The following is a 288,358-nucleotide window of genomic DNA, read 5'->3' on the forward strand; positions in this document are numbered from 1 at the left end:
TGCAATGTTGCCCTCTCCTCTGTTGGACTGCTTTTGGATGTCCCGACTGTCTGAGAATTCCTGTCTGATACAGAATATAGGATTTTTGCACTTGGCATAAAATCCTTTTCTTGGAGGGACACAGCTTCTGTTTTTTATTTCATGCTCTCTGTACTTCTTTGCTACAAACTGAGGCATGATGGTTGTGGGTGGGGTTATCTTGTGCTGGCATATGGCTTTTTTGTTGCCAGCATCTATATCTCCTGTAGAAGGCAGTATTATCCAACTTTCTAGGAATTTCTGTGTTCTTTGATAGACTTCAAGAAAAGTTTTATATGGTAGCTACAAAAATTCTATTACTTCGTCCTGCATGGGCAAAACACAAGTTTTCTTTGATGTTTGCACTTTTTGTGACTGAAAAAAAACAACATTCTGGAGTGTATATTTGCTTTATTTAAGCTTCTTTAAAGCATAAAATAAAAGATAACTTTAATAGAATTGCAATGTTTTATTAATTTAAAACTAATCTGTTGGAATGTTATTAAGCGTACTGCTTTAGATTTACATTGCAGTGAATGTGACTGTCATCGTTATCATTCGTCACCTTTAATCAATCACTAATGTTGAGGAAGAATGTGTATCTCATGAACTTTACATTTAGAGAATGCGTCCTTTCACAATTTGAGTAATTACACTTAGCTCTATAAATGAAATTAGGCATAATCAAATTAAATAAACTAGCAGCTTTAATGAAACTGGATCTATGTACTCACTTCTAAATTAGGTCCAAGTGGATTCTTCACTCAGTACATGTGGAGTGTGCTAGGGTGCCCAAAATTCATGTGCTCTCTTATGCCAGTGTCAATCACAACTTGCATGGTTGATCTCGGTTTCTTCTATTCCCAAAACCTGTGCTTACCTTTCGTCCAACAAATTCAGAGGGTGGTATCACTGCCTAATAGAAATGCAGGAAGACAAGGCTTCAGGTCAACTGTGGTTGGTTGATATTGCTATAATGAAACACTTGGATTTAGGGGATTCTGGAACTTTCCAAATCTAATTTGATAACGTGAGTAGCCACTTAAAAAAGTTAGGTAAGCAGACTGGTTTAGTTTAACGTTTTGTTCTTCAGGACAAAATGCTTGGCTGGCATTGGCCTGTAAACAAACCTTGCATATATAGAAAGAATTCTATTTGTTATTAGCAAAGCAGGTTTAATGTTTACAAAGTTAGGCATGTTGTTTTTGCCATTATGACAAGATAGAGATACTGTAGGTGAATTTTTTTTTGTAACATTTTCTGTGATGGTTTCTGTGTCAAGAAAATTAAAATTCTTTGGTAGAAACTTTTGCTTAAAATCTATCTTCTTAAATAAAATAAATAAGTTATGTTTGCAAAATGTTTTTTTTCTTGGTTTCAACATAATCAGAAACATAAGTAGTTTGGATGAGATGTATCAGGTTGAGCAAGTTGGATAGTTAAAGGATAAGTTCACCTTTGGGAACATGTTACCTGCCCTTATGAGGTAGGAGCACACAGATACAGTGACAAGTCTGTAGGAGTCCTACATGGCACCCGTGATCTACTGATTGCAGGTGCAATGTTTTACAAGCTCCTTGTAAAAAAAATAATAAATGTACATTATTTTTTTACCAACAAAAAAGATGTGCATTTATTTTTATTTTTTTTACCACTTGCCCTCCTGAGGATTTACCTCCCTTCCTGACCAGGCCATTTTTTGCATTGCGGCGCTGCGTTATTTTAACTGACAATTACGCAGTCATGCAACACTGCACCCAAATTAAATTTATGTCCTTTTTCTTTCTGTGGTATTTGATCACTGGTGCGGTTTTTATTTTTTGCACTATAAAAAAAAAAGGACCGATAATTTTGAGAAAAAAACAATATTTTTTACTTTTTGAAATAAAAGGTGAACTTATCCTTTAAAGGTGAAAACAGTAGGACACACAATCTTTGTTGATCCATCCAGGAACTAAGGTAGCTAAATCTTATTTCTACATAATTACAGCTACAAAACATGATGACATTATTAAAACTGAAGTTTAGTTAATGTTTTTTTATGAATGTGGGGGGGGAGATACAGCTTCAGTCACAACTAACCTGTGATCAGTTGTGACCCATGTCCTGCTGACTGCTCCTCATTGTAAAGATTTTCTTCAGTGAAGCTCATCCCTCTTAAGCCTGGGTTCACATTGATGCGGTGCGGAATTCGCATCGTTTTCTGTGCGAATTCTGCACCGCATCAGAATCGCACCCCATTCATGCGTACCGATGCAGGTGTGTATGTTAACAACACCCAAAATCGGTCCACAAAACACGGTGCGATGTGCAGAATCAGATTGCATATGTGTGAATAACCATGCGATTCGATTCTAGTGCAGACTCAAAAGAGGGTCTTGCACCTTTTTGGTGCAGGTGCGGTGTGATTTCAGCCATACAAAATGTATGGCTCCGATTGCACCGCACACAAATCACATGTGATTTGCACAGGAATGCGGTGCGGAATGCGAAATACAAAACAGCTGGTCTCCAAGGTAATACAGCACACACAATAAAACACACACAGCACACGGTTAACCCTTTGATCGACCAAAAGTTAACCACTTCTTGCCCAGTGTCATTAGTACAGTGTCAGTGCTTTTTATTAGCTCTGACCACTGTATTAGTGTCACTGGGGATGTCAGTGTTAGTTAGTCAGTTCGCACCCAGTGTTAGAATGCCCACCACAGTCCCGCTATAAGCTGCTGATCGCCGCCATTACTAGTATAAAAGAAAATAAAAATAAGAATTCCAGTATATACAGTGGGGCAAAAAAGTATTTAGTCAGCCACCAATTGTGCAAGTTCTCTCACTTAAAAAGATGAGAGAGGCCTGTAATTGGCATCATAGGTAGACCTCAACTATGAGAGACAAAATGAGAAACAAAATCCAGACAATCACATTGGCTGATTTGGAAAGAATTTATTTGCAAATTATGGTGGAAAATAAGTATTTTGTCACCTACAAACAAGCAAGATTTCTGGCTCTCACAGACCTGTACCTTCTTCTTTAAGAGGCTCCTCTGTCCTGCACTCATTACCTGTATCAATGGCACCTGTTTGAACTTTTTTTTTGTTTATCAGTATAAAAGACACCTGTCCACAACCTCAAACAGTCACACTCCAAACTCAACTATGGTGAAGACTAAAGAGCTGTCGAAGGACACCAGAAACAAAATTGTAGACCTGCACCAGGCTGGGAAGACTGAATCTGCAATAGGCAAGCAGCTTGGTGTGAACAAATCAACTGTGGGAGCAATAATTAGAAAATGGAAGACATACAAGACCACTGATAATCTCCCTCGATCTGGGGCTCCACGCAAGATCTCACCCCGTGGGGTCAAAATGATCACAAGAACGGTGAGCAAAAATCCCAGGACCACACGGGGGGACCTAGTGAATGACCTGCAGAGAGCTGGGACCAATGTAACAAAGGCTACCATCAGTAACACACTATGCCGACAGGGACTCAGATCCTACAGTGCCAGACGTGTCCCCCTGCTTAAGCCAGTACATGTCCGGGCCCGTCTGAGGTTTGCTAGAGAGCATTTGGATGATCCAGAAGAGGATTGGGAGAATGTGATATGGTCAGATGAAACCAAAATAGAACTGTTTGGTAGAAACATAACTCGTCGTGTTTGGAGGAGAGAGAATGCTTATTTTCCACCATAATTTGCAAATAAATTCTTTCCAAATCAGCCAATATGATTGTCTGGATTTTTCTTCTCATTTTGTCTCTCATAGTTGAGGTCTACCTATGATGCCAATTACAGGCCTCTCTCATCTTTTTAAGTGGGAGAACTTGCACAATTGGTGGCTGACTAAATATTTTTTTGCCCCACTGTATAACGCCATTTGTAGACGTTATAACTTTCACATAAACCAATTCATTTACACCTATTGGGATTTTTTCTTTAGCAAAGACATGTAGCAGAATACATTTTTGCCTGAATTTAGGATGAAATTTGATTTTTTTTATTGGACATAGCAAAAACTCAAAAATATTGTTTTTTTTTGTTTATAGTGTAAAAAATAAAAAACGCAGAGGTGATCAAATACCACCAAAGAAAGCTCTATTTATGGGAAAAAAAAGCACATACATTTTATTTATGTATAGCGTTGCATGACCGCACAATTGTCAGTTAACCAGTTAACGTAAGACAGCACTGTATCGCAAAAAATTGCCTGGTCAGGAAGTGTGTGTGTGTGTGTGTGTGGAGGGGGTTAAATCCTCAGGAGGGCAAGTGGTTAAGTACGTTTCAACTTTAACAAATGAAATTAAAAGTTGTTAAGTTCAATTTTTAATATAGTACTGCAACAACAAACAAATTAATAAAAAAAAATCGCAAAAATAGTGAACAGAAGAAAAATAAGAAAGAGTTGATAAAAACTAGAGTTAACTAAGGGTCAATAAATGATTCCCGCTTACAAGAGTCGTCATCAGACTGAAAGTCCAGCCCTGTGGATTATAACCAGAAAGCTGCTTTTTGTAGTGTAATCTGCTGTGCTTGGCTGTCATTGGACCTGCCAGTCCAACTTTGTGCATTCAGGAGCTGCTGTCAGCACTTCTGTCCCAGTGTACTCAGCTCTATTTGGCCGTCAGTTCAGTTCTGTGTATAATTATTTTGGAAAATGTTAACAGAAACCTGTACTGAGAAAAATATTTAGGCTGCATTTGCTGACTTTACATTTTAAAAATACTAGTTATCTGGCTGTTATGTTAATTCGCTGACTTCAATTTGTCCACCCGAGTCAGGGAGCCAAAACAATTGTAAAGATAAACAGCTCTGACTTTGTGATTTAACTGCTATATACTTGTTGGGTCACTGACACAAAGTATTGAAGCCATACTGTACATGGCATGGTGGCAACTACCATTTCGAAAGGCTGTATGTAATTGCCACCTTTAAAGCAATACTAAAGGTTAATTTTTGTTTTGTAACATAACAGACATGTTATACTTTCCTGCTGTGTTTAGTGGCTGCAGCTTGGCTCTGCCCCCTCTCTCTCCTCATTGGCTGACAGGCTGTGATTGACAGCAGCGGGAGCCAATGGCCCCCACTTGCTGTCTCAGCCAATGAGGAGGCAGAGACCTGGGACAGACGAGGCTGTCGTGCACATTGCTGGATCTCGATGGGGCTCAGGTAAATATCGAGGGAGCTGAGGGCACTGCTGCACACAGAATGTTTTTTAGTTTCATGCAAAGTACCTTCATGCAAAGAGTGCAAGAAGGAAGAAGGTAAAAAACCTTGAGCCTTTGCAAAAACTGTAACTTTGCACATGTTTTCTTTAAATATAAGGACCCCCCCCCCCCAATCAATGCACATTTAAACATGCAGCACAGAAGAAGATAACGTAATGAAGTAAGTCCTGTTCTATATATATTTCAATGTGCCAGTGTTTTTCTCCCCTGTCCCAGATGTTTGCAGATGAGAACTCCCATCTACATGCTACTTCTGTGTCAGTGGCCCAGAAAGTATACAAAGAAAACTTTTCCTGACAAAAAATGGAAGCCGTCATTTCTGACTTCTCATTCTGAAAATTACCTAGCTGTCATGCTGACTCTAGCTTCAGTACTTCTCTGGCTTCAGTACTGAGTCACCAACCCAGAGCAAGCATGCAGATTAAGAGTTTTGACTTTACTCTGATTTCTCTTATCTGCATTCTTGTTCCAGTGACAAGTATTAAAGAAAGAGGGTCAGCATAGTAGGTGACTAGCATTTTAGGGATAACTACCATATTTCTCTCAAAAATGGTCAACTATAAAGTGTACCTGTCAGGATGTGGACATTCAAGTATTCATATATAATAAGCAGTAAATGAGCTTTAAACAAGTCCCACTGACCCCTATAGCTACAGTCCCTTTGTACAAATTATTCTCAGTGTAACCTGCTTTCCACTCCAAACAGTGACTGTTGCCTTCCAGTTTTTACACCTCTAATGTAAAAAGAGCTGGAGATCATTAGTGTACTCCTGTTATAGTCCTTATGTACGTTACAAAAGCAGTCATATAAATCAAGTTGAGTCTTTACTGCTCTCTGAGGATATGTACAAATAAATTCTTTAAAAATCATACAATGTGATTTCCTGAATTTTTTTTTTAATTCTGTCTCTCAGAGTGGGAATTCACCTACAATGGGAATTTCAGACCCCTAAATGATTTCTAAGTGGGAGAACTTGCAAAATCGCAGGGTGTTCAAATACTTCTGTTCCTCACTGTAAAGCCTGGTGCACATGGCAAGTTTGGGTAAAAAAACTGAAACTGAGGCACTCACAAGGAGGTCTCTAGACTAACCATACTATTTTAGTACAGAGATCTCCCCACTGAGCTATTGTGTTTTGGCAGGGGGACCACCCCACACCAGAGCACACTGGTCAGCACTCGCAGCCATTGGCTGAGAGTACTGATCGGATGCTGATTTTCCAGCAAGCTCGTGCGACAGAAGCCAGCTGAGAGATCAGCTTCTGTCAAACAAGGACCTGTACTGGCTCTATCTACTGTACTGGCTGATTCCGGCCACTAATTTACCCATGAGTAAATAAATTAACTTTTTATGTTACAAGAGACTAAATAAAATAAAATCTGGACTTCATACATTCTGCATGTGGTGCTTTCCTTCTTGCACATTCAGCAAGAAAATGCTGACAGATGTTCTATCCTTCCCCTTCTTTATTTAAAAAAAATCTGTTTCCTTCTGTGTTGCTTTTGAAAATGTTTCTTTTACTTCATGACCAGTGAAACCATTTTTCACTGTGATAGCCAATGAAAGGAAAATTCCCCAAAGAAGCCTCATAGTAATATAACCAAATAGCGATTCTATTTCTTCCCCAGGCAATGCAAACTAAAAAAAAAAAGTTATGGCTTGACATATACTTTAATTTTTTTTTGTTGGTTTCTCTAAATGCATTGCTAGAAACAGTTCTTAATTCCATCCTGTCTACTGACATATACAGTAGTTTGCAATATGCTGAGTCATACTGAATTGAATAATAATCACAATCTACAGTGGATAAAAAAAGTCTACACACCCCTGTTAAAATGTCAGGTTTCTGTGATGTAAAAAAATTAGACAAAGATTTTGAACTTTTTCCACCTTTAATGTGACCTATAAACTGTACAACTCAATTGAAAAACAAACTGAAATCTTTTAGGGGGGGAAGTAAACATAAAAAACTAAAATAATGTGGTTGCATAGGTGTGCACACCCTCTTTTAACTGGGGATGTAGCTGTATTCAGAATTAAGCAATCACATTCAAAGGTTAAATAGGGGTCAGTACACACCTGCCATCATTTAAAGTGCCTCTGATTAACCCCAAATAATGTTCAGCTGTTCTAGTAGGTCTTATCTGACATTTTCTTAGTTGCCTCCTACAGCAAAAGCCATGGTTTGCAGAGAGTTTTCAAAGCATCAGAGGGATCTCATTGTTAAAAGGTGTCAGTCAGGAGAAGGATACAAAAGAACTTCCAAGGCATTAGATATACCATGGAACACAGTGAAGTCAGTCATCATCAAGTGGAGAAAATATGTGGCAACAGTGACTTTACCAAGCATGTGGGAAAATGTGTTATGGTCTGATGAAACCAAGCTTGAACATTTTGACAATTCCAAAAGATATGTTTGGTGCAAAAACAACACTGCACATCACCAAAAGAACACCATACCCACAGTGAAGCATGGTGGTGGCAGCAGCATGCTTTGGGGATGTTTTTCTTCAACTGGAACTGGGGCCTTTGTCAAGGTAGAGGGAATTATGAACAGTTCCAAATCCCAGTCAATACTGGCACAAAACCTTCAGGCTTCTGCTAGAAAGCTGAACATGAAGAGGAACTTCATCTTTCAGCATGACAATGACCCAAAGCATACAGGCGTACCTCGGTTTACGAATTTAATTTGTTCTGCTGGACTTTTTGTATTGCACAAAATTTGTAAATCAAAACACGGTTTCCCATAGAAATGTATTGAAAACCAATGAATCCGTTCTGGAGGTCAGAAAAAAGTTTTAAAAAAAATATTTTATGTGTTCAAAACTCTTTATAAAGTGCACTTTAAAGGCATAGTACTGCACAGGGACATGATTAAAAAAAATTGTAAATGCCTTGAAAACCAATTAATGCATTTGTAGTGCGAAAAAAATTTGTAAACCGAGGTATTATTTTCAATGGATTTTCATTCATAAACCGAAAATTACGTTAACCAAGGCGTTCGTAAACCGAGGTGCGCCTGTACATCCAAATCAACAAAGGAATGGCTTCACCAGAAGAAGATGAAAGTTTTGGAATGGCCCAGCCAGAGCCCAGACCTGATTCAGATTGAAAATCTGTGTGGTGATCTGAAGAGAGCTGTGTACAGGAGATGTCCTCGCAATCTAACAGATTTGGAGTGTTTCTGAAAGGAAGAGTGGGCAAATATTGCCAAGTCAAGATGTGCCATCCTGATAGACTCATACCCAAAAAGACTGAGTGCTGTAATAAAATCAAAAGGTGCTTCAACAAAGTATTAGTTTAAGGGTGTGCACACTTATGCAACCATATTATTTTAGTTTTTTATTTTTACTTCCCTCCAACTAAAAGATTTCAGTTTTTTGTTCAACTGAGTTGTACAGTTTATAGGCCACATTATAGGTGGAAATAGTTCTAAAATTATTTAACTTTGTCTCATTTTTTTTACATCACAGAAACCTGATATTTTAACAGGGGGGTGTAGACTTTTTATATCCACTGTACATCATACTAACTTAAATTAACTTATTTTTTTTCCCTCTAAAACAAAAGTGTAGTGATAAACTAACAAAAAGAGAAAGGCTTTTAAAATGTATTCATGTGTCATGTATTATTTTTATTTATATTTCTTTAAAAGGTAACAAAAGTATAGCCATATGCTATACTTTTTAGCTGATTACTTCTCATATACCACAAGAGGGTGAAGCTTTGTGAAAAGAAAAGTCCAGATGAAATTAACCAGTCGGAAGAAAGTCAGGGCACACTAAAATACCTTGTTCTTCATTTGGCTGGATGCCCACCAAGATGCAGACCTCTGAGGCAGGGGCAGACTGACAACTCATGGGGCCCTCGGGCAATAGGGGATCATGGGGCCCCTGTGTCCCCACCCAGACTCAAAAAAGCCTATGAAAAAGGTACCAGGGGCATCTCATGAGGCCCCCTACTGACCCCGGGCCCTCGGGCAGTGCACGAGTTTCCAAATGGTCAGTCCGCTCCTGCTCTGAGGCAATTTTCCCTTTTTCAAGATGACTACAATAAACCACAAACTGCATTTACACACCTGTCACATCGGGTGCGACTTGGCATGCAAATCATATGCCAAGTAGCACCTTATTGTCTGCAATTACAGCGGTCATATCTGTGTAGTTCCGACTTGGTCAGAGCTGCACCGATTTCTAAAGTAGTACATGTACTACTTTTGGTGTGATTTGAATAGACATCTGTGTCAGATATCTTGCAATTTGCACCTAAAATTGGCATGTTCCCCGACTTTGAAGTCGTGCGACTTCACTGTAAGTCGCACGATTTCAAAGTCAGGCTGATGTGACTAGGGGGCAAACCCACCTAAAAAAATCATCTACCAGACAGTCTTTAAGTACCAATCAGGTAAGTGTTTGAGGTGATGCCATGCTTCTGGCAAGATGGTATTTTAATAATGGCCTACAATGGTTATATTCCAATATTGTGGATACATTTGAAAAAGAGCTTTTTAATTTACAGACCACTGAAGCAAATCACTGCCTTAGGCAGTAGGACTGAACATATGAAAACTAAACATGAGGAATTATTACAAGTAGACAATGGTGGTTAATTCACTTGGAGATAAATACCACATGAATTTTTGAATTAAAATAACTCATGCAGTATGTATTTCCAAAGTAGTCAATTCACTAAAAAAAAAATGCGTTATTTACCAAATGTGTTAAATATTTATGTTTTGTGATATTTAGCACTTACATTTTCCATTATTTTTGTTATTGTTTTTCACAATTTTTTTTTTTGCAGGCTAACATTGCACACAGCAATACTGTGACACTATGAAAACATCGTAGTGTGCTTTCACTCACAAAATGATCTCCCTCTGATGAAATGTTACAGTTTTTTTTTCTTTTCTGAGTTCAGTGGAGAATAATTTTACACTGATACATTGTATGCTTTTCACTTTCTGGCCAGTGCAGAGTTCCTCTAATTGTTATTTTGTAAATTTCTAAAATACCAACAAACACCTGGTGATAAATAAGGAATGTGTGTGTTTTTTAATGAATTGACTTTAACCACTTGCCTACAGTGCACTTATACCCCCTTCCTGCCCAGGCCAATTTCCAGCTTCAGCGCTGTCACACTTTGAATGACAATTGCGCGGTCATGCAACACTGTATCCATATGAAATTTTTATCTTTTTTTGTGACAGATAGAGCTTTATTTTGGTGGTATTTAATCACCTCTGGGTTTTTTATTTTTTCTCAAACAAACCAAAAACCACTGAAAATTTTGAAAAAAAAGTTTTGTCTTCGTTTTTGTTAAAAAATGTTGTAAATAAGTGATTTTTCTCCTTCACTGATGTGCGCTAATGAGGCTGCAGTGATGGCACTGATAGGCTGCACTGATTAGGTGGCACTGATGGGCATTGACAGGCATCACTAATGGGCACTGAAAGGCAGCACTCATATATGGCACTGTTAGGCGGCACTGACTGGTAGCACTGTTAAGCGGCAATTGCATACAGGGCACTTAAACCTGCTTCCTGCCCAGGTTAATTTTCAGCTTTCAGCGCTGTCACACTTTGAATAACAATTGCATGGTTATGCAACACTGTACTCATGACATTTTTTTGAGACGAGCTTTCTTTTGGTCGTATTTAATCACCTCTGGGTTTTTTTTTTACACTGATGGGCACTGATGAGGAGGCACTGGTAGGTGGCACTGATGGGCACTGAAAGGCAGCACTGATAGGTGGCACTGACTGGCACTGTTAGGTGGCACTGATCGACAGCACTGACGGGCACTGATAGGTGGCACTGATGCACACTGATAGGCAGCACTGACTGGCACTGTTTGGCAGCACTGATAGGTGGCACTGATTGGCATTGATAGGTGGCACTGACTGGCACTGATGGGTGACACTGAAAGGCAGCTCAGATGGGCACTGATATGTGGCATTGATGTGCACTGGTAGGCACTGATATGTTGCATTGATGTAGCACTGATGGGCACTGGCAGGTGGAATGGACGAGCACTGAGAGCTGGTACTAATGGACACTGACAGGTGGCACTGCTGGGACTACACTGATCATCAGGGCACACTGATCATCAATGCCCTGATGATCAGTGCACATGTCCCCTCCGAGGAATGCCGATTACCGACTCTCCTCTCCTCACGAGCTGTCAGCATGACAGCTCGTGAGGAGAGAAATGCCGATAACCGGCATTTCCCTGTTTACATGTGATCAGCTGTGATTGGATACAGCTGATCACATGACCGAGCCGACATCTTCGGCTCTTTCCGTGGATCGGTGATCCACTGTGTCCGAGGGGCTTACAGAGCCGCGCATGCGCGGTGAGAATGGGAGGACGTCAAATAACATCCTCCCAGAACGAGAGAACCGCCTTTTGTCCGTCATTGGACTATATGGCGGGCGGGAGGCGGTTAATGATTTATCTCATGTTTTTGTTTGCTGTATTTATCTCACTATTTTAACAAATGTGCGGTATTTACCTTACATTCAATATTTTACTTCGCTAAATTCACTGTTATCTAATGCGATAATTTATGCAAATGAATCACATGAGCGTTTTATCGCATGTGGTAACCTTTAGTGAATTGACCCCTATGTTTGAAATTTAAAGATATGAGATTGTCCAATACTTTTATGTAGACATCCAGGGAGGACATGTGAAAAAACGGAAGTATTAGAATCAACCTTAGACCTAATGCATTTCAGAAGTAATTACATATTTTTCTAACTTTATTGCAAGACTATTTTTCCCTATATTTTCTGAAACTAAAGAGGAAGTCATATACAGTATGTAAAAGTAAAACTGGAATGCACAGAGCTCTGGAACCGAAATGTTACTGTAACACTGAGGTTTCACTTGGGATGGGTAAATCTTGTTATTTACAAGAATTGACAATGGGCATTGCACTGAGTAGATGCTGAAACTCAGCACCTCCCAGTCAGCACAACATATCCAACTTTCACAGGTCCAAAAAAGAAAAGCAACAGCAACCTGGACAAACTGATGGACCACTCTGTATCTGCCAGTGCTTTACTCTACTCCTAGCAAAATAAATCACCCACGCTTCAGCTAAGATTGTGCCCACTCGCCATGTTTCCCCTCTGGCCATCAAAGACTAAAATCTGCAATCCACTCCCACTCTGAGCCTGTCTGAAGACTGTCCACCTGCATTCCTGATTCCTACTCCACAGATCTCTGAGGCACATTCACCTACATCCTCTGGATCCTCCCAGCAAATGTGTTATAGTCAACTTTCACAGAACGTAAACAAAATAATTGCCACTTGGCTCACACTTAATTTAGCACAGATTATCCAGTTAAAACAAGTAGGTTTTATCTACTTTCTTTAAGCTCTTGATAACACACCTGGAGTAATTAACATAGTCTTCAACCACTAGATTGAAGGCCATTACAATTTTACTATCTACCAACGCCCAGAAAGCCCATGACCCAGCAGACTAGCACTTTCTAATCTGCATCCTGATCAGGCTGGGCTTCCATAGACGCATGATCAACTGGACTTCAACATTTCATGTGGCCATTAATGCTGCAGTTAAAAGCAAATCAGGCCAGGCTACTTTGCAATAACAAACGGCATTCACAAAAACTGCCCTCTATGCAAGAAATATTCCAATTTGCCATCAAGAACAACCCAAACAACAGCTTTTCGGACATACCAAGGTGGCAATCTATGCTGATAGTCTTATAATTATCTAATGGAGTTCCAGGAGATCAGGAATTTTGCCAACAACTTTCAGAAATCAAAAGCTAAATGAAGGTTAGGAGTGCTGTATTTAACACTATGGTACAAGGCCACTTATGCATACTAGACTGGTGCCTACATCAAAACCACGAAGCCTCAATACAAATATAACAAGATGACTTCCATATCCCCTTACATGGTTTAGCCTGGCTCAAAACCAATATCCCCAGCACCGTCAGATACCACCGAAACATAGGGATGACAATAAGGGTTATTTCCACTGTAATAAACCTGACAACAATCTCACCATGCCCATCTCCATTCGCACCCATTAAAGACTCAGAGTTCCCTTTTGTTCTTGAACGAGGAGACATAATAGAGATTTTGGAAATTAATAAATTCATTATGAAAGAATTTCTCACAGTGGAACCATGGGCTTCTCTACATTAAATCCAGTCATTCCAAGATCTCCTTTTAGTTACTGGGGTGCGCTGCAAGACAGACATTTTAAATCCTTAATTCCCTATTGCTTGTCTCTGTCTAGTAACCTGATGAGGTTAAAACATTTTTGCATAGATAACATGCTATACAGACATTCACTCTCTGTGATTTTGAAAGCTCTCAGCACTCTACTGGACAATAGTGCAACAAAATATATTTAGAAATGGAAAGAGGAACTACAAATCTACTATCCCCCAGAAATAAATCAATATAATATAATTTCCCAAATCCTCATTGGTCAGCAAATATCAGGAGTCTGGATACAAAATCCTTACATGTTGGCATAGGGTCCCTTCCATACTCTATAAAATACCTTCAATCTGCAGGCATCCCCACTTTGCTGGAGATACCAGTCTGGCCTTGGCATGCACATCTACAGTACATATTCTGGCCATGCCCAAATTATCACTCTGTACGAGATATCATTGGCTCCTGCATCCACTCCATTATGAACTTTGGACCAGCACACTGTATAACCCATCCACCTTTCTTCTGCACTCAATGATCACCAATGATTGTTTTGGGATGTTTTAAAGTGCCACAGACCACCAATGATTCGGATGGAGTTAAAGTGTTTTATGTATATTCGTGCCATTTAGCCTTTGCACACAATACAATTTTGCATGATGATCTCACACATCCTGGCTCCATTTATAACCCGATGGTTATATGTTTCTGGTAATGAGCTGATCTGCTTATTGCTGGAGGATTACAAACTTTTTATGATCTTATTGGCACTGTACATCCACATTGCTTGGGCTGGCACATTTATTGTTGTACATAGGGGGTGTGGTTTGGGGGTGAACAAAAAGCACTAAAAGACCTCACAGCCAACCAAGACATCATTATCAAAACCAAGGATAAAAGGGGTGGCATAGTTATCCAGGATAAAAAGAATTACATTAAGGAAACAGACTAACTACTGTCAGACACCATCACTTACAAAAAATGTAAAAAAGATCCGCTACCAGAATATCAGCAGGAAACAAATGAACTTATCCAATGTGCCCTTAGATACTTTGTCACCTGGAGGTCTAAATGAGGAAATTGAAGTGTCTACAATTTTGTAATTATATATATATATATATATATATATACACAGGGCCGCTGACAGGGGCTACCACTGGTACTTCTGTCAGGGGCGCAAACACAGAGGGGGCCCGGGCATACAGGGGGAACCAGACTTAGGCAGGCAGGGAGGATGATCGGTGCGGCAGAGTGGGGAGAATACCGGAATGATGCTCTGTGTGTCTATCCTTCCAGCAGCTGAAAGCCTATGGGAGTGAGAGGAAGATAAGCCGGCTTTCAGCTGCTGGAAGGCTGGAAGGATAGACACACAGAGCATCATTCCGGTATTCTCCCCACTCTGCCGCATGATCATCCTCCCTGCCTGCCCACATCTGCTTCCCCCTGTGTGCCCGGGCCCCTGAAGAGAAAAGGACACACGGAGTGGGGGGGGTGGGAAGAAACCATGCAAGTCCACAGTACTGCATAAAAGATAGAAAATGTTATTTAAACTTCAATAATTTTTGGATTGCTGTCATACATTCAGCTGGGTGGAAAAAGAAATAGCTGCCTGGATCCTTCGTTGACAACTGAAGAAGAGGAAGTCCTGTGCTCAGATTCCTGTGGTGAGATCAACTTGGTGTCTTTTTTTTTTTTTATTTAAATATTTTATTATAAATTTTCATTATACCATTTTGCATATACAAAAACCAATAAATACATATTAACATAAAATACTCATATTTATCTGGCATTATATCAAAATATTAACTTTACTCTTGGTATCTTTTTTTTTCCCTCTCCCTTTCACTAGCCACCCCACCTATCCCAGAACCTATACCACCCCAGCCCCCCAGCCCCCCAGCCCTTTCTACACAGCCCTGATTATGTTCTTCCCTGTTTTTTCTATTGATCTTATTCAAAGAATACTACTTTTTTAATATTACAAATATCCTCCATATCGTCTTTTCTTTATTACATATATTCCAGGTATACATTTGACCAGGGGCGGACTGACCATTCGAACACTCGGTCACTGCCCGAGGACCCAGGGTTAGTGGGGGGCCCCATGAGATGCCCCTGGTACCTTTCATTGGCTTTTTCATAGTCTTTTTTGGGCTTGGGAGAGGACACGGGGGCCCCATGATACCCTATTGCCCGGGGGCCCCATGAGTTGTCAGTCCACCCCTGCATTTGACCCTTTAAACTTCTCCCACTTTTCCCATCTAATACAGAAAATCTCCATCCTATATTCATCCATATGGTAAAGTTCCTCTAGTCTATAGATTTTCTCTACCCTTTCTATCCAATCCTTTACTCTTGGTGCCTGTTGTTCCCTCCAAAATTTGGGTATCAAGCTTTTCGCTGCATTCAAGTAGTGCACTAATTCAGTTTTTTTATATTTTTTTACTGAGAACTTCAAACCATAGAGAAGACACCTTTCTGGCTCCTTTGGGATATTAAGCTCCATTATTTCTGTATTACATGTACTATACCTCCCAATACTCCTGAATTTTATGACACTCCCACCACGCCAACATAAAGGTGAATTATCCCCACTTATCCTGTGTGCTACATTCGGTGCGATATACCATCTTGCCAAACATTTATAGTTAATTTCTACCTCCTTCTTATTTACATTCCCATGAATTAAACCATACATTTTCTTCTGTTTTTTCTCATCAATATTACTCCTAAATCCCTTTCCCATTTTTCTATAAATGGTGGTCTTATAACCGTACTTAGAGCTGTAAAAATCTTGTATATTTTAGACGTCCATGCTTCCCATCTCCTTGTGTTTCCAGTAAGTGCTCAAAGGGGTTCCAATCCTCTTTTTTTCTTAGTGGCTTTGGGAGGTTCCCTAAAAAACGTTTCAACTGAAAATAACGCCGTTCATCCATTCTCATGAATATTTCCCTCTTGCTTTCCAATTCCTTAACATATTTCCTCTCCATTATCTCTCTTAATTGAACATCTTTCTTCCTTATCCACTTCCCTGTAATGCTTTCTTTACCTGGAGGGAAAAACTCTGTATTCCCAAGAGGCATTAACAGTGAATTAAATTCTCACCCCATTTGCTTGTGTATAATATCCCAAACTCTTAAGACATTTTCTGTAAACAAACTTGTGTTATCTGCTAATCCACGGTATTGAGGAGGTAACCAAATATTTCTACTTAAATTCGTGTGACTTAATTGTATTTTCTAATTTTACTCAACTTTTCCCCTGTGCATTATATGTCCAAATGAAAATTCTCGCCAGTATTACTGAGTTATAGTATCTTTTTATGTCTGGTACTCCCAAACCGCCATTCTCTTTGTTTCTTCTTAAGATATCATAACTAATTCTAGGCTTTTTATTTCTTGTCATGATTTTTTTAATTATGCTAAAGAATGCCTCAGGTAGTTTAATTGGTATCATTTGGAATTTATATAAGATTTTTGGAACAATCACCATTTTTATCAAGTTTATCCATCCAATCCATGACTGAGATCCCCATCCTGGTTTCTTTATTTCATCTTTAATCTCATGTAACCATTAGCCGCCCGGCCAATGGTCGTTTGGCGGCTTCAGATGTGTCTCTTCACTCTGGGTGCACGCCATTTGGCGTGCTCCCGCACATGCGCAGTTTGCGCTAATGCAGAGCGGCGCAGCAGTGCGATCTGTCACCGGCCGTGCACCTCGGACACGGCCGATGACAGATCCGAGTACCGGCTCCCGTTGCTGGTACCATGTGACCTGCTGTGACCAATCACAGCAGGTCACATGACAGTTGTATACAATGGATGGCTTCATTCATGATGCCATCCATTGTATACTAGTGCCTAGCTGTGAATGGTCACAGCTAATCACATGCACATGTCATGTGATTAGCTGTGACCAAATCACAGCTAAGCACAAAAAAAAAAAAAAAAAAAAGCTGAATGAATCGATTTCATTCAGGTAAATGCTTGCTATAAGTAATAAGTAATGCTTGCTATAGTAATTCTTTGCTATAAGCAAATTGTGTAAAAAAAAAAAAAATACTGATCACTTCCCCAAAGTAGTACAATGTTACTATGGTAACATTGTACTACTTTGGTCATAGTAAAATATGAAAAAAAAATCTTTAAAAAAATTTAAAAAAATGTAATAAAAAATTAAATATAATAAAAAAAAATAAAAAATAAAAAAAATATATATATATTTTTTTTTCATACTGTCACCAGTCAGTGTCCCCGTTAACCACCATGCCAGTTATATGATGATGCTGTACTGCACTGGTGACAGTATGTAAAAAAAAATAGTGAAAATAATTTTTTTAATTTTTTCATTTTCCGAAAAATTATGACAAAAAAATACAACTTCAAAAAACTCGCCATGCCTCTTATGAAGTACGGCTGTCTGCTCTGCAAAAAGGGGTCATTTGTGGGATATCTGTACTGTTCTGACATTCTTGGACCTCAAGAAATTAGATTGGCTGTCAGTACTTCAGGATTGATCAATATTCAGATCTATACCATAGTTTGTGAACTCTATAACCTTCCTGCAAACTAAAAAATACATCCTAATTTGGGTTATTTTCACCAAAGACATGTAGCAGAATACATCTCGGCCTAAATTTATGAAGAACAATTATTTATTTGTAAACTTTTATAACAGAAACAAAGAAAAATGTGGGTTTTTTTTCAAAATTTTTGGTCTTTTTTTGTTAATTTAGCAAAAAATAAAAACCCCAGCGGTGATTAAATACCACCAAAAGAAATCTCTAGTTGTGTGAAGAAAATGATAAAATTTTAGTTTGGGTACAGTGTTGTATGACCGCGCAATTGACATTCAAAGTGTGAGAGCGCTGAAACCTGAAAAATGGCCTGGGCAGGAAGGTGTAAAATTGCACAGTATTGAAACGGTTAATAGTGGTATAAAATTCAATCTATATACATTTTTTATAGAATTGGTCAGTTTTATACCAAGATATTTTAATTCTCTTTCTCCCGAGACGAATGGAAATTCCTCCTGTAACATTTTTTTTTCTCTATTTAGAAGGTTTATATTTAAAATCTCTGTTTTAGTTGGATTAATTTTGAAATTTGACATCTCTCCATATTCTTTTAAAAATTTCATAAAATTTTGCAATGTTATCCTTGGGTTTCCTACATAGAACAACATATCTGCATAAGCTGCCACCTTATGCTCTATCTCTCCTACCCAAATTCCTTTTATATCTATGTTATTCCTTATAGTAGCCAAGAGAGATTCCAGAGATAAAACATATAACAATGGAGACAGAGGACATCCCTGTCTTGTTCCATTCTGCATCTCAATATATTCTGACAGTTCCCCATTAACCATAAATGCAGCCAAAGGTTGACTATATAATTTCTTTATCCATTCTCTCATTCTAGGTCCGATTCCCAATACTTCCAAAGTGTCTAATATATTTCCCCAATTTACTTTATCGAATGCCTTCTTAGCATCTATTGAGAGTACCAACGCAGGAGTTTTCTCTTTCGTACTTTTTTGTATGAGAAACTGAGATCTTAATCCGTTGTCTCTACCTTTTCTTCCTGCGACAAACCCTACTTGGTCCATATGTATCCACTTTGGCATTAAATCTTTCAATCTGTTTGCTAACACTTTTGCATATAATTTAGTATCTCTATTTAATAGGGAGATTGGTCTATAACTTTAACAGTGGGTATCATCTTTACCTTCCTTTCAGGATGACATGGGCTTCCAGGGATTCCCTACTCATTTCCATCTCTCCTCCTAAGGCATTCATATATATCTATAATTTTGGTAGTAATATTTCTTCATACTTTTTATAATATCTCACTGTATACCCATTGGGTCCTGGACTTTTCCCGGCTGCAGGACTTTTTATTGCTATATGTATCTCTTCCTGTGTTATTGCTATTTCCAAGGATTTTAATTGTTCTTCACTTATTTTTGGTAATCCCGTCTTTTTTATATATGTCTGTCTTCTTTCTATTTTTCTTACTTCGTCTTCTCCTGTAATACCATGGGGCTTAATATTGTATACCTTATTGTAATATTCTTTTGAACACTTTTGCTATCTCTTTAGTTGAGTACACTAGTTCTCCTTTATCATCCCTCAATATAGTTCCTAGACTTTTTTTTTTCTCTGGGCCCTCATTAAATATTTTCCTGGTCTATCTCCCCATCTATATCTTTCACTTATCATTTTATTAAAAACTCTCCTCTTATTGTTATGATCCGCCAGGCGGAGCCTTCCGGCTGCCAACTGATAGACCAACCCAGAGCGTGGGGTCTAAGCCCGGGCTGTGCCTTCACCAGGGCCCCTGATGGTGGGGATGGACTTGAAACAGTCCCGGGCCAGGTCACGACCTCTGGGCGGGCCCACCAGCGGCTGGGAAGGCCTCCGGGGATGCGTGTAGGTACCGGGAGAGCCAGATATGAGGCGGATGACGGCCCCAGCAGGGTGGCATGGATAGTGGTTCCGTGGGGGGTAAGCGGGGTACCAAATCAGCGGGCAAGGAGTAGTCAGGTCACATGCAGGGTCAGCCAGGTAAATCAGTCCGTAGAATAGTCAGGATATCCGAGTCAAAACGCAGGAGCAGGCAGAGTAGTCAGGACAAGCCGGGTCAAACACAGGGGCAGGCAGCGTAGTCAGGGTCGAAAACAGGGTCACAGAACAGGAGCAGGTATCCAGGATCACATAAGACCTTGCGGCAATGGGTGACAGTGCAGGGCATCTTTAAATAGTGCGCCCTGCACTGTCATTGGCTGGCTGGGACGCGCCCCCGGCTGTCATTGGACGCCTGAGGCGCGCCCTCGACTCTCTACTGCGCATGCGCGGCGTCCTGTCAGCCGCGGCTCGCCGCCAGTGCGCATGCGCGGGGGGACGGCGCCGTGATGCAGGATTCCGGCGCCGTGATCCCTGACACTTATCCTCTTCCAGAAAATTATTTAATTCTTCTCTTTTATTTACTATCTTTTGCATCCCCTCTTTTGTTATTTTATTTTTATGTATCTGCTCTAAATTACAGAGTTCACTAAAAAGTGTATTTATTTTTTCCCTTCTTTCCTTCTTCTTTGCTCCTATCGCTATTAGCATTCCTCTAATATAGGCCATATGACCTTCCCAAACCATGGCTACCGACACTTCCTCAGAATCATTTTCCTTAAAGAATTGCTCTATATCCATCTTAATTTTTTTGTTCCTTCTCTTGATCCTGAAGAAGTGTCTCATTCAATCTCCATGATTTTCCTCCACTCTGCTCATTAGCCCATAGTAATTGCATTGTGACAGGAACATGATCAGAAATTGACATAGTTTCTATGTTTACTTTAACCAAAGTCGATATCAGTAAGTCGATGGTCCAACAGTATGTAATCCAGTCACTAGTACATCTTGTGTGCATAAGAGTAAAACATGTAATCTCTATCCTTCACGTGCTTAATTCTCCATTTTTTTTCCTCTTCCTCTTTGTGGTTAACCTAGTAGGATACTGGGGGAGTGTAACTGGACGGAGGCGTGCAGGCTCAGAGCTTCACCCTAACGTTGAATCAAGGGTGGGACTAGAACCACAAATGATTCATAGGCAAACTATTGGCCTAAAAAAGGAGGGAGGATGAGAGGGGGGAGGGGTGGAAGGGGTGGAGGGATGGGAGGGTGGTTTGGGAGGGGAAAATGGGAGAGTGGGGGATGGGTATGGGAAGGTAGTGGGCAGCCTAAGATTCTGCGGCAGCCTTAGATTGTGTGGGATAGTTGGGGGTACACTAGCTTGGAGAAATTTTAGAGAACGAAGTGGAAGATATGATGGAGAGAGAGAGAGAGGAGGAGGATGACAAGGGATGAGAGGAGGTGAAAAAAAGAGAAAAACAGAAGAGATTCACTTCATGACTTATAATGTGAAAGGTTTAAATAGCCCCGGGAAGAAATGTAGGATTCTTAAAGAACTTCAACATAGATTTTCCTCAGTGGTGTTTCTACAAGAAACTTATTTGGTACAAGAAACAAATGTGAAGTTAAAATCTAGACATTATCCAGAGTTGTACTATGCAGATTCCCCAGTCAAACAAGCAAAGGGAGTGGCAATAGGATTTGTGAAAAATATAAGGTTTAAGTTTGGAAAAGAGATTGGTAGATCCGGAAGGGAGATTCCTGTTTTTGAAAGGAAAATTACAGGAAATAGAATGTACATTAGCAAATATATATTACCCGAATAAGAAAGGAGGTATTCCTAAAAAATATTTAGGGAAATTAATGGATTTCAAAAAAGGTGGTTTGATTGTGGCAGGAGACTTATTTATTTATTTATTTATCGAGTTTATAAAGGGTTTGCTCAGCGCTGTACAATAGAGGGGGGACAATACATGAAACAGAACAGTAACATCAAACAGTACACAAGGGGTAAGAGGGCCCTACTCTTTCGAGCTTACAATCTAGGAGGGAGGGGGTAGAGGCACAGGAGGAAACGGCTGTGGGGGATGGAGTGGTAGGAGGAGGGAAGGGCAGCGGCTGTTAGGTGAGGGTGGGGTAAACTTCCCTGAAGAGATGGGTTTTCAGGGAGCGCCTGAAGGTGAGGAGGGAAGGTGACAGTCTGATGGATTGGGGTAGTGAGTTCCAGAGGATGGGGGAGGACCTGGAGAAGTCTTGCAGTCGTGCGTGGGAGGAGGAGACCAGGGAGCAAGATAGAAGGAGGTCCTGTGAAGAGCGAAGGGTACGGGTAGGGTGGTACCTGGGAATCAGGTCGGTGAGGTAGTTAGGGGCAGTGTTGTGAATGGCCTTATAGGTCAGGGTGAGCAATTTGAATTTAATGCGTTGGGCAATGGGGAGCCAGTGGAGGGAGAGGCAGAGGGGGGTGGCAGAGGTGGAGCGGCTGGTGAGGTGGATGAGTCTGGCCGCTGAGTTCAGGATGGTCTGAAGCGGGGAGAGCCTGCACTGGGGTAGGCCGGTGAGGAGGGAGTTGCAGTAGTCAAGGCGTGAGATAATCAGGGAGTGTACGAGTAGTTTAGTGGTGTCTGGGGTAAGGAAGGAGCGTATCTTGGCGATGTTCCGGAGGTGGAGCCTGCATGTGTTTGTAAGTGATTTGATATGAGGTTGAAAGGAAAGGTTTGAGTCCAGAATGACGCCAAGGACCTTGGCTTGCTGGGCGGGATTGATGGTGGTGTTGTTGGTAGTGATGGAAAGGATGGGGGGGGGGGCGCGGGCTGGGGGGAAGACGAGAAGCTCGGTTTTGGAGAGGTTGAGCTTGAGGAAATGGAGCGACATCCAGTCAGAGATGTCGTTTAGGAGGTGAGTGATGCGGGCGGGGAATGTGGGGGTGAGGTGAGGGGTGGATAGGTAGATTTGAGTATCATCAGCGTAGAGGTGGTAATTGAAGCCGTGGGAGTGTATGAGTTTGCCAAGGGAGGAGGTGTAGAATGAGAAGAGAAGGGGTCCAAGGACAGAGCCCTGGGGGAACCCAACAGAGAGGGGGAGGGAAGAGGAGGTGGCATCGTTGTAGGAAACGCTGAAGGAGCATTGGGATAGATATTACGAGAACCAAGAGAGAGCGGTGTCTCTGATGCCAAGGGAGAGTAGTTTATTAAGGAGGAAGGGGTGGTCAACTGTGTCAAAGGCCGCGGAGAGGTCTAGGAGGAGGAGGACAGAGTAGTCGCTTTTGGCTTTGGCGGTTAGTAGATCGTTGGTGATTTTGAGGAGGGCAGTTTCGGTGGAGTGTAGGGGACGGAAGCCGGACTGTAGTGGGTCAAGCAGGTTGCTGTCAGTTAGGTGGGCGCTTAGGCGATCGAAGACCAAGCGCTCAAGGAGCTTGGAAGTGAGTGGCAGCAGAGAAATTGGTCTGAGGTTGTTGAGGTCAGTGGGGTCCAGGGAGAGCTTTTTGAGTATGGGGGTGATGTGCGCATGTTTTAGGGGGGAGGGGAAGACGCCAGTAGAGAGGGAGAGATTGAAGATGTGGGTAAGGGAGCGGATGAGGGAAGAGGGGGGTGACCGGAGGAGTTGAGAGGGGATAGGGTCCAGGGGGCAGGTAGTGAGGCGGGCTTCTGAGAAGACTCTGGTGACTTCCTCAGTGGTAGTAGGGCCGAAGGAGTGCAGTGATGGGGGGGTTACGGTAGGCAGGGCCTTGGGTGTGGTGGGGGGCAGTGCCGTTGCGAGGTCAGAGGAGGGGAGAGATGAGGGGGTGATGGAAGGGGGGAGGCTAGATGGGGAGGTAGATTGCAAGTTGACTATGTCCTTGCGGATTGCGTCAATCTTGTTGTGCAGATGAGTGGCAATCTCGTGGGCGGTAAGTGAGGTACTGAGTGGAGGAGGGGGGGGAGAGAGCAGGGAGTTGAAGGTGGAGAAGAGTCGGCGAGGGCAGGTGGAGAGGGTGTTAATCAGGTTAACGAAGTAGGCCTGCTTGGCGGCGTGGAGGGAGATGGTGTAGGTGAGGAAGGCAGATTTGTAGAGGGAGAATGCATGAGGGGACCTGGTTTTGCGCCATAGTCTCTCCAGCGCACGACTGCGACGTTTGAGGCATTTAGTATGGTTGTTCTGCCATGGTTGGAGCGGTCTGGGTTTGATGTTGCGTGTGGTTAGGGGTGCCAGAGAGTCTAGGGTAGCTGTTAGTGAGTCGTTGTACGCGGTGGTGGCTAGGTCAGGACATGACAGTGGAAGGATGCTGTCGTGTAAGCGGTCGGCAGCCGAGTGGAGGGGGGCCGGGTGCAGGTTGCGGAGGTTGCGGCTGGTGATGGTTTGGCGCACTGGGGGGGGGGAGTTAGGGGAAGGGGAGATGGAGAACATGAGGAGGTGGTGGTCGGAGAGAGGGAAGGGGGTGTTAGTGAAGTGGTTAAGGGTACAGAGGTGGGAGAAGACGAGGTCCAGGGTGTTCCCATTGATGTGGGTGGAGGATTGAGTGTATTGTGTGAGCGCGAAGGAGGAGGTTAGGTGGAGGAGTTGGGAGGTAGCTGGGGTGTTGACATTGATGGGGATGTTGAAGTCCCCGAGGATGATGGTCGGTAGCTCAGAGGAGAGGAAGAAGGGAAGCCAGGCGGCGAAGTCATCCAGGAAGCGGGCTATGGATCCGGGGGGCCTGTAGATCACTGCGATCCTTAGGGGGGTGGGTGAGAAGAGCCGGATGCAGTGAGCCTCGAAGGAGGAGAAGGTTAGGGAGGGGGGGTTAGGGAGGACCTGGAAGGTGCTCAGCGGTGATAGGAGCAGGCCGGCACCACCACCTTTGTGACCGCTCAGTCTTGGTGAATGGGACCAGACGAGACCTCCATGGGAGAGTGCCGCAGGGGAGGTAGTGTCAGTGGCCTGTACCCAGGTTTCGGTGATGGCTAGGAGGTTGAGGGAGCGGGAGATGAAGAGGTCATGGATGGCAGTTAGTTTGTTGCAAACTGAACGGGAGTTCAGAAGTGCAACCGAGAGAGGGGGGATGGATGCGGGGAGGAGGTGCACAGGTATGAGGTTGAGGGGGTTGCGGTGGCTGGCGGGGGCAGGGGGGTCCCTGGAGGGGGGGTTCCTGGAGGGGGGGAGAGGTGGTGAGGGACCAGGGTTTGGGGAGATGTCCCCAGCGGATAGGAGAAGGAGAAGGGTGAGGAGGGTGGCATGGGAATGGGAGGTGTAGGAGCATGTGGGTCTGGTAGTGGTGGCACGTGGGTCGACCGGGGAGTGGAGTACCAGGAGGAGGTGGTGAGTGCCGTAGTGAGGAGAGGGCAGAAGTGAAGGGGCAATGTAGAGCTGTTTTGGGGGGGTGGGCGGGTAGAGGGAGGCGATTTTTGGGATGGAGGAGAGGAAAACGAGGAGGAGAAGTGCAGGTGGCATGCTGGGGTGAGTGCAGTGCTGTTCGGGTCAGGGGAGGTGAAGGCATACGGGTCAGGGCGAGGTGATGTGGAGAGTCTGTATCACCATGGAGGAGTCCACTAGAGTCCTTCTGTAGCTGCAATCTGTGGGTGCAGTATGCTGGCGTCTGAGGGGTCTTCAGTGGGTCCGGTGGATCGGCGAGTGGAGGGGTCGTAGGGTGCGATGTCTGGGGGTGTTGGTAGGCACGACGTCTGGTGATGCTGGCGGCTCGGTGACTGGAGATTCGCTGGGTGGTCCGGGAGATTTGCTGGGAGACGTCTTGATTCGCTGGGTGGTCCGGGTGTTGGGTGTCCAGAGGTGGTAGCTGGGTGCCCGGTAGCTGGGTGCTGGGTGTCCAGGGGTGGTAGCTGGGTGCCCGGTAGCTGGGTGTCCAGGGGTGGTAGCTGGGTGCCCGGTAGCTGGGTGTCCAGGGGTGGTAGCTGGGTGTCCGGTAGCTGGGTGCCCGGTAGCTGGGTGTCCAGGGGTGGTAGCTGGGTGCCCGGTACCTGGGTGCAGGGTGTCCAGGGGTGGGCCCGGAACCGATGTATGGGTTGGGCAGCGGAGCAGCGATCAGTGGGCCTGAGCTGGTTCCTGGTGGTCAGGGATGGACACAGGGCTAGTGGTGAGGGCCCTGCGGAGGCTGGCAGGTCTGTGGGGATCGGTGGTGGCAGCTTACCCGTTCTGGTGGTGCTGCCGTGCAGGTATCCTGGGGTGGTCCTGGGCTGCTGTCAGCTTGGTGGTCCTTGCTTGCTGTTCCTGGTGGTCCAGGGTAGTCAACGAGGACCCAGGGCTGATGGGGAGGGCCCTGGGCAGGCAGGCAGGTCGGTGGTACCCGGTGGGCGGATGTCCGGCGATGCGGTCCGGTCGCGGCAAAAATTGAGGCCTCGGCTTCAGGTGCGCGGGTAGGCCGCGATTCCCGGAGCTCCGGGAAAAGGTCCAGAAGCCTTCCCTGGTGGTCGGGCTGGGCCGGGAGTGTCTTAGGGGCCCCGCTGGGGTCCGCTGCGGGCCGGATGGCAGCGGATTGGGGCTAGGAGCGCAGGAGCTCCTAACGCATGTCTGCTCCTGCATGCAATGGCTCCATGGTTCCTCTGTAGGCACAGTGGAGGAATCACAGTGACACAAGGACAAGGCTTGTCAGTTTTCTCCAGGCTTTGTAATTCTGGATCAGGGCCTGAAACTTGAAGACTTCAAAGCGTCTTGGGTAGGATGGAGCCTTCAATCTTATGTCCAGATCTTTCTGGACACCTGCAAGGTGTGTGGGTACACAGGTATCCAGATTCTTCCAGGTCTGACCATTTTGAGACAGAGCCCTGTCAGGAGAGAGCTGTGTGCTCCAGCCAGGAGGGACATGTGTTCCTGCCAGGACACTGCACCAATGTTGGGGAGATGCCTTGCCCACAGGGCGAGTGTGCGAGTCTAGGAGACTGAGAATTCTGTGGTGACGAACGAGTCCAGGGGACTGAAGGGAGCCCATAAATCTCAGGATAATTGTGAGAACCCAGCGTGTCTGAAGAACCCCATATTGAGAGGCCAAGGAGTGGGCCTGTGACTTCAATCTATGTATGGATCCACAGATGGATGTGACCTCTCCTGTGCATAGAGATGGTAGTAGGTGTCTGAAAAATCTGAAAAAAATGTTATATCAAGATCAACTTGGTGTCAGTCCAGTCGGAGCAGAGGATCCCAGCGGCTGTTTCTTCTTCCATCCAGCTGAGTGTATGCCAGCAGTCCAGAGGCTGTTCACTGAACCTTTCCCCCTCCTGGAGTCTTGGTTTGGAGCCCCAGCACAGACGTATATGCTTTCCTGCAGCGCTCTGCTTATGCTCTTGATTGTGAATAGAACTGTTGGAGTTTTACAAAGGCTTTTTAACTTTTTATGTCCCTTTCACATGGAAGGACTGAAAAACAGACAGGCGGACCCGATCAGACCCTCCAATGTCCTCTATTGGCAGCCGGATGTAAATGATCACCCTGTCCATTTACATCCACCTGCATCCAATCCAATATGCTAAAAACAGACGGATGGGAGATACATTCCCCTTCTGTCTAGCAGTCTGTTTACATCCGACTGCCCATAGAGGAGAGAGGGCTGTTTTTCAGCCGGACCGGATCGGTCCATCCATAGACTTCTATGGACTGGCAGTTGTCAGTGGACAATAGTCAGCTGACACCCACCAGAATCCAATCTGATCCTGTACAGCAAAAACAGACGGATGGGGATCCATTCCCCATCCGTCCAGTGGATCGGATCAGATGGCGATGGGGTGGAACGGACAGGTGGTCCATTTCCATCCGACCATCCCATTGAAATCAGCGGGCAGTGTCTGTGTCCACTCTGCAGCTGCAGAGCTGACAGAGACCTATCATCTGCCTGTTCAGCGGGGATCAGCAAACAGATACCCCTCTGAGCAGTCCATGGGAAAGGAGCTTTATACAGCGCTATGGGCTTGCGTGGTCTCTCCTCTCCCCAAAGCACCAAAAGAAGCTATATATTTGACATCTTTTTGCTCTCTGCTGCTGTTTAATTTTATTTTTATGAATGAACAGGAGCCTCTGTCTCCTGTTCATTCACCTGCAGTGTAGCTGAGGCTTATAGAGAAAGGAATTGAAGAAAAAAAGGTGAGATGGCAGGGTTTTTTTAGACCCCTGATATTTCACCCAAGCCTCTTCCCCCAACAAAGTTCTAAAAAATTTATTATTATATTATTATATAAAAATAATTTTCAAAAATTAAGGGCTCATTCACACGGGTTCTCTGGCCTATACAGTGTGAATGAGTGGTTTGATGGCGCCACCTGTTACTCTATGAGGATGCAGCGGCCGTAGAAACACAGCTGCAGGTCCTAATTTGATAAGTGTGCAGGTGCACGTAAGTGGGTGTGGGTAAATGGCCCCAAATACACACTGTCTGGGTTTTGGGATAATACACCTGCCTCCACCCACCTGCCAAATTAGGACCTGCAGCTGTATTCATACAGCTGCTGTGTCCCCATAGCATAACATAGGCTTACCTGTACACAGAAATAGTAAAAAAAAAACAAAAAAAACACTGATTCACACTGTACAGGCCACAGCACTTATGTGAATGACCCCCCATTTATAAACCGAACTTTGTTAACTCAGTACAGTTTAAGTTATGTTAGGTTTGTGTCAGCTAATAATGATTTTAGTGTATTTTCAGTGAAAATATTGTTTTATTATTTTTTTTTTGGGGGGGGGCTGTCAAGTAGGCTGTGTGGGGCCACATGATTTCTAAAGGCAGTCCTGTATATTTATATATATATATTTCTAAAGATGTTATTGACATGAAATTTTCTCCACATGTTGGTAGCAACCCATGCAATCCATACATACAAAGAAGCCAAAACAAATAAGTTTAGAAATTAAGCTATATAAGTAATAAAATGGAATGATACGGCAAAAAGTATTGAAAATGCTAACTGAAATGTATTTAATATTTGGTACAAAATTCTTTGTTGGTAATGACAACTTCAAGATGCCTCCTGTGTGGAGAAACTAGTCGAATGCATTGCTCAGGTGTGATTTTGGCCCATTCTTCCACACAAACAGTCTTTAAATTTTGAAGGTTCAATTTTCCTCTTCTATGAACTCTGATCTATAGTTCTTTCCATGTATTTTCTATTGGATTCAAGTCAGGTGATTGACTGGGCATTCTAGCAGCTTTATTTTCTTTCTTTGAAACCAATTGAGAGTTTCCTTGGTTTTGTGTTTGGGATCTTTGTCCACCTTCGTTTCATCTTCATCATCATGGTAGATGGCAGCAGATTCTTAATCAAGAATGTTTTGGTACATTTTTCCATTCATCCTTCCTTCAATGATATGAAGTTTGCCAGTACTGTATGCTGAAAAACAGCCCCACACCATGATGACCCCACCTCCAAACTTCACTGTTGGTATGGTGTTTTTTGGGGTGATGTGCAGTGCCTTTTGACCTCCAAACATGGTGTGTATTATGGCATCCAAAGAGTTCAGTTTTGGTCTCATCTGACCAGATTATATTCTCCCAGTATTTTAAAGGCTTGTCTAAATGTTGTGCAGCAAACTTTAAATGAGCTTCAACATGCCTTTTCTTCAGCAACGGAGTCTTGCGTGGTGAGTGTGCATATAGGCCATGGTGGTTGAGTGCATTACTTATTGTTTTCTTTGAAACAATTGTACCTGCTAATTCCAGGTCTTTCTGAAGCTCTCCACAAGTGGGCCTGGCGCTTGGACAACTCTTCAGTGAATTCTTTTCACTCCTCTGTCAAAAATCTTGTGAGGAGCACCTGTCTATGGCCAGTTTATGGTAAAATGATGTTTCTTGCACTTCCAGATTATGGCCCCAACAGTGCTCAATGGAACATTCAGAAGTTTAGAAATCCTACAGTAACCAATGCCATCAGTATGTTTTGCAACAATAAGGTTGCAAAGGTCTTGAGCTCTTTGGTTTTACCAATCATGAGATGTTTGCTGTGTGACACCTTGGTAATGAGACACCTTTTTATAGACCATCAGTTGAGATTTTTACTGCATAAAATTAAGTAATGTCCAATCAAAGTGCAGATGAATATGAAGATACTAAAATATCCCAAAGAAACTGTACACTATACTCAAATATTAAATGCTAAATAATAATAATAAATAGTTTGATATAGGTGCAGGAAAATATTCCAGATAGGTGACTCTAATAATCCCAGTATAGCAGGTAATCTGGTGACGTGCGGAGAATAGTAAAATTACACACTCACCAGAAGCGCATTTTACATGCGCATTATATATAAAACAGCCAGAGATCCCCTCTGTAATGGAATAGGATGCAGCCTGGTATGGATAACCTCCTCTATGGATCTGGGTGGTAGGATGTCAATCAGAGGTTCCCTTAAAGATAAGCTGCGGTGGGGTCTGGTATGTATCTCTCTCCTCTGGGCTCTGGGATGGTCACCAGGGATCCTGGGGGATTAGATGCTCGATACAGAGCATAGAATAATGGTGCCCATAGTGTAGTAATTCTCATAAAAAGATTTATTAAATTGGTATGAATCCGAAATGGAGGATACCTTTTATTTGTGTGTTAATTTTTCATTTTGGATTCATATCAATTTAATAAATCTTTTTAATGAGAATTACTACACTATGGGCACCATTATTCTTTGCTCTGTAATAATTACCTAGTCTGCATTCAGTGGCACCTTTCTTCTTGTTTTTCTTTGCACATTTATTATTGTGGCACTTTTTGAACTTCTATGTATGCAGTGAACATGTTTCTCACGTGAGTGGGCACTTTTTAACTATTTATGTATTTGATTGGAAATGCTGTACTGTGATTGTTTTTAATGTTTTGCACATTATGTTCCACCATATGAGACTCATTTGAGATAATGTGGATTTCTATTGCTGAGAAATTCTGGCAGATTGATTTACTCCTATTTTAGGGCACTCCTTATTAACTGAGAGTCATTTAACTTTGGTAAGCAGTAAGATTTGCTTGGTTGGTATACCGATGATCCACAAATATTGGACTTTATTTTTTACACACTGAATGTATATTATACATTTTTTTTATGTATACTGGATACAGATTCACTTTTTTTATTTGCATTAATTGTTCAGTAGTGCTGCACATTTTTTTTTCAATTTTGTTTGGTATTGCGTATTTATAATATCTGTGCTAGCTTCTTTCTTCTTCTCATTTACCTAAGAACAGATTTTCTATATAATTTATTAATTTCAGTGCAATGCAATTTCATCCTCCAGGGAATTTTCTCCATTAATATCAGCTTCAGTAAGCAACATTTAAAGGCTATGTGCACCCTATCCACCTCAATATCAGCATGTTTCTTCATTTCCAAAAATGTGCTTGAAAAGGAGATCACCTTGCAGTTTACACTTTCAAAAAAAGGGATAATTTGTGGGATGTTTGTAATATCCTGCCATCTTTAATTGATATGTTTTACGACAAAAAGTAAAGGAAACTTTTTTTTAAGTCTTTTTTCCTTTATTTAGTAAAAGATAAAAAAAACACAGTGGTTATTAAATATTACCAACTGTAAGTTCTATCTGTCTCAAAACATTCTAAAAAAAAGTAATTATGGTACTTGTCAATCAAACTTCACAGCACTAAAAATTGAAAAATGGCTTAGAAAGAAAGGGAGTGTAACATACTAGTGCTAAGGTGGATAGCATAATTGCCATGCCTGTAGGCCATTTGTGGCATTCCCAAAGTCTGGCAAAAAAACTCCAATGTTATTAGCATTCCCTGATCCTGTTAGTTGCTATCATGTGTTGGGCTCTCACTCCCAGCATCACTGGAGCAAGTGCTCTGCCCCAATCAAAGGCCATGCATGTGCCTTCTCATCCCTTGTAGTCCTTGTCACGATCCTTTGAAATGCATAACGGTACTAGAAAAGGATGCCCATTGTTGCCATTGTTGTTTGTTATATCCCTGGAACCATTGTTGGCTATGGTAAGAAAGAATATAGATATTAGGGGAATTAAGGTGGGAGAATGACACTGCAAAATCTACTGGCATTATTAAAGAGATATGGGGAGCTGTCTAATTTGAAAATAAATCTATTACAATCTGAAATTTTGAACATCAATATATCAAAAGTAGAAGCACAGTACCTACAAAAAGATTTCCCTTTTATATGGAGAGAGAGAGAATTAAGTTATTTAGGAATAAAAATAACTCCTTCAATGAAACATTTATATCAAGCTAATTATATCCTATTAATAAACAAAGTCAAGGATGAGTTGAGAAGACTTTCAATAAGAGGGGTCTCGTGGATAGGTCGTATTAACCTGGTTAAGGCACGGATAGTGCCAAAAATCCTGTATAAATGTCAGATGCTCCCCATACAGTTGCAAGAAAAAGTATGTGAACCCCTTGGGATTACGTGGAGTTTTGCATGAATTGGGCATAAAATGTGCTCTGAACGTCATTTAAGTCACAACAATAGAAGAACACAGTCTGCTGAACATAATACTACACAAACATTAGATGTTGCCATGGTTTAATTGCACATAACATGTAAACAGTCACAGTGCAGGGAGGAAAAAGTATGTGAGGCCCTAGCTTAATGACTTCTCCCAGAGCTAATTGGAGCCAGGAGTGAGCCAACCTTGACTCCAATCAGTGTGATGATATTGGATGTGCTGCTGACAGCTGTCCTGCCCTTAAAAAACACACATCTGTTTTGGGTTTACTGGTTTCAAGAAGCACTGTCTGATGTGAACCATGCCTCGCAGAAAAGAGCTCTCAGAAGACCTACGATCAAGAATTGTTGACTTGCATGAAGCTGGAAAGGGTTACAAAAGTATCTCCAAAAGCCTTGATGTTCATGCGTCCATAGTAAGACAGACTGTCTACAAAAGAAGAACGTTTAGCACTGTTGCTACTCTCCCTAGGCGTGGTTGTCCTGTAAAAATGACTGCAAGAGCACAGCGCAGAATGCTGCATGAGGTAAAGAAGAATCCCAGAGTGTCAGCTAAAGACCTACAGAAATCTCTGGCACATGCTAACATTTTTGTTGACACATCTACAATAAGGAAAACATTAAACAAGAATGGAGTACATGGGAGGACACCACGGAGGAAGCCATTGCTGTCCAAAAAGAATATTGCAGCATGTTTGAAGTTTGCAAAAGAGCACCTGGATGTTCCACAGCACTACTGGCAAAATATACTGTGGACGGATGAAACCAAGATTGAGTTGTTTGGGAAGAACACACAACACTATGTGTGGAGAAAAAAAGGCACAGCACACCAACATCAAAATCTCATCCCCACTGTAAAACATGGCGGAGGGAGCATCATGATTTGGGGCTGCTTTGCTGCCTCAGGGCCTGAACGTATTGTTGTCATTGATGGGAAAATGAATTCCAGAGTTTATCAAGACATTTTGCAGGAAAACGTACGACCAACTGAAGCTCCGCAGAGGATGGGTGATGCAACAGGACAATGACCCAAAGCATACAAGTAATTCAACAAAACAATGGCTGCAACAGCACAGAATACGCCTTCTGGAGTGGCCCAGTCAGAGTCCTGACCTCAACCCGATTGAAATGCTGTGGCATGACCTTAAGAGAGCGATTCACACCAGACATCCCAAGAATATTGCTACACTGAAACAGTTTTGTGAACAGGAGTGGTCCAAAATGACTCCAGATCGTTGTGCAGGTCTGATCTGCAACTACAGGAAACGTTTGGTTGAGGTTATTGCTGCCAAAGGAGGGTCAACCAGTTATTAAGTCCAAAGGTTCACATACTTTTTCCTCCCTGCACTGTGAATGTTTACATGTTATGTGCAATTAAACCATGGCAACATCTACTGTTTGTGTAGTATTATGTTCAGCAGACTGTGTTCTTCTATTGTTGTGACTTAGATGACGTGCAGAGCACATTTTATGCCCAATTCATGCAAAACGCCACGTAATCCCAAGGGGTTCACATACTTTTTCTTGCAACTGTATATTTACCAGGATCCTTTTTTAAGATAATAAGAAAAATGATAGTGAGGTTCATATGGGCTAACAAGAAACCTAGAATTCGAAGTGAGATCCTATGTAACAACAAAGAGAAAGGGGGACTGAACTTGCCAAATATGAGGAAGTACTATACGTCAGTATTATTATCAAGGGTGGTGGATTGGATTTATAATTCGGAAGGGAAAGATGGGTTAAAATTAAAAATACACTAAGTAATGTACAGTTGGAGAGGATTATTTGGATTCCACAAAAATATCAAGTGTTGGATGAAGAGAGTAGTACACTGACAAGGGAGGTGTTAAGAGTGTGGGATGGGGTGCACGAATCTATGGGTTGGGAATATAACTCATTATTGATACCCCTGGTGGATACTGAATTTTTTCCACCAGCAAATGATCACATTTCAGGGAAATGGTTTAGAAATAAAAATGCATGATTAGGGGATATAGTTGATAAGGGAAAGTTATGTAAACTTCAGGAACTAAAGAGTAAAAAAGATTTATTTTATACACTGGATGAATTTTGATATTATCATTTGGGTAATTTTGTTTCAGGACTTCCCCAACCATTGAGGATGTTGGAGGATATGCTTCAATTTGAAAAAATGTTGAGCTATGGCTCCGCCTATAAACATATAATCTCTAGAATATATAAGATTCTTATTGAATGGGTGGGAACAGATCCTCCGCTATTCTTAGAAAGGTGGGAAAGAGAGCTGGGTACAAAAATGAATGAGCAACAAAAGAATAAAATGTATAAGCTGATGCATGGAGTGGTAAATATAAACACAGTAGAAATTAATTATTTGTTTTGCTAGGTGGTATTGTACACCGAGTGTTGCACATAAACAGAGAGAATAAATATTTTCACTATGTTGGAGGGGTTGTGGGGAAAGAGGGACTATGACTCACATTTGGTGGGATTGTATAAAAATTCAGGGGTTTTGGAAAGAGATAATACGATATACAGCGGGGAAAAAAAGTATTTAGTCAGCCACCAATTGTGCAAGTTCTCCCACTTAAAAAGATGAGAGAGGCCTGTAATTGGCATCATAGGTAGACCTCAACTATGAGAGACAAAATGAGAAACAAAATCCAGACAATCACATTGACTGATTTGGAAAGAATTTATTTGCAAATTATAGTGGAAAATAGGTATTTGGTCAATATCAAAACTTCATCTCAATACTTTGTTATATATCCTTTGTTGGCAATGGCAGAGGTCAAACGTTTCCTGTAAGTCTTCACAAGGTTGGCACACACTGTTGCTGGTATGTTGACCCATTCCTCCATGCAGATCTCCTCTAGAGCAGTGATGTTTTGGGGCTGTCGCTTGGCAACACGGACTTTCAACTCCCTCCAAAGGTTTTCTATGGGGTTGAGATCTGGAGACTGGCTAGGCCACTCCAGGACCTTGAAATGCTTCTTACGAAGGCACTCCTTCGTTGCCCGGGCGGTATGTTTGGGATCATTGTCATGTTGGAAGACCCAGCCATGTTTCATCTTCAATGCCCTTGCTGATGGAAGGAGGTTTGCGCTCAAAATCTCACGATACATGGCCCCATTCATTCATTGTGATTGTCTGGATTTTTTTTCTCATTTTGTCTCTCATAGTTGAGGTCTACCTATGATGCCAATTACAGGCCTCTCTCATCTTTTTAAGTGGGAGAACTTGCACAATTGGTGGCTGACTAATACTTTTTTGCCCCACTGTATATAGGAGATTGTGGGGATAACTATCCAAAAGGACCCGTAAGTTTGTTTGTTCTATGGGACCGAGTTGTCAATAAAACAGTATAAAAATAGTACCATAATATACCATTTAAATAGCTCTGCAAAAGGATTAATCCCTAAATTTTGGCGGGTTTCATATCCCCCAACAATGAGAGATTGGATGAGGAGGATTGAATATATATGCACGATGGAGGAGTTATACCACATAGAGGAAGATAAAATGGAAAAGTTTAGAAAAGAATGGAATAGGTGGTATGTTTTGAAATCATCAGAAAAATATCTCAGGATAATGGGTACTAAGTAGGTTGATTTAGAGATTTAAACTGAACAACTGTGGAGTGGCAATCATGTAGACTGACTATAGGTTTTTAGTAGAAAGGGTTAGAAAGGGATAGGGAGAATATAGATGGATAGGGGGAGTTATGGGGATAAGGGGGAGGGGTTGAGAAGGGGTGGGGATATAGGAAAAGGAAAGGTAATGTTGTTTATGTTTGATAATGTATGTATTGTTTTAATTTGTATTGAAAGAAAATTTAATAAACAATATTAATAACAGAAAAAAATAAATATTCCTTAAGACTGGCCAGTATATTTAACCTAATGGTCCCTTTGGCTGCATAAAAACACATTTTGCTTGGAGTTTATTTGAAGTGGTGAAACATTGACAGTGGAGACTGAAAGTGTTTTTTTGGACAATACATTCTTCACTGACATTGTGTTTATTGGATATATTGTTTACAGTATTTGGATATACTTTTCATATCATGATTTGCAATGTTATGCACTTCTTTTGGCTGGGTTATCAGGCACAGTATTTATGTATATATGCACTGTTAGGGACATGTGCCTAAATTAGTACTTAGAGTTATAAAAAGTATTATTGTTAGCGTAGCAGTTTGTACATTGAGTGCCGTAAAAAAACACTTTTAAAGTATATGTAAGTGTTACATGTAAAACGGGTGTATTTTAAAACTAATAAGCATTTTTAATAAAAGCAGGAAAATCTTCCTTTTTCCTTCAATTCCCTGCCCTTTCAGAGGTCACTGGAACATATGAAATGTTGTTGTCTTAATTATACAGGACACAGGATCTGTATTCATAGACCATAGGTTATATACAGGTTACTTTCAGGTGATTGCACACAAGCTTTGCTAGGGCCACCCCTAAGGACATGCTCATAAAAGCCCACCCACTCAGTGATACTCCAGTTTTTTACCAGTCTCTTTAGGAGATAGACCTCTTCTTCTTTGGAGAAGTTTTTTTAATCTCTTTTTACATTCCTCTTTGTCTTCAGAGTATTCAATTACTAACTTCCTTTTGCCCTGGACTCTCTATCTTGGTGTCTACCTTGGGAACCATACCAAAACCCCTCTTTGTGTGGTGCCAGCCTGTAATATTTGCTTCAGGCTCTGGATCCTATGATAGAATTCCACCTTGGCACGTTGTTGCAATTAGTGCAATTGGCCCAGCAACATGGAACATGGAATAAGGTTTCTCTGTACTTAAGCAATACTTACTTTATTCCTAACTCCAGTGGTAGGTAGAAGCCTCCTCCTCAATTCTCAGCTCCCAGAATGGGGACGGGCTCTTGACATTGTCATGTTAACAGGTGGTCCTGAATTGTGTCTGATCACATTTGTGAGGCGGGCATGAACTCTGAAGAGGAGCTGCTTTGTGGTAACAGTCATCCAGCAGTGGGGGGAATCCTGCAGGAGTGAGGAGGAATGTGAGAAATAATGTAAGTTACATAGTTAGTCTGGCGGAAAAACACAAAAGTCCATCCAGTTCAACCATTAAAAAAAAAAAAAGTTATAATCCTACACCCAGAGTTGAGCCAGAGGAAGGCAAAAAACCCCGCAAAGCAGGATCCAATTTGCTCCTGCAGGGGAAAAACTTCTTTCCTGATCCCCCGAGAGGCAATCGGATATTCCCTGGATCAACTTTACCTATAAATGTTAGTATCCAGTTATATTCTGCGTATCTAGGAAAGAATCAAGGCCTTTTTTAAAGCAATCCACTGAGCTGGCCAGAACCAACTTTTCAGGGAGTCTATTCCACATTTTCACAGCTCTCATTGTGAAGAAACCTTTCCGTGTTTGGAGATTAAATTTCTTTTTCACCAGATGTAAAGAGTGCCCCCTTGTCCTTTGTGATAACCTCAGGGTGAGTAACTCTACTCAGAGTTCACTACATGAACCACTGATGTATTTATACATGTTGATCATATCCCCCCTTAATCTCCTCTTCTCAAGAGAGAATACATTCAGTTCCTCTAATCTTTCCTCATAGCTGAGCTCCTCCATGCCTCTTATCAGTTTGGTTGCCCTTCTCTGTACTTTCTCCAGTTCCACAATGTTCTTTTTGTGAATTGATGCCCAAAACCAAACTGCATATTCCAGATGGGGTGTTACTAATGATTTGTACAGGGGTAATATGATATCTCTCTCTCTGGAGTCTACACCTCTTTTAATACAAGAGAGGATTTTGCTCACTTTAGAAACCAGAGCTTGGCATTGCATGCCATTATTAAGCTTGTGATCTACCAGAACTCCCAGATCCTTATCCACCATTGATTCCCCCAGTTGTACTCCCACTAGTATGTATGATGCATGCATATTCTTAGCCCCCAAGTGAATAACCTTACATTTATCAACATTAAACCTCATTTGCCACATAGCTGCCCAATTAAACAGTGCATTGAGGTCAGTTTGTAAGTTGAAGACATCCTGTAAGGACGATATTCCACTGAAAAGCTTGGTGTCATCTGCAAAGACTGAAATAGGATTTTTAATCTCAGACCCTATATAGTTTATAAGTATATTAAAAAGTAAGGTTCCCAACACTGAACCTTGGGGTGCACCACTGATGACCCCAGACCATTCAGAGTATGAATCATTAACCACTACTTTCTGAATACGATCTTTTAGCCAGTTTTCTATACATTTACATACAGATTTTTTCCAAGCCCATAGACTTTACCTTACACATTAGCTGTGTGTGGGGAACTGTGTCAAACGCTTTTGCAAATTGCAAGTATACCACGTCCACCGCCACTCCTCTGTCCAAGGTTTTGCTCACCTCCTCATAAAAAGAAATCAGATTTGTTTGACAACTTCTGTCTTTCATGAATCTATGCTGTCTATTGCTTAAAATATTTTTTTCCAGCAAGAACTCATCTATATGGTCTTTTATTAAACTCTCCAGTATCTTCCCAACTATAGAAGTTAAACTAAGAGGTCTATAATTACTTGGTAAAGATTTTGACCCCCTTTTAAATATTGGCACCACATTGGCCTTACGCCAATCCAGTGGTACTATACCAGTCATTAAAGAGTCCCTAAAAATTAGAAACAAGGGCTTTGAAATGACAGAGCTCAATTCTTTAAGGACCTATGGGTGTATGCCATCCGGTCCATTCACCTTTACTCTGTCTAAATATTTTTGGATCATATCAATTGTGAGCCAATGTGGATCATCTGGAGCTGTGTAAATACCATGCATATTATGGACAAGAGCTCCCCCATACTCATTTGTATACACAGAGCTGAAGAAGGTATTAAATAAATTTGCCTTCTCTTTGTCCCCAGTCACCCACTCTAGATTATTTTGTAAAGGGCCTACATGCTCGGTCCAGACCTTTTTACTATTAATATATTTGAAGACTTTTTTGGGTTGGTCCTGCTATCTGTTGTTTGTTTTCAATTTGTGCAGCCTTTATTTCCTTTTTGCATATTCTGTTATATTTTTTGGCGGTATAGATACTGGAATTCTTATTTTTATTTTTATTTTTTTTTATACTAGTAATGGTGGCAATCAGCAGCTTATAGTGGGATCGGTGTTAATAAAAAGCACTGACACTGTACTAATGGCACTGGGCATGAAGGGTGATCAATGGCTTAGATCATTGATCTAATGGCACTGGGCATGAACCATTTCCCTAATGGCACTGGGCATGAAGGGTGATCAATGGCTCAGTAGCTGACAGAGGAGAGATCTGTATTGTTTACTTACAGGTCTCTCCCCTGTCGGAGATACTCGGTGATCACTGTGTGCTGGCGAGCAATCACCAGCCATGACCTGGTGATAGCCAGCTGGGGCCGCAAAGGGAACTGCCAAATCATGTATATATATATATATATATATATATATATGTGTGTGATTTTGTGCACCCGTGCTGCCCTGTAGCAGTATTTCTGGTTAACTTCGTATTGTATTGCTATTAGATGTGTTGATTAGGCATCTGGAAGAGTGAATGTTGGTCATCTGAGTGGTAGATTTGTTATTGGTATTATTTATACAAATGTTACAATCTTATTTTATAGAGTGTGCCCCCAGCTTTGAGAGACAATTTCCTTCCACTTCATGGTCTGGACATCACTTCTGGTGTCCAAGAAATGACGTCATTTCTGGGGTAGCAATAAGGGATGCAAGGGTTATTTATGGGCTCCACATTTGCTGACTCCCTGCCTACTGAGGAAGCCTGAACTTAGGGTGGAAGGAGCTGAGCCCAAGACATTATTTCTGATGACCATCTGGGAGAGTGGGGTGGTGAGCCATATAGACAGATATGCTTTATAAACTGGCTTTTGTCTTATATCTTTTAAGTGTTTTTAATCTGGGCGCTAAAAAATAGAGAGCGCCATGGTTACACTTTTTCTGTTTTTCATAATATAATATAACTGGAGGAGTGTATATTGTGTTGAACAATATGGTAGTGTGACCAGAGCACCCCTACCGAAGAAAAGGAGGTTACTAAAGGATCCAAGCAGAGTAATATGGGTTCAAAAATTACAGACAATATTTTATTTGATCACATAGATCACATAGGTGGCCCCTTTTTTCGTTCTATTTTTGTGAGTGTATATTGTGGCAGTGCTGGGAGAGGATCCATATGTGGAGCATATAATGACCTATTGATTAGGTCAGAAAGTGAGGAGAGCAGGTTTTTTTACCTAATGGTGGTGGCACATTTGGCACTGAAGAGGAGAGAAAAGTTTACTTAACCACTTCCCGACCGGCCATTGTATATAAACGGCTGGACGGTGGCACTGCAGGGTTGGGTGGCCATTTATAAATGGCCTCCCCGCACCCTGCTTGTGCGCGCTCCCCGGGAGCGCGCAGCACTGCGATCCGGTGCCCGCTGTGTCCTTCGGACACAGTGAAACACCGATCGTTGGACGGGACCTCTGTACGAGGTCCCGATCATGTGATCACTGATTGGCCAATCAGTGATCACATGCAAAGTAGTAAGCAATGATGTCACTTCTGACATCATTGCTTACTACATGTGAATGATCACAGAGGTCACATGGTACAAGGCTATTCACAACAGCCTTGTGCCATGTGACAAGCTGTTACCAATCACAGCTCACTCAGTAGTTCTCAATGGCTGCAAGAATGCAGACAGAGAGAAAGAGAAATTATTGCTTTTACATCCTATATGGGTGTAAAAGCAATCAGTGTAAAAAAAGAAAAAAAATCTTCATCACCCCCCAAAAGTAGTACAGTGTCACCATGGTGATACTGTACTGCTAGTGTGACAGTATGTAAAAAAAATAAAATAAAATAAATAATAATATAAAAAAAATAAAAATGTAAAAAAAATGTTTAAAAATTATAATTTTTGGTTATAAACTATTTTGGCTTATTTATTTTTTTACTAGAAAGATAATGGAATAAATTTTGGCCAAGATTTATGATGAAATATTATTTATTTGCAAAATGTTATACGAAAAACACTTATTTTCAAAATGTTTGGACATTTTCATTTACATAGCAAAAAAAATTAAAATCCCAGCGGTGAATAAATACCAACAAAATAAAGTTTTATCAGTCTCAAAAAAATGATAAAAAAATTCATATGGGTACAGTGTTGCATGACCGTGCAATAGTCATTCAAAGTGTGATAGCGCTGAAAGCTGAAAAGTGCCCTGGTCAGGAAGGGGGTAAAAGTGTCCGGACTGGAAGTGGTTAAGTTGATACATATTGCACAATGGTGTTATGAGAGACTTTCTTAAGTGACTCTATTATTCCTTTTGAGTTTTCTCTTTTTTCATATACAAGTTTTTATGTTTTTTGCGGTACACTATTGGTATATATTTTGGTTACAGGTGTGGTGAAATCACTAACAGTGTTTTAGCAGCAACAATTTAGAGCACTATTATATGATTTTGATTTGTGTTGCGTTGATTGAATAAGGTTTAGATTCCATAAGACATGCCTACTCAGTTTTGCATTTTAACCAAGTGGTTTAAAAAGGAGAAAATACATTTGAATGGCTGGATGGTCAGAAGCCAATGAAATTCAGAAAGGTGATTATTTTATTTCTGTAGAAGCTCTAATGCTTTACTTATTAGTTTGTCAAAAAAGATCTGATAATCACTCTTCCTTACCAACAAACAATGAAAGGAATTTATCGGGGAAATTTTTCGGAAAATGAAGACATTAAAGCGTTACTAAACCCACAAGAGTAAAACCAGTCTGTATATGCAGTACAACATGCTTGATATACTCACTAAGGAACCTAAGGGGTTAATCATCTGCATTGTGTAAAAATGCTGTTTGATCCTGACACAGATCTGTCATCGGCCGTGTCCGAGGTACACGGCCGGTGACAGATTGCGCTGCAGAGCGGCCACGCGGGTAGGCAACCTGCACTTGCCTGAAAGGACGCCATATGGCGTCCACCCGGAGGGACAAGCTGCTCGCCCGGCCGCCTTTGTGCTATTGGCCGGGCGGGAACTGGTTAAAGTATTTTTCACTATTTTTTTCCCCATACTTTCATCAGAGCAGTTCAGTGTCACCGTAGTACCACTGTACTACACTACACATGAATGACAGTCATTCATAACAGTTTTGTTGACAATGTGGTAAGCAGTTCAGTACCAAGTGCCACAATCCCCTGTGTCCGGTAGACCGCAGCCCGCTCCTAAACCTGTGCAGGCTGGATCACGTACATATCCAGCCTACACATGCCGCCCGCAGTAAAAGTACTGTGGGCAGTCAGCAAGTAAATTGACAATGCTATATAAGTACCATAGATTAATAAATATATACACACATATTGGTACATACTGTAAGAATGACAATAGGTAATTCACCTGCAGAAATAAAGCAGGGTACACAATTGTACGTTTTGGAATTAGATTGACTGGTGATACCAGGATACAACCTCTCACTGCTGCGTAGCAGTGAAATCAGTAACAGATACAAGTTCTGCTAACCTAAAAGCAAGCAGAGTGTAAGTAATACAAATGAAAAACATTCAATGTTAAATTGAAAAAAAAAATTATATATTGTGAGAACGTGCTTCAAATAATAGAGCTTTATAGGGGCTTTCCTTGCTCAATTTTATTAAAAGAAAGTTCAGAGTTCCAGAACATGAGGTTTTTCAGCATTTTACTCTTTCAAAGAAATAAACATTCAGCCTTCTGGCTTATACATACAGTACACAACTGCCTTTCTGGCATTCCACTTCAGGCTCTCGTCTGTCTCCTGTAGTGTTTTCTTTCCAGCACTGTCCCAATTGATAGCAGCCCTTTGCTGCTCTGGCTTCCACCTCTCTCTAGGTGGAGCCCTCCTGGATCCTGGGCAAAGACCTCCTGTCTGCCGGGGTGGAGCCCAGAACCATGGTCAGGTTATTACTTAACCACTTGCCTACCGGGCACTTATACCCCCTTCCTGCCCAGGCCAATTTTCAGCTTTCAGTGCTGTCGCACTTTAAATGACAATTGCACGGTCATGGAACACTGTACCCATATGACATTTTTATAATTTTTTAAGACAGATAGAGCTTTCTTTTGGTGGTATTTAACCACTTGCCCTCTTGAGGATTTACCCCCCTTAATGACCAGGCCTCTTTTTGCTATTCGGCGCTGCACTAATTCAACTGATAATTGCGCGGTCATGCAATGCTGCACCCAAACAAAATTTACGTACTTTTTTTCACACAAATAGAGCTTTCTTTCGGTGGTATTTGATCACCTGTGCGCTTTTTATTTTTTACGCTATAAACAAAAACAGACTGAAACTTTTGAATAAAAACAATATTTTTTACAAAAAATATATAGTAAACTCAAAGTTGGTTATAAATTTAGGCTAAAATGTATTCTGCTACATGTTTTTGGTAAAAAAAATCCCAATAAGTATATATTGATTGCTTTGTGTGAATGTTATAGCGTCTACAAACTACGGTATAGATACTGCAATTTACGCCATTTTTTTGCTATACAGTGCTGCGCTAGTTTAATGGACAATTGCGCGGTCATGCAATATGGTACATAAATTAAATTTATGTCCTTTTTTCACACAAATAGAGCTTTCTTTCGGTGGTATTTGATCACCTGTGCACTTTTTATTTTTGGCGCTATAAACAAAAACATTTTTGAAGAAATTTTTTTTTTTTTAAAAAAAACAATATTTTCTCATTTCGGTCATAAAAAATATCCAAAAAAACAAAAATTTCATCATAAATTTAGGCCAAAATGTATTCTGCTACATGTTTTTGGTTAAAAAACCCCCAGTAATTGTACATTTATTGCTTTGTGTGAAAATTATAGCGTCTACAAACTAAGGTATAGATAATGGAATTTACACAGCATTTACTTTCTGACTGCCCATCACATTTCATGAGGTGCTAAAATGCCAGGATAGTACAAACACCCTCAAATGGCCCCTTTTCGTAAAGTAGACACCCTAAGCTATCTGCTGAAAGGCATATTGTGTCCATGGAAGATTTATTTTTTTTCCACAAGTTTCTGGAAAATGCCAAAAACATTTTTTTTTCCCACAAAGTTGTCATTTAAATGATTTATTTCTTGCACAAGCCATAGGTATATGTGGAATTACACCCCAAAATACATTCTGCTACTTCTACTGAGTATGGGGATACCACACGTGTGAGACTTTTTGGGAGCCTAGCCACATACAGGAGCCTGAAATCCAATGACCACTTTGAAAGCCTGAAGGTGCGTAACTTCCTCATTTCACTTCCTCAATACCTATCACAGTTTCGAAGGCCCAAACATGCCAGAATAGCACCAAACCCCCCCCAAATGACCCTTTTCTAGAAAGTAGACACCCCGAGGAATTTAAAAAGAGGCATGTTGAGTATTTTGCAGATCTCATTTTTTCTCACAAGGTTTTGAAATCTAAAAAAAAATTATAAAAAAATGTTTTTGTTTTTTTTTCTTCATTTTCCAAAAACTTGTGGCAACAAATGAGATCTGCAAAATACTTAGCATGCTTCTTATCAAATTCCTTGGGGTGTCTACTTTCCAAAAAGGGGTCATTTGGGGGGGGTTAGGTGCTACCCTGGCATTTCAGGGCCTCTGAAACTGTGATAGGTAGTCAGGAATAATGAGGAAATAAAGCCCTTTAAAAGCCTGAAGATGCTTATTGGATTTTGGGGTCCTGTACTTGGCTAGAATTACTGCCATTGATCTGACGTTTGTGGCGATACCTCACATGCATGGTGCAACTGCTGTTTCCATACTGGCACAGGGTCAAAGCTCATGAACGCAGGTGCGCATGCGTGGGGGGCAAGGGTACTTTTTTTTTTTTTAAGTTATTTTGATTTTTTAAATTATTTTTACACTGTCCTTTTAATTTTATTTTTTTTTTATCACTTTTAATGCTATCACAGGGATTGCAAATATCCCCTATAACTACAATGGGCATTGTCATATATTCTTTTTTGAGAAATCTGGGGTCTGTCAGGCTCTAGATATCTTCTCTGCCCTTACATTATCTAATCAAATCAAAATCGGTGTGATCAAATGCTTTCCCAATTTACAAATGGTGCTGTTTTTAAATTGCGAAGCTGAAGTGATGAAATGCTCGTAGCTTCCAAATTCTTAGGCTATAGAGATGATTGGCACCATTCCGGTCTCCAATCAGCTCTATGGTCAGCTGGCAGAAACACTGGCTGCATTCTCAGGTTCCCCCTATGGCTCGGGACTGCCCGAGAAGGCCGTGGAAGGCAGCGGGGGAGGGGGTAATATCTCCCGCTGCTTGTAAAAGCAATCCTGCAGTTAATTAGCCACTTAGATTGCTTTTGCATGAAAGCTGATTGCCAGCTGAAAAAAAATGATACCAGGATGATGCCTGCAGCTGTAGGCATTATCCTGGTATAACCACTCAAAGTCCAGTGATGTACCAGTATGTCTCTGGTCCTTGTTGGGTATATATGCTACGTTCTTTTGGTTTTTTTTTATGCAGCCTGTGGACTGAATAAAAAAAAGAGAAGAAATCTCTGCCAAAAAAAAGTGTGTGGATTGCCCACCATTAAAATATACCGCCCTGCATCCACGCACTTCTAATGGTGGACACACATTAGGTCACACTTTGCCACAAGCGCCAGTTCCAAGATTGTAAAATGTCTAAATAGTGGCATGCTTGAATAAAAATTGTCCACGTATAAGTGGTACCCCATATGGAAAAAGGATGGCACCAAGTCCCAAACTATCTTGCCACTGCTCCCCATGTAGTCTGAGCATCCGGGGGGCTCCTCGTAAAACCGAAATGTATACGTATAGCCTGTTGCCCTCTCACAGGTCTTCTACATCTTGACCCCATATCTGGCACGCTTGCTGGGGAGAAATTGTTTGAATGCCAGGTGGCCAGAAAAATTAATTAGGGACTCATCAACGCAGATTTTTTGCTGGGGAGATCTGCAAATGTTTGGTTAAGGTGATTTGCGAGGTGCTGAATTTTGTGTAGCCTGTCAAATTCAGGGTTACCCTGAGAATGACAGAGTGCATTGTCATTGAAATGCATAAAACACATTATACTCACATATCTATGTTTGGCCATGGCAGCAGAGAACACGGTATATGATGAATCGGGTCTACGGACCAATACAACTGGAATTCATTTCTTTTAGCAATGCCCATGTTGAGTGTTAGGCCCCCCAAAAAAGTAAATTCGGAAACCGTAATGGGTTTCCATGTGAATGGTCTGGCAAGGTTTGAATTTTGGTTGGCGGCGATAAATTGTTGTGCATATAAACTGCTTTGATCCACAATCAACGCATACAGATATTCTGTGAAAAACAGCTCCAAAAATCAAGGGGAGTAGTTAAATTTTCTATTTCCACCTGAATTCCCGGTTGGGCAGTGAACGGGGGAAGTACAAGTGCTGCAAAATTTGTGGACTGCCAATCGGGATTTGCAAGCACATCCGGAAGGATATTAGGGGCTCTACGGGCCTGTGTGCACATTCTTTGTGGCTGCGGGACAATACTTGTGCTTGCCACCACTCCAGCTTGTACTGCACTTATGAGACTCGCCACGTCACCAAGTCATACTGCAGTGCTGGTATTATTATTATTATACAGAATTTATATAGCGCCAACAGTTTGCTCAGCGCTACAATATAACTGGAGACAATACAGAACAATACAGTTCAATACAAGAGGGTTAGGAGGGCCTGATCCTGGGAGCTTACAATCTAAAAGGCTGCATATGAGAGTCATCAAAATTGACTGGCAAGTGCTAACAGAGATCAGGCCTGATTCTGCGAACACTGCGGTTTTGTGTGTAATATATCAAGTGACAGGGATTTACTGACACTGCACTTGATGGGGGAGAAGGGGGGGGTAAGCGTAGGGGCTAAACGCAGGTGCTGGCAGGTGTAAGGACTGATCCCGTTAACGCTGCGTTTTTGAGGACGCTATATTAATGCGAACACTGGTATAATGCTGATCTGATCAAAGATATTGATCCGTTCAGACACTATACTAGCAATGGAGATATATTGTGTATGAGTGTGTTGCTGGTAATCAAGGGGTTAAATGTGATGACTGGTGTACTGACGGGCAATCTGAAGCTATCTGGGAGGGGCGTGAAAACCACGGGAGCACAAATCACATATATATATATATATATATGTGATTTTGCGCACCTGTGCCGCCCTGTAGCAGTATTTCTGCTATAGGGCGGTCAGGAAGAGGTTACAGAAGTGGTTTGTGTTACATCGCTGTGTTACTTTAACTGACAATTGCGCAGTCATGCAACACTGCACCCAAATTAAATTTATGTCCTTTTTTTCCCACGAATTGAGCTTTCTTTCGGTGGTATTTGATTGCCTGTGCGTTTTTTATTTTTTGCGCTATAAAAAAAAAGGCTGACAATTTTGAGAAAAAAAAACAATATTTTGGACTTTTTGCTATAAAACATGTCCAGTAAAAAAAATTAAAAATCTAATTTTGTCATAAATTTTGGCCAAAATGTATTCTGCAACATGTCTTTGCTAAAAAAAAATCCCAATACATGTAAATTAATTGGTTTACGTGAAAGTTATAGCATTTACAAATGGCAGGAAAGATAATGGGATTTTTTTTTATAATAATAATTGCGGCAATCAGCAACCTATGGCGGTGATCAGCGATTTATGACAGTGATTAGCGACTTATGGCGGGACTGCGGGACTGCGGAGGACATTTTGACACTGGGGGGGAACTGACTTGGGGTCACTGACATCCCCAGTGACACCAATACAGTGATCAGTGAAAAAAAAAACACTGACACTGTACTAATGGCACTGGGGAGGAAGGGGTTAACTTTTTTATTGAATGAAAGGGTTAACTGTGTGAGGGGAGTGTTTTACTAGTGGGCGGGGGGTGTGTACTTCACGGTAACACACTGTCCCGGAAAGCTAATCTCTGCTCTCCGTGACAGTGTGTTAGGAGCTGACAGGGAGCAGAGGTGCAGTGTAAACACTGCAGCTGTGCTCTCTGTCAGTGAGTGCCGCTAATCGCCGGGAATCCGGTGATGGACACCCGCTGCCACGATCGGCGGCGCAGGTAGGGCGGCTGCACGCCTCGAGCACACCCCCTACCTGTTTTGCTATACGCCGTTTTTTTTACGTGCTCTAGCACAGCGGTGCCGCCCTGCCGCAGTATATACACTGCGGCAGGGATGCAAGTGGTTAACTGGCCTGCACAGAGTCCTGACTGTGACGATTGTGCGCAATAGAGACATGGACACTTGTACGCGACAGCCATCTGGTTAAGGTCTCAACCATGTTGTTTTTCATTTACAATCATCTCTCCTTTCCTCCCTCCTCTAGAAAATGGAATTTGTAGCTGTAAGATGTAACAACTACAAAAGAGCCTCTAATCTTAAATAAAACACAAATAGAGGCAAGCGCCAGAGCTGTAAACCGCTAGTTAGTCTTGTCCAGGATGTCTGTTTTTCAGGAACTATGAAAACCACTTTCCTCTGATCGTAAAACAATAACTCAGTTGGCCATCACACATGACCTGTTAGGCCATTAGGGCTCTAGGAATGCAGAGCATGCCATAAAACGTCCATTCCACATGTCACAATTTCACATTCAGTTCATAGCATCCAACAGGGACTGGGCACATTAATATTAGGTAAATATTTGAATAGGGCATTTCATGTCGAGCCAAACAAGGTCATACATGACTATGTTAGCACATAGAAGAGAGAAGAAAGCAGTCTCTTCCCTCCTGGGTGACAAGGGTACTCTTTGTTTGGTGTCCCTGGGTTTGAAATATAATTCTGAATATTGATGTGCCAATTGCTAGAATTCCACCTGCACATATTGGAGGTTATTAACATTAGTATGAAATTGTAAGGCGACTTGGTCAAAAACTTGGTGACCTCCTAGAACCCATCCCCAAACTGGATGATTGGTCATTTGTTCTCAGGCAACACCCCTTTAATCTCATAGAAAAGGACTGACAGGCCTGGTGAAGGAGAGCTCTCATTTAACATCAATCAAGAAACATCTAAAGGACTTGAGAGCCAAGGCAACCTTTTTGCTCAGACAATTGGACTCTGCTAAAACAGGACTTTGCAAGTATTCTGCCTTCGTAACTCCTTTCTTTTATTTCTCTGTTTCATTATTATTATATATATCTTTGTAACATATTTTTCTGTAAATATTTTAATTGCACCATTCTGACCTTTTTTTGTAGTAATAAACCTTTTTTGAAAAGTGTTAAAACTGTCTCTAAAGCTTTTAATGCAAACTAAAGAATCTCTGTCTCTTGAAGAGTGCTACTGTATACAATAATCCTCTGAATATCCCTGTCTGTGGTGACAGTGTGTGTTGTAGACGTTTATGCTAATATCATAGTGTTATTGCTAGGATTTGTGAGTTTCCTCCTTCTCTGTAAAAAGGTGGTGGTGGCAGTGTGAAGGGTTAATTGCGTAATTAAAGTAACCCAGTAACAATCACTCTCAGGCTGCTGGCACATAGATTGTGGTCCCGCGAGCTGGAAAATCTTTGTGCAGGGTGTAGCTGAGAGTGGCATTGTTACGCAAGATACAGAGCGGTGTGAGATTGGCTGGTCCTTTGTCATGAGTTGGTGAGAAGGGCAGGAGTCGGGCACCGCGTTTCGTCACACTGACCTCAACCCAAAAGCACACCTTTTGGATGAATTAGAGTGGAGGCTGCAAGCCAGGCCCTCTCATCTGACATCAGTGCCTGACCTCACAAATGCGCTTCTGGAAGAATGGTCAAATATTCCCATAGACAAACTCCTAAACTTTGTGGATAGCGTTCCCAGAAGAGTTGAAGCTGTTATAGCTGCAAAGTGTAGACCAACTCAATATTGAACCCTACGGACTAAGACAGGGATAAGTTCATGTGCATGTAAATATATATATATATATATATATATATATATATATATATATATATATATATACTGTGTATACACACACACTTTGAAAACACATCAGACCTCAATGGGGAAAAATACCATGCTGGATATCTATACTGATATGGACTGGGTAATGTGTTAGGAACATAAGGATGCCCAATCATTTGATGGAAATGAAAACTGTCAACCTACAGAGGACTGAATTTAAAGACAACCGAAAATCAAAGTGAAAAAATGATGCAGCAGGCTAGTCTATTTTGCAGAAATTTCATTGCAGCAACTCAAAATGGTACTCAGTAGTTTGTATGGCCCCCACGTGCTTGTATGCATACCAGACAATGTTGAGGCATGCTCCTAATGAGACGACAGATGGTGTCCTGGGGTATTTCCTCCCAGATCTGGATTAGGGCATCACTGAGCTCCTGGACAGTCTGAGGTGCAACCTGGCAGCGTCGGATGGACTGAAACATGATATCCCAGAGGTGTTCTATTGGATTTAGGTTAGACAAGCGTGGGGGTCATTCAGACCATCACTGACCCACCACTAAAATGGTCACGATTTTACAGGCAGCATAACATGCTCCATGGCTTCTCCAGACCCTTTCACATCTGTCACATGTGCTCAGGGTGAACCTGCTCTCATCTGTGAAAAGCACAAGGGCACCAGTGGAGGACCTGCCAATTCTGGTTTACAATGTCAAATGCCAGTCGAACTCTATGGTGCCAAGCAGTGAGCACAGGGCCCACTAGAGGAAGTTTGGCCCTCAGCCCACCCTTATAAAGTCTATTTCTGATTTGTTTGGTTAGAGACATTCACAGCAGTGGCCTGCTTGAGGTTATTTTGTAGGGCTCTGGCAGTGCTCATGCTACTCCTCCTTGCACAAAGGAGCAGATACCAGTCCTGCTGATGGGTTAAGGACCTTCTATGGCCCTGTCCAGCTCTTCTAAATTAACTGCCTGTCTCCTGGAATCTCCTCCATGTTCTTGAGACTGTGCTGGGAGACACAGCACACCTTCTGGCAATGGCACATATTGATGTGCTGTCCTGGAGAAGTTGGACTGCCTGTGCAACCTCTGTAGGGTCCAGGTATCGCCTCATACTAGTAGTGACTCTGACCCTAGCCAAATGCAAAACTAGTGAAAAACAGTCAGGGAATAGGGAACAAATTGTCAGTGGCCTCTACAGGGAATATCCAATTGCCTCTCGGGGTATCAGCAGGAGCAAATTGGATCGTACTTTGCTGAGCTTTTTTTTGCCTTCCTGTGGATCAACTGTGGGTATAGAATTACAACTTTTTTTTTTCTTTCTATGGTTGAACTGGATGGAATTTTGTCATTTTTTTTAGCCAGACTAACTATGTAACTGTGTAACTATGTAACTTGTAAAACCATTCCTGTTTTGTGGGTCATCTCACTGTTGCCCATCTAGTGCATTTCTAATTTCATTAACACCAAAGCAGCTGAAACTGATTAACAACCCTCTCTGCTACTTACACCAGGAGTTTAATTGACTTGATGCTATACTCTGATTAAAAAGTGCTCCTTTAATTTTTTTGAGTAGTGTATCATTCTTTACTCAATACAAAAATAAATCAACATTACATAGAACAACACTAATAAAACTGTATGTAGTTTCTTAACTAGTAAAAATATAAATAAAATCCAGTATTTCCAATAAAGTGATTCTAAAGGCTCAAGGTTTTTCATCTTCATGTATTCTATGCATGAAGGTAAAAAAAAAACTTCTGTGCGCAGCAGCTCCCTGCCCCCCAACCCTTACCTGAGCCCCCTCCGATGCAGCAATGTTCTTGACAGCCTCTGCGGTCTGGGGACTCTTCCTCATCATTGGCTGAGACAGCGACGGGAGCCCATTGGGGAATCTTTGGCCAGGACCCGGTGATCAACAGCTGTAGCCGCCAATGGTGGTGTGCGTGCGCCTACTACCCAGAAATGCAAGATCATGTATATATACACATGATTTTGCAAAGCCCTGCTGCCCTGTAGCAGTAGTTCTGCAATAGGGCAGTGGGGAACCGGTTAATTTGCAAGGATTTCCTCTCATCTTTTTTGGGTATGGGACAGGACGCTGTGCAATGAGACCCAGATAGCGAAAACAAAAATCTCACAGGGGATTATGACCCCCCCCCCTTTTTTCTGCATTAAAGTAGAACGTTTTTCTTTAATTCTGAAGAGAATGCATTAAAGTAAAAAATCTTTTGAGTTGAGGGCCACTTTAAGTACCGTATTTTCCGGCGTATAAGACGACTTTTCAACCCATGAAAATCTTCTGAAAAGTCGGGGGTCTTCTTATACGCCGGTATACGGCGAGCCGGTGTCAGGGCGGCACTTTTTCGAGGGGCGGCGCCGCCCCCCCTCCTCCTCCAACGGACACTAAGTACAGGGGTGGCCAGAGGAGCTGCTGTACCTTACCTGGCTCCGGTCCCGGTCCCACGACGATCCGGTCCAGGTAACGCGGCTGGACCTTCTTTCAGTTCGGCCGCTCGATGGTCACGCTGCCGCTCGGCTCCGCCTCCTCACCGGTGATTGGGCACCAGCACTGGAACGGCACACTGGCGACCAATCACCGGCGAGGAGGCGGAGCCGAGCGGCCCCGCGAAAATCAAGCGGCCAAACTGAAGGAAGGAGCAGCCGCTCCTCTCCCCCACTGACACTAACGATGGGGCACTATTCCTCCCCCACTGACACTAACGATGGGGCACTATTCCTCCCCCACTGACACCAACGATGAGGCACTGTTCCTCCCCCACTGACACCAACAATAGGGCAATATTCCTCCTCCCCACTGACACCAACGATGGGGCACTATTCTCCCCACTGATACCAACGATGGGGCACTATTCCTCCTCCCCACTGACACCAACGATGGGGCACTATTCTCCCCACTGATACCAACGATGGGGCACTATTCCTCCTTCCCACTGACACCAATGATGGGGCACTATTCTCCCCACTGATACCAATGATGGGGCGCTATTCCTTCCACTGATACCAATGATGGGGCGCTATTCCTCCCACTGACACCAATGATGGGGCGCAATTCCTCCCACTGACACCAATGATGGGACGCAATTCCTGCCACTGACACCAATGATGGGGCGCTATTCCTCCCACTGACACCAATGATGGGGCGCTATTCCTCCCACTGACACCAATGATGGGGCGCTATTCCTCCCACTGACACCAATGATGGAGCACTATTCCTCGCACTGACACTAATGATGGGACACTATTCCTCCCACTGACACCAATGATGGGGCACGATTCTTCCCACAGTGGGAGGAATAGTGTCCCATCATTGGTATCAGTGGGAGGAATAGTGCCCCATCATTGGTATCAGTGGGAGGAGTAGTGCCTCATCATTGGTATCAGTGGGAGGAATCGTGCCCCATCATTGGTGTCAGTGGGAGGAATAGCACCCCATCATTGGAATACCATACTGAAATAGCATACCATATTGAAATCAAATCTGATCTTTTTTCATTTTTATTTGGTGTGCGTTGGAAGAGGGGTAGTCTTATACGGCGAGTATAGCTCAAACCCTATATTTTAACAGGAAAAGTAGGGGGTCGTCTTATACGCCCAGTCGTCATACGCCGGAAAATACGGTAATCAATCTACATCAAATATGTTTGCTTCTTGTATCACTGACATAGATTAGCCTTTCTATGCAGATTTTCAAATAGAAGTCTGGAAACCTGATCTGTTAGCAGCATTTGAGTGAGGATTTGAAACTGCAATGCCCTGCATATCATATGTTACATGTTTTACTTCATGTTACTACATCATGCAGTAATGCACAATAGGCGCTGTGGTACATTCGAGTGTCAACCATTTTGAATGGCATCCCAACACATGGGTTTCTGCATGTTGTAATGCCCTGCACTAAAAAAAGGTTACTGTCTGATTTTAGTGGTTGCTGTGGTTCATAGACAGCCTGTGTAAAATTAACAGGCTGCCCCAATGCAATGCATCATAACATGAAAAATGATGCACATTAAAATGTATGCAGTAAAGCAATACAACACACAGGACAGGTGTGAAGGGGGTCATACTGTTAGAAGTAGGTGCATATATGTAATCTTTCTCGCTGTGTGTAAACCTTAGGTCTGTCCTATACCGATTGGCCAGCAGTTTAAAGTAAAATATTTAACTCATGAAAATCATCTTACAAGCCCTAATGCTGAGTTTAACTAATTTCTGACTTTGGGCATGCTACACATTCCCCAAAAAACGTCATTGTTGTACAAAGGGATTGTGTAGTGTACCAGCTTCTTCTCTGAGTATATTGTAACGCTGGTAGTACAATATGCTCTAGTTGTCATTAAACAGTCTGTATCAAGGTTTATAAACAACACTGTTCAGACTGCCCCCTCTGGAAGGTTTTGTGCCCTTCATGACCGGTTGAACTCTGGAAGGTTTTGCGCCCTTCCTGGCATTTTTTGCCATTCAGTACTGTGCTACTTTAACTGGCAATTGAGCAGTCATGAAATACTGAAATTAAATTTTTATCATTGTTTTCCACACAAATAGAGCTTTCTTTTGGTGGTATTTGATCACCACTGGGTTTTTTTTATTTTTTGTGATATAAAACAAAAAAAACAGAACATTTTTAAAGAAAAAAACCAAAAACATTTTCTACTTTCTGTCATAAAATATATCCAATAAAATCAAATTTCATCATGAATTTAGGCCAAAATGTATTCTGCTACATGTCTTTGGTTAAAACAAATATCCCGGTAAATGTATTTGCTTTGTGTGAAAGTTATAGCATCTGCAAATTGTGGCATATATATTTGAAAATTGATCAGTCCTGATGTATTCATGGCCTGTCTCATTTCCTGAGACCCTAAAATGTCAGGACAGTACAAATTCCCCCCAAATTAACTCTTTTTGGAAAGTTGACAGTCTAAGGAATTTAGTAAGAGACATGGTGAGTTTTTTGAAGTTGTAATTTTTTTGTCACAATTTGTTTTAAACTGAAAAAATTAATACATTTTGTTCATGTTTTTTTTTTACATACTGTCATCAGTCCAGTACTGTACACTGACTAGTAAAGGTTGTTTAAAAAATGAAATTTATTAAGTTTTTACTTTTTAAATCATTTTTAAACTTTTTTTTTTAATTCTTTACTTTTTTTTTACATACTTTTAGGAGACTCATTCAGTGTCACCATTTTAACACTGTACTACTCTAAGGGAGTGATCAGGAATTTTTTTTTTTACACTTTGCTGTTACAATAAATATAATTGTAATAGCAAAGTTTTCAGCTGTCACAAATGGGTTAACCATTTATGACAGCTGTGATCACTAGTGATCTGTAATTGGCTACAGCTAATTACATGCTACAGAGGGCTGGGATTAGCTCAAGTACCATGTGATAGCTGTGGGTCAATTACAGCATAGTCAACACAGCTTTTATGAATGAATTCATTCATGGCAGCTTTGCTGACATTGTGCTCATGTGATCGCATAGCAATCACATGATCACCAGGTCACTGATAATATATATACAGTATTACCTTGGTGTCTTTAGCAACGACAAAGTTATTGCTGAATAAACAGGTATAGAGCAGCAAAGTAAATATTGCTTTGGTCCATAGGGGGTGAACAGGTGTGAGAGATGAAGTGGTTAAATTAAGGCTTTAATAATTAAATGTAGAGAGAATAGTTGTGGATCACAGAAAACAAGTTATTTAAACATTTACTTTGACAGATATACAGTAGAGTGACAACTGACAGCATCCAGAAATAACCCTTGATTATAATGTGATCAGGAACATTGATTAAGAATATTACTGAATAGTGATGCAATTTATCAGGTTACATTGTATTTCGTAAAGAAAATCTTAGGAAACAAGTATCTGAAAAATGCCTATTGCCACTCACAGAAGGAAAAGCAGCACAATAAGGCTATTATTTTAACTAAGGACAAAGTAATGTTAATCACATGCACAGTCAATACTAATCTGGTAAAATATGCAGGAATACTTCTGTTTGTTTTAGAATTTAAGCAGAAATCACAGTCACATAAAGGGTTTTCTTTTCATTTGATACAGAATAGATTATGAGATTTAGCAGCTTCAAAAGAGGATTTAAGCCATTAATGCTAATGCCCTATAAAGAAAAACAAAGAGCTGTAACAATTAACTTTGCAGAATTAATGTTTGAACCTTTTCACTTTTAAAACATATACACTGAATGAAAATAAATATTTTTACTGCTTTAAAACATTATATACACATAAGGTGTATATTTACAATCATGTTGTTTTTTTATTTATATTTCAGTTGTTTTCACAGCACAACTTAACAAGAGAGTCATAAAAAAAAAGGGATCATGACAGAGTTCCTAGAATTTTCTTGGCAGCACACCAAACTGCATCACAGACAAAAAAAAAAAAGGGGGGGGGGGTGAATTTCCAAATGCTGACTTTACACTTGACTTGCATTCTCCGTTTGTTAAATAGTTGCAAAGATAAAAGGTTTACTGTAATGCATTCTCTGCATTAAGGTAAACCTTTTACATGCAGCTCCCCTGCAGCCCCCCCCGGAAATATACCAGAGCCTGATCTTGGTACAGCACTGTTCACATCTGCAGCAACTCCTTTGCCCTCTAAGCTCTCATAGGTTTGGCTGAGAACAGTGGCAGTCATTGGCTCCGGCTACTGTCAGTTAAAAGCTGTGAGCAGAGAGTGGAGGAAGGGGCCGAGCTGGGCTGTGTGTTTGAATAGATACAAACAGCCTGCATGGGAGCGAGGCTGCATGTGTGACCACTGTAAGAAGCAGCTCCCTGTGGGGGCACTCAGCAGGGGGAGGAGTCAGGAGTGCCAGCAGGGGATCCGAGAAAAGGAGGATCTGGGCTGCTCTGTGCAAAACCATTCCACAAAGCCGGTAACTATGACATGTTTGCTAGTTTAATGTAAAAAAACCAAACACCTTAGATAGACTTACCGGGGACGGTTTTTCTAGGATCCTTTCAGGACAGCACCTGGAGAGAGCGCAGCTCCACCCATAATCACAGGAAACACCCCAATTAAAAGTCCACCATGCCCTAAGTTATAGCCGAGTAAGCTCTGACATGCTGGAAAACAGAAACAGAAACAAACACCATGCCAAACACCACAGAATTACAGACATAAAAGTCAAAAAGAAAATAAGGGGGGTTAGATGTTGCTGTCCTGGAAGGCTCCTAGAAATACCGTCAACAGTAAGTCTAACTAAGGTTTTCTCCCCTCGCCTTTCAGGACAGCACCTGGAGAAGATAACCAAGTAACTTACCCCTAGGGTTGGACCACCGCTTGCAGGACCTTCCTGACAAAAGACTGGTCTGCCGCAGCCAACAAGTCCACTCTATAATGGCGTATAAATGTGAAAAAGCTGAACCACATACAGTAGCTGCTTTGCAAATCTGTTTCCGAGATGCATCAGCCCTTTCAGCCCAAAAGGCTGCCACCGATCTTGTAGAGTGTGCTGCAACCCCTTCTGGAGGGACTTTGTCTAATGCCTCGTAGGCTTCTTTGATGGCCTGTCCTAGCCATCTGCCCAGAGTACTCTTGGAGGCTCCCTCCCCTTTGCAATTACCCATAAAGAGTATGAACAAGGAGTTTGACTTTCTAAACTCCTTCGACACTTCCAAAAATCTCAAAATACATCTTCTTACATCCAGCATATGGACCGCCTCTTCCCCTGGATTAGCTGGAGCTGTACAGAAGGTAGGCAATACTATTTCCTGCGTACGATGAAAGGATGAGAAGATCTTTGGAAGAAAACTGGGATCCATTCTAAGGACCACCCGGTCTGGAAAAATAACTAAAAAAGATACAGAAATGGACAGCGCTAGGATCTTACTTATCCTTCGAGCTGACGTAATGGCAATTAGGAAAATGGTTTTTAAAACTAAATTTCAAACCGAAGCTTCCTCTAGGGGCTCAAACTGTTTCTTTGTGAGGACCTGTAAAACTAAAGACACATCCCATTTGAGAAAAACTTTAACTGAAACTGGCCTGGTCCTGGCCAAAGCTTAAAAAAAATCAAATCATTAGCGTCTCCTGGGAACCCTTCTCTCTAGGAATGCAGATAAAGATGCTACTTGAGATTTAAAGGTACTTGCAGCTAGCCCCTCCTCCTTTCCTTCATGGAGGACTGACATGACTCCTTTCACCTGGAAACCCTTCTCCGAACACTATGAATTATACCTTTCCCATACGTCCAGATATATTGCTCTAGTTACTTCTTTCCTGCTTGAGAGTAAGGTAGCAATAAGCTTATCCAATAACCCCTTCCTCCTTAGGAGTTCTTCCTCCAGGTTGAAGTTGCTCCACTTCTGGATGCAGAACCGACCAATTAACTAGCAAATCTTTCCTGATCGGCAGCTTCCAGGGGGGTCTGGAGGATAGGTTCAGAAGCATCGAGAACCAAGGCCTTTTTGGCCAGTAGGGTGCCATTAGAATTACATTTGTTGTTTCCTGTTTGAACTTTTAAATTACTAAAAGAAAGAACTGAAATGGAGGGACCGCGTAGGACAAAGGGTCATTCCAGGGATAAACTAATGCATCCAGGCCCACTGCCTGGTCCTCCCTGTGAAGGGAAAAGAACACCGGTGCCTTTGTATTTAGGTGGCTTGCAAAAAGGTTGACCTGCGGAACACCCCAAGCTTCTGTGATCAGCTGGAATACTTCTTAATTCAATCCCCACTCAGACTCTACTACTTTTCTTCTGCTCAAAACATCCGCCTGCCAATTCTGTGAGCCCTTTAAGTGAATGGCCGAGAGGGAGGCCAAAATCTTTTCCGCCCAAGACGCCTCTAGTGCCAACTCCAGCAGTCCCCTGCTCCTTGTTCCCCCCTGCCTTGATATGTAAGCCATAGCTGTTGTATTGTCCGGGAGGGTCTGAATGTGGTGATCCTTCACCGACTGCTGAAAGGAAAGAAGACCCAGTTGGATGGCTTTCAACTCTCTCCAGTTTGAGGACTTCCTGGCCTCCGCCTTGGTCCATGAGCCCTGTGATGTCCGATCTCCAAAGTGGGCTTCCCAACTCCATGCACTTGCATCTGTCATTTGGTGTTCCGCCTTTGGAAATGACCATGGCAGACCCCTCCCTAAGTTGGTTGGATCTTGCCACCACCAAAGCGCCCTCTTCACCTTTGGAGTGATCTTTATAGACCTGTTCAGCAGATCTTGGTAGGTACACTTTCATAGGATGTCCCACTGGATGAGGCGGGAATGAAACCTGGTCCACTACTGCTAGGATGGAGGCAGTAATCAGTCCCAGAGACGAGATGGCCACTCAGACTGACACCAACAGGTTGCACTGAATCCGACTCAGGGCCGACTGAATTTTTTCTATTTTCTCCTCCGGAAGGAATATCCTCTGTTGCACCGACTCTATGGTATATTTCAAGAAACTTACACTCTGGGCTGAAATCAAGTAGGACTTCTCCAGCTTTAACAGCCATCCCAAGCTTCTCAGATGAGCCACCTGAGTCAGCTGAAGATTTAACAGCACCTGCGCCTTGGTTTCCACAAATACGAGTAGATCGTCCAAATATGGCACCACTGAAATCCCTCTTAACCTCAGAGGCTCTAGTGCTTCTGCCATGATTTTGGTGAACACACTTGGAGAAGATGACAGGCCAAAGGGTAATGCCTTGAACTGCAGGTGCTAGATGGACGTTCCCATATTGACCGCCAGTCGGAGGAATTTCTGAGAAAACTGTGCTATTGGAATATGCAGGTAAGCATCCCACAGGTCGATGGTCACCATAGCAGCTTCCTCACTGAACAAAATTGTATCCATGCGAAAATACTTGTACCGGATAGACTTATTCAGTATTTTCAGATTCAAAATTAAATGGAACTTGCGATGCCTTTTGGACTAGAACCCTTGACCTTCATGTTCCCTTGGCACCTGAATGATGACTTTCTGTTGCATCAGTTCCTTCAAAAAAGATGTCAGTGCTGAGGTAATCTCCTGATGCCAAGGACCTACCTGTCATTCTAATAGACTCCACTGATGCATCAGCAATATACTTTACAGCCTTTATAAGGACTGGGAACAACTCCAAAAGCTCTCTCCTGGAGGTCCCTGCCTCAGCATGATCCCTCAGCTGATCTAACCAGCACTCCAAATTTCTCGCTACCTCCGTGGAGGCCATTGCCGGCTTGAGGTTGGTCAGGGAAGAGTCCCATGCATTTTTAAGGAGAGAATCTGCCCACTTATCCATTGCATCCTTCAGGATGCCCATATCCTCAAAAGCCAAGTCAATGCTCCTCAAAACTGGCAAAAAAGGCTGCATCCAACCTTGGTTTCTTGTTCCATACAAGCGACTCGTCTTTCTCGAAGGGAAACCCTCTTCTTAGGGATTTGGAAAAGAAAGGGCCCCTTTCCGGATCCTTCCATTCCTTCCTTATCGAGTCTGATAATACTTGTCCTAGGCCTTGGTACATTTTGTCTTGAACTGACAGCTGGACTTTCTCCTCCTGAATTTCCAGTGTCATAAATATTGCTTTCAGCAAGTCGTCTACCTCCTCCAATGATAGTCTATATCTGGACGAACTTGAAACCTGCTCCTCACTCTTCTCTTCCTCCAAATTTCTGAGGGATAGAAGGACGCTCTCTCTGATCTTCTGCGGATTTGAACATGGATGATATATGTAAGCTTATGTGTAGTACAGGCACAAACGCCCCCTGAATTACCCTGAAAGCTACTTCAGTCAGGTGCCTATTAGTGAAATGTTCATCAACGTGATCAGTCAAATGAGATCTGATTATATTTAAAATCAGGTCTCAGCCTATCCATTGCTTGAACACAGCAGTACTGCCCTTGCCACTCAGGCTGCAATGCTGTACGTCATCCTGTACTTCCATCCATCCACCCTACACACCCATCAAGCCAAAATGAGGGAAATAGTGGACAAATATTTCCCAGATAACTGGGTCATCAGTATATATATGGGGATCACCATAAATCTAGGTGGAAGCATGGGAGCCATAAAAGGCTGCAAAGACTGCTCTAAACTACACCTGCCAAATATCAATTACCAGGCATGTCAATATGCAGCTATCAAAGAGCACCTGCTCCCACAGGTCCAGCAGTTCCTGAAGGAGGGTTTTCTGAGAGAGGAAATTGTCCTGGATAACATCCCCAAGCTGATGAACTGCCTGCATAAATGCAATGTCACCATCCAGAGGCTGAAGCTTCACACTGCAGATACTGCCTATGACCCAAACAACAAACGTCTTTGTCAGCTCAAAGCCCAGGTCTTGGCTGAGTCAAAGTACAACTCAAAAGTCTTGTTCCAACTTCTGTTGGACACAGCTTAGTTTGAATTCATCTTGAAGGAGATGTTTAAGCAGATGTCTGAGAAACAGGCAAATTGGTAGTACTATAAGAAGGAGGGTTCAGAACGTATGATGGAGCTGGCTGCTGAAGCCTCTTACCAGAGTGGAGAAGAATGAGAACTGCAGGCCTGATTTTGCGAGATCTCCAAACAAATCCAGTCCCTGAACGGTGATGATGCTACAGCAGTGGGAAGAAACACTGTACACCTTATACATGCTTTGGAAGAGGTTCAGGAGTTTCACCAGCTGAAGAGTAACCTTCAGGTTTGCAAGTTCCTTGCTGATACTAGGAAATTCCTGAAGCTGATGATTTGCATCATTAATATGAAAGAGGAGGTGCTCGACACATTGCAGTACGTGGGTGACTTATCCTATGCCTGGCAGTTGATTAGCCGTTTTACGGCCATTATGCAGGAAAGTAGAAAAACCAATCCATCCATGGAGACCAAACAGAGTCACTTTCCTAAAACTGGCTTCTGCCCTTGACTTGTCTCTACTTCGTATCAACCAGGCAAATAGCCCCGATCTCCTCAGTGTTTCCCAATATTATTCTGGGGAGCTGGTGTACTATGTCAGCAAGGTTCTCCAAATCATTCCAGAAAGCATGTCTACATCTCTAGCGAAAACTATGAAGCTGCAGATGTATAATATTATGGAAGTGCCAAAATCCCCAAACAAAGACAAGCTAAGAGATTACACCAAGCTTGGAGCCAGATATGAGGTGGCCAAGCTGACCAAGGCTTTATCCACATTTACTGAGGGCATTATAATGATGAAGACTACTCTGGTTGGAATAATTATGTTCACTATTAGAGATGAGCGAATCGAAGTATCCGAAGTGGAATTCGAGTCGAATATCGGAAAAATTTCGATTCGTGCCGAATCCGAAAAATAGCCTAATTCGGACGCGCGAATCGAAATTTTTCAGAAAATGGCGGCTGACATGTGCGGCGACGGAGCGGGGATGTCTGGGAAGGCGCGCAGACAAGGCGCGCTGACCCATAATGCATTCCTCAACTACATGTGATCGCATCAGCCTATCAGCAGCCAGCCAGCCAGCACTGTGTAATGGTCGAGCTATAAATAGCGGCCATTTTGGAATTCTTCATTTGCCTGCAGTTATTGAACAGAGGCAGACCGCTCTGTACTAGGGACAGGGACAGAGTTAGGGCCACAGAAACGATAATTGGGGACAGAGAAAAGTTACTTAGGGACAGAGAACCATTACTCAGGGACACAGACTTGTTAATGAGGGCCACAGAATCGTTATTTAGGGACAAAGAAACGCTAGTTAGGGCCACAGAATTCATAATCAGGGACAGACAGAATTGTTACTCAGTGCCAGAGAATTGTTACTTAGGGCCACAGAAACGTTATTAGGGCCACAGAATTGTTACTCAGGGACAGACAGAATTGTTACTGAGTGCCAGAGAATTGTTACTCAGGGACAGACAGAATTGTTACTGAGTGCCAGAGAATTGTTACTTAGGGCCACAGAAACTTTAATTAGGGCCACAGAATTTTTACTCAGGGACAGACAGAATTGTTACTCAGTGCCAGAGAATTGTTACTCAGGGACAGACAGAATTGTTACTGAGTGCCAGAGAATTGTTACTTAGGGCCACAGAAACTTTACTTAGGGCCACAGAATTTTTACTCAGGGACAGACAGAATTGTTACTGAGTGCCAGAGAATTGTTACTCAGGGACAGACAGAATTGTTACTGAGTGCCAGAGAATTGTTACTTAGGGCCACAGAAACTTTACTTAGGGCCACAGAATTGTTACTCGCACAGACACAGAATTGTTACTCGCACAGACACAGAATTGTTACTGAAGGCCACAGAACTGTTACTTAGGGCCACAGAATTGTTACTCGCACAGACACAGAATTGTTACTCGCACAGACACAGAACTGTTACTGAGGGCCACAGAACTGTTACTTAGGGCCACAGAATTGTTACTCGCACAGACACAGAATTGTTACTCAGGGCCACAGAACTGTTACTTAGGGACAAAGAAACGCTAGTTAGGGCCACAGAATTCATACTCAGGGACAGACAGAATTGTTACGGAGTGCTAGAGAATTGTTACTCTGGGCCACAGAAACTTTACTTAGGGCCACAGAATTTTTACTCAGGGACAGACAGAATTGTTACTGAGTGCCAGAGAATTGTTACTCAGGGACAGACAGAATTGTTACGGAGTGCCAGAGAATTGTTACTCAGGGCCACAGAAACTTTACTTAGGGCCACAGAATTTTTACTCAGGGACAGACAGAATTGTTACTGAGTGCCAGAGAATTGTTACTCAGGGACAGACAGAATTGTTACGGAGTGCCAGAGAATTGTTACTTAGGGCCACAGAAACTTTACTTAGGGCCACAGAATTGTTACTCGCACAGACACAGAATTGTTACTCGCACAGACACAGAACTGTTACTGAGGGCCACAGAAACTTTACTTAGGGACAAAGAAACGCTAGTTAGGGCCACGGAATTCATACTCAGGGACAGACAGAATTGTTACGGAGTGCCAGAGAATTGTTACTCAGGGCCACAGAAACTTTACTTAGGGCCACAGAATTTTTACTCAGGGACAGACAGAATTGTTACTGAGTGCCAGAGAATTGTTACTCAGGGACAGACAGAATTGTTACGGAGTGCCAGAGAATTGTTACTCAGGGACAGACAGAATTGTTACTGAGTGCCAGAGAATTGTTACTTAGGGCCACAGAAACTTTAATTAGGGCCACAGAATTTTTACTCAGGGACAGACAGAATTGTTACTGAGTGCCAGAGAATTGTTACTCAGGGACAGACAGAATTGTTACGGAGTGCCAGAGAATTGTTACTCAGGGACAGACAGAATTGTTACTGAGTGCCAGAGAATTGTTACTTAGGGCCACAGAAACTTTAATTAGGGCCACAGAATTTTTACTCAGGGACAGACAGAATTGTTACTGAGTGCCAGAGAATTGTTACTCAGGGACAGACAGAATTGTTACGGAGTGCCAGAGAATTGTTACTCAGGGACAGACAGAATTGTTACTGAGTGCCAGAGAATTGTTACTTAGGGCCACAGAAACTTTAATTAGGGCCACAGAATTTTTACTCAGGGACAGACAGAATTGTTACTGAGTGCCAGAGAATTGTTACTCAGGGACAGACAGAATTGTTACGGAGTGCCAGAGAATTGTTACTCAGGGCCACAGAAACTTTACTTAGGGCCAGAGAATTTTTACTCAGGGACAGACAGAATTGTTACTGAGTGCCAGATAATTGTTACTCAGGGCCCCAGAAACTTTACTTAGGGCCAGAGAATTTTTACTCAGGGACAGACAGAATTGTTACTGAGTGCCAGAGAATTGTTACTCAGGGACAGACAGAATTGTTACTGAGTGCCAGATAATTGTTACTCAGGGCCCCAGAAACTTTACTTAGGGCCACAGAATTTTTACTCAGGGACAGACAGAATTGTTACTGAGTGCCAGAGAATTGTTACTCAGGGACAGACAGAATTGTTACTGAGTGCCAGAGAATTGTTACTTAGGGCCACAGAAACTTTACTTAGGGCCACAGAATTGTTACTCGCACAGACACAGAATTGTTACTCGCACAGACACAGAATTGTTACTGAGGGCCACAGAACTGTTACTTGGGGCCACAGAAACGTTAATCAGGGACACAGAATTGTTACTGAGGGCCACAGAACTGTTACTTAGGGCCACAGAATTGTTACTCGCACAGACACAGAATTGTTACTCAGGGACACAGAATTGTTACTCAGGGACACATAATCGTTTAATTAAAGAGTATGTCAGACAACATGCAGAGGAGTGGCAGAGGAGGCAATGTTTTAGGAGCGAGCAGACGTGGCAGCAGAGGAAGGGGTCGAGGCAGCACTATTCGCAGCCAGAGGCCAGTGCTCCCGGTGTCATCCAGCGGTCGTGTCTCCACCGACAACCCTGCCGTCGTCGATTGGTTGGCTCGGTCGTCTTCCTCTTCCCAGGTCACCTCTGACACCTACAGCCAACGGTCGGTGGGTACGTCAGACACAACCGTTAGTTGGCATGGCCCGGGACCAAGCCCACTGAAATCACGTGTCCTCTACCTGCCCCTGTCCTTTGGTGTTCCCTCACCAAGCGAAGTATCGCATGCTGTGGGCTCAGCCCCACTGTACAGTGAGGAAGAGCTAACAGAGGGCGGTCAGGAACGGGGGGAGACATCCGCCTTTTCAGCAGCCAGGCGAAGAAGTAGTGGCGAGGAGAGTGGCTCGGTAGCCGGTCTAGAGACAGGTCTGTCTCCTGACCCAGACGCAGCCGAGGGGGCTAGTAGTGAGGCGGAGACCCTACTTGATGATGAGGAGGTTGATCGCACTTGGCAGCCTCGTCGTCATCAGGCAATTTCTTCCGCATCATCAGGAGAAGAGGGTGGCAGCTTGGCAGCGAGCAAAACAGTCGGTGGGTTGCCCAGGAGACAGCAGCAGGGTCGCAGCAGTGTCAGTGGAGCCAAACGTCCACGGAGTAGAGCACCAGCTCCACTGCAGCCTACCACCACGGCCAGTAGTGGTGCCGGTGTGCACGGAGGAAGCAGCAGTCAGCCAGTGAGGAGTATCGGGGGCAAAGTTTCCTACTCGGCGGTGTGGCAATTTTTCGTCAAGCCGCCCGAGGAAGTAAACGTAGCCGTATGTCGACTATGTGGCCAGAAAGTCAAGCGTGGCCAGGGGGCCCATGTTGGGACTACAGCGTTGCGGCAGCATATGCAGCGTCGCCATTTGGTGGCCTGGGAAAACCGTGATAAAGATACGGCGGTTCTGCCCGCCCCAGCCCCCGCTCCATCACCCGCTCCGTTACTTGCTCCGTCACCCGACGTCAATCGCCCTCCATCAGCCAGTCAAGGCTCCAACACCTCTGCTGAGGGGAGTTGTCGCTCGTTGGCATCTTCCGCTCGTTCAGATGCTCCTTCTCCTGCTACTCCTCTTCACGGATTCCGTCAGCAGTCTTTCTTGGAATCCGTTTCCAAGAGACAACAGTTTGCGAGCACGCACCCGACGGTGCAAAAGCTGAACGTCCTCCTGTCCAAGTTGCTGGTGCTGCAGTCCCTCCCTTTCCAAGTGGTGGACTCAGCACCTTTCAGAGAAATGATGGCTTGTGCCGCGCCGCGGTGGAGAGTGCCAAGCCGTCATTTCTTCGCCAAAAAGGCAGTGCCAGCCCTGCATTCACATGTAGAAGACATGGTGGGACAGTCTTTGAGCATGTCGGTCTCTGCCAAAGTGCACGGCAGCGCCGACGTGTGGAGCTGTAACTATGGTCAGGGACAGTACATGTCATTTACGGCCCACTGGGTGAACGTGGTGCCGTCACAGCCGCACCAGCAACTTGGACAGGTCACGCCACTTTTGCCTCCACGTTTGCACGTCCTTGGTCCGGCAAAGATGTCCGCCTCTACCACCTCTTCTTCCGCCGTGTCCTCAGCCGCCACCCCCGTGCCAAGTCCCATTACCCGACCGGCATATCACATGTGCAGGGCGCAACGGTGTCACGCTGTTCTGCACCTGGTATGCCTTGGCGAACGTAGTCACACAGGGGAGGAACTTCTGAGTGTAATGAACAGAGAAATCGACAGATGGCTGTCTCCGCGCAAACTGAAAATCGGAACCATGTTGACCGACAACGGAAAGAACATGGTGTCTGCTCTGCGTCAAGGAAGGTTGTGCCATGCGCCATGCATGGCTCACGTGTTCAATCTGGTTGTCAAGCGGTTCTTAAAATCCACCATCCCACTGCAAGACATCCTTAAAATGTCACGTAAACTTTGCATGCATTTCAGCCATTCCTACACCGCAAAGCACACCCTCCTTGAGCTGCAGCGGCAGAACGGAATTCCACAGCATCGCCTGATCTGCGACGTTGCAACAAGGTGGAATTCAACCCTACACATGTTAGACCGCCTTTACGAACAGCGAAAGGCCATCACCGATTTCCTGATGTTACAAGCGGATAAAGGTACTCCCCTGTGTAACTTCGATGTCAGCCATTGGCAGCTCATGCGTGACACCTGCCGCTTGCTCAGGCCCTTTGAGGAGGCCACGCTATTCGTGAGTCGGCAGGACTATGGGATGAACGACGTCATTCCTCTGTTGCACGTCCTTGAACAAATGCTGTTAACAATGGCTGGTCAGGGTGCGGTAGACGTGGCGCACAGATCTCAACGCCACATGACCCCTGTGGGGGCAGGACAGGAAGAAGAGGAGGAGGTAGAGGAGGACATTTGTGCTCAGGAATTATTGAGTGAAATGGGTGGTTTTTCCACTCAGCGGACAGGAGTGGAGGAGCAGGAGCATCTGGTAGAGGAGGAGGAGGAGGAGACAGAGGACCCAGACGCACCGTGGCAGTATGCTGTGGAGATGGAGGCAGGGAGTCCCTCGCATTCCGTGGCACAAATGGCCCATAGCATGCTCGGTTGCTTGCGTAGCGACAGCCGAATAATAACCATCAGACAGAGGGATGACTTTTGGCTGTCCACCTTGTTGGACCCTCGCTACCGTTCCAAAATGGTGGCCTTTTTCACACCTGCTGAGAGGGAGGCCAAAATAACGTACTATAAAAACCACCTATGTAGTCAGTTGGTCTCTGCCTTTGTGCGCCAACGTCCATCCTCAGACACTGTGGGCCCTGTGCGCTCGCGTTCCGCTGCCATGGCAGCAGGGGAGGGGTGGGGTGGTAGGAGCAGTGGCAGCTCCACCAGCAGCAGCTGCCTCAGTCTGCAGTCGATGATGAGTAGCTTTCTTCACCAGCGCAGTGAGGAAACTACTAACCAGCCGCAGCAGCAGCAGCAGCATCAGGTGGACCTGGAGCAGGACCTCAAACAACAGGCTTGGGCCTACTTGGACAGCACCCTGCCAACCGAGGTAGACAATCCCCTTGACTACTGGGCAACGAAACTTGACCTTTGGCCCCAACTAGCTGAATTTGCCCTTGAAAGGCTGTCATGCCCGGCCAGTAGCGTGGCATCGGAGCGCGTGTTTAGTGCGGCAGGAGGTATTGTAACTCCGCGGAGGACACGACTGTCCACCCAAAGTGTGGAGAGACTCACGTTTGTGAAAATGAATCAGGCGTGGATTAGTCTGGATTTCAAACCACCAGTTCCTGACACAACTGACTAAATCCGCCATGAATCATGCCTCAAACATGTGCCACTTTGAGGTCTCCTCACACACTGCTGGTGTGTAGAATTTTTTGACATAGGGTGCTGGCAGATTATGGGCCTCCCATAGCTGCTGCCAGGCCCCTAATCTGCCATAGGCCCCTATATACCGCTTCCTCATGCTGCTGCCAGGTCCAGAGTCTCTCATGGGTCCCTGTACGGCCTCCCATTGCTGCTGTCTCCATCGCCACACTCTGCCATGTGCCACTTTCAGGTCTCCTCACACACTGCTGCTGTGTAGAATTTTTTGACATAGGGTGCTGGCAGATTATGGGCCTCCCATAGCTGCTGCCAGGCCCCTAATCTGCCACAGGCCCCTATATACCGCCTCCTCATGCTGCTGCCAGGTCCAGAGTCTGTCATGGGTCCCTGTACGGCCTCCCATTGCTGCTGTCTCCATCGCCACACTCTGCCATGTGCCACTTTCAGGTCTCCTCACACACTGCTGGTGTGTAGAATTTTTTGACATAGGGTGCTGGCAGATTACGGGCCTCCCATAGCTGCTGCCAGGCCCCTAATCTGCCATAGGCCCCTATATACCGCCTCCTCATGCTGCTGCCAGGTCCAGAGTCTGTCATGGGTCCCTGTACGGCCTCCCATTGCTGCTGTCTCCATCGCCACACTCTGCCATGTGCCACTTTCAGGTCTCCTCACACACTGCTGGTGTGTAGAATTTTTTGACATAGGGTGCTGGCAGATTATAGGCCTCCCATAGCTGCTGCCAGGCCCCTAATCTGCCACAGGCCCCTATATACCGCCTCCTCATGCTGCTGCCAGGTCCAGAGTCTGTCATGGGTCCCTGTACGGCCTCCCATTGCTGCTGTCTCCATCGCCACACTCTGCCATGTGCCACTTTCAGGTCTCCTCACACACTGCTGGTGTGTAGAATTTTTTGACATAGGGTGCTGGCAGATTATGGGCCTCCCATAGCTGCTGCCAGGCCCCTAATCTGCCATAGGCCCCTATATACCGCCTCCTCATGCTGCTGCCAGGTCCAGAGTCTGTCATGGGTCCCTGTACGGCCTCCCATTGCTGCTGTCTCCATCGCCACACTCTGCCATGTGCCACTTTCAGGTCTCCTCACACACTGCTGGTGTGTAGAATTTTTGGACATAGGGTGCTGGCAGATTATGGGCCTCCCATTGCTGCTGCCAGGCCCCTAATCTGCCATAGGCCCCTATATACCGCTTCCTCATGCTGCTGCCAGGTCCAGAGTCTGTCATGGGTCCCTGTACGGCCTCCCATTGCTGCTGTCTCCATCGCCACACTCTGCCATGTGCCACTTTCAGGTCTCCTCACACACTGCTGGTGTGTAGAATTTTTTGACATAGGGTGCTGGCAGATTACGGGCCTCCCATAGCTGCTGCCAGGCCCCTAATCTGCCATAGGCCCCTATATACCGCCTCCTCATGCTGCTGCCAGGTCCAGAGTCTGTCATGGGTCCCTGTACGGCCTCCCATTGCTGCTGTCTCCATCGCCACACTCTGCCATGTGCCACTTTCAGGTCTCCTCACACACTGCTGGTGTGTAGAATTTTTTGACATAGGGTGCTGGCAGATTATGGGCCTCCCATTGCTGCTGCCAGGCCCCTAATCTGCCATAGGCCCCTATATACCGCTTCCTCATGCTGCTGCCAGGTCCAGAGTCTCTCATGGGTCCCTGTACGGCCTCCCATTGCTGCTGTCTCCATCGCCACACTCTGCCATGTGCCACTTTCAGGTCTCCTCACACACTGCTGGTGTGTAGAATTTTTTGACATAGGGTGCTGGCAGATTATGGGCCTCCCATTGCTGCTGCCAGGCCCCTAATCTGCCATAGGCCCCTATATACCGCTTCCTCATGCTGCTGCCAGGTCCAGAGTCTCTCATGGGTCCCTGTACGGCCTCCCATTGCTGCTGTCTCCATCGCCACACTCTGCCATGTGCCACTTTCAGGTCTCCTCACACACTGCTGGTGTGTAGAATTTTTTGACATAGGGTGCTGGCAGATTATGGGCCTCCTATAGCTGCTGCCAGGCCCCTAATCTGCCATAGGCCCCTATATACCGCTTCCTCATGCTGCTGCCAGGTCCAGAGTCTCTCATGGGTCCCTGTACGGCCTCCCATTGCTGCTGTCTCCATTGCCACACTCTGCCATGTGCCACTTTCAGGTCTCCTCACACACTGCTGGTGTGTAGAATTTTTTGACATAGGGTGCTGGCAGATTACGGGCCTCCCATAGCTGCTGCCAGGCCCCTAATCTGCCATAGGCCCCTATATACCGCCTCCTCATGCTGCTGCCAGGTCCAGAGTCTGTCATGGGTCCCTGTACGGCCTCCCATTGCTGCTGTCTCCATCGCCACACTCTGCCATGTGCCACTTTCAGGTCTCCTCACACACTGCTGGTGTGTAGAATTTTTTGACATAGGGTGCTGGCAGATTATAGGCCTCCCATAGCTGCTGCCAGGCCCCTAATCTGCCACAGGCCCCTATATACCGCCTCCTCATGCTGCTGCCAGGTCCAGAGTCTGTCATGGGTCCCTGTACGGCCTCCCATTGCTGCTGTCTCCATCGCCACACTCTGCCATGTGCCACTTTCAGGTCTCCTCACACACTGCTGGTGTGTAGAATTTTTTGACATAGGGTGCTGGCAGATTATGGGCCTCCCATAGCTGCTGCCAGGCCCCTAATCTGCCATAGGCCCCTATATACCGCCTCCTCATGCTGCTGCCAGGTCCAGAGTCTGTCATGGGTCCCTGTACGGCCTCCCATTGCTGCTGTCTCCATCGCCACACTCTGCCATGTGCCACTTTCAGGTCTCCTCACACACTGCTGGTGTGTAGAATTTTTGGACATAGGGTGCTGGCAGATTATGGGCCTCCCATTGCTGCTGCCAGGCCCCTAATCTGCCATAGGCCCCTATATACCGCTTCCTCATGCTGCTGCCAGGTCCAGAGTCTGTCATGGGTCCCTGTACGGCCTCCCATTGCTGCTGTCTCCATCGCCACACTCTGCCATGTGCCACTTTCAGGTCTCCTCACACACTGCTGGTGTGTAGAATTTTTTGACATAGGGTGCTGGCAGATTACGGGCCTCCCATAGCTGCTGCCAGGCCCCTAATCTGCCATAGGCCCCTATATACCGCCTCCTCATGCTGCTGCCAGGTCCAGAGTCTGTCATGGGTCCCTGTACGGCCTCCCATTGCTGCTGTCTCCATCGCCACACTCTGCCATGTGCCACTTTCAGGTCTCCTCACACACTGCTGGTGTGTAGAATTTTTTGACATAGGGTGCTGGCAGATTATGGGCCTCCCATTGCTGCTGCCAGGCCCCTAATCTGCCATAGGCCCCTATATACCGCTTCCTCATGCTGCTGCCAGGTCCAGAGTCTCTCATGGGTCCCTGTACGGCCTCCCATTGCTGCTGTCTCCATCGCCACACTCTGCCATGTGCCACTTTCAGGTCTCCTCACACACTGCTGGTGTGTAGAATTTTTTGACATAGGGTGCTGGCAGATTATGGGCCTCCCATTGCTGCTGCCAGGCCCCTAATCTGCCATAGGCCCCTATATACCGCTTCCTCATGCTGCTGCCAGGTCCAGAGTCTCTCATGGGTCCCTGTACGGCCTCCCATTGCTGCTGTCTCCATCGCCACACTCTGCCATGTGCCACTTTCAGGTCTCCTCACACACTGCTGGTGTGTAGAATTTTTTGACATAGGGTGCTGGCAGATTATGGGCCTCCTATAGCTGCTGCCAGGCCCCTAATCTGCCATAGGCCCCTATATACCGCTTCCTCATGCTGCTGCCAGGTCCAGAGTCTCTCATGGGTCCCTGTACGGCCTCCCATTGCTGCTGTCTCCATTGCCACACTCTGCCATGTGCCACTTTCAGGTCTCCTCACACACTGCTGGTGTGTAGAATTTTTTGACATAGGGTGCTGGCAGATTACGGGCCTCCCATAGCTGCTGCCAGGCCCCTAATCTGCCATAGGCCCCTATATACCGCCTCCTCATGCTGCTGCCAGGTCCAGAGTCTGTCATGGGTCCCTGTACGGCCTCCCATTGCTGCTGTCTCCATCGCCACACTCTGCCATGTGCCACTTTCAGGTCTCCTCACACACTGCTGGTGTGTAGAATTTTTTGACATAGGGTGCTGGCAGATTATGGGCCTCCCATAGCTGCTGCCAGGCCCCTAATCTGCCATGGGCCCCTATATACCGCCTCCTCATGCTGCTGCCAGGTCCAGAGTCTGTCATGGGTCCCTGTACGGCCTCCCATTGCTGCTGTCTCCATCGCCACACTCTGCCATGTGCCACTTTCAGGTCTCCTCACACACTGCTGGTGTGTAGAATTTTTTGACATAGGGTGCTGGCAGATTATGGGCCTCCCATAGCTGCTGCCAGGCCCCTAATCTGCCATAGGCCCCTATATACCGCCTCCTCATGCTGCTGCCAGGTCCAGAGTCTGTCATGGGTCCCTGTACGGCCTCCCATTGCTTCTGTCTCCATCGCCACACTCTGCCATGTGCCACTTTCAGGTCTCCTCACACACTGCTGGTGTGTAGAATTTTTTGACATAGGGTGCTGGCAGATTATGGGCCTCCCATTGCTGCTGCCAGGCCCCTAATCTGCCATAGGCCCCTATATACCGCTTCCTCATGCTGCTGCCAGGTCCAGAGTCTCTCATGGGTCCCTGTACGGCCTCCCATTGCTGCTGTCTCCATCGCCACACTCTGCCATGTGCCACTTTCAGGTCTCCTCACACACTGCTGGTGTGTAGAATTTTTTGACATAGGGTGCTGGCAGATTATGGGCCTCCTATAGCTGCTGCCAGGCCCCTAATCTGCCATAGGCCCCTATATACCGCTTCCTCATGCTGCTGCCAGGTCCAGAGTCTCTCATGGGTCCCTGTACGGCCTCCCATTGCTGCTGTCTCCATTGCCACACTCTGCCATGTGCCACTTTCAGGTCTCCTCACACACTGCTGGTGTGTAGAATTTTTTGACATAGGGTGCTGGCAGATTACGGGCCTCCCATAGCTGCTGCCAGGCCCCTAATCTGCCATAGGCCCCTATATACCGCCTCCTCATGCTGCTGCCAGGTCCAGAGTCTGTCATGGGTCCCTGTACGGCCTCCCATTGCTGCTGTCTCCATCGCCACACTCTGCCATGTGCCACTTTCAGGTCTCCTCACACACTGCTGGTGTGTAGAATTTTTTGACATAGGGTGCTGGCAGATTATGGGCCTCCCATAGCTGCTGCCAGGCCCCTAATCTGCCATGGGCCCCTATATACCGCCTCCTCATGCTGCTGCCAGGTCCAGAGTCTGTCATGGGTCCCTGTACGGCCTCCCATTGCTGCTGTCTCCATCGCCACACTCTGCCATGTGCCACTTTCAGGTCTCCTCACACACTGCTGGTGTGTAGAATTTTTTGACATAGGGTGCTGGCAGATTATGGGCCTCCCATAGCTGCTGCCAGGCCCCTAATCTGCCATAGGCCCCTATATACCGCCTCCTCATGCTGCTGCCAGGTCCAGAGTCTGTCATGGGTCCCTGTACGGCCTCCCATTGCTGCTGTCTCCATCGCCACACTCTGCCATGTGCCACTTTCAGGTCTCCTCACACACTGCTGGTGTGTAGAATTTTTTGACATAGGGTGCTGGCAGATTACGGGCCTCCCATAGCTGCTGCCAGGCCCCTAATCTGCCATAGGCCCCTATATACCGCCTCCTCATGCTGCTGCCAGGTCCAGAGTCTGTCATGGGTCCCTGTACGGCCTCCCATTGCTGCTGTCTCCATCGCCACACTCTGCCATGTGCCACTTTCAGGTCTCCTCACACACTGCTGGTGTGTAGAATTTTTTGACATAGGGTGCTGGCAGATTATGGGCCTCCCATTGCTGCTGCCAGGCCCCTAATCTGCCATAGGCCCCTATATACCGCTTCCTCATGCTGCTGCCAGGTCCAGAGTCTCTCATGGGTCCCTGTACGGCCTCCCATTGCTGCTGTCTCCATCGCCACACTCTGCCATGTGCCACTTTCAGGTCTCCTCACACACTGCTGGTGTGTAGAATTTTTTGACATAGGGTGCTGGCAGATTATGGGCCTCCCATAGCTGCTGCCAGGCCCGTAATCTGCCATAGGCCCCTATATACCGCCTCCTCATGCTGCTGCCAGGTCCAGAGTCTGTCATGGGTCCCTGTACGGCCTCCCATTGCTGCTGTCTCCATCGCCACACTCTGCCATGTGCCACTTTCAGGTCTCCTCACACACTGCTGGTGTGTAGAATTTTTTGACATAGGGTGCTGGCAGATTACGGGCCTCCCATAGCTGCTGCCAGGCCCCTAATCTGCCATAGGCCCCTATATACCGCCTCCACATGCTGCTGCCAGGTCCAGAGTCTGTCATGGGTCCCTGTACGGCCTCCCATTGCTGCTGTCTCCATCGCCACACTCTGCCATGTGCCACTTTCAGGTCTCCTCACACACTGCTGGTGTGTAGAATTTTTTGACATAGGGTTCTGGCAGATTATGGGCCTCCCATTGCTGCTGCCAGGCCCCTAATCTGCCATAGGGCCCTATATACCGCTTCCTCATGCTGCTGCCAGGTCCAGAGTCTCTCATGGGTCCCTGTACGGCCTCCCATTGCTGCTGTCTCCATCGCCACACTCTGCCATGTGCCACTTTCAGGTCTCCTCACACACTGCTGGTGTGTAGAATTTTTTGACATAGGGTGCTGGCAGATTATGGGCCTCCCATTGCTGCTGCCAGGCCCCTAATCTGCCATAGGCCCCTATATACCGCTTCCTCATGCTGCTGCCAGGTCCAGAGTCTCTCATGGGTCCCTGTACGGCCTCCCATTGCTGCTGTCTCCATCGCCACACTCTGCCATGTGCCACTTTCAGGTCTCCTCACACACTGCTGGTGTGTAGAATTTTTTGACATAGGGTGCTGGCAGATTATGGGCCTCCTATAGCTGCTGCCAGGCCCCTAATCTGCCATAGGCCCCTATATACCGCTTCCTCATGCTGCTGCCAGGTCCAGAGTCTCTCATGGGTCCCTGTACGGCCTCCCATTGCTGCTGTCTCCATCGCCACACTCTGCCATGTGCCACTTTCAGGTCTCCTCACACACTGCTGGTGTGTAGAATTTTTTGACATAGGGTTCTGGCAGATTATGGGCCTCCCATTGCTGCTGCCAGGCCCCTAATCTGCCATAGGCCCCTATATACCGCTTCCTCATGCTGCTGCCAGGTCCAGAGTCTCTCATGGGTCCCTGTACGTCCTCCCATTGCTGCTGTCTCCATCGCCACACTCTGCCATGTGCCACTTTCAGGTCTCCTCACACACTGCTGGTGTGTAGAATTTTTTGACATAGGGTGCTGGCAGATTATGGGCCTCCCATTGCTGCTGCCAGGCCCCTAATCTGCCATAGGCCCCTATATACCGCTTCCTCATGCTGCTGCCAGGTCCAGAGTCTCTCATGGGTCCCTGTACGGCCTCCCATTGCTGCTGTCTCCATCGCCACACTCTGCCATGTGCCACTTTCAGGTCTCCTCACACACTGCTGGTGTGTAGAATTTTTTGACATAGGGTGCTGGCAGATTATGGGCCTCCTATAGCTGCTGCCAGGCCCCTAATCTGCCATAGGCCCCTATATACCGCTTCCTCATGCTGCTGCCAGGTCCAGAGTCTCTCATGGGTCCCTGTACGGCCTCCCATTGCTGCTGTCTCCATCGCCACACTCTGCCATGTGCCACTTTCAGGTCTCCTCACACACTGCTGGTGTGTAGAATTTTTTGACATAGGGTGCTGGCAGATTATGGGCCTCCTATAGCTGCTGCCAGGCCCCTAATCTGCCATAGGCCCCTATATACCGCTTCCTCATGCTGCTGCCAGGTCCAGAGTCTCTCATGGGTCCCTGTACGGCCTCCCATTGCTGCTGTCTCCATTGCCACACTCTGCCATGTGCCACTTTCAGGTCTCCTCACACACTGCTGGTGTGTAGAATTTTTTGACATAGGGTGCTGGCAGATTACGGGCCTCCCATAGCTGCTGCCAGGCCCCTAATCTGCCATAGGCCCCTATATACCGCCTCCTCATGCTGCTGACAGGTCCAGAGTCTGTCATGGGTCCCTGTACGGCCTCCCATTGCTGCTGTCTCCATCGCCACACTCTGCCATGTGCCACTTTCAGGTCTCCTCACACACTGCTGGTGTGTAGAATTTTTTGACATAGGGTGCTGGCAGATTATGGGCCTCCCATAGCTGCTGCCAGGCCCCTAATCTGCCATGGGCCCCTATATACCGCCTCCTCATGCTGCTGCCAGGTCCAGAGTCTGTCATGGGTCCCTGTACGGCCTCCCATTGCTGCTGTCTCCATCGCCACACTCTGCCATGTGCCACTTTCAGGTCTCCTCACACACTGCTGGTGTGTAGAATTTTTTGACATAGGGTGCTGGCAGATTATGGGCCTCCCATAGCTGCTGCCAGGCCCCTAATCTGCCATAGGCCCCTATATACCGCCTCCTCATGCTGCTGCCCGGTCCAGAGTCTGTCATGGGTCCCTGTACGGCCTCCCATTGCTGCTGTCTCCATCGCCACACTCTGCCATGTGCCACTTTCAGGTCTCCTCACACACTGCTGGTGTGTAGAATTTTTTGACATAGGGTGCTGGCAGATTATGGGCCTCCCATAGCTGCTGCCAGGCCCCTAATCTGCCATAGGCCCCTATATACCGCCTCCTCATGCTGCTGCCAGGTCCAGAGTCTGTCATGGGTCCCTGTACGGCCTCCCATTGCTGCTGTCTCCATCGCCACACTCTGCCATGTGCCACTTTCAGGTCTCCTCACACACTGCTGGTGTGTAGAATTTTTTGACATAGGGTGCTGGCAGATTATGGGCCTCCCATTGCTGCTGCCAGGCCCCTAATCTGCCATAGGCCCCTATATACCGCTTCCTCATGCTGCTGCCAGGTCCAGAGTCTCTCATGGGTCCCTGTACGGCCTCCCATTGCTGCTGTCTCCATCGCCACACTCTGCCATGTGCCACTTTCAGGTCTCCTCACACACTGCTGGTGTGTAGAATTTTTTGACATAGGGTGCTGGCAGATTATGGGCCTCCTATAGCTGCTGCCAGGCCCCTAATCTGCCATAGGCCCCTATATACCGCTTCCTCATGCTGCTGCCAGGTCCAGAGTCTGTCATGGGTCCCTGTACGGCCTCCCATTGCTGCTGTCTCCATCGCCACACTCTGCCATGTGCCACTTTCAGGTCTCCTCACACACTGCTGGTGTGTAGAATTTTTTGACATAGGGTGCTGGCAGATTACGGGCCTCCCATAGCTGCTGCCAGGCCCCTAATCTGCCATAGGCCCCTGTTGTCGCTTGTTGGCATATTCCGCTCGTTCAGATGCTCCTTCTCCTGCTACTCCTCTTCACGGATTCCGTCAGCAGTCTTTCTTGGAATCCGTTTCCAAGAGACAACAGTTTGCGAGCACGCACCAGACAGTGCAGAAACTGAACGTCCTCCTGTCCAATTTGCTGCTGTCAGGCTCGTAATCTGTCATGCGCCCCTGTACCGCCTCCTCATGCTGCTGCCAGGTCCAGAGTGTGTCATGGGCCCCCGTACCGACTCCAAATGCTGCTGCCAGGCCCGTAATCTGTCATGGGCCCCTGTACCGCCTCCCCATGCTGCTGCCACGTCCAGATTGTGTCATGGGTCCCTGTACGGCCTCCCATTGCTGCTGCCAGGCCTGTAATCTGCCATGGGCCCCCGTACCGACTCCTCATGCTGCTGCCAGGCCCGTAATCTGCCATGGGCCCCTGTACCGCCTCCTCATGCTGCTGCCAGGTCCAGAGTGTGTCATGGGTCCCTGTACGGCCTCTAATTGCTGCTGTCTCTATCGCCACACTCTGCCATGTGCCACTTTCAGGTCTCCTCACACTGCTGGTGGTTTCCATTTTTGTCATAGGGTGCTGTATGGCCTCCCATTGCTGCTGCCTCCACCGCCACACTGTGGCTCCACACTCTGGTTTTGGCCCCGTGACTGCCCAAATGAGTGAAGTGTGCGGTGATTCTAAGATCGACGGCACTCATCTGCATGTCATACTGCCTGACAGTATTATTTCTCTTCCCCAGCAGACTCCAAGGGCATTTAAATTAAAGGTACAGTGTTCAGCACTAATATTAAGTCTCTCTGAAGCCTAGAAACACCCTTTTTTAAGTTAAATTCACAGCGAATATATTCGATTCGAATCGAAATTTTTCTACGAATTCGCCGAATCAGTCGAATCGAATTTTTGAATACTTCGCTCATCTCTATTCACTATACTAAACTGCCCTGTAGTGTGGTTAAGCTCATGTGCCTAACTTCATATTTGATGAGTTTAGGACAATTCTTTAATTGGATGGACAGAATCAAGACCAAGAGAAGCTGATACACTACACTGTTGCCCCAGGACAAAGCTGTGTTTTGGTGGATTATCAAGCTTGGTTATAAGAACAGTTGGCTTAGACCTGGTGATCATAAATATAGCAGTCTGATTATAGGCATAACTGCATACATTCAGTAGCACTTCTGTAATAACTTTAAAATGATAAGTTCACCTTTCATAACATGCTACACCCATATTCAGGGTGTAACATGTAATGATCTGACCAGCCCTCGCTGCCCCCCAATCCCAGCTTAGAACGCTAGTGGGGGATCTCCCCTGCTAGCTGTAAAATAAAAAAAAAGCGTGGCCATGTGGGGCTCTGCCCACCAACCCGCGTCACTCATTCACTGCTTTCTGTGAATGAGAGACTACAAGTCCTGGCTGCCTTAGCTGCATCAGCTTGTAGTCCTCAATGAATTAGTACATGGATTCTTCCTGTCAGTATATCTGCTTGCTTGTACATCCCGTATGAGCAAGCAGATATTTTGACAGATCTGCAGGTGACCTGCATGGCACTGGAATTCTGCTGATCGCTAGTGCAATGGTTTACAGGTTCCTGCAGACAAAAATAATAAATGCACTTATCCTTTAATGTTTCATTCTGTGCCCTCAGGACATAAAAACTGTTATTGTTAATAAAAAATTCTTAACTTTGCTAGATGGAAACTTGAAGTTTGAGTGGTGAGCAAAAAACAGGAGTTTTGCTTTTGACTACTGGTGATTGCTCATGGTTGCAATTGTTTTATTTTCTTCTTTGGGATCTTTGCTAGGAACCCCAACTACAATACATAAATACACTGCTTGTAAAATGTGCTCTGCTTGGGGTGTCTAGATTCCAAGAAAGATGACTAACTCTTACAACAAGGATTAGGTTTATTTACAAACAGGGATAAAACTACAACATATTTACAAATGGGTAGGGAGAAGGAGTGGGGAAAGGAAAGAGATCTATCAGCTCCTATACACACATCCTGACACATTCTCTTCTATTCTCTCCTGCCAGGGCCCTTTTTGTCCACAATTGAGACCCACACCCCCAGCTGGGGGTGGTAATTGCAGTCAGTGATATCTTGAACAAAAGGTCATAAAGCTCCTTCCTGTCCCAGGCTTATAATTGCATTCCTGTTCAGATGTCAACATGGTCTTCCAGCCCAGTAGGTAAACTGTCATTGTAGCCAGATTTGGGCAGTAAACCCCTGCAGGGGGTCCTAGTAGTCAGAATGTGTACTCCACTCTTCCCCTTCAGTAACCAAACTGTCCAGGTGTGGGGGCTGGGGTCTTACTAGTCAAATGTTAACGAACTTGTGTATTTACCTAGCCCCTGTTGAAGTTGGCTAGCTGTGCAAATAGCCATATTTTAGTTCATGTCCAAACTACAATTATATACATTTTTATTAAGTCAGTTAAACTCCTGGGATGATATTCTGGTCCGTTAAGTAGCAGAGGGGGTTGTTAATCAGTTTCAGCTGCTTTGGTGTTAATGAAATTAACATCAGGTGAGCTAGATGGGCAACAATGAGACAACCCCTAAAACAGGAATAGTTTTACAGGTGGAGGTCACTGTCATTTTTTTCCTACTCATCCTTTTTGGTGGTTTCTCACTAGTTTTGCATTTGGCTAGGGTCAATGTCACTACTGGTAGCATGAGGCGATACCTGGAGCCTACAGAGGTTGCACAGGAAGTTCGACTCCTCCAAGATGGCACATCAATACGTGCCATTGCCAGAAGGTTTGCTGTGTCTCCCAGCACAGTCTCAAGAGCATGGAGGAGATTCGAGGAGACAGGCAGTTACTCTAAGAAAGTTGGACAAGGCCGTAGAAGATGCTTAACCCATCAGTATCTGCTTCTTTGTACAAGGAGGAACAGGATGAGTACGGCTGGAGCCCTACAAAATGACCTCCATCGGCCCACTGCTGTGGAGGTCTCTGACCAAACAATCAGAAATAGACTGCCTATGGGCCACCCTCATGAATTATATACACTGCTCAAAAAAATTAAACGAACACATTGAAAAAACATCAAATCTCAATGTGGAAAAATATCATGCTGGATATCTATACTGATATGGACTGGGTAATGTGTTAAGAACGTAAGGATGCCCCATTGTTTGATGGAAATTAAAATTAACCTACAGAGAACTGAATTTAAAGACACCCCAAAAATCAAAGTGAAAAAATGATGCAGCAGGCTAGTCTATTTTGCTGAAATTTCATTGCAGTAATTCAGAATGGTACTCAGTAGTTTGTATGGCCCTCATGTTTCTTGTACGCATGCCTGACAATGTCAGGGCATGCTCCTAATGAGACGACAGATGGTGTCCTGGGGTATTTCCTCCCAGATATGGACCAGGCCATCACTGAGCTCCTGGACATTCTGGGATGCAATCTGGCAGCGTTGGATGGACTGAAACATGTTATCCCAGAGGTGTTCTATTGGATTTTGGTCAGGCGAGCATGGGGGCCATTCAATAGAATCAATTCCTTCATCCTCCAGGAACTGCCTGCATATTCTCATCACATGAGGCCGAGCATTTACGTGCACCAGGAGGAACCCAGGACCCACTGCACCAGTGTAGGTTCTGACAATGGATCCAAGGATTTCATCCCGATACCTAATGGCAGTCAGGTTGCCATTGTCTTTCCTGTAGAGGTCTGTGCATCCCTGCATGGATATGCCTCCCCAGACCATGACTGACCCACCACCAAAACGGTCATGCTGAACGATGTTACAGACAGCATAACTTTCTCCACTGCTTCTACAGACCCTTTCACATCTGTCACATGTGCTCAGGGTGAACAGGGTGCCAGTGACGGACCTGCCAATTCTGGTGTTCAATGGAAAATGCCAATCAAGCTCTCTGGTGACGGGCAGTGAGCACAGGGCCTACTAGAGGACGATGAGTCCTCAGGCCACCCTCATGAAGTCTGTTTCTGATTGTTTGGTCAGAGATCTTCACACCAGTGGCCTGCTGGAGTTAATTTTGTAGGGCTATGGCCATGCTCATCCTGTTCCTCCTTGTACAAAGGAGCAGATACCAGTCCTGCTGATGGGATAAGGACCTGTACAGTGATAGGTTGCCACCTGTGCAATAAGTCCATCTGTGAAATTTCCTTGCTACTAAATATTCCACAGTCAACTGTTAGTGGTATTATAACAAAGTGGAAGAAACTGGGAACAACTTAACTCAGCCACGAAATGACAGAGCGGGGTCAGCACACGCTGAAGCGCACAGTGCGCAGAAGTCGCCAACTGTCTGCAGAGTCAATACCTAAAGACATCCAAACTTTGTGTGGCCTTCAGATTAGCACAACAGTACATAGAGAGCTTCATGGAATGGGTTTCCATGGCCGAGCAGTTGCATCCAAGCTTTACATCACCAAGTGCAATGCAAAGTCTCAGATGCAGTGGTGGACTCCAGCAGTGGAGATGTGTTCTCTGGAGTTACGAATCATGCTTCTCTGTCTGGCAATCCAATGGACATGTTTGGATTTGGCGGTTGCCAGGAGAACTGTTCTTGCCTGACTGCCAAGTGTAAAGTTTGGTGGAGCGGGGATTATGGTGTGGGGTTGTTTTTTAGGGGCCAGGCTTGGCCCCTTAGTTCCAGTAAAGAGAACTCTTAAGGCTTCAGCATACCAAGACATTGTGGACAATTTTATGCTCCCAAATTTGTGTGAACAGTTTGGGGATGGCCCTTTCCTGTTCCAACATGATTGCGCACCAGTGCACAAAGCAAGGTCCATAAAGACATGGATGCGTGAGTTTGGGGTGGAGGAACTTGACTGGCATGCACCTTACCTTAACCTAATAGATACCCTTTGGGATGAACTTGAGTGGAGACGGAAAACCAGGCCTTCTTGTCCGACAGTGCCTGACCTCACAAATGCGCTTCTGAAAGAATGGTAAAACATTCCCATAGACACATTCCTAAACCTTGTGGACAGTCTTCCCAGAAGAGTTGAAGCTTTTATAGCTGCAAAGGGTGGGCCAACTCAATATTGAACCCTACGGACTAAGATTGGGATTCCATTAAAGTTCATGTGCATGTAAAGGCAGGTGTCCCAATGCTTTTGGCAATATAGTATATATTATTATTATACAGGATTTAAATAGTGCCAACAGTTTACACAGCGCTTTACAATATACAGGGGAGTACAATATATAGGGGAGGCAGTACAATTACAAAACAGTTCAACAGAGAAGGAATAGGTGGGCCCTGCTCATGGAACTTACAATCTAAAGGAAGGGAAGGTGATTCAAAAGGTGATAGTTGCGAGGGATGATCTGGTGGAGGGGATTGAAGTACAGTTCTTAGGTGGAGGTGGGGTAGGCTTCCCTGAATAAGTGGGTTTTCAAACATTGCCTAAAGGTGGACAGGGTGGGTGCTGACTGGACATACTGGATAGAGAGTTCCAGAGGATGGGAGCGCAAGATATCTTGGGAGGAGCAGAGATTTTGGCGATATCTGCGGATGAGGTTGGTAATGTAGTTAGGGACAGTGTTGGGGATAGCTTTGTACATTGCGGTTAGTATTTTGAATTTTATACGTTGGGCTAGTGAAAGCCAGTGAAAAGATTAGCAGAGAGGGGCAGCAGTCGCTGATTGGTTAGTGTATAGGTTTTGGCAGCAGCATTAATAATAGACTGAAGTGGGGATAGCCTGAGTAAAGGTAGGCCAGTGAGCAGGAAGTTGCAGTAATCAAGGCGGAGTATAACTAAGACATGGATAGGTTGTTTGGTGGTGTCGTTAGTCAGGAAAGGGGCGAATTCTGGAAATGTTGCAGAAGTTGAGGTGGCAGGATTTAGCCAGTGATTGGATGTGGGGCCCAAAGGAGAGGTCAGAGGTTAGGATTATGCCTAGAACCATGGCATGTGGGGAGGGACCAATGATTGTGCTGTTGATCTTAATGGTAAAGTCATGAGTGGGGGATTGGGAAGGAGGAACTATTACAAGCTCAGTTTTAGAAAGATTGAGTTTGAGGAAGTGGTGTGACATCCACACTGATATGTCGCCCAGTAGACTTGTGATATATGAGGAGATCGAGGGGATGAGCTGGGGAGTGGAGAGATAGATCTGGGTGTTATCAGCATAGAGGTGGTATTGTAAGCCATGGGAGGTTATCAATTGACCTAGGGAGGAGGTGTGTGAAGAGAAAAGGTGGGGCCCAAGGACAGAGCCTTGGGGTACCCCAACAGAAAGAGGGAGAGATTTGCAGGAGTTGGTGTTTTGTGTGAGGCTGAAAGTGCGCTGAGAAAGCTAAGAGGAGAACCAGGAAGGAGCAGAGTTACGGAGGCCAAGGGAGTGGAGTTTACTGATGAGGAACAGGTGGTCAACTGTGTCAAAGGCAGCAGAAAAGTCTAAGAGTATGAGTATGGAGTAATGACCATTGGTTTAGCAGTTAGTAGGTCGTTAGTGAGTTTTAGTAGGGCAGTTTCAGTAGAACGTTGTGAGCAGAAGCCAGACTGTAGGGGATCGAGAACAAGGAGGAGAGTATTGAGTGTGGTGTTGAACCTGGTATGTTGGTTGGAGGAGGAAGCATGACACTGGAGATCTCATCATGAATTGTGTCGATCTTGAAATGCCTGGCAATCTCCTGGGCAGTAAGTAAGTTGGTGGGTGAAGGCAGTGGGGGATGAAGTAAGGAACTAAGGGTAGAAAAGAGTTGACCAGGATTGGATGCGAGGGTTTTGATGAGAGTGTTTTAACCACTTCCAGACCGGACACTTTTACCCCCTTCCTGACCAGGGCAATTTTCAGCTTTTAGCACTATCACACTTTGAATGACAATTGCGCGGTCATGCAACACTGTACCCAAATGAATTTTTTACCATTTTTTTGAGATAGATAAAGATTTATTTTGGTGGTATTTATTCACCACTGGGATTTGTATTTTTTTTGCTATGTAAATGAAATGTCCAAAATATTTGAAAAAAAGTGTTTTTTTTATAAAATTTTGCAAATAAATAATATTTCATCATAAATCTTAGCCAAAATTTATTCCGTTATCTTTTTAGTAAAAAAAAAAAAATCCAAATTAGTTTATAAGCAAAAATTATAATTTTTAAACATTTTTTTTTACATTTTTATTTTATTTTTTTATATTATTATTTTTTATTTATTTATTTATTTTTTTACATACTGTCACCCTAGCAGTACAGTGTCACCATGGTGACACTGTACTACTTGTGAGGGGTGATGAAGATTTTTTTTTTTTTTTTACACTGATTGCTTTTACACCCATATAGGATGTAAAAGCAATCATTTCTCTTTCTCTCTGTGTGCATTCTTGCACTCATTGAGAAGAACTGAGTGAGCTGTGATTGGTCACAGCTTGTCACATGGTACAAGGCTTTTGTGAATAGATCATTCACAGATTTCACACATAGTAAGCAATGATGTCAGAAGTGACATCTTGCTTACTACTTTGCATGTGATCACTGATTGGCCAATCAGTGATCACATGATCGGGACCTCGTACAGAGGTCCCGTCCGATGATCGGTGTTTCACTGTGTCCGGAGGACACAGCGGGCACCGGATCGCGGTGCTGCGCGCTCCCAGGGAGCGCGCACAAGCAGGGTGCGGGGAGGCCGTTTATAGACGGCCACTCGACCCTGCAGTGCCACTGTCCGGCCGTTGATATACAACGGCTTGTCGGGAAGTGGTTAATAGGTTTGTAGCAGGCGAGGCCTGGTTCTGCATGTGGTGAGAGAAGCAAGTGTGTCCAGGGAGGATGATAGTAAGTTGTTGTAGGCAGATGTAGCCAGGTCTGGACAGGACAGGGGTGAAATCTGATCATAAAGGCACTCGGTAGCAGAGTTAGAAGGGAAGGGCTGAGGTGGTGGACGTTTCTGTAGGTAACTGCTGGTTGGAGGAATGGGAGGTAGGAGATAGGGAGAGTGTGAAGCTGATAAAGTTGTGATCAGAGAGAGGAAAGGGGGTATTAGAGAGGTTACAGTGAGTGCATAGGTGGGAGAACACAAGGGTGTTGCCATTAGAGTGAGTGGTGGTTTGTGTGCATTGTGTAAGATTAAGAGAGAAGGTTAGGTTGAGTAGTTGAGAAGTGGCTGAGGTGTTAACATCACGGAGTCACCGAGGATGATGGTGGGTACCTCAGAGGAGAGAAAGCAGGGTAGCCATGCAGAGAAGTCATCAAGAAAATGTGACACTGGGTCAGGAGGCCGGTAGAGGACTGCGATCCTCAGACAAACAGGAGAAAAAAGACGAATACAGTGCACTTCAAAAGAGCAGAGGGACAGAGAGGGAGGTGTAGGAAGAACCTGGAACATGGTTTCTGGGGAAAGAAGAAGCCCAATTATGCTCTCTTCCCTTTGGGAGAGGAGGAGGTCATTGACAGAGGAAGGTTAGTTAAAGACTGCTCGGGCATTCCAGAGGGCACATAAGGGAAGGCTGGCTTGTGGAAGCATGGGAATCGAGATAAGAGAGTGAGGGTTGTGGCTTCTGCCAGAGGAGACTGCTGCTTCTGCGGGTGGAAGTTTGAAGGTGGAGGGTCAGGGTTTGGGGCGATCTCTCCAGAAGTTAGTAGTAGTAGTAAGGGGGAGATAAGGTGGGAGCAGGATTTATACGTGGGCAGATACTGCAGTGATTTGGAGGTGGTGACATTATCTGGGCTTAGAAAGAGCAGGAGATAACTGCAGTAATCTTCAGAGGGAAGAAGTGAGGGTGATTTGTATACGTTGTGAGGTGATGGGGAGGGGTAAAGAAATGAGAGTTTGAGGAGAGAGGGCATTATAGCAAAAAGGAAAGTTAGTAAGAGCATGTAGGAGGGTGAGGAGAAAATAAATAGGAAGACTGAGGGAAAGAGATAGGAGAGAAAAGAGCACTTGCAGACTACTTGGGGTGGAGCACTAACATTTGTACTTGCCTTAAAAAGTGCAATGTTCACCATGCCATACACTTAGCACCCAATTGGCCAGCCTATACCCCTACCACCCTCAGAGGAGACCTGATCAGAGGATGATGAGATGTTCCCATGCCATACACTTAGCACGGGTATATATATATACTGTATGTACATGTATTTTATATAATGTTATGTATATTATTATACTGTATTGTCTTTGAGGTCCTATTCAGAACAATTCTAGCCACGATTCCAAATTGCAATCGTGCCAAAATAAGCTGTGCACTTTTGGGTGCCATTCATTGTTAAAGACGCCCAAATGCAGTTAGCAGATATGCATTTTGCTGCATATTTTGTCATTTAACAAATCCTCTACAAATGCACCAAAACACGCACTGAAAAAAAGCACAACGCTTCATGCTGAAAAATTTTCAATTTGGCTTTTTGGGTGTTTTTTAATGGGCATTTTGGCACTTTTTTCAACGCACATTTTGGTGTGTTTTTAGCAAATGTTTATGTCCATTTTGGTACTTTTTTAACGTGTATTTTGGCAAATTTTTTAACCCACGATTTTTGTGTGTATTCTGGAAATGCATGCAAAATGCATGTCCTGCTTGCGGTGCCTTTTAGGATACAATTTTGCTTTGTTGCATTATTAATGAAATTAGTTTAGTTTTGTTCCATTTATTCATTTTCGGACAGATTTTAATTTTTTCAATGGATTCAAATCAAAAATATTGAATTCATTGGGAAGAGTAGTTTGTTCTATTTTATTCCAAATTTGAATTTTAGAAGATGGCTATATTCTTTCTATTCTATTATTTTTCTATTCTATTATTATGTTTTCTATTCTTTTCTATTCTATTATTTTTTATTCTATTCTTTTAAATCAATTCTATTCTTTTTGAAATTCAAATTTCGGAAGACAGCTATATTCTTTCTATTTTACTCTATTCTAATCTATTCTATTGTTTTCTATTCTAATCTGTTCTATTCTATCCTGTTTTAGAGTATTATTTTTTAAATTCAAATTTTGGAAGACGGCTATAACCTATTTTATTCTATTCTATTCTGATCTATTCTAATATACATTATTTTATTTTCTATTCATTTATGTTGTATTTTATTCTATTCTGTTTTATTCTATTCCATTCTTTTTTAAATTCAAATTTTGGAAGACAGCTATATTCTTCTTATTCGGATCTATTCAATTTTTTCTATGCTATTCTTTTATTTTCTATTCTTTTCTTTTCTATTTTATTAATTCTTTTCTATTCTATTCCTTTATGTTCATTCTATTCTATTTTATTTTCTATTCTATTATTTTTTATTCTATTCTGTTTTACTCTATTATTTTCTATTGTATTCTATTTTATTCTATTCTATTTGAAATTCCAAATTCAAAGTTCAAAAGATGGCTATTTTCTTTCTAATTTATTCTATTCTATTCTTGTCTATTTTACACTATTCTAATCTGTTACTTTTTTTTGTATTATATTCCTCTCTTTTATTTTCTATTCTATTCTTTTATTTTCTGTTCTATTTCATTCTGTTTTATTTTTTTAAAAATTTGAAGTTCGGAAAATGGCTATATTCATTCTATTTTATTTTTTTCTGTTGTATATTGTTCTATTGTAATCTATATATTTCTTTATTCTATTCTATTATTTTATCTTTTATTCTTTTCTATTCCTTTATTTTCTACTCTCTTCTATTATTTTATTTCTATTCTTTTCTTTTAAATTCTATTCTTTTCTGTTTTATTCTTTTCTATTCTTTTTGAAATTCAAATTTCAGAAGATGGCTACATTCTAATACACAAAGTCTTTGAAGGAAATCATAAATAGTCAACACTTTGTTTACATTTTTAATTTGTTTTCAAATTAATTTTGAATTTGATTCGAATTTTGTTTTGTTATTTCAGATTAGTTTAAATTTGTTACTTTTGTAATTTGGAAATTCAGATACATCCAAATCTCTGAATAATGAAAATTTTATCCGAATTTAGGAACGAAATGAACTGCACATGTCTAAATGTGACCACTACCCTTCTTAACCTCTTGCCGACCGCGCATAGCCGAATGACGGCTTCACCGCGGCCGGCCAGTTCTGAGTGGACGTCATATGACGTCCTCCCAGAACGCGCTCTCCTGCGCGCCCCAGGGGGCGCGCACCCGGCGATCTCCGTGATCGCTGTGTCCTACGGACACAGCTGATCACGTGATGTGGTGAAAGGCCGATCCCACCGGCCTTTTACCACGTGATCAGCGGTGTCCAATGACACGCTGATCACAGGGAAAGGCAAGTGCCAGTTCTCGGCTGCACTTTCCTCACGCTGTCAGATCGTGAGGAAAGTACTGCCGAGAACCGGCAGTTGTCAGAGCGGGGATCGGCACCGATCATCAGGGCACTGATGATCAGTGCCCTGATGATCGGTGCCCAGCAGTGACACCTGCAAGTTCCGCCCAGCAGTGCGCCCACTAGCCCCGCCCACCCGTTCCCAGCAGTGCCCCCACCTGTGCCCAGCAGTGCCCCCACCTGTGCCCAGCAGTGCACCCACCTGTGCCACTTTGCAGTGCCACCTACCTGTGCCCAGAAGTGCCACCTACATGTGCCCAGCAGTGCCACCCACCTGTGCCCACCCACCTGTGCCCACCAGTGCCACCCACCTGTGCCCACCAGTGCCACCCACCTGTGCCCACCCACCAGTGCTGCCCACCAGTGCCACCCACCAGTGCAGCCCAGCAGTGCTGCCAGTCAGTGCCACCAGTCAGTGCCCAGGGGTTGTGCCAGTCAGTGCCGCCAGTCAGTGCCCAGAAGTGATGCCAGTCAGTGCCGTCTATCAGTACCCATCATCAGTGTCACCTATCAGTGCCGCCTATCAGTGCTGCATATCAGTGCCGCCTATCCGTGACCCCTAATTAGTGCTGTCTATCAGTGCCGCCTATCCGTGCCACCTCATTAGTACTGCCTATCAGTGCCCTTTAGTGCTGCCTATCAGTGCCCATCAGTGCCGCCTATCAGTGCCCATCAGTGCCGCCTCATCAACGCAAATCAGTGAAGGAGAAAAAATACCTGTTTGAAAAATTTTATAAAAGAAACAAATAAACTTTTTTTTTTTTTCAAATTTTTTGCAGTTTTTTAATTTATAGCGCAAAAAGTAAAGTGCCCAGTGGCGATTAAATACCACCAAAAGAAAGCTCTATTTGTGAGAAAAAAATGATCAAAATTTCATATGGGTACAATGTTGCATGACCGCGCAATTGTCAATCAAAGTGCGGCAGCGCTGAAAGCTGAAAATTGGCTTGGTAAGGAAGGGGGTATAAGTGCCTGGTAGGCAAGTGGTTAAACAGCTATTTTTTTCTTGCTTTTATTTTTTTACCCCAAACTGCCCCTTGCCTCTATTCTCAGCTACAGTAGATAAGAATGACATGTCTCTCCTCCTGAAGCCTCCTGAGAGGCATCGGGTTCAATGCAGTGAATAGAGAAGAGCAGAGCTTGCATTGCACAAAATTACTACATTTTAGAAATCAAACACCCCAAGTTATTTTCTAAGGTGCATAATGAGTGCTTTTGAGTCATTTTTTTGCCACACATTTTTGAAAAATACAGAAATATGAAAATGAAATTTTTTATACACAATTATGGTTTTTCTAATACACAGTATAGGCATACTTGAATTTACACCCCAAAACACAATCTGCTAATCAGGCCCCTGCCTAGTTCACTGAGCTGACTGCCAAACCACACTTCCCCAACTGTGTATACAGAACAGTGCCACCCAGTGCCGCACCGCTGGTTCTCCTGTTGCACACTCACAACACTCCCGTCTATGGGAAAATGGTCACCTGCATGCATAGTGGAGGTACGTGGTGGCCATCTTGGAGACCAAACAGTGTCCTAAGAGGCCCAAAGGGGATCACTTCCAATGTCCAGGATAGGTAATAACACCATGAGAGGAGAGAGGAATGCTGCCACCCACAGTGGGAACCTCCTAATTGACTCCACGCCCAAGCAGAGACAACTGGCACCAAATTTCCAAAACCACCACCAAAAGCCCCACCATCAGGCACCCCACACTCTCCCCACACAAATACAACAAAACCAAAAATATATCGAACAGAGTAAGCAAACAGTACAAAAATATCTGTAGTGACAACACAGAATAAATGGAAAGTGAAAAAGCATTCAAGAGTTTCAAAGACAACAAAACAGCCAAAATGCAAGGTGGAAGATTTTTTTTTACCTTTGAGGAATACCCTGGAAGATAAGGTTGAAAACAGCCTGATTGAGCCCCAGGGCTTCTATAGCTTTTAACTGGTGAATTCATCTTAATTCTCTTTGTAATAGCCTTTTGTCCCAGTCTCCTCCCCGAAGATTGGGGTGGATATGGTCCAATGATGTAGACCTTAAACTGGGGAAGATAGTATTGGTGGGCAAAAGTGACACAGCTGCCAAGAAGCAGGTAAAAATTACCCATCTTCATGGCATAGACATTGATGCGGATCCTTTTCTACCATTGACCTTTAGATTTACAGACAACCTTCCCTTCCTGTTGAGGACATATATTAGGTGGCTTGTAAGGTGGCATGATTCCATGCTGCCAGAGGGACCACATGGTGGCTTTGTATATTTTGTGTTTATTTTTCTTTTTGGTGTTTTTTTTCTTGAATAAAATGAAGGTATTTTTGGTAATAATAAATAGAAGAATCTTCTAGTGTTTTTTTCCTTTTTCATATTAGCATTTCACATTTTATGAACGTTATTCATGCTGTTGTTCATTTGGGATCTCTGCGTCTGGCCCCACTTGCTGACTCCCTTTCTGCCCCGCCAGGTTGTACACCTACCCAATCCATAAGAAGTGATTTTTAACATGTAACCACAGACCACATCTCCATATGCTATACTGGGGTTTATTTACTAAAGCTGGAGAGTCCAAAATCAGACTCACTTCTGCATAGAAACCAATCAGCTTCCAGGTTTCATTGCCAAAGCTTCATTGAACAAGCTGAGGTTAGAAGCTGATTGGTTTCTATGCAGAAGGTAGTCTGATTTTGGATTCTCCAGCTTTAGTAAATAAACCCCACTATGTCACTTTTTTGAGTGTTGTAAGTAGCTAATCCTATGTGTTCTTCTTTGATGGCTGCATGCATACTACTGCTTTGCGTTTAGTTTTTTCATTTTTTAACATCAAGGTCCTCTTGGTTGTCCTTGAGGAATATCATAAGGCTCAAAATGTGTTTGACAGTTGGACTCCACTGATCAGGTGTAAAGGCTGTCTATAGCCCTCCTGTTTGTTTTATTTGAGGGTTTTGTGATGTGGATGTATGTTCAAGAGAACTTTTTTGCTTTATGTTAGAACTAGGAACTATGTGAAATAAAATTTTTAGGCTTGTTTTTAATCTAAGAACGTTTTGTTATATTCTTCTAATGCCCATCAAAATCCCTGCCACCCATTATACTTTTGTCTGGATATAAACACTGGGATGAGCACTGATATGACCTCAAACTACATATTTTTTCTGCAATAGATAATATTTTAAAATAACAAACAATTCATAATTAATAATAAAGGTCCTTTAGAAATAGTCCGTGAGGTGTGACAAAAGTGCATGAATCTACTGCAGATTGCTTACACCAACTTCTGTGCACATTCACTGTAAAGATATGCACTCCATCTGCTTACCAGAGCAAAAGCAAGAGGTCATACATGGTTATCAAATGGGCAACAACCACCACTTCTCCCAGGATGAGCAGCAAGGGTTAATGATATTGCTTCAGATACCTAATCTCTCAATATGATGGCTTCATCAGGTACAACAGTGGTAATGGAAGATCTGGTATAAAAGAAATAAAGCATACTATAATAATAATAAAGCTCACTATGGTGACAGTGTACTGTTCTGGTCAATGATCAGAGACACAGTGGCCCTGATTTACTGATGTGCCTAGGCGCATTTCCATGGGCTAACGTCTACTTTTTAATAGCAACCGACTACTTTTAGACGGCAAAGACATTTACTAAAGAAAGCGTCAACAAGTAGACACGAAATCGAATTTACTAACCAGGCACAGTCCAGGAATCAGTCTCAAAAAGCAGACTTGCTAAGAAGCACATCTAACACCACGAAATATCACTGCAGAGGCATGTTCACATTGAAATTCCCTTTACCAAATATCGGGACTTCACTTTAAACAATATCTGACATTTCAAAAAAATTTTAAAATGTGTAAAAATAGTTTTTTAAAGGAAGTCATGACAGTGAAGAACTAGATGCTTTTCCAGCATCTATGGACGGATATAAATGCGCATGTGCAGAACACATTTTAGCTGTCTGCCGTGGGCGCTTTCTTTTTAGACGCTGTTTAATAGTAAATCTCAGTGTGGAGTCCACTGACAGATGGCACTCAGTCGCGTCTAATGTGTTTAACAAACAGCACTATTTGTAGCTAGGCATATCTTTATGTATTCTAATTTGATTTCCTTAGTTCTATTGATTCTGTTTTTGTTTCTTATCCTTTATAATTATTTCTGTAATGATTTTACTTATTTCGAAGGTCTAGATAATATTTATTTTGACAGCTGAATCTAAAAATAAAGGTCTGCAATTAAAGAAAAAAAAAAAACGGTGTAGGGTCTCCCCTCTCATCCATACCAAGCCCTTCTGGTCTGGTATGGATCTTAACAGGTAACTCCACGCCAAAATTAAAAAAAAAATCCATACCAGACCCTTATCCGAGCATGCGGCCTGGCAGGTCAGGAAAGGGGGGGGACGAACGAGCACCCCCCCTCCTGAACCATACCAGGCCACATGGCCTCAACATAGGGGGGTGCTTTGGGACAGGGGGGCTCCCCCCCAAAGCACCTCCTTGTCCCCATGTTGATGGGGACAAGGGCCTCTTCCCCACAACCCTGGCTGGTGGTTGTGGGGGTCTGCGGGCGGGGGCCTTATCAGAATCTGCAAGCCCCCTTTAACAAGGGGGCCCCCAGATCCCGCTCCCCCACGTGAATGAGTATGGGGTACATGGTACCGCTACTAATTTACAAAAAAGTGAAGAAGAAAAAAAGGCTGGCTTTTGCATTTAAAAATCAGCACAGACATACACTTCGTATTGTGAAAAAAATTATGAAAAAATTTGTAAACCGAGACATTATTTTCAATGGATTTTCCTTCGTAAACCGAAAATTCTGTTAACCGAGGCGTTGGTAAACCGAGGTACGCCTGTATTAGTATTGCAATCCTTTGTATTGGGATACATAGAACCAACATACATCTGAATTGGCAACATAGCACAATATTTGTGTCATATCTGAGATATCTGGCTAGTTACACTGACCTTGCCAGGGGACTTAGGGTTTATTCACATCACAGAAATGGAGCCCGGATTAGTGTTACAGCTCCATGGATGAGTGGTTAGCATCACTGCCTTACAGTGCTAGGGTTGGTGGTTTGAATCCCAACCATGGCAATGAAGTTGCACAATCTCCCTGGGTGGCTACCCTAACATAGATGTGCTGGTGGCAGCATCTTTGCTTTCTGTCTAAATGATCTTTAGAATGTGAATTAGAATGAGGCCTTGTCAAACACCTTCAATGCTGCACCTTATGTAAATGTCAAACCATGGGATGAGATAAGGGCCTGAACTATTGATTGATTTGATAATGCTGGTTTGCACTCCATCCCCTTTTGGGAAGGGTTTATCAAGCAAAGAGCTGAGAGAGAGAGAAAAGAATTAAAAAAAAAATGTATAAAAAAATGGCATAGAGTCCCCCTCCCAAATCCATAACAGACCCTTATCCGAGCATGCAGATACCGCATGCCTTCAAAGATTTATTTCCTTTGTTGAATTGCCTACTTGGTTCATACCAGTTGCGATTTAAAATTGTGCTTTTTGTTGGCAATTTCACCGTGCTTTCTGAAGATTTACCAATGAGTTATTGCTCTTTCACTTTTGTTTTGCATTGCAATTTCTATTGTAGTCTATATGTGAAATCGCTATAAAATGCATAAAAAGTTAGACAAGGACTACTTTTAAAATTGTGCTGCAGAAAATTGCGTATGTTAAGACTCTCACATCCATATTCATTAGATCCAATATCAGGTACAATTTCAATTCCCAAATCGCACCTGAAATCGCGCACTCTGGCCCTGGGACTTGCAAATTGCATGCCAAATTGCACCCGATGTGACCGGGGGCTAACACCACAGTCACATCTAATCCGATTTGGAAATTGGTCAACTTACAATAGGGTGTGACTTGGCCTACGATTTGCAAGTCGCCTGACATGCAAATCGCACGCCAAATTGCACCCGATGTGACTGGGGGCCACCCCAGTCACATCAAAGTGAATTTTGAAGTGGTGCAACTTACACTACGGTCACATCATGTGACTTACAGTGAAGTCGCATGATTTCAAAGTCGGGGAACATGCTGATTTAAAGCTCAATTTGCAAGACATCTGACACAGATCTCTCTGCAAATCGCATGAAAAGTAGTGTATTCATTACTTTAGAAATTGTTGCGGCTCCAACCAAGTTTAAACCACACTAATATGAACGCTCTAATAGCGGTCACATTGAGTGCGACTTGGCAAGTGATTTGCATGACATGCAACTTTAAATCGTATGCCAAGTCGCACCCTATTGTCTACTATTAGAGCGGTCACATGAGTGCATTTCCGACACTGATTTCTAAAGTAGTACATGTACTACTTTTGTGGCGATTTGCATAGATATCTGTGTCAGATGTCTTGCAAATTGCAAGGAAATCGGCATCTTCACTGTAAGTCACACGATTTCTAAATCGGCTTTGATGTGACCGGGGTGTAAGACCTTTTTATGTTTGATTTCCTGAGTGTTTTTCCGATTTATGGGAAATCCTGCATACTAGCAAAAGTGAATTGACATTTTCAGTATTGCATGCGAGATGTGGTCATGTGACTGCCTTAACTCATGCAATAATCTGGAGTGAATTGTGCCCATAATGCCAATAAATGTTGCTATGGGTTTCCCCGTCACATCCCTGTTCAATGTTCTGTTGTATGCTGCACAGGTACACTTTGCTGTGGCTTTCTTTCTGACTCTGATTTGTGGGGCCTGTATACCAAGGGTTAATGCAGGTGAGAAGAGAATTAATCAGGTGTAAACACATTCTCTGACCAAATGAATGACAGTGGTGGGTGTGGCCTATGTTATATAAAAAGTTGCAGTAATGGGTGATTTTTGCCTTGGGAGAGGCCAGGTTATATTCTGCAAGTCCTTGCCTGTTTTGGTTTGAGGAGGAAGAGATATTGTGATGAATTGCCACAGACCACACTCACGCTCTGTTTTGATGTGGGCTGTAAATGTTTTGCATTTTTTTCCTTCTAAGGTGTGTTTGTGTGTTATTGTACAATGATTGTGTGTTATTATCTTTGCATTGTAATCCTATCCTGTCAATTACTCTGCTCTTCCAAATCTGCACTTGGCTATAGTTTGCTTGCTTATTTAGACTGAAATGCAGTTTTTGGACAAACCTGATGAGAAATGTATGTGTGGGGGATTTGGGGAGGTGGGAGGTGTTTTATTTTGGCGCGTATGTATTTTTATATTGATATTTTGATCTGCAGCCTGTTTTGTGGATAGATAAGCCTACTAAGTGATTCATATTAACCGTTTGTTTCTTACTGTAACCTGTGAAAGCACAGTTCATTAGAAGTATAATCTTTTAGATTGTAAGCTCTTATGAGCAGGACCGTTCTATTTTAGCAACATCAATCTTGCTTTTTTTCCCACCAAGAAATGTAGATGGGAGAGGGAGGGAGCGAGCCCAGGCTGGAGCAGGAGTCAGCAAGGTAAGTGTCACTAATACCAATGATGGGGCACTATTCCTCCCACTGACACCAATGATGGGGCACTATTTCCTCCCCCCCCCACTGACACCAACGATGCGGAACTCTTCCTCCCCCCACTGACACCAACGATGGGGCACTATTCCTCCCCCCACTGACACCAATGATGGGGCACTACCCCCCCCACTGACACCAATGATGGGGCACAATTCCCCCCCACACTAGTATCAATGATGGGGCACTATTCCCCCCCCACTGACACCAATGATGGGGCACTATTCCTCCCACACTGACACCAATAATGGGGCACTATTCCTCCCACTGACACCAACAATGTGGCACTATTCCTCCCACTGATACCAATGATGGGACACTATTCCTCCCACTGATACCAACGATGGGACACTATTCCTCCCACTGACATCAGTGATGTGGCACTACTCCTCTCACTGACACCACAGACTTGGCACTACTCCTCCCACTGCAAAATTACAGTTATGAAGTAGCAACGAAAATAATTTTATGGTTGGGGGTCACCACAACATGAGGAACTGTATTAAGGGGTCGCGGCATTAGGAAGGTTGAGAACCACTGCGCTAGGTAGATAACCCAGGATCCAGGGTTGGCTGTTCTAGAATATGCTTTTCTGAAAAGCAAGCCACCAAACCAATTAGCAAGGGTAATCTTAATGTATTGTCACTCAGTAAGGTTGAAACTGAACAAATGAACATAAACTGGCAATTGTGGTAACACAGTTTAGCATTAAAAATTGTTAACAATAAAGACAGCATTAGGGTTGCCACCTGATCCCTTTAAAACCGTACACATATTATTGGGGATGAGGTGGCAATCCTAGACAACATATAGCATCCAGATCAGTATAAACAGTAGCAATGCCACCCAAAATGTAATAATGAGCACAATAAGACTTGATCTACCAACACAGGAACTATACTGCCATTGTGCACTAATGGTGGCTATTCTAGGCCTAAAATTGCTGGACAGGCACTGTCAGGGATTAAATGACCTGAAAGGGTAAAGGGGACAGAGGGAATGTGCAAAGTGAATTATGGGACAACCTCGGGGTTGATCTTCTGCTATCATTGGGACCCTTTAACAAGCTTTGGTGCACATAATGATAGTCTTTTGAGCCTGCATGCAAGCAAGCAGTGAGATATAAAGTGATAAAACACAGTTCTAGTACTGGAGAATGTGGGCCAGAGGTGGTACCAGTTCGGTGTAGTTGGTGATGATGTGGTATAAATTAGGTAGAAGCTTGGTACGTGTTTGATAAAGGAGTGGGGTCCTGCTCTCACAGTGGAGTGGAAAGGGTTTTTAAGTTCTTGTTTCTCCTTGGAGATGAGTTTTAAACTGTAGATTCATCAGCCACTGTAAAAAAATTCTTCCCATAGCCCAAATAATGGCTACTTTAAATATTCAAGTTTATTGATATAGTTATTTTTGAAAGGAGAAATCACATACTGTAAGCCCAGGGACATATAGAATAGCTACACATTCTGCAGCTATTTCCTCTTCTACCAACTCTGCAGCTCTCAACTTTGTCAACACCAAATTCCTTTACATGTGGAGTATGCATGTGACCTTATTTTCAGTTTCTGAGCTGTTGTTGCCTTCATTAGTTCTGATTGTTTCACTTTATCCATCATTGTTTGCTTCCATTAGCTTTACTGCTACATTTTTATTTGGTACTTCAAAGTTTTTGTAAACTCTACCAATGAACTTCTCTTGCTCCCTTTTGATCTGGAAATTATAGCGTTGAAAGTATTTTGTTATGTCTGCTTGATAAATGTCAGAAAAATGTTAATCCTTCTAGAAATTCAGCGAGCTCTTTTTTTTTTATTCATCTTTTTATTTAGTAATTATACAAACATCGTTAAAACATTTTCTCATACAGCATATACTTTTCCCATTTTCCTGTAATAATAAACACTTCCAATTAACCCACCCCTTTGCCCCCCTCCCCGTCCCTCCCCACCCCCCCAGACATCCCAATCCTCTCTCTATCTATATCCTTTCCTGTCTCTTTATTCATCTAACTTTCCTATAACATTTTAGGCTACCTCTTTTGCTCTCATTAATTGAGCATACATTTCTGAATTTTTAAATTGCCTCCAAACATTCCATACTTTTTTGAACGATCCTATCTTATCCTCATCTACACATCTCAGTTCTTCCATATTAAAAATACCTTCCACTCTATCTATCCAATCCGCCATCTTGGGAACATCTGCTACTAACCAAAACTTCCGTATTAAACCTTTTGCCGCGCTAATTAGATGATAAAGTATTTTATTCATACCTGTTCCTACATTAGGCTCAGAGAAATAGAATAAGCATTTCAGAGGGTCTCCCTGGATATATACCCAGCAAATCTCTTGAATATAATAAGCCATTTCCTTCCAATAGTCCTGTATCCTCAGACAACTCCACCAAATATGTCCCATATTACCCTTTTCTCCATAACCCCTCCAGCACCATGGAGAACACTCCCCCGTCTGCTTGTGGGCAACACTTGGTGTTATATACCATCTTGCCAGACACTTAAAATTCATCTCGACAATACGCATGTTTATTACTTTATGTGTTAAATTACATATGCCTTTCCTTTGCTGGGGGTTAATTTTTCTTCCTAATTCCTTTTCCCATTTATCCCAATACCCAGGGGACTCTACTTCCTCTAGATTCGTGAGAATCCTATATATCTTTGAGGTGATATGTTTTGGACTTATGTCTGTGTGCATTAATTTTTCAAATGGATTCATATCTTCTCCCTCCCTCAGTGGTTGTGGTAAATTTGCAACAAAATGTGATAACTGATTATACCTCTACTCATCAAACGTAACAAACAAATCCCTATTTTCCTTTAAATTCTGAAATGTGTCTAATCTCCCCCCTTTTATAATATCTTTCAAGCGTGCATTTTTATTTTTAATCCATCTCCCACTTATTTTAACATTTCCAGGTGCAAAAAAATCTGTCCCCCCTAAGGGTATCAATAATGAATTACATTTTCATTTCTCCTTATTGTGTAATTTATCCCATGTGTCTAATACTATCCACGTCAATCCACTTGTCTCTACATCCAGGGCGCGAAACCCATGAGGTATCCAAATCACTTTATCTAAAGTTACTTTACTTAATTCCTCTTCTATTCTTACCCAACATTTCCTCTGTGCGTTAAAAAACCAATCTATACCCGTGACAAAATTACAGCTGTGTAATAATTCTTTATATTTGGTAACCCTAAATCTCCATTTGCTTTTACTCTGCATAATACTTTATAACTAATCCTAGGCCTCTTATTTGCCCATATGAACTTACTAATCATCTTTCGGATTCTTGCAAAAAAAAAAACTAGGCAATGCTATCGGCAACATTTGAAATTTATACAAGATTTTAGGGAGTATCACCATCTCAACTAAATAAATTCTTCCGATCCCCTCCTTTATTAGTCTTTTCAACTCGTTTTTTATCTCATTTATCAGGGGAATGTATTTCATTTGGCATAAGCTTTTTACAGATGTCGTCAATTTTATTCCAAGGTATCCAATTTCATTTTTCTTCGAGGAAAAAGGGAACGTTGCTTGCAACCTTCTCTTTTCTGAGTCTATAAGATTGATGTTTAGGATTTCCGATTTAACCGGATTAATCTTCAAATTTGATACCCCCCCATATTGTTTAAGTTCCTTCATTAAATTGGGTAATGAAATACTAGGGTTGGCCACAGAGAACATCATGTTATCTGCATATGCAGCGGCTTTGTTGTCAGGGCAGGAGCTGAGGAACGGACAGGCAGGCCTAACAATGTAACGCACTGGCTGACGACAACCACTACCCACAGACCGAAGTCCCTCAGGGCGCGGAGTCTAAGTCCCAGGCTGCCCTTCACCAGGGCCCCTGATGGTGGGGATGGACTTGACGCAGCCAGGAACCAGGTCGCGGCCCCCGAGACACCTCAGCTGCGGTAATGGCCGCCGCCAATGGCGTGTAGCTGGTGGAAGAGACAAAAGAGTAGTCAGACAAGCCGGGGTCAACAACAACAGGACAAAACAGTACAGTACAGCAGACGAGAATCACAGGTCACGAGCCGGGTTCAGCAACAGAGGGTCAGATCAAAGGAGAATACAAAGAATAGTCAAGTCACAAGCCGAATCAGATACCAGGAGAGTCACGAGAGTCAGAAAAGAGTAATAGCAACACACAGACACAAGACACAAGTGCAAAGAGCATGTGCGGGCCACAGGCTTATATGTCATCAGCCACACCCCTCTGGGGGATGGACCACAGAAACCTGAAGCCATAAAAGGATTCCCATAATGCACAGCAGAATCCAAGATGGACGCCAGCACATGGAGTAACATAACCTCAGGGAAAAGGTAGGACCTTGACAGTACCTCCTCCTCAAGGGCCCCTCCCCCTCCGCGGCTCAACAAAAGGTTTCTGAGGAAAGTGGGTATGAAAAGCGCGGAGGAGGGCAGGAGCATGGACATCCGCGGATGGAGCCCAGGAACGCTCCTCGGGACCATAACCGCGCCAATGAACCAGGAACTGTAATCGACCACGCACCAATCGAGAGTCCAGGATCCGGCTCACCTCATACTCCTCATGACCGTCAACCCGGACAGGACGGGGCCGAGGAAGAGAGGTAGTGAAGCGATTGCAGATCAGAGGTTTCAACAGGGAAACATGAAAGATATTGGAGATCCGCATCCCAAACGGAAGGGCAAGGGCATAGGCCACCGGATTCACTTTGCGGAGAATGCGGAAAGGACCGACAAAACGGGGAGCTAGTTTGGGTGTGGGCACCCGAAGATTGAGGTTGCGAGTGGACAACCACACCCGATCGCCGACCTGGTATGAAGGAGCAGGCAACCGTCTGCGATCAGCCTGGAACTTCTGGCGCTGAGCTGAGTCCCTCAAGGCCCTCTGGATCTGCCCCCATGAAGAACGCAGGGCAGCAAGATGGTTCTCCACAGCCGGAATGTCCTGTGGTGAGAACCTCTCAGGTAATACCGCGGGTTGGAACCCATAGTTGGCCATGAAGGGAGACATCCCGGTGGAGGAGTTGACCGCCGAGTTCCTGGCAAACTCTGCCCACGGCAGGAGATCGGCCCAATCGTCCTGATGGTCTGAAATATAACACCGAAGGAATTGTTCTAAGGCCTGATTGGAACGCTCCGCAGCCCCATTGGATTGCGGGTGGTAGGCTGAAGAAAAGGAGAGACTAATACCCAACTGGGAGCAGAAGGTACGCCAGAATCTGGACACGAACTGACTCCCGCGGTCCGAGACAATCACCTTAGGTAACCCATGCAGGCGAAAAATCTCCCTGGAAAAGACCGTGGCCAGTTCTTGCACTGTGGGTAATCTCCTGAGTGGAATGCAATGGCACATCTTGGAAAACCGATCGACGATCATGAGGATGACCGTATGACCCCGAGACACCGGGAGGTCTACAATAAAGTCCATCCCTAGATGTGACCAAGGACGCTCCCCATTGGGAATGGGTTGCAGAAGACCCAAAGGGAGATGCCGTGGAGACTTGGCCACGGTCCGTGAACCCTGATGCATGGTCATGAGCAGCTTGGCCGCCGAGGCGGAACGAGCCGGTACGTCGAATACCCTACGGAAGGCATCGAGAAAACCGGAAAAATCTTGAATCACCGGGTCATTCCTCTCCCATAAGGGATTTGCCCAGGCCAAGGCCTTGTCTGAGAGTAGTGAAATTAGGAACCCCACCTTTGACCTCTCAGACGGAAAGGCGTGGGGTATTAATTCAAAATAAATACCCACCTGGTTGAGGAACCCACGACACTGACTCGGCTCACCCCCAAAGCGCTGTGGAAGAGGGGCAGAACCAGTCATACCTCTGGGCGCCGCTGATGCAGCCGTCGAGGTGGTGGACGCAATAGGCGGAGAAGCAGCGGGAGAGACCACCGGAGCGACTACCGGCCTAATAGCACCAGGAGCAAGGTGTGCAGTGCATGCAAGCAGAGTTTGCAACGCATGAGCGAACTGATCCAACAGGTGATCCTGTTGACCGAGTCTGGCGACTAGCATTGGGAGCGAAGGCGTGCCTGCACCGTCAGGGTTCATGGCACTTGTGTAATGTCAGGGCAGGAGCTGAGGAACGGACAGGCAGGCCTAACAATGTAACGCACTGGCTGACGACAACCACCACCCACAGACCGAAGTCCCTCAGGGCGCGGAGTCTAAGTCCCAGGCTGCCCTTCACCAGGGCCCCTGATGGTGGGGATGGACTTGACACAGCCAGGAACCAGGTCGCGGCCCCCGAGACACCTCAGCTGCGGTAATGGCCGCCGCCAATGGCGTGTAGCTGGTGAAAGAGACAAAAGAGTAGTCAGACAAGCCGGGGTCAACAACAACAGGACAAAACAGTACAGTACAGCAGACGAGAATCACAGGTCACGAGCCGGGTTGAGCAACAGAGGGTCAGATCAAAGGAGAATACAAAGAATAGTCAAGTCACAAGCCGAATCAGATACCAGGAGAGTCACGAGAGTCAGAACAGAGTAATAGCAACACAAAGACACAAGACACAAGTGCAAAGAGCATGTGCGGGCCACAGGCTTATATGTCATCAGCCACACCCCTCTGGGGGATGGACCACAGAAACCTGAAGCCATAAAAGGATTCCCATAATGCACAGCAGAATCCAAGATGGACGCCAGCACATGGAGTAACATAACCTCAGGGAAAAGGTAGGACCTTGACATTTGTGCTCCCTATCTCCTATTTTTATCCTTCTTATATCCTTACTTCTCCTTACCCTGTCCAGCAATGGTTCCAACGATAACACAAGCAGCATGGGGGACAGAGGACAACCCTGCCTTGTTCCATTTAACATCCCACAAAACTGAGAGAAGGTTCCATTGACTTTTACCACCGCAGATGGGTTCTTATATAATTCTTAAAAAGTTCTTTGCTTGTTTATTCCTAACTCCTCTCATCAAATATTTTCCCGGTTTATTTCCCCACTGATATCTTTCTTTTGCCATTTTATTAAATATCCTCCTGGAGTCCTGTTCCATCAACTCTTTTAACTCATCTCTTTTTTGTATAATCCTCTGAAACTTATCTATCCTCTTTCCCTTTTAGTGCGTTTGTTCCAATTTTTGTAGTTCTTCTATAACCGGTTTTATTTTTTTCCCTCTTTCCTTCTTCTTCTCTATACCTATAGCAATCAGTAATCCTCTAATGTAGGCTTTGTGTGACTCCCAAATCGTTGCCTCAGACATTCCCTCGGTCTCATTTATCTCAACAAATTGTTCAATTTCCTTTTTTATCCTCTTCTCAACTTCCGGGTCCTGTAAAAGTGAATCATTCAATTTCCAAGACAATGATCTATCTTCTTCCCTCCCTATTTGAAGCCTCATCGTAACGGGGGCGTGATCTGATAATGACATTACTTCTATCTTTGATCCCTTCACTATCTCCAATTGTCTATGTTCTACCATAATATAATCCAGCCTTGAATAGGAGCCATGGGCTTGGGAAAAGAAGGTGTAGTCTCTTTCTCTAGGATGACTTATCCTCCACACATCTACCAGCTGGTATTTATATAATAACCTCTTCAACAATTTGAGACTCCTTTTACCTTCCCTCCTCCCCCCTGTAGAGACATCCCATCTAGGATCAAAACATATATTAAAATCTCCCCCCATCACGAGGCTCCCCTTTTTAAACTCCATAAGCTTCCTTATGGTGCCTTCCAGAAATCCTGCTGAATTTTTGCTTGTGCAGTATATGTTAGCCAATGTATATTCCTTTCCCTGCAATTTTCCCCTGATAAACAAAAATCGACCTTCCAAATCTTCTACTCTATCCTCCAAATGGAAGTCAATTTTACTGATAGACCAATTGCTACTCCTTTTGTTCCCTTTACCGGTGAATCCGCATATACCCAAGTTCGATAATACTTCGAGTATAATTTCACATTAACATTTCTAGATAGATGGGTTTCTTGGAGAAAAACAATATCTATTGAATATTGTTGCATTTCCCTAAGTATTTCATGTCTTTTCCTAGGTGAGTTTAGCCCTTTCACGTTATAGGTCATAAACATAATCTCAACCATATTCTTTATTATTTTGATCTATTCTCTTCCACTCATTTCCATTTGGATATAGATAATTTAAATACCAATAATCTCTGATCCCCCCTCCCCATCCCTCATCTCCTCCCCCCTTGGCTTACCTTAAGCCTAGGAATTTTACTAGAACGGTCCCCCCTAGCAATTCCTTGATTGGGGTGAAACTCACCACATGACCACCTCCTAATCATCTGTACAGATGACATCTACAGTTGCAAGAAAAAGTATGTGAACCCCTTGGGATTACGTGGAGTTTTGCATGAAATGGGCATAAAATGTGCTCTGAACGTCATCTAAGTCACAACAATAGAAGAATACAGTCTCCTGAACATAATACTACACAAAAATTAGATGTTGCCATGGTTTAATTGCACATAACATGTAAACATTCACAGTGCAGGGAGGAAAAAGTATGTGAACCTTTGGACTTAATAACTGGTTGACCCTCCTTTGGCAGCAATAACCTCAACCAAACGTTTCCTGTAGTTGCAGATCAGACCTGCACAACGATCTGGAGTAATTTTGGACCACTCCTTTTCACAAAACTGTTTCAGTGTAGCAATATTCTTGGGATGTCTGGTGTGAATCGCTCTCTTAAGGTTAAGCTCTTGAGGGACTCCAAGATTCTGCCACCGGACAGGGCAAGAGAAAAAAAAAAGGGAAGGAAGAGGAGGAGGGTAGGGGGCAAACCCAAAAATAAGTAGCCCCTCCCCACTCCTCCTCTCTATCCCATGCCCCCCCTTTGCGCCCATCCTCTGACATCTACCTCCTATCTACCTGTTGCCCTCTACCTGCCATTCTCTAACCCCATCAAACCATCCCTCTATATTCACTTTCTGTAAGTCTAATTTTTCACAAAAGTCATTATAGTCCTCTGGGAATCTTAATCTAGCCGATCTTCCATCTCTCCACCCGACTAGACATGCAGGAAATCCCCAGTTATATCTGACTTTTTTCTCTCTCATATGGTTTAGAAGTGGTTTAAAGGCTCTCCTTCTTGCCAGTGTCTCTGGGGAAATGTCAGCAAAGATTTATATGACAGAGTCTTCAAACTTTATTTCAGGGAAGTCCTGCAACCTTTTCCATATCTGGTCCCAATCTCCGATCTCCTGAAATCTTGCTATTACATCTCTGGGAATTTCTACTGATAAACCCTTTGGCTGTCTGGCCCTATATAATATGTCCATTTTTATACAATCTGTTTCTGGTCTTCCCATTATTGGATTGCAGATTCTTTCCATTTTCCCCCTTAAGTCTTCCTCCTGTCCTTTTTCTTCCGGGATGCCTCTAAACCTCCAGTTGTTCCTTCTAGCATGGTTCTCCTGATCTTCTGCTTTAAGTATTAGACCTCTCATTTCTAATTGCCTCTCTTATATTTGAATTTCTAATTTCTCGATTTGTAATGTGTGTTCCTCTACTTTTTTCTCTGACTCCTCGAGACTCAATCGAGACAAGACATGACCCAGATCACTTCAGAGGTTCCCGATCTCCTTCTTAACCACCGTCTCCAATTTCATACACATTTCCACCAAATCCTTTTTTTGAAGGGTGTGTGCTAGGGGCCCTTCCTGCTCCCCTTTTCTTTGTTCCCCTCTAGCTTCCAAGGTTGGACTTCCTTTTTCTTGTACTTTCTCCACGTTACCAAATGACAATCTGGATTGTTCACCCCAAGACTAATAGAACGTTCGCCCTGGTTCTCTTGATTTTGCAGCTCTGGACTTTTTTTCCCTTGAGCCGGCATATATTTTTTTATCGTAGGGGCATTTACATTTGCCTGGGGTGTTTTAGGGCCACCCCCTTTAGATGGTTTACTTCTCATTTTCCTTAGGGAGTTCCCGTTTGATAGGTTATCTGCTATATAGGACTGGCGTGAATCTGCAGTATAAATCTGGCACAAGTCTGCTATATAATACTGTCATGGATCTGCTGTATTAGACTTGAAAGGTCCGCTATCCAAGACTGGTGTGATGCTATTATATAGTGCTTGACATGGATCTGCTTTATAGACCTTGGTGCAGGTCTACTGCAAAAGGTTTAGTATAAGTTTGCTATTTAGAGTTTGGTGTGGGTCTGCTAAGTGTTTGCTGTAAGTCAGCTGTTTGAAACTTGATGCAGATCTACTATGTCAAATTTAGTATGAGACTGCTGATTAGAGCTTGGTGCGGGTCTGCTGCATGGCGCTTGATGTGAGTCAGCTGAGTAACACTTGGTGCAAGTCTGCTGTATAATATGTTAATATGAGTCCACTATTTAGCGCTTGGTATGGGTCTGCTGTTTAAGCTTTAGTGCACGTCTGCTGTATCAAAGTTGGCACGGGTCCGCTGTACAATATTTAATATAGAACCGCAGCCCAAACCCCCATGTAGTCCTGCTCATAACATGCTATAACATTTCCACTTCTCTAGCACAACTGTACTCACCCAGTTCTTCTCAAAACTGGGGAGACCATTCTTCTGGAGAGTTAACACATATTCCAAAACCAGGTACCAAGCTATAATGTCTTTTGTTCACAAGAACATTAAATCACCTTCTTTAACAATGTCTCTGCATTCATTGTAACACTAATATTGCCTTGGTCCTGGCAATAGCACATTTACACTTTACCCAAATGTTCCCCTGTAGCACTGCGGCTTCACTCCTGTGCTCCAGACCCCCTGCAGCTGCACATTTCCCCTTCTGACCTGTATCTTCTGCTCCTCCGATTTTCAGGCACTGTGCGGCGCAGCTACAGGTCTTTATGTTCCTCTCTGGGTCCTTTCCTCCTCTCTCTCCTTCCTCCACCACTTCCCTTCTCCTCCGGATCGGGACTTACATGGGACCAGACTTACTCCACTCCCACACCACACCGCCGACACACCGCACCAAGCTGCACCCAACCTGCTCCGGTCCGGGAGACACCCGGACCCCGCACCTTCACACCCCAGGGCAAGGTAGGCTTCCTCCGTAGTTAGGGCATCACTCCCTCCTCCTGAGCAGGCCGGCGTCTGTGGCCTCTACAGCATGCTGCTACGGCGTCATGCTGCGGCTCCTCCGTCTCATGCTGCGGCTCCTCTAGCCTTCAGCGAGCTCTTAACTTCCTGTATTAAGATGGCAACTCCATGCTTCTACTGCACTGCATCCAGCCTGCCTGAGTTCTCAAACTACAGAATGTTAGACATGTGCATGTCAGAAATTTCCATTTTGTTTTGAATGCATTTATTAGTTGAAGAATCACATTCGTTATGTTGAACCGATTCCTTTTCGGTATTTGTATCTCCAGAATTTGTTTTGTATTCGTTGGTCTAGGTAGATTTTTTTTAAAATGTCCTGTTTTTCTAGAAGATTGCTATATATTTGATATATTATCAAATTGGACAAATTCAATATTTTTGGACGCTAGTCCAATCCACCAAGAAAAATGGCATGAGCTTATTGGACAATATTGACTGGCATCATGTGCATCTGAATTAATGAATTGAAAGAAATTCTATTCCAATCGTTATCTGAATCCGAATTATTGAACAAATCCAAAAATGTAATTTATTTTCCCATGGCCCCCTAACTACTATCACATCACATCCTTGGAATGAAAAAAATGCATATGTTAATTCGTCATAACTTTTTTGTTTTGGATTTGTTGCTATTCATTTCTGTGTCCATTCAGGGATTTGGATACATTATCCATAGATACAGTGCAATAAGTGTGCATTGTCACTGTAGGAAGTGTGTTACTGATGGGACCACCAGGTGAAAATAAAGAAAATTAAAAAATCATGAAACCAGCACATCTAAGGACTGGTAAAATTACTTACGTATGTTACTTACTTATGTAGCACTACCCCCTTAGAAGTTGCAAAGGTTTCAGGTCCCCCTATAGCCCTGCACAGCCAGGCAACGCACATTTCCAAGCAGACTTGCATACAGGAGTCAGAGATCAGTCCTTGAGCTTTGTTTCTGTGATTTTATTAGGGGGGATTTGAACTGGGATAGGGTTAAGGGTGTACAAGATGCCTAGTGGAACTGATGAACTGAGGACAACTTCCTGGAACTATTTACAAGCCTCCACTGCAACACAGTCTCTGTTGGAGAGCTAGCCAGCGTCTCCTAGTGTACCACCCCAGAACCCAGATAGACTCCTCTTCCTCAACCCAGCTGTCTGAAGGTATCCATGAGCAGGAGATCCAGTGCCTGTCACTTTAAGGGAATAGACAGTCCAGTAAGTGCAAATCTGTTTTCCCACCAAAGTTCTCCTTCCACTATTTGGCCCAGGGGGTGCAGGTCTACTCACTCAGCCCTTTCCCGTGTAGCTGGTGGGTTGGTGGCTGCTCCCAGGCTTTCTAGCTGGGCAGCATCTTCCCTGCCACTCAGGTAGTTCTCTCTCAGGGGGCTGGTGAAGTCCCAAGTTTTCCAAATTCCCAGCTCCACTGCCTGTAGGTGAGCCCCTCTCTCCATATAGGCCCCCTACCAGGCTCCTGCCTTCAGCCTCACAGCTTCCTCTCTGTCTTCCACCCGAACTCTGCTGCTGAGCAGGCTCACCTACGTTTAAGGGTTGTCCTGGCCCCTTGCCAAGCCTCCTGTTGGGAACTGGCCAGGATCCCTTAAGAATACAAGCCAGCCACTCCTTAGATCCACTCACTGCTTCTAGACCTTTCTCCAAAGATCTAGCACGAGGGAAACTCCAGAGGGCTGGTCTGCAGAGCCTCTCAGCTCCTGACCCAAATATAACCCTTTGACTATTGCACCCAGGCTTATAGACCTGTTGTGGAGTTTAGATACACTTTAAATAGAAGATGTGCAAAATCATACATTGGTAAGATTTGTATTAACCTAAAAAGACTGTTGAATGTATGGGATTTTATTATGGTTCTACTTAGACTGAAAGACAATCATTTGACCTCTGGGGTCGTGTATTCCAAATATTACATACCAGTACTACTGACCTGTGCTCATGTGACTATCACATCTTTTTCCCACCAATGTGAATGCAGCATGATCCACATCTGACTCAATACTGAATTTGTCTGCTGACAAATGGCTTTTATCTATGAGAATAATTTTGTGTGTTAGGCATCTAGCTTTAGGCTGGAGTAAGGATGTGATCACAAGAACTTAATTTACTGTTAGCTATTTTTAAAATAAGCAAGCAGATAACATGTCTTTTATAACATTCATTTTTTAACAGAAAGGAAAGAAAACATATATACAGATAGGCTTGGCTGAACAACAGAAAGATGATAGTACAGTATTTTCCATTTTTAATATTAAAGCGAAACTATACTCAGCTTGGATCCAGTGATGCAACGTACTGGTGCTCCTCTTCAGCCACTGACACGTTCCAGGTATTTTGTGCCGGCCGCTTTCATTGGCGCGGCTAATATGTAGTCACTCCTGCGCATGAGTGGAAGTGCATTCAGCTTTGGCACTGCTCACTGTACAGGGGCAGACAGGTAGGTAGGTCATTTTAATGCAGAAGAGACGAAGCATGTCTCTTCTGCATTAAAAATCCTGTCTGTTCGCCCATTTTTATTTTGCACATAAAGTTCCACTTTAAGGAAAATGAAAGAGCTTTGGTTTCCTGGTCATAATTACCTGTGAAAAACACACCATATTTAATTTTCAAAATGATGAAAGGAAATAATCTAGTGAAACCACTAATTTATATGACAGTAAGAAAAACACAATATACTATATGCTATATAACAATTGGTTTTGGTAAAGGCATTGTACACTTGCAAATGTTTTTTCTTGTTGTTTTAACTAGGTTTTAGTGTGGTTATATTCCCTGTTTGTTTGGCTTACATGGTAATGATGGGCTCACATGTTGTGGCTGCAATTTGTAATGCTCCCAATGCCCCAAGGGGCAAGACAACTTCCTGTTCTGGGAAACACAATGTCTAATGCATACATTGCCACACATTCAGTGTGACATCACAAATATAGAGTATAAGTGCTAGTTTAATTAAAAGACATCTTCTAACTGCATGGTAACTCTCTGTATCAAATCTAATTATTGTTGATCTCTCAAATGCACCAGCACTAGACTGAGAAACCCTGGGATTGAGGGATATGCAGTTTCTTCACAGGAAGTGTTAGTTCTTAGACTATAGACATAGGTCATGCATTAACCTGTGCAGTGCCATGTAACATGCCTCATGTTTCCACGCAAAAGGAATGTATGACCCAGCAATGTGAAGATTTACTCAACTATAGGCTTTTGTGTACAGGACAGCAAATGACACCTTGAAACTACATGAGCAATGCTCATCTTATGCAGGTGAAAAACACAAGGTGCATGTGAGAAGGTTAATACAATTGATACGTTAAAAAGTTAAAAAAATATTACATTTTATTGTTACCAAAAGTATAAATCAAATCACCCAAATGTATAGTTCTCCTATGATGCAAACAGTCTAAAAACAATGCACAAAAGACTTCATCATTATAAACACCACTACTGCTAAAATTGTGACTGTGCAGTCCCTCATAATAGTTCAACCTATGTCCTTATTGCCACTATCCTTCTATCACAAAGTGTCTGAATAAAGCACAACATGATACTCATTTATGAGTCAAACAATCCCAAAAAAATGTTATATTATAAACCTGCAAACCTAAACAATTATGTCAACTGTAAACCCACACAATGGATTTATTGTGTTTTGCTATATCTGTTCCTTAAGTGCATAAGAATGCAAAGTGTACAGTGCTGCCCTGTACCCTGAAGAAGACAGTCTATTCTCAAACAATATTATCTGGAAGTGTGTTAAGATTACAGAACACCTCCAAACTGTTATGGAAAAGAGGAGAGTGAAGGAGGTGTTCCATAGTCCTAACACGTTTTGTCCTAAAGTGACATTTCTCCTCCATGGATACAGTACCATAAGTAAACATTGTTACTCTGGGATTGGAAGTCTGTTACTAGCAGGCTCACCAGGAGAAAATATATAGAAAAAATACTGAATAAGCCACCACATCTGAAGACTGGTATGCTGTGGGTGCAAAGCACTATTAAGCCAACGGGGTATGCAAAATGTTATGGGGTAAGAAAGGGAATAAAATACTTAGTTGGAAAGTGCACACTTCATGTAGCACACAGGAGTGTGGAGTAATGAGGGACATGAAGAAATATGAATACAATTGTGGGTTTTTGTCACATTTTTTTTACATACTGTCACCAGTGTGCAGTGTAATCATATGATTGGTGTGGTGGAGACCAGGGATACTGACTGGTGACAATTTTATAAATATTATAAATATATAAATATTAACTGTCATGAATGGCTTCCAATTCATGACAGCTTGCTTACTGTTGACATGCTGTGATTGGCTACAGCTAATCACATGATACAGGGTGCCAGAACCATGTTATGGCTGTAGGCCAATCACAGCATCACAACAGTAAACAAGCTGTTCAAGAATGAAAGCCATTCAGGACTACCTACATACTGTAATATGTGATTGCTATGATTGGTCATAGTGATCACATGATACCCCAGCCACTCACAGTGGCCGGATACCAAGTACCATGATCATGTTCAGTAAACACAGTGGTCACTGAATCACTCCACTGTACGCCCCAGGGGGGTACACTAATGCGCATGTGCATGGGCTATGTACCAGTACAATGTCACACCTGCCTGTGCCACCTGCTCGCACTACATTTACTGTGAGCGGGTCGGCAAGCGGTTAATAAACACTGTAAATAGTAGTGTGTTCTTCAGCTATGAACACATTTTAATATTTCAAGAATGCCAATGTGCCTATAGTGGTGTCCAATACCTGGTGGTAGCAACCACCATTGTAGTGAAATGCAGTGTGAGATAAGACACCATAGAAACAGGGGATGCATCAGTGGCATATCATCCATTCATGCAATGTGTGTGGTGCACACGAGCCCCAAAGAGAATGGGGCCCACTGTGCTCTGACTCATATTGCACCCATGGAAGATCCTCAGTCAAATACAGATCCTACAGCTGGAGCAGTGGGCAGCAATCTGGGGGCCGGTTTGTAATCTCAGGGTGGGCTGAGAGTTTTTGTCATCCACTGGGAGCCAGGGAGGAAGGAAATCTCCCATGCATGTGAGGTGACTTCTGTGAATTTAAAAGGGGGGGGGTGGTGATATTGTACAGACTGAGCTGGGAGGAGGAACCGGTATTGTACAGACTGGGGTAATGGTATTCTACAGACTGGATGTACATAAAATTGTACAGACTAATGGGGGGGGGGTATTGTATGGACTGAACATGGGGAGAAGGGGGCATAGTATTTGTCAGGAGCCGACTGGCGGTAGCCTCTAGCGACCCACATGCCGGAGTCCCTCAGGGCGCGGAGTCTAAGCCTCAGTCTGCTGGTTCACCAGAGCCCCTGATGGTGGGGATGGACTTGAAGTAGCCTGGGACCAGGTCGCGACCCCCCGAGTAACACCAGCTGTGGTAAAGGCAGCCGTCAATGGCGGATAGCAGGTAAGAGCCAGATGTGAAGAGCTATAACGTTGGTAACAGTGGAGCAGGCAGTACAGAGTGGCAGGCAAAGAATAACAGGTCACAGGCCGGGTTCAGCAACAGGAGGTCAGACAATCAGGATCAGGCAGAGAATAGTCAGAACGAGCCAAGGGTCAGAGCAGGAGAGGACAACAGGATCAGGATCAGGCTGGGTCAGCAACAAGGCAATCAAGTATACAGGAGCAATCAGAAACACAGGAACAAGACCATACGGCAATTTGGAGATGCACAGGGCTGGTTTAAATAGTGCGCTCTGTGCTCTCATTGGTGCCAGATGCGCGTCCGCTGTCGCGAGTGCGCATGCGCGGCCGCCGCCATTGCCCAAGCCCCAGTGCTCGCCGGCTAGTGCGCATTGGCGTTCTGCGCATGCGCGTACGCGCGTGTTGCCGAGATCCCTGACAGTATTCTACAGAATTGAGGTAAATGGTATTGTACAGACTAAGGGGGGGGGGGGGGTAATGGTACTGTACAGACTAAGGCAAATAGTATTGTACAAACTGCAGAACACAGAATTGGGGGGAACAATGGTATTGTACAGACTGAGCTGGGGGAGGATGGTATTGTACTAGGGGGAGGGGAATGTTATTGGTATATGTTAGGGGAATGGTACTAGGGGGAGGGGAATGGGGAGGGGGGAGTTTTATTGTACATCGTGAGCTTGGGGGGATAGTATTGTACAGGACTACCGGGGGGTGCGACTGGGGGGATAGTGGTATTGTACAGACTGGGGGGAATGGCACTGTACACACTGAGCTGGGGGGGAGGGGATGGTATTGTACAGACTGGGGGGGAGTGGCACTGTACACACTGAGCTGGGGGGGAAGGGATGATATTGTACAGACTGGGGAGGGAGGAATAGCATTGTACATACTGAGAGAGTGAATGGTATTGTACAAACTGCAGAGCACAGAATGGGGGGGGGGGCAATGTTATTGTACAGACTGAGCTGAGGGAGGATGGTATTGTACTGGGGGGAGGAGAATAGTATTGTACAGACTGGAAGGGGGAGTGTTATTGTACAGAATGAGCTTGGGGGGATAGTATTGTACAGGCTGAGCTGGGGGGAGACTGGGGGGGGGGTGTGGTATTGTACAGACTGGGGAGAATGGCACTGTACAGACTGGAGGGGGGTGTTTCTGTACAGACTGGGGCGGGAGGAAATTGTATGGTACAGATTGGGGGAGGAAATGGTATTTTACATACTGAGGGAGAAAATTGTATTTTACAGACTGGCGAAGAATGGTATTGTACAGATGGAGCTGAGGGGACTGGTATTGTACCACCTGTCCCTCCAGACTTAACTGGGGGGGATGGTATTGTATAGTAGTGATGGGCCGAACACCCCTAGTTTGGTTCCTGGTCAAACATTTGAACCGCGAACTTCGAACTCAATGCAAGTCTATGGGACACGAACATGAAAATTCAAAAGTGCCCATTTTGAAGGCTTGTATGTAAGTTATTGGCCATAAAAAGGGTATGGGGACTCGGGTACTGCCCTGAGGGACATGAATCCCTGAGAAAAAAAAAATCCAAAAAGTACAGTTTTTAAGGGGGCAATCGTTTTTCATTGCTTAAGGTAAAAAGAAAATGAACAATTCCTTTAGATACCATGCCTGGAGGATCCCCATAAGCTACCTGCAAAGCTGCACATCTGCACAATGTATAGAATCTGCTGCAGCAGGACTGACATAAAAAAAAATTACATTTTAAAAAAAATAAAACAGCGTGGGGTCTCCCCAATCCTTACCAAACACTTTAGGTCTGGTAGGAAGGTTAGGAGGGACCCCACAGTAAAAATTTATAAAAAAAAGTGGTTGGGGTTACCCCAAAAAAGCCATACCAGGCCCTTTAGGCTTCGCAGGACTTTTAAAGGGAACCCCACCTACCAAAAATGTGAGGGAGTGCGAGGGGTTCCCCCTAGAAACAATACCAGGCCCTGTAGGACTTTTAAGGGGAACCCCACCTCCAAACAATGGGGAAAAAAGTGTGCCCCCCCCTAAATTCCTACTAGACCCTTGATCTGAGCACAGGCCTAGCAGGGCAGGAAAGGGGGAGACTGAATGAGTGCCCTCCCTCCCTTACCAGGCCATGTGCCCTCAGCATGGGGACGGTGTCCCCTTGTCGATGGGGACAAGGGCCTCTTACCCACAACCTTGGTCCAGTGGTTGTGGGGGTCTGTGGGCAGCAGAACTCATTAGCATCAGTGTACCTCTTAAAATAAGGGGGCACCCTGATGCTGCCCCTCCCTTGTGAATGAGTAAGGGGTACTTACCGTTCGTGTGTTTGCCGAATACACAAAAGACAGATGTTCGAGTCAAACTTACGTTTGACTCAAACATCCAGACCAGTACTATTGTACAGAGTTAGCTGGGGGGGTAATGGTATTGTACAGACTTGGGGGGGGGGTGGTATGGGAGGAATTATGAAAACTGAGCTGGGGTGTGGGGTAATGGTATTGTGCAAACAGAGCTGGGGTAATGGTATTATACAGACTGAGTTGGAGGGGCTAGAAGGAGGTATTGTTAAGACTAAGCTGAAGGGGGGAGAGGTATCATTCAAACTGAGCTTGGGTGTGGGGGAAGGGTATGGTGCAAACAGAGCTGGGGGGAGGAATTGTGCAGACTGAGCTACGGGGATGGTACTATACAGACTGAGCTGGGGGGGAAATTGTGCAGACTGCGGAGCTGGGGGTGGGATGGGGGAGTGGCACTATACAGACTGAGCTGGAGGGGATGAAGGTCAATGGTATTGTACAGGCTATAGGGAGGAATCGCCTCCGCTCCTCTTCCTCTTTCTGTTGGAGTACCCCAAGGCTCTGTCCTTGGGCCCCTCCTCTTCTCTCTTTATACCCTTCCCTGGGCCAGTTGATAACCTCCCATGGCTTCCAATACCACTTCTATGCTGATGGCACCCAGATCTATCGCTCAACCCACCCCCTTTATCTCCTTATGTATCACAAATTTACTGAGCGACATATCTTTATGGCTGTCATACCACTTCCTCAAACTCAAACTTTCTAAAACTGAGCTTGTAATATTTCTTTCTCACCGATCCCCTCCCCATGAATTTATCATTGAGATCAACGGAACAACCATTGTTCCCTCCCCACATGCCAGGGTGCTAGGTGTAATCCTAGACTCTGACCTTTCCTTCAGCCCCCACATCCAATCACTGGCTAAATCTTGCCGCCTCAACCTCCACAACATTTTCAGAATTCGCCCCTTCCTGACTAATGACACCACAAAACAACTTATTCACTCCTTGTTTATTTCCCACCTTGACTACTGCAACTCCTTCCTCACTGGCCTACCCCTACACAGGCTATCCCCCCTTCAGTCTATTATAAATGCTGCTGTTAGACTAATGCACCTAACTAACCGATCCGGGACTGCTGCCTCTCTCTGCCAATCTCTTCACTGGCTTCCACTATCCCACCGTATAAAATTCAAAATACTAATCACAACATACAAGGCCATCCACAACATTGCCCCCAGCTATATCACCAACCTCATCTGCAGATATCGCCCAAACCATCCTCTCTGCTCCTCCCAAGACCTCCTGCTCTCCAGTTCCCTTGTTACCTCCTCCCACTCTCACTTCCAGGATTTCTCCAGAGCCTCTCCAATCCTCTGGAAGTCTCTGCCCCAGTATGTACGGTTAGCTCTTACCCTGTTCGCCTTTAGTCGATCCTTGAAAACTCATTTATTGAGATAAGCATACCCCACCTCCACCTAAGAATGGTACTTGACTCATCTCCATCAGATCATCCCCCTCAGCTATCACAATTTGTGCCACCTCCCCCTTCCTTTAGATTATAAGCTCCATGAGCAGGGCACTCCTATTCTTCTATTATTGTACTGAACTGTATTGTAATTGTACTGTCACCCTTTATATGTAAAGCGCTGCGCAAACTGTTGGCACTATAAAAATTATGAATAATAATAATTACCTACATCAGGAAAAGTGGAAAAATTGTCTGGGACCTTGCATTTAGACTGTTCAAAAGAGGTACCACCTCTACTTGGATACATTCTACACAAACCATCCCCTTTTCCACCCCTCATATCTCCATGAAACTTTGGCCTGTGGTACAGCATGAACAAATAGAAAGGACTTCCCACAAAGGCTGGTGACCACAAGGTTAGAAAGTAGGGAATCGGCAAATTTGAGGAACAGAAAAGTACCTGCCAAGAAGTGGGGGGATAAGCAAGATGTATATGTCCTGCCCACCATTCACAATGACACCATGCTGGAAATCGATGGACAACACGGTCCAGTCCAAAAGCCTGAGTGCATCCATGATTATAATCTGTTCATGGGGGAGGTGGATTTCAAAAATCAAATCCTACAGCTCTATTTTGCAAATAAGAATATCCCTGTACTGGTACACAAAAGTTTCAATTTACTTCGTTTGTCACCTATCACAAATCCCTGGAAAGACCCATCTCCGTTCTCAAATTTATAGAAGCTTTTGCCACTACTACCAAAGCTCTCCACCAGAAAACATTTGCTCTGATGCTGTGAGAAGACTTCTTGAGAAACATTTCCCAGAGAATATTCCATACACAAAACAGGGCTGCAGACTTGCCTCAGATGCTTAGAGCTGGGACCAACTCTTTCTTTGTCATTACTCCAAGCAGTTGCTTTATAAGAGGACCTGATGCCCGGCTCCCAAGCACCTCCAGTGTCCTGCCGAGAAGAGGAGAGAGGAGCGGGAAGCCCTGGAGAGACTAGCTGGGGAGAGGGGGGGCTTGCCTGGTGGGGTGCGTGGACCGAGGACCTCTGGGAGTTGCGGCCATCATGGTGGGTCTTCCTGTGCTCTCGGCCCGGCACTGTGTTCACAGGAGCTTAGTGGACACTGGGCTATCCGGTGATCTGCCGAAAGGGAGCTCTGGGAGGCAGAGGAGCCGGCTGGTGTTTCTTGGAGCAAGGGAGATGCCGGCTCTCTTCCTCCTGCACACAGGACCGTGGCAGCTGGAGACATGCGGAAATGGGCTTGGTGAATCCCCCCTGCAATCCATTCATTGTGTGAGGGGAATGTCATGTGCAATGTTCCCCAGAATAGAATACCTGGAGCCGCCTCACCCCTCACTTGGAGTAAAAGAAGAGATGTCCTAAAGTGTGGGAGAAGTTCAATCCCATAGAAACCAGAGATCTCACAAGTATTTCTGTTTCGAGTGTGGGAAATGTCTTTCATGTAAGTCCTATTTTTATATATAGAAGTGATAATAAAAGAGGGAGCAGTCACACCCTTGTTCAGAGTGCAGGAAATGTTTTTCACAGAAGTCCAGTCTGCATATATATCAGAGACCTCACATGAGGAAGATGCTATATCCCTGTTCTAAGTGCGGGAAATGTTTTCTCAAACAAAACTAGACTTTAGATATATCAGAGATCTAACACAGGTGAAAAGCCATATGTTTGTCCTGAGTGTGGGAAATACTTTTCATTGAAGCTTAGTCTTTACACACATCAGAGATCTTACACGGGGGAGAAGTTGCATACCTGTCCGGAGTGCGGGAAATGTTTTTCATGTCCTATTTTTATATATGCCAGTGATAACACAAGAGGGAGCAGCTATACCCTTGTTCAGTGTGCGGGAAATGTTTTTCACAGAAGTCTAGCCTGCATATATATCAGAGACCTCACATGAGGAAGATGCTATATCCCTGTTCTAAGTGTGGGAAATGTTTTCTCAGATAAGTATAGACTTTATATATATCAGAGATCTTACACAGGTGAAAAGCCATATATCTGTCCTCAGTGCGGGAAATACTTTTCAGTGAAGCCCAGTCTTCACACACATCAGAGATCTACATTGAGGAGAAGTTGTATACCTGTTCAGAGTGCGGGAAATGTTTTTCAGAGAAGCCCTTTTCTTCATATATGACAGAGATTTCATACGGCGGAAACGCCGTATTGGGGACAAGAGGGTGAGTGAGAGCGGCAAAAGTACTGAGATTAATATATTGCATGGGAACTGAACTGTATGTATTGAACTATATGTTTAAACTGAGGAGGGGTTCACCCAGTGGGTCTTAGAGGAAAATCAGGAGGACAATGTAAAACAAATAAAGACCTAGAAGAAGAGGACCCGAGTAGATGATTTCGGGAGTGGGGAGAGAGAAAAAGGAAGAAAAGAACTGAGAGGGGGATACCCATGGAAGACAACAAATTTTGATATCAAATCAAAAATAGCCCCCCCCCAAACCAGAACTGCGGCAATTTGAAATAGTCCCTGACAGCATGAAAAAAAAGTATCAAAGGGAGGAGGGCCTAAGGATTCCCAAACAGGGTCAATTAAAAAATATATATCCTCACAGGAGAGAACAGACTCCAGAAGAACAGACTCCAGAGAGACAACAGGGAATAAGTGTAAGAGGTGAGAGAGAAAACGGCAGGGAATGTTCCAGACTATCCCTGGGAATAGCTAACAGTAGTTAACATTAGGAAGAAGAAGTGGATATGGATAAAGTAGAAGAACAAGAGGAGAGCTCACAGATGCCTACTAAAGCAGACATAGCAGAAATGTTTCAAGGACTCGAACTCCCTAAAACAGGAACTGGCGAAATTACACAAAGACTTGGGCAAATATTATCAAGGGTGGAGGAGACAGAAGAAAAACTAGATAAACATGCCCAAATTATACAGAAATTAGAAAAACGGGCTATGGAAATGAGAACAGAAGAAAGAAATCTGTTATATAAATTGGAAGACCAGGAGAATAGGGATAGGTGATGCAATCTAAGGATGGAAGGCTTTCCAGAGGGGAGGAGGGTATGGGGTGGGGATAGGTAGTTAAAGACTCTGCAAAATAGTGGGAGAAACATCAGTCTGGAGAAATCCTAGATATCAAAGGGGAAGATGTGGAGGAAAGAGGAAGAGAGAAAAGATGGGGAAGATAGAGGTGTGGAGAGAAGAAGAATGGAAGAGATTCACTTTGTGACTCATAATGTTAAAGGGTTAAATAGTCCTGGGAAGAGATTTGGGATTTTTAAAGAAATTCAACATAGATTTTCTTCAGTGGTTTTTTTTTTTTTTTTACATGAGACATATATGGTGCAAGAATCAAATGTGAAATTAAATTCCAGATATTATCCAATGTGGTTTTATGCAGATTCCCCAATTAAATGTGCCAAGGGAGTGGCAATAGGTTTTGCAAAAAATATAAGGTTTAAGCTGGAAGACAGATTGGTAGATCCAGAAGGGAGATTTCTGTTTCTGAAGGAAAAATTACAGGAAATAGACTCTGTACATTAGCAAATATTTATTGCCCGAATAAGAAACCGGAGGTTCCTAAAAAATTTCAAAAAAGGCAATTTAATTGTGGCAGGTGATTTCAATCTCTGCATGGATCCCCAGATGGATGGATGACGTCCCCTGTGCAGAGAGATGGTAGTAGGTCTCTGAAATCCTTGAAAAAATGATATACCAATGTCAACTTGTAGACATATGGAGAATTAAGCACATGAAGGACAGACTATATGTTTTATTCTCATGCACATGAGATGTATTCAAGAATGGATTATATATTGCTGGACCATCGATTTATAGAGTCTCTGGTCAAAGTAAAAATAGAAGTGATGTCAATATCGGACCATGCCCCTGTCACAATGCAATTATTATGGGGAAATGAGCAGACCGGGGGGAAATTATGGAGGTTAAATGAGACACTTCTCCAGGATTCAGAGGTGGATCAAAGAATTAAACAAATAGAGCAATTTTTTGAGGAAAATAATTCTTGGGAAGTGTACGTAGCAACAGTGCGGGAGGCTCATAAGGCCTATATTAGAGGAATCCTGATAGCGATTGGAGCAAAATAGAAGAAAGAAAGAAGAGAAAAAATAAACACACTTCTTAGTGAACTCTGTGAGTTAGAGCAGATACATAAACATAAAGTACCAAAAGAGATTATGCAGAGGGTAATAAATAAAAGAGAAGAATTAAATACATTTCTGGAAGAAGATGAGAGAAGAGTGTTCAATAAAATGATAAGTGAGAGATACAGATGGGGAGATAGGCCAGGAAAGTATTTAATGAGGGCTCAGAGAAAAAAAAAATCTAGGGACTGTATAGAGAAAATAAGAGACCACAAAGGAGATTTAATGTATTCAACTAAAGATATAGCTAAAGTGTTTAAAGAATATTATAATAAGCTATATAATCTTATCCCCCACAGCTCCATGAGTAAAGATGAAGTAGGAAAAATAGTAAAAAGACAGACATACTTAAAAAAGGCAGGATTACCAAAATTAAGTGAGGAGCAATTAAAATCCCTGGAATCAGCAATAACGTAGGAGGAAATACACTCAGCATTAAAGAGCACTATAGCTGGGAAAAGTCCTGATGGATACACAGTGAGATATTATAAAAAATATAAAGAATTATTAGTACCTAAACTGAGGATATATATGAATGCATTGGGAGGAGAGATGGAAATGAGGAGGGAATCCCTACAAGCCCATGTAGTTCTCATACACAAGGAAGGTAAAGATGATACTCACTGTTCAAGTTACAGACCGATTTCCGTATTAAACACAGATACCAAACTATATGCAAAAGTTCTGGCAAACAGGTTGAAAGAGCTAATGTCGGAATGGATACACATAGACCAAGTAGGCTTTGTCCCAGGGAGAGAGAATAGAGATAACGGACTGAGATCTCTGTTTCTCATACAAAAAAGTAGGAAAGAGAAAATCCCTGTGGTGGTACTCTCGATCGATGATGAAAAGTAGATTGGGGATATATGTTGGATACATTGGAAGTATTGGGGATGGGACCTAGAATGAGAGAGTGGATAAGGAAGTTATATAGTCAACCCTCTGCAGCAATCATGGTTAATGGGGAATTGTCAGAGTATTTTGGGATGCAGAACAGAACTAGACAGGGATGCCCTTTGTCTCCATTGCTATATGTTTTATTATTGGAATCTCTTTTGGCTACAATAATGAATAATATAGATATAAAAGGAATTTGGATAGGCGATACGGAGCAAAAGGTGACAGCTTATGCAGATGACATGCTGTACTATGTGGGAAACCCAAGGATAACATTGCCAAATTTAATGAAATCACTGAAAGAATATAGGGAGATGTCAAATTTAAAAATTAACCCAACAAAAACAGAAATTTTAAACATAAATCTTCCAAATAAAGAGAAAAATAGGTTATGGGAGGAATTTCCCTTTGTTTGGAGAGAAAAAGAATTGAAATATCTAGGAATAAAATTAACTGTATCCTCCAAGAACTTGTATAAATTGCATTATATCCCATTGTTAAATGAGATCAGGGAAGAACTAAGGAAATTAGGAGGGGGAACCCCGTCATGGATAGGTCATATAAATTTGATAAAAACGGTGATTGTTCCAAAAATATTATATAAATTTAAAATGATACCAATTAAACTACCAGAAGTATACTTTAGATCAATTAAAAAAATGTTAATAAGATTTATTTGGAGGAATAAATAAATGAGAATAAGCCAGGAAATTTTATGTAGAAATAAAGAGAAAGGAGAATTGGGAATCCCAGATTTAAAAAGATATTATAACTCGGTAATAATGGCGAGAATTTTTGACTGGACATATAATGCAGAGGGGAAAAGCTGGGTTAAAATAGAAAACATACTAAGTAATACTAAATTAAGTGGAATTGTATGGTTCCCTCCACAATACAGAGGATTAGCAGACAGTACAAGTTTGTTCACATTTAATGTTTTAAGAGTTTGGGATGTTTTACACAAACAGATGGGATGGGAATTTAATTCACTGTTAATGCCCTTAATGTCCACAGAGTTTTTCCCCCCGGGTAAAGAAGGTATCACAGGGAAGTGGATTAAGAAGGAAGATGCACAATTAAGGAATATAATGGTGGGGGAGGAAATAGGATCACTTAAGGAACTGGAAAAAAAAGGAGAAGTTTTTACAAGAATGGATGAGTGGCGTTATTTTCAATTGAAACACTTTGTAGGAAAGCTTCCAAAGCCTTTAAGAATAAGAGAGGATTGGAATCTTTTAGAGCACTTATTAGGTACACGGGGAGATGGGAAACACGGAACCTCAAAAATATATAAGATTCTCACTGAAATAAATGCAGATATAAGCCCTCCACATATAGAAAAATGGGAAATAGATATACGAGTAACAATAGATGCGGAAAAACAGAGGAAATTGTATAGAATAATCCACGGAAATATACATATGCAGGAGGTAGAAATTAATTATAAGTGTTTGGCAAGATGGTATATCACACCGAGTGTGGCACACAGATTGAGTGGAGATAATTCACCTTTATGTTGGCGTGGATGTGGAGGTAGAGGCACAATGTATCACATATGGTGGGAGTGTTCTAAAATACAAGAGTATAGGGGAAAAATAGTAAGCTTGATTCAGAAAATTACAGAGGTTGATATTCTATTGATATTCTAGTAGACCCAGAGATTTGCCTTTTTCATAGTACTAAGCTTTTAGATAAAAAATACAAAGAATTTGGTTTATTGTACTATTTGAATGCAGCAAAGGGACTGATACCCAAGTATTAGAGGAGACAGGAGGTGCCAAAAATAAAGGACTGGGTGGATAGGGTGGATCAAATATGTAAATTGCAGGAACTTTATCATTTGAATGAAGATAAGATGGAGAGTCACCATACAAGATGGAACAAATGGGAGGAATTCAAAAAGTCAAGGCTAGCCTTAGAGGTTATGGGGGATTAACAGAATAATATGGAAACATATTTTGTTCTGCCTTTATTGGGATTAGGATCTCCAGAAATGAACAGGAAAATGCAGAGCAGAAGGGGTCAGGAAGGGGTCATTGGATGGGGGGGGGGTTGAAACGATAAATGTTTTGATAATATGCTAAGGATTTAATGAGTATGTTTGTATAACTTGTTTATCTGAAAAATTTATAAATATTTGAATTTTAAAAATAAATTTAAAAAAATTAGGAAAAAAAAATATAAGAGGACCTGATGAAGCACTTGGCACCAGCTAATTTAGTTTGGGTCACATAAATAAAAATGACAGTTATTTTTGGACTGTTAAAAAATGGTAGGCAAAAATTACAGTTTCTGACAGTTCCTTTCTACCAGTTTTTTGTCAGTTCAAAATTGACAGTTAAAAAAAGGCTGTTTATTTTTTTGACAGTTAAAAATTACAGCTGCAAATGACAGTTGTTTTTGGCAGGTAAGACATTACAGATAAAATGACTGTGAAAATTGACAGTTATTTTTTAACAGTTTAAAAATTACCATTATTTGTTGACAGTTGCAAAAATGACAGTTATTTTAAACAATGAAAAAAAATTACCGTTATCTTTTCACAGTTTAAAAAAGGACAGTTGTTTTACATAAAAAAAATGACAGTTAAACAAAAGACAGTAAAAAAAAAATGACAAGTATTTTTTTACTATTAAAAATGAATTTATTTTTGAGAGTTAAAACATGACAGTTCTTTGACATTTAAAAATGACAGTTCCAAAATTTAGTTTTTTTGACCTGTAAAAAATTACAGTTAAAAGGATAGTTAAAATTGACAGTTATTTTTTCATTGTTAAAAATGATTTTTTTTTTTTTACATTTAAAAACACTGACAGTTATTTTTTCACAGTAAAAATTGACGGTTATATTTGACAGTAAAAAATTACAGTTATTTTTGACAGTTAATTGATGGCAATTAAAAATGACAATTACTTTTTGACAGTTTTTTTAACAGTTAAACAGTTAGTTAGAAAATGACAGTTAAAACTGAAAGGTTATTTTAGCGGTTAACAAATGACAAAACCGACAGTTAATTATTTTTTTCCCATCTGATACATAATTGAATCACAGCTTGGTGGGACTGATTTCATACTGTGTGGACATTATATAACTTCCTGCCAGTTTTACTGCTCATGCACACCCCTAGAGCGTGCAGCTCTGCGATCAGTGGTGAGCTGTATCCCCTGGACACAAAGCATCACTGATCGGGGTTAAGAGCCAATGACAGCAGCTCTCTATCACATGAATTCTGTGTCACAGCTGATCTCAAACATGTAAACAAACACTGGTAACTTGCTGTTACTGGCTTTTCCTTCACACACAAACCGTGTGAGGAGGAGAGACTGGAACTTTGAGTTACTGATTAACCCTTTGCATTAATGTTCAAACCACCTGATTGCGCTGATATGCCCTCTGAAACAGTGTATTTGTTACACAGCAGCAACCAGCAGTGCACCTTTCACAGAGCAGCCATCAGTGCAGCCATCAGCAGCGGTTCTGTCATTCAGCAGCCATCAGTGCTACCATCAGCAGTGTAACTGCCACACAAGAGCCATCAGTGCCACCACCAGCAGTGTAGCTGTCACACAGCCACCCATCAGCAGTAACAGAAAATGACAGTTCTTTTTTGACAGTTAAAAAATGACAGTTCTCATTTGGCATGCTATGACGTAAGAGGCCCTGCCCCTTTATGTTATGACCTAAGAGGCCCTGCCCCTTTATGCTATAACATAAGAGGCCCCACTCTTTTTGCCACTATGACATCAGAGGCCCTACCTCATTTTCTGCAATGATATCAGAGGCCCTGTCTCCTTTTTCGCTATGACATCAGAGGCTCTGCCTTCTTTACACTATGACATCAGCGGACCCACTCTTTTTACTACTAAGACATCAGAGGCTCCATTCCTTTTCCTGCTGTAAGAGCCCACTCCCTTTACATCTATGATAACTTCAAAATGACAGTTACTTTTTGAGGTAAAAAAATTACAGTTCTTTTTTAACAGTTGAAATTGAACGTAATTTAACAGTTAGAAAATGACAGTTACAAAATGACAGGTTTTTTTGACAGCTAAAATTACAGTTAAAAAAATGACAGTTAAAACAAGCAGTTATTTTTTGATAGTTAAAAATACTGTTAAAAAATGACAGTTAAAAAAATAATAATTAAAACCAACAGTTATATTTTTTTGACAGAGAAAAAAATTACCATTATTCTTGACAGTTAAAAAATGACTTATTTTTTTGATGGTTAAAAAATTAATTATTTTTTGACATAACTGTGCTTCTGGGTGCATAGAGCTATCAGCAAAGGGAGCAGGAGTTGCATAAGCTGATGTTTCCTCTGTAGCACCAGCTCCTGTCCTAAGTGGAGTGATACCAAATGCACTTCATCTGGGACCAGGGGCGGACTGACCATTCTGGTACTCGGGCACTGCTCGAGGGCCCGGGGTCAGTAGGGGGCCCCATGGGATGCGCCTGGTACCTTTCATAGGCTTTTTTGAGTGTGGTTTGAGTGTGGGTGAGGACACAGGGGCCCCATGATCTCCTATTGCCCGGCGGCCCCATGAGTTGTCAGTCCACCCCTGTCTGGGACCTTTCTAGATTGTGGAGAACAAAGCCAGCAGGAGCTGGAAAAGGACCCAAAAGGACAGAGTTTTAAACAACACATACACTGGGCATTATAGCTTTTGCAATGAGCATACTAGCACCTATAAAAGGGTTAACAACTATTAGGCTGCTTTCACACTGATCCAGAAGTGCAGTGCCCTGTACCTGTGGGTTAGCTGCACTGGGCCATACATTTCTATTATATCCTGCTTGTTTGGTGTGCTTTCTGAAAGTGCACCACACCTGCAAGATATAGTAGAAGTCTATGGAAAAACGCAGCTTACTCACAGGAAAGCCGCAGATGCACTATGCTGCACCTGTGGTGGGGGTAAATCGTGTGTGAAAGCAGCCCTATAGGGGGCTCAGGACAGTAAGGGCTCATTCACATTTGTAGTTTGGGATGGTGGTAAAGCTCCACAGTTTCCAAAGAGATCACAATGGCGACCCCATCCCATGTTCCAGGGGGGCCCTTGTGGCCTCTCTCTCACATTCTGTTTTACACTTGGACAGGAGGAGTGGTATATACAGGAATTGATCCTCTCAATTTTCCTCCTGCCATCGCTGAAAGCTAGCTTTTCCGCCTATCCCTCCCACCAGCATTCAGTGACTGTAAGAAGAAAATGTTCATTATGCTATTCAGAATAATACATTTGAAATTCTGAACCATTTCATATCATTATGGCCTACGATCAGTTACCAAATCACTTAAGTGGTCCTTGGTTGAGCACCCCTGCCTTAAAGTCTGGTGCAAATAACCCGCACTTCAGGAGTGTCAATTTTTGGGGTCTACTGCAGCTTTCATTGGTTCCTTCTGCTGACCTCATACCACCCTTTTGAGAGCTGCAGGCTAGCACAAGAATAAACATTTCCAAAAGCCCTAGTTTTCCAGGGGACCAGTTATTTTTTGTTGCATTCAGCAGTGTGGGTGGTAGGTAAGAACATTCATCATCTATTTACAAGTATGGCATTGGTTTTTATTCATATGTTTATGTGACAGTGGCTTAGTGGTTAGCATGTTTGCCTTGCAGTAAATGGGTCATGGGTTTGATTCCTGACCATGGTGCCTCCTGCATGGAGTTTGCATGTTCTCCCTGTGTGTGTGGGTTTCCTCCGGCTGCTCTGGTTTCCTTCCACACTCCAAAGACATGCTGGTAGGTTAATTGGATCCTATCTAAATTGGCCCTAATATGTGTATGTATGAATGTGAGTTAGGGACCTTAGATTGTACACCCCTTGAGGGTTAGGGACTGATGTGAATGTACAATATATATGTGTAAAGTGCTGTGTAAATTGACAGTGCTATATAAAGTACCTAAAATAAATAAATAATAAATGTGGTCACTTTGAATGTTTTTTTTGGCAGAAATTGGGGAGATTGAGTTCTACAGTTATATTGTATTCATGTTATGCTAGGTGACTAATTTAAAGTGAAAAAAAAACCGGAATAAAATTCCTTCACCAGCCTCCCTATCAGTTACTGTAAAATAACGCAGACTACAGATAAAAGGCTTGTGATCTGATGTCTGCATTTCTATTTAGTGGAAGGTGGATAAATATTATTCATAAACTCAGTCCCCTTTTTTAGTATAAATAGTGACTAGTGTTCTTTTTAAATTAGGTAGTAAAAAGATTATGCTTTCAAATAAAGGTCTAAATTTTGAAAAGTTGAAAATGGGATTTTTCTTCTTCCTACTATATAAATGGTACTTTTGAAAGAGGAACACAGAGACAGTATAATTCTGTAGGTTATGTGAATATAAATTCTAATTTCAGAAGGATTTTGGTATGTCTGCCACCAAATGCAAATTTTCTTTTAGCAGAACAATGTGCCATGAAGACTGAAGCCAAATAAATGTCAAAGATTATCTGAATTTGTCAGAAATGAAAATGAAACAAATGCATGTGCAATAATTCTAGGCAATGCTAACCTACTGCATTTGAGAGCTTTATTTACAGTCTGACAGCATTCCCCATAACATTACAGTTGTTAGCTTCCATTGTGCCTTCTGATTAATGTTCTTATAAATTTGAATTTGGCATTTTTACAACAAATTTACTTTAGCTTGTGGGAATTCCACTAAAGCATGTTTTACTATGTTTGAAATTAAAATATGCAAATAGAAGTATGTTATTCTCATAAAACAAAACTCCAGTCAAAAACAACCAAGCAAAAATGGATAATCCATTAAAAGATAAAATCAGCTTTATTTGCAATATTCACCTTCAATCCAGAAGTTTCCCTGCAGTACTTTTTCTGCCACTAGATGACCTTATTCTGCTTGCCAGTATTATTCAATCCACTTGCTCTGAGCCCAAGCTATCCTGGACCTGCCCTAGCCTGTGACTGGGCAGTGAAAGGAGAAGCAACACAATCAGCTCATTTCTCTGTCACTCTGTTTTCTCTTCCTATTAGCATGTTTCTGGTCAGCACATGAACTGATTGTTTTTTGTGCTTCTTCCTCCTTTCACACTCACTGTACAGGGACTGTAAGAGGCTGATACAAGGTCAAATTCAAGTATTGACACTGCTTTCAATTATACAAGTTCAGCTTTAACTTTTAGAAAACATTGAATATCACAAAGAAGAAAATGAACTGTTGAGGTATTCCCCATAGTTATAGTTACAATTTCACAGATTTTTATTTAGTTTTCATAAAAAATATCATAAAATTATAGCAACATTCATTGTGCATGCCTCAAAATGGCAGAACCCTCATCCCTATAAATCCTACCTCACCACCTATAGGTCCTATCTATAGTGGCATGCTGGGCATCAATTAATTATAATATATTTTAGTTCCTAGAGCGCCATCTCCTTTTTGATATCCCTAGTGTGTCTGTGGATACTAGCCACTAGAAGGGACACCTTTGTGTGACAAAGCAAACTGACTTACTGGAATATTTCAGACATTTCTGTTATTTTACATTTTAAGGTTATTTCTGTATTCCACAAAGAGAACTGGAATTAGCGAAAACTTTTAACTGTGAAGCAGAGGCTCACTGGCTTTCTGGCAGGATCAACAGGTATTTTTTGCATAATAGTATGTTTACCAGATCAAAAGAGGACAAGCAAGGGTTTATAGAGGTATATGCAGGGGCAGACTGACAACTCATAGGGCCCCCAGGCAATAGGAGATCATGGGGCCCCCTGTGTCCCTGCCCACACTCCAGACACACCCACACAAAGCCCCACCTACATATAGCACTGCCCGCATTACATGCATTTGTCACAGAATTTCTCTATACTATGTTCAAAATAAATGTTTATTATAAAAAAGAAAAAAAAAAAAAAAAAACTTACATTAAAGAAAAGGTCAACAATAAAAGTTTTAAAGAATGAACACAATATAACAGGTGCAACAAATGTCTTCTTAGCTGAAGATTTTAATAAAAAAAATAAACAAAAAAAATTTAAACAAAAAATAAAAAGCTTTGACCATCATGTTACAAAAGCATTAAACAGCTATGTTCAGGTGACATCTTGGCAAATCTGTCAGCTGTCCCACTATAAGTTGCTGATCACCGCCATTCCCTGTATAGTGTCTGTAGCGGCAAATATTCCAGTATATATCCTATAGTTTGTAGACGCTATAACTTTCACATAAACCAATCAATATACATTTATTGAATTTTTTTTACCAAAGACATGTAGCAGAACACATTTTGGCCTAAATTTATGAAGAAATGTTTTTTTTTATTTTTTTTATTGGTTTTGTTTTATAGCAGAAGGCAGAAAATATTGTTTTTTTTAAGTTTAATGAAATAGGAGGACAACTGGTTAAATCACACACAGGTGGACTTTACTGAGGATTTACCCCCCTTCCTGACCAGGCCACTTTTTGTGTTACGGCACTGCGTTACTTTAACTGACAATTGCACGGTCATGCAACACTGCATCTAAATGTAATTTGTGTCCTTTTTTCCCCCCACAAATTTAGCTTTCTTTTGGTGCATTTGATCGCCTGTGCATTTTTATTTTTTGTGCTATAAAAAAAAAAAAGACAGACAATTCTGAGAAAAAAAAACAATATTTTTGACTTTTTGCTATTAAACATGTTCAGTAAAAAAAAAATTAAAAAAAAATCAAATTTCATCATACACTTGGGGCAAAATGTATTCTGCGACATGTCTTTGCTAAAAAAATACCAATACGTGTAAATTAATTGATTTACGTGAAAGTTATAGCGTTTACAAATGGCGTTATAGATACTGGAATTTTTTTTACTTTTACTAGCGACTTATAGCAGGTCTGCGGCAGCCATTCTGACACTGGGGGGAACTGACTTGGTGTCACTGACATCCCCAGTTACACCAATACAGTGATCAGTGCAAAAAAAAAAAGCACTGACACTGTACTAAGGGCACTTGGCAGGAAGGGGTTAATATGAGGGGCTATCAAAGGATTAACTGTGTGCTGTTTCACTGTAATCTCTGTGTGTGTGCTTCACTGTAAGCACACTGCTTTGGATGTCTGTGCACAGCCATCCAAAGCAGTGTGCATGAGCTGACAGGGAGAATTATATTTTTTTAACATAGAGTATTCCTCCCAGTCAGAGATCCTGGGCAATCACTAGGTGTCAGTGAGTAATCACAGGCCGGGACCTGGTGATTGACAGCCGCAAATGGCTTCGTGTGTAGGGTGGTAGCGCAATGCGCGAGTGCCCCCTACCTAGAAATGCAAAATCACATATATATATATACACACACACATGTGATTTTGTGCACCTGTGCTGCCCTGTAGCAGTATATCTGCTATAGGGCAGTTTGGAAGCGGTTAATCTCAGTATAAATAAAACTGTTCTGTGAAGCCCTCAGAGGTTTGTTAGAGAACATTAGTGAACAAACAGCATCATGAAGGCCAATGAACACACCAGACAGGTTAGGGATAAAGTTGTGGAGAAGTTTAAAGCAGGGTTAGTTTATAAAAAAATCTCAAGCTTTCAACATCTCACTGTTCAATCCATCATCCAAAAATGGAAAAAATATGGCACAACTGCAAACCTAACAAGACATGGACATCCACTTAAACTGACAGGATGGGCAAGGAGAGCATTAATCAGAGAAGCAGCCAAGAGGCTGGGTAACTCTGGAGGAGCTGCAGAGATGCATAGCTCAGGTGGGAGAATCTATCCACAGGACAACTATTAGTCGTGCACTTCACAAATCTGGCCTTTAAGGAAAAGTGGCAAGAAGAAAGCCATTGAAAGAAAAACATAAATAGTTGCTGCACTGCCTCTATTGAGTGAATATAGCACCCTACTTATGTGTGGGTGTCCCACAAATGTGCGTGTGCCTCAATGCCCTATGGAATAACAAAAATGTATCTCTCCTGCTCAATGACTTAATACATCCTTAGATTGAGAAAACAATATGCATACAACAAATGGGCTAAGGAATAAATAAATACAAACATGACAACATGATGCAACAGCTGGAGGGCCGCCAGTTTGACACCCCTGGGCTACAAGCTCCTGATGACGTCATATGATAAAACATGTAGGACGGGGCCAGACAGCGATACACTTGTCCTTTTGAGAATTTTTTGCATATAAATGCACTGTATGCTTAGTTTGGTACATTGTCACGTTTGTATTTATTTATTCCTTAGCACATTTGTTGTTTGAATATTGTTTTCCCAATCTAAGGATGTATTAAGTCATTGGACAGGAGGGATACAGTTTTGTTAGCCCATAGGGCATTGAGGCACACGCACATTTGTGAGTCACCCACATGCAAGTGGGGTGCTATATTCACTTAAGAGAGGCAGCGCAGCAACTATTTATGCTTTTATTTACACAATTGTTCACCATTGCACATTTGTGGTTTTGCTAGCAGCAGCCAGTCTAATTAATCAGTCCTCTGCGCAGGCTACACTTATACATATTGTTGAAAGAAAGCCATAGGAAGTCTTGTTTGCAGTTTGCGAGAAGCCATGTGGGAGACACAGCAAACATGTGGAAGAAGGTGCGAAAAATTAACACTGCACATCATCCTGAACACACCATCCCCACCGTGAAACATGGTGGTGGCATCATCATGTTGTGGGGATGCTTTTCTTCAGCAGGGACAGGGAAGCTGGTCAGAGTTGATGGGAAAATGGGTGGAGCCAAATACAAGGCAATCTTGGAAGAAAACCTGTTAGAGTCTCCCAAAGACTTGAGACTAGGGCAGAGGTTCACCTTCAAGCAAGACAATGACCCTAAACATACAGCCAAAGCTACAATGGAATGGTTTAGATCAAAGCATATTCATGTGTTAGAATGATCCAGTCAAAGTCCAGACCTAAATCCAATTGAAAATCTGTAGCAAGACTTGAAAATTGCTGTTCGCAGAAACTCACCATCCAGTGTGACAGGTACTATCTTTGCTCAGGGCTTCTGCTGCTCCATGTGCTGGCATCCATCTTAGGTGTCTGCAAAGCATTGTGGGATCCTTTATGCTTTCAGCCCCCTGCGGCTCCTCCCCCAGGAGGTGGCAGCTTATCACATATAAGTCTGCTGTTTGTAGCTGTCCATTGCATTGCAGCAAGCTCTTGTTTAGTTTCTCATTGCTCTCCTGGATACAGACTTGGCTTTGGCAAGACTCCTTCCTGGCTTCTGACCCCGGCTCTGGCGACCATCCTTCCTGGCTTCTGACCCCGGCTCTGGCGACCATCCTTCCTGGCTTCTGACCCCGGCTCTGGCAAACATCCTTCCTGGCTTCTGACCCCAGCTCTGGCGACCATCCTTCCTGGCTTCTGACCCCGGCTCTGGCGACCATCCTTCCTGGCTACTGTTCTACTAAATCATCGGCTGTTGCTGTTGGACTTGCATAGACTCTGTCTTGTTGTTGTATAATAAACCTACCTTTAATTGCACCTCCTTGTGTGTCTGGCTCCTCGCTCCCTGACACAGAGCTTGAGCTATTTTGCAAAAAAGAATGGGCAAAAATGTCACTCTCTAGATGTGCAAAGCTGGTAGAGACATCCCTAAAAAGAATTGTAGCTGTAATTGCAGTGAAAGGTGGTTCTACACAGTATTGATTGAGGTGGGCTGCATGCCACACTTTTCACATTTATTTGTAAAATATTTTGAAAACCATTTATCATTTTCCTTCCACTTCACAATTATGTGCCACTTTGTGTTGGTCTATCACATAAAATCCCGATAAAATGCATTTGTGTTTTTGGTTGTAACATGACAAAATGTGGAAAATTTGAAGTGGGAGTAATATTTTTTCAAGGCACTGTATATAACACTGATATCTGTACACTGGCTGCTATTTTCTATATATAAAACACTGATGTCTGTACACTGCATGCTATTTCCTATATAAAACACTGATATCTGAAAGCTGAGTGGCACTCGGTGTACAGATGTCAGTGAGATATATATGGAATAACACAAAGTGTACAGATATCTGTGTATTATATATAGGAATAGCAGTCAGTGTACAGATATCAGTGTTAAATAACACTGTTATCTGTACACAGACTGCTATTTCCTATATATAACACTGTTTTCCGTACAATGCATGCTATTCCCTACATAAAACATTGATATCTGAACACTGAATGGCACTCAGTGTACAGATGTCAGTGATATACTGTGTATAGGAAAAGACACTCAGTGTACAGATATTAGTGTTATATATAGGGAATAACACTAAGTGTACAGATGTGTTATATAACACTGATATATTTACACTAAGTGTTATTTCCTAAATATAACACTGACATCTGTGCAATGAGTGCCACTCAGTGTACAGATATCAGTGTGCACTCAGTGTATATAGAAATCAGATCTATTAGATATAGGGTTGGGATAGGGAATGGCACTCAGTGTACAGACATCAGTTTTATATATAGGGAATATCAGTCAGTGTACAGATATCAGTAAAATATAACACTGATATCTGTACACTGACTATTCCCTATATATAACGCTGATGTCTGTACACTGCGTGCTAGTCCCTATATAAAACACTGATATCTGAACACTGAGTGGCACTCAGTGTACATATGTCAGTGTTTTATATATATATATATATATATATATATATATATATATATATTATACACACCCATATACACAGTCAGGTCCATAAATATTGGGACATCAACACAATTCTAACATTTTTGGCTCTATACACCACCACAATGGATTTGAAATGAAACTGCATATGTGCCTCCCACTTGTTAAGGGACCAAAAATAATGGGACAATTGGCTTCTCAGCTGTTCCATGGCCAGGTGTGTGTTATTCCCTCATTATCCCAATTACAATGAGCAGATAAAAGGTCCAGAGTTCATTTCAAGTGTGCTATTTGCATTTGGAATCTGTTGCTGTCAACTCTGAAGATGAGATCTAAGGAGCTGTCACTATCAGTGAAGCAAGCCATCATTAGGCTGAAAAAACAAAACAAACCCATCAGAGAGATAACAAAAACATTAGGCGTGGCCAAAACAACTGTTTGGAACATTCTTAACAAGAAGGAACGCACCGGTGAGCTCAGCAATACCAAAAGACCCTGAAGACCATGGAAAACAACTGTGGTGGATGACCGAAGAATTCTTTCCCTGGTGAAGAAAACACCCTTCACAACAGTTGGCCAGATCAAGAACACTCTCCAGGAGGTAGGTGTATGTGTGTCAAAGTCAACAATCAAGAGAAGACTTCACCAGAGTGAATACAGAGGGTTCACCACAAGATGTAAACCATTGGTGAGCCTCAAAAACAGGAAGGCCAGATTAGAGTTTGCCAAACAACATCTAAAAAAGCCCTCACAGTTCTGGAACAACATCCTATGGACAGATGAGACCAAGATCAACTTGTACCAGAGTGATGGGAAGAGAAGAGTATGGAGAAGGAAAGGAACTGCTCGTGATCCTAAGCATACCACCTCATTAGTGAAGCATGGTGGTGGTAGTGTCATGGCGTGGGCATGTATGGCTGCCAATGGAACTGGTTCTCTTGTATTTATTGATGATGTGACTGCTGACAAAAGCAGCAGGATGAATTCTGAAGTGTTACAGGCAATATTATCTGCTCATATTCAGCCAAATGCTTCAGAACTCATTGGATGCTGCTTCACAGTGCAGATGGACAATGACCCAAAGCATACTGCAAAAGCAACCAAAGAGTTTTTTAAGGGAAAGAAGTGGAATGTTATGCAATGGCCAAGTCAATCACCTGACCTGAATCTGATTGAGCATGCATTTCACTTGCTAAAGACAAGACTGAAGGGAAAATGCCCCAAGAACAAGCAGGAACTGAAGACAGTTGCAGTAGAGGCCTGGCAGAGCATCACTAGGGATGAAACCCAGCGTCTGGTGATGTCTATGCGTTCCAGACTTCAGGCTGTAATTGACTGCAAAGAATTTCAGAAAAGTATTAAAAAGTGAAAGTTTGATTTATGATTATTATTCTGTCCCATTACTTTTGGTCCCTTAACAAGTGGGAGGAACATATGCAAACTGTTGTAATTCCTACACCGTTCACTTGATTTGGATGTAAATACCCTCAAATTAAAGCTGACAGTCTGCAGTTAAAGCACATTTTGTTCGTTTCATTTCAAATCCATTGTGGTGGTGTATAGAGCCAAAAATGTTAGAATTGTGTCGATGTCCCAATATTTATGGACCTGACTGTATATATAGGGAAAGGAACTCCTTGTATAGATATTAGTGTTATATACAGGGAATAGCACGAAGTGTACAGATATCAGTGTTACATAACACTGATATCTGTACACTGAGTGCTACTCCATATATATAACACTGACATCTGTACACTGATTGCCACTCAGTGTTCAGATATCAGTGTTTTGTATAGGGAATATAGAAACCAGGGTTATTAGGGTCAGGACAGACACTGGGCAGAATAGAACACAGTGCTGTCACCTGGCTGGGGATTACACACACACTGAGCTGCTGCAGGAAGCCAGGCCAGCTCAGTGATGACTCCATTCTCCAATGACTGTCAGCCCACCCACTCCAGCTCTCCGAGTTCAGCACCCGCGGCAAAGATGTAGTCCAACCTCTTCGCTGAATCCCCGAGGAGGAGAGGTGGCCGGAGTGCCTGCCACAGTGTTGCCCCATCTAGCATCGCTCTCTAAACTTGGCCAACCAGTATTTCCTCCTTTTGGCAGCATTCTGGGTACATCAAGGGGATGGACTTAACCTCTCATGGGTTCCTCTACTGACCTTGACAGTGCCCAAGCTCCCAAATGGTATAGGTTTACTTACATGTACATCAATACTTTCCAAAGATAGAGGTTATGTCTGGTATTTGCACACTGCTCAAAAAATTAAAGGAACCCCTTTTAATCAGAGTATAGCATCAAGTCAATTAAACTCTTGGTATAGTGATCTGATCAGTTAAGTAGCAGAGGGGGTTGTTAATCAGTTTCAGCTGCTTTGGTGTTAATGAAATTAACAGTCGCACTAAATGGGCAAAAATGACAGGACCCCCAAAACAGGAATAATTTTACAGGTGGACTGGCATTTTTTTCTCTACTCATCTTCTCTGACTGTTTTCACTAGTTTTGCATTTGGCTAGGGTCAGTGTGACTATAGGTAGCATGAGGTGATACCTGGACCCTACAGTTTGCACAGGCAGTCCAACTCCTCCAGGATGGCACATCAATATGTGCAATTGCCAGAAGGTTTACTGTGTCTCCTAGCACAGTCTCAAGGGCAAGGAGGAGATGCCAGGAGAATGGCAGTTACTCTAGGAGAGCTGGACAGGGCGGTAGAAGGTACTTAACCTATCAGCAGGTATCTGCTTCTTTGTGCAAGGAGGAACAGGATGAGCACTGCCAGAGCCCTACAAAATGACCTCCAGCAGGCCTTTGGTGTGAAAGTCTCTAACCAAACAAATCAGAAATAGACTTCATGAGGGTAGGCTGAGGGCCAACTTCCTCTAGTGGTCCCTGTGCTTACTGCTTGGCACCATATTGCTCGACTGACATTTGACATTGAACACCAGAATTGGCAGGTCCGCCACTGGTGTCCTATGCTTTTCACAGATGAGAGCAGGTTCACCCTGAGCACATGCGACAGACATGAAAGGGTCTGGAGAAGCTGTGGAGAATGTTATGCTGGCCGCAACATCGTTCAGCATAACTGTTTTGGTGGTGGGTCAGTGATGGTCAGGGGAGGCATATCCATAGAGGGATGCACAGACCTCTGCATGAAAGACAATGGCACCCTGACTGCCATTAGCTATCTGGATGAAATCCTTGTCAGCCCTTCACAGGTGCAGTGGGTCCTGGGTTCCTCCTGGTGCAGGACAATGTGTTGAGAGTATTCAGGCAGTTCCTGGAGGATGGAGGAATTGATACCATTGAATGACCTCCACACTCGCCTGACCTAAAACAAATAGAACACCTCTGGGATATCATGTTTTGGTCCATCCAATGCTGCCAAGTTGGCATATATGATACACCTTTGACTTCTTTTTGATTGTGAGTAGTTATTGGATGTTCAATACATTTTAACATTTTTTTAATATAGTATGTGAGTTCCCTTTTTTGCCTAATATCTGCAGAGCCATGAGTGTATGGGAAGATTCTTTAGAGGAGTGGTGCATTCTGAGTAATTCATGCCAAGCATTCACATGTGAGACAGATCTTTTTGGAACCACCAGATTGTTAGTCGACTAGTGCATGGGACGATTCTTCAGAGGAGTGGTGCATTCTGAGTGATTTTATGCTGAGCATTCACATGTAAGGTATATTGTTTTGGTGAGTGAGACTCACATAGGGTGAACACGAGAGGTGATTGTTCATGGTGTGGGATAATCTTATCATTTTTTTGTACGATTGATACACGGATATTAATTTATTGACAATAGGTGTGGTACTTTTGCATGGACTTTCTTATGAACCTTATGGTTTAATGTATTGTTTTTTCAGCATTGCTCTAGCGTCTTCTGAAATCTATTAGCATTATTTGATTTCTTGTGAATTACTTATGTGTTTTTAAATGAAGCAGCAGGAGAATTTTCACAGAAATAGGCTAATTGGTTAGATATTTGTTCAACTCTATATGTTATTATTAATTGAGTTGTATATTCATGTTAATTTTCACAGCGCAGTGTTATTAGAAGTTTATTGCTTATAGACTTATCTCCAAAACCTTGGACTTCCAGTGCTTCATTGAGGGGTTGGGGAAATGCTGGGGAAACCTTGTCGATTGGTAACTGCCTGGTCCCAGATAGTCTGCCTCTTACTTATACTTGGGCTTATACCTCAGAGAGAGGCTCCTGACAACACCACCAGAGCTTTAGCCCCGATACATTTAGTCTGGTCAAGGACCTCACCACTCATGCTTTTGTCAACTGAAACCCCTTGACTGGGAATTTCTGAAATCTACTTAAACCTACTTAGGCCTGCAGTGTGCATAAATGAGACCTGCTCGATTATTTTACAATATTCAAGGGTACTCGTCAAGGCTGCCCTCTTTGTCCTTTAAAATTTGTGTTAAACTAGAACCCCTTTGATGCACTATCATGGCTACTTAAGATGTCCGGTGTCTTAAACACTCTGATGCTCACCATATGATGTTGGCTTATGTGGATGACCTTTTTTCATCTCAAACCCCAAAGTTGCTCTCCAAACCCTATTGGTTCTCTTACAACAACATGGAGATCTTTTCAGCTTCTGGATTAAGTTAATAAAACCGTAAACCCTCAAGTTGACAGGGTTGATATCCTAAAGAAGACTTTCCCTTTCCAGTGGGCTTTATCCAGTTTTAACTATTTAGGGAATAAGCTTCCCCCCACCCCACTAAGCTTTACAAGACCAGCTTATTCCCTTTTCTAAAGTCTGTACTGATCTGCACTGTTGGAGAGAAGTGAACTTAACATGGTTTGGAAGAAGTTACACCCTTAAAATGACTACCCTCCCTCAAATTCCATATCTGATGTAAACACTTCCTATATTCATCCCTCAGTAGTTTTTCATTCACTTACTTTATATGCTTCCCAAGTTTATTTGGGGTGACAAACCTGCACACACTCGCTTTTCTTTTTTAATTCTTTCTAAAGGCAATGGTGGCATAGGTCTCCCTGATATTGTTTTAAACTACAATGCCAGCCATCAGTTTAAAATGGTTAGCTGGTGCACTCACTGTGCAATCACCCTAAACCTACATAAAGATGGACAGAGAGAGTCAATTGTATGCTACACTGACCCCAGCACAAATTAACAGGGTCATGTTGCTGACCAACAAATCATTCAAGGTGAACATAGTATTTCAAACAACAGGGCTTTAAATTATTGTCACAATGGTACCATGTTCCAGTGTTATGCAGTAAAATATATCCACAGAGATCCTGTGGTTGTAGGTGTCTTATTAAGCCAGGTGCACTCCTTCAAGTATTTTGGAGCTGTCTGAAGATTTGTCCATTTTGGATGGCAGTCCAAAAGATAACTTCACAACTCACCTCAGCCTCTTAGGCTTCTTACTTCATGTTAACTAGGCCCCGGAAAAGTGCTACACTGACAGTCGACCTGCTGAACGTCTAGATAAAATTCAGAACTTGCACATCTGCGATGTAGAAACAGACTGATACTCCTCCTATGTCCTTATAGTTTGCCAATATGAACAATATCTGACAGATGGAAGACCTCAGGGCGTTAGTCTACCATAGAGAGGATGAACAGGAACATGTGGCATCCGTGGAGTGCTCAGGGCCTCAGTCCACAATAGGGATACGTGGTACCCATGGACAATTTTCTTCTACCCATCAATGTATTAGCATATGTTGACCCCCACTGATTTCAATTAAGATTTCTGGTAGACTTTAGTCATTTCGCCCTGGTGATATGATGGGCAATAGGAACATCTGTTCCTTGAGGTAAGGTGGCTTTTCATACTCAGGATCTTTCCTACTTTAGGTCTTTTTCACTCTGCATTGCTTCTACCCCTAATGCCTCCTTCCAACCCCTCTTTTTCCTCCCACCCCTCAACCGATACCATCCCTCTCCAACCCCCCTCTATCGATTAACATCTTATAGTTTGTTTTTTTTTAATTTTCAGTATTTTTTCGTTTATATCACAAAAAATAAAATTGGTGTTCAAATACCACCAAAAGAAAGCTCTATTTGTGTGAAAAAAAGGACATAAATTTTGTTTGGGTACAGCGTTGTATGAAAGCACAATTACCAGTTGCAATAGCATAGTGCCAAATAGCATAAAATGGCCTGGTCATTGAGGGTAAATCTTCCAGAGGGCAAGTGGTTAAATACCGTAAATTGTAACTGTCAATACTTTATTATAGTATATAGCATAAAGGTCATAAAAGGAACATTATATAAATTTTATTTCAAGGAAAAAAAGTTACTATATTTAAAAACTGTAATGGTGTGAACCTCCTGCGCTCCCAAGTGTTTCAACTAAATACAAAAACACACCTAGAGAAGCTGCTAACATTAAATCATATACCAGTGATTGTGTTAAATAAATACAATAAAGAATGTAGCGCTACTCCTTAAGGTACATATACACATAAATAATAAATTAATAGGTGATGTGTGATCACAAAATTGCATCAATTTAAATAAAAATAAAATGTAAAAGTGATATCAATTATTATTAATTATTAATTTGTGCCCATGATTCATTAAATCTACAAAAATAAATTCATATAACTCAGAGCATGTAAAAAACACATTTACATATATACATAGATATATATAATACCGTGAATATAGAATCACACGTGCCTCTCGTGTAGTGGGAACACCTCAATATAACAATGCATAAAACAGTGCTCACAAAGTCCAATAGGTATTAATAGTGACAAAACGAAAAACATGCGCTTCCAATGACTACTGTTGGTGACCATAAATAAACAAGAAATCATGTGGATCTTTGGGTGAATGTGAATTCTGACAATCCGACCACCATCTGGATTAGCCTCTCACCTCATCACTTCGACCCTTGCAGATCAAAGCGTTTTTGTGGATCCCCCTCACAGATCCTCCAAGATAGCTATCACTCCAAATGCTGCTCCTTGTCGCACCCAAATCTCTCAAGACTTAATATTCCACCAATGGCTCCTCTCCAGGTAATTTGCAACATCAATCTCTCAAATAAGACATAAGATAGATCCTCCCATAGTGCAGTATATTTTATTTTCCACAGTAGGGACAGATAGCATAAAATAATATAAACGTTTCTCACTCACGTGGCAGCCAATTCAAGACCTCATGCTTTCGGATGAGGGCATGTATGTATGGGTGTACAACTCAGTAAAACAGGTGTACCAAGATGGCCGCCACGCCGGAAATACGTCACCACGTCCCGCCGACACGTTGCGTCACAATGTCATGTGACTTCCTCAGGCCTGAGGAAGATAAAAATAAAATGTCTTTCATGACACACTGCAGAATAGATCCAGCCAGATTAACTTCTTAAGATTTTAGAAAAGAACTTTGATATTCTTTGCATATTGTAAATATACTATATTGCCAAAAGTACTGGGATGCTTGTCTTTACACACATATGAACTTTAATGGCATCCCAGTCTTAGTCCATAGGGTTCAATATGGAGTTGGCCCACCCTTTGCAGCTATAACAGCTTCAACTCTTCTGGGCAGACTGTCCATAAGGTTTAGGATTGTGTCTATGGGAATGTTTGACCATTCTTCCAAAAGCACATTTTTGAGGTCAGGCACTCATGTCGAACGAGAAGGCCTGGCTGGCAGTCTCTGCTCTGATTCAATCCAAAGGTGTTCTATTGGGTTTATGTGCAGGTCAGTCAAGTTCCTCCACCCCAAACTCGCTTATCCATGTCTTTATGGACCTTGCTTTGTGCACTGGTGTGCCGTCATGTTGGAAAGGAAAGGGGCCATCCTCAAACTGTTCCCACCAATTTAGGAGCATGAAATTGTCCAAAATGTCTTGGTATGTTGATACCTTAAGAATTGTCTTCACTGGAACTAAGGGGCCAAGCCCGACCCCTGAAAAACAACCCCACATCATAATTCCTCCTCCACCAAACTTTACACTTGACACAATGCAGTCAGGCAAGCTGGAGCTGACCAATCAGATGCTGTCTAGCCTAAACTGTCAACACTGCAAGTAGATGAAAGAAAGCGGTGGGGATTTCAAATCCCTGCCACTCTCTCTCCTCTCCTACCACTGACACTCAGCATGAGATGCCTGCAGGGAGGTTTCCTGCACCGCTCCTGTGTAAACTCGGGCTATGACAAGCCTGGGTTCACAAATAAGCAGTGGGGAAACCACATGTGATTTGGACAGGAATTGCATTCCTGTTCAAATCACATGCTATTCTTTGCAGTGCAATTTCCGTCCATTAACGTATGCATTAGTTGCACCTCAAAGTATCGTTACTCTGTATCGTCGAGTACTTGACCAAAAGTATCGTTACTCGTACTCATCAATAAAAAAAACAGTATCAGTGCTTCCCTAATAGGTAGCCGATACATAGCTTTACATTTTTTATCCAATGCCTCAGTCTTTAACCTTCCTGCTGACAGTATGCATATATGTGGCCCTTCTGAACTTGGCTTTTTCCCTTGGGGCCACATAATGTATATCTGTCTTTGTGCTAGTAGCACACTGCACAGAGCACTCCTAGCACAGAGACTGGCTCTCAGTAGGAGCCCCAGGTTCCGTACTAACGATTGAGACCTGGGGCTTTCGGTTCTGAGTCACCTGATTGCTGTGATAGTGTCTGATTGGCTATCATAGTGATCAGTCACTGTGCTACCCACTCTTTTGAAAATAAATAATGCACATTTTGTTGTGGGTAAGAAATGTGCATTTGTTTTTTCTAAGGGGCCTGCAGAGCATTTCACACACGATCAGCAGATCATGGGTGCAATGTCAGATTCCTGCAGACTCTCAGGATAGTTGGCTGCTCATATCTCCCATATGGGCAGGCAGTTACTTGAGAGCAGGAAGATCAATGAACTTCGAGAATGCTCACAAGTGCCCTCATAGTTTACTGAGATCCTCAAGTTGTCATCTGCAATCACAGATGGGACTTGTAATCCATTCACAGGAAAATGTGGGAAGGGTTCCCTTCTGTCTGAGCTGTTTTCAAATTGTGACAGTGGGTGCAGGGAGAGTATGCACACTGAACATATTACTTCCTAAATATGGATGAAACGTAACATGTTCATAAAGGTGAACTTAGCGCGTTTAGCAGAAAAACATTTCAGTGTACATGGAGACGTTTTTTTCACAGGTACATTTTTTTGGGGGGTGGGGAGGGGGCTTTGGAGAGACATCAGGGGTCTAAACAGACCTCTAATATCTCTTTTTTTAACCACTTCCATTCCGGACACTTTTACCCCCTTCCTGTCCAGGCCAATTTTCAGCTTTCATCGCTATCACACTTTGAATGACAATTGCGCGGTCATGCAACACTGTACCCATATGAATTTTTTAGCATTTTTTTGAGACAGATAAAGCTTTATTTTGGTGGTATTTATTTACCACTGGGATTTTAAATTTTTTTGCTATGTAAATGAAAAAGTCCAAAAATTTGGAAAAAAGTGTTTTTCTTATAAAATTTTGCAAATAAATAATATTTCATCATAAATCTTGGCCAAAATGTATTCCGTTATCTTTTTAGAAAAAAAAATGACCCAAATTAGTTTATAACTAAAAATTATAATTTCTAAACATTTTTTTTACATTTTTATTATTATTTATGTTTTTTTTTTTTTACATACTGATTTTTTTTACACTGATTGCTTTTACACCCATAAAGGCTGTAAAAGCAATCATTTCTCCTTCTCTCTCACAGAGGTCCCGTACGACGATCAGTGTTCCACTGTGTCCAGAGGACACAGCGGGCACCGGATCGCGATGCCGCGCGCTCCTAGGAAGGCCGCACAAGCAGGGGGCAGAGAGGCCGTTTATAAATGGCCACCCGACCCTGCACTGCCACAATCCGGCTGTTTATATATGGTTAAACCTTTCAGTCCATTTCTCTGCATCCTGAGCTGCATTGAAGATGAATGAGATTCATCATTACTGTTAATTATAATTTAATTAATGTTTCATTCACACACTGACACAGAGTAAATACAATTTACCCTGTGCCAGTCATGAAGAACCTGCAGTGATCGCTGGCTGTATTCTTTCAGGATAGGAAGGGGGGATTTTTACCAGCCCCCCCCCATCCTCAGGAAAGGAAGAGGGCTGGTAAACACATGTTTACTAGCCCCCCCACTCTCCATGCTGACAGCAATCTGCAGCTGGTGGCTTCAGGGAGGGGGCACTTGGCCATCAGGGAGGTGGGGGGCACTGAAAGGGTGTCAGAGCCGGGGGGGGGTCTATTTTGACTAATCGATCCCTCTGTGGCTGCACTGCAGCACCCAAAGTTGGTGGGAGGGCAGAGGAGGGAAGTGGACAGCTGCAGGGCAGCCACACAGGGATCAGGGTTTGCGAGGGGGGATTGGTGCTGGGGGGGGAAAATCAGAGTAGGGGAGGTGAAGAGCAGGAAAAGGGAGAGTTAGGGGGTGGAGGGGGGCATTTTAGATAACAGCACAGGTGGGAGGAGGGGCGGGGGAAGAAAATCAGCCTTTATTTTACTGTAGAAATACACATTAAATTGTTATACACAACTAAAAACAAAATGAAGAAACATGTAAATGCATTTGATTTCAAAACAGTACTATAATATTTAGATAAGTGCAATAAGTTCTGCCCTATTCTGTAACTGGCTCCAATGCTCCAGAATCAGTCACTGCAGCCCTATTCAAAGCAATGCATCAGGCTTGCCTTCCCACCAGGGCTCTCTGTCTTTTGGAGAAGCCACAGAAAAAGGTCCCCCAAAACAAATGGTTGCATAAAGAAAGGTCTGTTGGGGTATACTCATGTGCTGAGACATGAGCCAGGGGGTTTAAATTAACTGCAGGCATTTGGATTCCAAGCCCACCAGCAGCTCAGCTAATAGCAATCCTCTCTCCCAGGGGAATTGCAGGAAGAGGATCAGTCCTGGCTATCTGTAAATTTAAGACAGAAATAATAACGCAAAACGTTGAAGGACTATTTTTACACATTGTATGCAGTTTTGATAGGCCATTTTGTGCAATATGTTTCCCAAAAAGGCAATCTCTGTCTTCTAAAAACACTGGAACAACACAAAATCATTGATTCCAATACCCCCAATGTCTCATTTAATTTTATGAACAGATCATTTGCCTACAAAATCAAAAAGAAAAGGAAAAAAAACAAATTATATGTTAGCTGTATGATACTGTTAAACATAAAATGGCAGTATTATACTTGTATAATCTGTTTTGTAATTCTATCAAATATACTTGATTTAATTAAAGCAGAGTTCCACCCAAAAGGGGAAGTTCCTCTTTAAAGACTGGGGTCCCCCACTCCCCATTAAGGATTGGCACCTTTGGAGAGCGGGGGGGGGAACAGGTACCCGAATTTGAGAGGTACATGCTCCCATTCGAAAGTTGTCCTCCTACTCTCCCTCCCCGAAGTCTTGAGACACGTGACAGGTCCCAGGAGACTACAGGGCCATTCAGGAATCACAGAGCTACTCGCACATGCACGGTGGGCACCAGGTTGTGAAGCCGCAAGCTGTCACAGTCGGGTGCCCACACTGAAGATGCCGATGCTCGTATTGCAGGATGGCCAGTGAAATGTGCTGTGGCCGGTTGCAACGTGAGATCGTGGGACAGGTAAGTGGCTGTTTTTTAGAAGTCAGCAGCTACAGTTTTTGTAGCTGCTGAATTTTATTTTTTTACAGAGTGAGTGGAACTCCGCTTTAAGTGATGTCATCTTTCAGATTGTTATTTTATTTGAATATTTGTAACTTTGTATATATGTACAGTATGTTATACTGAATGCTTTCTGAGGGACATAAACAAAATATAAATTCTCTTTGCTTTACTCATACTTATACATTCACCTTTGTTCACTATGTAATTTTACAAAGGACATGAGGAGGGCTACTGAGAGCATCCCATAAAAGTTTAGCTTGGCATGAACACTGCACCATGTGATTCTATTAGTTGCAGCTTGTTTACGGTGTTTTTATCTCGCTTATCAAAGGTGAAGGTTATTTTATGACTGTGCAGATGATGAGTTCACATTTGGTAGAGTCTAAATTGTCTTTTGGGGTCTTGTATTGCTTTTTATAATACACTTTGTAGTCCTTCATGGTACTTCTGTGTGCTGTTAGCACTTTGCCATCTGCTGTCCTGATGTGAGTTCAGCAGGGAACAAGCCTATGGCAAGATGGCATTGTGAGATAACAAAACAACATCCCCTTTGTGTTACAAATATAACGTTTATGGATTTATTTATTTATTTTAATGAAAAACAAACAAACAAACATTTTAGAATGAATACAAGGCTTACTGCTGATGAACTATATCATATAACCCCTTTAATGTCAGTAAAATAACGAAAACTGTTTTTTGGCAAACATTGCATACATATAAATATAAAATATATAAATATAAAACGAATTGTACTATATTTTTATACCATTAGTTTATAGAATAATATACTGAGCGACATACTTGCTGTAAATTCACCACTGATAAATATTATGACTCAAAAGCAAAAAGAAACAAAATGAAACCTAATGTATGTCTGTCTGTCTATTGATATTCAAGGGGGTCAGCAAAATTACAAGACACAGGATTAAAGCAAAACTTTACCCATACCAACTTGGTAAAAAATAATGTTCTTTAGAAAGGAACATACATTCCACATTAATAATTATTCTACAAAAATTAGTGAGTGCTGTACATTGCCTACAGCATTGTTTTTTGTTGTTTCTTCTTGCAGGAAGCTGCCATTTAGCTGAAGCCAAGAGCCCTGAACAGCAGTAAATCTTTAGGCTGTCAGCAGATTGACCTCTACAAATTTGGCACAGTGCTGAAAAATAGAGAGCAACTAAGCATGTGCAGAACAGGGTGAGACGGTGTGTTACTGGACTTTAAATAGTAAAGACACTTATTTTTAATGTTTTACAAAGCTATACCTGCAAAAGCGGCCAGCCTGAAGTGATCTATTGGGACTTAATTTTCCACTTTAAGCAAAACCAGCTTAAAGGCTAAGTTAACCTCCCACCCCTTAAATTCCAGCTCAGCTATGTACCAGTATCTCATTGATGTTGCAGAAAAAGAAAAGCTTTCTTTGATTTTCAGAACAAGGCCTTACCTTAGCCCCTGCTGTGCTCATAGAAAACTTCATAACTTCCTGGTATGTAGATATGGGACATGAGAACCATTAAGACACAGGCAGCAGTTCACCAGGTGACCTTGATAGCACACATAGAAACACCTATCAACTACGCTTGCATGGCATCCCCGGAATGGCTTGTCAATGTAAGTTGCCACACCTGCTATGTATGCATCCCCAGCCTCCCTCCAGACGGGCCCTGGCCACATGCTAAACTCTCTGGAGCTGTATTAGGGCCTCTGGGCTGGACACCCCTGATGTAGTGCAAGGGCATGTCTGATGTGATATATAGAGTGAATGGATAGATAGGTGGGTCCTCCTATTCCATAGTTGTGGTAAATCTAAAGGAAACAGAGATTGTACAATCAGGTTGTATAGTGTATGGACACCTAAATTGAACTAGTACTGGTCACGTTTTAAGCCCCATTTATTTTTAATGACACCACAAATGAGGAAGCAAATACACATTTTTCTGCATCAAACACAGCAAAACGCACAGTGAAAAATGTGCAACTGAAACATGCCAAAATGTCCCTTGATCTACTTTGCTGGATGCAGGAGAGTCCATTAAAACCAGTGGGCTGCGTTATGCATGTTTAGGGAAAAATGAGCCAAAAAGTATTGTCCCCCTATGTTAGGTGCGAATGGGGACTGAAAATGAAATTGGTGTGTTTACCCATGAACAATGAGGCTCTATTCACATCTGCATGTTTCTGAACAAAAAATGCCTGCTCTGTTACGCATTTTGGAAATGTGCTGCCAATGCACACAGTGCTTATGTTACCATTGAATGTTAATGACACCCCAAGCATGGGTATCAGGACCAGGGCCACTGTTAGATATCATGGGGCCCTGTACAGCCTATCTGACAGTGCCCCCCCACCTCCAGAGAAAATATCAAAATTATATTTATGGTAAATGTACACTAAAAACTTTAATAATGTACATATGCCCAACAAAATTCCTGTTAAATCTAAATGATAAAACTGTACTGAGTTAATAAATGAAGCTGTGTGTGTAATTGAGGTCTTGGGGCTCATTCACATGGGTGCTGTGGCCTGTAGAGTGTGAAACAGTGGTTTGTTTATGTGGCTGGAGCCATTAGGAACTGTTTGCAGGCAACCTATGTTACACTATGGAAATGCTGCAGGGCCTAATTTGACAAGCATATGGTGTAGGTGTACAGCCCTGAACACAGACGGTGAGCATTCAGGGCCACTTCCCCACACCTGCACACCTGTCAGATTACAACCTGTGTTCTCAGGGGGTGCAGGACCGTATGACCACTATGATGCTCAATGAACAGATGTCGAGTATCTGCAATGACTCCCAACAGAGATTCTTGAAAATATGGGAGCCGTGGTTGCAATATGCCTTTCCCACGCTCCCCTCGGCTAGTCTGGGGATGTGATGTTGTTTGGTATTGGCGTTATCTTTTTCCTTTTGCACTCCTCTTTCCTTTTCTTTTTCTGTTTGTTTTTGGTGTGGCAGTGGATAGCTGCTTTAAGTTTGAGTTACTATCAGTGTTATACTAATGTTTTTGTCATTAATGTGCCATTGATAGCCCCTGCATGGGCACACCTTTTGCTCTGTTGGTGTTAGAGCACTGTTTTTTCTATTTTTTTTTTTACGTGCAATTGATAGCCCCTGCGTAGGCGTGTTTTGTTGCTTCTGTTTTAAACTGTTTATAAATTAATAAAAACATTGAAATACAAAACCTGTGTTCATAAAGCTGCTGTGTCCCCATAGTGTAACAGGTGGCTCCAGCCACATGAACAACCCACTCATTCATGCTGTACAGGCCAGAGGACCTGTGCAAATGTGGCATTTTTGAACATTTTTTTTCCTCAGCCTATTAATTTCAATGGGTTGTCTAACATGTGGGAACTGTCTTGGAAATTCACTATAACGAATTTCTCCTTACCGTGAGTACTCGCAGTTGGATGCGCAGAAATCCCCCATAAAGCTGTGCGAATTTCGCTTACCACAACTGCAGCTAAACTACACGAATCCTGCCCATCCAACTACTTTAGCTTCTGTTGAAATGTGGGTGTTTGGAGCTCCCTATACCTGGAAATGATCACACGACACCCTCAGATTGATGGTTGAATTCACACAAGGGCCATTTTCATTCTCCCCTTTGGTTTTATTACCAATACACACACGCCCCCCCACATGAATAAGGTCAAACCCCTCCCACAGAACAATGCAATGGGGAGTGCCTATACACAGGATGTACATTCCGATTGGAGCATAGCCTTTCCTATTATCTGTCACTGGTCCTCCCCCATGAGCCTTCTGAGGTCAGCAGACTTCCTCCCCTTCCCCCCATGAGCCCTCTGTGGAGAGCATATCTCTTGTTCCAGCTCCTAGCAGTATGTTCATTCTCTGTACAAGCATTCCCTAGAAATATCAGTCTGTACCTGGATGGGCCCGATACGATCTTTATTAAAACACATCCATCCAAGATACAGTTCAGATTGGTAATGGGTTGTAAGATATGCATAAGCCTACACGCGGAGTTTGTACCGCTTGGCGCCTTGCGGCACAGAGTCCATGTGGTACTATGCTGCTGATATGTGGATACAGGCCCGCGGTTTACTGCCAGCGGCATTCGCATCGAATGCCGTGGTGGTATACACGCCGGTCTATAAGCGCAGATCTGCCATCTCATCCATTACCGAGCTGAGTACTGTAATACATACATTGTACATGCGCATGGCCCAATTGCAGCCTTCACAGCTTTAATTAAGCCACACGAGAGACATATGAATCACACGAATATATGACACATTTAAAGTTCGACCAACAATACAAAATTTCCATGCCATTCCCTCCTGTTTTATCATATTCTCCTCGTGTTCCTTCTTGATCTTCTTCAGCTTGATGGGTGTAGTCTCAAAACCTCAAAGAGTTCCTGTAGTTGTCCCTGAGAATAAAGCTCCACGGGGTACCTGAAACAACAAGACTCGACGCAAACAGGCTTGATTGAAGCAATGATCCTCAAGAGCGTTGGAACCTTCACTACAGGAAGGCTCTTGCAAAAACCACAAACAGACTTGTGGTATGAATAAGGCTTGTGATCCCACGGTGGTCTGGGGAGATCCAGCAACAAATTCTCAAATTGCCCCTGCAGACGGGGCCACACAAGGCTGGTCTCGACCCAGACAGTTTTCCAAATCGCAGTCACAAACCATGATGAGGCTTGAAGCTTGCTTGGAGGTCTTGGAGAATGTGGTCTTCAGGGAGATAAATTAGAGGGAAGCCAGAACGTAATCTGTAGAGAAGGTGGTTGGTTGGCGAGGTCTTCCTCCGATCAGTGGTTGGAGTGGGATCCCAGGAGCGGGCATGGAGATGTGGTCGTCTGCCCGAGCTTGGCTTACACGGTCGATGAGGCAACAGGAACATCTCACCGCAGCATATAAAAGGCAGATGAAAAAGAGAAGCATCAGGACATACACTCCCTCTTCCTTCAACCAAGATCCGATGGAGAACGGTAAATCTCCCAATCCTCCCAAACCCTTGAACGGATTCCAACCCTCACTAGCTATAGCTCTAGCTTTTCCCTGTAGTTCACTAACTTTGTCCATATGGGCCTGGACCTTGTCATCGGTGTCTTCTATCCAAGTACAACAATCCTCTCCGATGAACTCACAGAACCCCCCTTTGGCGGCTAAAAGGTAATCAAGGGCCATCTTCTCCTGAAGCACTAAAATTCCCATCTGCCGTTGTTCTTGGGCAATTTCTCTGACAGCCTCTACGGTCTCGTTAAACATACTATCCACAATGACAGAAAAATTGTTCAGGTGCTTCATAAGTTCTATTCCCCATCCTGTCCATGAGGGGAACCAAGCCCATGCCTGGTCGCCCTCAGAGAACAGCTCCCTGCGAACTCTCCCTGCCATCCTTACCTTCTTGTGGACCATCAACTCTTCATGATCCATCACTACATAGGATGCGGGGACTAGCTTTATGAGGGCACACGAACCTTTCGCGTTCTGGGGAAATGTTCTATAGGCTGCCGAACCACACAGAAAATAGTATGGACCTGTCAGAGCAGAGCAGGAGGAGTTCCTCGTTCGGCCTCTGGCACTGAGCAACAGTTGCACAGACTGGGGGATTGCTCCCTCAGTCTGCACATCACATCCGTCCTTCCAACACACGTGGTCTGGTCGGTCAGTGTGGTTACTCAGAAGGGAAGTCTGGTTAGTCAGATTGACAGTTATACCTCCCTCGCAGGTGGTAGTCCCAACAAACTTGTTACCTGTGCCAAAGCTGATGTTAAAGCACACCTGAGGGCTGCCTAGCTGTCCAGTTACCCATAATGGACTGGTGAGGGCCCTACAGGAGCTAGAGCTAATATTGGTGCTAAAACTGATGTTACGTGATAAAAATGTGTCATTAAGTTCTACAGACAAATGTCTACGTGGGGGCTGACCAGGGGTCCCTTGCTTTTTCATGCCGACGCGGATGTCATATAGGGCATGAACAGCGGCCATTGCGGACATGTGATGACTGGGTGGGGGCTTAGAGCATACCCAACAGTTGGTTTTGTTGGCGGTTCTGGCTAAACGCAGATGCATTTTAAATAAAAGGTTGGGGTATCTGCCGTCTTTTCCTCCGTTCGCACACATGTAAGACATACAAACAAAAAGAAAAAGGAAAATGACACCCCTCATTCTCTGGTGTAGCTGAAAAGCTTCTTGCAGCGGCTTGCGTGCACCCAGTTGTCTCGTCCCTCGAGCTTGAGTGAGGTAGGTGTCGTCAGCTGGACTTGGTATGGTCCGGTGAACCGTGGCTCGAGTCCGGTTCTTTGATGTTTCTTTAGGACGACCCAATCACCTGGCTCAATAGAAAGAACACCTGTTATTGCATTTGGATCGGGGAGCGATTCGCGAACCCGATGGTGTATCTTCTGCAGCTCCCGTTGCAGAGATTGCACGTAACCTGTAAGCTGTGAATGCAAAGACGACAACTGTTGAGGAAAGTACAACCCTGTTTTGGGAGGTCCCCCAAACAACACCTCGTAGGGTGACAGCCCATGTGGTTGCCAAGGGGCATTCCAAATGGAATAGGGGGCAATGGGGGGACACTCAGGCCAAGGTTTTTGGATATCGGCCATGATGTTGGAGATCCTGTTTTTAAGGATTCCGTTAAGACGTTCAACCTTACCGCTACTCTCGGGGTGATATGGGGGTGTGTCGTCGCTGACTCCAGTTCCACCAAAGAAATGCAGTCGTGTCCTTTGGAAGAGAGGTTAGTAGTGGACAAAGAAGACATGTTAGCAGAAGAGGTGTTAGTATTGTTAGTCGTGTTGCAAAATTCAGCACTGTCATTGCTGTCCTCCCCCCCCTTCTCATCTTCCGACACAGGAAGAAGAGAAGCTGGGTTAAGAATAGTGCATCGTTTGATAGTGAGGTTAGTAGGGGTTAGGAGGGCATTCCCCTGAGAGGGGTACCTTGCCTTGGATGTCTTGTTTTCGCAAGACCGTTCTTGCTGCACTGGTGTCGGTGAGGCAAGGGAGGGGATATTTTAATTCCTCTAGAAAAAGATGGATCTGGGCCGACACCGATTTGTCAACTTCCTATGAGAATTCATAGGAGTTACTTACCATGGTGGTCACAGGGGCGGAGGACTCATCAGGAATGAACTGCCACCGACCTTTAGGTAATTGGGGACAGCTCCTCCTCATGTGCCCCGTTTGGTGGCACTGGAAGCACCTGGGTGGGGGCCTATCCTTCCTGTGACCCAGATCCCTTGGTTTTTCGTGTGGGGTCTGGGACATAAGAATTTTGGCCTTGTCCTGTTTTCTTCTATCCATTTCCCTCTCTATTGCCGCAAGAGTGGAAAGGATAGCAGGGATAGACATCTCATTATATTCGGGTCGGGCCAGAACCAGCCTTTCCCGAATTTTAGTATCGATTCCTTCCAAAAATTTAGCCCGCAACAGAATGTGCGTCGCGGTCACCTTTACCCCTTCAGTTGGAGCATCAGGTCCAACTTCCAGATCCGCATCCAGTGCCGTCTGTTTGAGACGGCGCCAGAAGCAGGCGCTTTCCTCATTAGGACCCTGGGTGAGCTTCATCATGTCCGTAGTAGAGGTAGCACCATACATTTCTGGAAGCTTTGCCTTTAGCTGTGCACAGAACTCTTTGCCCCCTGAAGTCATCTCCTCATGCGTGGTTATAGAGCACCCTGCAATCACTGTACTGGCCACTTCCATGCCCACCTTCGCCCGCAGGATCTGTGCACAATCTGACCCACTCATACCATAGCTGAACTGGTTTTGTCCAAACATTCGAGCAAATCCTCTCGGATTGACTCGATAGTCCGGGAGCTCAGCCAGAATAGTGCGGATCTCTGCCGGGGTGAAGGGGACATGCCAAACTACCCGTTCCCCTAAAGTCCGCTCCCCCTGTGCATTGGGAGGACCTTCAAATTGCTGCACCCTGACTGGATAGGCCTCGGTCCGGGAAGAGTGTAAGGGCTGGCCCAGCTTCATCGGTGGGATTAGATTAACCACCTCGCTTACTGCACCTTCAGGTTTGAGGTCCCTCAGATCAGGGTATAGCTGGGGGGCAGGGGTCTGATCAGTGGCTCGTAGCGCTTTGATGCAATCCGCCCTGTTTCTTAACCGGGTGTCTATTCCCCTTGATTCACAGATAGTCTGCAAATCGGTTGTTGAGTAGGCTTCATAGTTGGAAAGAGAAGAAGCTGGGGTGAAGCAGGGAGAAGGGAGAGGTAGAGGCTGAGGCATAGAGACAGAAGACACGGAAGGTACGTCAAGAGTGACGTCACTAAGAGAAGAGACAGGTGCAGTTATACTTATCTCAGCCACTGTTGGTTGTTTGGGAACCCCAGCAGACCCTGATCCTGCCTGCCTTAGTAGAGTCAGCCCTGAAAGAGCTTCCTCCACCTCTGACACCGGATGCTCCTGTTTTATTCCCTCTGGAGGCCAGGTATACATCTCCTGGTTCTTCCGGACAGACACCAGTTTATGTATGTCCTGCTTCCCTAATTGGATTGACCTGTGAAGCCATAGCTGTGCGATCTCTAGTTCTGACGCCTGCATCCGTGGTTCAAATTCAGAGATGAATTTTTCCCACCTCCATGCGTCAAATGTACCTTCCTGGGGAATTTCCCATCTGGTACCCTTCGACCATTTATTCCACCTTTTGAGGGGTTCTGTAGACTTCCCCCCCAAACTCACCTTCATCATTTGTGCAGCTGTCCTTACCCTGAAGAGGGCTGCTTCCCCCTCTCTCTTCAGGGACTGACTACTGCCCATCGTGACTAGTCACTGGTATATATCCCGCGTCCGGGTACCTGTTTACCCCCTGGAGCACTCGGTGGGATCCTACCGAGAGGCCTGATTCCACCACTTTCCCAGCACAGCGTAATTTATGTGATTCTTATCGATCAACCAAAGCGCATCAAGTGGCGGTCAGACTGAGAGCACACCTCCCACTCCCACAGCGCAATTTATGTGATCCTGACCACCCGAAGTGTTTGTGGTAACCAGGCTAAGCGTTACACTTCCCTGGACCGCCCACTCCCACAGCGTAATTTATGTGGTTCTCATCACCCACTGTGTTTGGCAGGCCACACCGCACAATGATAAAAGTGGCTTTTCTCTCCCTGCACACAGTAGCTAACACAAGTCAAAACAAAAGGAGGGGTTCTTGGATGTTACTTAGGGGTCACTGGTTGGCCGGAAACCTGCTAACTGACCTTTAGGAAATTTGTGTAAAGAAAAAAACTTTCCTAATACACACAGAAAAACCCCTTCTCAACCTGAAAAACCGTTAAAAAGGACAAAGTGGATCCTTATGAAAAACACGGGACATTTCACAGTAAAACAATTACACAGAGGTAAACCGAAAAACTGCGCCAAAAGTAACCTTGTTGCTGACGCAAAAATCACTCATACCAGCACCGCTAAACGATCTGCGCTACACACGCAATCTTCACTGCAACCACCTAAAACCGTTTACACAAAAAGTCTGCTGGATGCGAAACACGCAACACAGCAGCTTTAAAACAAACCCGCTTTACAATAAGGAACTACTTTTAACAGGAAAAAACACAAGAAAAACATAATCACTATACAAGAAATCTATGTGCAAAAACCCAGACTTCACCGCGCTCACTAAAATGTGGAACACGTGAGGGGAAAACTCGCTTAACACACTTTAAATTGGCTGGCAATACACAAATTTAAAGCTAAAAGCAAACATCTTAAACTGTAAAAATTTGGATTAAAAACACAAAATGGGTCAAATGCATATAGGAAACTTCATGCACATTGCATAGAGATTACTGCACATGTGGTAGTCAACAAAATGGCCACCAGAGAAGCCACATGGGGTAGTCAACAAAATGGCCACCAACAGGTAAAGCACATGTGGCAGTCAACAAAATGGCCACCAACAGGTAACACATGGGAACACTAGCCTCAAAATTGCCTCTAACCTCTTACATAAAACAGACTTTTGGACAGAACATACACTGGACAATTACACAACAATATACAGCACACATACAACACAATTTGGCACGATCACAGAACGGACATAAAACACCAACATATCACACTAACATGCACATGTAACAGAAAGGACCCCCTGCTGCATGCTTGCTGGGAGCAGTAGTACCACAAAACACGGCACAGACTACATACACACAAAGATCTTACAACAGTTAACAATTAACCTAAGCCTTTCAGCACTGTAATAATTACGTCACGTGGAGGGGGGTAAAGCAATCACCACAGTACCTACAACCCACAAATACTTACCTAACACTATGCAACAACTTTTACCCGCTAAAACATATACCCGTTTAATTTTTGGTTGGAAGATTTTTAAACTTGACCAAATCCAGCCAACCAAACCCACCCCTCTGCTGCTCTCCGCAGAGACAAACCCTTGTCTTTCACCCACAAATCAAGATTTTAGGACAAAATAGGTCCTTGCTAAGCGGTAATTCTTGTTAGCTAACAGAGAGCGAAATCAGCCACACGAACGTGCAAAAAGCAATCTTCTTAATGGCAGAGAGACCTGAAATGTGCCGGCATACTTTTTGCTAGTTCATGATGGCTCATTCCCCCCTCGTGCTCGGTTAGCTATCCCAGAATACGCGTTAGTATCCACCAGGCTCGCCAAACTGTCTTGGAAATTAGCTTAAACAAATTTCTCCTTACTCGCAGTTGGATGCGCAGAAATCCCCCATAAAGCTGTGCGAATCTCGCTTACCACAACTGCAGCTAAACTACACGATTCCTGCCCATCCAACTACTTTAGCTTCTATTGAAATGTGGGTGTTTGGAGCTCCCTATACCTGGAAATGATCACACGACACCTTCAGGTTGATGGTTGAATTCACATAAGGGCAATTTTCATTCTCCCCTTTGGTTTTATTACCAATACACACACGCCCCCCCACATGAATAAGGTCAAACCCCTCCCACAGAACAATGCAATGGGGAATGCCTATACACAGGATGTACATTCCGATTGGAGCATAGCCTTTCCTATTATCTGTCACTGGTTCTCCCCCATGAGCCTTCTGAGGTCAGCAGACTTCCTCCCCTTCCCCCCATGAGCCCTCTGTGGAGAGCATATCTCTTGTTCCAGCTCCTAGCAGTATGTTCATTCTCTGTACAAGCATTCCCTAGAAATATCAGTCTGTACCTGGATGGGCCCGATACGATCTTTATTAAAACACATCCATCCAAGATACAGTTCAGATTGGTAATGGGTTGTAAGATATGCATAAGCCTACACGTGGAGTTCGTACCGCTTGGCGCCTTGCGGCACGGAGTCCATGTGGTACTATGCTGCTGATATGTGGATACAGGCCCGCGGTTTACTGCCAGCGGCATTCGCATCGAATGCCGTGGTGGTATACACGCCAGTCTATAAGCGCAGATCTGCCATCTCATCCATTACCGAGCTGAGTACTGTAATACATACATTGTACATGCGCATGGCCCAATTGCAGCCTTCACAGCTTTAATTAAGCCACACGAGAGACATATGAATAACACGAATATATGACACATTTAAAGTTCGACCAACAATACAAAATTTCCATGACAGAACATGCAAAAATACTACAGGCATATTATTGTAAAAGTGTGTTGCACCTAACCGCACAGTAGTGTGGTGCCATGCATTTTGGTAGCTGTGAACGCATCTGTGTTTACTAGATGTGTGGAGATGCAAGTAAGTATTCTTGGTACCTGCGCACATCTGCAAAGGACATTGGGTTCCTTTGCTGTGCAGGAAAATGCATGCTCTTGCATTAGTTTCTGCACTACAAATGTTGTGAACAAGTCCTAAGGGTTGGTTCACACTACAAAAATGCAGTCTAGATGTGTTCTAGATTTGTTTTTGCATGTGCATTTTTTACACGTTTTTGGCACATTCTGGTGCATTTTCGTGTTTTTGATGCATTCCGGTGCATTTTTTATGCATTCCAGTTAATTTTTTCCACCTCTTTTTCTTCAATTTAAATAGGGACATGTGCATTCTAGTGCATTTTTGGAGCCTTTTACTGTGTTCCAGTACAGTTCTGTGCAGAAAAAATGCAGCATGTTCTACTTTTTTTTCTGCATCCAGAACACACTGGAACTGCAAGCATTGATGTGAACTATGACATTGCCAACCATATAACCTACTTTCAGTGCATTTAAGATGCAGAAAAAACGCAACTGAAATGCATGTAGTGTGAACTGGCCCTCAAGGTTGGTTATAGGTAAGGGAACGGGACTGACCAGGAATTGTGAAGGCAATCAGACTAGTGGTGACATTCAATTAGGAATCTTACAATAATGCTAGATCTGAGCTGTCGGTGATATGAAATGGGACACATTGACTAGACCAGTAAATAAATAGTTAAATTAAAAGAGTTGAGCAGTGATATATAGATGACAGTGGGGTGGAGGGGGTCAAGTTGTATAAGGAAAGAGGGGTTTTTAGCAGTGAACAGAAAGGGATCAGCAGTCTGGGGGAGAGGAAAGAAACAAAGTTGAAATCAAATGTAAACAGAAGGAAACTTGAAAGTGTCAAACCTGTGGAGCAGAGCAGGAGCACCTCTAACATCACAGCACTGAGCCGCTGTGTGATAAAATGTCAGCCCCCTCTACAGCTGATGAGGCTTGGCCCCCTACAGGAGGGCCAGGGTAACCCCCTATCAGCGGCCCTGCATACAGCCATACATGGGTTGAATTCTAAAAATTTTTGTTTGAATTTCACACCATTAGTGGGCCACAGAAATGGCCAATTTTCATGCAACCATTGAATTTGAGTGATCGCGCATGTTGGATGTTTATTGAAAAACAAATTTCTATTCAATGATGGGAGAATCGTGCACAAATATAATCGAAAAAGAAACGAGCATGAGCTGTGACCTGGAAAGAAAAGAAAATTCTTGGCCACAAAAATTCTTTACTGTAGCAACATGTGAAATTGAAGGCTTGGTTGATACAATTTCAAAATCAATGGTGGTACCATTGGATTACAATATGCACACCATTTCCAATTTTCTAAAGAAAATTTGTTCAGAATTCAACCCATGTATGGCATGCATTAGGGTGACCTGATCTGATTGTACAATCTCTGTAAAATTTCCTTTAAAATTTACCAAATCTATGGAATAGTTAGCTCTCCTATCTATCCATTCACTCTGTTTTCCATCAGGCAGGTCCTTCCTGTACATCAGGAGTGTCCAGCCGACGGCCCGCATGTAGCCCCAGAGAGTTTAGCACGTGGCATTGGCCCAGTTGGAGGGGCGCTGGGGCAGCAGTACAAAACATAGCAGCTGTGGCAGCCTACATTGACAAGCCAGGCAATTGCATGCCTGGAGGGATGCTGGGGATGCCATGCAAACATAATCGAATGGTGCACAGTGTGTACTAATGTCTTGACCTGTGTCTTACTGGCTGTTATGTCCTAAATATACATACATGGAAGCCATGATGTTTTCTATGAACACAGCAGGGGCTAAATTAAGTTTTGTTCTAAAAATCAAAGGAAGCTTTTACTTTCCTGCAACAGAGGTACAAATGGCATATTGGTACATAGGGGAGCTGGAATTTAGACAAAAAAGGTGAAGTTAGCACAAAAAATGCCATAACAGCAAAGAAGACAAAGTGAAATTGCTCCATGTTAGGTTTTCATAGTCAAAAACCTAAAGAAATAGGCCTGCTTTATCCACAAAGCTTCCAACACAATATAGTCCTACTCACAGAGGTATTGTATGGTCCATCCAGCAGCAGAAGTTTCTGACCTGTCTCTAACCTCCCATAGCTGCAATCATCACCAGACTCCTATTCTCCTTCAACTCCTCTCCACTTTCCTCTTTATCATCCCTCCTGGGTTAACCCCTGCTGCCTCATTAAAGTGGTTGTAAACCTCAGACATGAAATATGAGCAAAGCATATGCCTCTATAGCTTGTGCTTGATTCAATAAAGAGTACTAAGTATCATTTCTGTCTACTACTTTGTTCCTCTGCTATCGGCAGTATTCACTTCTGACAAATTTTCTTGATACCAAGACAAAAATGGCAATGGGGAAGGCCCTCTAGCAGTTTGACAGCCTCAGCTCTGTAACTGTGTGCTGTGTGAAGGGGGGTGTATCCCTTCCCTCCAATCAGCTCTCAGAGCTCTCCTCACAGAATGTAACCAGCTCTCCACCCAATTTTTTCTGTACTCTCAGACAAGCTTTATAAATTCAGCACTTTGAATGGATGTAGAGAAGAGACTGCAGATAGACAGGTACAACTTATGTAGAAGGATTTGTTTCATCTTTTTGTATCACCTGAAGTCAGTCACTTCACTGGGTATATGTAAGGGTTTGCAACCACTTTAAGGCTAAATTCCCATAATGCAGAGCTGCCGGAGTGACTCACCACTCTGACAGGTCTGCGTTGCTGGCTGTTCTAGGGCGTAGCGTGGAGAGCAATTCAGCGCATCACATGGCTCCCCTTTTTTGTTTTCAATAAACTTTATGTGAGGTGTACAAAATGTAAACATCATCCACTTCAGTTTAGAGCAGTGGGATGCGCTGTATTGCCTTGCAACACAGTGCAATTCGACACAGTGCAAGGCGATAAAATGCAACAAGTCTGCATTTTACAGTAACACGTTGCAGCACAGCACTAAGCTTCATTTAAGTGTGATTGAAAACATAGCCATTGTGAACTGAACACAATTCTCACTTGTTCCCACCACAAATAGTAAGAATTAGCTCTAAAGGTTAAGTTCGCCTTTAAAAAAAAACATTAAATGCAGGTAAAACATGTGCATTTATTATTTTTTTCTTATGAGCTTGTAAAGCTTTTTCTGCCAGTTGCGGGTGCAGTCTCAGGTTGCTGCAGACTATCAATGTAACTGTCTGCTCATACCTGGTATGAGCCGTCAGTTAATGAAATGCAGAAATAATCAATGAACTACTAGAACTCTTACCAGCACCCTCAAAGTTCATGGAGAACTACAATCTGTCAGAACTGAATGAGTAACATGGCCAGGTGGTCAGAGCTACTCAAGGCTACGCCCTTTATAAATTGTGGCAGTGGGAGAAGATCACTTGCCCATGGTAAAAACAGAGTCTCCGGGGGTGGGGGGTGGGGGGCTGCTTTAGTAACATGTTACTTGTTACACCCTGAATATGTAACATGTTATGAAAGGTGAACTCATCATTTAAAGGGTCCAGCACAGTGGGTATACATAAATATGTAACTGCCATTCAGGTCCATTTTTGGCCAGTACAATATATATATATATATATATATATATATATATATATGTATATATACTACATTGCCAGAAGTATTGGGACGCCTGCCTTTACACCAGTGTTTCTCAACTCCAGTCCTCATGGACCCCCAACAGGTCATGTTTTCAGGATTTCCCTCAGATGAAACAGCTGTGGTAATTACTAAGGCAGTTAAACTGATCAAATCACCTGTGCAAAATAATGGAAATCCTGAAAACATGACCTGTTGGGGGTCCATGAGGACTGGAATTGAGAAACACTGTTTTACACTCACATGAACTTTAGTGGCATCCCAGTCTTAGTCCATAGGGTTCAATATGGAGTTGGCCCACCCTTTGCAGCTATAACAGCTTCAACACTTCTGGGAAGGCTGTCCACATAATTTAGGAGTGTTTCTATGGGAATGTTTGACCATTCTTCCAGAAGCGCATTTTTTAGGTCAGGCACTGATGTCAGACGAAAAGGCCTGGCTCAATCTCCGCTCTAATTCATCCCAAAGGTGTTCTATTGGGTTGAGGCCAGGACTTTGTGCAGACCAGTCAAGTTCTTCCACCCCAAACTTGCTCATCCATGTCTTTATGGAGCTTTCCTTGTGCACTGGTGCGCAGTCATGTTGGAACAGGAAGGGGCCATCCCCAAACTATTCCCACAAAGTTGGGAGCATGAAATTGTCCACAATGTCTTGGTATGCTGACGCCTTAAGGGTTGCCTTCACTGGAACTAAGGGGCTAAGCCCAACCCCTGAAAGAAACAACCTCACACCATAATCCCCCCTCCACCAAACTTTACACTTGTCACAATGCAGTCAGGCAAGTACCGTTCTCCTGGCAAGAGTTCTTTTGCTCTAGAGTCCAGTGGCAACATGTTTTACACCATTGCACCACTGCTTTGCATTGCACTTGGTGATGTAAGGCTTGGATGCAGCTGCTTGGCCATGGAAACCCATTCCATGAAACTCTCTTTGCACTGTTGTTGTGCTAATCTGAAGGCCCCACGAAATTTGTAGGCCTTTAGCTATTGACTCTACAGACAGTTGGCGACTTCTGCGCACTCTGTGCTTTAGCATGCACTGACCCCGCTCTGTCACTTTTTAGGTGGCCTACCACTTTGTGGCTGAGTTGTTGTTGTTCTCAGCTGCTTCCACTTTGTTATAATACCACAAACAGTTGACCGTGGAATATTTAGTAGCAAGGAAATTTCACAGATGGACTTATTGCACAGGTGGCAACCTATCACGGTACCACGCTTGAATTCACTGAGCTTCTCAGAGCGAAACATTCTTTCACAAGTTTTTGTAGAATCAGTCTGCATGCCTAGGTGCTTGATTTTATACACCCGTGGCCATGGAGGTAATTGGCACACCTGAATCCAATGATTTGGAGGGGTGTTCCAATATATATATATATATATATATAGCGAGAGAGAGAGATATTGCTGCACTTAAAATATATTGAAAATCAATAAAAGTTACAAGCATTGCAAACACCGCATATTATGTTCCCAAAAATGCAACAGTTTCAAATACTTAATGTCCTTCCTCAGGCTGAAACATAGCTGGAATAACATTTCACAATACATTTTTATATATATCACAGAATTTTACAAAGCAAGAACCAAATAATCAATTATTTCACATCAAGAACATATGGTACAACGTTTCTTCCTTTTAATTGTGTCTGAGAAACAATCATAAGTGATATTCATTCCCTACTACCGTGGAGGAAAAAGTTCCACAGAGAACCTGTTATGACAAAACACCATTAAAAAATAAAGAGAGAGAGAGAGAGAGAGAGAGAGAGAGAGAGAGAGAGAGTAACATTGTGAAAGGTGAGGTGATTGATGGAATCTATGTGTCACCTTGCATGCGTTCATTTCTGGGAGACTGAGGTGGAGTCGAGTCCGGGTTTTCCAGGCCACTTTGGCAGAGTTTGTACAAGAAAGGAAAAGGTTTGCACACCGTTTCGTTTTTTTTTTGTTGGTGACAGGGAGAAGCCCTTCACCTGTGAGATAGGAATCTCTTCTGTTTCGTTAGTGCCCGGATGGCTTGGGTTTATTTTCTGTTTTGTTGCATGCAACCTTTTAAATAAAACTGGCTACAAATCAGATTTTTAAGAAAGACCTGCCATATGGACTACCTTTTCCCGGGTGACTTCCTGAGCAAGTGGGAAGATGGAGGAGATGATAAGAGCCTTGCTGCAGGCCACTGCAAACCAGCAGTCAAGCAATTGTCAGTTCGCAGAGGCCACTGCAGCACAACAGGAGGTGAATCACCAGTTTGCGGAGGCCCAACAAGCAGACCTAGAGCTCCTAAGGAGGTGGCCTAATACCTGGTGGAATTAAAGAAGGAGTCTGCAGGTCCACTACCAGTGGAACATAAAATGGTGTGGCCCAGCTATTACCTGCAAAGGATGACCCCTGCAGATGATGTGGAAGCCTACCTCACAACTTTTGAGAGAGTTACTGTTAGGGAAGAAAGGCAAAAAGAGCAATGGTCAGGACTGCATGCACCATTTTTGACAGGTGAACCCCAAAAGGCCTATTATGACCTGGAACCAGATGCTGCCCAGGATTATGAAAAGCTGAAGGCTGAGGTTCTTGCACACCTGTGCGTCACCATTGCAGTCTGGGCTCAATGGGTGCATCAGTGGTAATACAGTACTGACAAGTCACTCTGGTAGTGTTGTGACCTTAGTCAAAGGTGATTTTGTAAACCCTGTAAGGTTACACCCTAGCACTATTGGAGTTATTTGTATACATGGTGATACGTGTAACTACCAGACTGCTGTGGTTGAGATTGATACTCCCTGGGGCCTTGTGACACATTCAGTGGGACTGGTACCCTCACTACTTCATGAGGCCATAGTGGGGAGCAGGGGCAGATTGACAACTCATGGGGCCCCTGGGCAATAGGGGATCCGGGGGCCCCTGTGTCCTTGCCCAAACTCAAAAAAGCCTATGAAAAAGGTACCAGGGGCATCTCATGGGGCCCCCTACTGACCAAGTTTCCAAATGGTCAGTCCGCCCCTGGTGCGGAAAGAATTTCCCCATTTCTGAAGGTTGTGGGAAAATAGACGTCTCTGTGAGATGGTTGCAGTTCCATCTTTGTTAAATTTTTGTATCACTTTTGCTACAGTATTCTGACTGATAAGTAAAGCTTTGCTGATCTTCTTCTAGCCTTCACCTTTCTTGTGTAAAGAAAATATTTTCTTTCTCAGGCCTTGTGACATTTCTCTTCTATGTGGTTTCATTGCTGACAGAATGAAATGGGAAGGGGTATTCTTTGTTAAATACTTCCCGTCCGGCCGTTGTATATAAACGCCTGGACGGTGGCAGTGCAGGGTCGGGTGGCTGTTTATAAATGGCCTCCCCGCCCCCTGCTTGTGCGCGCTCCCTTGGAATGTGCAGCACCGCGATCTGGCGCCCGCTGTGTCCTCCAGACACAGTGGAACACCGATCGTCGGACCAGACCTCTGTGCGAGGTCCCGATCATGTGATCACTGATTGGCCAATCAGTAATCACATGCAGAATAGTACGCAAGATGTCACTTCTGACATCATTGCTTACTACGTGTGAAAACTGTGAATGATCAGAGGTCACATGGTACAAGGCTATTCACAACAGCCTTGTACCATATGACAAGCTGTGACCAATCACAGCTCACACAGTAGTTCTCAATGGCTGCAAAAATGCAGCCAGAGAGGAGAAATTATTGCTTTTACAGCCTATATGGGTGTAAAAGCAATCAGTGTAAAAAAAAATAAAAATCTTCATCACCCCCCCACAAGTAGTATAGTGTCACTAGGGTGACAGTATGTAAAAAAAACAAAAAAACCCATAAATAATAATGTAAAAATGTAAAATAAAATGTTTAAAAATTATAATTTTTGGTTATAAACTAATTTGGATTATTCTTTTTTATAGTAAAAAGATAATGGAATGCATTTTGGCCAAGATTTATGATGAAATATTATTTGCAAAATTTTATAAGAAACACTTTTTTTCAAAATTTTTGGACATTTTCATTTACATAGCAAAAAAAATTAAAATCCCAGTGGTGAATAAATACCACCAAAATAAAGCTTTATTTGTCTCAAAAAAATGTTAAAAAATTCATATGGGTACAGTGTTGCATGACCGCGCAATTGTCATTCAAAGTGTGATAGCGCTGAAAGCTGAAAATTGGCCTGGGCAGGAAGGGGGTAAAAGTGTCCGGACTGAAAGTGGTTATTTAATATCCTTTTATAATCAGCTGTCTGCTGGACACCTGTTTAATGAATAATTAGACTCACCGGTAGTTGAATTCTTGTTAATTAGGATTTTGTTGTCACACAGGGGTCCCTTTTTTCATCAGTTCAGTTATGTTTTTTCAAAACTGTTTCTCATCAGTTTTTACATCAGTTTTTTACATCCTTTACCAATGCAAAAACGGAATGTATGTCAGTTTACATCCATTTTTCATCCGTTCCATTTTTTTTTTACGAAAGACAAATAGTAATTTCTTCCATTTAAAAAATGGATGCGGACGTTAATGGGTGTAAACAGATGATAATTTACTTACATGGGTGTCCGTTTTTCATCCATAAACGGACATACGGAATACCCGTGTGAAAGGACCCTAAAATGTAGCTTGTAAGACTTTTATTGGGGTGTATTCATTTTTGCAACATGGCCTTGAATGAATTTGTGCAATTTAACAAATTTTGTTTGTAAACAATGGCCTGCATTTGTGGGAGTTTTTTGTAGTATACTGTCTCATAGAAAACGCTGATTCTGAAAGGAAAGTAAAGCTTTCATGACAGATCTGTTGTCGGGGTGTACTCCTTTATGCTGAGCACTGTATGTGTGTGTGTATATATATATATATATATATATATATATATATATATATGTGTGTGTATATGTGTGTGTGTGTGTATATATATATATATATATATATATATATATATATATATATATATATATTTACACACTTGGAAACCATGAAATTAGCCAGTACTAATTAACCCCTTCATATTCTCTCTCATATCATATACTCCAATGACATCAAAGTTTCACATCCAGTGCTCCGTTTATAAAAATAAATGCAAATCTAAATCCTCTGGGTATTAAAATATCTCAATGTATCCATTGTACTTTCAATCATTTTAGCATCAATTCACAATCTCCCCTTCGCCTTTTTTTTTTTTATACCATCTATAACCATAAATTTTAGCTATGAAACCTTGTGTCCCTTCTCTACAAAATGCCTGGCTAAAGGTAATTGTACTATTTAGTCTCTGATGGAATATTTGTGTTGGGCAATATTATCTTTAGTCTTCTGAATAGTCTCACCCACATAGAGTAAACCGCAAGGAAATTTAATAGCATATATAACAAATGACAATTGACAAGTAAAATATTCCTGAATCTTAATATTGGTTACTGTATGTGGGTGAGAAAACATCTGACCCTTTATCATGCAACTGCATTGAATGCAATTCAAGCAGGGATAGGAGCCTGTATTGCATGGTCCTAAAAAGGTGACAGCAGGCTTTGGAGGATTAAATTGGTCTGATTTAACCAAGCGGTCCCGCAACGTTCTACCTCTTCTATGAGACGGTAAAGGGGGAGAGCTAAATTCAGGGATGGAAGGATAATTTTCATGGAAAATAGAGCAATGTTTCTTTAAAATCTTACAAATCCGAAAAGAAAAGGGATGGACTTGTGAAACAAATTGTATCCTTCTAGCCCTCAGGGTGAAAATAAGTTAATGGAATAAACTGACTGTTTCTTTTCTCACTATGTGTGAAAGGTACCTCTTTGGATCAATTTGTATTCCATTTCACCAAGTCTATTCTCACGATCAGTCAAATCTGTTATAATTCTGGCCTCTTGCGACAACTGGCATTTAAAAATTGATTTAAATTCCCCAGGTGGATGAACACTTTTATAATGTAATAATTGGTTATCTGTGGATTTCACATACTATACAGATCACTCACTATCTGTCTATCCTGGATTCTCATATGTATCTAAAAGGAATATAAAATACTCATGTAACAAAATTGAAGTTTTATAGTCACCCCCCCATATGGCAAACACGTCATCAATAAATATTGGCCAACAAAGGAATTTCTGTTGAAAGAAATTATTATTATTATTAATAAACAAGTTTTCAATCATTCATGAATGCATTTGCATGGGGGGGGGGGGGGGGCAACATTAGAGCCCATAGCTGAGCCTATATTTTGTAAATAAAAAATTTTCTTCCAAAACAATCTCTAATATATGGTGGCATGCCTCTATTCCCAGATCATTTGGAATGATCGTATATAAACTACAGACATCCAAAGAGACATCCAGGGTCCGCTTTTATATCACTAATTTTATTTAAAACGTGCTGTATCTCGTATATATAAGAGTTAGTATTAACAATCAGCAGGGTTACACATCTGTCAAGATACTTAGCAAGTGTAGCTGTTACTGAATTAATTCCTGCCACTATAGGGTGCCCAGACTGATTAATAGAATCCTTAATTATTTTTGGTAGCATATACATTACCAGAGTGATATGACATTTTGAAGACACAAACTTCTTAGCCACCTCATCAATTAAACCTTCCCACATAGTGTGTATAAGTAAAGTGTTTATCGTAGTCTGAACCCGAAATGTTTATTATCCAAAGGTACTGTAGATATGTTTTCCTATGAGACAATTGTCTGTAAATGTCTTCCTTATACAGTATATAGAGGTATCCATTACCATTTGTTAGACTGTTTGATTGTGATATCGCTCCTGACTGACAGGGAGGACAAGGCAACAGATTCTTTTTTTTTTGGTGTATTATTATGGATATGGTCTACCTTTGTATCATCCTTCAAAAGAGCTATAACATCTGCTTTCACTTTTTTAATATATAATGTAACAGCAGGATACGTAATGGGAGGTGAGGTGCAACTTTTAGTTCTGAGTTTTAGATTTTTTACAGACAAAGGTGGTATTCTAGCATTGCTTAAAGGAGAAGTTTGGGTTTTGTTCTTTCTTTCCAAATTATACTTTACCTAGGTGGATGCAGCATCGGTTCAATGCTGCATCTATCCCCCAGACGGCTCTAAATCTGAGAACTCAGCGATCAAAGGACCACTGATTGCTGAGTTCTCACCGCTGCTGTGAGCAGAGAGCGGTGACTGTCAGTCTCTGCTCTGCCCCCCACCCCCCCAGTGCTCACTGAAGCACTGGGTTGTGGCAGGGGAAGGAGTGGCTGGCTCAGGCTTTCAGCAGATCGCTGGATCTTTAAAGTCAGGATCTTTCCCCAGCCTGGACTGGCTTCAGCCCGCTGTCAGCTGAAAACAGGTCACAGAAGTACAAAATGAACTGCACTCCTGTGATCTACAGGAAATGTACAGCCAAAAGAGATTTGACTGCACTTCTCCTTTTAACATAGTTCTAGTAGAATGAAAAGTTTTTAATCTAATTTGTCTGTAAAAACACAAGTACAAGTCTTGTTTCAACATGAAACCATCTGTTTTATCCTTAGGGCAAAATTTCAATTCCAAACCCTTATTCAAAACAGAAAGTTCATCATCAGATTATACAGCACAAGAAATATTATATACCATATTGACTGTTTCCCGTCTCCTGACAGCTCCTCGTGTGGCTCCTCCTCCTGTAGCACCTGCCTCCCCTCCTCCTGAGGTGGGGGTGTCAAGTTTGGATCCAAAAAAGTAGCAGACACATGTGTGGAGGAAGCTATAGATGAACTAGAAGTAGAAAATCATTGATTGTTAAATGCACGTCTGAAAGGTCTTGATCAGTAAAAGCTGTGATCAGTCCAATTACATACACAATTGTTAGCATGTGATGGATTTGGTAAAATGCCTATTTAGTTTCCTATTGAATATATATATATATATACGCTATTTCTATAAGTTTTATAAATATTTACTTTTATACTTTAATATATATGTTGTGTGAATATTTTCTGCCTGCTGGGCTTTGTGGTACTATAAGAAATCCTTGCTTAAGAAATGTCTGCTCACACACACTGCCCCCCTCCCACCGTGCCAACTTGAAACAAAGGAATGTTGTTTTCCTATAAGATAAGGCGTGGAAGAAGATCACACCTATACCATGACGGAGATTGTTTTCGTGTGGAAATGACCAATCAAAGACTAATATAATGCTTATGCTGTCCTCACATGACTCTTGCATCATTTTGCATATATAAGTTCACTTTCTCATTATAATAAACTAGAAGTGTTCATAGACTGAACTTGTGTGTCAGCGTGAGTCTCTTCCAGTGTGTGCACATTCCAGGGCTGGCCAGCATCATAAATTAGGACAGGAACAGATAAGCACTGGACGATTAAGTCCTCGACTAAATCAAGCATAGTCCTCATGATACTGTTTTAACTTGGATCTTTTTCTTGTTTCTATATTTTTCCTAAACATAATAATTTTATCATCACAGGCCTTTTTGACTTTTGTTAGTTCATCATGTTTCATAGCTCTTGACATCTGAGCTTCAGTGTTGGCTATCTGTTGAGCCAAAGCCATCCTCTGTTATATGAATTGTAAAATTAATGTAATCAAGGCAAAAAAACATTTATTAATAATCTGAATAAATTTAGTTTTGAAATCAGAGTTCTGTGCAAATAAAGTAGGTACATGCAATACCCAAGGTATTAGCTGAAGCTTGTAATATTTGGCCAATGTGACCTCATGTAGCTCTATGATGATGAGTATCTGTGACAATTTTTCTAGCTTACATGTCAGCTGTAGAGTTGTTGCTTGTACAAGGAAATCTCTGGATCCAAGAGTGCAAAGCAGACCATCCCACTGGTCATAAATATAATTAAAAAGTTCTGAACAGGGATTGCTGCAAGTTATCAGTTACAAACATTGCAAAAACTGCATATTATGTTCCCAAAAATGCAACAGTTTTTGGCAAAGTGCTTATCACCCTTCCTCAGGCTGGAAAATAACTGGAATAACTTTTTTTTAGTGATTCCTTTATTTTAACAAAGTTTTGACAATTTACAGATGTGGGTTCAAAAACACATAACATAATGTCGTATAATAGGAAAAAACCATGTCATGAAAATGTCATCAATAGTCTAAGCCAGGCCTTTAAATTTGCACTCGCCTGCTCGCATTGGTGAGTGGAAATTATGGTTGAGGCGAGTGTGTCCCCAGGGCCGTCTTGCTGAGCAGGCTCGGAACTCAGGGCCGGATCTGTCACTGGCACTGGGAGCCATCAGACTGCTCAATAGTTGAGCAAAGTGAAAGCAAAGGAAGGAGTGTGTGCTGTGCTCTCTGCCTCCCCTTAGAATGCAGTACCCGGTTCTGTGAGTGAACGTAACGAAGTACTGCAACTTTTTATAGGGCTGTGTGTGTGTGTGTACGTGTGTATTTGTATGTGTGTGTGTGTGTATGTACATGTATCTGTGTGTGTGTTTGCGTGTGTCTGTGTATGCATGTACATGTGTCTGTGTGTATGTACATGTGTGTATCTGTACATGTGTTTGCGTGTATGTACATGTATGTGTGTGTACATGTGTCTGTGTGTGTATGTACATGTGTCTGTACGTGTGTATTTCTGCGTGTGTGTACAGGTGTCTCTGTTTGTGTGTGTGTGTATGTAAACCTACATGTATGGGTGGTTTAGATTCAGGATTATGTGGTTATTATGGGTGGTAGAGTATGGGGTACTTGAGGTACTGCTAGGTTGGATAGTAGGTAGGATATGCTTAGTAGAGTTATTGTTTAGTGAGTGAAAGATTATGGGGGGTTATGGTTGTATGCGGTGCATGGTCTGAATATGATGGAGTGTTTAGGGTAACAATGGAGGCCCTGATGTAATGTGGGGGGACTCTGGGGACCCTGATGTAATGTAGGTAACATGTAACAGTGTCATTTCATGAAATAATTTACGAGGCCATGTTTAGGGGTGGAATTAGGGGTGTAGCAGGGTAGGGGTTGGGTGGGGCAATTGGTGGCGAGTAACTCTTAAGGCCTGGCTAGTTGCTCAGGACTTGAAATTTTAAGCCCTGGTCTAAACAATACTGAAATAACCTAATTCCAATTAACAATAGAGTGCTGAAAACTTAAAATAAAAGTTTACATTGAGCACTGATCACAGTAACAGGGTTGAGGAAAAACATAGACTCTTACAGTAGTCATCCCACATACGGCAGGAAATGAACATGTATCAAGTTGTAAGCATAAAAACAGTATGGAAGGAGCTTCCAAGAGCAGGGAGGAAGGGTAAATAAGAAGAAAAACAGGCCGGAGCTCCCTGAAAAGAAAGGGAGAAAAGAGAAGGGGGTACCCCTCTTCTGGGTAAGAGGTTGGGAGGTGTGGGAGCGGAATCACTGGGTTGTAACCATCTCCCTGAGGTAGGCATCTCTGTACATGAAATAGTGCCAGGGTCTCCAAGTTTCAGTAAACACTTCCTCCATATTGTGCAGTGTGGCCGTAAAGTCTTCCATGTCCCTGAGTTCATTGACGTTAGTAAACCATAGAGCTTTCGTAGGTGGGTTAACATCTCTCCAGTGGAGAGGAATGCATGCTTTAGCAGCATTCAAGAGTTGTATGGTAAGAGAGTGCTTGTATTTTTTAGTAGGTCTCTCTGTCAGGTGCAACAGGCAGGCCGTAGGGTCAACGCTTAGGTCAACATCAGTGAGTTGCTTAATGACACAGAGCACTGCTTGCCAAAAGGGCTGAATTAGTGGGCCCTGAACTGCCAGAAGATGTGGACCATGGATTCATCACCCACCCCACAGCACCAGCAGGAGCTAGATATCTGATGGGAAATGCGGTGGAGTATGGCAGAAACCTTATACCACTTGGTGAGTATTTTGTAGCTGGTTTCCTTGACCTTTGAGGCAATAGAGGATTTGTGAGAGAAATAGAGAATTTTCTCTGTTTGCTGATTCGTGAGTTGTAAGTCTAGGTCTGCCTCCCATTTGGCCAGAAAAGGTGGGACATAGTTGGCTCCAGGGTGGATCAGGGATGCACATATCTTGGAGAGGGAATGGCATATCGATTCCCCCCTATAACAGATGGACTCAAAATTTGTAAGGGCTCTGGATATGCCTGGAGTGAGAGAGCAGCGGTGGAGAAAAAAATGCAACTGAAGTCTTCCCCAAAAGTTCAAGGGAGGGTCAGCAAGTCGAGAAAGCTCCATGGAAATTAGTGCACTCCCCCAAAGTCAGAAAATCAGTCAGATTGGTGCAGCCGGAGGCTTTAAGCTGACAAAATTGGGGATGGCAAAGACCAGGGCCAAACTCTGAATTATGCAAGATGGGAATCATAGGGGAGGGCTGTGGAGAGACCAGGAAGGCATAGAACATTGCCCTTGAGAACTGTAGTGTGCTGCTTAGGGTAGGGTGGGCACCGAGTTCCCTGGGTAATGGAGAGGAGAGCTAGGGCTAACTGATGGCAGTATCCCTGGAGTCCTCCATCTCCATGTCAACCCAGTGCTTGGCCCCCCCACGACAGTGCCAGTCTACCAATCTGGTAAGATGAGTTGCTTTATAGTATGCCTGAATATCCAGAAGGCCGACACCCCCAGACTTCTTGAGTCTGTGCAAAAATGTTGGGGGAAGGCATATCGGAAGGGCTTGCAGAAGAGCGAGGACTCTGGGGAGTACGTCATCTTAAGAGCGGTGCATTGACCAAACCACATCAATGTTAATGAGTGTCAATGTAAGAGGTCTTCCATAAGTTTAAAAAGAAGTGATTCAGAGATTGCTCCATACAATTGGAAGGGTCAGGGGTGATGTTTGTGCCCAGGTAGCTAATGGCTTCTGCAGCCCATCTGAACGGAAAGGATGGTTTAAGACCTTGCATAGTAGTTGCATCTGCAGAGATGTTAAGGGCAGAAGATTTCGACAAGTTGACTTTGAAGTTGGACAGAGAGCCGTACGTCTGTAATGCCCGTAAAATATTGAGCAACGATGTAAGCGGATTCGTGACAAAGAATTTCAGGTCATCCACGAAAGCTGCAACTTTGTGGAATCCCAAGGGTTTACAAAAAATGGTTATATTAGGATTTGAGTGGAGTATGCACAGCAAGGGTTCCAGCACTAAGATAAAGATGAGAGGAGAAAGGGGACACCCATTCGAAATGGGGAAGAAGACAGACCTGGTCTCATTGGCTTTCACTGCCGCTGAAGGGGAGGAGTAGAGAGCAGAAATCCAGCGACACATGGGGGTGCCGAGGCCAATATGTTCTAGAATCGCTTGCATAAATCGCTACCGGATCCTATCAAATGCTTCTTCTGCATCCGTGGAGAGCGGAACAAGCGGGCGCTTACTGGTGATCACACCATGGATTAGATTGAGTACTCATATGGTATTGTCTCGTGGCTCTCTAAGAGGGACAAAGCCTGCTTGATCCTTGTGCATCAACTGAGGAATATGTGGAATTAACCTATTGGCTATGACTGAAAAGTTTCAGATCAGTATTGTGCAAAACTATCGGCCGATAACTACCGCAAAGAGCAGGGTCTTTGCCTTCCTTGGATATCACTGAGTTATAGGCCTGGAGGGAGTCAAGAGGCACCTTCATTCCATTCCAAGCGGTCAACAGATGGGGGGCTAGCAAGTCACAAAAGGTTTTGTAGCAGGAGAAGGTGAAACCATCCAGGCCTTGAGCCTTCCTTGGGTTTGGGATAGTACCACGCCCAGCTCTTCTATTGTGATAGGTGCATTCAGCTTCTTCTGCACTGATTGTGGAAGTGATGGCATTCTGGATGAGGAAATGTAGGACCGAATGTCCAAGGAAAGGTCCCGTGCAGCTGCACTAGTAGATGTTGGTTGTAAATTGTATAGGCCATGGTAAAAGGAGCGGAATTCCGAGGCCATGGCATCCAAAGTACTTAATTTGGAGCCAGAGGCAGAGCTAATGTGCAATATGAATATACGAGCACGGGGGCCACAGAGTGCCCTGGCCAGGAGGGTGCCTGGCTTGTTAGAGAACTCCTACATCGTGCGATGACACCAGGCCAATTTCTGTTTAACTTTATAGCAAAGGAGGGAGTTCAGTTCCTCATATGTCTTTACAAGATCCCTATAAGTGCTAGGCTGGCCTTATGCACACTCTCAAGCTGACGGAAGCAAGCTAGTAAGGTGTTGGGTCCTTTCCCATTTCAAACGTGCTCCAATCTCCATCAGGGAGCCCCGGATGACAGGTTTATGTGCATCCCAGAGTAAGAGAGGGTTGTCCACCGAGCCCGAATTGAGAGAAAAGTAGTCTGCTATGGCTGTTTCCACAGCCTGACGAATATCCGGAGATTGAAGAAGGGCTTCGTTAAGCCATCAAGTCTGGGGCTACGGACAAAAGAGCCCAAACGCAAAATTAAGTTCTACCTTAAGACACTTCAGTCTAGCAAAAGAAAGGTGAGACTTGCACCTTCAAACATTAAAGGGTGGGTCCATTTTGAAATTCAAATCGCCACCTAATATCAGCGTTCCGTCAGTAAACTCCAATAGAACCAGCACCATATTACACAAAAAAGGGAGATGGTCCACATTGGGAAAGTACACATTTGCTAATGTGATTAGGTGAGTACCAATTTTGCCCTTGACCAAAATTCGCTTCGACCCAAGACATACTGCCGCACCATCAAGAGACCAAGGGACAGACCTAGCTATCAAAATGCTCATCCCCTTCGATTTGGAAGTAGGCGAAGGTGTCAGGAACCTGTGGTAGTGAGGCCTTGTAGACCGCCAACTCGGGGTTTCCCAGGGCACGGAGTCTAAGCCTCAGCCTGCTTCTTCACCAGAGTCCCAGATGGTGGGGATGGACTTGCAGCAAGCTGGAACCAGGTCACGGCCCCCTGGTACGCCCAGCTGAGGATGCGGAGACCAATCGCGTGAGCAGAGTATAATCCACGAGACAACAGGGAAGCCGATAGACTGGCCGAGGTCAGGACTGGTGGAGATCAGCACAGTCAGTGGACAAAGCCTGGGTCTGTGCACAGGTAGTCCGATACAGGATTCAAGTGTAGTGACAGACAGGAGCTCAGAGAACTAAGAAGTTGCTCAGGCAAGGTGGGCTAGACTGAGCATGTCTTAGATAGACAAGCAAACTAGGAGGCGGACCAGGAAGCGATGGAAGGGAAGGAAATAAAACCCAGAAAATAGCAGACGATGCACATAGGTGTTCACATTATAAACAAGTGCATATACATATACGTATATATATATATATATATATATATATACATACATGTACACAGTGTATCAATTAGTGAAAAAATGCCAAATCAATTAATAACCAAGTGATTTCATGCAAAAATTCCAAACAATTATATGTGAAGACAATAATACACTCCAGCCGTGATGGTGATGATATTTAGAAACAACTAATGCTGGTTAGATACACCTTCAAAATAATTATAATGACCTAAATCGTGTAGAAAACATATATATCTCTCTGTACATATCCATTCAGTGTAAATAATATATAAAATCACACGTTCATATAGTGAACATACTATAGTGAAACCACAATAAAGAATCAACTTAATCAGTGCTCTTAAAGTCCAATATATGTCGATGGTAACATTTAGATGACACACAGTCGTGCTGATATTCGTGTGCAAGTGAATATGGAAGCTGACAGAAGACAATCCGACCACCATCTGGATAAGCCTCTCACCTTATAACTTCGACCCTTGTGGGTCAAAGCGCTTTACTGGATCCTTCTCACGGATCCTCCAAGCCTGCTGTCATTCCAAATAATCGCTCCTCATCGCACTCAAATCCCTCGAGGGGTCAGCACCTCTCTAATGGCTCCTCTCCAGGTAAGATCAAGTGTAGCACCAATCTCTCATACGGGACATAAAACAGATCCTCCCATAGTGTAGTATATTTATTGAAAAATAGGGACAATAACAGTAAACAATGCACTCACATAGCAGCAGTTATGGTTCCAACCCCATGCTTTCAGATGAGGGAAAAAATGTATGGGTGTACAACGGCTGTACAGGTGTACCAAGATGGCCGCTATGCCGGAAGTGCGTCACTACGTCAGGCCGACGCGTTGCGTCACAATACCATGTGACTTCCTCAGGGCTCTGGTATTGTCAGATGGTATTGTGACGCAATGTGTCGGCCGACGTAGTGACGCACTTCCGGCATAGTCTTCAATTTCTTCAGATCAGTTAGGAGTCTGGAACACCCAGGTCTCATGCATTGAAGGATGTAAATGTCAGGGATCACCGCAGCGGATAGGTATGCGCATGCGCAGATTGCCAACGCAGTAACACGCGGGCGCTAGGACCTGGGCTCCCACGGCGGCAGTTGCAGCCGCGCATGCGCACTCACGCACACGGGAGCGCACTTGTCACCAATGACAGCGCAGTGCGCTCTATTTAAATCTGGCTCTTGCAATGCTCAACTGCCGTATGGTCTTATTCCTGTGTTCCTGTTCCTAGTGCTGAGATTGCCTTGTTGCTGAATCTGCCTGACCCCGATTATTGTGACTCTCTCCTGCCCTGATCCCTGGCGTGTCTAACCATTCTTCTGCCTTCTCCTGTTTACCTGACCTCCTGTTGCTGAACCTGGCCTGTGACCCGTTTATCCTTTTGCCTGCAGATCTGTACCGTCTGCCTCCGCTGTTACCGACCTGGCCTGTCTGACTACGTTACACACTATCTCTTCACATCTGGCTCTCACCTGCTACCTACCACTGGTAAACCACCTCTACCACAGCTGGTTGTACTCGGGGGTCGCGACCTGGTCTCAGGCTGCTTCAAATCCATCCCCACCATCAGGGGCTCTGGTGAAACAGCAGACTGGGGCTTAGACTCTGCGCCCTGGGGAATTCCGGCCTGTGGGTCGCTAGAGGCTACTGCCAGTCGGTCCTTGACAGTAAAATCGATAACATCCACTGCCATCCCAGCACCCTGTCCACCAGTATGGAGCAGGAAAACTGTGATCCCGGGAGAGGAAAGAGAGAAGGAGAGATAGAAGCCCCCAAACCCAATCACAGAAAAGGGTTGGGGCAGGAAAACTAGGGAAAAGGAGAAGAAAGAGAAACTAAGGGAAGAAATAGAGGGGAGAGAAGGGGAAGAGAAGTGAAGGGGAAGGAAAATGGGGGGAGCTCCTTCTGCCACCAGAGACAAAGGTGCAAACCGGGGAAACAAGTAGGGGTAGGAACCGGGGGAGGAGAGAAGCCTAAAAGAAGGGAAGATGGAAAGGATAAGAGATCTAAGGGGGTAAAATAATAAGAAAAGGAGGTGGGAACAGAAGTTTTCTAATGGTACTGCATACCAAATTCCCATAAAAGAGAAATATAGGCAGAATGATTAGACCAAAGGGTCTATACCAGCATGATATATAAATAACTATGACTAAATCATACCTATAGTGACCTGAGAGAGGCTAGACTTGTATCTTTGCACATCTGTTCTCCAGAGAGGAAGGGAAATGCCTGCTAGGCGTACCCCCCTCTTGGTCGCCATGAACAGGGCCATCATGGGGGGGCCCAGGATGAATTACTATGGGGGATGAATTACTATATGGGGGATGAATTACTATATGGGGGATGAGTTACTATGGGGGATGAATTACTATATGGGGGATGAATTACTATGGGGGATGAATTACTATATGGGGGATGAATTACTATATGGGGGATGAATTACTATATGGGGGATGAATTACTATGGGGGATGAATTACTATATGGGGGATGAATTACTGTATGGGGGATGAATTACTATATGGGGGATGAATTACTATGGGGGATGAATTACTATATGGGGGATGAATTACTATATGGGGGATGAATTACTATGGGGGATGAATTAATATATGGGGGATGAATTACTATGGGGCATGAATTACTATATGGGGATGAATTACTATATGGGGGATGAATTACTATATGGGGGATGAATTACTATGGGGGATGAATTACTATATGGGGATGAATTACTATGGGGGATGAATTACTATATGGGGGATGAATTACTATATGGGGGATGAATTACTATGGGGGATGAATTACTATATGGGGGATGAATTACTATGGGGGATGAATTGCTATATGGGGGATTAAGTACTATGCTTACTATGTGGGAATATTACTATACTTACTATGGATGACACATACACATCATTCATCTACTCTTGGTCCGGCCCCCGGGTCCAATATATGAACCCATTGTGGCCCTCAAGTCAAAAAGTTTGCCCACCCCTGGGCTAAATCCTCAGGAGGGCAAGTGGTTAAAAGGACAGTATACATTTTTCGTAAACAATGGGTATTGCCCCTTTATGTAAAAAATGCTTAGGGTCCCCCCTTAAAATACATACCACATTGATTCCCTGATATAGTGAATACAGTTCTGGAATGGATTTTGAGGGGGACACCCTCAAACCCAGTGACACTGAAATATATTCTGAAAAAACAGTGCAGCGCTATAATAATATATGTTGATGTTAAAATAAATGTGTAATATAATCAATAATAATACTAGATCGATTGATCATAATGAAATAATATTATACAATATAAGTGAATGAAGCGCTAGGTTGGCCACCAAAAATAATTGTGAAACTGTGAAAAGTCTTATAACAAAAAAAGTGTTCATAAATTAGTGAAGGCTTGACGAAATCAGGTCAGCATACGGTGCTCCATATAAGTCCTAATGCACTTGTGATATCAAATAAATCCGTGTGGCTTAATTTGTGCAAAAGATTGTAAGAAATGCGCACTCACCAGATGCGCATGATTAATGTGCAATATGTTGTATAAGAATTTGTAGGAATCCCCCTTTACATGGATCTGCCAGACCGTATGGAACCAGGATCCCTCCTCTGGACATAAGCCTCCTCTTCAGCCACGCTTCCACTGGGGTCCTGGGAATCCTTAGCTCAAACCACAGCCAATAACAAAATATGCTCATAGTGTAGTAATGTTGCCACTTTATTATGTAAAAAATAAGCTTAGTAATCTTCCACGTGGAAATGCTAGAATATAACAGCATAAAAAGACAATGTGGCTGAACAGCCACTCTCTAAGATGGCTGCCGGACCTTCATGCGGCTCCGTCAGCGTGACGTCACGGCGTACAGCTCCTCCTTGACGCGTTTCATGCTTACGTACGTTCTCAAAGGGGGTGTGCCTAAATGCCGGACATCCATTGAACTCCTTATATAGTACGCGAGGCGCAAGCGCATGAGCAGGTGCTATTTTGATTAAGACCAAATTAAAGCGGGCGCCATTTTACTGAAGGCCAAATATATAGCTTGCAAGGCGCACGCGCATGAGCTGGTGCCGTTTTTATAAAGGCCAAATTGAAGCGGGTGCCATTTTACTGAAGGCCAAATATTAAAAGACATATTGCATCTCTAGATATCGTGGTTTTTCATCACTGACCGTCATTTAAGCTCCAATACTATCCCACACTTTGCTTAATGAGTAGTTTAATATAAAAGTAAGGAAAATTTAACCATAATTGAGATCATATTCATGTCTATCCTAATCTGTTTTTCATTTTTGATATTTATGCTTATCCTATTCTATAATATAATTTTTATTGAACATGAGGTGGACACTATTATAGGTTTATTATATTAATCGAATACATTTCTCTGACCAATATATGGTCATATGCGACATATGGATATTTGAACATACGGTACATAATTGATGATATTTTAATTTTCCAGATTATATAGTATACCTTTTATGTTATGGAATTTTTATCTCTGTTTGAATTTGTAACAATGGATATGTGGAATTATTTTTATCACGGTTGATAATAGATATATTAAATCATTATTAGTATGACATATAATATGCATTTGTAAATAGAGATATTTTGATATTTAAGTGTTCTTGAATGGCAAGACCACTTACTGTTATCTCACATATATATTCTTATTATTATAGCCAAATTTACCACCCAGAACTCCTCCCACAGTTTTTACACTACATAGACAGTAATATACCAAAACGTGCGGATTGTTCCCGATTGGTGTGCTATTACTTTGTGGAACGTTTCGCCGAATGGTTCACGAAATATCGCTGTTTTTGTGGTAAAATTGGTCCCATAGGAATGAATAGCGCAATGTTCAAAACTAGAGTGGGAGCTGACAAAAGCTAGCGTGTGAGCTGAAAAATCAGAACATGATTTCTAAACTGCCATCACTCCCTCATTTTCAAGCCCACCTACACAAATCTTATATCAAAATGTTCAGCTATCCCTGCTGCCACTAAAAATGTCCACGACTAAGTCATAGTCCTGATAGTTTTCACAATATGACCATTTGTTTGCAACTCACGCCGCCCATTGACATTCATTGAAACTCCACTCTAGCCACCTCAAATTCTCTAGTTTTATCTGGAATTATGGACCATTATCCTTGACCGTTTTTTTTCTTCTTTTTTCCTATTTTTGAAGAGTTTAGTACATCTAGATGTGGCGGTTTTTGTTGTTCGTTATAATAGTGAGAACACACAGATATATATATATAATGTGTATTAACATCTTTCTCAGGAGCATTGTTAATATTTAGATGATTGGTAATATTGCCGCTGAATATTTGAATTATCTATATGTTACCTCTTCATAATTTATAATTCATATCTTCCATTAATTTGACCTTTCCATGTCTTCCTTTTATATTAAACTACTCCTTAAGCAAAGTGCGGGATAGTATTGGAGCTTAAATGACGGTCAGTGATGAAAATCTACGATATCTGGAGATGCAATATGTCTTTTACTGTTTGGCCTTCAGTAAAATGGCACCCGCTTCAATATGTCCAGAGGAGCGATCCTGGTTCCATGCTGTCTGGCAGATCCATGTAAAGGGAGCTTCCTACAGATTTTTATACAACATATTGCTCATTAATCATGGGCATCTGGTGAGTGCGCATTTCTTACAATCATTTGCACGGATTAAGCCACACGGATTTATTTGATATCACAAGTGCATTAGGACTTATATGGAGCACTGTATGCTGACCTGATTTCGTCAAGCCTTCACTAATTTATGAACCCTTTTTTTGGTTGTAAGACTTTTCAAAGTTGCACAATTATTTTTGGCGCCCAACCTAGCGCTTCATTCACGTATATTGTATAGTATTAAATTATGATTAATTGATCTACTATTATTATTGATTCTATTACACATTTATTTTAATATCAACATATATTATTATAGCGCTGCACTGTTTCTTAAGATCATTTGCAAGGCTTTAGGGTTCCTTTTTGCAGTGCATATGCAGCTTGCTCAATTGTTGTCCTGAGCGCTCACTTATTTTTGTTTGATTTACTGAAATATATTGTATTGGTTTGCTGGTTACTATATTTAATAGGCCTTTTCACTTTTCACTTTTGGTTTCAAATAAAATATCTCACCATAAAATGGTAAATATACAGCAGGTCACATGACCTTCCTGCCAACATGTGAAAAATTACCATTTTTAGTCCCTCCAGAAACACACAGGAAACTTGCACAGTAAAATAATGGGAAAATAATTTACAGGCATACAATATGCTGTTTACTTCATAACAATGACACTGCATAGCACAAATGCTGGTATTTAGATGCATCTGGTCTTTATTAGGTTGGGTAGATTGTGAGGTAAGGGGTGATATATGCAAGGGAGAGGTATTGGCTGAAATTAAAATAGGAGAATTATTGCCAGAAAGTTAGCAGTAGTTTTAGCCTTTTTTTAAAGTTAAACTGGTTGTAAAGGCTAAAGTTTTTTTTTTAATGCCTTCTCTGCTTTAAGGAAAAACATTTAATGTTCAGCTTCCCCCACATTGTCTTGCAATGCGACTGTAATGCTTTCCATGGAGTACATTTTGTCAGTTTAGGAGAGGAGTCCTGCTTCCAGAGTGCTGGTATGCATGCTTTGGCTGCATTTAGCAAGTGAAGCAGCACTGATATTTTATACCTGTATTTTGGGAGATTGGAATGGTACAGCAAGTACCTGGCCGAGTCTGTACTTAAGTAAAAATCAGTGAGCTATTTAATAATCTCCCTGACTTGGGACCAGAAGCCCTCAAACATCTGCATATCCAAAAAATGTGAAGGATGGTAAGCTGTGCCTCTTTGCATCTCCAGCAAGCATTCAATAACTTAGGGTAGATTTTTTGCAAAATGTCAGAACTTTATGCCAATGTGTGAGAACCTTGCAGCTGCAAGCAACTTATAAGTAGCTGAGACCATGTAAAAAGAGAGACCCAACTGCAGGCAGAGATTTTAGGAAAATTGGGGCATACCATGCTAAATCAAACTGACTAGGTAGTGAGTTAGTTGTTGAAGCCTACACGTATCCAACATGGGGGTCAAACATAATTTGCAGGTCTGATGTAGGTTTCAATGCTGAGCTGGAGAGAAAGCCTTGAAGTTGGGATGTACCCTGTTGTAAGAGCTGCCTGAACTACCTATTTGTTTGACTAGAGGTAATGCTGGATTGCCAAACACTGGGAACAGCCAGGTCATTTCAAACCTTGAACCTGAGGGATTTTGTTGTTGGTTAAGTATCTTAAGAGTAGCAACAATAAGGGTCCATAGGAGCCTAGATTCTATCCAGGGTAGGCATCGCAGTGGGGTATTGGTGCGTGATTGTTCAATTTTGAGTCTTTGCTTATGGCTGAAGTCCTTTCACCAAGCAATCACCCTGGAGAGGTGGACAGCTTGGTAGTATTGGAGGGGATTTTAGAAAGCCATCTTCCTATGTGTCTTCAGCATTGTAAGACAGGAATGGGACAAGCTGGTGTGTGAGTTTGCCCATACAAAGCATATAAATTCACTATGCATTGATTAAAAGAAAGATTGGGGGATGGAAATAGGCGAAGTATGGAACAAGTACAAGAGTCTGAGCTTGATATTTATCTTGAAAACAATGTTTCTACCCATCCATGCCATGAATTATTATGCCACTTATGTAGGTTTTCTGTAATAAAACGTAAGAGGGGTGGAAAATTGGCAGTGAAGATTTCATCTATGGTAGAAGTTATTTTCACACCCAAATAATTAGGGTGAGTGATCGTCCATGGAAAAGGAAAGGATGGGCATAGGGTGTGAGCTTGCATTGAGGATAAGGTGATGTTAAGCAGTTCAGACTTGTGAAGTTTTTCCTGAAATTAAATAAGTCACTGTATCTACGGAATCCACTCAAGAGGTTAGGAAGAGTAGTTTTTGGGGTTGTGATGAAAAATAACAAGTTGTCTGCAAAAGCCACTACTTTTTGGCGTGGAACTCCCACAGGGAAACCTTGGACATTCAGGTTTTGGCATATATATCACAAGAAGAACTCTAGCACCAAAATAAAATTCAAGAGTGACAAATGGGCAGCCTTGTCGTGTTCCATTGGCCAGAAAAAAATAGGAGGAGATTGCCTTATTCACCCTTACAGCTGTTGTAGGATTAGATGCCCTCTATCCATGTGCTAAAGTTAGCCCCTATGCAGATATGAGTCAGTGTCTCCTTCAGGAAGTGCCAATCCACCCTGTCAAAGGCTTTCACGGCATCAGAGAAAGCAAGCATATCATTCTGGACATGAGCTAGGTGGATTATGTTGAGCGCCCTTATGGTATTATCGTTCGCCTCATTGGATGGCATAAAACAAACTTGATCAGGGTCAGAGACTTCTTAAGGGATAGGTTAGAGTCTGACTGATAAGGTTTTTTTGAAGATTTTTAGATCTATGTTTAGTAGTGAAACTGGTTAATAAATCATACATTGAGCAGGGTCCTTTTCCCCTTTCAAGATCACAGTAATATGAGCTCGTAGAGAGTCAGTTGGTAGGAAATGCTCATCTACTAATGTTATATCTTCATCCTGAGCATGAGACTGAAAAACAGGTAAAATTACTATACATTCCATTTAATTACAAAATTTCAGTCCATGTGTGCGAACTTCTTAGTTTAAAAATGCCTATTATGCTCTTTTTTATGATATATGATGTGACAACATAACAAACGTTTCCTGTAATATTTACTATACAGTAGCAAGCAACAAATAGGTCAAGAAACTCGCATTATTTAAAAACAATTTCTTTTGTTTTCAGTCAGCTTTATCTCTTTATCCCATACTGAATCAAAATATGCAAAATGTATGTGTCAGTTGCAATATTTAAGTACCTTAGGAGGTAATGCAAAGCTTGCATAGTGCAGTACCTTTAAGGATTTCTGCTATGCCATTTTTGTTATAAAAAGTGTCAAGAGTTGGAAAAGCATAAAAATATTTGAAAAGACAAAAAAAATTAACATTTACAATAATAACACTTTTAAAAGTTTCAAAATGCTGTATTTTTGCATTCCTGTGCATTATTTGGAATTCTGGCATTTAGAAATGTTTCTCATTTTACTGTACAAAAAACAACTTATTCTGCATTAAACCATTTTCCTTTCACAAACTGTTTATGATGTCACAAATTGTAGCAATTCCTTATAATAATATGGGTTTTTTCAGCTCTTGATGCTTAAAAGGTTATACTTTCTGTGAAGAAAGCTTAGAATACTCTAGAGATTAAAGTACTTTAATTCAAAAGTAGTTGCTGTTCTTACCACTTCTAAGAGATTTTATTAAGGTTTTGAAAAAAACATTATAGACATTCATGAATAATGCCATTTTATTTTAAAATATCTCTGGCCTGACATAAATGTTTTAAATAAATACAAAGCACATATGGTTATAGGGATCTGCATTTACAGTGATGGAATTGTGGCTGTCATAATTTGAATTTGTTGTGCACAATTTTTGCACCGAATAAATTAAAACCTTTGCATATAATGATTTTCCAATTAAACAGATAAGGTAGTGAAAGTTATTTCCTTACCCTACATTTTTTATACAATTACTGAAATATATGCAATGAGTGAATCTGCCTGGGTTTGATTCACATGGGGTTTGGTGAATGCTTCTTAAAATTCCATTGAAGTCTATAGGAGGTGAATCTTATTGTTAAGCTCTAGCCATAATGAGGGATAATAGGCAAATTCCTGGCTTTCCTTGTAATACTCCAATCAGATTCTCATCTATCCAAGGAGCCTGGGTGGACAGTGAGCATGCATCCCTATTTTCCTTTACCAAGCCAAACAACATGCTTTTCAGCATAAGAGAGATCCTTTTGAGGTGGCATCAAAGCCTCTTTCTTTTGCAAAGTACCCTTTTCCCATTGTTGACTGAGAAAGGCCTTTTTCCCACCACTAGTGCCCCCCAAAATGGTGATGATAATTAGAGGGGACTTATGGTGGAATCTGGAAGCTCCACTTATATTAAGGAAGCCACTAGATATCTTCCCCCCTCCCAGGGGAATGAGTACAGTGTTGGAATGAGTAAGGGGTACTAATATATCAGGGAGTTAAAAGTAAATAAACACACACACACTCCAAGTTAAAAAGTATCTCTAACAATTTGACAGGTGTCTGAGCAGTGTCTGCAAGGTCTTTTGGCAGCAGCTCCAGTGATCTTCTTGGGTGCTTCACGACTGCTCCTGTGATCTCCACAGGGCCTTCCCATGATAGCTCCAGAAGGGGAGCAGTTGAGGCTGCTGCAATCCAGACATCCACCTTCACCAATCCTTAAATCCTGAAACTGATTACAGAGTCACGCTGGTACTTACTGACACTTGTAAGTGCCACTTACACTATTTTTTATCTTTTCCTAATAAACCTGGTTACCACACTATGGTCTACTTGGTGCCCCCTCTCTCTTCCTTCAAGTTAAAAAGTGATTTTAATTAAATTTGTAACCACTTCCCTATCACACTATAGCTGAATGACGGCTACAGCTTGGTCGTCTAGTTCTGGGAGGGCGTTATATGACGTCCTCCCAGAATGTGCCCCTAGCGGTGCTCACCAGGCACTGTCTGTGATTGCTGTGTCCAACTGATCACATGACATGCTAAAAGGCCAATCACAGCAACCTTTTATCACGTGATCAGTTGTGTTCAATCACAGCTTACCACCATGTAAATACACATGCCGGTTATCGACAGTACTTTCCTCACAAAGTCAAAGCGGGAGAAAAGTATCAGTGCAACCCCAAAAGTGCCCATCAGTGCCTAACCGTGCAGCCCATCAGTGCCCAACAGTGCTGCCCATCAGTGCCAGTCAGTGCCCAATAGTGCTGCTCAGCAGTGCCCATCAGTGCCGCCAGTCAGTGCTGCCAGTCAGTGTCTCCAGCCAGTGCCCTTCAGTGCTACCTCTTAGTGCCCATCATTGCCACCTATCAGTGCCCATCAGTGCTGCATATCAGTGCAGCATCATCAATTCCCATTAGTGCCTCCTCATCAGTGCCCATCAGTGCTGCCTATCATTGCTGCCTCATCAGTGCCCATCGGTGCTGCCTTTCAGTGCCGCCACATCAGTGAAGGAGAAAAATGACCTCTTTGCAAAATTTTATAATAGAAATAAAGAAAACCTTTTTTTTCAAAATTTTCACTCTTTTTTTTCGTTTATAGTGCAAAAAACCCAGGGGAAATTAAATACCACCAAAAGAAAGCTCTTTCCTGAGAGACTCCATGGCAGGTCTCCTATGCAGGTGGTCGTGGGAGTGCCTTGGTTGTTTTTTTTTCCTCTTCCCTGTCCCTGGCTCTAGTTCTCGGCCTCTCACTTTCACCTGGAGCTCAGTGCTGTGCTCCAGGTTGCTGCTTCCTGGTCCGCAGTCCCCTGGTGTGTGGCACATGTGCGAGCAGCCTCAGTACAAGGCTTGGTTTCACACGTGCACAGCACAGTAAGGTGGCAGCACTTTCGCATGCGCGTGGGCTTCATGGGGAGATGCCGGGGTTCTGGCACATGTGCGATACAGCAGTGGTAATGTCATCACTGGCGGCAGATTTAAACTGCTGTCAGAGTGGGAATTCCTGCGGGCTGATGTGGCAGCTTCCCCAAGTGCTGTGGTCCACTGTGGAAGGTTAGTACCCACTTCCTCCTGCCCCCCTCCCCCCTTTGCTGGTGGTCTGTTGAAATCCTGCTTTTTTTTTACAGCTTGGTTGCCTTCATAGCTGACCCAGCATGGATGCAGTTGCAAGAAAAAGTATGTGAACCCCTTGGGATTACGTGAAGTTTTGCATGAATTGGGCATAAAATGTGCTCTGAACGTCATCTAAGTCACAACAATAGAAGAACACAGTCTGCTGAACATAATACTACACAAACATTAGATGTTGCCATGGTTTAATTGCACATAACATGTAAACATTCACAGTGCAGGGAGGAAAAAGTATGTGAGGCCCTAGCTTAATGACTTCTCCCAGAGCTAATTGGAGCCAGGAGTGAGCCAACCTTGACTCCAATCAGTGTGATGATATTGGATGTGTTGCTGACAGCTGTCCTGCCCTTAAAAAACACACACCTGTTTTGGGTTTACTGGTTTCAAGAAGCACTGTCTGATGTGAACCATGCTTCGCAGAAAAGAGCTCTCAGAAGACCTACCATCAAGAATTGTTGACTTGCATGAAGCTGGAAAAGGTTACAAAAGTATCTCCAAAAGCCTTGATGTTCATGTGTCCACGGTAAGACAGACTGTCTACAAATGGAGAAAGTTTAGCACTATTGCTACTCTCCCTAGGCGTGGTCGTCCTGTAAAAATGACTGCGAGAGCACAGCGCAGAATGCTGTATGAGGTAAAGAAGAATCCCAGAGTGTCAGCTAAAGACCTACAGAAATCTCTGGCACATGCTAACATTTTTGTTGACACATCTACAATAAGGAAAACATTAAACAAGAATGGAGTACATGGGAGGACACCACGGAGGAAGCCATTGCTGTCCAAAAAGAATATTGCAGCACGTTTGAAGTTTGCAAAAGAGCACCTGGATGTTCCACAGCACTACTGGCAAAATATACTGTGGACAGAGGAAAGCAAGATTGAGTTGTTTGGGAAGAACACACAACACTATGTGTGGAGAAAAAAAGGCACAGCACACCAACATCAAAACCTCATCCCCACTGTAAAACATGGCGGAGGGAGCATCATGGTTTGGGGCTGCTTTGCTGCCTCAGGGTCTTGACGGATTGTTGTCATTGATGGGAAAATTAATTCCAGAGTTTATCAAGACATTTTGCAGGAAAACGTACAACCATCTGTCCGCCAACTGAAGCTCCGCAGAGGATGGGTGATGCAACAGGACAATGACCCAAAGCATACAAGTAGTTCAACAAAAAAATAGCTGCAACAGCACAGAATACGCCTTCTGGAGTGGCCCAGTCAGAGTCCTGACCTCAACCCGATTGAAATGCTGTGGCATGACCTTAAGAGAGTGATTCACACCAGACATCCCAAGAATATTGCTACACTGAAACAGTTTTGTGAAGAGGAGTGGTCCAAAATTACTCCAGATCGTTGTGCAGGTCTGATCTGCAACTACAGGAAACGTTTGGTTGAGGTTATTGCTGCCAAAGGAGGGTCAACCAGTTATTAAGTCCAAAGGTTCACATACTTTTTCCTCCCTGCACTGTGAATGTTTACATGTTATGTGCAATTAAACCACGGCAACATCTAATGTTTGTGTAGTATTATGTTCAGCAGACTGTGTTCTTCTATTGTTGTGACTTAGATGACGTTCAGAGCACATTTTATGCCCAATTCATGAAAAACTCCATGTAATCCCAAGGGGTTCACATACTTTTTCTTGCAACTGTATGTCACCGCCTCCTTATGACCAGCCCTAGCACATTAGGTATGGACAGGTGGATTTATCCCTCTCGATCCCCCACTGGTGGGCATCTCTATGGCTTTTAATTATGCCCTGTTCTGTGTTTTTCAGCCCTTCTAGGTCTGATCGTTATTATACAGCGCACGATGATGAAAGTGCTTCCAGGTCTCGACGCTATCACTCTTCCTCTAGATCTTGACGCCACAGGTCTCCTTCCAGCTCCAGGCAATCTAGTAGAAGTTCTTGTTCCTCCTCCAGGCATCATGTTAAGGAACACTTCAGTTGCTCCAGAAGGAAAATGTTCTGGGGGTGCAAAACTCCCTGAGTCATTATGTAACTCCTGTTTTGTCCGGGCAACCGGTGACACAGTAAGCACCAGCCAACAGGTAGAGGCTTTGATTAGGCGGGTGGTTCAAGAGTTTCTGAAATAAATAGGGACTAGTTGCACCCACAGCCCATCGGTCGTGGTGTGCTCCCCTCCCAAAGACCCTCCGGAGGGACTGGAACCTTCTCAGCCTAGTCACCTGTCAGCTGGAACTTCAGACAGTCAAGGCAGTTAAAGAGGCCCTGAAGTGGGAAGAAGCTGTGGAGTCTCTACCTAAACATAGAACATTTTTTAAGTATCTAAAAAAAAAAAAGTCTAAACTTTCCGTTCCTGGAGGAACTTGGGGAGATTTTCACTGAGGAGAGTGGAGTAATGTCGATAGTAGCTCTATCCTTTCAATCAGAAGATGTCAAATATTTAGAATCAGCCCCTCTGGTGGATGCAGCCTTGATGAGGCTAGCTAAGCACATTACCCTCCCTTCATTTGGTGTCCTTCAAGGTGAATCAATGCTGATCTCAAACTAATCTACACTACAGCAGAGATGGCCTGCAAGCAAGCGCTTGCCTTAGTGGCTTTATCCAAAGCTATGGAAGTGCGGTCGGATGACGTGGATGCGGCTCTCAGAGGAGTTCCAGAAGAGGTAGCCAGGAATTCAGCCATTCGGGATCTGAGGTTGGCATCTGCCTTTCTGGGGGAGCCCTTATCCATCTGCTGGCTTGGATTATGTTGTCCTCGGTTACAGCCAAATGTGCGTTTTGGCTTCAGCCCTGATTCGCCAATCCGGCCTCTAAGTAAGTGAGGTGCAAGATTCCTTTTGAGGGTTCTTCCCTGTTTGCGAGCAAACTGGGCAGCACTATTGCCTGAGCTACTGGCGGGAGGTCCAGTTTCCTACCCCAGGATCGGCATCTGCTAGGCCAGAAGAGGATTCAGCCCAGCATGCAAGGCTTGGAACGAGCAAGGGGCGCGTGCCTCTACAAGCCAGGCTATGAATTCAAGAGAAGCTGGAGGAGAAGTCAAGTCATCTTTTCAGACGTCCTCCAAGGGCTCGACATCTGGAGGTCGTGAGACCACAAAGTCCTTTTTGAGATTAGGCCCACTCAGGCAGGCCAGGTGGGGGCACTTCTTTGCCATTTTTGGCATGTCTGGGTGACTTCAGTCTTGGACTTATGGGCCATAAGAACTGTATCTTCAGGCATGCTTGGGCATTCAAGAGCCCTCCTCATCTCAAGTTCATCCCTATGGCCCTTCCACATTCCACACAGAAAGGAGGCAAATCCTGCTGACCTATGTGGACTCTCTAGGCGCTGTTGTGCCGGTTCTGGAGGGTGAAGAATTTCAGGGTGTGTATTCGACCCTCTTTTTGGTCCAGAAGAGAAACGGGGCTTGCAGGCATGTCATAGATCTTACCCATCTAAACTCTTTTATCAGGAAGTCAAAATTCAAAATGGAGACACTGTTCACAATTCAACAAGCAATTCAACCAGATGCTTGGCTTCTGTCTAGAGATCTGAAGGACGCCTATTTTTATGTGCCCATAGCAAAAGATTTTCAGAGGTTCCTCCAGTTTGCTGTGTACCAACTGCATTTCCAGTTCGTATGTCTTCCCTTTGGGCTTTGCCTCATGTGTTTTCAAAAGTCTTGTTGGTGGTCATGGCCCTGATCAAAACCAGAGGCATTCACCAGCACCATTATCTAGGCGCCCTGCTCCTATTATCCCAGGATAGAGAACAGCTGCTACAGCTGCAGCCCATGTCATCTCAACCCTTCTTGGGTTCAGGTGGTTGCTGAACAATGAGAAGAGCTAGTAGGAGCCCACATAGTCTATAATTTTCCTTGGGGCTCATTTTGACATGGTCAGTGTCACCATTTCCCTGCCCATGGAGAAGATTCCGGTGCTCTGGAGTCGAATACTACCTGCCATGTCTTTCTCACATCTTTGGGCCCTCCAATGCCTGAAAATTATTGGCACCATGGTGGCCGCAACACCGATGGTGAAGTGGGCACAGTGGAGAATGTGACCCTTCAAGAAGGGCTTTCTTCTTTTACAAAGAGCTTTATTGAATATTAAGCAAAGATAAACAAACATTCGGAGCATAGATTCAATGACCAACAATTATAAATTGTATTAAATGAAGGGAAGCTGGTTCAAGGCATGCATCGATAAAGGCATAAGCTGAAAAGTTTACATAGGTGCCCTGTAGGAAAGGATGGGGGAAGGGGTTTGAAGGGAATGGTAACAAACCTTTGTGGGTCAATGATAATGTAAACTCTAAAGGGAAGTTTTGCTACATCAACATTATAGGAAACGGGAGAGGCACGAGAAGAGGCCTCTCCAAAAAATAGTACATGTTCATAACCTAGAGTTTATAAAGAAATCTAGATTGCATAGATAGTATTGCGGATATAGCGCATAAAACAGCGAGCACAATCCGTAAAATATGTTTAAGGACAGATTGAACAGGAGGCTAGGAAAAGACAAACAGTAGAGAAACACGGACAACACAAACAACAACAGAAGAAAAAAAAAAGGGGAGGGAGGGGCTCCGAGGGGATCACAGCAAAATCCTTCCTCATATCGACAGAAGGGACTGGTCGAATCTCGAGGGTTGAGCTATATCCAGCCAGGAACGCCATATCTGCAGAAATTTTGTATGGGTATCCAACAATATGGCCATCAGTTTTTCATTAACCATTATGAAGTTCATCTGGTTTTTGACAGCCTCAAAACTAAGGACAGGAGTCTTCCAAGCCCTCGCAATTGTCAATTTAGTTGCCATAAATAAGTGTGATGTCAGCTGCCGTTCAGAACGGAGAAGGCCCTCCAGTGATTTAAATAGAAGCGCTTCATACGGGTTACGCTTAATGTCTGTGTGAAGGATAGTGCGGAGGAGGGCATACACCCTAATCCATAATCTGCTTACTTTAGGGCAAGTCCACCAGATGTGAGATATGGTACCAAATTGTTGGCATCCCCGAAAACAGACCGGGGAATATGTAGGGATAAAACTAACTAGACGAGCAGGCGTATAATACCATCGGTATAGAATTTTGTAGGCATTCTCAAGGATAATGACATTACTAGAACATTTATATAATGTTTGGGTCATGTTCTGCCAGTCCTGTTGATCCAAGGTCCCCCCTAATTCAGACTGCCAACGCTGATGATAGGAGTGAACCGGAGGGGTTCTATAAGATATAATGGAAGAATAAATCAAGGAGATCAAACCCAGGGCATGAGGTCTATGTCTGCACTGGCTTTCAAAGGGGGACAGACAATAAGGTCCCGTTTGCGTACGTATTAGTGTATTAATAAAGTGACGAAGTTGAAGCAAAACCAAAATGTTCTCGGAGAGGGATGTTATAAGAAGAGCGCAGAGCGTCAAAGGTAATTATTCTAGTGGGAGATAGGAGTGAGTGAACATCATAAAAACCATGCGCCTGCCACCAGGCAAACTGTCTAGGATTATCCCTACCCGGAGGGAATAATGGGTTATGCAATAGACGTAACAGTGGCAGGTGAGGAGAGATAAGGCCAGCGGAATATTTGATAGAATCCCAAAGACCTAGCGAAAGCGTCAGCGTCGGGCTAAGGGTAGATGGACGTTGAGAGATAGGAAGCCATGGCAAGGAGGAGAGCGGTATCGGGTGAGAGTCCATCATATCTACAACAGCCCACAGGGGGAAGTGGTGAGATGCATGAACATGAGCTAAGGGGGCAATGTTAGCCGCCAAATAGTAAGACTGGAGATTTGGAACAGATAACCCGCTCGCACTCCGTTGCGCGAATAAGATATGTTTGCTAATTCTGGGTCGAGAGGAGCTCCAAATAAAGGAAAGAAGTTTTCACTGATGAATACGCAATATATGCGAAGGTACTGGAACTGGCAAAATACGAAATAGGTAAAGTAGTATAGGGAGATAGGTCATACGGATTGCATTAATTCTGCCGAACCATGAAAGTGGGAAGTGAGACCAAGAGGACAATAGCTCGGTCAACTCATGAAAGACAGTGGGAAAGTTAGCCTGATACAGTCCGTCATATGTCGGGGTAAGCTTAATTCCTAGATATGGTAAGGCCGAAAGCCATTGAAAAGGGAACGTTTGCTTCAAAGTAGTCAAAAGTGATGGTGGAAGGGTAACTGACATAGCTCTTGATTTAGCTGGGTTGACATGTAAACCTGAAAGGGTTGCAAAGGAAGGGAGAACTGCGAGCAAATTGGGCAAAGTAACCCCCGGGTTCAAGATTGACAATAGTATGTCATCTGCAAACAAAGACAATTTATGTTGGGAGCCTGCCACATCAATCCCCTTAATATCAGGATGTATACGAATGGCTTCTGCCAACGGTTCCAAGGCTAAGATAAAAAGTAAAGGGGAAAGCGGGCAACCTTGTCTAGTACCTCTGGCAACCGAGAACGTAGAAGACTCAAATCTGTAGTATCTAAGCTTCACTTGAGGGGATGTGTATAGCTAAGAGATCCATCGTAAGAAGGAAGGGCCAAAACCAAAGCGGTGAAGGACCGATAGGAGATACGGCATGGATAAAGGGTCGAAGGCCTTATTGATGTCCAAGGATAAGAGCATCATATCGACTTTACGAGTATGGGCCAAATGTTGCAATTGTAAAATACGTCTGATAGCATCTCCGGCCTGCCTGTGGGGAACAAATCCCACCTGGTCCTTTTTGATCAGATGAGAAAGGAAGGAATTCAATTGAGTAGCCAAGATTTTAGTAAGAATCTTCATATCGATATTGATAAGAGAGATAGGCCTATAATTTGCCCAGGAAGAGTGATCTCGATGCGATTTAGGGATCATAACCACATTAGCAGTTAAGGAATCCGGGGAAAAATTCGAACCTCCCTTCACTGCGTTAAACATAGCTGCAAGGTGGGGAGTGAGCACATCAGCTAATTTCTTATAGTATAGTGCCGTATATCCATCAGGACCTGGGCGTTTGCCCGTTTTCAGGTCTGCTATGCATTGCAAAACCTTAGATACTTGGATATTACGGTCCATCAGATCCTTATGGGCCGATGTCAAAGTAGGCAGGGACAGACGAGATAAAAAGTCAGAAATGGACTGAGGGTCAGCCCGGGTGGGATCAGAATAAAGTTTAGCTAGTCGGTGCCGGAACTCTTCTAAAACCGCTACAGGGTTGCTCGTAAGGGTATTGTGACGAGTACGTAAAGATATCGAAAAAAAAAAAATTGATAATAGTGAGCGCTCTTTTAAACACAGCAGCTAAAGCACCTAAGGCAACCACAATGCCTCTAAATGTAAATATAAATGAAGGTAATATGGTGCAGCGCTAAAAGAGTGAAAATTAAAGACAGTCAAAAGTCAATGTAGCAATATCCGTGATTCCTTAAATAGGATGCAGACTTCCAAAGCTCTTGCGGCCTTAAATAATAGCAATGCGCACTCACCAGAAACGCATGGATTATGCGCATGTAGGAATAATCATTCCAGATGTCAGATCCTCCAACACTCGGATGGTAAGCATCCTTCTCACGGTGGATCCCTGAAGACTCAAAGCCAGATCCTGAGGTCCTCCTTAAGGTATACCAGGCACTTCACAATGGTGGTGGGACTCTCTCCACTAAGTGGTAATGGCACCTTCTCTGTGGGGGTAACAGCTCCAAAAGGAGCCCCAGAAAAACACACAGGTGCCAGAGATAGTGTAGTATGTTAAAGGAGATTTATTTGCCTTAGCATAACATATATAGGGTAGCATGCAAATCCAGACCCATACAGGTTAAATAAGGATAAGGTAGCAGTGACTGACCCTAGTAAAGATGTCCGCCGAGCCTCCTCGTGGCCGTAGCCACGAGGAGGCTCGGCGGACATCTTTACTAGGGTCAGTCACTGCTACCTTATCCTTATTTAACCTGTATGGGTCTGGATTTGCATGCTACCCTATATATGTTATGCTAAGGCAAATAAATCTCCTTTAACATACTACACTATCTCTGGCACCTGTGTGTTTTTCTGGGGCTCCTTTTGGAGCTGTTACCCCCACAGAGAAGGTGCCATTACCACTTAGTGGAGAGAGTCCCACCACCATTGTGAAGTGCCTGGTATACCTTAAGGAGGACCTCAGGATCTGGCTTTGAGTCTTCAGGGATCCACCGTGAGAAGGATGCTTACCATCCGAGTGTTGGAGGATCTGACATCTGGAATGATTATTCCTACATGCGCATAATCCATGCGTTTCTGGTGAGTGCGCATTGCTATTATTTAAGGCCGCAAGAGCTTTGGAAGTCTGCATCCTATTTAAGGAATCACGGATATTGCTACATTGACTTTTGACTGTCTTTAATTTTCACTCTTTTAGCGCTGCACCATATTACCTTCATTTATATTTACGTAAAGATATCGGTTTGGGATGTTGCGCAAAAGAACGCAATCTACGAGCCAACATAGAGTCTGGTTTGTTTGCTTTGCTATACCACTTCTGGCGAGTCTAACGTAAGGAGCGCTCAGCCTCATCTGTTAAGCACAGATCCAATTCTAAATGAGCCTGATCCAACAGTCTACGATTCGACAGGGAAGGTGACTGTTTAAATTGGGCCGACATGGAAGCTAACTTCGATTCCAACTGACACTGTTTAAGCTGTCTTTCCTTCTTTCGCCTTGAAGCTATGTGGATAATATGTCACCTAAGAACTGCCTTGTACGCTTCCCATAATGTTACTGAAGAAGAGACAGAACCCGAGTTTAATTGGAAATATTCCTGAGACTTACGATGTAGCTCCGTCTGAATCTCCTTCAGCGAAATCGAGGAGTCATTCATTATCCACGAAGAGAAGGCCAGCCTACATAGGAGAGATTGACAGACTACCAAAATAGGCTCATGATCTGACCATGGGACCGTTAGGATAGAAATAGAGCGAACCAAAGGGAGGTGTTTACGTGAAACGAAGGCATGATCAATTCTGGAATGAGAATGATGAGGGTGTGAGTAATAAGTGTAGTCTTTCCCCCGAGGATGAAATTCACGCCATAAATCTACCAGATCATGGGTATTTAACGTACGTACAAAGGACTTCGCTGATGCGGAAGGGTCAGAGCGCTCCGCTGGATATTTATCTAGTGCAGGATTTAGCACTAAGTTTGAATCCCCTGCCATCAAAAGCGTACCCCATTGATGTGTAGCCAGAAGAGAACATAGGTGTGACAGAAAAGGTCCAGGGTTAACGTTGGGAGCGTAGTAGGACATTATGGTAACATCTATGCCATGGATCGTGCCCTGGAGCAGAAGGTATCTGCCATTGGGATCAGCAATACGCCTCACACAGACGAATGTAGTTTTACTATGGAAGGCGACCAATACGCCTCTCTGTTTAGTGGGGCCAGTAGCTTGAAATATCTGAGGGTAACGTGCATCAAAATATTTTGGGGCAGAAGTAGTGGAGAAGTGAGTTTCTTGCAAACAAGCAATGTCAACTTGGCGAGCCCGGAGAAACTTAAATATCTTTACCCGTTTCTGTGGAGAGTTCATCCCCTGGACACTCAATGATAACCAGTTCAACGACATGGTGATCTAAAAAAAGGAAGATTAAATCCACCGCGATCCCCGGGAGCCCTGGAAAAAAATTTACAAAAACACAAAACACACATGACAAAGGACAAGGAGAAAGAGACGAAAAAGAAAGGAGAAGACAAGAAGACATCTGATATACAAGCAAGATGTCTGTGAAGCATGGAGGTTGATTCAGACAATATAGTAATCAACTGTGGGTAAAACACCCACATAAAGGCTAGGTAGCGGGCGGGACAGAAGACCAGACCGCTAGCCAGCTCGATGGGGGACGACCATCCACCGAAACAACTAGGCATTAATATAAAAATATAAAAATATTATACAAACAACTAAGGCTAATACACCTGTGAATAAGGAATCCAAAATCCCGCAGGACGATTGAGATCTCCACCAATCAGTGCAGAGAAAAGAAACGTCCACTCTGGATTGGAAAAGATAAAACACACGGAGATATGAAATCCCTGAACAGATCTAGAGTCAAGTCCAGAAAGTGGCAGCAAAAATCCACACGGGACTAAGCTACATACTGGCGGCCATCCTCTATACATCAAGTCGCGGAGACTTCCTGAAAACACTGGGCCTGTAGGGATCGGAGGGCCTGTGAACCACTTTGACTAGGAGGAGATTTACGCGAAGACTGGGAATTTCAAAGACGCGTAGGGATTAGAGTCTCCTCACTCTGGGATTGGGGCAGTTCCAGGTTAAGCTCCCGAAAGTGACGCCGAAGATCCGCTGGTGAAGAGGCCTGGAATTGACGACCTTGAAAGGAGAATGAAAGCTTAAAAGGGAAGCCCCATCTGTACTTGATATCAGCCGATTGAAGAATTGGAAGATAGGGTCTTAGGGTACGACGTTTGGCAATCGTAACTGGGGACAAATCTGCGAACAGATGAACAGAGTGACCTTGAAATTCCAGAGCCGAACGGTTCCAAGCCGCAGCTCTATTCTCAGCATCCTCCAGCTTATCTTTCAAAGTGTCCAGCTCAGCATGTAGATCCTCCACTTCTTGTTCATGACCCTCCAAGACTGTAGTCGCCAGATCCATACGTTGCTCCAATTGGTAGGTGCGAAGGCCCAACTCCTTTAGGCCTCTCGCCAGATCAGAAGATAATTTACGTGAGGCAGCTGTAATCTCCTCTCGCACTATAGCATGGAATTTGTGTAGCAAGGCTTCGGGATTATGTTCAAGAGAATCAGCCATCCCCGATGGGAATTGCCGCTGACTATCGCCGTCAGACTCAGGGTCACCTGGAAGCTGGGTGTTGTCATCAGGCTCAGGCGGGCTAGGTATCAGCTTAGCGATGTGGCCCTGCGGAGGGGATAGCTGTCGGGCCCGATGTTTAAGTTTAGTGCGGGGAGTGCGGTGCATTGCCGGGAGTGGTCCACAGGTTTCCAAGGCACCCTCAGACTATTGAAGTGATACGTTAGGGTGTAAAAGCCCAATAGCCAAGAGAAATGTCTCGGTGGCATGGCACAGGGAGGTCACTCTGGCGTTTTCCCCCTGGCTCGTGTACGTGTCCCCCACCGGGGAGGTGTTCACAGAAGGTTCAACATAATGCTGCAGCCAGTGAAATGTAGATGGTTATGATACCTAGGCCGGGTATGCAGGCTTTGTAGAGCCAACATATATCCCAGACACCTGATTTATCCACTGAAGAAGGGGGTTATTAGAAAGAATTCCTTCCCCCATCCAGCACTACTCCTGCAGCAAATCAGATCCCCTGTATCTCGCTGAAATCCTGCAGGGATATGGTGTAATCCACAGGGCCACCAGGAGGATCAGGGGGACCCACCCAGCCTGTCCCAATAGCTGACCTGTGTCCAGAGTTGGATGGGCAGGGCGGTGGTGCGGTGATCCGCTCCAGCCGCGGATTCAGGAAACACCGCGGCTTCACACACCGCGGCTTCACACACCGCGGTAGGCCTCAAACCGCCCCGCTCCCCAGATGCTCAGAGAAGGGGCAGAGTAACTCGACACCCCTCCTCGGATGTCAGGCAAGGTCCTGGTAGCTAGAACAGAAGAATCTGCTCAGTTGCCACTCGATTGCCCCATCTCCTGGGTCACAAACACAATGGATGTCATCAACCCTGGGTGGGGTGCTCTCTGCCAGTCAGAGATAGTTCAGGGCAGATGGAGTTTTCCTTCCCACAGGGTGGGGTCAATTGTCCTGGAATTGCGAGCGATGTTCTGTGCTCTACGGGCCTTCCAGCACCTAACACAGGAGAAATCAGTCCTCCTGAGGTCCGACAATATGATGGCAGTGTCCTACGTAAGGAGACAGGGTGGGACCCACAGCCTGTCCCTCTTGCAGGAGGTACAGCCAATCTTTGGATAGTTTGTTGTTAGCTACAGAGTGTGATGGACCGCCTGTCAATCCAGGGTGATTCCATCAGACAACTGCTTCCTCGCCACTGGGACACAGGACCAAGGTTTTATAGCTGGACATTGCACCCAAGACTAGGCGACACTTTAACTACTTTGTTGAACATAAATACCTATTTTTATACACTTCAGGACTAAGGGCAGTCTCCACATGAACAATAAAAACAAACATTATACATTAGGATAAACATCCCACAATGGATTGGTAACAAGGTAAAGTGGACATAATACTAATCACATCTCCAGCAGACAGACATAAACAATAGGTGATTCAATTAACACTTGTAATGCACACCTAGGAGGCACACAATGGTAGAAAGACAGTAAACACATAACACTATAATAAACAGATTAGAGCAAGAGTCCTAAGCATCAGGTTGTTTTGAGCTCATTATATTAGCATATTCTTAGAGTCTCTGAGTCTTGGGGGGGGGGGGGGTTGAAGCAGTCAATGCTGGCTTGTGCACAGAAACCCCCTAATCTGTATCCTAGTCCTCCAATTCTCAGAGTCTATGTGTTTTGGAGACTTGAATCCAAAGTAAACTACTTCAAAGGTTCTCCCCCCCAGGCACTCCCCCAAAGAATACAGCCCCGCCTCAGATGCCAGGGCCATGGTCAGTAGGTAAGAGTTTAGCTTGCAGTGCCCTCCAAAAGCCCCTGTCCTGGTTGGGACTGTCACACATGGCAACTGTTTTACTGCCTTTCTTGTTAACAGTAACAAATTCTATAAAATTACTTAGCACCACAAAATGATACTCAGTCCTGTATTCTTTAAAAGGAGTAGGAGAAATTGCTGATATAGCATCAGTAGCAATGTCAAACCAGTAGAATCATTAGATGGCCTCCTTTGCTCCCATAATCTATCTATGTGGGCAGCCAGGCTTTAGTTAACATCTAAACTTGGCTGTACATGCTTTGGTAAGCTGATTCAGTTGCATCCAATAAATACTGTATATAACCTTAAATAAAATGTAAATAGTGCAAAAATTAACATATGACAATTCAAAAAATAAAGTAAAATCTGTACAAATATATCACAATAATTTGTGCAAAAATATAAAGACAATGGTCTCCATTCATAAAAGCAGATTGCATGTGGTATTTAGATGGTCTGTCACCTTTTCCCTAAATATTTCATTTGATCCTGAAACTATTAATTCACTAAAAACGCTCAAAACGCTTGGTAAGTACTGCATAAAAAGGGGTTAAAATCAGTTCACAGAAGGAAATAAATAATTAAATGCATGTGGTCATTAACCACTTGCCCTCCAGAGGATTTACCCCCCTTAATGACCAGGCCTCTTTTTGCTACGTGGCGCTGCACTAATTCAACTGATAATTGCACGGTCATGCAATGCTGTACCCAAACGGAGCTTTCTTTTGGTGGTATTCGATCACCCATGTGCTTTTTATTTTTTGTGCTATAAACAAAAAAAGACCGAAAATGAAGAAAAACGATATTTTTTACGTTCGGCTATATAAAATTTATAGTAAACTCAAAGTTAGTTATCAATTTAGGCCAACATTTATTCTGCTAAATGTTTTTGGTCAAAAAAATCCCAATAAGTGTATATTGATTGCTTTGTGTGAACTTTATAGCGTCTACAAACTATTGTATAGATACTGCAATTTACGCCATTTTTTTTGCTAGACGGCGCTGCACTAGTTTAACAGACAATTGCGTGGTCATACAATATGGTACATAAATGAAATGTATCTCCTTTTTTCACACAAATAGAGCTTTCTTTTGGTGGTATTTGATCACCTAAAAGGGAACCCCGGTGGACGTGGATCACCTGTAAAGCCCTAAAGATCCTGTCTGACCATCCACCATCCCTTAGAGCAGTGGTTCTCAACCTTTCTAATGCCGCGACCCCTTAATACAGTTCCTCATGTTGTGGTGACCCCCAACCATAAAATTATTTTCGTTGCTACTTCATAACTGTAATTTTGCAGTGGGAGGACTAGTGCCCCATCACTGATGTCAGTGGGATGAATAGTGTCCCATCGTTGGTATCAGTGGGAGGAATAGTGCCCCATCATTGGTGTCAGTGGGAGGAATAGTGTCCCATCATTGGTGTCAGTGGGAGGAATAGTGCCCCATCATTGGTGTCAGTGGGAGGAATAGTGCCCCATCATTGGTGTCAGTGGGAGGAATAGTGCTCCATCATTGGTGTCAGTGGGAGGAATAGTGCCCAATCATTGGCGTCAGTGGGAGGAATAGTGCCCAATCATTGGCGTCAGTGGGAGGAATAGTGCCTCATCATTGGCGTCAGTGGGAGGAATAGTGCCCCATCATTGGCTTCAGTGGGAGGAATAGTGTCCCATCAATGGTGTCAGTGGGAGGAATAGTGTCCCATCATTGGTGTCAGTGGGAGGAATAGTGTCCCATCATTGGTGTCAGTGGGAGGAATAGTGTCCCATCATTGGTGTCAGTGGGGGGAATAGTGCCCCATCATTGGTATCAGTGGGGGGAATAGTGCCCCATCATTGGTATCAGTGGGAGGAATAGTGCCCCATCATTGGTATGAGTGGGAGGAATAGTACCCCATCATTGGTATCAGTGGGAGGAATAGTGCCCCATCATTGGTGTCAGTGGGAGGAATAGTGCCCCATCATTAGTATCAGTGGGAGGAATAGTGCCCCATCATTGGTGTCAGTGGAAGGAATAGTGCCCCATCATTGGTATGAGTGGGAGGAATAGTGCCCCATCATTGGTATCAGTGGGAGGAATAGTGCCCCATCATTGGTATGAGTGGGAGGAATAGTGCCCCATCATTGGTGTCAGTGGGAGGAATAGTGCCCCATCATTGGTGTCAGTGGGAGGAATAGTGCCCCATCATTGGTGTCAGTGGGAGGAATAGTGCCCCATCATTAGTATCAGTGGGAGGAATAGTGCCCCATCATTGGTGTCAGTGGAAGGAATAGTGCCCCATCATTGGTATGAGTGGGAGGAATAGTGCCCCATCATTGGTGTCAGTGGAAGGAATAGTGCCCCATCATTGGTATGAGTGGGAGGAATAGTGCCCCATCATTGGTATGAGTGGGAGGAATAGTGCCCCATCATTGGTATGAGTGGGAGGAATAGTGCCCCATCATTGGTATGAGTGGGAGGAATAGTGCCCCATCATTGGTGTCAGTGGGAGGAATAGTGCCCCATCATTGGTATCAGTGGGGGGAGGAATAGTGCCCCATCGTTGGTATCAGTGGGGGGAGGAATAGTGCCCCATCGTTGGTGTCAGTGGGGGGAGGAATAGTGCCCCATCGTTGGTGTCAGTGGGGGGAGGAATAGTGCCCCATCGTTGGTGTCAGTGGGGGGAGGAATAGTGCCCCATCGTTGGTGTCAGTGGGGGGAGGAATAGTGCCCCATCGTTGGTGTCAGTGGGGGGAGGAATAGTGCCCCATCGTTGGTGTCAGTGGGGGGAGGAATAGTGCCCCATCGTTGGTGTCAGTGGGGGGAGGAATAGTGCCCCATCGTTGGTGTCAGTGGGGGGAGGAATAGTGCCCCATCGTTGGTGTCAGTGGGGGGAGGAATAGTGCCCCATCGTTGGTGTCAGTGGGGGGAGGAATAGTGCCCCATCGTTGGTGTCAGTGAGGGGAGGAATACTGTCTCATCGTTGGTGTCAGTGGGGGGAGGAATAGTGCCCCATCGTTGGTGTCAGTGAGGGGAGGAATAGTGCCCCATCGTTGGTGTCAGTGGGGGGAGGAATAGTGCCCCATCGTTGGTGTCAGTGAGGGGAGGAATACTGTCTCATCGTTGGTGTCAGTGGGGGGAGGAATAGTGCCCCATCGTTGGTGTCAGTGGGGGGAGGAATAGTGCCCCATCGTTGGTGTCAGTGGGGGGAGGAATAGTGCCCCATCGTTGGTATTAGTGACACAAATGATGGGGCACTATCCCTTCCACTGACACCAATGATACTTACCTTGCTGACTCCTGCTCCAGCCTGTGCTCGCTCTCTCCTTCTCCCATCTACAGCCTGCATACCTGGCTGCAGCAGCAAAATTTGCACTTACCTGTCAGCTGTCTTCCTTCTCTGGCCTCTCTCTTCACTCGTTCCTGCAGCTCCCTCGATCTTCTTCGATCTCCGCGCGCTGCCGCTCGGCTCCTCCTCTCTAAGCTCCACCTTCTCGCCGGTGATTGGCCGCCTGTGTGCCTCTCCTGAGCTACAGTTCCGGTGGCCAATCAGCGGCGAGGAGGCGGTGACAGAGGCAGCATATCATCCCGCCCACACATCGCCGGAGACAGCAGCGGTGTCTCGGTTCCTAAGACCATCGGAAATATGTGTTTTCCGATGGTCTTAGGCGACCCCTGGGAAATGGTCGTTCGACCCCCAAAGGGGTCGCGACCCCCAGGTTGAGAACCGCTGCCTTAGAGGGAAGACCTTCTAGTTCCTGACCCCCTTTTTGATGACATCTGGATTAATAATATAAAGCGCATTATATATATGCGTCCAGTGAGTGCGCATTACTTACACCATTATTGCACAGACACAGGGTCCAGATTTACCAGAGCACAAGAGTCACCTTTGAACTGTCTTACTCACTATTTAAACTGTTCTAATTTTATTTCATTCTTATGAATTATTTAGATTGGATACAATTTTTATTTATTGATTTATTGGTACTTAATTTTTTAGCGCTGCACCTTCCTGTATACAATTTATGATATAAGGTGTTATTGGTTACCTTTTTGTGCAGAGCGGCTTTCCATATATATTTTAGGGCGCTCACAATTCTTTTTATGCTTTACTTTCTGACTGCTTATCTTGAGGTGCTAAAATACCAGGATAATACAAACACCCCCAAACAACCCCTTTCCTGAAAGTAGACACCCTAAGCTATCTGCTGAGAGACATATTGGCCCTGATTTACTAAGACTTGAGTCTACCAGCAGACTCTGAACATTCAGGCAGACTCAGTTAAATCAATCAAGACCTGTCAGTCTTCTGAGTGGCGTCTAGCAATCTCATTGACGAACATCTACTTTGCAATTAGTAAATGTGGAATCGCCTCTGGCACATTTTTAGGTGCAATACTGGATATGTTCGCTAGATGGCGCACAAGCACGGGCTTTGTCCCTTTGGCGTTTTCCTGTTAACAAAAGAGAATACTTAGAATGTAACATAATTAGTACACCTATATTATTTTTTTTTATTTTTTTTGCTGTTTCTCCAAAATGATCAGACAACTAATGCATTTACTAATGAATGTCATACATTCTATTTTCAAATGTTAAACATTTTCACACTTATATCTCAAATAATTTGGATAGTTCTAATTTCCCTATATAATTATATATCTTCATTCTCTTTAATCACGTAACTATTCTATGTTAAAGTCAAGTGCAGCGCTATAAATGCATGTGATCAATAATGAACGCATGTAAAAACCAAAAAGTGCAAAGAATTGCAATAATGATGTAAAATGGTAAATGGTGCTAAAATAAGTTCATATAATCATTCCTGAATAATGGAATGTCCTTCGTGTGAGAGTACCAACTCAGAGAGTGTCTATGAATGGCACGTGTGGTTTCTCCGTGACGGACAGTAGTGCATGAACTCGTGAAATATAAACCACCCTTGGGACTGGTCTACACTCACCAGAACAAAAGTATTAATGCGCATGGGTTATACACATCACACATCTGGGGGTGCAGCGGTATGCTGGCAGCTATGGGTTAGTCATCCAGCTCCAGCCATCCATCCATCAGGGTGGGTGCCCAAATGGTCCTGGGGAGGAATTAGCTCAGCCACAGGAGCCAGAAAGGTGCTTAATAGTGTAGTACACTGTCACAAGGGTGGATGACCTTTCACGAGTTCATGCACTACTGTTTGTGGTTATATTTATCTTGTGTAATACCATTTTAGTAGTCTATATAATTTGACCAGCGCTCGCTTTATCATTTTTAAACAATGTAACTATTCTACATTGTAGCTCAAGCTGTGTCTCCCACAGTGGTTTAGTGGTTAGAGCTCAGAATTTACAGCACTTGGGTCATGAGTTCTAATCCCAGTTATAGCTGCATCCCAGTTTGCATGCTTTCCCTGTATGGATGTGTTTCTGCCAACACTCAAAAGAAATGCTGTTAGGTTCATTGGACCTTGTTACATGGCTGAGTTTCTGTCCTTAGATTATAAGCTCCTTGACATTTATGAACGTTAAAAAAAATGGAGATCAATTTTCTGGGTGTCAGTGCCAGGAATATTGATCAATCAATTATGATTTTACCTAATGACTAGAAAGTGGATGAATGTTACCTGCGTCCTGTTCTTCTGCCAATTAGGAAATGTGGAAGTTTCATGCTGTGTATATTTCATTGTAACTTTTTTCTCTTCTTTTAAATCTGTCTCCTTATACAACTTGAGCCCCTCCCCCACCCCATCATCACCTGTCCCATATGCAAATCTATGGATCACCGCCCACTCTTTTTAACTATTTACTGATCAAGTGAATGTGTCTCATTTTCAATAAGCTACAGCTCAGACCTCACATTATTATACAATTGCTGATTATATATCACCACTAGTCTGATTGAATTCACAATCCCTGGTCAGTCCCGTTCCCTTACCTCTAATAATCTTTAGGACCAGTTCACACTACATGTGTTTCAGTTGCTTTTTTGGCATCACAAACGCACACAAAGAAGGTTATATGGTTGTCAATGTCATAGTTCACATCAGCGCTTGCATTTTCAGTGCATTGCAGGTGCTGTAAACAAAGTTGAGCAAGCTGCATTGTTTCTGCACAGAACTGTACTGGAAAACATTGAAATGTCATTGAATGTACTAAAACACACATGTCCCTAATTAAACTAAATAAAAAGAAAGTAGAAAAAACTAACTGGAAGGGATACAAAAATGCAATGCAACGTGCCCAAAACGCATCCAAAATGTACTGGAACACACTAAACATGCATGCCAAAAGGGCATGCAAAAACGCATCAGGAACACATCTAGACTGTTTCTATAGTGTGAACTGGCCCTTAGGACTTGTTCACACCATTGGTGGTGCAGAAAGGCATGCAAGAACACACATTTTCCAGCACAGCAAAGAAATGCAATGCCCTTTGCAGATGTGCGCGGTTTGGTGCAACACACCCATATGCTTGTCAAATTATGACCTGCAGCAATTCCATAGTGTAACATAGGTTGCCTGCAAACGGCGATAGCCACAAAAAAAAAACACTGATTCCCACTCTACAGGCCACAGCACCCATGAGCCCCAAAACCTCAATTACACCTCAATTACACACACAGCTTTATTTATGAACTCAGTACAGTTTTATCATTTAGATTTCACAGGAATATGGTTGGGATTATGTCCATTAATAATGTTTTTAGTGTATTTTTACCATAAATATAATTTGGATATTTTCTCTGGCGGTGGGGGCTGTCAGGTATGCTGTACGGGGCCCCATGATATCTAACAGTGGCCCTGGGTGTATGCTTGTGTCTGTGCCACCTGTATAGTTAGGAAGAACCTTAAACCTCTGCTATGTACCTCAATGGATCTAGGATTTGGACATGTTTTCAACTGAAAATACAACAATTATTAGTAATGTTTCCCCAGCAAATGAGGATCAGCTTCTCGGTGGAGAACAGCGATCTCGCCATGTCCAGATGTGGTGTGGAAATCCACAAAAGAACAATTCACAAAACTAAAAAATAGACTTGCAAATTACCACTAAACTCTCCTAACTACACTCCCATCCACTCACACTCCCCACTTCCACTTCCGAGTGTGTGCAAACGTCCTTCCGTAAAGGTCATGACTAGAGATGAGCGAATCGAACATGGCGAAGTGGAATTCGTTTCGAATATTGGGAAATATTCGATTCGCGCTGAATCCGAAAATTAGCCAACTTCGGATGCACGAATCGAATTTTCCCAAAAATGGCGGCGACATGTGTGGCGACGGAGCGGGGATCTCTGGGAAGGCGCGCAGACAAGGCGCGCTGACCCATAATGCATTCATTCATGACATGTGATCGCATTAGCCAATCAGCAGCCAGCCAGCCAGCACTGTGTAATGGTGGAGCTATAAATTGCGGCCATCTTACAATTCTTCATTAGCCTGCGGTCATTCAAGAGAGACAGACCTGTCTGTATTAGGGACAGAGTTAGGGCCAGAGAGACTTTAGGGCCACAGAATGGTTACTTAGGGACACAGAATCGTTACTTAGGGACACAGAATCGTTACTCAGGGACACAGAATTGTTAATCAGGGACACAGAATTGTTACTCAGGGACAGACACAGAATTGTTACTGAGGGACACAGAATTGTTACTGAGGGACACAGAATTGTTACTCAGGGACACAGAATTGTTACTCAGGGACACAGAATTGTTACTGAGGGACAGACACAGAATTGTTACTGAGGGACACAGAATTGTTACTGAGGGACACAGAATTGTTACTCAGGGACACAGAATTGTTACTCAGGGACACAGAATTGTTACTCAGGGACAGACACAGAATTGTTACTGAGGGACACAGAATTGTTACTGAGGGACACAGAATTGTTACTCAGGGACACAGAATTGTTACTCAGGGACAGACACAGAATTGTTACTGAGGGACACAGAATTGTTACTGAGGGACACAGAATTGTTACTGAGGGACACAGAATTGTTACTCAGGGACACAGAATTGTTACTCAGGGACAGACACAGAATTGTTACTGAGGGACACAGAATTGTTACTGAGGGACACAGAATTGTTACTGAGGGACACGGAATTGTTACTCAGGGACACAGAATTGTTACTCAGGGACACAGAATTGTTACTCAGGGACAGACACAGAATTGTTACTGAGGGACACAGAATTGTTACTGAGGGACACAGAATTGTTACTCAGGGACACAGAATTGTTACTCAGGGACAGACACAGAATTGTTACTGAGGGACACAGAATTGTTACTGAGGAACACAGAATTGTTACTCAGGGACAGACACAGAATTGTTACTGAGGGACTCAGAATTGTTACTGAGGGACACAGAATTGTTACTGAGGGACACAGAATTGTTACTCAGGGACACAGAATTGTTACTCAGGGACAGACACAGAATTGTTACTGAGGGACACAGAATTGTTACTGAGGGACACAGAATTGTTACTGAGGGACACAGAATTGTTACTCAGGGACAGACACAGAATTGTTACTGAGGGACACAGAATTGTTACTCAGGGACACAGAATTGTTACTGAGGGACACAGAATTGTTACTCAGGGACAGACACAGAATTGTTACTGAGGGACACAGAATTGTTACTGAGGGACACAGAATTGTTACTGAGGAACACAGAATTGTTACTCAGGGACACAGAATTGTTACTCAGGAACACAGAATTGTTACTCAGGGACAGACACAGAATTGTTACTGAGGGACACAGAATTGTTACTGAGAGACACAGAATTGTTACTGAGGGACACAGAATTGTTACTCAGGGACACAGAATTGTTACTGAGGGACACAGAATTGTTACTCAGGGACAGACACAGAATTGTTACTCAGGGACACAGAATTGTTACTCAGGGACACAGAATTGTTACTGAGGGACACAGAATTGTTACTCAGGGACACAGAATTGTTACTCAGGGACAGACACAGAATTGTTACTCAGGGACAGAAAATTGTTACTCAGGGACACAGAATTGTTACTGAGGGACACAGAATTGTTACTGAGAGACACGGAATTGTTACTGAGGGACACAGAATTGTTACTCAGGGACACAGAATTGTTACTGAGGGACACAGAATTGTTACTCAGGGACAGACACAGAATTGTTACTCAGGGACACAGAATTGTTACTCAGGGACACAGAATTGTTACTGAGGGACACAGAATTGTTACTCAGGGACACAGAATTGTTACTCAGGGACAGACACAGAATTGTTACTCAGGGACAGAGAATTGTTACTCAGGGACACAGAATTGTTACTGAGGGACACAGAATTGTTACTCAGGGACACAGAATTGTTACTCAGGGACAGACACAGAATTGTTACTCAGGGACACAGAATTGTTACTCAGGGACACAGAATTGTTACTGAGGGACACAGAATTGTTACTCAGGGACAGACACAGAATTGTTACTCAAGGACACAGAATTGTTACTCAGGGACACAGAATTGTTACTCAGGGACAGACACAGAATTGTTACTCAGGGACACAGAATTGTTACTCAGGGACACAGAATTGTTACTGAGGGACACAGAATCGTTTTTGAGGGACACAGAATTGTTACTCAGGGACACAGAATTGTTACTCAGGGACACAGAATTGTTACTGAGAGACACGGAATTGTTACTGAGGGACACAGAATTGTTACTCAGGGACACAGAATTGTTACTGAGGGACACAGAATTGTTACTCAGGGACAGACACAGAATTGTTACTCAGGGACACAGAATTGTTACTCAGGGACACAGAATTGTTACTGAGGGACACAGAATTGTTACTCAGGGACACAGAATTGTTACTCAGGGACAGACACAGAATTGTTACTCAGGGACAGAGAATTGTTACTCAGGGACACAGAATTGTTACTGAGGGACACAGAATTGTTACTCAGGGATACAGAATTGTTACTCAGGGACAGACACAGAATTGTTACTCAGGGACACAGAATTGTTACTCAGGGACACAGAATTGTTACTGAGGGACACAGAATTGTTACTCAGGGACAGACACAGAATTGTTACTCAAGGACACAGAATTGTTACTCAGGGACACAGAATTGTTACTCAGGGACAGACACAGAATTGTTACTCAGGGACACAGAATTGTTACTCAGGGACACAGAATTGTTACTGAGGGACACAGAATCGTTTTTGAGGGACACAGAATTGTTACTCAGGGACACAGAATTGTTACTCAGGGACACAGAATTGTTACTGAGGGACACAGAATCGTTACTGAGGGACACAGAATTGTTACTCAGGGACACAGAATTGTTACTCAGGGACACAGAATCGTTGAATTAAAGAGTATGTCAGACAACACGCAGAGGAGTGGCAGAGGAGGTAATGTTTCAGGAGCGAGCAGACGTGGCAGCAGAGGAAGGGGTCGAGGCAGCACTAGTTGCAGCCAGAGGCCAGTGCTCCCGGTGTCATCCAGCGGTCGTGTCTCCACCGACAACCCTGCCGTCATCGATTGGTTGGCTCGGTCGTCTTCCTCTTCCCAGGTCACCTCTGACACCTACAGCCAACGGTCGGTGGGTACGTCAGACACAACCGTTAGTTGGCATGGCCCGGGACCAAGCCCACTGAAATCACGTGTCCTCTACCTGCCCCTGTCCTTTGGTGTTCCCTCACCAAGCGAAGTATCGCATGCTGTGGGCTCAGCCCCACTGTACAGTGAGGAAGAGCTAACAGAGGGCGGTCAGGAACGGGGGGAGACATCCGCCTCTTCAGCAGCCAGGCGAAGAAGTACTGGCGAGGAGAGTGGCTCGGTAGCCGGTCTAGAGACAGGTCTGTCTCCTGACCCACATGCAGCCGAGGGGGCTAGTAGTGAGGCGGAGACCCTAATTGATGATGATGAGGCTGATCGCACTTGGCAGCCTCGTCGTCATCTGCCAGGCCCGTAATCTGCCATGGGCCCCCGTACCGCCTCCTCATGCTGCTGCCAGGTCCGTAATCTGTCATGGGCCCCTGTACCGCCTCCTCATGCTGCTGCCAGGTCCAGAGTGTCTCATGGGTCCCTGTACGACCTCCCATTGCTGCTGTCTCCATCACCACACTCTGCCATGTGCCACTTTCAGGTCTCCTCACACTGCTGGTGGGTTCCATTTTGTCATAGGGTGCTGGCAGATTATGGGCCTCCCATTGCTGCTGCCAGGCCCGTAATCTGTCATGGGCCCCCGTACCGACTCCTCATGCTGCTGCCAGGCCCGTATTCTGTCATGGGCCCCTGTACCGCCTCCTCATGCTGCTGCCAGGTCCAGAGTGTCTCATGGGTCCCTGTACGGCCTCCCATTGCTGCTGTCTCCATCGCCACACTCTGCCATGTGCCACTTTCAGGTCTCCTCACACTGCTGGTGGGTTCCATTTTGTCATAGGGTGCTGGCAGATTACGGGCCTCCCATTGCTGCTGCCAGGCCCGTAATCTGCCATGGGCCCCCGTACCGACTCCTCATGCTGCTGCCAGGCCCGTAATCTGTCATGGGCCCCTGTACCGCCTCCTCATGCTGCTGCCAGGTCCAGAGTGTGTCATGGGTCCCTGTACGGCCTCCCATTGCTGCTGTCTCCATCGCCACACTCTGCCATGTGCCACTTTCAGGTCTCCTCACACTGCTGGTGGGTTCCATTTTGTCATAGGGTGCTGGCAGATTACGGGCCTCCCATTGCTGCTGCCAGGCCCGTAATCTGCCATGGGCCCCCGTACCGACTCCTCATGCTGTGACGTTGCAACAAGGTGGAATTCAACCCTACATATGTTAGACCGCCTTTACGAACAGCGAAAGGCCATCACCGATTTCCTGATTTTACAAGCGGATAAAGGTACTCGCTGTGTAACTTAGATGTCAGCCATTGGCAGCTCATGCTTGACACCTGCCGCTTGCTCAGGCCCTTTGAGGAGGCCACGCTATTCGTGAGTCGGCAGGACTATGGGATGAACGACGTCATTCCTCTGTTGCACGTCCTGGAACAAATGCTGTTAACAATGGCTGGTCAGGGTGCGGTAGACGTGGCGCACAGATCTCAACGCCACATGACCCCTGTGGGGGCAGGACAGGAAGAAGAGGAGGAGGTAGAGGAGGACATTGGTGCTCAGGAATTATTGAGTGAAATGGGTGGTTTTTCCACTCAGCGGACAGGAGTGGAGGAGCAGGAGCATCTGGTAGAGGAGGAGGAGGAGACAGAGGACCCAGACGCACCGTGGCAGTATGCTGTGGAGATGGAGGCAGGGAGTCCCTCGCATTCCTTGGCACAAATGGCCCATAGCATGCTCGGTTGCTTGCGTAGCGACAGCCGAATAATAACCATCAGACAGAGGGATGACTTTTGGCTGTCCACCTTGTTGGACCCTCGCTACCGTTCAAAAATGGTGGCCTTTTTTCACACCTGCTGAGAGGGAGGCCAAAATAACGTACTATAAAAACCACCTATGTAGTCAGTTGGTCTCTGCCTTTCTGCGCCAACGTCCATCCTCAGACACTGTGGGCCCTGTGCGCTCGCGTTCCGCTGCCATGGCAGCAGGGGAGGGGTGGGGTGGTAGGAGCAGTGGCAGCTCCACCAGCAGCGGCTGCTTCAGTCTGCAGTCGATGATGAGTAGCTTTCTTCACCAGCGCAGTGAGGAAACTACTAACCAGCCGCAGCAGCAGCAGCATCAAGTGGACCTGGAGCAGGACCTCAAACAACAGGCTTGGGCCTACTTGGACAGCACCCTGCCAACCGAGGTAGACAATACCCTTGACTACTGGGCAACGAAACTTGACCTTTGGCCCCAACTAGCTGAATTTGCCCTTGAAAGGCTGTCATGCCCGGCCAGTAGCGTGGCATCGGAGCGCGTGTTTAGTGCGGCAGGAGGTATTGTAACTCCGCGGAGGACACGACTGTCCACCCAAAGTGTGGAGAGACTCACGTTTGTGAAAATGAATCAGGCGTGGATTAGTCTGGATTTCAAACCACCAGTTCCTGACACAACTGACTAAATCCGCCATGAATCATGCCCCAAACATGTTATTATTTTTAACATAGGCCTCTGTATGGCCTTCAATTTAAGCTGCTTACGCTTCGCCACTCTGCCATGGGCCCCTGTACCGCCTCCTCTTGCTGCTGCCAGGTCCAGAGTGTCTCATGGGTCCCTGTACGGCCTCCCATTGCTGCTGTCTCCATCGCCACACTCTGCCATGTGCCACTTTCAGGTCTCCTCACACTGCTGGTGGGTTCCATTTTGTCATAGGGTGCTGGCAGATTACGGGCCTCCCATTGCTGCTGCCAGGCCCGTAATCTGCCATGGGCCCCCGTACCGACTCCTCATGCTGCTGCCAGGCCCGTAATCTGTCATGGGCCCCTGTACCGCCTCCTCATGCTGCTGCCAGGTCCAGAGTGTCTTATGGGTCCCTGTACGGCCTCCCATTGCTGCTGTCTCCATCGCCACACTCTGCCATGTGCCACTTTCAGGTCTCCTCACACTGCTGGTGGGTTCCATTTTGTCATAGGGTGCTGGCAGATTACGGGCCTCCCATTGCTGCTGCCAGGCCCGTAATCTGCCATGGGCCCCCGTACCGCCTCCTCATGCTGCTGCCAGGTCCAGAGTGTCTCATGGGTCCCTGTACGGCCTCCCATTGCTGCTGTCTCCATCGCCACACTCTGCCATGTGCCACTTTCAGGTCTCCTCACACTGCTGGTGGGTTCCATTTTGTCATAGGGTGCTGGCAGATTACGAGCCTCCCATTGCTGCTGCCAGGCCCATAATCTGCCATGGGCCCCCGTACCGTCTCCTCATGCTGCTGCCAGGTCCAGAGTGTCTCATGGGTCCCTGTACGGCCTCCCATTGCTGCTGTCTCCATCGCCACACTCTGCCATGTGCCACTTTCAGGTCTCCTCACACTGCTGGTGGGTTCCATTTTGTCATAGGTTGCTGGCAGATTACGGGCCTCCCATTGCTGCTGCCAGGCCCGTAATCTGCCATGGGCCCCCGTACCGCCTCCTCATGCTGCTGCCAGGTCCAGAGTGTCTCATGGGTCCCTGTACGGCCTCCCATTGCTGCTGTTTCCATCGCCACACTCTGCCATGTGCCACTTTCAGGTCTCCTCACACTGCTGGTGGGTTCCATTTTGTCATAGGGTTCTGGCAGATTACGGGCCTCCCATTGCTGCTGCCAGGCCCGTAATCTGCCATGGGCCCTGAAAGGAATTGGCTCCTCTCGTTCCTTCCTGTAGCTACCGACTCCCGTCAGTCCCCTGGCCCTGATCAGTGTCTGTCCTCAGGCCCGGAGTTCCCTTTGAGATATAGGAAATTGCACACAGACACAAGGTGATATCTCAGAAGGAACTGAATTTATTCTTCCGTGTTCAAACTTATATATGAAACTTAAAACAATACATGGAACTATAAGAACCAATCAATTGACAGGTATGCATTGACCAATCAGAATATTACATACGTCAGTAATGCCCAATCATTTGGCATTTATGTTAATTATTATTATGTGCGTCAAGCATTAGTATAGAAAGTAGACAACTTCCCTATTTAACGCTGGATAAAGTTATTAATACTCTTGCAACAGGAAAAAGCCCACCGCAGACTTTCAGTCTTGTGCTAGGTAGAGGAAAAAAGGAAGTTACATCTGAAGGGAAAAGAGGAACCTCAGACTCTTATCGAAAGTAAGAAACAGTCTTAAAACACAAATTCATCTTTAAGTACTGACATAAGTCTCAAGATGGATACTGATTCTAAGATGGGGGAGCTTTGGCTCAGAGGGACAAAATGGCAGTATAGTAATGCTGAAAGGCTAATTCCTTCAAACCCCCTCTTAGGTCACGCACGTGACCTTACACCTTTTTTACAGGTTGATACGTGGGGCCCTTAGTAGGTCCTTTATCAAGATACTGATTCCACATGGTTCTAGTAATGGTGGCGTCAATAAGTTTCTGCATTAAACCTCGGATGCAGGGGATACAACAGCAACCACACAGAGTTAATACTGCAGCAGCCATTACTATAGAAATCAGCATAGTTTTCATCAGAGTTCCCCATCTACCAAACCAATTTTCAAATAAACCAGCTAGTGGATTTTCTACTCCTGAGTTTTCAGCCAATTCTTCAGACAACATTTGGAGGCCTTGAAGGGCTCTAGTAATGCTTCCATCAGGAGCGGTGTTATTGGGGATAAAAGTACAGCAGTAGGAACCAAACATTTTACATACCCCTCCTTTCTCAGCTAATAACATATCAAGAGCAATGCGGTTTTGCCAAGCAGTAAGGGATGTTGCTTCAAGTTGGGCAGAGACCCCCTTTAGAGCATCTCTAGTATAGTTAACAAACCTTTGTTGATTATAATAAATGTAATTAATCCAATCCACATTTTTGTTAGGCTGTACCCATATAGCAATAGAGGCAAACCCTGCAGCAATCTGGTCCTGAGCTTTAAACTCATCAGGGACTCCTCTTGGTACACCTATAGCATCTATGTAAACTCTATTGTCAAAGGAACCACGGGGTGCATTTCTTTTATACCTTCTAGATCTGGATTTTTCCAAGATGGGCAAGCTTCTTATCCCATCTTCTACTTTGATCATAAAGAAAGGCATGAGAAGATGGGTCAGAGCGCAGCTTCCCTTCCATCTGCTGGGGAGTCTGGCTCTGAGTCTCATATCTCCACACAGCCACCACACATCTGACAGTTGCTGCCGGTGGTCCTGAAACCATTCTTTCCGGTAGCCTTCTGTGGAGGGGCGGATGGTCTTAACACAGTAATTAGGTGGGAATGTACCTAAATCTTTACCCTTAGCATCATCATGTTCAAAGCAGGTGAAATTTCCTGGTACCGGTTTAGAGGCCAAAGGTAAATTTCGTAATCCGGTAACAGGGAACTTCTTAACAAAATCAGAACATTCCTTCTCAGTGATGTTATCTTTATACATTCTAATTAGGCAGGACATATTAGTTTCTTCTTCTAACAAAGGAACTGTGGCAAGTAGGGGGCGGGGATTGGCACATGAAACACAGTCTCCCTGTCCCTTACTTTTAGTGGTCCATCTCACCCATTCAATCCATTCATTTTTGTCAGAGTAACCAGTTTCAATGCTTAATCTGTCTTCTGATTGCATCACTACTCCTGTCACCTCATTATCCAGTCGATTCCTAACTTTGGGGAATGAATTGTCTATGGTATTGACATGGACTCTTGGGGAGGGTTTTACCTGTAATATGAGGTTGGCCCAGGGGTCTGTTCCTGACACAGTTATTCCCAACCTATATTCCCCACTATCTCTGACCTGTGGTTTCCTTATTGTGAAAATGATATTCCCTTGGCCTTTTGCTATAGAGATTCTTTGATAGGTGCCTACGTCATCTGGGGAAATTCTAGCTGATTTGGTCTCCCATTTATGGGGGTCTGTTGTCCACCATACATTCTCCCAGTCACCACATGACTTATCCTTCCCACACATATATACATTATGAGGTTCAAGATCATAAGTAACTTTAGTCGGGTCAAACACCTGGTTCTTAGTCAGAGTAAACACTATGGTCTGGTTTGAATCCTCAGTAGTCAAGACTGGTGTTTCCTGTACCCCCCATCCCTTATCTGGTACAAAGGACACTCTTCTCAACCTTCTCTTAGAGCTCGTTAGACCTCGTTTCTTTCTGACACTAGAATGTTGTGTACTATGGTTTTGTGTGTGCACTGGTTCTGCATTATCTGGGTCACTAGCTTGGATGGAGGTATTACATATACTCTTAATCACTCCATAATCATCTGGGTGATAAATACAGTTAGTTATTGTCCATACTGGGAGGAACACAGTCAGGGCTGCTAGTATGAGGAAGCAAAATGTCTGCCCAGAGTTCTGTGAGAGCATCAGAAAGGTCATCTTCTTCAAAGACTTTTACATTGGCTCCACTTCCTTTTTCTTCTTCTGTATCTGTGTCTTTGCCTTTGTCTTGCTTCTTAGGGGCTTGGTTCACCCTTTTTACACGGCTGGCATGGACCAAGGCCTTGGAATCCTAAGTCAGGACAGCGGTCCTGGTGACAGCGATCACAGAAGTGGGGGGCCCAAAGGGATACTCTTGCTTCCGATTCCTATGGAGGGCTTGTATCACCACACGGTCCCCGACTTGGAAAGAGTGAGTTGGTTCCTGTGAAGAAAGAGGAAAGGTGCGAGCAACATTTCTTTCAACCTTGTCCAAAGTTTCAATAAGTTTTCTCACATATTCCTCCTGAATCAATTCCAAATCCCCTCTTTCTACCATGAGTGGCTGTCTGGCCCAGGGAGTGGGAAAGGGCCTATCCATTAAAACCTAAAAAAAGGGGGTAACCTGTCTTCTTAAAAGGAATCATCCTTATCTCTGTCAAAGCTGCAGGCAACACTCTCTTCCAGTTTACATAGGTACTTCCAGTAGCTTTCCTAATTTTATCCCTGATAGTCCTATTCATCCTTTTCACTATACCTGAACTCTGAGGGACATTTCCACCTAGCGGCTAAACATATCCACAATTACCCAAAAATATTCCTGTCCTTTTCCTACTTTTGGCATGTGTGTAAAATCTACCTGTGGGCGGATAAAAAATGTTAATGTCTTGCCTTGTGAGGATTGTTCCTAATGTATGTAATGCATCTAGACACATATGATTTTACCATAAAGGGGGGGCCAGGGATGAAAAAATCCAGCAGTTCACATGTAACCTGCCACCCCCTGTGACCTATCCCATAATACTGTAAGATGAACAGAGGTGCACTAGCTTCTAGAATACATGGTCTCCCCTCTTGTGACACAAAGTCCAATTAGTGGATCTTTTGGTCACACTAGCTGCATTCCACTTAATATCTTTAGAAGTAGCAAATGTACTGCAATATTTGATCTAACAGTGACATTTAAAATTGGAGCAGGATCTAAAGTGGGAGGAATATATTTTATTCTCAACTTGGGGTTTAACAACAGTATAACCTCATATTCACTAAGTGGTGGTGTGTAAGGTGGTCTCATGTCCAAGAGTAAATGACATAGCCATTTGAATCACCATCACAAATAATAGCAAACTTCTGAGACACACAGGCATGCCTTGAACCTGTACCAAAACCATCTCTGAGAAAAAACAAAACAAAAGGGCGGAGTGTACCTCCATGCTCCCCAAGCCAGGATTCCTGACATAGTTTTACAATTTTCCCTAACATACAGATAAAACATTTGATCATATGCGGGCAGACCAAGACCAGGGGCTATTACCATAGCACGTTTCAGATACACAAAAACATTGCACATATCATCTGACCATTTCACAAGATCTGACATTTCTGAACCTGTGGTTTGTCTCAAAATACTGTCATAGTAGGAACAGTCAGGTATCCATTGGCGGCAGCAACCAATCATACCAAGAAAGGTAAGCATGTCTTTCTTGGTCAATGGGCGGGGCAGACCCATAAGAGCCGCAGCTCTCTTGTGACTGAATTTCCTATCACCTTTTGTGAGGACAAAACCAAGGTATTCAACAGTTTTCTGACACCATTGTAGCTTTTTCTTAGACACTTTATGACCACATTCACATAACCAGTTCATGAGATCTACACTATCCACCTGGCTGGCTGTCCGCACTGAAACCAACTAAACCATGGCTAGGAGTTCATGGCTTGGGGCCTGGAGGACTACAGTATAATCCTGGAGAAATTCACTCCAGATAAAATTTTTACTTCTAAAATTAAAGGCAAAAATTAGCCATGTCTCCTTAACAACAGGAATTTGCTAAAAAAATTTTTTGTCAAATCAATCACTGTAAAAAAACAACTCGGCATCAGGTGGGATGGAGGAAATGAGTATTAGTACATCAGGTACTATTGGGACAATGAGAGTTACAAGAGCATTTATAGCCCTCAGGTCCTGCACAAATCTGTAAGAACCGTCTGCTTCTCAACTAGATTTATTGGGCTGTTGTATGGTGAAATCACCTTTCCAAGGATTCTTGCCTTGAAACAAATGCTCCACCATGGGCACTATTCTTTCCTCCTTTATTTTAAACAAAGGGCCTTATTTATGAAACACAGTGTGGCCTTGTATTGGAGTGCAGGAAATGAATCCCACATCCAAGGAACTTTCTGCTCAAACTTTATATTGTTCCAGCAGAGAGTGAGGGATCATATTTCAATAAACACTGTTATAACAGGGACAGTTGGTATCCCGGCAGATTAAGCTACAATACCTCCTTTTCCAGAGTTTTAGATTAATACTAAGCTTTCCCAAGAGAACAAATCAACTGGATAATTGGGTATGATTTTGAATAAGTGATCTAGCAGAGTGATTCCCTGTATGGGGTACAAGTGGGCCATTCAGAAATCATCTGTTTTACAGTTAACATGACACTGGGTTTTAGATTGGACAGGAAAGTCTGAATCAGTAGACTATGCATGGTGTCTTGCAATGTCAGTCCTGCCTCTTGTGTCCATGTCTCATTAAATCTTTTCCAAAAATCTAACACAGTTTCTCCTGACTTTTGCTTGCAGGCTACTGCGGTAGGGAGGGAGGATCTAGATTGGAAAGCTCGTTCCATTTCTTCTGAGACCTCTCTCCACATATTGTCCCTACCATCTTCTGTGTTTAATTTATAATTTGTGGCAGTAATGTCGCCTGCTTCTAGGATGGATATGGTCCCAACATTACCCCAATTCCAAGGGGAAGTTTGTCCCAATATTCCATCGAGGATAAGGCGCATATCCTCTTGTGTGTAGTTTCTACCTTTACATGCTTTCTTCAAATAGCTCACAGTAGCCGTTGAAGAAACAGTGGGTCTTGGACAATGTTTGACAATCCTATTTATGTCTTCTATCTCAATGGGTTTCTTTAATAGATTGTCTCCTATTGTCATGAAGGGCATCTGTTGTGTATTGGAATCAATACCATATTGGGTATTATGGCGTGTGTGTGATGGACTTAGCATGTCCACTATACCTAGACTATTAGCTGCTCTGAACAGCAGAGAGCCTGAACTAGCGGATTCATCAACAAGTGAGTCATCTGCTTCAGTAGTTGAAGAAACAGCTATTCCCCCTGTCGCTCCCTGTGTGGTAGGACTTTGAACCACACCCTGGGAGTGCGCGGGAGTTTGAACTGTACTAGGCTGTGTGGTAGAAATGTGAACAGCCCTAGGTATTTGAGGGGTCTGTGGAAGTGTTGGTGCTGGAGGTGCAGTGGGGTGTTGGACTGCATAATGTCCGGCTAAAAAATCAATATCTTCTTCAGTAAGAGATGGATAAAGTTTTGTGGGCTGTGGGACAGGTGGGACATATGGGGGAGGGAATGGCATGAGAGGGTGTGTGGGTCTGTCTATTTCTGACTCTAATGCATGTATTTTAGTGGCATCTACATTTCTAGCTTTGGCTTTATTTTGTTTCCCAGTTTGTCTATGAAACCAGAGAGGGGCAAATTCTAACCAATTTTGTCCACCTTTGGTAATGTATTTCTGATCCCACACAGGATCTCCCTTATACCATGGGAAAGCCTGTTTATCCCCCAGACAGAGACCCCTAATCATATCCATATGAAAAGTATCATTACTCCCATCACGGGGGAACGGGTCAACACTTCCCATGAATTCACTCCAGTCTGCTAATTTATCCACCCAGGGGTTAACTAGATAGTAATCTGTCCCACAGATACGGGCTACATAATCTTTACATGTCTCACCAACATTTGGGGGAGGGAGTTTATCCTTACTTTGACCACTTCCCATTTTTACACTTACAAAGGTCTGTGTTACAAATCTGTCCTATAGGCTGTCCCAAAAAACAGGGGTCAACTTCCAAATGACAATTTACTTTATAAAAATGTCTGGACTTAAGATATTTATTGGGTCTTTCTCTAGTGGTTGACCAAAAGTGGAGATTATAACCTGGATATACAATACTTCTGATAATATCCTGACTCTGACTAACTCCCACTTTTCTAACAATAAGCCTACAACACAATTTGAACAAGACATTCACATAGGCACCCAACTCCGTGTCACCATGCTATCACCTTCTCTAGGTCATCAGCCAATAAGGCCTAGCTAAAGGGGTGGTGCGTCTTACAACGGAAGTTGACAATACCTTCAGTAACCGCTGGCCCATACACTTACCAACTGGGCACTTGTGTCACACAAACAAATTATCTTATACTTCTATGCGATAGGAAGAAAAGAAAAGAGTTGCAGGACAGAACTGATCAACCCCGGACTTTTTCTGGTTTCTTCTCAGAGAAACTCTTTTCAGTCCCTTCTCATAAGAGACTGTGCAGTTCCCAAAACTGCTCCTGGTCTTTTCCAAAAGACCTTGTGCTCCCCACAGCACTTTGCGCCTGGCCACTGGCGTCTTAAGACGCGAAGCCCAGTGCTACCTAAGGGCATGAGATTTCAATCAGAGCCTTACCGGCAAGACAGACTAATTGACAGAATGACAAAAAATCTTACTTACCGAAAAGGATGATTATCTCATCCCGGACACGAGCCCCCAATTGAAAGGAATTGGCTCCTCTCGTTCCTTCCTGTAGCTACCGACTCCCGTCAGTCCCCTGGCCCTGATCAGTGTCTGTCCTCAGGCCCGGAGTTCCCTTTGAGATATAGGAAATTGCACACAGACACAAGGTGATATCTCAGAAGGAACTGAATTTATTCTTCCGTGTTCAAACTTATATATGAAACTTAAAACAATACATGGAAATATAAGAACCAATCAATTGACAGGTATGCATTGACCAATCAGAATATTACATACGTCAGTAATGCCCAATCATTTGGCATTTATGTTAATTATTATTATGTGCGTCAAGCATTAGTATAGAAAGTAGACAACTTCCCTATTTAACGCTGGATAAAGTTATTAATACTCTTGCAACAGGAAAAAGCCCACCGCAGACTTTCAGTCTTGTGCTAGGTAGAGGAAAAAAGGAAGTTACATCTGAAGGGAAAAGAGGAACCTCAGACTCTTATCGAAAGTAAGAAACAGTCTTAAAACACAAATTCATCTTTAAGTACTGACATAAGTCTCAAGATGGATACTGATTCTAAGATGGGGGAGCTTTGGCTCAGAGGGACAAAATGGCGGTATAGTAATGCTGAAAGGCTAATTCCTTCAGGCCCCCGTACCGCCTCCTCATGCTGCTGCCAGGTCCAGAGTGTCTCATGGGTCCCTGTACAGCCTCCCATTGCTGCTGTCTCCATCGCCACACTCTGCCATGTGCCACTTTCAGGTCTCCTCACACTGCTGGTGGGTTCCATTTTGTCATAGCGTGCTGTATGGCCTCCCATTGCTGCTGCCTCCACCGCCACACTGTGGCTCCACACTCTGGTTTTGGCCCCGTGACTGCCCAAATGAGTGAAGTGTGCAGTGATTCTAAGATCGACGGCACTCATCTGCATGTCATACTGACTGACAGTATTATTTCTCTTCCCCAGCAGACTCCAAGGGCATTTAAATTAAAGGTACAGTGTTCTGCACTAATATAAAGGCTCTCTGAAGCCTAGAAACACCCTTTTTATAAGTTAAATTCGCAGCGAATATATTAGACTCGAATCAAATTTATACCGCGAATTCGCCGAATCAGCCGAATCAAATTTTTGAATACTTTGCTCATCTCTAGTCATGACGTATTTCCAGTATGACAGCTGCTCTAGCGCCTCCTCCAACAGCCGTCTTGGAGTTTATTTGTGCACCATAGCAATTTTACATGCAGCTCCATTGTGTATATGACATTCGCAAATATATGTTTGCAGTTCTATTGTAGATTTGGCATTGGTGAATGTATGCTTGCAGCTATACTGTGTATATGACATTGGCGAATATATATTTGCCAGTAAAGGCCCAAAGTCAACATAAATTGGGGGCCCAATTTATTACTGTTAAGAGGATTGTAGAAAAAGAATAGCTAGCTGCACATTGAACACAACCTATTCATTGGTACAGAACATGGTCTTGTGGTGCAATAGGGAGCTTTTGGTTTGTTATTTTGGACACACTTGCACATGTGCGCTCTAACAAGGAAGATTTGGGCATATTATATAGCTAGCTTTTCAGATACCTATATAGCACTGTCAATTTACGCAGCTCTTTACATATAGATGTGATAAATTCACATCAGTCCCTAACCCTCAAGGGGCATGCTAAGAGCCCTAACTTACATTCATACACATACTAGGGCCAATTTTGACAGGATCCAATTAACCTACCAGCATGTCTTTAGAGTGTGGGAGGAAACCAGAGTACCCGGAGGAAATACAGGTACAGGGAGAACATGCAAACTCCAGGCAGGAGGTGCCGTGGCTGGGATTTTAACCAACAACCCTAGTACTGCCAGGCTGAAGTGCTAACCATTTAGCCACTGTGCAACATTCGACTAGAACATGAAATAATCCCCCCAAAAAATACATAGTACAAATGTTTCTTGATGAAATACACATTCCACATTTATTTGGACAGCAACAAAAAGCTACATTCAATATCTTGGTGTGAAAAAAAAACAAAAAAACACAGGATTGATGTTGCTAAAATAGAATGGTCCTGCTCATAAGAGCTTACAATCTAAAGATTATACTTATAATGAACTGTGCTTTCACAGATTACAGCAGGAAACAAACGGTTAATATCACTTGGGCTTATTCACAAAACAAGCTGCAGATCGAAATATCAATATAAAAATACATACGTGCCAAAATAACACCTCCCACCTCCCCAAATCCCACACATACATTTCTCAGTTTGTCTGAAAACTGCATTTCATTCTAAATAAAGCAAATTTGGAAGAGCAGAGCAATGGACGTGTTAGGATTACAATGCAAATATAATAAACACAATCATTGTACAATAACACACAAACACACCTTAGAAGGAAGAACATGCAAAACATTTACAGCCCACATCAAAACACAGCGTGAGTGTGGCCTGGGGGCAATTCCCCACAATATCTCTTCCTCCTCCAAACCACCACAGACAAGGACATGCAGAAATAATGTTCCTGTATAAGGCAAAAATCAGCCACAACTGCATCTCCTTATATAAGGTAGGCCACACGGCTGATTTTCGGGCCGTTAGTGGGTTAATTGGTCAGCCATTTTTTTGGGATTTTGCCACTTTTTTAATCGGTAAATTTGGATAAAAGTCGGCCGATTTTGCAGATCGGCTGATTTTAGTGGCAATGATCGGCAAATTGGCTGATCTTTTTACAGATAAAAAATCTGCGCATGAGCCATGACCTGCAAGAAAAAGAAGAAAAAGAAGAATAAGAAAATGAAAAAGAAGAATAAAAAAAAGAATAAGAAAAAGAAGAAAAAGAAAAATGCAGGCCATAGATGGGGCGAAAACTGACCGTTTTTTACCACTTGACCTCCAGAGTATTTACCCCCCTTAATGACCAGGCCTCTTTTTGCTACTCGGCGCTGCACTAATTCAACTGATAATTGCGCGGTCATGCAATGCTGCACCCAAACGAAATTTACGTCCTTTTTTTCACACAACTAGAGCTTTCTTTCGGTGTAATTTGATCACCTGTGCGCTTTTTATTTTTCACGCTATAAACAAATTTGAAGAAAAACAATATTTTTTACTTTCAGCTATAAAAAATATATAGTAAACTCAAAGTTGGTTATACATTTAGGCCAAAATGTATTCTGCTACATGTTTTTGGTAAAAAAAATCCCAATAAGTGTATATTGATTGCTTTGTGTGGAAGGTATAGCGTCTACAAACTATGGTATAAATACTGCAATTTACGCCATTTTTCTGCTATACAGCACTGCGCTAGTTTAACGGACAATTGCGTGGTCATGCAATATGGTACATAAATGAAATTTACATCCTTTTTTTCCCCACAAATTGAGCTTTCTTTTGGTGGTATTTGATTGCCTGTGCGGTTTTTATTTTTTGCGCTATAAAAAAAGGCTGACAATTTTGAGGAAAAAAAAACAATATTTTGGACTTTTTGCTATAAAACATGTCCAGTAAAAAAAAAATGCAAAAATCAAATTTAGTCATAAATTTCTGCCAAAATGCATTCTGCGACATGTCTTTTCTAAAAAAAAACTGTACTAATGGCAATGGGGAGGAAGGGGTTAACTTTATTTTGCAGGGAAGGGTTATAGGAGTGAGGGGAGTGTTTTACTAGGGAGCGGGGGGGTGTACTGGACAGGACAAGGCTGATCGAGAAAGAGAAACTGTTCTTTCTTGATCAGCTCATCCTCGAGCTGACAGGGAAGTGACAGACAGCACAGCTACTGCAGCTGTGCTGTCTGTCACTGTTTGCCGCCGATTGCCGGGAGATAGCCGCTAAGGACCGGCTGTGACCCGGCGACTCACATCTGCGGTGGTGATCGGCGGGACAGATAGGGCGGCAACGCGCCTCGTGCGCGCCCCTTAGCTGTTTACAAAACACACGTTTTAAAACGTGGTTTTGCCTGCCGTCGTATATCTACAGTGGCAGGGCGGCAAGTGGTTAAAAAAAAAAAAAGAAAAATCGGTTGTTCAATGGGCCGACGTTACCACCAACGGTAAAAAAAATTGTCAGATTTTCGCCCCGTCTACTGCCGGCAAATATAATAGCGAAGTAATTACTTCTGTCCCTGCAGAGAGCTGCGCTATTATATTTGACATTAAAAAGTATAAAGGTTGCAACATTGTATCTATATGTATCCGAATAAAAACATCTATATCTGAAATGGATACAAATAGATACAATGTTGCAGTCCCTATACTTTTTAATGTCAAATATAATAGCGGAGCTCTCTGCAGGGACAGAAGGAATGTTTCAGCTGTCATCGGGGTTTCCCACTGATAGATGAATTTTAAATTATTTCCGTCAATTAAATGAATAATAAAAAAAACAGCGTGGGGTTCCCCGTCCTATCCATACCAAGCCCTTTGGGTCTGGTATGGATGTTAAGGAGTAACTCCACGCCGAAAATTAAAAAAAAAAACAGCGTGGAGTACCCCCCAATATCCATACCAGACCCTTATCCGAGCATGCAGCCCGGCAGGTCAGGAAAGGGGGGGGGGACGAGCGAGCGCCCCCCCTCCTGAACCATACCAGGCCACATGCCCTCAACATGGGGGGGGTGCTTTGGGGCAGGGGACAAGGGCCTCTTCCTCACAACAGAATCAGAATCTGGAAGCCCCCTTTAACAAGGGGGCCCCCAGACCCTGGCCCCCCCCACGTGAATGAGTCTGCGGTACATGGTCCCGCGACTCATTCACAAAAAAACAAAGTGTGGTGTAAAAAAAACACAGTACAGGGTCTTTGACAAGTCCATTATTAAAACAATATCCCCTGAAGTAGATCCAACGTCAATCATGGCGGCGGCGGCGGCGGCGACCCGAAAAAAGAAAAAAAAAGTTCCGGTCCCGTCGGAGGCTTCCAGCCGTCTGAAAAAAAGGCTAGCTGACAGTTCTTAAATAGGTTAGGGGCGGGGCCAGCCAGGGAAATCATCCGAGAAACCCCGCCCCATGTAACATCATTGATGTCACATGGGGCGGGGTTTCTCGGATGATGTCCCCGGATGGCCCCGCCCCTTACCTATTTAAGAACTGTCACCCTGTCTCTCCAGTGAGGCTAACTAGCTGAATGCAGGAGACAGTCTGACAGTTCTTATGTAGGTAAGGGGCGGGGTCAGCCGGGGACAGCAAGCATGTGACATGGGGTGGGATCACTCGGATGATGTCCCCGGTTGGCCCCGCCCCTTACCTACATAAGAACTGTCAGACTGTCTCCTGCATTCAGCTAGTTAGCCTCAGTGGAGAGACAGGGTGACAGTTCTTAAATAGGTAAGGGGCGGGGATGCTGTCCCCAGCTGGCCCCGCCCCTAACCTATTTAAGAACTGTCAGCTAGCCTTTTTTTCAGATGGCTGGAAGCCCCCGACAGGACCGGAACTTTTTTTTTTCTTTTTTCGGGTCGCCGCTGCTGCCGCCGCCGTGATTGACGTTGGATCTACTTCGGGGGACATTGTTTTAATAAAGGACTTGTCAAAGACCCTGTACTGTGTTTTTTTTACACCACACTTTGTTTTTTTGTGAATGAGTCACGGGACCATGTACCGCAGACTCATTCACGTAGGGGGGCGGCGGGATCTGGGGGGCCCCCTTGTTAAAGGGGGCTTCCAGATTCTGATAAGCCCCCCGCCCGCAGACCCCCACAACCACCAGCCAGGGTTGTGGGGAAGAGGCCCTTGTCCCCATCAACATGGGGACAAGGTGCTTTGGGGGGGGAGCCCCCCTGCTCCAAAGCACCCCCCCATGTTGAGGGCATGTGGCCTGGTATGGTTCAGGAGGGGGGGGCGCTCGCTCGTCCCCCCCCTTTCCTGACCTGCCGGGCTGCATGCTCGGATAAGGGTCTGGTATGGATATTGAGGGAGACCCACGCTGTTTTTTTTTTTTAAATTTCAGCATGGAGTTCCCCCTTAATATCCATACCAGACCTGAAGGGCTTGGTATGGATGAGAAGGGGGACCCACGCTGTTTTGTTTTTTTTTTATTGCGGACCTTTATTTTTACCTTCAGCTGTCAAAATAAATATTATCTAGACCTTTGAAATAAGTAAAATCATTACAGAAATAATTATAAAGGATAAGAAACAAAAAGAGAATCACTAGAACTAAGGAAATCAAATTAGAATACATAAAGATATGCCTAGTGCTGTTTGTTAAACACAGTAGACGCGACCGAGTGTCGGCTGTCAGAGGAATCCACAGTAAGATTTACTATTGAGCAGTGGCTAAAAAACAAGCGCCCACAGAGGACGTCTAAAATATGTTCTGTACATGCGCATTTATATCGGCCAAAGACACTGCACGGGCATCTAGTTTTTTACTGTGTTGATTTGCTTTAAAAAAACTATTTTTAACACATTCTTAATTTTTTTTGAAATGGCAGATATTGTTTAAAGTGAAGTCCTGATATTTGGCAAAGCAAATTTCAAAGTGAAGATATCTCTGCAGTGATTTTTCATGGTGTTAGACATGCCTCTTAGCAAGTCTGCTTTGTGAGTCTGATTCCGGGCGTGTGTCTCGTTAGTAAATTCGATTGGGCGTCTACTTATGGACGCTGCTCAATAGTAAATCTCGTTGTGGGGTAAAAGTAGACAGTCGCTCGTAAAAAGTAGACGTTCGCCCACGGAAATGCGCACAGGCACAATAGTAAATCAGGGCCCTTGTGTCTTAGCTGTATCTATAGGAGTATGGGCCTCACAAACAAACTCAGGTAAAGGATCCTTTTTGAGTTTCTTAGAGAAGACGCTCTGCTTCTCTGCCGTAATCCACTTTATCCTGGATCACTATAGCTCCACCTTTATCAGCTGATTTGCTGACTATATTGGAGTTGTGTAATAAATCAATCTTGAAGAGCCTTTTGTTCACCTGTGGTTAGGTTGTGCTGGCTATTACTAGAATTATCTTTCTTACACATTATTATGTCAGGTACTTACATAGTGCTGTCAATTTATGCAGTGCTTTACATATATATTGTACATTCACATCAGTCCCTAACCCTCAAGGAGCATACAATCTAAAGTCCCTAACTCACATTCATACATACACATACTAGGGACAATTTAGACAGGAGCCAATTAACCTACCAGCATGTCTTTGGAGTGTGGGAGGACACCCACACAGTAACAAGGAGAACATGCAAACTCCATTCAGGTGGTGTCGGGGTTGGGAGTCAAACCAGTGACCCTAGTACTGCCAGGCGGATGTGCTAACCATTTAGCTAATGTGCCCCATACATATTGACTAATTCTGTGTACACAACTCAATAAAAAGCTTCTAAGAAAGGACCTTTAGCATGGATAGGGTTGAATGTTGTGTGTTTAATAGGTGGTGACAAAGCAAGATGCTGAGTGAATGCCAACAGATTTGTCATCCCAAGAGTCAGCCTGCAGTTCTTCAAGGTTGGCAAAAGGCAACAGGTCGACTGAGACAAAGGACATATCAGGATTATCTAAGGTGTCTATACTCGCACTGTCATTGGCCCTTTCTGTGGTTTTTATGCTATAATATCGTTTTATGTAAGGTTTCGAATAAACCTATTAAGATCGTTAAACAAGATATATGGGTTGGGCCTTATGGTAGGAGCAAAATTAAGACCTCTATTAAGAAGGGAAGTGCCATTATATGTGAGAGTATAGGAAGACAGATTGTAAATTTTTGCCATGTCAGCCATTTGCATTTTTTAGTGGTGTCTTGATTTTCCCCCTCTCCTGCCTCTGCTGTGCGTTTTCTTTTTACTGAGCTACAATAGGGGGTTGGACAGAAAAAAGAAGAGGAAGTACTAGCAGAAGTACTATCTGTACAACTAACCAATAAAGATGGAATATATGTATTCGGATCTTTGGCAGGTTGGGAAGTACTGCTTGAGTTATTGTGAGTATTGGGGTGAGGGATATTGCTATCCTTAGTGGAATCACCAGAATGAGCACAGACAGTAGTAGAGGCAATCTCCTTGGAACACACAGGGGATACAGGTGTCATAGTGACATTGTTTCTAGTGGACTTGTTTTTGCAAAGTCAGCAGAGTTTTGTAATGGAAGAATATGAGTGAGTAGCATTATCTAATTCCAGCTCTGCATATGCTACATAGCCAACATATGAAACAAAAGTTTCTAGACAAGGGTTATCCCCCCCATAGGGTGGAGGAGGTTTACCAACTATACCTCACAGAGAACCCTGTCACCAAACGTCCATCTGATGCTACTAACCCTGATCGCTTTGGTACTCAATTCCATTGCCAACATAGTAAGATGGAAAAAAGATTTAAGAGACATTGGTCCATCTTGTTAGAGGATCCACATCTTACCCCTTTCATCACCCAAGTACCAAATGACCTATAGAAAAGCTCCCAGCGTAAAAAATACAATTGCACCCAGCAGACTCAAACAGACGGTACCACTGCCCACATCCCTTCCCATGTTCCTTTTGTTGAGGGTAATGTATAAGTGCAAAAAATCTCTATGTTTGACATGCAAACACGTCACACATGGCCAAAAGCAGTTCCAGGCCAATATTAAAACATATGATATTAAAGCATTTTACATCTGCTCCTCTGAATATGTAATCTATTGCCTCACATGCCCATGTGGATCACACTATGTCGGGAGAACCACACGGATACGGATAGAAGAAGGGGTAGAAAAACACAGCGTACCTAGTCACTTCAAAGAGCACCATGACAAATGCTCTGAAGGTTTAAGATTCTGGGTTATTGAGGGTATTCCAAAAATATATTCCCCTGCTGAACAGTTTAAAAGATTATGTGAGCAAGCAGGGGCAGACTGACAACTCATGAGGCCCCCGGGCAATAGGGGATCATGGGGCCCCTGTGTCCTTGCCCAAACTCAAAAAAGCCGAGTTTCCAAATGGTCAGTCCGCCCCTGTGAGCAAGAAACCTATTGGATATACATTTTGGACACGCTGGCTCCAATGGGTCTCAACGAAGAGATAGAAATCGGTATAATTATTTGATACAGCCACTATAGTTTAGTTTTTTCCATGGACCTATAAATATTGGCCAATATATGAATCGATGAAAAACTGTCTGTATCCTTCTTTCGTTTCTTCCTCCTCTCCTGTTTCCTGATGGGTCTAATTTTTAATTTTATATATATATATATATATATATATATATATATATATATATATATTATTATATTACTGTAACTTTTTCCATATTTATTATGATTATTATTATAATAATTTTTATCATAATTTAATTACCTTCCGTATTGGTAAATAGCGTGCCATCCTGCAATTGCAATGCATTCTTTTATCTTATGTTAACTTTTTTACATATTACCATGTATTTGTATTAATTTCCGATTGCGCAACGGATCAAATTCAAAATCCTAACACTGACGTACAAAGCTGTCCACCATACTGCCCCGAACTACATCACTGACCTAATATCCAAGTACCGCCCAGCACGCACACTCCGCTCCTCACAAGACCTCCTTCTCTCTAGTTCCCTGGTCTCCTCCTCCCATGCCCGCCTCCAGGACTTCTCCAGGGTGTCACCCATCCTCTGGAACTCCCTGCCCCAACCCATCAGATTATCACCTACTCTCCTCTCCTTTAGGTGCACCCTGAAAACCCATCTCTTCAGGGAAGCCTACCCCACCCCCTGCTAACTTGCTGACCTCCTCCACTCTTCCTACCACTCCATCCCCCACAGCTATCTCCTCCTGTGCCACCATCCCCTCCCTCCTAGATTGTAAACTCAAAAGAGCAGGGTCCTCAATCCCCTCATGTTTTGCATTGTATTGGTATTGTTCTGTCACATGTTCTGTCCCCCTTTGTAATGTACAGCGCTGAGCGAACTATTGGTGCTTTATAAATACTGTATAATAATAATAATAATTTCCTTGTAAAACGCTTTGTCAATAGTATATCTTTAGAATGTGTTTTTCCCCCTATGTTCTTCTCTATTAGTGTAGTAGGACCGCCCTTAGCCTGCCCATATAGGCTTACCCACCAATATAAATGGGACTCATCCGTTCAGCCAATCAGGTTTGACAAAGGAGCTGATCGGTGCTCCAAAACAAGTTACCAAGGCTACGGACCCCCCAACACCACTTCCAGTTTTTGCGTTCCACGGTGGTTCCCCTGACGTCATTTCTGGTTCTGCGGTCTTCTCCATCTCTGAGAGCCGGTGCCTCCCATGGAACGCAGATGTCCATCTCAGTTTAGGCTCCACCTGACCATGGACGCCGAAGCCATTACACCATCAGCAGAGTGGCTATGGACCTCATCTAATTCAAGGTTTTTAATTCTCTTCACGCTTGTCAGTGTTCTATGTATTTATCATTAAATTACTTCCTAATACTGCATTTAGAGGCTCCTCCTTTTACTTTCTCTCATTTTCTACAACCCACTGATTGGATTCCTGACAAGATTATACTAATGAACTAAACTCTGCTTGCGTTAGATCTCTGGAGAACTGTCCAGCTTTCTCACTTCCTAGGTTCCCTACCTAAATCTGTACTTTTCCATCAACAGCTCCATTTCTTCGAGGAACTTTGCCTGAGAGAGGGTCTGATTCACAGGTCACTCTCTACCTCATATAAAACCTTATTGACCTTTCATGCTACTGCAGACCCACCTTTCCTAGTGAAATGGGAGAGAGATTTGCACATCACCTTCACTGAACCTTTACAGTGAATTCCTTTCTTTGCTCACAAATCTCTCCTCCATAGCAAGTACCAAGAAACCATGTATAAAATCATCACACACTGGTACAGGACACCGTCAGCTTTTACAAAGCTCTTTCCCAACCAAACTGACTGATGCTGGCACTGTGAACAACATCCGGGTAACATATTACATATCTTTTGGGAATGCCCCAAGCTTCAAACCTTTTGCCAGCCTGCACTCCAACTTATTCACACATTTACAGATATTTCTTTACAGGATGACCCGGCTGCTGTTCTTCTCAACCTCACTCCAATGTCCAGGAAACAATACCACAAATCACTCCTAAACATCTTAACGCCACCAGGGCCTGCATACTTGGCCAATAGAAACAACAGTCTGCACCCACAGCAGCTCAATGGCTTGCAAGAGTAGATGATATTGAACAGATGGAGAACCTGACAGCTGAGCTCTGAGATAAATCGAAGGATCAATTAAAGCCAGGTGGTTCTATTGGTATCTCTTTTGCTTTTCTGATGAATTCCTTCAATATGCATAGTTTCACTCATGAGATTATGGTTTGTGCTGCCTGCTCTGCCCTTACACTCTCTACTCCCTGAGAGGTTCCCCCCCAATATGACCTTACCCTTCATACCTCCCTCCCTCTAAACCCCACCCTGTATCCCCCCTTTTTTTCTCCTTTTCTTCTATACTTTTCTTCTCATATCTCCCTCTTTACACAATATGCTCAGACTGTAGTAGACTACCCCACGTTAGACTTCACCTCATATACCAATAGTTCTAAATGACTGTCAGGGGGATCCTTCCTTAAAGATGAGCCAATGATCATGTGGCCAGCCTTACAAAGTTTCTAACCACTGCTACTATTGAGTTTTGGCTTACTCTCCATTTTCTGGATTATCCTTGTACTACTATATTAGGTAGCCCTGTTAACAGAGCATAGTACATGTACCTTGATTTTGCAAATGGCATCACATACTGCCTGTGTACCATGTGAACTTACCATTTTTTTGGATCTGTTGCATACCATTAAATAAAGAATTAAAAAAAAAAAATCAGTTTGCTCTGAAGTGCCTACTGGTTTGTTGGCTGGATGCATACTGGTTCACTGGTTGCATGGGTGCTAGTTTGATGGCTGGATGGATGTATGTCTGCTCCCTGGATGCTGGGCGCTTTGTAGTAAGCAAGATATACAGTGAGGATAATGTAAGTTGATTTTCATACGGCCCAGGATAATTAGTTATTTAGCTACAGTCTGAGATTGCCTAATTATTGTTATTAAAAATAATTGAGTCTCTCTTATGTAAGTTAATTAGCTGTGTTTGTTGACCGGTTTGAGGAAATCACAAATAATCTAGGTGGAGAAAGGGGGAGGGGTAGATTTTATCATTTCCATAAATACAAATGTGCAGAAAGAAAAGGGTGTTACATTACGCAAAGAAAAGGATGAAAGCAGCGTTTTAGCAAATTGAAGTGTTATTAAACCGAAATAATTATATATTGTCAATACATGCTATATTACATTGTATTCTTACTTTGCCACTACAGCATTCACATTTCTGTAGATTGCAAAAGAAAATGGTTGATCCTGCTGTTTATTGTCCCTTGTGTCTGTATCCCTGCTGCGGCCTGAGATTGTGTAGACCAGCCTTTACCACATCTACTGAGCAAGCTCCAGGTTCATTTTCCTGCTAAGTTGTTCATTTCCTTTCTTTTCTTATCTGTACAGCCCAAGTAATTATAGAGTCACACCTGTGGGTTTATACACAGTGGTAAATGACAGTTCCCTGCCTCTCTCTTCTTCCATGTCCTCATATTGCTAAACACTATATGAGCAGGATATAGGATATTGATTGATGGAGACTTTACCTCTTGTTAGTTCCATCACATACACACCATAGACACAGACAGGGGAACATCCTTCAGCTTTATAGTGTTATGTAAAATATATTGTCAGCCAACTCTACCTACACCATGTTATTGCAAAAAATAATACACATTTGCTTTGAAATATAAATTTGTAATAAGTATTTTAGCGGCCCTTTTTTATTTTGGGTTGCAGCTCTTTCCAGACTCTGGCAGTCTGAGGACTGAGATAGTCCACCATGGCTCGGGTGCTGATGTGGATCTTTGATGCCAATATTGACATTGTCTCTCATTATGTTCAATTTCCACAAACACATCATGAGTGGAGAGACCTCAAGAAGACTCTCATTAGTGAACACACTTCCTAAATGCTCTGGGGCAAATAGACAGCACCCACATTGTTTTGAGGCCACCCAGATACAGGGAAGTCATCTTCTGCAACCACAAGCTGTACCACTACCTGAATGTTAAAATATTGTGTGATGCCAGACAGTGCATCTTCAATACACAGATTCCCAAAGGTCATGTCACGATGCATACATGCTTCACCATACTGCCCTTTTCTGACAGTTTGAGGCAGGACAATGACCTTATTCTGGCTCGTTTGTAATATATTTTTGGACGGGTTGCTTCAATAAAATAAAGAGGAAATGTAGGTCCATTTTTTTGAGGATTTTCTGGCATTGAAATGGGAATAACAAGGGAACAGAAAGTTAATGGTCACCTAGTAGAATGGATAATCATTGAGCTTAGGGAAGAATTTTAAGTCATTTATTATTATTAGTCATTATGAATAAACCTAGCCAGACATATAACTATCATGTTTTTGACCAGTCCTGAAAATCTGCAGTCATTTTTGTTATGGTGTCTCATTAATATGTTAAAAATAATTAGCTAAATTGTTTTTTTTTAGTTTATGCGGACTATCCACAGCTGGCTTGACTTAGGCCTCCTATCAGGCACCCCTGCACTGAAGCATAACTTCCCTAAAATAAGGCCTTGCAGATGAAAATTAGTCTACTCATAACCCTGTTTCTCTGTTCAGTCAAGCCAGGGGGTGAGTTTCATTTCTCTCCTCAAAAAGATTTCAGAATCATTTTGGCTTGCTGTTTCCACCACAACATTTGTATTGAGTGGCATAGTTCTTGGAACCTGAGTGTGGTGACAGAACTAGAGGTATGACAGCTGCCTAACCCAGAGCTCCAAAGCTGGTGGCATGGCAAAGGATGAGCTGATTTCTTCACACATAGACATTGATTCTACACAGCTCATATTATACATTGACAAAAACCAACAACTTTCTGACCAAGCTTCATTGAATCTAATCGAGAACTTTTCGTTTGACATTCAAACAATGTATTCTCTCTATCTCTTGTTCCAGTCTCTTTAGGACTTTATTCAGGAGTACACTACATAACAACAAATAATCTTATATACGTTTTTCAAATTTTATTGATAAAATGATTAAAATTAAGGTTAAAAGACCATGAACATCCAAAAATTACAGCTACAGAGAATATTTGCACATATAAATTAGTGCATAATAACTCAAAATATATCAAACTGCATAGATAATCCAGGGACAACACCCGACGCATTTTGAAGTCATGTTCTTTCTCAGAGGTGCTTTCTATGCATTCAATATATGCTACAATTCAAAAATACATCTCATTTTAATCAGAACATATCATAATGTGTATACATCATATTTATATAAGAGTTGTTACTGACCTTAATCAGCATTACAAATAGATGCAGTATATAGCTGGGTGGGAGAACACTGACATTGTTTTTAATTCTGTTCATACTAGCGGCTATATATCTCTTTGCAATGTATGCATTTGATTATTCTAATTCATGAGCCATCAAATCAATCATAAGATCAGCCAGTCGGAATTTTCTACAGTTTCCATTGTGTTTAGTCAGACATGGTTTTAAGAACCTGAAAACAATATTATCACAGGCCCAACTGGTCAGGAAGTTTATCAGAACGAAGACCTAGTTAGCATATGATGGAGGTATCTTTACATATCAGCTACAGAAATACTTGCAAATATTTGCAGTATATATTTCTATGTACACCCTAAATGTACTATATTTTCAAACCTACCTCCAATTATACCAATACCCCATAACATATTAAAGGCAATTTTTTTTTCAATTTGGATAAGGAGCGATATAACCCCTGTCAATGTTTTTTGCTATTTCTCATTGAAGAGATTTCCCTTCATTTCCTATCCCATAGCAAAACAAAAAGTGAGATTAAATTCCTCAAAAGTGATGGAATGTTGTCATTAGGGTCACCAGAATTAGTTTCTCCATTGGAAGACAGGTGTTCTAATCCCTCTCCACTCTGTCAAAAAATGTTTAAAACATTTTGCCTTAACCTCCCTGGAGGTATTCCCGAGTGTAGCTCGGGGTAAAGTTTCAGCACCACAAGCGGTAACCCCGAGCTACACTCAGGAATACCTTGCAGTGTTGCTCCGGGATCTCTTCTTCACTTATCTTGTCCTGCGCTCCCATGATGTCCCCTCTGCAGTGTCCCCGGAAATGTCCTCCGGCTGATGCTGGCATCTGTCTTCTGGGTTCCGTTCCCTGTAACGTCAGGACGTACGGGGACGGAATGGCGGGAAATTAAAAAATGTGAAAAAGTGACATTCACAAAATACACTAAAATCACATAGTAAAACATTACTGTATCAAACCATTTCACATACATTTTGTCCCTAGTGCTTTGTCCTGTGCCCTGCCTGCATTTTTACCGTTCTTTCTGCCTGGAAGCTGAGAAAAGTCCATGGCATCCAAAAAGTGTCCCTTTAGGTCAAAAGCGTTTTTAGACCAGCTGGAGAACAGCGATAGTAAATTAGAACTACTTGCAGAATTGAGTGATAACGATTCGTGGGGAAATTCGTCATCAGACACTGAAAACGATTTTGCGACTTTGCTCAGTGATGTGCGCACTTAGTGCTATATTTCAAATTTCAGCGTTTTTGGTTTGATTATATTATTGAATTAAATTTATTATTATTATATTATTATTTTTTATAAATATTTATTAAATTATAATTTATGATTTCGTGTTTCAAATTTTAACATACCTGGGATGTTTACTAGACTCTTGGTCGGACAGATTTCAGTGAGTTATTCCTAAAAATTACAGGCCTATAATAAAAAAATTACATATTTCCATGCAAAAAAATGTACCACTTTGAGCACAGAAATACTGACATAATCAGACCTCTAGGGAGGCTACGTTAGATTTTAATTTACAGTATACTATGTAATCAAATCTTCTTCATGGCATGTACCCTGAATAGCTGGTTAGCACAGTCTTGAAGCTGGCATCACAGCTTTGGTAATGCTTTTGGTTCCTGGAGGAATTCATTTTGTGATCCTCCACCTAGTGTGTTTGGCAAAAATAGATTTATTGTAGTTGCAAGGCAATAAATTGCATCAAAGACTTGCAAAAGCACCCTGGCATGCTAGAGGTAGCTTGGAAGGAGAGCAGTTAATTTGCTACCCCTTTTCTCTATGTTGGCATTGCATAATGGGTATGGGAAGTTCCAGTGGTATCCAAATGCATCTTTGGGGCAAACTTTTGACAAGAAACAGGTTAGGTTTTTTTTGTAATTTGTGTGGGTGGTGTGTATTTATTTTTTTCTATGTATTGCAATATTTAATATTGGTTATGGCATTTCTGCTTTAAGAGCTTTAACGGTTTAATTAAGTAGTGTGGCTTCCTCGGCAGAATTGGCATTTCTTTATCCCAAACAATAGTAAATACATACAAAACCTGCCCAGGGGACTTTGTTAAGAAACAGCAAATAAAATGTACAATAAAATTCATGAACTTTATTACAGGAATAAAAAAATACAAGTCCATCAAAAAACTGTATCCACATCTAAAATTAAGTGTTCTTGTTACAAAAGCAGGCTGTAGATGGTTGAACTACATCATTGGTACATTCATATTAGTAGTTTCTCAACGTGTTTAGTGAATCTCTATTTGCTTCATCAGAAGCATTGCTGACTACATACAGTTTAACACTGCAAAAAATAATTCACATAATTATAATTATGAAAATATCGGAGAACAATTATACTGTCACCACTCAAGTCCATTGCAAACTATCCAAAAATACAAGCTATGTACCACTGTAAATACACCATACTTACCCACCAAGCCACAAAGAAGAGGGATGGTAGTCATCAACTGTTACTGAATGTTTAGGCCAAGAAGAAGACCTGCCACAGAATATGTCTGTCCCAGAAGCTTGGATTGGATGGATTATGTAATGTGGAAGTCTCAGTCTTAAGGGGACACTGTACCTGTATATGCAAATGTGCTTAGGTGGTGCACTACTTTTATTGCACTTTACTTTTGAGTGTGATTTATTTTTTGCTTTTAATAGAGTATGGTGGTTTTTATGGTATTACACTGTTTGAGTCTTTTTTTTGAATGGAGGAGCCCTGGAGGTTGTTTAACACTGGAGAGCCAATATCCAAGAGTCATTGAGGGAGAGCAGCGGTGCGTTTGGAGTTAACTCCATAAAGGGGAATGCGCATCTGATCTATTTTTAAACAAACAGGTCCAATCATTAAGGTAAGAACGGAGCAGGAATGGTGGTAGGGCCCTCTGCACTGTTCTATTCAGTTTATGGATGCATGAAGATTGCACTACGGCACTAAGCTGAAACACATTAAAAGGACTTTACTATTGGATATTGTGATTTTTGCTCACTTGAAATCCATACAATATTATTCATTCATACATTTTTGTGGCTTACTGTGTAATTGCTTTGTAAGTCACTGATTATATACTCAGAAGGTTTTTGGTCTTTATTGACAGTCATTTACTTGTTTATAATTCATATTTTTATGAGCTGTCACATGTTTTGTTGATAAATGTAGAGTGAATATTATGCTAATAAGAAGGTTTTTTGGATTTTATTTACAGTAATTTATTGGTCGCAATTCATGTTTCTGCACACCAACATGAGCTGACACATGCGATGTTGTGGATTTAGAGTAAATATTGAGTTGCACAACACTTTTTTCATTTTTTTTAAACTATCTGCAGTCTGGTTTTGTAACAAAAAACACTTAATTATGGATGTGTATACAGTTTTTAGACGGGCTTGTATTTGTAATAAAATTTGTGAATTTTATTGCACAATTTAATTGGTGTTTCGTGACAGTCCCCTGGGCACGTTTTGTATGTATTTACCAATTAACACGCTGTCTGCACTGCTGAGACACACAGTGGGCTTACAATAAATTCACAGATATGTGTATTTTGATCATTCTTTTGTTTGTGTTTATTTCTTAGTGGTGTTCCTCTGCATTATTGTACATGTTCCCTGGTCATTGTTATGCATTGATTAATGTAGATTCACTCTGAAAAACAAAGTGCTGGGCATTCACTGTCAAATCTGATTGTATAACCTTAGTACATTTACATTTAGATTTACAAAAACTATGTAGTTCATTGCATTGGAAATCAAGCAGGCCTTCACACATGGTTAGTGTTGGATGTAAATAGTATTGCACAATCATATTGAATAGTGTATAGTCCCCTAAAGCCTAGTTTCACAAAGCTTGTTAACATACACTATACTGCCTTTACATGCACATGAACATAGAGTTCAATATTGAGTTGGCTCACCCTTTGCAGCTATAACAGATTCAACTCTTCTGGGAAGGCTGTCCACAAGGTTTAGAAGTGTATCTATGGGAATGTTTGACCATTCTTCCAGAAGTGCATTTGTGAGGTCAGGCAATGATGTCGGATGAGAAGGCTGGGCTTGCAGTCTATGCTCTAATTCATCCCAAAGGTGTTCTTTTGGGTTGAGGTCAGGACCCTGTGCAGGCCCGTCAAGTTCCTCCACCCCAAACTTGCTCCTCCATGTCTTTATGGACCTTGCTTTTTGCACTGGTGCTTAGTTTTAGATCCCCAAACTCTTCCCACAAAGATGGGAGGATGAAAGTGTCCAAAATGTCTTGGTATGCTGATGCCTCAAGAGTTCCCTTCACTGGAACTAAAGGGCCAATCCCAACCCCTGAAAAATGACCTCACACCATAATCCCCCCCTCCACCAAAGTTTACACTTGGCACAATGCAGTCAGGCAAGTACCGTTCTTCTGGCAACCGCTAAACCCAGACACGTCCATTGGATTGCCAGACAGGGAAGCTTGATTTGTCACTCCAGAGAACATGTCTCCTATGCTCTAGAGTCCAGTGGCGGCTTGCTTTACACCACTGCATCCAATGCTTTGCATTGCAATTGGTGATGTAAGGCTTGGATGCAGCTGCTTGGCCATAGAAACCCATTCCATGAAGCTCTCTATGCACTGTTGTTGTGCTAATCTGAAGGCCACATGAAGTTTAGTTATTGACTCTGCAGACAGTTGGTGACTTCTGTGCACTATGCGCTTCAGCACGCTCTGACCCCACACTGTCATTTTACGTGGCCTACCACTTCGTGGCTGAGTTGCTGCTGTTCCCAGTTGTTTCCATTTTGTTATAATACCACTAACAGTTGACCATGAAATATTTAGTAGCAAGGAAATTTCACGGATGGACTTATTGCACAGGTGGCAACCTATCAAGGTACCATTCTTTTCACTGAGGTCCTGAGAGTGACCCATTCTTTCACAAATGTTTGTAGAAGCAGTCTGCATGCCTAGGTGCTTGATTTTATACACCTGTGGCCATGGAGGTGATTGGAATCTGAATCCAATGATTTGGAGGGGTGTCCCAATACTTTTGGCAATATAGTGTAAGCAGAGTGTGCTAGGAATGATGCACTAAATTGCTAAAGAACAGTTTATACTAGCTAGACTATTTCATTTCTCTTATTCAGCACTCTGGGCAATCAAGCTGTGTGGTGCCATGGGGCCATGTACATGTCCATAAAATGAAAATAATTAAGAATCACTTATCAAGCAGAGGGCCTATTCATACAAGTTCCAGGCCCAAAGTTGAAAGAACACTAATAATTCAAACGAAAAGCTTTGGAAAGGTAAAAAATGCATGTGCTATAACAAAACAGGACAGTAAAGTCCTCTAAAAATGACATTTTACTTAAAAATATACCAGAAAACCATACAAGGTACACAATGTAATACTAATAAAAAACCCTTATCAATGCCTAAAGCCTGGATGGGCAGCCAGTGTGCACCAATGGTAGGAGGGAATTATCTAAATCTGGAGGCCACCTTTAACCTTGGGAGGGGGTAGTGGTGATGTGAAAACTCCACATACCTAGAGATACACGGAACATAAGTACCCCAGGAAACTGGGCATTTTTCTGCTGTTAAACATAAGTAGGGTTATTATTCTGCTGATTGGGTTAAATGAGTAAATAGAGGGTAATTTGAACACAGACGTACTGAGAGATGGAATAGAGTTGCTAATCAATTACAAGACCAATCACGTGATCAGCAAATTATCTGAAAAATTCTAAACCAATCCCAAAGCATGTTTTACTCAATCCATGAGAGGACAAATAGTTTTGAAAGTGAATTAGCCATCATTCTACCCAATGAGAATGATTTGTCATGGTAAGACATGTACTAATGTTTGGCACATAATATTTTGGAATTGGTGCAAAATTTTGTGTAATATTTATATTCATAAGTGTTTTATTGGCATTAACATTTCACTGATAAATACAAACATTTTAACAAATATTATGGGCTTTTCATATTTATCAATAGGTTGCTGCTCAATTTGAGTGTATCCAGGTTCAGGATTTGTCATTCTGCAATTCAGGGATGTTTGCTGCACAGACTGAGATTTCCTTTCTTCCCCTCTAGTGTTCAGAGTAAACACATCATTTCGTGCTGAGAGTGGGAAGTGTGTCTGGAAAGCAGAAGATCTTGGGACTTATAGTCACACAGCCTAGTTACACTGTATTCCTCAGCATTACCTGGACTACAAATAACAGAAGGAAGGAGAATAAAGGGGATTCTTGGTGTCTCTGCTGGAGCCATGCTAGTTCTCTTGGCGTGGGGATTTGGAGACTGACAGAGAAGAGTGTGACTTTTCCCCAGGAGTTCCAGACCATGGCTCCACCAGTGAACCCTGCTCAGCGGCATAGTACCACACAGCAGCATGGGGCGACCCTCAGCATTCCAGGGGCAGTGCCACCATTTGGAGATTGGGCTGGCCACCACTGGGCATCTTACAGACAGGTATTATCTGTTAATTTCCTTCATCCGGTTTGTTGCTATTGTACAGTGAGAAATCTGTGCCCCATCATAAGCAGGCTGGAATTGAGGAATATACTCACCTCTAGGACTCCTCTAATCAACGGGACACCATCTACAGGGTGGCCATTGACTGTGTATTAGTACTGCTAAATTATTACTTGGTCATTTATAGGGGAACTCCTACCCAGATTTAGTGTATTGTGTTGTTATTTTGCCTGTGGCATCAGGACTTAGAGGGAGCTACCTGACCAAGGGTCTCCTTTTTTCTCTCTTGCTCCTGGGATCATAGACCTACTGGAGGTTTGTCAGTTTAACAATAAGGTTTACAGTATTGCTGTCTCATTGCATATTGCTATAATTCTGTTTAAAGCTAAGCTTTGCAACGTGGGGAAATATTCACAGTTTATGATCTGTTTCTCTGCTCTGCTAACCTAATACTCTCTTACTAGAGCACACCAACAAAAAGATTAATATTACTAGATAGTGCTTTACTAAGCATTATCTAGTAATATTAATATTTTTGTTGGTGTGCTTTACATTTGTCCTTTACATTTGTATTTTCAGTTATTGTATCTAACCAGGTGTGCCAGAGGGGTTTTTCTTGGGGTTGAGGCATAAAACGAGGGACCCAAAATATTCACATGGGTCCTGCAGGGGTAGAGCTACATGGGCATAATTCTGAGCTGCGCCATTGGATAAGTCAATGTTACATCTGTTATTGAAGCTGTTGCATCAATATGGTAGTAAATCAGGACCTGTGTTTCAACTGTATTTAAAGTGTCACTAAACACACAGCAGTAAAATCAGTCTGTATAAAGCATGCTTGTTATACTCACTGTGGAACCTAAGGGGTTAATTCTCTGCATTATGTAAAAGGCCCATATGATCCTGTCTTCCCTGCTCCTTGTCTTGTTCAAATGTCCACATCTTACCTCCTGATAAGACAGGCTGAACCCATAGCCATTCTGCACATGCTCAGTTTAGCGTTTATTGCTAGAGAGGTTTTTTTTTTTTCTTGGGAGAGTGTATGTGATCAGCACAGGGCCAATCAGCACTGTCCAGACAGAAATCAGGGGTCTTGCTTCCTCCTAGAGCAGAAAGAAAACTCCTCCTACAAGCTTTAATCAGTGTTCTGCTGAACACTGATAGAAGTCACAAGACTACTCTAAGCACTGATGAGAAAAGGTATTTAGCAGTTTATATTTACTAAAATAATTGCATTTCCATGTTCTGTGTGAAACCAGATATAGTGAATGCAGGGTCCTGGGTTTAGTAACACTTTAAGGGAAAAATAAATTGATTGCATTTCCTGCTTTCCTTATTAAAGATGATAATGACCCTCCTGACCCATCCCAAAACTTTTTCTGTATAATATTTTATCCATATCAGTCCCAAACAGCAATAGGATACTGAGTTAGACCTATAAAATGTTCTATTTCACTCCCTTATATAAAGTGGGGAAGAAACAAACATTAGGTGGTACTCAACTTCAAGCATGAGTAGTGGGAACAGGCTTTCTTGGTTACAACTACTTGGCAGTCCATCGGGAAGTTCAGGTTAGGAACTTGTGTGAGGTCCCCCAATTGGAGAGTGGTGTGCCACACACTATTGGTAACTTGAATACAGTGAGGGGAAATGGAGCATCTGATCTGTTAGTGGAAACCTTCCTTGCCCCCATGTGTTTTATTTGTATCTTCATGTTCATCAGGTGCAAGAAGGCAGAGCAGTACCATATTTTGCACATTCCAATTAGGATGTCTAGAGTAGCTATTTTCATTTAAATGATATTTAGATGTACATGTACTGATGCTTTCCTTGTTTCTGTGCTTGCTTTATAAATATATATTCATGGAGGGGGCAGTATAGCATTTGCTGAACATGTGCTGATCTTTGTACCTCAGTGCATGTTTTCCAGACAGAGTCTTTTTGTTTGGAATAAATAGACTTTCTGTTATCTTTGATGACATAAAACATGTACAATTCCTGATAATGTTTTCTGATGACTGTAGACCTCATGATCTTTTGCCTAGGTTATATGTCATATGAGAAAGTTGTATTTTTGGCAAGCAAGAAGTACGTTTTTGCTCAAAATCATAATGTAAGCTGGTGAAGTGGATATGTTCATAGTGATATTCTGAATTAAATTTTTTTTTTTAAAGATCCACTTTAAAGTAGAATAGTTTTTTTCTAAAAATCTAAGCTTTCAACCCTTCCTCAATGTATTAAGAAAAAGTACTTTTGTTGCTCTTTGTGTCCCAGTTAGAGAGAGATTCTCCTCACTGGCTTTGACCACAGAAAAAGTCAGGTGTGAAAGTAACTTTGCTAGACACAGAATTAGAAAATCATATGAAAAATACTGATTTCAAAGCGATCGTATGATAATCTGATCTTTAGTACACAGCTTTCAACCAAAGCTATTCGAAGGCGAAGCACGAAAATGTTTCTCGTACGATACGGTACAATTTTCGTTTAATCAGTGCAGTTTTAGTCTGAAAATACAATACAAATACATTTCAATACATTACATCACTTACGAATTTTTATTCTGTTGTAAAAGAATTTTCGTAACTTTAGTAACCTCTTCATTTTTGATAAGAGACTAGCATGCAAAAAAACATGGACGATCATTCAGCCAATATGTTCATTGTGTGTACGGGGCTTTAATAGGATTGTACAGTGTAACAATAGTATTTGAGGTTCAGTTCTCCTAGTCTACCATGTACATATTGCTTGGTTAAGATATTAAGAATTAATTAACATTAACTTTTAAAATTATTCATATCTTGTTAAATTCAGCTAGACTGTCAGGAGAAGAGTTGTACCACTTAAGACAAAATGTTGATTAGGAGATCATATAAAAGAGCAATCTGAATGCTTGAAATTAGGCATAATAACTCAATCACAATGAAAACATAATTTAAATAAAAATAATAATAATTGGATTGTTTTAACCCCTTCCCACCTCCCGGGTCTTTAAGAATTCTAAATGTCGGGAGGTGGAGGCAGGCATTCTGGTCATGTGATTGCTGTGATTGGCTGTCACAGCAGTCACATGATGAGAAAGCTCCTGAAGTATGCATCGGGAGCTTACTGATCCCCTCCGGCTACTGTGCTGGAAGCATGCAGGAGGTGCGCTCTCAGCACAGTAAGTTGTTTACACAGGACCGCACATGCTCACCCACTGAGCAGCTGCATACATGTATACGGTTGGTGGAAAGTGGTTAACATGCTCATAACCTTTCAATATTAGACTTTATTTTTATAGAGTATAAATACTACTAATTTCAAAGGGTCACCTGGTTGATATCACTGGGTGATGTCCCTTAGATTTTTAAGAGCTGTCAGGGCGGCGCAGCTGACAGATGATGGGAGCGGATCTTTTTTCTTTCTTTCTTTTTTTGGTTGGCATCGTGATTGACACTGGATCTACTTCAGAGGACATTTTTTACATTTTATTTTTGTGAATGAGTAGCTGTACCATGTACTCCATACTAATTCCCATGGGGGTCAGGACCTGGGGGCCCCCTTGTTAAAGGGGCCTTCCAGATTCCGATAAGCTCCCTTCCAGCAGACCCCCACAACCACCGGCCATGGTTGTGAGGAAGAGGCCCTTGTCTCATCCACATTGGGACAGGGTGCTTTGGGGAGAGCCTCACTGCCCCAAAACACCCCCCAATGTTGAGGGCATGTTGCTTGGTATGGCTCCCCTTTCCTGATCTGCCAGGCTGCATGCTGAGATAAGGATCTGGTATGGATTTTGGGGGGGACCCCCACGCCATTATAAAAATAAAATTTTGGCGTGGGGGTTCCCTTCAAAATCCTTACCAGACCGGAACGGCTTGGTATGGATGGGGGCATGCTGGTTTTTTTTTTATTGCCGGCAATTCTTTTTACATTCAGCTGTCAGTAGGGAATGCCGCTGATAGCTGAAACATTAAAGCATGTTTTCACTACTAAAATACCACTTGACTAAATAAAATAACTCATGCGGTATTTTAGTAAATTGTTTGGGGGAAATTGCTGTGTGGTATCTTACCGCATACTCGGATGCAGTAAGATACCACCAAGTGAATTGTCCAGGTTTGCAGTTTGCGGTTGAACTTTCATCCGAATGTTCCACCATGAACCGAACAGGGGGGTGTTCGGCCCATCACTAGTAACAAGGTAATGAAACTTTATGCCAGTCAGTACTGTTCAATCACTTATTAATAAGAGGAAAATTCAGGGATCTCTTGATACCAAGCCAAGGTCAGGTAGACCAAGAAAGATTGCAGCCACAACTGGCAGAATTGTTCAGGACACTGTTTACTCATAAAAATGGGTAATTTCCCATTCATGGTTCAATCCATAGGCCACTTTGTATTTTTTAGTGGGGTCACCTTTTAACTTCATATACTGTATATTTGAATGTCAGATAGTTGTCTTCCAGCTTCGTGCCTGCATGTACCACATCCATCACAACAACAAGACCTCCCTTGTACGAATTTCATATAATGAAGGTTTTATCCCCCTGTATGTCTTAAAGCTTTTCTTTCCTTTCAAGTGAGATTATCCTGCAAAGGATAAAACCTCATGAATACTTTAGCAGCCAGGGAGGTTAGGTCTCTCTCCACACGTTTTGGAATTTGTCCATTTCAGGATACTGGGCACTAACAGAGTAAAATTCTGATTGAATTTTGAGAAGGACAGAGTGAACTGATTCTATATATCTATCTGAGCTATTATCAATGTTCAGGCCAAATCCTGCAAGTCACTAATAGCACAGATTATCCCTAAACGTATGCACAAAAGAGTCATTAACATTGACATGTCTTTGTGGGCAGAAATTTAGTTGTTTTGCAAGCAGGGATGTCTTATCAATTATCAAAGTCTTATTAGAGGGATTTAACAAATTCTGGTTACCTGTCATATCTTGTGGGATTGAATATGAAGCAGATACTGGTTGACACCTCAGGCTCCATCCTTGTTTGTGTTCCCTCCATGTCTTGCATCTCAATTCACGTTTCAGTGTACCTTCTGTTTCCTTGCTTCATTTTTGGGTGGTGATTGCTATATTTGCTCCAGTATATTGTCTAGGCCCAGATGATTGTACATATGAGCGATCTGAATAAGAGGCTGTCATTGATTACTCAATATATTATGTTTCAATGTCTGAAAAACGGACGTTTACCAGTAGTATTGGAGGCATTACCCCAGGCTTGTCTGTATCTCCATATATATACGGAATTAGTGTCATAATCCAACTTGTTGTCTGATCATTTTTTCTTTTTTTTTTTGTTTACAAACGTTTTTATTAAGAGATAAACTGCAAAAACAGTACAACTTTATAAGGAATAGTATATAGCAAGAAAAAGGCACATATGTAATAAAAATATTACAAACTTCTAGCATAAAAAAATAACATTCAAGTACATGAGTGAGGTAGGCAGTAAGATTTGTAGAACAGCCATAGAACCAACAAAAAAGTCAAAGCCAATCATTCTATGATAGTCTATCAAACGAACAATAGATGCCGGTGTGTTTTCCAACCATCCCATTTGCTGTTGAATAAGTGCATCCTATCCTGCAATGTATATTGTATACATTCCATGAGCATTACCATATCTATCATCCTCAAAACCGAAGCCAAAGGTACTATAAGCGACTTCCAATGAAGGGCAATGGCCCACAAGGTAGAGACACATATAGTATAAATTAGCCTCATTACATTTATTTATTTCAGGTACTTATATAGCGCCATCAATTTACGCAGCGCTTTACATATATATTGTACATTCACATCAGTCCCTAACCCTCAAGGGGTGTACAATCTAAGGTTCCTAACTCAAATTCATACATACACATACTAGGGCCAATTTAGACAGGATCCAATTAACCTACCAGCATGTCTTTGGAGTGTGGGAGGAAACCAGAGTACCTGGAGGAAACCCACACAGGCACAGGGAGAACATGCAAACTTCAGGCAGGTGGTGCCATGGTTGGGATTTGAACCGGTGACCCTAGTACTGCCAGGCAGAAGTGCTAACCATTTAGCCACTGTGCCGCCCAATTGGTTTGGGTCACCACAACAGGAGCAACCAATAAGAAAATTTGCATAGACAAAGTCATAGGAGTATCCGCCAATTCAGAGGCCACCTCAGAGACCCTACGCCAGATTATGGAGAGACCAGGGCAGGCCCAAAACACATGCACAAGGGTTCTAGTGAGGCCACAACCTTGATAACAGAGGTGTGACGTCCCTGGAAACATTATATGTAGTCTAGAGGGGGTATAATACCAACGGGTCAAAACCTTAAGGGCCGTCTCCCGAACTGAGAGAGATCTAGAGCCTCTGCATATATTATCCACCATGGTCTCCCAGTCCTCCTCTGAGAAAGAAATACCGCAATCAATTTCCCATTTCTGTCTATATATATGGGGGGTAAGGGAAAGATAGCATTCGAGAAGGAGCGATATAAATCTGAAATAAAACCCTTACATCTGTGAGAATCACGGCTGATACAATCAAAAAAGGTGATTGGGGACGAGGCTGTCAATCCAAAATGTGAGCTAGAAAAGTGCCTTATTTGCCGATAATGATAATGTTTGTGAAGCGGGATATCGAACAGCTGTCGTAACATATTGAAGGAAATATAAGTTCTGCCTCTCTGGAAATCCTAAGTCTAATAAGGGCTCTATCATACCACCAGTGAAGTGCCTGTGGAGATGAAAACGCCATGGCAAAGTGCGGGTCTCCGAAAAAAGTCATACTTGGTGAGATGGAAGAGATAAGACTTAGTTTAGACTTATAACAGAACCAGAGTGTCAAAAAGTGGAAAACCATCAGGATGTAGGTCAACAATGAGCAAGGGGAAATATATAAAGGAAATAATGTGAGCGTAGTTGTATAAATCCCTAAAAGAAGCAGCTGACATATAAAGGTAAATCCTCAACACCTCAAAAGATAGTACATGATTGGATATGCAGCGCTGAACAATATGAAATGAGTAATTAGGTGCAGGAACGCAAATATGAGCGCGACAGTAAGTGCAGTGGGATCACATCCAAGGGTGACCGAATTATACCACCATAACAGAATTTAAGGATCAAAACATATAATAATATTGTCCATATGATGTGATAATCCGTGCTCCATGACTTTAAATATCTGTGCCAGAATCTGGTAAAGTGATGCACTTACCAGAAGTACATATAATGTGCGCCTTATATGTATATCCTTAATGGTGGTGTCATCAGGGTCTGGTCTGGAGCTGTGTAGTCATCAGGCTCAGCAGTGGACACACGGGATGATGGCTCACACTCGGGGTTCTCACTCTGCTCTCAGACTCGTCAGATAGCATATAAATACTGGCTCTTGCTCCCAGATGGCTCCACCTTATGAGGCTCTCAATGAACAAGCCCAAGGACAAAAAGGGTTCTCATAGTGTAGTATGTTTATTGATAGTGCAGTAAATCCAGATAAAAAGAGGATAGAAACTCACATATAGTAGTAAGTGGCCTTACTGCTGGCCATAAACATCAAAAAGCGTTGTTCTGGAGGGCTCCTCTGACGCGTTTCATGCACCAAGCACTTTGTCAAAGGGGTGAAGTCCCCCCAGAGGACGCCAGGCTTAAATAATAAGTCGCGCATGCGCAGATGCACCTGTGGGCACACTTGCGCACGCCACGTGAGAAGGTGGGCGCATGCACGAACACGTCACTGGCCACGTCATGCAGACCCAAGTGTGCACGCGCGGCCGCGCGTATATATTGATGTGCTAGTTTAATATCAATCTATGCATTAAACGGCAATATTAAGGTGCCATTTTATTGGAGACCAGGCTGGTTCTAATAATACGAATCGCAGACGGTCTCCATTTTATTGTGGATGTTCATGTATTTATCTAACCAGAATTAAAAATACTAAAAGTCCCAAACCACATAATGCAAATAAATTAGTAGATCATACCAGAGTCAATTAGCAAAAAGTCAATAGTTATATCCATATCAGATAATAAATAAATACACAAAATACATTAGATTAAGTGAATAAATCAGTGAATGGAATAAGAATACAATAATCTAACTAAAATACACAATGTATATCAAAAGTCATATACAAATGAAAAATTATTAAAATTAACGATAGATGTAAACCACAACTCAATCGTATTATAAAGATATAATAAAAATAAATAAATAAAATTAAATAAAATATTAAATCACAAGAATGGAATAGATGTGAAAAGATTATAATTAGAGATGAGCGAATTATTCAAAAATTCGATTCGGCTGATTCGCCGAATTTGTGGAATAAATTCGATTCGATGCGAATTTATTCGCTGCAAATTTAACTTATAAAAAGGGTTTCTAGGCTTCAGAGAGCCTTTATATTAGTGCAGAACACTGTACCTTTAATTTAAATGCCCTTGGAGTCTGCTGGGGAAGAGAAATAATACTGTCAGTCAGTATGACATGCAGATGAGTGCCGTCGATCTTAGAATCACCGCACACTTCACTCATTTGGGCAGTCACGGGGCCAAAACCAGAGTGTGGAGCCACAGTGTGGCGGTGGAGGCAGCAGCAATGGGAGGCCATACAGCACCCTATGACAAAATGGAACCCACCAGCAGTGTGAGGAGACCTGAAAGTGGCACATGGCAGAGTGTGGCGATGGAGACAGCAGCAATGGGAGGCCGTACAGGGACCCATGACACACTCTGGACCTGGCAGCAGCATGAGGAGGCGGTACAGGGGCCCATGGCAAGAAGAAGAAGAAGAGGATGTGGATGAGGATGAAGAAGAAGAAGAAGAAGAAGAAGAAGTAGGATGAGGATGAAGAAGAAGAAGAAGAAAAAGTAGGATGAGGATGAAGAAGAAGAAGTAGGATGAGGATGAAAAAGAAGAAGAAGAAGAAGAAGAAGAAGTAGGACGAGGATGAAGAAGAAGAAGAAGAAGAAGTAGGATGAGGATGAAGAAGAAGAAGAAGAAGTAGGATGAGGATGAAGAAGAAGAAGTAGGATGAGGAAGAAGAAGAAGTAGGATGAGGATGAAGAAGAAGAAGTAGGATGAGGATGAAGAAGAAGAAGTAGGATGAGGATGAAGAAGAAGAAGAAGAAGTAGGATGAGGATGAAGAAGAAGAAGTAGGATGAGGATGAAGAAGAAGAAGAAGTAGGGTGAGGATGAAGAAGAAGAAAAAGAAGAAGAAGTAGGATGAGGATGAAGAAGAAGAAGAAGAAGAAGACGAAGTAGGATGAGGATGAAGAAGAAGAAGAAGAAGTAGGATGAGGATGAAGAAGAAGAAGAAAAAGAAGAAGTAGGATGAGGATGAAGAAGAAGAAGAAGAAGTAGGATGAGGATGAAGAAGAAGAAGAAGAAGAAGAAGAAGTAGGATGAGGATGAAGAAGAAGAAGAAGAAGTAGGATGAGGATGAAGAAGAAGAAGAAGTAGGATGAGGATGAAGAAGAAGAAAAAGTAGGATGAGGATGAAGAAGAAGAAGAAGTAGGATGAGGATGAAGAAGAAGAAGAAGAAGAAGAAGAAGGATGAGGATGAAGAAGAAGAAGTAGGATGAGGATGAAGAAGAAGAAGAAGAAGTAGGATGAGGATGATGAAGAAGAAGTAGGATGAGGATGAAGAAGAAGAAGAAGAAGAAGAAGTAGGATGAGGATGAAGAAGAAGAAGAAGAAGTAGGATGAGGATGAAGAAGAAGAAGAAGTAGGATGAGGATGAAGAAGAAGAAGAAGAAGGATGAGGATGAAGAAGAAGAAGTAGGATGAGGATGAAGAAGAAGAAGAAGAAGAAGTAGGATGAGGATGAAGAAGAAGAAGAAGAAGAAGAAGAAGTAGGATGAGGAAGAAGAAGAAGTAGGATGAGGATGAAGAAGAAGAAGTAGGATGAGGATGAAGAAGAAGAAGTAGGATGAGGATGAAGAAGAAGAAGAAGAAGTAGGATGAGGATGAAGAAGAAGAAGTAGGATGAGGATGAAGAAGAAGAAGAAGTAGGGTGAGGATGAAGAAGAAGAAAAAGAAGAAGAAGTAGGATGAGGATGAAGAAGAAGAAGAAGAAGAAGAAGACGAAGTAGGATGAGGATGAAGAAGAAGAAGAAGAAGAAGTAGGATGAGGATGAAGAAGAAGAAGAAAAAGAAGAAGTAGGATGAGGATGAAGAAGAAGAAGAAGAAGTAGGATGAGGATGAAGAAGAAGAAGAAGAAGAAGAAGAAGTAGGATGAGGATGAAGAAGAAGAAGAAGAAGTAGGATGAGGATGAAGAAGAAGAAGAAGTAGGATGCGGATGAAGAAGAAGAAAAAGTAGGATGAGGATGAAGAAGAAGAAGAAGTAGGATGAGGATGAAGAAGAAGAAGAAGAAGAAGAAGAAGGATGAGGATGAAGAAGAAGAAGAAGTAGGATGAGGATGAAGAAGAAGAAGAAGAAGTAGGATGAGGATGATGAAGAAGAAGTAGGATGAGGATGAAGAAGAAGAAGAAGAAGAAGTAGGATGAGGATGAAGAAGAAGAAGAAGAAGTAGGATGAGGATGAAGAAGAAGAAGAAGAAGAAGAAGTAGGATGAGGATGAAGAAGAAGAAGAAGAAGGATGAGGATGAAGAAGAAGAAGAAGAAGAAGTAGGATGAGGATGAAGAAGAAGAAGAAGAAGAAGTAGGATGAGGATGAAGAAGAAGAAGTAGGATGAGGATGAAGAAGAAGAAGAAGAAGGATGAGGATGAAGAAGAAGAAGAAGTAGGATGAGGATGAAGAAGAAGAAGAAGAAGTAGGATGAGGATGAAGAAGAATTCCAGTGCAGCAAAAAGTGTATCTGCAGAGAGCTCTGCTATTTCTGACAGTTCTCTGACAGTTCCTTCACATTTACAGCGGTTGAAACATTGTATCTATTTGTTTCCGAATAAAAACATCTGTATCCTAAATGGAAACAAATAGATACAATGTTTCAACTGCTGTAAATGTGAAGGAACTGTCAGAGAACTGTCAGAAATAGCGGAGCTCTCTGCAGGGACACTTTTTGCCGGCTGTAGAAGGGATGAAAATCGGCCGATCGGGGAAAATTCGATTCGTGCATCTGAAGTTTGCTAATATTCGGATTCGGCGCGAATCGAATTTTTCCTAATATTCGAAACGAATTCCACTTCGCCAGGTTCGATTCGCTCATCTCTAATTATAATATAAATAAATATATAATAGATATATATAAGAAATTCCAGAATTCATAACCAAAAAGGAAGAAGACCTCAAACGATCAGCAATAAAGGGTCAGGGTGATGAATAAAACTGCCCATGTCTTTATCAACGTTTAAGAAATAAAACCAGTCAAATACATAGAATCGGATAGGATAAAAATCAACTATTAGTACTAATAAATTCATGTTAAAAATCAAAGGTAAGACCTTAGAGTGTTAGTAGTAAGGGTAAAAAGGCCCAAGTCTTAATATATATATCCTTTAATGGAATAAAATAACAATAAAATGTAGAATAGAATAAAATCAGCTGTTATCAATAAAGCAATTTATATCGAGGTCTATATTGAGACCTTGGGGGGACAGGGATTTTAATTCTACAATCCACTTTGTTTCAAGTTGCGAAACTGCCCTTCTTTTATGTCCTCCCCTCCATTGTGGTTTAATGAGGTCGATGGCGGTAAATTTCAGATGGGTTGGATCTCTATGGTGACAATCCCGGAAGTGCTTGGAAAGCGAGTATTCCTTATAACATTTTCTTATGTTGTTATAGTGTTCTCTTAAACGATCTCTGAGCCTCCTTGTAGTTCTTCCTACGTATTTTAGCTTACATGTGCATGGATTAATCCTGTAACTTTTTCCAGTGACATTAGATTGAAACTCCTTTATTTTACTTTTATGGGAGCCATTGAACCGGCAAACAACACACTTATTACATGGGTAGAACCCCTTAAGACTAAATGATGAGGACATGTTCTTTGGGGGATCTATCACGTTGGGTGCTAATGTAAGTCTGAGTGAATGAGCCTTCCTAAATGTAATTTCCGGGCGTTCAGGTAGTACTTCTCCTAACACTGGATCACTCTTAAGTATGTTCCAGTTCTTTTTAATATTTTTTACTACATCTCTATATTGGGTGGAGAAGTCTGTTATGAAGGCACAAAACTTTTCTGATCTCGTAACTTTTTCAGATGATAATAAGTCTGATCTATTCAGGGAACCCACTTCCTCAATAGTTTGTCTCAGAATTTCACCATCATATCCTTTTTTCATGAATATGTTCTGAGAGACATAGCTTGGTTATGATAATCAGACATATTGGAATAGTTTCTCCTTAATCTCAGGAACTGTCCCATTGGAACATTCTTTAGCCATGTGGGATGGTGACATCTATCTGTAGGTAAAAAACTATTTCTGTATGTGCTTTTAAAGTATGTTTTGGTTACAATACTCGTACCATCATTCATTAAAGCCAATTCTAAAAAGGTGATTTATTTAAATTCATACTCAAATGATAACTTAATATTAAGACTGTTGTTGTTTAGAGTAACAAAAAATTGTTCAATGAAAATTCATCACCCTCCCATAGCAGAAAAATGTCGTCAATGTACCGACGTAACAAAGCAGAGAGGGCCAATCGCACGAATATATGAGGTCTTCCTCCCATCTGGCCATGAATAGATTGGCCAGACTTGGGGCGAACTTCGCCCCCATCGCAACTCCAGTGGTCTGTAGGTAAAAAGAATGGTCAAACCAAAAGTAGTTGCGATGCATAGCATAGTCAAGTAAATCCAAAATGAACTTTTTTTGGCACATAGGTATATTGGTGATGGTGTTAAAGTAGAATTTTACTGCCTCCATACCATCCTCATGCTTAATATTGCTATAATGGGATGAGACATCAGCTGTTACTAGGTAAGTCTTATCAGTAACCTCAAGGTCTTTAATATACACTAGTATCTGCCTGGTGTCTTGCAGATAGGCAGTAGTGACGACCAGAGGCTGCAAGTAACAGTCAATATATTGCCCAATGCAAGAATTCAAGGACCCAATACCACTAATAATAGGTCTGCTGGGCGGGCAGACCAGATCCTTATGAATTTTGGGGAGGCAATATAAAACTGGAAGTCTCGGGGCTGCTGGACATAAGTATGCTTTTTCTTTCTTAGTAATCACCCCAGTCATCCAATATCTTATGCACTTGGATCATGTAGTCTTTTTTATCCATGATCACAACTCCTCCCTCTTTATCAGCCGGTCTTATGACTTGGACAACAGTGACTTAATACTTTTATTAATCTTATGTTGCTAATTAAAGTTTCTTACTTTAATTTTGTCCAAATCTTTCAGAACAATATTTTTAAATGTGTTGATATGTGATTGCGCAGGCGGATTGAATAGTGAAGCATTTTTTAAATTAGAGATTTTTATATCCCCATTAACTGTATTAGGAATGTCCCGTATTAAAGGTGTGTTTAAAAAATATCTTTTTAGGGCCAATCTCTGAGTGTATTTATGTATATCAATGTAGGTATTAAATTTGTACAGCTTTTTATTTGGAGCAAATTTGAGTCCTTTATTAAGCAAGTTGAGTTCATCATCAGTGAGGGGATTTTTACTGAGTTTAAAGATACCGTCTTTTATTATAGTTTTCTCTTTTTGGGGTCTGTTTACCCTCTTTCCTCCTCATTTTCCTCTGTGTTTACACTTCTCTTTCTTGCTGGACCCAACCCTAAAAAATTATTTTGTCTAGGGTTAGATGTTTTTGATGCCGAATTAGTGTTATGGTAAGAATTAGAATTATTGTATTGTCTGGAATTATTAGAGGAATGGTTAGAAGAATGGTAAGAGTTAGGGTCTTTCCAGTTTTGTTGTCTCGGTTGGGAGACATATGTGGTTTGGTAGTGGGAATTTTTATTACCCTTTTGTCCGGAGATCTCCAATGTGATGGATTTGGTCCATTATATTCCCTTCTATTATTATTTGGACGTGGTGAGTAGTTAGTATAGTAATATCTGGGAAATAAGGGGAAATATCTGTCCATAATAAACCTGATAAATAATACGGGTGTATAGATTGAGATTCAAATCTAATCCAAGGGGTCTGGGAATTGATAGTCGCCCATTGTGCCAGTTGAGAGAGCCGGGCAGATAGGTAATAAAGCCAAAAGTTGGGAAGGCCTAGGCCTCCTGCGATTTATATAGGACAGACGCGGTAAAACGTGAGCGTCTGTTACTCCAAATAAAATTACTCTCTGAAAGCGATCAAGAAACGTTTTAGAGACCGGTATTGGGAGCGCTCAAAATAAATATAGGAGCTTAGGTAAAATATTCATTTTCACCACTGTGACTCTACCTAAAAATGAGATAGGGCATCCATGCCACATCTTAAGCAAGGTATAGAGACAAGAAACACGTGGTGGATAATTGGATGAATATAGTCCAGAGTCCCTGGGCATAAGATAAACACCCAAATATGGGATCCAATCTGTGGTCCAACAGAATGGAAAATAACCATGGAGGGACTCTCCCAAGAGCTCAGCAACATTAATAGGCATAACAACAGATTTAGCAAAATTTACAGTGAGACCTGATATGGATGCAAAGTCCTTCAACAATGTACATAGATTAAGCAATGAAACGAATGGATTGGTGAGAGCATGACATCATCGGCATACATACATAACTTAAATTGAGATACCAAGGGTGGTTACCCCAAAATATCAGGGTGTGATCTTATGGCAATAGCTAAGGGTTCCACCTCGCTGACGGGTGCCCCTGCCCAAAGTAAAAAAGTCAGAATTGCAACCAGGGAGTCAAATCCTTCTTTGAGGGGAATTGTACAGGGCCTGTACACCCGATAGGAATTCATCACTGAAGCCCAGTCTCTGCAACAGTGAGAATAGATATGGCCAGAAAACACTATCAAAGGCCTTATTGATGTCTAAACTCATTAACAGCACTTCCTTAGACTGCAAGATAGCGTCTTGGATGACATTCAAGGTGAGGTGTATGTTGTTCGTGATGAGCCTATCAGGAATGAATCCCGATTGGTCAGGTGAGACCAAGGAGGAGATAATAGGGGCCAATCTATCTGCCAAGATACGGCTAAATATCTTTAAATCATTATTCATAACCGATATGGGTCTATAATTTTGTGGTAGAAGGTGATCTTTTAAAGGTTTAGGCAACAGGGACATATTAGCCAAGAGCATCTCATCAGGAAACCTACCTCCTTGTAAAATTTCATTAAACATGTTTACCAAAGATGGCGCTAGTAAAGGGGCAAAATGTTTGTAATAACTAGCCGAGAATCCATCAGGTCCCGGTGCTGTGGATATTTTCAGCGTCTTAGTTATTCGTCGGATTTCCTCCAGGGTGCAGGGGGCATTAAGGGATGAGATCTGGGAACGTGTTATTGTGGGGAGAGGTAAGGAATCAAGCCACGAGGCATCCAGAGGTGGGGGATTCACTTGTGGAGGAGCTAATAGGGAGGAGTAGAATTCTTTAAAAATTGCCAGAACTTTATGAGGCAGGGAGGAAACTTTACCATGCTTGGTACATACTTTATAGATTTGTGTGGCGGCGTATTGAATGGTTCAGTTTCAGTGCGAACATAGTCAATGCTGAATTACTGTGTAATAGAAAGGAGGCCTTAGACCAGTAAAAGGTCTTTTTAGTGTTTTGTGATAGTAAGGTATTTATTTCTAACCACTTTTGTGAAACCATGTCCCTATTTAAAAGAGATGGATTACCTACATGTGTTCTGTAGTGCGATTCTAATAATTTTTTCTTTTTTTGTGTCTATGATTTCTTTCTCCAATCGATTTAATCTTTCATTTGTTTGTCCAGGTCTGCAAATTCAGCTGCATTCTGCAGAGGTCTAATGTCTTCCTGCAGAGATTTAATTTTGTAGTTTTTCACTCTCTTTCGTTTTATACAGTATGATGATTTCCATTAGGGCAAAGGAACAAGTAGAAAGTGTATCTATCCATTTTTTCTTCAGATCATCATCGGACAGATTGAATGTGGGAAATTTCTTTATACGTAATCCCCTGGGTACATGTTCCAAAGCCAAATATTCAGATAACGAGCTGGAATCCCAGTATGCCCTAATTTCTTTACTCATAGATTTTTCCAGCTTCTGAACGAGCAACCTAATTAAGCCAATATTCCAGATCTAGATTATTATTAAGAGTCTTGTGTGTATGGCTTTGAAAGGGTTGTCTAAAACTGTGGCTGATGTCCTGTATCCCATTGCTTTCCGATATATTGCCAAAGTCCAAACCCAAGAAAGTATTTAAGTGAGAGCTGAAAACATTAAAGTAGAGAGTATATACTGATCAGCTGAGTCGCTTAGCTGCAGTTCAGTTCTTTTAATTAAACAATGGTACAATCTACTACATGGCTTCACTTTAAGGGAAACTATTGCTGTGGTAGCTCTAGTTGCCCTTGTTGTATACACATAGTATGGGGTGACACCATTTGTTTTTACTCTAATGACAAGGAACATAAAATAGATTCTTTTTTTTTTTTGCAACACTAGTTATGTTGTCTATGTCATTACTTGTAAAATTTGCCATATACAATATGTGGGATGCACAACTAGGCGACTGAGAAATCATTTTTATGAAGATCTACACAGTATTGAGAAGAGCCAGTCTACTAATGTTGCACGTCACTTTAATAACAACCATGCAGGTGACATTACAGCAGTAGGAGTTCAAATTATAGAGAAAATGTGTCCTTCTAAAAGAGGAGGAGATGTTTTCCGTCTTCTATGTAAGATATTATGATATGACATTACGATAATAGTCTAGCGATATACTTCATCTTTTATTTATTTTTTTTCTCACCCATCCATATCATTATTGTGGTAGTCAGGATGTATTGAATGGATGATAATGGTTATTCATAGCAGCTAGATGCGACCCAGAAATAAGATTCATGTATTTGGGTATACATACAAATTGCATTTTTATTATTCTTTTGTTGTGGTTACTGAGTTTGTTATTTTGTTACATTATTGTTATTATTTTTATTAGTTACTTTTTTATCTTTTACTCTTACTTTTTCTCTTGATTTTTTCACTTTGTTTTTCTTTTCTTGTTTCTGAGTAGCTTTTTGTATAAATTATTGATCTTCTTTTGATTGTATACTATTTTTTTTTCTATGATCAATGAATGATTTTAAATGATTGTGTCTAAATGGTTGGCAGAAGGTAGTCAAGGACACACCAGTGTGTAGCTGTTGTGTTGTGTATTTAAATAGCCATGCTCCTGATACCTCCTTTGTTATGAATAAGGTAAGCATGTGATTGTAGTGTGAAACACTTCAACAATTTGTCCTTTTTTGCTCTCCTGATTGTGAAGACATAAGAGAAATTTTGCATCAGTTCTGTGGTAGTGTGCGGACAATTTCTCTTTATGCATTAATCATTACACAGACTGAGTGGGCTGCACCCAAGAAGCCCATGAAATTCACCTGGGGACAGCAGTAATAATTATTAATCCATCCCTCCCTTTGCTAGGTCAGCATACTGTCTAACTACAGTAGACAACCTGCCTACCTGCCTTTTAATAATGATCTCAATCAGCAGTGGTCATACCTACCAATTCATATTGTGTATATAATAATGTAATCATATTAAAAGAAAGAAAAGAAAAGATAATTTGTTACTGTATGTACAGACAACAATCATGGCATAAAATCAAAGAAAAGTATCTCTCGTTGGAAGTGGATGTCTTATTTCTCAGTTTATTTAACTACATAAATATAAATTATCATTTTGTCTTTACATAAGGATTATGAATTAAAATGTTTTTCATAAAAAAATTATATGAAGCATTTGATAGGTTATGTATCTTTGCATGACTGATAGTTCACCTTCCATGCCTACAGCAAAACTACCTCACAAGATAGAATATTCATGATAACAGTTTTGCACCAGTGATATGTTTCCTATTAAATTAAGTGTCTTATTAGACTAGGCCTGTAATACATTGCTGTAACATGTTTTCAATCTTCTACAGTATATGACCACTGTTAAGGTATAAAACTGTTTGCTTTACTCAGCAGCCACTATTTAGTTTTATTATAACCTCATCCCAGCCTGGTTTTTATTTTAATTTTAAATATATGTATATATTTTTTTTTCGAGCCCACTAGTTACTAAGGTGCATATAGTAGACGTCATATCTATCGAGTACAGTAAATGTTTAATGCTTGTTTTTCTGTATAATTCAGGCACATTTTAGTGCATGAAAGTCAAAAGAAATGAGGGTTGATTTATGTTTCTAGTACTACCTCACCTTTGAGAAAGCAACTTAATTGCAGGTGTATAAGGATGCTTCCATGGCAACTGATATTCTGTACGTCTACAGCAGAGTTTTAAAAAGAACAGTGTTTGTGGGGAAAAATATGACCTAGTATTTTAGCAAAATGAAAAGAGTGCAAAATATAAAATCAGAAATGTATAATCTTAGAAGAATGCAAACTGTAAATGTTAGTAGATGACCATTACACTTCCCCAAGGTCTTTTTTATTGTTGTTTGCTAACATGAGGTTTTTCTTAGTTCTTTGAAATGTCATTATAGGTAGTTTTCTAAATGAATGAGGATGAGAACACAGTACATGTCTCCAAGCAAGGAAAAAAATTAAACATCATTTTGACAGGTGCAGTGGATGATGGAAACCATCTGTCTTCATCATTCCCTTTGAGATGCTTTAGATTAACAGAGACTATGGCTCAGCTGCTTTGTGCTTTATAATTTTCTAATCACTATCTGATATAAGATGCTGCGGATTTGTGCATACTTACAAATTACTTAAAAAGAAATAGATTTAAAAAAATAGATCATTTACTATGCATACACCATATAAAGCTGCTATATTTTTAAAAGACAATCTTTAGAAGCCAAGACATCAGAACCTATGTCACTTTATTTTTTATATTGAAAAATCATCTATTTTGTAGTTGTACGGCTGTCATGCAATGTAATCCCTTACGTAACGTGTGCAGGCAAGTGTATGGTGTTGTGACTGTGTTTGCACAAAATGGCTTTTGTGTTTTTGTTACCACCAATGGAGGCAGACCTACAAATGGAGGTGCTGCAGGCAGCTCCTGTCCCATCTTCAACTGCAGCTACTTTCCAGCCTTCTGCAGCAGCTCCAGGTACTGTCCAGCCTCCTGTGCTAGCACCTGCTCTAGCCCCTGTCAGTTTCCTGCACCAGCAACTGGTCCTAGAACTTCAAAACTTTAGCAAAGTTTAGTTCTTTCCTTTATACACTGGAATCTGGACTTTATTATCTTGCTATGACTTTGCAAGCTCGGGAAAGGTATCAGATCTTTGTAAACCAAAGTCCTGCTTTGTTTGCTGCTCTCATCTTGGTATGACTTACTTTGTGAACTTTGTTAGAGTTAAAGAGTAAGTACCCCATTCATAATTGATGACCCAGTAGATTACTGCATCTGCAAACTGGACCAGTGGGTCTTTCCAACCCAGTTTTCCATAGAGGTGCCATAAAGATGTGCCACTGCTAACCATTAAGGCATAGTATTAAACTCACAAAAACCTTTAAACACTATAACATTTTTTTTTATTTCTTATAACATATCATTTACTAAAAATATTAGTGAGGTGGCAGTTGATTTTTTGGATCTGACAATTTACAAGAAAGATGACAGGTTCTACACTAAGACATATTTCAAGCAAGTAGATAGGAATGGATATATCCCAAGTTTTAGTTGTCACCATAAAAATTGGCTCAAATCCATCCCTAAGAGTCAGCTTATTAGGATCAAACGTAATTGTGATGATGAAGGTGTTTTTTTGGAACAGGCTGAGGTGTTATTGCAAAGGTTTAGGGAGAAAGGATATAGAGAAGAAAATTTGGCTGTTTCATTAGAACAGGTTAAAAAGATTAGTAGAGATGAACTTCTTAAGAAAAAAGCAAGTAAAAACAAGTTGGGGGATGTGGCTTTTATCACAGGATATTCTAAGCATTACAAATTAGTTGAAAACATAATTAAAAAATATTGGTCTATTTTGATGAGGGATGAAACGCTTGGGAAAGTGTTACCTAGTAAACCCTTGTTTATATATAGAAAACCGACTACTTTAAGGTCTAGACTTGTTAAAAATGTTCCAGATGTACCTAAAAAATTGGTTACTTTCTTGGATAGGGCTGGTTTTTTCAAATGTGGGAGGTGTTTGGTTTGTAGAACCCTGAAAGGGGATAAAAAGAAGCAAATAAAGGTTTTTCAATCCTGTTATAATGGAGGATCCCATAAGATCAATAAATTCATATCATGTGATAGTACGCATGTGACCTATCTGCTGGAGTGCCCCTGCAAGCTCCAGTATATAGGGAGAACAACTAGGAAACTTGCCACCAGATTGGGAGAACATATTAGGAACATAAAGAAGGGATTCAAACATCATAGTTTATCATATCATTTTAGAAGATATCATAATAGAGATCCAACATCGTTGAAATTTTGTGGGATAGATAGAGTAGAAGCCCCATGGAGGGGAGGTAATATGGTAATAAATGTGTCCCAAAATGAAACGAAGTGGATTTATCAAATGGGTACATTGCATCCCAATGGGTTGAATGTAGATATTGATATAAACTGTTTCTTGTCGAATTGGTAATATCCAGTTATAGGTCCGTAGTGCGTGTTCATGATTAGGTTTTTATTTTAATTAGGTTATTTTATTTCTTTTTTATTTTATTTTTGATTTATATTTATTTTATTTTTATTTTTATTTATTTTTATATTTTTATTTTTATTTTTATATTTATTTTTATTTCTATTTTTATTTTATTTTTATTTTTATTTATATTTTTTATATATTTTTTTCTATTTTTATTTAAAAAATTTTTATTTTAAAAAAATTTTTTAAAATTTTTCTTAAATTTTTTTATTTTTTTATTTTTATTTTTATTTTTATTTATTTTTATTTTTATTTTCACTTTTATATTTATTTTTATTTTATTTTTATATTTATTTTTATTTTTATTTATTTTTACTTGCATTTATTTTTATTGGTCTTCTCCCTTGTGTGTGGGGTTGAAGACTTAGGATTAAAAGTAATATTTTTTATCTAAAGAATGTTTTTTAAGTAAAGTATGTTTTTGAAGTAATGTGTCCTTTAAGCAATATATTTCTTGTAATGGTTTCTGATGTAAAGGGACCCCACATGGGTGTGCAGATGGATGGCGGTGATTGACATGCTTGTATCCAGGTTTTTGTGCCAGAGGAATTAGTGGGAGGGATCTCCCAAAGCTTTATAAGCGGCTATTATTATTTAAAAAATTTTTATTTTAAAAATTTTTTTTAATAATTTTCTTAAATTTTTTTATTTTTTTATTTTTATTTTTATTTTTATTTATTTTTATTTTTATTTTTACTTTTATATTTATTTTTATTTTATTTTTATATTTATTTTTATTTTTATTTATTTTTACTTGCATTTATTTTTATTGGTCTTCTCCCTTGTGTGTGGGGTTGAAGACTTAGGATTAAAAGTATTATTTTTTATCTAAAGAATGTTTTTTAAGTAAAGTATGTTTTTGAAGTAATGTGTCCTTTAAGCAATATATTTCTTGTAATGGTTTCTGATGTAAAGGGACCCCACATGGGTGTGCAGATGGATGGCGGTGATTGACATGCTTGTATCCAGGTTTTTGTGCCAGAGGAATTAGTGGGAGGGATCTCCCAAAGCTTTATAAGCGGCTGGGAAGTGGTAATGAGCGTCTTGATAACGCCCTGTGGGTGGGGCGAAACGCGTTGACGCACTTCCGGTTGCCTGGTCCGTCGTCTGACGTCATTTCCGGTGAGTGGAGCGCACGCCGAGCGGTGCGTTCCAAGGGGCCATCTTAGCCTAAGTAGAAGAGTCTGTAGCTGAGGTCTGCCATCCTGCTGCACACTAAACTGTGGGGTCCTTGTATAATCGGTGTACATGAAAAGTGGATCATTCTTGAAGAGAATCGCTGTTGTTTTGAATAAAAAGTGGGCTATACCCCGCAAAAGAATGTGAGTGGTCTGGAGAGATTAATTTGAGGAGAAGTTACTGCGGTATCACGCTATGGTCTTTTCTTCTTCCTGATTTTCCTTTGGGGGATTCGGTGAGAGGAGTAAGCAGAAGAGGTACCTAGACATAAGAGGAAACAGCACTTGGAGGTCTCAGACAAAGTAAAGGGGGTCCAGGAGCCCTTAACAATCCTGAAAGGCGTGTGACTCACCATTATCTGGTGAGTGCGGTTAATGTTGATTTCTGCACTGGTGGATGGTGAAGGGATCAGTAACACGGAAGAATCAAATGGAAAATATATTATAATTTAATTTGATTTAATTTTGTCACGGGACTGTAATTATATATATATATATATATATATATTTTCTGGGTTTTTTTTGATTTTTTTGATTTTTTGTCACTTTGCTTTTTTGTCACTGGACTTATAATTTTAAATTTTTATATATCAATATATTTTATATATAATTTACTTTATTAGCACATTAATGTTTTTTTAAACTGAGTAATGTAATTGATCATGTGGGTTTGCGCTGGTTTTCATTGTTAAAAGTTTTTGGTCCTTTGTACCTGTGCACAGCAGCATCTCACGGGGATTTGTATGGTAAATAGGAAGTCCTGAGCGCTGAGGTTTTGTTTTTTTACATATTTGAGGTGTTATCACATCTTTGAAACTTAGCAGCTATGGATATTTTTAATTTTGCATCTCAGAAAAGAGTTAATATAGAGGATGTTTTTTCACAGAATTATGAGCACATGGATTTAACTAAAGATTTCAGGCACCTTAAGAATTCATTGGATAAACAGATTAGAGCATGGTGGGATGTAGTCACTCTAGAAAAATATATTAAAGAGGGGATCACGCCTAGAAGGTTAAGGTGGGAGGTGGGACCAAATGATGGTTTGATAAGTAAAGAATTGGATGAGGAATGGTTTTCTTTTTTTAATAATGTGGAAATGAAACTAATGGAACTTATTGTACAGAGAAGGAAAAGGAAACTTAAAATATTGGATGAGAAAATTCAAGAATTAAAAGATAAAATGACACCTTTCAATAATTCCAGTGAGTTTGGAGATAAGGTTAAACAAATTCAGGAATATGTTAAAAAAGTGGATGAAGATACACAGAAAAAGAAAATTAAGAAATACTATCGGGATATGCAGGATTATAAAAATAATAATGTTTATAAATGGCAGGAAGATGTTACAAGTATTAATAGTGAATCTAGGAGCTCCTCACCAGGAACAGGAAATGAGAGGACGACAGGGAAATCACCTATGGTCAAAAATAAAAATAAATCCCCTCAGGATACAAGAAAATCCCCCATAAAAAACAAGGGACAAAATGGGACACCAAAATATAATGTGCCAGTATATAATAGGTTTGAGCCATTTAACAATTGGGGCAACCTAGCACCTCAGGAATATGGTTACCCTCCAATGAGGGAGGATTTTCAGAGGGGGGGGTATGGGGGACCCCCATGGAGAGGGGGAGGAGGAAGAGGGTCTTTTCAGATGAGGGGAAGAGGTGGACCTTTTTATCCACCGAGGAGGGGAGGAGGAGGGTGGAGACCTCCTATGAACCAACAAGAACCCTACTGGCCAAAAGGAGGGGATGCAGAGGGGGGACAAGGAAAAAGAAAGAGGTCAACTTAAATCAAGGGATCTTCAATTTGAGTGATTCTGTTTTAAATGAAGAAGAGTTAAAAGTTTTAGCATTAGGATTGAAATACGCACCGGACAAAAAACTGAATAAACTGGAAACTTATATTGATATACATAAGTTTGTAAGGAAAATAAATTTAAAGAAGTATTGGGCGAATAAAACTAATTTTGGGTATAATAGTGTAAAAGGAGATGATTATTTTCTGCATACGCAGTTGAGGAATAAATCGGTGTTTAATCCGAAAATCTCTAATAATTGTTGTGTAGAAACGTTTAAAAAAATGGTGGAACATGATCTGGAGGATTTAGCCATTCCCTTTATGAGAAAGAAACAAGATTTAGAAATTGGTATAAAAAGACTGGAGGAAAATAAAAATATTGTTATAAGGCCAGCCGATAAGGGTGGTGGCCTGGTGGTACTAAACAAGGTGGATTACTATACAGAACTAAGTAGATTGGTAGATGATGTTGAAACATATGAGTTGTTAAGGGGTAACCCTATCAATAAATATAAGAGTCTGTTAGTAAAACATGTTAAAGAAGGGGGTAGAAAAGGTATACTTAACAAAAAAGAGATTAAATATCTGGTACCCTCTGCTTCAATAACACCTGTGATCTACCAATTACCAAAAATTCACAAAGATCTTAATAAACCCCCCGGGAGACCCATTGTTAGTGGGATAGATTCATTGTTTTGTAGACTGGGTGAATATGTGGATAAATTTCTACAACCTCTAGTTCCAATGTTTCCAGCGTACCTGAGGGATAGTGGTGATCTGATTAATCTGATTAAGGGAATAAGGGAAGAGGGGAAATGTGTGATGGCGAGTGTGGATGTTAATTCCCTGTACACTAACATAAGGCATACGGATGCATTAGGATCTGTTAGATGGGCCTTGGAGGCTAAGGCAGGCTTAAAACCACAACAAACTGAATTTTTACTTAATAGTTTAAATTTAGCTATGTCACATAACTACTTTTGGTACTCTGGGAAATATTATAGGCAAGCAAGAGGCGTGGCCATGGGGGCCAAGTATGCACCATCGGTGGCTAACTTGTTCATGAGTAGGTGGGAAAATGAAGCTATTTTTAAGAAACAAACCACAGAGTTGTTGGTGTATAGAAGATTTATCGATGACATCTTTATAATCTGGAGAGGTACAAGAGAGACACTGGAGGAGTTTATCCAAGAAATGGGGATTAATTCTTATAACATATCATTTACTAAAAATATTAGTGAGGTGGCAGTTGATTTTTTGGATCTGACAATTTACAAGAAAGATGACAGGTTCTACACTAAGACATATTTCAAGCAAGTAGATAGGAATGGATATATCCCAAGTTTTAGTTGTCACCATAAAAATTGGCTCAAATCCATCCCTAAGAGTCAGCTTATTAGGATCAAACGTAATTGTGATGATGAAGGTGTTTTTTTGGAACAGGCTGAGGTGTTATTGCAAAGGTTTAGGGAGAAAGGATATAGAGAAGAAAATTTGGCTGTTTCATTAGAACAGGTTAAAAAGATTAGTAGAGATGAACTTCTTAAGAAAAAAGCAAGTAAAAACAAGTTGGGGGATGTGGCTTTTATCACAGGATATTCTAAGCATTACAAATTAGTTGAAAACATAATTAAAAAATATTGGTCTATTTTGATGAGGGATGAAACGCTTGGGAAAGTGTTACCTAGTAAACCCTTGTTTATATATAGAAAACCGACTACTTTAAGGTCTAGACTTGTTAAAAATGTTCCAGATGTACCTAAAAAATTGGTTACTTTCTTGGATAGGGCTGGTTTTTTCAAATGTGGGAGGTGTTTGGTTTGTAGAACCCTGTAAGGGGATAAAAAGAAGCAAATAAAGGTTTTTCAATCCTGTTATAATGGAGGATCCCATAAGATCAATAAATTCATATCATGTGATAGTACGCATGTGACCTATCTGCTGGAGTGCCCCTGCAAGCTCCAGTATATAGGGAGAACAACTAGGAAACTTGCCACCAGATTGGGAGAACATATTAGGAACATAAAGAAGGGATTCAAACATCATAGTTTATCATATCATTTTAGAAGATATCATAATAGAGATCCAACATCGTTGAAATTTTGTGGGATAGATAGAGTAGAAGCCCCATGGAGGGGAGGTAATATGGTAATAAATGTGTCCCAAAATGAAACGAAGTGGATTTATCAAATGGGTACATTGCATCCCAATGGGTTGAATGTAGATATTGATATAAACTGTTTCTTGTCGAATTGGTAATATCCAGTTATAGGTCCGTAGTGCGTGTTCATGATTAGGTTTTTATTTTAATTAGGTTATTTTATTTCTTTTTTATTTTATTTTTGATTTATATTTATTTTATTTTTATTTTTATTTATTTTTATTTTTATATTTTTATTTTTATTTTTATATTTATTTTTATTTCTATTTTTATTTTATTTTTATTTTTATTTATATTTTTTATATATTTTTTTCTATTTTTATTTAAAAAATTTTTATTTTAAAAATTTTTTAAAAAAATTTTCTTAAATTTTTTTATTTTTTTATTTTTATTTTTATTTTTATTTATTTTTATTTTTATTTTCACTTTTATATTTATTTTTATTTTATTTTTATATTTATTTTTATTTTTATTTATTTTTACTTGCATTTATTTTTATTGGTCTTCTCCCTTGTGTGTGGGGTTGAAGACTTAGGATTAAAAGTAATATTTTTTATCTAAAGAATGTTTTTTAAGTAAAGTATGTTTTTGAAGTAATGTGTCCTTTAAGCAATATATTTCTTGTAATGGTTTCTGATGTAAAGGGACCCCACATGGGTGTGCAGATGGATGGCGGTGATTGACATGCTTGTATCCAGGTTTTTGTGCCAGAGGAATTAGTGGGAGGGATCTCCCAAAGCTTTATAAGCGGCTATTATTATTTAAAAAATTTTTATTTTAAAAATTTTTTTTAATAATTTTCTTAAATTTTTTTATTTTTTTATTTTTATTTTTATTTTTATTTATTTTTATTTTTATTTTTACTTTTATATTTATTTTTATTTTATTTTTATATTTATTTTTATTTTTATTTATTTTTACTTGCATTTATTTTTATTGGTCTTCTCCCTTGTGTGTGGGGTTGAAGACTTAGGATTAAAAGTATTATTTTTTATCTAAAGAATGTTTTTTAAGTAAAGTATGTTTTTGAAGTAATGTGTCCTTTAAGCAATATATTTCTTGTAATGGTTTCTGATGTAAAGGGACCCCACATGGGTGTGCAGATGGATGGCGGTGATTGACATGCTTGTATCCAGGTTTTTGTGCCAGAGGAATTAGTGGGAGGGATCTCCCAAAGCTTTATAAGCGGCTGGGAAGTGGTAATGAGCGTCTTGATAACGCCCTGTGGGTGGGGCGAAACGCGTTGACGCACTTCCGGTTGCCTGGTCCGTCGTCTGACGTCATTTCCGGTGAGTGGAGCGCACGCCGAGCGGTGCGTTCCAAGGGGCCATCTTAGCCTAAGTAGAAGAGTCTGTAGCTGAGGTCTGCCATCCTGCTGCACACTAAACTGTGGGGTCCTTGTATAATCGGTGTACATGAAAAGTGGATCATTCTTGAAGAGAATCGCTGTTGTTTTGAATAAAAAGTGGGCTATACCCCGCAAAAGAATGTGAGTGGTCTGGAGAGATTAATTTGAGGAGAAGTTACTGCGGTATCACGCTATGGTCTTTTCTTCTTCCTGATTTTCCTTTGGGGGATTCGGTGAGAGGAGTAAGCAGAAGAGGTACCTAGACATAAGAGGAAACAGCACTTGGAGGTCTCAGACAAAGTAAAGGGGGTCCAGGAGCCCTTAACAATCCTGAAAGGCGTGTGACTCACCATTATCTGGTGAGTGCGGTTAATGTTGATTTCTGCACTGGTGGATGGTGAAGGGATCAGTAACACGGAAGAATCAAATGGAAAATATATTATAATTTAATTTGATTTAATTTTGTCACGGGACTGTAATTATATATATATATATATATATATATTTTCTGGGTTTTTTTTGATTTTTTTGATTTTTTGTCACTTTGCTTTTTTGTCACTGGACTTATAATTTTAAATTTTTATATATCAATATATTTTATATATAATTTACTTTATTAGCACATTAATGTTTTTTTAAACTGAGTAATGTAATTGATCATGTGGGTTTGCGCTGGTTTTCATTGTTAAAAGTTTTTGGTCCTTTGTACCTGTGCACAGCAGCATCTCACGGGGATTTGTATGGTAAATAGGAAGTCCTGAGCGCTGAGGTTTTGTTTTTTTACATATTTGAGGTGTTATCACATCTTTGAAACTTAGCAGCTATGGATATTTTTAATTTTGCATCTCAGAAAAGAGTTAATATAGAGGATGTTTTTTCACAGAATTATGAGCACATGGATTTAACTAAAGATTTCAGGCACCTTAAGAATTCATTGGATAAACAGATTAGAGCATGGTGGGATGTAGTCACTCTAGAAAAATATATTAAAGAGGGGATCACGCCTAGAAGGTTAAGGTGGGAGGTGGGACCAAATGATGGTTTGATAAGTAAAGAATTGGATGAGGAATGGTTTTCTTTTTTTAATAATGTGGAAATGAAACTAATGGAACTTATTGTACAGAGAAGGAAAAGGAAACTTAAAATATTGGATGAGAAAATTCAAGAATTAAAAGATAAAATGACACCTTTCAATAATTCCAGTGAGTTTGGAGATAAGGTTAAACAAATTCAGGAATATGTTAAAAAAGTGGATGAAGATACACAGAAAAAGAAAATTAAGAAATACTATCGGGATATGCAGGATTATAAAAATAATAATGTTTATAAATGGCAGGAAGATGTTACAAGTATTAATAGTGAATCTAGGAGCTCCTCACCAGGAACAGGAAATGAGAGGACGACAGGGAAATCACCTATGGTCAAAAATAAAAATAAATCCCCTCAGGATACAAGAAAATCCCCCATAAAAAACAAGGGACAAAATGGGACACCAAAATATAATGTGCCAGTATATAATAGGTTTGAGCCATTTAACAATTGGGGCAACCTAGCACCTCAGGAATATGGTTACCCTCCAATGAGGGAGGATTTTCAGAGGGGGGGGTATGGGGGACCCCCATGGAGAGGGGGAGGAGGAAGAGGGTCTTTTCAGATGAGGGGAAGAGGTGGACCTTTTTATCCACCGAGGAGGGGAGGAGGAGGGTGGAGACCTCCTATGAACCAACAAGAACCCTACTGGCCAAAAGGAGGGGATGCAGAGGGGGGACAAGGAAAAAGAAAGAGGTCAACTTAAATCAAGGGATCTTCAATTTGAGTGATTCTGTTTTAAATGAAGAAGAGTTAAAAGTTTTAGCATTAGGATTGAAATACGCACCGGACAAAAAACTGAATAAACTGGAAACTTATATTGATATACATAAGTTTGTAAGGAAAATAAATTTAAAGAAGTATTGGGCGAATAAAACTAATTTTGGGTATAATAGTGTAAAAGGAGATGATTATTTTCTGCATACGCAGTTGAGGAATAAATCGGTGTTTAATCCGAAAATCTCTAATAATTGTTGTGTAGAAACGTTTAAAAAAATGGTGGAACATGATCTGGAGGATTTAGCCATTCCCTTTATGAGAAAGAAACAAGATTTAGAAATTGGTATAAAAAGACTGGAGGAAAATAAAAATATTGTTATAAGGCCAGCCGATAAGGGTGGTGGCCTGGTGGTACTAAACAAGGTGGATTACTATACAGAACTAAGTAGATTGGTAGATGATGTTGAAACATATGAGTTGTTAAGGGGTAACCCTATCAATAAATATAAGAGTCTGTTAGTAAAACATGTTAAAGAAGGGGGTAGAAAAGGTATACTTAACAAAAAAGAGATTAAATATCTGGTACCCTCTGCTTCAATAACACCTGTGATCTACCAATTACCAAAAATTCACAAAGATCTTAATAAACCCCCCGGGAGACCCATTGTTAGTGGGATAGATTCATTGTTTTGTAGACTGGGTGAATATGTGGATAAATTTCTACAACCTCTAGTTCCAATGTTTCCAGCGTACCTGAGGGATAGTGGTGATCTGATTAATCTGATTAAGGGAATAAGGGAAGAGGGGAAATGTGTGATGGCGAGTGTGGATGTTAATTCCCTGTACACTAACATAAGGCATACGGATGCATTAGGATCTGTTAGATGGGCCTTGGAGGCTAAGGCAGGCTTAAAACCACAACAAACTGAATTTTTACTTAATAGTTTAAATTTAGCTATGTCACATAACTACTTTTGGTACTCTGGGAAATATTATAGGCAAGCAAGAGGCGTGGCCATGGGGGCCAAGTATGCACCATCGGTGGCTAACTTGTTCATGAGTAGGTGGGAAAATGAAGCTATTTTTAAGAAACAAACCACAGAGTTGTTGGTGTATAGAAGATTTATCGATGACATCTTTATAATCTGGAGAGGTACAAGAGAGACACTGGAGGAGTTTATCCAAGAAATGGGGATTAATTCTTATAACATATCATTTACTAAAAATATTAGTGAGGTGGCAGTTGATTTTTTGGATCTGACAATTTACAAGAAAGATGACAGGTTCTACACTAAGACATATTTCAAGCAAGTAGATAGGAATGGATATATCCCAAGTTTTAGTTGTCACCATAAAAATTGGCTCAAATCCATCCCTAAGAGTCAGCTTATTAGGATCAAACGTAATTGTGATGATGAAGGTGTTTTTTTGGAACAGGCTGAGGTGTTATTGCAAAGGTTTAGGGAGAAAGGATATAGAGAAGAAAATTTGGCTGTTTCATTAGAACAGGTTAAAAAGATTAGTAGAGATGAACTTCTTAAGAAAAAAGCAAGTAAAAACAAGTTGGGGGATGTGGCTTTTATCACAGGATATTCTAAGCATTACAAATTAGTTGAAAACATAATTAAAAAATATTGGTCTATTTTGATGAGGGATGAAACGCTTGGGAAAGTGTTACCTAGTAAACCCTTGTTTATATATAGAAAACCGACTACTTTAAGGTCTAGACTTGTTAAAAATGTTCCAGATGTACCTAAAAAATTGGTTACTTTCTTGGATAGGGCTGGTTTTTTCAAATGTGGGAGGTGTTTGGTTTGTAGAACCCTGTAAGGGGATAAAAAGAAGCAAATAAAGGTTTTTCAATCCTGTTATAATGGAGGATCCCATAAGATCAATAAATTCATATCATGTGATAGTACGCATGTGACCTATCTGCTGGAGTGCCCCTGCAAGCTCCAGTATATAGGGAGAACAACTAGGAAACTTGCCACCAGATTGGGAGAACATATTAGGAACATAAAGAAGGGATTCAAACATCATAGTTTATCATATCATTTTAGAAGATATCATAATAGAGATCCAACATCGTTGAAATTTTGTGGGATAGATAGAGTAGAAGCCCCATGGAGGGGAGGTAATATGGTAATAAATGTGTCCCAAAATGAAACGAAGTGGATTTATCAAATGGGTACATTGCATCCCAATGGGTTGAATGTAGATATTGATATAAACTGTTTCTTGTCGAATTGGTAATATCCAGTTATAGGTCCGTAGTGCGTGTTCATGATTAGGTTTTTATTTTAATTAGGTTATTTTATTTCTTTTTTATTTTATTTTTGATTTATATTTATTTTATTTTTATTTTTATTTATTTTTATTTTTATATTTTTATTTTTATTTTTATATTTATTTTTATTTCTATTTTTATTTTATTTTTATTTTTATTTATATTTTTTATATATTTTTTTCTATTTTTATTTAAAAAATTTTTATTTTAAAAATTTTTTAAAAAAATTTTCTTAAATTTTTTTATTTTTTTATTTTTATTTTTATTTTTATTTATTTTTATTTTTATTTTTACTTTTATGTTTATTTTTATTTTATTTTTATATTTATTTTTATTTATTTTTACTTGCATTTATTTTTATTGGTCTTCTCCCTTGTGTGTGGGGTTGAAGACTTAGGATTAAAAGTATTATTTTTTTATCTAAAGAATGTTTTTTAAGTAAAGTATGTTTTTGAAGTAATGTGTCCTTTAAGCAATATATTTCTTGTAATGGTTTCTGATGTAAAGGGACCCCACATGGGTGTGCAGATGGATGGCGGTGATTGACATGCTTGTATCCAGGTTTTTGTGCCAGAGGAATTAGTGGGAGGGATCTCCCAAAGCTTTATAAGCGGCTGGGAAGTGGTAATGAGCGTCTTGATAACGCCCTGTGGGTGGGGCGAAACGCGTTGACGCACTTCCGGTTGCCTGGTCCGTCGTCTGACGTCATTTCCGGTGAGTGGAGCGCACGCCGAGCGGTGCGTTCCAAGGGGCCATCTTAGCCTAAGTAGAAGAGTCTGTAGCTGAGGTCTGCCATCCTGCTGCACACTAAACTGTGGGGTCCTTGTATAATCGGTGTACATGAAAAGTGGATCATTCTTGAAGAGAATCGCTGTTGTTTTGAATAAAAAGTGGGCTATACCCCGCAAAAGAATGTGAGTGGTCTGGAGAGATTAATTTGAGGAGAAGTTACTGCGGTATCACGCTATGGTCTTTTCTTCTTCCTGATTTTCCTTTGGGGGATTCGGTGAGAGGAGTAAGCAGAAGAGGTACCTAGACATAAGAGGAAACAGCACTTGGAGGTCTCAGACAAAGTAAAGGGGGTCCAGGAGCCCTTAACAATCCTGAAAGGCGTGTGACTCACCATTATCTGGTGAGTGCGGTTAATGTTGATTTCTGCACTGGTGGATGGTGAAGGGATCAGTAACACGGAAGAATCAAATGGAAAATATATTATAATTTAATTTGATTTAATTTTGTCACGGGACTGTAATTATATATATATATATATATATATATATATATATATTTTCTGGGTTTTTTTTGATTTTTTTGATTTTTTGTCACTTTGCTTTTTTGTCACTGGACTTATAATTTTAAATTTTTATATATCAATATATTTTATATATAATTTACTTTATTAGCACATTAATGTTTTTTTAAACTGAGTAATGTAATTGATCATGTGGGTTTGCGCTGGTTTTCATTGTTAAAAGTTTTTGGTCCTTTGTACCTGTGCACAGCAGCATCTCACGGGGATTTGTATGGTAAATAGGAAGTCCTGAGCGCTGAGGTTTTGTTTTTTTACATTTTTTTTTATTTACCTATGCACGGTGCAGATATTCAGCAGCACAATTTGCACAAATGCAGCCTCAAATCCACAAATACTGAATAACAGAGGAGATCCCCACCAAAGTATATGGGAGATAAATCTTGTAATATATTTTGCTATTTTTCAATGCTAATTTACAAGCCTTTGTTAAAAAAAAGATATTGGTAGCCTGGCACTGCCATGGGAGACATGTATCAATGTAATATATTTTTTAAAAATACCATTCAGCACAGAGTCTTTCAACCACTTGCCCTCAAGAGAATTTACCTCCCTTCCTGACCAGGCCATTTTTTGCGTTATGGCGCTGCGTTACTTTAACTGAAAACTGCGCGGTCATGCAACGCTGCACCCAACTTAAGTTTACATCCTTTTTTTCCCACGAATTGAGCTTTCTGTCGGTGGTATTTGATCACCTGTGCAGTTTTGTCTACAAATGGCGGTATAGATACTGGAATTTTTATTTATTTATTTAATACTAGTAATGGCAGCGATCAGCGACTTATAGTGGGACTGCGGCGGTCATTCTGACTCTGGGGGAGACACTAATACAGTAATCCATGCTAATAAAAAGCACTGACACTGTACTAATGACACTGGGCAGGAAGTGGTTAACATCTGGGGCGATCAAAGGGTTAACTGTGCTGTGTGTGTTTTACTGTGTGCTGTGCTTTACTGTGTAAGCACGCTGCTTTGTATTGCTCTGCTATGCAGAGCAATACAAAGCAGCATGCTGGAGCTGACGGGAGAGATCTGTATTGTTTACATATAGACCTCTCCCCCATCAGTGATACTCGGCAATCGCTGGGTGCCAGTGGGGAATCACTGGCTGGGACCTGGTGATCGACAGCTGAAGCCCCCAATGGCGGCATTGGTAGGGCGCACATGTGGCACGTGCTCCCCCTTATCCAAAAATACAAGATCACGTGAATATATATGTAGTATACAAAGTAGTTCTTCTATAGGGCGGTGGGAAGCAGTTAATGGAACTGTGTATTTTTAATGTCCTTTAAGCCTTATTAAAAGAGCTACTCCCCACCAAATGGACATGAATCAATGCAAAAATGTTTTTTGCATTGATTCATGTCCCATGTCCTCCCAAGAAAATCCATTGCATATTAGCCTTGCAAATGGTTTTGTTTACAAACAGAATAAAGCTGGTTGGAAAATGTAAATTAGCAGCATATGTTTCTTTTTTTCTTTGTATATGTCACTTGTGCTTTGGTACATCCTATCAATGTGTCACTTCACAGGTAGGTTTGATGCATCTCCCCAGCATGTTATTTGAAGGAATTGTGCATTTTTAATGTACCCCTTTAAGCCTTATCAACCACTAGGGGACTGCCCGCAGTACATATACTGCTACAAGTCGGACCCTGTGCGCAGGATCACGTATATAAATGTGGTCCTGCATTTCGAGGTAGGGGGCATGCACGAAGCGAGCGACCGCCCTATCCGTGGCACCGATCACGGGTGTCAATCACCGGGTCTCGGCCAGTGATTACTTGCCGGAACCCGGCAATTGCCAGCAAACACTGCTGGGGAGGAAGGCTGCATTGTTTTCATTGAAGCGCTATTCCCTGTCAGTCACACTGTTCCGGATTGCTGAGCACAGCTTTCCTGATCAGTGTGTAACAGTAAAGTGCACACCCCCCGCCCCCTAATAAAACACTCCCCTCACACAGTTAACCCTTTGACTGCCTCCAAATGTTAACCCCTTCCTCCTCAGTGTCATTAGTACAGTGTCAGTGTTTTTTTTTTGCACTGATCACTGTATTGATGTCACTGGGGATGTCAGTGACCCCAAATCAGTTCCCCCCCAGTGTAAGAATGTCCGCTGAAGTCTCGCCATAAGTCGCTGATCACCACTGAGTGCCTCCATAAGTTGCTGATCGCCGCTATTATTAGTATAAAAATCCAGTATCTATAATGCCATTTGTAGACGCTATAACTTTCATGTAACCCAATTAATTTACACATATTGGGATTTTTTTTAGCAAAGACATGTCGCAGAATATATTTTGGCCTAAATTTATGATGAAATTTGATTTTTACATTTTTTTACTGGACATGTTTAATAGCAAAAAGTCCAAAATATTGTTTTTTTCTCAAAATTGTCAGCTTTTTTTTTTTATAGCGCAAAAAATAAAAACGCATAGGTGATCAAATACCACTGAAAGAAAGCCCAATTCATGGGGAAAAAAGGACATAAATTTCATTTTGGTGCAGCGTTGCATGACTGTGCAATTGTCAGTTAAAGTAACACAGCCCCATAACACAAAAACTGATCCCTGCCAAATGGTATATTTCTTTAATTGTTGCCTATCTCTTCTGAATGTGCCCTTGCCCTTTGCTTGACAACCCTCTGTAATTGACTTCAATGGTGCTTAAATTAAAGTTATTTTTTACGTATTTGCAACCATTAATCAATCCTAAGCAGAGTTTCCAATCAGTAATCACCACAAGTTCTGAATTAAAAGAAGAACTCCAGCCAAAATAATAAGATATAAATTGATAGCTTATTCAAAGATAAAATAGCAAAAGTCACTTTCAACCCAGAGCTCTCCACCACAGTACTTATTTTCTGCATCTAAATGCCTTTAAACTGATGGCCAACAACCCACTTCCTCTGAGCAAAAACTGTCCTGAACCTGCCCCTGCCTGTAATTGGATAGTATGGTTCATAGAAGTTTATTAAAAAGTAGCAACAGGTACATCAAACCAATGCATTTAGAGGGAATAGACTCCCCCTTTTTCAGGGCTAACAAACAAAGCAAAGGGTGGATAAAAGGTGTGTGTGTATATATATATATATATATATATATATATATAGTACAAAATATAAGAATAAGCAAACATAATAAAAAAGGGTATAAAAAATTATAAATATTACTATAAAAATATATAATGTATACATAGAGCTGGTAGCCACATTTGGTAAATATAAAATTGGATACAGATTGAACACGTACAAAAAACAAAACAAAAACACACAATGTATGTAGAGCTGAAATATAAGCAAGATCATGAGGTATAATATACTGTGGGTATATATACATTATCCCCATGAATGTGTATATATATCTATAATCATTTGTTTTAAAAATGTCTGAATGACATTAATGTATATGGAGATACTTGGAGTTGATGTTATTGGACCTCTAAAGAAGTGAGGCGGTAATGAATAGAAACTAAACTGCTGCGTACTATTTAATGGGAACAATTCCCATTAATGGGCCTTAACATCCTTCACTTTCTGTCTTCATTAACACAACTTTAGAGCCTCATTCCACCAACACTCAAGCCCTCACACCCCCACCACCCCACCCCACACCTCCCACTTTCCAATTTCCACCATTTCTAGTACACCACCTTCCCTGCACAAACCTATTTGTAACTAAAATATTAAATTCAACATTTATGACACCCACGTGGTGTTTTTCTTTTTATTGATCCCTTTCTTACTCTGACTTTTTGTTTCCCAGCAGAAACCTTGATTGAACATAACCATTCATGGGAATTGTTCGCATTAAATCGTATGCAGCAAGAGGTTAGTTTCTATTCATTACCGCCTCACTTCTTTAGAGGTCCAATACTTTAACTCTAATTTTCCAAGTATCTCCGTATATATTAATGTCATTCAGACGTTTTTAACACAAATGAATATAGACATATATACACACTCATGAGTATAATGCGTATATACCTATATTATCCCTTATGATCTTGCTTACATTTCAATTCTGCATAAATTGTGTGTGTGATTTTTTTTTTGTTTCTTGGACGAGTTTGATCTGCATCCAATTTTAGGTTCACTAAATGTGGCTACTAGCTTTATGTATATATGACATATTTTTATAGTATTATTTATACTTTTTAAAAAAAAACTTTTCTATTGTGTCTGCTTATTCATATATATATATATATATATATATATATATATATATATATATATATATATTTATTAGGTTAATTGGATCCTGTCTAAATTGGCCCTAGTATGTGTATGTATGAATGTAGGTTGGGGACTTTAGAAACGCATTGGCATTATGTACAGTACGTGTTGCTACTTTTTAATAAATGTTTATGAACCATATATCAGAACTTGCATTTCTCCGGACACTGGGCTCTCCTTTCTTCTAATCCAAGTATACATGCTGAAATGACTGTAAGGGCACACACAAAAAGCAGCAGCCCAATCTCCAAGAGGGCCCATTGTCCCCCTCCATCACTAGGCACTATCCACCATATGAAATTCCTTCCTTTTTGCCCACACGAATACCCATCCGGGACCAGTGACCAATCAAGTCAGTCCAGCACGGTCTACAGCTTAACCTATTGTAATTGGACAGTGAAATCAGATGTAGTTTGCCCTCTCCTCCTATCAGCATACTGAGATACATTTTGTCAGCACATGATCTGACTGACTCCTTTTTTGCTTGAAGAGACTGATACCAGGTTAAATTCAGGTATTTAAAAATATATATTTAACAATGTATTCATGATTATAAAGCTTCATTAATTTGTGCCTATTATATCTGCCTGGAGTTTAGCTTTAAAGTTGAAGTTTAGCCAATAAAAAATCTTCTCTATAGCTTTAGTGATCTAACTTACCTGTAATGAAGTACTGTATGTATTAATAGCAAAAAGGTTCGGTCCAAGCATGTAGGCCCTTTACAAAATAATCTAGAGTGGGTGACTGGGGACAAAGAGAAGGAAAATATATTAAATACCTTCTTCAGCTCTGTGTATACAAAGGAGCATGGGGGAGCCATTACCAAGTAATTATAGACTTGATAGTTTAACTTCTATAGTTGGGAAAATACTGGAGAGTTTAATAAAAGACCACATAGATGAATTCTTGCTGGAAAAAAATATTTTAGGAAACAGACAGCATGGATTAATGAAAGACAGAAGTTGTCAAACAAATCTGATTTCTTTTTATGAGGAGGTGAGCAAAACCTTGGACAGAGGGGTGGCAGTGGACGTGGTATACTTGGATTTTTCAAAAGCGTTTGATACAGTTCCCCACACATGGCTAATGTGTAAGGTAAAGTCTACAGGTTTGGAAAAATCTGTATGTAAATGGATATAAAACTGGCTAAAAGATCGTATTCAGAGAGTAGTGGTTAATTATTCATACTCTGAATGATCGAGGGTTGATAGTGGTGTACCCCAAGGTTTAGTGTTGGGACCCTTACTTAATATATTTATAAATGATATAGGGTCTGGGATTAAAACTAACATTTCTGTCTTTGCAGATGACACCAAGCTGTGCAGTGGAATAACAGCCTTACAGGATGTCTTTAATTGAGCAACTATGTGGCAAATGAGGTTTATTGTTGATAAATGTAAGGTTATGCACTTGGGGACTAAGAATATGCATGTATCATACATACTAGGGGGGGCACAACTGGGGGAATTAATGGTGGAGAAGGATCTGGGAGTTCTGGTGGATCACAAGCTTAATAATGGCATGCAATGCCAAGCTGCAGTTTCTAAAGCGAGCAAAATCCTCTCTTGTATTAAAAGAGGTATAGACTCGAGAGAGAGAGAGATTATTTTACCCCTGTACAAATCTTTAGTAAGAACTCATCTTCATTATGCAGTTAAATTTTGGGCACTAATTCATAAAAAGAACATTGGGGAACTGGAGAAAGTACAGAGAATGGCAACCAAACTGATAAGAGGAATGGAGGAGCTCAGCTATGAGGAAAGATTAGAGGCACTGAATTTATTCTCTCTTGAGAAGAGGAGACTAAGATGGGATATGATCAACATGTATAAATACATCAGTGGTTCATATAGTGAACTCAGTGTAGACTTATTCACCCTGAGGTCATCGCAGAGGACATGGTGGCACACTTTACATCTGGAGGAAAAGAAATTTAATCTCCAAATCCGGAAAGGGTTCTTCGCAATAAGAACTGTGAAAATGTGGAATAGACTCACTCAAGAGTTGGTTCTGGCCAGCTCAGTGGATTGTTTTAAAAAGGCCTGGATTGTTTCTTAGATACACAGAATATAACTGGTTACTAACATTTATAGGTAAAATTGATCCAGGGAATATCTGATTACCTCTCAGGGGATCAGGAAGGAATTGTTTCCCCTGCAGGAGCAAATTGGATCATGCTTTGCTGGATTTTTTGCCTTACTCTGGATCAACTGTGGGTGTAGGATTATAACTTTTTTTTTATGGTTGAACTGGATGGACTTTTGTCTTTTTCAGCCAGACTAACTATGTAACTTTGTTCCAGTTTATGCAGGCAACTGGATTGTGTAGAAATCTTCTGTACCAGAATGCCCGGTCCTCTTCTTTCTGCTGAACTTCCAGCTCTGTGGGGGTTAATAGTTCTTAGTCCTCTGAACCTACAATGAACAGGCTACCAGTGAGGTCCCGCTGCCTCCATCCTCCTCCCTCTTAGTAAAAAGTTGTTTCATAGTGTACTTGCATGTAACACAATCGGTGAATGGTGGTGGAGATCCTGTGACATTCCAGACTTTCTCCAATTCAGAAGTCATGTCATCTGCAGTACATACTATAAAACAACTTTTCCCAATGGAGGAGGAGGGAGGCAAGAGCAAGTCCCCTTCAGGAGCTTGTTCACTATAGCTTCTCACTCAGGGGCGGACTGACCATTTGGAAACTCGGGCACTGCCCGAGGGCCCGGGGTCAGTAGGGGGCCCCATGAGATGCCCCTGGTACCTTTTTCATAGGCTTTTTTGAGTTTGGGCAAGGACACAGGGGCCCCATGATCCCCTATTGCCCGGGGGCCCCATGAGTTGTCAGTCTGCCCCTGTTCTCACTAGACTTAAGCTCGTACACACAGTGAGAATATTGGACGAATGATCGTCTCTTTTTTTTGCGTGCTAGTCTCATATCGAAAGTGAAGAGCTTACAAAAGTTACAAAAATTCTTGTACAACAGAATAACAATTCAGAAGTGATGTAATGTATTTGTATTGTAGTCTCGGATGAAAACTGTGCAGATTAAATGAAAATCATACAATATGGTATCGTACAAGAAAAATATTTGTGCTTGTCCCTTCAAATAATTTTGGAGGAAAGCTGTGTACTAATGATCAGATTATGATATGATCACTTCGAAAGCAGTATTTTTCATATTTTCTGATTGTGTGTACTAGGCTTTAGAGCTATTAACCCCAGCAGCGTCTGAAGTTTCCTCCACAATACATGACATGCAATGTTTGTTTGAAAACCTACTAGTGTATACCCAGTTTATAGCTAGAACTATAGAGAATTTTTGTTTAGCTAAACTTCAGTTCAAGATTTTTTTACCATCTATCAGTGATAACCAAGTATAACAGCTAGCAGTCACACAAAGTGTAGGCTACTAACTCCTATACATAACATAGATTAAAATTCCTTCAACATTGAACATGGAGCAAAGGGACATTAACCTACAGATTGTGGGTGGAATATGGTTGAATAAACCAAGAAGTATAACATTTATATTTGTTCTGTCCTGATGGAGAATTGTTACAAGCAAAGGAGGAGGAGGAGGCAGACACCTTTTTAATTTATCAAAAACAAACAAATACAACTTAAAAGAGCCTGAATTATTCAGTAAAACTATATTTCTTTTTTAATGCAGATTTTGAATTTCCTCAGGCATTCATGTCTCTTTTAAAATAGGTTTGTTCAGTGACCATAATATTGCTCTTTTTCTTTTGGTTGTATAATTTGCAAATTAATCTATTAGTTCTAGAAGCCTGCAGTGAGTTGATGTTAAATTTTCTTAAGTATGCACCTAGCAGGATCTGTCAGTTTAATTGGTAACATTTTTCCATTTCACTCCTTGGCGGCTGCACGAGTATTTCATGGTCCTTTCCTTTTGTAATTGAAGCATTTACAAAAATCAAAGAATTTCATGTTAATTCAATATTATAAAACAACTAGCACATAGCCATAAGAGTTTCAAGGTCGTTTAAACCCATATGTGAAACATTCCAAATTATACTAGATTGGCCCTCCACCTACATTTCTTTTTGCTTGGCAATATGATTTAGCCTCTTAACCTCGTCATTAACTTTATTTTCTGATCATTTGGATGTTATTAACTTTCATTAATCTATCAGGTTGTAGAAAATAGATGCTGCTTAATTCATGAATAAAAGTAGAAACAGGGTGAATACGATACATTGAATAAAAGAAACAATGGAATTTAAGGGAAAAAAAACAAAAAAAAAACCCCAAAGCATCACTTTAGGCTGCCACTAATAGTTTTGAGAAATGTACAATTCAGCAATGTAGTGCTAATTGATTGTTTAAATTTGAACTTCAACAAAGGCTAGAATTTGTGACTAATCAAGAATGAGTAGATGCATTTACTATGATCACTTTATATAATAGTTATTTAACATCCATCAAACAAGCTGAAGTGGAAACTTGTGTGAATCTTACATAAAGTGATATTACCATGATTTTGTAATTTAAATGAGATGCTAATAATAGGATTTACAAGCTCCCGCTATTCTGTTTCAAATTTTCTGTTCTGTTCTAGCTCCACTAACTGTACCCTGTACTAGATATTGAGCACTATATACTGCAACGCTGACTGCTAAGGTACATATTGTAAGGAGCTGGTGGTCAGCAAAATGACACTTTAGAAAACTACAGGTTGGCCCTAGTTTTCAGGGAATGGACTTTCACACTGAGCAGTGACTATGAATTGATTTGATATAGAAAACAGAAGTTATACATATTTATGATTTAAAGTTTTTCTCCTCTGTTCTTGCTTCACTAACTGTTCCTGTCCACGCTGGCCAGCTTCAGGTATATGGGTGTTGCTTGTGCCTGCCGGGAACTATGGAGTCTAGAGTCTCCACAACTCAAGCTTATGTGCAGCAACTCCCAGTACTGCAAACACAAGCAGAGCATGAAACACATGTGCTTAGACTATCTAGCACTAGAGATGATCAAGTCAAGGCATCATCCCACCTATGTCTTACTTTAATTTTCTACTGTTTCAGTGTTTAGAAGTACAGAAAGCATAAATATGGTGAAAATATGGGAAAGGTGCATTTATGGAGGTCTCTGAAAATTATATCAGTGAGCGATGTATTATTTTACTTACTGTCTGATTTCATGTTTGCAAAGCATTCACCAATATCACGCTTGTCTTTAAGAACTAATTTTGTCTTTCAGCACAAAAAGGTGACATTAGTAAAAAAAAAAAAAAAACATCTTTAAAACTTGTTAATTGATAACCATAGCTAAAATTAAAAATAAAAAAAGCCCCAAAAATGTAAAATACAAATAATTAAAGATTAGATAAAACATTGAAGCAAAAAAAAAATCTATGTTCTTTACTCAGTTTTGATGCTTTTGCTATATGCAAAATTATTTGAGTTTTTTTAGACAATACAACCAAGCACGTAATGTTTAAAGGATAAGTTCAACTTTTATAACATAAACAACACACATATGAGAAGCGCTGCCCAGATAAAATAATAAGAAATGACGTAAACTTAAATAACCATTAAGCATAGATACAATAAACTAATAAAGTATATGATGTGAAAATAAAGTCCTTAATGTGAAATTGATAAGTGCAAGTGCTTCTTTCACAACAATAAGTGATGCGTGCTCTTTGCTCCCCGCCTGTGTGCCCCCTAACTCACCAACTGTAATGAACTCTTATAATGAAACAAGAGTCATTCATGCTTTGGTGGGGCATGCAGAGTTATGCTGGATCTTGTAGTCCTACTGATTTAAATGATACTTGTCATCCTCAATCATCCCGACATGGTGCCATAATGTGGAGTGTGTGCATATAAGGAATGGAGAGAGGCATCCAAATAGTGTAATTCCATGTATTAACCACTTGCCCTCCTGAGGCTTTACCCCCCTTCCTGATCAGGCCATTTTTTGCATTATGGCACTGCGTTACTTTAACTGACAATTGCACGGTCATGCAACACTGCACCCAAATGAAATTTATGTCCTTTTTTCCCCACAAATTGAGCTTTCTTTTGGTGGTATTTGATTGCCTGTGCATTTTGTATTTTTTGCACTATAAAAAAAAGATCGACAATTTTGAGAAAAAAACTATATTTTTGACTTTTTGCTTAAGCATGTCCACTAAAAAAAAAATTTAAAATCAAATTCCATCATACATTTAGGCCAAAATGTATTCTGCTACATGTCTTTGCTAAAAAAAAATCCCAATACATGTAAATTGGTTTACATGAATGTTATAGCGTTTACAAATGGAGGTATATATACTGGATTTTTTTTTTACTAGTAATGGTGGTGATCAGTGACTGCAGGACTGTGGTGGGCATTCTGACACTGGGGGGAACTGACTTGGTGTCACTGACATCCCCAATGACACCAATACAATGATCAGTGCTAAAAAAAAGCACTAACATTGTACTAATGGCACTGGGCAGGAAGGGGTTAACACGAGGGGCGATCAAAGGATTAACTGTGTGCTGGGAGTGTTTTACTGGGGGGGGGCGGTGTATTGGTTGCTTCACTGTAAGCACACTGCTCTGAATGGCTGTACTGTGCACAGCCATCCAGAGCAGTGTGCCCGAGCTGACAAGGAGGAGGACTGTTAGTAAACAAAGCAGCCCTCCTCCCCATCGGAGATCCTCGGTAATCACCGGGCACCAGCGAGTAATCACTAGCGATTGACAGCCGCGGCCGTGAATGGTGATGTGGGTAGGGTGAACACCCCCTACCCGGAAATATGAAATCACATATATATATATATATATATATATCTGCTGCCCTGTAACAGTATATCTACTATAGGGCGGTTGGGATGTGGTTAAATAAAAGCAGACACACTTATATTACACTCATATGTTTCCAGAGAAAAAATATGCTCCAAACACCAGTAATGACGTCACCACGGTCCGGTCTAACGTGTTTTGGTCCTCCAACTGGGTATCCTCAGGGTGTAACATGTTACTGCTGCAGCTGCCTCCCCAGTCCCCACTGTGAAAGCAAGCTGAAGATCTTCTCCCCATGCCTGCTGTCACAATTTTAAAAAGATGTGGTTGAAAGGGCTCTGCCCACTTGGCTGTGTCATTCATTTACAGATTTCAGTGCCTGGGGAAATACAAATACCGTCAGCCTTGGCAGCTGATGACTTGTGATTCTCAATGAGCTACCAGAGCACTGATACTCTGGGTACTTAATTGATGCTTCCAGTCAGTGTGTAACTGCCTGCTTGTATGATGTTCGAGCAGACAGCTTACATGGACAGTCTGCAAGAGCCCTGCATTGCACCCGTGATCTGCTGATTGTGAGTGCAAAACTTTACAGGCTCCAATACAAAAAATTTATAATAATAATAAATGCATTATTACCTTGCTAAAAATTCCCATGTGTTTTAGAATTTTTATTTTTATGTTATTTTTTTTATCACATTCAAATTATATGATGCAAAAAACCCCAAAATGTACAAAAAAGAAACAAAATAGCAACGTTAAAGTTTAAATTAACAGAACACTATTTTTTCACAAACAGTGAAAAATACACCAAATTCTACAATGTACTATCTATGTTTTGAAAAACCTTAACAAACTACAGCCAAACACAAAAAAAGAACACTTAGGACATAAAATATATATTCAGGAGGAATTTACAGCTCTAATAACAAACATAAACCATCCATTGGACCAGAGAGGGATCACTTTAATGCAGTTGGCCAGCTTCGGCATGTATCGCAATGTATTTGAACCAGGAGTCTTTGTTATAAAAAAAAATTGCTAGACATATGCAAGGATTAAATGCTTATTTAGTCTAGGAATAAGCAGCAATACTTTCCTTATTTCGTATTACCACAGCCTTCCTTCCCTCTACAGTACAATAGGCAGTGAGGGCCTGCCTGCATTCTGGGATGTAAAAGAAGAGTGTCAGTTGCCAGGTGAGTGAGCAGTAATATAAAAATGGCTGTTTATTCAAATCCCCCTGGAAAAAATGAGCATTTAAACCTTGCAAGAAAGAGGGGCCCACAGCAAAGGAACGTTTTTCAGCTGACTGAAATTAGCTTTAAGTTCAAAGTTGTTTAGAAAGAAATAGAAACAATTTTTTCCAATGTGTAAATGAACATCTGCAGCTAATATAGTAATAACTGATGCAGAGCTTAGAGGGTCAAATCATAAATAATACAGTACAGGCAGCTGCAGTTTGCTCAAAAACGATGCTCCTAATTATCCCAGGGAATTGAAGAAATATCATAGATTTGCACTCGCTGGTGGTTATGAATGAAAAGCTTCAAGTCTTAGAAAGAAACATTGTTAAACATATAATGATACTTGGTAGACAAAATAGCATCCTGCACATCCAATCCAGCAGAATGGGTCACGTGAGCACCAGTGAATAAATTTGGAAAGCAGGATGCAAATGTAAAAAGCAATTCTAGTTTTGCTGATGCTTGATTGTTCTGTATCAGCACAATTAGTATTGCTTTTCACCTTTACATCCAGATTTCCCCATGCTGGGTCTGACAAGCAGGATACTATTTCAAACGCCAAGAATCTTTACATGATGTGACATCATGGTGGACTAGTTTTTCATCCAAATGAAGCTCAGATCTGCAGCTTTTACGTCTATTACAATAGTACATATGTTTATCCGTACAGAAACTAAAGTTCTGTAGAATGGCCCTGCTGGAAATCCAGTATCAATCAACTGCAGCAGCTAATGGCTGAGTGTATTCGGATTTGGGGGAATTCCAGCTGTCAGAATACAATAACGCAGCAGGGGAGATCCCTGCATCCACATCGTTTGTGTGGATGCATGGGTCTATGAGGTTTTCTTTTTTTTCATTCAACCCACTGAAAGTCAGTGAGCAGTAATGCCCAAAGGCCGGTAGGCGGGGTTCCTGACCTTGCCACACTGTGATTGGCTGCACTGTACAGGTGTTATTTTCAGATTTCTGTTCTGTTGTACTTTGAATGACAATTACTCAGTCATTCAATACTGTACCCAAATGAAATGTTTCTAATGTTTTGTGAAAGATAGCGCTTTCT

At 42.4% G+C, this 288,358-nt stretch overlaps 1 protein-coding gene and 1 pseudogene across 1 annotated transcript in view; both read left to right on the top strand.

Annotated features, from left to right (window-relative positions):
* LOC149451925 (uncharacterized) overlaps positions 1 to 1,378 on the top strand; it is a 56,538-nt gene extending 55,160 nt beyond the window's left edge. The window contains exon 8 of the mRNA XM_089689978.1: positions 1 to 1,378. This exon is cut by the window's left edge and continues 3,045 nt beyond it. The gene's annotated coding sequence lies outside the window, so the exon portion shown is untranslated.
* Positions 1,379 to 60,776: 59,398 nt separating this feature from the next.
* Positions 60,777 to 189,547, top strand: LOC149451926 (WASH complex subunit 5-like; annotated as a pseudogene).
* The last annotated feature ends 98,811 nt before the right edge of the window (positions 189,548 to 288,358 follow it).

Source organism: Staurois parvus, unplaced genomic scaffold, assembly GCF_062004578.1.
Source record: "Staurois parvus isolate SC_StPar_1 unplaced genomic scaffold, SC_StPar_1.0 ptg000506l, whole genome shotgun sequence".
Taxonomy (NCBI): domain Eukaryota; kingdom Metazoa; phylum Chordata; class Amphibia; order Anura; family Ranidae; genus Staurois; species Staurois parvus.